This window comes from Trichosurus vulpecula, chromosome 1 (genome assembly GCF_011100635.1).
Source record: "Trichosurus vulpecula isolate mTriVul1 chromosome 1, mTriVul1.pri, whole genome shotgun sequence".
In the NCBI taxonomy this organism is placed as follows: domain Eukaryota; kingdom Metazoa; phylum Chordata; class Mammalia; order Diprotodontia; family Phalangeridae; genus Trichosurus; species Trichosurus vulpecula.
The window spans coordinates 420,990,456-421,278,813 of NC_050573.1; the positions used below are offsets into that span (position 1 = coordinate 420,990,456).

The window sequence follows — 288,358 nt, forward strand, 5'->3', positions numbered from 1 at the left end:
ATGTGTGTATATATATCTATGAGGCAGCTGGGTGGTACAGTGGATAGAGTGCCCAACCTGGGGTCAGGAAGACTCCCTGAATTCAAATCTGGACTCAGACCCTTACTAGTTGTGTGACCCTGGGCAAGTCACTTAACCCTATTTGCCTCAGTTTCCTCATCTGTAAAATGAGCCAGAGAAGGAAATGGCAAACCTCTCTAGTATCTTTGCCAAGAAAACCCCAAATGGGATCACAAAGAGAGAGACACAACTTAGAGGACTGAATAACAACAATATACAAATTAGAAATAGCAATGATGTTACAGGGGAAGGTATTAGCAACTGGAGGAGTTGGAAAAGGCTTTCTGGAGGAAGTGCCATTCAACCTACGCCCATCTGGGACTCTCTGCTTCCATGGAGAGGAGTGTGAGCCATGGGGCAAAGAAAGTTCACTTTGGGACTCTCCAACAGGAGTCCTTTTTGAGACTCTTCAGGGTTAGTACCCTATGGGGACTCATCAGGCTTCAAGTCAAGGTGCTTTGGGTGGCTTCTGGTTTCTAGCTCCAAGAGGAAAGAAGGAAAAGACAAGCTCCACTCTGGGTTACTGAAGGAAAAGACTCCGGAAAGAGACCGGAAGAGCCAGCAGCCTCTATCATGTCCCTATTCCCAGCTTGCTATACTAGAGACTTGGGGGAGTTTCTCCTTGAGAGACCTAGGAAGCTGAGTTATCTCTCTTCAAATGGGACAGCTCCTTCACTATGAATTATCTGTTACATGTTTCCCTATGTATACCTTCTCCAACTTCTGTTTCGCTGTGATTTGTATAAATGGGTTGATTTGCTATTTGCTATATGTGTTCATTATGGAACTGATAAACGGTGGGAAAAGAAATCAAGTCTGGGATATAAAGTTTAAGATCCTCCCACCAAAAATGATACAGCAATCAGAAGTTAGTGCAAATCTGATCATATCTGCTAGACTAATTACATTTCAGGGAGCAGATAGATATATTTCTGACCTGGTATCCCTTCTCTCTGAGGAGAGCAGAGAGGCCAAATGTCTGACCCCAACCTCCTGCTTCCCCTCTTGCCAGGAATGAAAATATTCCTTGGAGAAGGGTGTGGGAAGATGCTAGAGATGTCTATTCTGCATCCTTCCAGCCATGTCCAGGTGACAAGGCCTCACCACATGTGGGGTCCACCCCTTCACTATGAAGAAAATTAGAGATCTTGAGAAATTAAGAGGAGGAGGGAGAGCATTGCAGGAACAGGAGATAGGCAGAGCAAGACAGAGGGAGGAGACTGAGTGTCGTATGAGGAACAGCAAGAAGGGCAACCGAAAGAACTGATATTGATTGATTGATCTGGATGGGGTAATCTAATCAAGTGAAGTAAAAATTTTTTAAAAGAGATTGGTGATTAGAGCATGGGACTTTGCTTTAACATCAGACTTCCAGGGAGAACTTCCTCAGACTCCGAATAAGTCTTCTAGTCCACGCCACCATGGGCCACAACAACCCTCTAGCTCCACTCCCCAGGACCCCATCACTGTTCTCCTGGGAACTTCCTCCTCCATCCCTTATCTCCTGGTAACAGATCCTTCCCCACTCCCTTCTTGTCCAGACTGTGCCTGGAGTACAAAAACCGCTACTCATCATACACCCCTTCTCTAAACGTTTTTGCCCCGGATGAAAATATGGTTCTGTTACTTAGTCACAGTGACAGTTTCTTGAGGGTCTAAAAGTTGCAGTGGGAAGCAAGCAGCATACTAGGTCCTCCTGATTACCCCGTGTGTGCAGAGCTAGAGAGGAGTGACCAGCCACTGGAGAGGGTAGCAAGGTAGCAAGGTTCAAGTTATGCCATTTGGAAGGATTATAAGAGGAAGATATCTCGGGTGATAGAAAATGGGTTAAAAGCAAGTAAAAGAATTTAAGAGAGTACAGTAGAAGAGGTGGGGAGAGAAAAGACTGAAGGTAGTCAAGGATAAAGATTTAGGGAGAATTAGTGAGAGAAAAACTTCTTCATAGGAAGGCTGTGGTTCTGAATGACAGGAAACAGAAGAGGAAATTGGGATTTTCTGGCAGTAAAGCACAGGGAGAATCAAGTAGACAGAAGCTTAGAGGATAAATTGGACCCAAGATTCTAATTAGCATTTTGGCAGAATGATTCCTTTGTCGACACTCAGCCACTGTGTATAGCTGGCATTTACATAGCTTTAAAGTGCTTTGCATCATCTTATTTGGCCCTCACAACAACTCTGAGAGGTTAAGTACTACAAATATTATTCTTCGGATCATTAGAGCTGGAAGGGACCCCGGAAGCCATCTAATTCAACCCTTTCAGTTTACAAATGGGGAGACCAAGGGAGGTTACTGGATTTGTCCAAGTTCTCCAGGTAATTCATGTAAGAGGCAGTGTAAGAGGCCAGACACTGTGACTCCAGAACCAGAGCTCTGGCCACATGAAAGATGTGCAGATGAGGAAATAGATTCAGAGTGGTGACGTCACTCGCCCATTGTCACACAGCTAGTAAAATATCAGAGGCAGGATTCTAACCCAAGACTCTGCTGAGTCCAAGTCTAGCTCTCTTTCTATTATAGTGCTTTACTTCTAGGCTGCTTAGATGATCACAGTGAGGAGAGTCTAAAATTAAGGCCCTCCTCTCTCTCTCCCTCCTTCTTTCTATCTCTCTCTCTGTCTCTGTCTCTCTCTGTCTCTCTGTCTCTCTCTCTTTCCCCCTCCCTCCCTCCCTCTCTCTCCCTTCTTCTCTCTCTCTCTGTCTCTGTCTCTCTCTCTCTCTGTCTCTCTTTCTGTCTCTCTCTCTGTCTCTCTCTCTCTCACCCCCTGCTTTTTCTCTTGGTAAGCTTAGCTACTCCATGGCTTCAATGAACAGATAACTCTTAAATTTGTATATCTGATTGGAATCTCTCCCTTTAAATTTTTCCAGTGGCCTACCTAATCTGTGTACTTAGAAGCCCCACTGATGCCTTCAAAAACATGTCAACAAGGAACTCATCTGCTTCCCCTTTAAACCTGTCCCTCACTCCAAACCTCCCTATTTCTATTGGCAGTTTGATGGCATAAGTAGAGCAGTTGACCTGGAGTCGAGAAGACCTGAGTTCAAATCCAGTCTCAGACACTTACTACTGGTGTGACCTTGGGCGAGCCCTTTAGACTCTGTCTGCCTCAGTTTCCTTATCTGTAAAACAGGGATGATAATAGCACCTGCCTTCCAGGATTGTTGTGAAGATCAAGTGGGATGACATTTTTAAAGGGCTTCGCAAACCTTAAAGTCCTATGTAAATGCTAACTCTTATTATTATCACTCATAATGTGATTATCCTTATGGTACCCAGGCTAGAAACTGTAGATTTACTGGATGTGGGGGAGGGAGGGAGAGGAAGGAATCCACCTGTTGCCAACACCTGTTGATATTGATTCCACAATGCTTCTTGTATTTATGTCCCTTTCAAAGCTGGAACAATCCCTACTGTAATTCACATCTTACTTGAACTATGGAGTTTCCTCTTACACAGCTTTGCCTAACTCCAGGCTCTCTCCTCTCCGATATATTCTTTACACAACTGCTAAAATTATTTCCTTAATGCAAGGTCTAGCCATATCACTTCCTGCCTTAAGAAGCATCAGAGAATTCCTCCGGCCCAAAGGATAAAACAGGAGCTGTTTAGCGGAGGAGTTATTAAATGAGATGGTGGAGTGTCCAGGGAGGACTAGCACCTCTGGTATGAGGGCCTGCTGAGCCCTTTTCAGGGCTGCTAATCCATGTTGGGCGTCTACCTGGCACTCAGTTCTCACCTGTGGCTCCAAGAAGCTGGAGCATGTGCAGCAGCCACAGCCTATAAAGTCATCTCAGCAGATGGGCTAAACCAGGTTGAGAGCAGCCAATTGTTTTTTGGTTTTACTTTGTCTTTTGAGGCAACCAGGGTTAAGTGATTTGCCCAGAGTCCCACAGCTACGAAGTGTCAAGTGTCTGAGGCTACTCAGGTCCTCCTGACTCCAGGGCCGGTGCTTTCTCCACTGTGCCATCTGCCTGCCCCACCAACGGGTTTTAAACCCATTGGGGAGTTGGGGGGACACCTACCCCAAGTAAGTGAAGACTTCTTTTGGAATGGGCAGACGAGAATAATTTCTTCCAATGGCCATGAAGGCAGCTGAAGCAGGTGTTGTGGATCGATTAGAGCTAAGTAAGACATTGAAGATGCCAAAGTCATCTACTGCATTCCAGGCCATTGCCAGGGATCCTGACTCTTGTCTTGCCACTGGACTTCAATGACTCTGGAAGAGAGAATGAGGCTGATGACTTTGTACAACTCCGCTTCACTCAATTCCAATTCACACACAAGACAAAACATCATCCCGTGATGTCATTAGTCCTCTTTGAAAATGAAAAATGAACATTTATGAAATGCCTTTGATATGCCTGCACTGTAGTAAGGGCTGGGGATATAAAGAAAGGCAAAAGGCAGTCCTTACTCTCCAGGAGCTCATGGTCTAATAGTGGAGACAACCCGGGAAAAAAATCCTATGTAGAAATAAGATGTGTGCACAGGATAAATTGGAGATAATCTCAGAGGAAAGTCAGGGGCATTAAAGATCAGAAAAGGCTTCCTCTCCTTATGTACTCTGCATTCCAGCCAGACCAGTTTAACAGCTGATCTCCAGTGTCCACCGGCACCCTCCCACCTCTTCATTTCCAAGGCCAGACTCCCCCCTGCCCCACCCCAGGCCAAGAATACTCACCCTGCATATCTCTCCTGGTGGAAAAATCCCCTACCTTTCAAGGCCCAGCTTGGCTACCACCTCTTCCGCAAATACTCCTGTGATCATTCCTGCCAAAAATGATCTGTGTCCCCTTAAATTCTGATAGCCCTCTGCCTGAACTGCTTCCTTTGCAATGGTCACATTCTACCTTGCCTTGTACTTGTTTGGGCACCTTTCCCAGCACCCCTGTTAGACTGAGGAAGCAGGGTGCATTCCGAGTCAGAGGACCTGGGTTGAAATCTTGTAACCGCTTCTTTTTTTTCTTTAAAAAATTGTTATTGATGTTTCCTGCTTCTTACATCACCACGATATCCTATATATCCTTTCCCCTTCCCCTTCCCAAGCCAGGCTCTCCTTCTTAATACCAATGGGACCTTGGGCAAGTACTTAACCTCTCTGGGCCTCAGCTTCCCCCTCTGTTAAATGAAAGGCTTGCACTAGATGACGTCTAAGGTCCTGCCTAAGGCTATTCTATGGTGCTCAGACTGTAAGGTCCTGGGGGTGACCTTTTGATTGAGCCCAAGTTTTACAGAACAAATCCTTTTATGAAGGGGATTTTTTCTGTGAAGTTTGGATTCAGTCAGAGGGCCACACCTGACGATCTAGAGGGCCACATGGGGCCTCAAGGCCAAAGATTCCCCACCCCTGTCCTAGAAGGTAAGATCTGTGGAGCCTGTCACCCCTGGGCTCTTGTACACGGTCAGCAATTCATGCACCAGACTAAATTATCTATAAGGTTTAATTTTTAAGTTCTAAGTTTGAGTTCTAACATTCTAAGATTCAATATTTGCTGCGTTGCCTTGAAAAAGAACTGGTCAGGGATGGCTTCCCTGTGGGCTACTAACGCCCCCTGCTGGTAAAGTCATCCCTAGGTGGTAAAATGGAATTCTGACAATTCACCGAGAGGTGCAGAATAATTAGTAAACTAATGGCTGAGGGAGGAGGCGGAGGAGAAGGGTTTGGTGGAAAATAAAACCGAGCAGTTTATATTACTACACTAGGGCGTCTTTCTTTCCATCTGTTTTTGCTTTTGTCCTCTTACACCAAAGCTGTTTCCCTTCACACATTTTTCCTCTCCTTTCCCTTTTTCTTTCAAACCTGAAAATAGTTTTCACTGAATTTAAACTCAGCAGGAGGAAAAAAAAAAAGCCTTACTAGAATTCTCCTCACTTTTTCTTTCCAGCTTCTCCTCAAATGAACAGAACTTGTGATTTTGAAGAAGAGGAGAAACTGAATGAGATAAATAATTTCCTCCTACATATTCTCTCCAAAGGGCATTTGCTCTAACAGAAACCAGGATTGAAGAATGCAAAATAAATTGGGTTTCTTCTCTGCACAGAGCTCTTTCAGATGTGGGAAGGATTATGGGATTGAAACAGAAAGAGATACCTTCTCGATGGGTGGGGGAAGGGTGGAGGGGAGGAGAAAGTTTGGAACTGAAAATTAAAAACAAAACAAAATCCTAGTTGAATAATTGATTATGCATGTTCATCCTTCCCTATGGTGGTTGGTGTGTGTGTTTTTTGGGTGATTGTGCCTTTGCTTTGAATTTAGAAAAAAAGAAACAGGAGAACAAGAAGAGAGAACATTTTCAACTTTATCTTGATAACCGACCGTTCCCAGTTACCATTTCATTTGGCCTAAACCATAGGCATGTGCAGCCCATTTCAACAAGTTACTTAGGAAATTTTGCTTTTTTTTTAACTTGTGAACATTTGTTAAATTATCATAAAGGACATTATTTTTACTTATCAAACTAAAAAAACTTTTAAAGAAACTTGATAATTTCAACTTTATCTTCCTACTGTTCCAAGTAACCATTTCATTTGGCCTAAACCATAGGCATGTGCAGCCCATTTCAACAAGTTACTCAAGATATTTTACTCTTTTTTTTTTTCACTGGTGAACATTTGTTCAATTATCATAAAAGACATTTTTTTACTCATTAAACTTAAAGAAGCTAAAATTTAAAGAAACTTAACATTTCAATTAACAAAACTTTTAAAATGATATGAGATATAAAATTTTTGCTATAATGGCGATGAAGTATAAAGGTACAATTAATTTTCATGATCTTTATTTTTTACCAGATAATGAGCTGACCCAATTGTCCCAAACAAATTAAGGTTTCTTCATCTTCCAGTCCTAGAGAATACAGTGTTGATCATTTGGTATTATAGACTGAAGACCTTCAATTATCTAGTTATAATTAACAAGCCAGGTCCTATTTTGAGAGAGTAAACATATAGATTGGTAGTTGATGTTTTCTTTAATTGCCTTTTAGGAGTATTGCTAAGATGGGAGATTTTGCTCTATGCCTTTATTATTTTCCCCTCTTCAGATACCTTACATGTTGATCCTTAGTGCCTTTGCAAATATATTACCTCTAACTTAAAGAATCTCCTTTAGCCTCACTTGGTCCGGGGTATGCTGGTAAATGTTTAACAACCAGCTCTCCAAAAAGGCAGGAGACACTTTTAAGTTTAACCTGTATTAACATTTTCCCCATTGCTTGAAGTTGACAATCAACAAAACAGTAAATCAAACCTTCTTTCCAAAGTGTAAATACTCGCACTGGAAATTTAACAATCTTTAAATGTAAGAGTGAGTCTGAGCTAGCTCCAGCATACCTCTGTATTTGGTCAAATCTGAGGACTTTTACTCCTGAGTCTCTTTAGTGTCATTTCTAACTCTCCCATAAGCACAACTAGGTTTACAATGTTATTATATTCTAAGCATGGTGATTCCACTGTAAAAAAAAAAATTACTAATTTCTGCAGATCTTTGCCATTTTTTCTTTTGTTCTCATCTCATTTTCATTTCATTTCATTTTTATCCCATTCAGATGATATGAAGTTGGATACCTTGCCTAGCTTCCTTTTAAATTGGCATCCCTGCACCACCCCCACTCTTTTCCTCTTTGCTTTATGGGATAATACTTCTCATAATCATTCACCATCTTTTGTAAAAGTTTTACAAACGAGTTTGTATTCTAAACCCATGTAACCTTTGGCCACAGTCTCTCTTCACTGTAAGTCAGTTGTTAGCTAGCTAAGGCACTTTCTGGGCTCTTGTGGTCTGGTCCTGTGGCAATCGATTTACATTGGTTAAATATATATACAAAACAGTTATACTCAGTGTTAATCGAATTTTCTGTTGTTTATTTCCCATTTTTGATTTTCAATTATTTGTTTAAACAGTTAAGAATTGAGTTATTTCAATTGCAGGTCAAATTCTCCCCCATTATCATGCTTTCAGTCTATATCATATTTAAACTACCCTAGTGAAAAAAAAAATGTACTGGGTTGAAATCATCCCTCCAACATTTACTAACTTTGTGATCATGGATAAGTACTTAAGCTCTCTAGGAATCACTTTCTTCATCTATAAAACAGGAATTAGAATATTTGACAACCCACTTCACAGGTTTGCAGTGCTTTGTAAATCTTAAAGCTTCATGTAATTGTTAGTTACTATTGATTCTCCTAATTATAATCTCATTCTCCTAATCTTATTTGATGAAGCTCAGATAAAAAGGGTCCTAGGACAAATCACTATCCATTTATGTTTAATGAACTGTGGGCTGTTATTACAGAATAGCCTAGTATAGAAATGAGTGCTATGGTAGCACTAAGCAGGGGTTCAACAAAACATGTGCAGGCCTACCCTTCCTGCTTCTAGCTGGCCTCACTTAGGCGACTTTAGCATTGAAGAACCTTGGTGCTTTGAGATGATGAGGCAACCTCTTTAGCAGGAAGAATAAACGACTGAGTGGACCTATAAATAAGAAGTGACTCCATCCCTGGCCTTCTCTTCCTTCAATCTTCTAGGTAATATCATGTAGCTCTGGGACTGCTCATAAGAGATAGGAAGAATGGTAGCTCATCTTACCTCCTGCTTCAGGTAGCATTCAGTCAAGAACATGTGGCAGATAAAACTCACATTCTGCCTAGGTTCTGATTTTGAGATTTGGGCTGCCACTTTTATGTCTCTTCTTTTCCCAATCTTATGGGAACTAATATTGCTAACAAATAGTACGCGTTAGTCTTAGAGGCCATTTTGTGAATTTGAGAGATATGGAGAGCGGCCTGCTTATTAAGAGTGACACTTCAGTAGTTATCCTTATTATCCTGCTCCAACACTCTTGGAATAGATGATGGCTGGCTGGAGGAGTTCCTGGCTTGGATTTGCAAAAGACACGGACTTTGTGGGAGACAGTGCAAAGCTGAAACGAAACCTAAAATGCTTAATCAGCAATCTGCTACCAGCTGCTTCATGGTTAGATGGTTTTAACCATCAACCTCCCCGAAGAGTATAACAGTAGTTAATAGTGCCAACTTTGTTTACTTTGGTTGTCTTTCTGCCTGTATGTACTTGTGAGCGTTTTATAATAAACATTTCTTTTGTGTGTTGGAAATGTATCTCATGCTTGATTCATATTGTGCAATGAGTGCTTTTCTTCTCCCCTCTTTAGATATGAGCCAAAACTGAAGTTTTATGTCAGTCTTCCCCTGGCCACTGGGGTTAGAGCAAAAGGATTTGAACAGCTTGAGAAAAGAGATTCCCAACCCCTCTTATTAGGGGCCAGGCTTCCCTAGGACTATCCCAGTCCAGGCCACATGAATGAATCCAGAGTTAATGGACCCCTTGGTGGAAAGGTGGAGTACTCTAGCTCCCTAGGCCCAGTTAAAGGTTCTAACTAGACTAGGAACAAGTAGATCTGAGTAGAACAGCTGTGGGACCTTGTGTAAATCACCTATAAGAGGATAGGATTTAGAAGTGGGAGATTATTTATTCTAAACCTCCCATTCTAGAGATGAGAAAATTGAGGTCAAGAGAGGTTAAGTGACTTTTTTCCAAGGTCACACAGGTAGGAAGAGTAAGGACTGGAATCAAGTCCACTGACTCCAAGTCTACTGCTTTTCCTGTTGTATCCTGTTTCCCTTCCCCCTGGGCCTAAGCTTTCTTCATCGGTAAAATTAGGGTCTGTGCTACATGATCTATAAAATCCTTACAGCTCTAAAATTCTCTGAAACTCTCCATCCTATTTTTGAATAACACCAAAGACATTAGAAGAAGAGAATTCTAAAACCTCTGCGGGTTATTCATTCTACATGAAATTTCTCCCTCGTATCTAGTCAAAATCATTCACATTACAGTGTAAGCCCATTTTCCATTGTCAGAACCTTGAGTGCGTTGTATAATAGCTGTTGGTGATGATTCCCTCCCCCCTCCATGAACATTTTGGGTCTTTCAAAATTATTTTTATAGAAATAGATGCTTGAAAGCAATCTATTAGAAGTTTTTTGAGGGAAGAACTGTGTCTTATTTTATCTTTATATCCTCAGAGCCTAGCATGGTGCCCAGCCCCTAAAGTGTCTTCTAATGTTGGATCTATGATCTTAGTTAGAAAGACTAACTTGTTAAAATAGGAAAGTACCAGATAGGTTCGCTTTCCTAGCTCTTCTCTTTTATTTTCATAGCAACTTAACGCCTCCTGAGTTGGTCCCAGATGTATCTCCCTCAGTGGCGATCTCTCCCGCTGCAATTTTATAGTATCTAAAGCTTTCTCCCCCAAGGGTCATTCTGCTGTTTACCCCAGGTGCCGTTTTATATTGCTGACCCTGGTATGATGGGCATGTGAAATCTGTCAATAATCCAAACCACTGTTTCACTGAAAGTTTTAAGTTCTTCTCTGAGGAGTGCAAATGCCAGATTTAAGTGTCATTTCCAGGACTTTTTCCTAACTACTTTCTGACAGAAGGGCTAATAAAAAGCAACATATCTAGAAGCGTGGCAACATGAAGAAAGAAAGAGAAGGAAATAACCTCTATCATTCCTCAACTGAATAATCCCTGAATAATCGAGAGTTGACTATAAAAGCTTTAACTAAAATAGGGGTTTAACTACCTATAATTTATTTGAAATAAAATTAGGTGGTATTATTACTGGAGCCTGCAATTCTTAGCTCAAAGACCGAACAGAATTATAGCTTTTCATTTTCTAATTATCTTTCATTTTTTAAGCTTGTATCTAGCCCATATCAGACAATGAATCTCACTTGACAATATGTAATTTTTCACAATTGGACCTGAGAAATGCCTTACTTTGTCAAGATCTAGAAGGCTTAAAATTTTTTCTTCTCATTTTCAATTCTAATGTAAAAATAAAACCCCAGCAATATAAATTGGAATTTTTGTCTAACCCTAACACCAGGAATATAAAGGGATTCCATTGTATATAGCAAACTGAGCATGATTCCTGGGATTTTAAGGTACCAAAATCCTATGTGATCAAAATAGTCACATTTTCACTGCGGAAAAATCTATGTGGACACTCTTAATAACTATAATTTTCATTGGTCAGCTTGGTGATTAGAATAATAGTCATTTTATTAACCCTAAGTCTTGGGGTTCTTAACTTGGGGTCCCTAAACTTGGTTTTGTTATTATTTTGATAACAGTATTTCAGTATAGTTTTCTTTGTAATCCTATGTATTTTATTTTATACATATAAAAATTATTCTGAGAAAGTGTTCATAGGTTATTGGGGTCTATGGCACAAAAAAAGGGTATGAACCCTTGCCAAAGGAGAACAGGAAAGAGGCTTCAGTGCCATACCTTCCATGTTATTCTCCCATGGAAAAGAGGTTTCTGATCCTATCAAGTCCTACCCAATTTAATATTTCTTTATGGGTTTAAGTTTTCCAAAGGTTTACTCTCATTGGATTAGTCACCAAAATTGCACATGTACCTAATTGCATGTGAATTGTCTTTGTGTTTCTTATTCAAACACACAAGTTGGTTTCTGTGTGCATTGGCAGTCTCCCAATTTTAGGTGCAAGCAAAAGTGGCCTAGTTTTCCTAATGTGCCTTCTACCTCTCTGTCTTCTCCCTCTGCATTTGGCTATGGGATGAGGAACACCATTATCATCATAATCTCAAATACCATTTAACTACCCTCCTGAACAGGGGATTAAATTTAAAACTCCATTTTACTTCAAGGGCACATAACTTAATCTGTGGTGAGTATTCTTCCCAACAAAGCCTAGCTAGGCAGAAGTAGATGTTCTTACTGAGGATGCATAAATGAGAAATATCCCCATCGTATACATTTTAAAAGTTTTGTGCTTTGTTTTGCTTGTGTTTATGGTGAATCATGTCTAGAGGAGGGGTGAAACAAGGATAGATATCTATACCTGTTAGTATGGAGAAAGGAAAAGTTACAGAAATTATTTTACATTATCCTCCCTCCTCATGATCTGCCTGGCACAGGTAGCAATGGAAGCCCATTTTGTTCCATTCCTGGTCTCCAGTGTCATTCCATGGCCCTGTGCCCAGCAAACATGTGTAAAATGTGTTTATGAATTCTTTTAAGCAGCATTCTACCAGATGCCACATACCAAGGGAACCAAAGACATTCTCTACTTTTGTGCTTCTAGTTCAGTTACCCTTGACGTGAGAGTGGCTATTGCATCGGTGGTGGTTAGAGATCCAGGAAGGAGGAGCAAATTAAACACCTGAGGAGTTTCTTTGCCACTCATCCCCTAGGCAGGCATCCTGGCACAGCAGAAGAATTACTACCTTTGGAGTAAGATGACTTGGATTTGAAGCCCTTTTATGTTGTTTACCTATGTGACTTCAGGCAAGTTACCTGACTTCTCTGGGCCTCAATTTTCTCATCTGTAAAATGAAGGGGCTGAGCCAGATGGCCTCAAAGGTCCTTTCCAACTCTGATTCTGTGATCTCTTTAAGTGTCAACCAGATCCATTTTCTAACCTCCCTCCTGTTTTTTCTTCGACTCCCTCTGGCACCTTTTATGGTAGAAGATCATTCATGTCCCTTAGAAACTTGAAAGAATCAAATCACTTCTTGGCACAAAGAAATGGGCAGGCCTGGCAGCTCTATTTGCATGAGTCAGTCTTTCTTGTACTATTGCAATTCAATTGGCTCATCTCAAATAGGGATGAAGAAATAAATAAATAAAGTGCCAAAGGAGTTGGGGATAGGAGCATAATTTAGGATTTCAAATTTGGGTCCTACTTCTGGGCCTTTAGATTTCAGAATGAGTTTAGTTCCAGTTAGTGTGGGACCCTTTGATTTTCTGCCCTTAAAAGCAATATTCACATTTATACTACAATCTTTCTTGAGTTTCTGTGGGAGATTATGTAGCCCCAGTGAATCTCCCTTTTTAGAAAACACATTTGTATTATATAAATGTCCTCTGATATTCCGAATTTCTGAATGAGTCGAGTGGGTATATATGTAGAAGAGGAGGGATGGGGATAGTGGGAGCAGGGTAGAGAAGGGGGAGACTTTGCTAATGTGTCAGAGGATAAGATTACCATAGATGAAAAGAAAAAAGGTTACTTGTGCTGCCACTTCCTTGAATAGAACCATTATCACTAAGATTACAAAATTATCACATTCAGGACTAGAAGGTCTTTAGAAATCATCTAGTTTAATCCCCCTCATTTTTTCAGATAAGAATTCTGAGTTCCAGAGATGGGAAAGGACTTTTCCCAGAGTTACAAAGGCAATAAGGATCTAAGACAGAATTTAAACCCAGCCTGACTCCCAGATCCAGTGTTCCTTTTACTATACTGCAATTATTATTTTTATGGGTGTGTGGGAGGAGAGTTTAGATTGATCTGATCCGAACATCTTACAAGCATATGTTTTTGTGGAGAAGGAAGCAGGCTATTCATGCAGAAAGAAGAATAACTGATAGTTTGAGTTTTGCAATGGCATCTGTGAAATAATAGAAGACCTGGAGAAAGACTTCTGGCTCATTGGGTATATTCCCTAGGGAGGATTTATGTGTGAATAGTGACCAAGTGCATAAGTCTTAGTGAAGTTTTAATTCAAGCTTTAATAGCTTGAAACTGCACTAAGACTTCTGGGATAATTATAACTAATCCTCCAACTCTGTGGTAAAAGTTCCTAGGTATATGACTATATCTGGATTTCAATGGAGAAAATTTATAAATGGATCCAGTGAAAGACTGGATCACAGAATTTAGAGCTGGAAGTGATCTTAGAGGTCATCTAATCAACCTCCTTATTTTACCAATGAGGAAACAGGTCTAGAGGAGTTAAGTGACTTGGGCCAAAGTTACATTAATAATATTTTTAAAATGTAGCAAATCCTTGAAAAAGAAAAGACTGAATATTCCTATTCTGTTAAAGAGGTAAGAAAACTTGGAATTGGGTTAGACAAACCTAAGAAGAATCCATAACAGGGTTGGGTAATAGATAATGAGTCAACCAATTTGCCAAAGACTACCTCAACCTGGATTCATTCTTTCAGGTGTGTTCAGACTAGCTATATGTTGCTACTTACTGAAAAGATAAAATAAAAAATTAACATTACCTCTAGTTTCTACAAGGTAGTTAAGCGGTGAAGTCAATAGAGTGCCTGGCCCTGAGTGAGTAAAACTTGAGTTCAAATGCATCATCAGACCCTTAACTAGCTGTTCCCCCTGGGCAATTCACTTTAACCTTGTTTGCCTCAGTTTCCTAATCTGTAAAAGGAGCTGGAGAAGGAAATGGCAAACCTACTCCAACATCTTCGTCAAGAAAACCCAAATTGGGTCACAGAGAATAGGATACAACTGAAACGAATGAACTAATTTCTACTGTATTGATTTAAGAATCTAATTGGGGCAGCTAGATGGTACAGTGGATAGAGCACTGGCCCTGGAGTCAGGAGGACCTGAGTTCAGATCCAGCCTCAGACACTTGACACATGTACTAACTGTGTGACCTTGGGCAAGTTACTTAACTCCAATTGCCCTGCCAAAAACAAACAAACAAAAAACAATATAATTGATTTTATGCTGTATTGATTTTGTAATTGAGTATGCATCTGCCTAAAGCCACCTTTCTACATCCTTGAGTTGAGCTCAGGAATTTAGCTTTATCTCTGAGTTAGCTTAAAGTTAGTTAAAAGAAAAGTTTTCTCTCATGTAGGTATCTCCTGGAATAGTTCCTGGATATCTGTTTGTTAAGTTCTACAAATTACCATCCCCAAAAGATACAGAGTCTGTCTTTGCTTGTCTTTATGTAGGGGAGTTTTCAATCTCTTCCAAGGGGACAGCAAGTCTGTTAGTTTTGACCCCCAAGCAAAGACTACAAGATGCAAATGGGTCCCATAAAACAATGAACATTCCTTAATCGTTAGAGAGGGGTGTGATTAGCCTCACCTGAATGCCAGTCCACCTTACTTAGTATATCCAATTACAATGTTCCTGCCCCAACCCTATAACCTATCACCTTTTCTCTAGGCCTAACGAGATGCCTTCTTTGTTGTATGTCAATAAAAAGGGTCCTCTCATTCTCTTAGAGTTGCTGGCTTTGCCGAGGTTGCCAGCCTGGCTAGATTTGTTAACAGTTATATGCGTCACTGTTAATAAACTGATCTTGCTAGGGGTCTGTACCTCAGTATACTTCATTAAATTTGCTGGAGACAGACCTCACCATAATACAATCCTCTTCATTCCTTACACAGCACTTTAAAAAACAAAAACAAAAAATAAGTTTCTTTTGGTTTATAATTATGATTATATACATTTGCATAGGGCCTAAGGCAAATCTTCCTTTTATTTCCTAGCATAGCCAACAGCTGCATCTCAAGGACATAGTGAAATCTGTAAGATGAGATCATTTTTGGAGAAGTAATAATAATAATAATATGATAGTTAATATTTATGTTGTGCTTTAAGGTTTGCAAAGCACTTTACATATATAATTTCATTTTATCATTTCAAATGTTTGAATACCAGGAATAACTAAAACTCTTTAGGTAAAAAACCTCTCCACACCCATTCTCCAAAGTCTTCTCTTATTATGCTTTCTTCCCTTGACACAAGTACTGGTCAGGGCTACTGTATTTATACATTTTTTTGTTTATTTTAATATTTTTTAAAAATTGGACCTTAAGAAACACTAAAAACAAAACCCAAACCCATGAGCATTTTCAATACACAAAATAAAACATTAAAAAAAAGAAGTGTATATGACACTATGAATTTCTATTACATAGAGCTTATTTTTCATTTTAGGCATATAATGAATTCAACATATTATTTTCCACACTATCTTACTTGTCTGTGCTTTCTGGTGAATTTCTTTCTGTTCCCTTCTGCACATTTTATATAAATATTCCAGTTGGTCTCTTTTCTTTTTCTTTCCTCTTTGGCATCACTGTTGTTAACTCTCCTCTCTCTCCCTTCCCCCAATTTAAAAAGGAAAAGAAAAATAGTATAACAAATAAGCATAGTTAGGTAAATCAAATCCATATGGTGACCATCACAGAAACTGTGTATCTCTGCATCACCTCTGTAGGTAATAGGCTTCATTATAAATCCTCTGGTGTTGTGTTGTGATTGACCATTGCTTTGATGAGAGTTTTAAAAGTCTTTCAAAGTGGTTTTTTTCTTGGTAAGCATTTTTATTGTATCTTGTTTTTCTGGTTCTGCTATCTTTATTCTGAATCAGTTCATACTAGTCTTCTTGGGATTTTCTGAAACTGTCTCAAGTTGTTTCTTTTTTTATTCAAAAATTTTTATTATTTAATATTTTTAGTTTTCAACAATGATTTCTATAAGATTTTGAGTTACAAATTTTCTCCCCATATCTACCCTCCCCCCAACCCAAAATGGCATATGTTCTTATTGACCCTTTCCCCAGTCTGTCCTCCCTTCCGTCACCCCACTCCCCCCCCTTATCCCCTTTCCCCTTACTTTCTTGTAGGGCAAGATAGATTTCTATACCCCATTGCCTTATTTCCCAGTTGCATGTAAAAACAACTTTTTTTTTGAACATTTGTTTTTAGAACTTTAGGTTCCAAATTCTCTCCTTTCTTCCCTTCCCACCTACCCTCCTTGAGAAGGCAAGCAATTCAACATAGGCCGCACATGTATTGGTATGCAAAATACTTCCATAATAGTCATATTGTGAAAGACTAACTACATTTTCCTCCATCCTATCCTGTCCCCCTGTTTCAACAATCTGGCTAGCAGCTGTTGTGGGGGTGAAAGACCAACACAAGCCCAACAAGAAGCACACTACCAGCACGCTGCAAAAGCCCAGGTTCTTTTGATCTGCTTTACTAAGGAAAGCGTTTAGGGGTTAACATGCTTACTTTAATTCAGCATACAAATACCATTCACTTAGTTCGGGGGAAAAAGCCAGCACCCTGAACTTTGGAGCAAATACAAACAAATTACAAACATCGACAGACAGAACAAATACAATTCATAGAGCTCACCCTCTTTATTTAATTTTCTCCCCTGACCCTATCCCTTTTCAAAAATGTTTGCTTTTGACTACCTCCTCTCCCATCTACCCTCCCTTCTATCATCCTCCCCCGTCCCCTTCCCCCCTACTTTCCTGTAGGGTAAGATGCCCAGTTGAATGTGTTATTCCCTCCTTAAGTCAAATCCGATGACAGCAAGATTCACTCACTCCCTTTCACTTACCCCCTCTTCCCTTCCATTATAACTGCTTTTTCTTGCCACTTTTTACGTGAGATAATTTACCCCATTCTATTTCTCCCTTTCTCCTTCTCCCAATATATTTCTCTCTCACCCCTCAATTTTATTTTTTTTAGATATTATCCCTTTATATTCAACTCACCTTGTGCCTTCCCTCTCTCTCTCTCTCTCTCTCTCTCTCTCTCTCTCTCCCTCTCTCTCTCCATATATATTATATATGTATATATATACATATATGTATATATATATATGTATGTGCATATTCCCTTCAACTACCCTAATACTGAGAAAGGTCTCATGAGTTACAAATATCATCTTTCCATGTAGGAATGTAAACAAAACAGTTCAACTTTAGTAAGTCCCTTATTTCTCTTTCCTGTTTACCTTTTTTTGCTTCTCTTGAGTCTTGTGTCTGGAAATCAGATTTCTATTCAACTCAGGTTTTTCAGCAGGAATTCTTGAAAGTAGTCCTCTATTTCATTTAATATCCATTATTTACCCTGAAAAATTATCCTCAGTTTTGCTGGGTAGGTGATTCTTGGTTTTAATCCTAACTCCTTGGACCTCCAGAATATCATATTCCAAGCCCTTCAATCCTTTAAGTAGAAGCTGCTAGATCTTGTGTTATCCTGTTTGTGTTTTCACGATACTCGAATTGTTTCTTTCTGGCTGCTTGCAACATTTTCTCCTTGACCTGGGAACTCTGGAATTTGGTGACAATATTCCTAGAAGTTTTCTTTGTGGGATCTTTTTCAAGAAGCAATTGGTAGATTCTTCCAATTTCTATTTTACCCTCTGGTTCTAGAATATCAGGGCAGTTTTCCTTGATAATTTCTTGAAAGATGATGTCTAGGCTCTTTTTTTGATCATGGCTTTCAGTTAGTCCAATACTTTTTAAATTAACTCTCCTGAATCTATTCTCTAGGTCAGTGGTTTTTCCAATGAGATATTTTGCATTGTCTTCCATTTTTTTCATTCCTTTGGTTCTGTTTTATAATATTTTGATTTCTCATAAAGTCACTAGCTTCCACTTGTTCCAGTCTAATTTTTAAGGTGGTATTTTCTTCAGTGGTCTTTTGGACCTCCTTTTCTATTTGGCTAATTCTGCCTTTTAAGGCATTCTTCTTCTCCTCATTGGCTTTTTGGAGCTCTTTTGACATTTGGGTTAGTCTATTTTTTAAGGTGTTATTTTCTTCAGTATTTTGGGGTTTCCTTTAGCAAGTCATTGACTTGTTTTTCATGGTTTTCTTGCATCACTCTCATTTCTCTTCCCAATTTTCCTCTATTTCTCTTACTTGCTTTTCCAAATCCTTTTTGAGCTCTTCCATGGCCTGAGACCAATTCATATTTTTCTTGGAATTTGGCTTTGTTGACTTCTTCTGGCTGTATGTTTTGATCTTCTTTGTCACCAAAAAAAGATTCTAGAGTCTGAGTCTGAGTCCTTTTCTGCTGCTTACTCATGTTCCCAGCCAATTACTTGACCCTTAATCTTTTTGTCAGGGTATGACTGCTTCCAGAGTGGAGAGTGCTTTGTCCCAAGCTTCAGGGGTTTTGCGCTGCTGTTTTCAGAGCTACTTCTATTCTAAGGTGGTATGATGCTCTTCTCCTGGCCTGTGTTCTGGTCTGTGAGTGCAGGCACTCCTTTCTGCCATGTAACTACCAGGAAGACTCCCTCTCCACAGTCACTTCAAGCTCTGCTACCCCAGTGCTCCCCCTCCCCCAAGAACTGCCAACCAGGACCGTGACCCAGATCCAAGGAGGGCAAAGCAAGAGAACTCTGCCTCAGCACCAGAAAAGTGCTTTCTGCCCTCCTGCTCTGATCTCCTCTTTGATTCCTCCCACTGTGTCGGCCATGGGCTCCAGAAGCAGCTGATGCTGGAGCTCTGGAAGCAGCCACAGGAGCTTTCTGCTGCTGCCACCTGCCCTGGGGCTGGGGCCGGACCTCATACTTCTGTCACCCAGGTCCAACAGTTTTCCCACTGACCTGCTCCATTTTCTTTGGCGTTTGTGGGTTGAGAAGTCTGGTAACTGCTGCAGTTCAGTGATTCAGGGCCCTGAGGCCTGCTCCTCCCAGTGGTCTACTCCCAGCCTGGACTCTTCAGGCGTGGCCCAAGCTGGGCTGTGCTCAGCTCCCAGCACAGTGCGATAGACCTTTCTCAACAACCATGGAGGCCATCTGTATTGGCAATCAAGATGGGCTCTTAGCACTTATTCAACCAAGTGCCCTTGAAGAGTTTGGCCTTTGTTTCCTTGATTAAATTAGGAGTCCTTGATGACTTCCTTGCCTCAAGGGAAAGCCTAGTTTACATGGGTTTGAGTGACATGTTTGTGAGCATGTGGCTTTTAGACCACGTGGGTTTAAATCGCATTTTTGTGATGCTTTTGGGTCACGTGGGCGAGTCGCATGTGTGATTCACCTTTGACCCTGAACAAGATATATAAACCCAGAGATTGGCTTTCTCCCTTGGAGCTCTGAGCCACAGGAGTTGCGCATGACTCTGGGCCAGCCATTGTTATGAGGTCGTCTGGCTTTAGAGAAAACTCAGATGTTGATGTTTCTCTGATAACTGTGTATTGTGATTTTGTCAGATGGAAATCTGTCTGTTGATTCATGTTTATTTGCTCTGTTTGTATTTGCTCTGAAGCTCAGGGTGCTGGCTTTTCCCCCTGAGATGAGTGAATGATATTTGTATGTTGGATTAAAGTAAGATTGTTAAGAACCTGTCCTTGCAGCATTCTTGTTGTTGGGCTTGTGTTGGTTTTTCACCCCCACAGCAGCTGCTAGCCAAAATATTGCAACACCATCTTGGGCTGGAGACTTGTTTCCCTCTGTTATTTCATGGGTTCTGTAGTTCTAGAATTTGTTTAGAGTCACTTTTACAAGTGTCTTGAGTGGCTTCGGGGAGAGCTTAAGAGAGTCCCTCTTTTCAACCAGCCATCTTGGCTCCGCCCCCTTCAAGTTGTTTCTTGCATTCCATTTCATCCATATGCCATACTTTCTTCAGTCATTCCCCAATTGATGGGCATTCCCTTAGTTTCCACTTCTTTGCTACAACAAAAAGTGCTGCAATAAATATTTTGTATAGATGGGTCTTTTTCTTTTTTCTTTTATCTCTTTGGGGTATAGGCCCAGTGGTGGTATTGCTGAGTCAAAGGATATGCAGACTTTAGTAACCTTTTTGGTTGTAGTTGGAAATTACTTTCAGAATGACTGGAACAGTTCACAACTTTCCTAATAGTGCGTTAATGTACCTTTCCTGGAGTGTGCTGGTAAATGTTCAAAAACTGACTCTTAAAAGTAAAATACTCATAACACAGGTTTAAACTTAACCTGCATTATTAACATTTTTCTCTATTACTTTCTTAAGTCTAGACAAACAATAAAATAAATTAAGCCCTGATTTGTAGTCTGCTGATTTCGGAAGTATAATTGTTCACAATCAAAATTTGACAATCAGCTCTGATGATCAGCTGTGTCCCCCACATCTTTCGAACCATCGTCATCTTCCTTCATTGTAATCTTCCCCAATCTGAGGAGTATAAAGCAGAGCCTCAGAGTTATTTTAATTTGTATTTTTCTTAGGTGATTTGGAACATTTTTTTCATATGACTGTCGATAGCTTAGATTTCATACTTTAAAAACTACTTGTTCGTTTTCTTTAACTAGTCATCTGTTGAAGAGTCCCTCTTGTTTGTATGTATTTGAATCAATTCTTTTTACATCTTGGATATCAGAATTCATCTCATTGAAGTTCGCTTTTATAATTGTTAATTAATTGTCATTAAATAATATTTTCTTAGACTGTGTCCTGTCTTAGCACCCTGTCCTTCCCCAATCAACTTTATAAGCAGAAGGTAATGAGAGAGACAGAATGTGATCAGCACCAGTGGTTTATAATTTAAGCGATCTCCTTCTGCCTCACTGTCTCCCTGCTCATCCTTCTTCTCACCCAGGGTCCCATCACTGGTCTTACTTTTCCCTTTTAATACCCCTCTTCTAATAGTCCCTTCAAGATGCATCTTCCAAAGTTGAAGTTTGTTTTGTTTAGACCATTTCCTTCTCCTCTTCCATCTTCTCTTGTCATTCTTCCTCTCCTTATCTTTGTTGTTTCTTGAGCTGGATGTGTTTCCAAATCAAAATCTTTGTATGTGTGTAAATGGATTCTATTTTCACCTTGCCCTCTTGTTGTAACTGACCTGGGCAATTTTCATTTATGATTTCTTGAAATATAGTGGCCAGATGTTTTGGGTTTTTTGGGGGGGGCCAATAATGGTTTTAGGGAGTTTGATCATTCTTTTAGTTTGTTTTTATTTTATTTTTTTAGAGAGGGGAAGGCAGGGCAATTGGGGTTCAGGGACTTGCCCAAGGTCACACAGCTAGTAAGTGTGTCAAGTGTCTGAGGCTGGATTTGAACTCAGGTCCTCCTGATTCCAGGGCTGGGGCTCTACTCACTGTGCCACCTAGCTGCCCCAGAGTTTGATCATTCTTAACCTGTCTATTGAACCATTTTCCTGTTTTCAATAGTAAATAACTTACTTGTTTTTTCTTTCTATTTTCCTACTTGTTTGATTTCTTTCTAATATTTCTTGTTTCTTAGAGTCATTGATTTCTGTTGTCCATTCTAGTTTTCATGGAGTCCATTACTTCGAGAAGATTTACCATTTTCAGTTCTAAGCTATTTATTTTCCCTCCAATTCTTTGCTTAAAATCTGCTTTAAAAAATATGTGGCTTTGTTTCATCTAAATATTTTTTTTCCTTTGAGTCTCTGCCTCCGTTGGTTGTGGTATAACTCTCTCCTAGTTGGACTTTTTGGGTATCTTTAGATCTGTTGTTGTTCATCCTTTAGTCTCGAAGAGGACCAATGCCATGATGATCTGTGCGTGACCTATAACAAAACTTTGAAGTGGTCTGTGCCTTTTTTTTTACACGCTCATTTCTCCATCTTTAGTTCCTGAAGTGGAGCTTTGTGACAGGGCCAGGATCAGCTCCTTGCGGTACTTTTGGGTTGGGTGGCCAAACCTGCTTTTTCTTGACATGGATCACCCGGGTTCTTGTGGTAACCTATACCTCCTAGAGCGTATCTATAGTAAGAGATGGTAGATTTTGGTCCCCTTTGATCTTGGAGGCTCAGAGTAATGTATTTTTAGGACATTTTAGGACAATTTTAGGGCACCTTAGGACAGAGTGCTAACAAACTTGGAGCTCATAGGCCTGGCATGTCCTGGATTGAACACTGACACTGCCGTTGCTCTTCCAGTGCTTCCGAGGTCTATGCAGTAGGCATTTTAATAGGAGCCCTTCATTCTTGCTGATTCTGGAGACAGGACGCTACAGGCTATAGGTACCTCTGGTCCTTTGCTAGTCAGACTGGCAGACTTCCATCTTGATTGTTTACTCTGGTGGCTCCCCTTTTCTGTTGTCCATAGGCCTCTCTCTGACTGTGTGCAGTTCTGGGGTGGATGAGAACACTCACTGTAGTTTCTCTTTGTATTTCTTGGTCTTTATTCAGTCTGTTGCAATTTTTAGGTTTTTGCTGGAGTAGGTGTATGAGAACTAGGCTGCCTATCTTCACTAAGGCAGCCATCTTATCCAGAAATTTCATTCACGTTAGTTTTAAGGGACTTGAAATCTGCTGATGTGAACATACTTGTCCACTTCTGAAGACAAATAACATAATTTTTCAAATAGATAAACACATTGGTAAGATTGTCCTTTAATCTACAGTTAACAGGAAAAGTTTTCTATTTAATATTTTACTTGTATTTGAAAGCTTAATATTATTTATTACTTAAGAATTATAACAAAATCCCTTTAAAGGGGTGTGTGTGTATGTGTGTGTATGTGTGCACTAACATTCACCCATATTATATGGTGTCTCTACTGCATGGAGTGAGGAGCAACTGTCCAGTAAGAAAACACAACCTGGATTCCAAGGCCATTTGCCAAAATCAAAACCTGAAAGTTGTCTTGGGGATTGAGGAGGTGAAGGACTATTTAAATATTTGATTTATATTGGGAGGAAGAATCTTTTCCACAGATCTCTCCCTTTTACTTGATTAAAAGACACTCACTTTCTGATTCACTATGGAGAAGTTGGATATTAATCTTCTAGGCTAGCATGCTCAGATATGTCCCAGAGGCATCTGTCTCTGCCCTTGTACTGTCTTCTGGACAAGGTGTGAATTCCCTAGACAAAGCATTCATTCTTCTGGTCCTTGGGATTTCCTTAATTCAGCAACAGAGGCCTTTGTTCTGGCCAGCCATCAAGGGCAGAGCTTTGTAGCTGTAGAAGAAGATCATGGAGTTGACATCTCAGGAAAAATAAGAGTTCATATGCCTGGGCTGGCCCTTAAATTTGGCTTTTAAAAGAGAGAAGGAACCTTAATGAGAGGAAAGGAATTCAGAATCCTAGACTACACCAACTGTGAGGTCCTAAAACTTAAGAAGGATCACCAAAGACAGGAACCGGGTGTACCAAGGATCAATGCAACTATTTATTATTCTGCTGTGAGTCACACGGACTATTGTAATAAAAGGTTGGGTTTCTTGAAGCCTCTAGAATGAGAAGAAGGAATTTTCCTAACTTTTGAAAAACTTGGAGATGAGCCCGTTCTACATTTTCTGATGGAATAAATAAAATCTGAGTTATGTTTAGTATCCTGGTGGCCTTCCTGATTTCTGTCGATGACACCATCCTACTTCTAGTCACACAGATTGGCATCCTTGAGGTCATCTTCTATCCTTCACTTTTCCTTCACATCCAATCAGTTGCTAGTTTTTTGTTAATTCTGCTTCCACAACAATTATTTGTCCCTTTCTCTCCATTCACAAAACCATCACACACTGACTCAAGCCCTCACATCATCTCTCTTGGGCTGTTGTAATAGCCTCCAATTTGGTCTCCTCATCTCAAGTTTTTCTCCTTCTTCAGCTCATCCTCCATATTGGCGCCACAGGGATGGTTCTAATGCACCGCCCTGAACCACAGTTACTTCCATGCTTCATAAACACCCAAGGCTCCCTAGTTCCTTTAGGATTAAGTATGTATATATCCCTCTGTTTGGCTTTCATAGTCTTTCACAGTCTGGTTCTAACACACCATTTCCATCTTATTATATATTAATATTATAATACAGTGATTATAATAATAATAAAATAATAAAATACTGCCTTTCACCAAGTCTTTGTTTTAGCCAGACTGGTTTTCTTGTTGCTCCTCACATATAATATCCTGTCTCTTGTCTTTGCACTGACTGTCTCCCACACTGAGAATGTTCCTTACTTTAAGAGTCCCTAGGTTTTTTTCAAAGCTCAGCTCAAATGCTACCTCCTCCTCAGCCCTTTCCTGGTTTTCCCAGTTGCCCACCTCCCCAAATTATGTTTGTTTTGTATAGGAATAGGAAATGGACTTGTGCTTTTGTTGGTGCAGGGTACTCCCAGGTGAGTGAAGTCTCTCTACCAATGTAAGCTGGTATTTATAGAAAGGTGAGAGGACTTGCCGAGGGTCTAGGACTTGAACCCAGGTTTTTCTGGCCCCCCAAAGGCTCTCCTTCCACTATCCTATGCTGCCTCTGATTTTCTACATACTTGTTTGTGTACACGTTGTTTCCCCATAAGTTGCAAGTTCTTTGAGGATAGGAATAATTTTATTTTTGTATTTGTATTCTCAGAGTCAACCACAATTTCTGGCATATAGTAGGTGTTCAGTAAGTGCTGTTTGACTGAGTGCTTGATTGAGTGATGGCTCTGGCCCTTTTAGGAAGGGAAGGAAGCATTTATTGAGTGCCTACTATGTTCCAGGTGCTTTACAAATATTATCTCATTTGATACTCACAATGAATCAATAAACATTTATTAAGCACCTAGTATGTGCCAGGCACTGTGCTAAACAACTCTGGGAGGTAGGTGCTATTATTATCCCCATTTTAACAGTTAAGGAAGCTGAGGCAGGAAGATGTTAAAGGACTTTCCCAGGATCACACTGCTAATAAGTGTCTGAGGCTGAATTTGAACTCTGACCTTTCTGATTTCAGTCCTAGCAATCTATCCACCAGCCACCTAGCTGTGTTTTCCTTTTATGGAGAGACACAAAGTAAATTCCGATGATCCCTGGGAAATTTTGGGAAGGGATATGATACAAATAGAATTTGTGAGAGATTCTCCCACAGCTGGCTCTGGACCTATATGAAACTTGGATATATTTCTAGCTTGTTCATATTGTCATGATTTATAATGATGTAATGATTTTCCATAGCAAAAAATATTTGTGTATTGTGTAGTTCATTATGGTAGAATTTTTACCTGTACTTCAGTAGGCAGAGAAAGCAGAACATTTTTAACTTTTAAAAATTATATGGAGTGAAAACTATTTTTCTACTCTTTGTTATATGACAACAAGAGTTTCCTACCCTTTTTGGGACAGGATCCCTTTTAATGTTAAAAAAAAAACCCTATGCAGATGCCTATGAGATATTAGTTGTACTTAGCCTCTCTTGGTTGAGTGAATGCATGATTCCTAAAAATGACTATGATTTCAGATACACTTTTAAATATATTTGTATTTTATTAATTACAACATCTAAATACCTTTGAGAAATAGTAATGCATATGTGCCAAATACATTAGTTATTCTTACATATTAATTGTCTATTTTATTGGAGCTAAATATCTCTCAAAATCACAATCCTTGATGCACAATATAAATTTACATGTCCCTTGCTCAGAGTGAGCACTATAATCCAAGGTGTAGAGTGCCCTGCTCGAGGGTACACTGCTGCCGCTCCCCCTTCCTCCCCCCCCCCCCCGCTTTGATTTTCCGTGTGTGTGTGCGCGCGCGCGCCTCTCAATGTGACACTTCATTATGTATATATTTGTTGCATTGGATTGGAAAGAGCAACTGTAGCTCTGCCCCATCAGCTGCCTGCCTTTACGCAAACCACTTAGCTAGCCCGGAAAACTTAGCTGTTGCTTCCTCCAGCAAACCATGGAATTCTCGAGAGGGGTCAGTCTCTAGCAAAAACAAAACAAAACCCCCAAATGCGGGAGAGTTTAATTACTATGCATTTTTCTTATTCAGACGTTCTTCGAGTAAGACAAGGAGAAATAGCTCTGCAACTACAAACCCCACCGGAGCCTCTGTATATTAAATACTTGTATTATTAAATACTGTATTAAAGACACCTCCAGGTCTCCCGGCGAGGCGGGACTACTACCCCGGCACTTGGGGTAAATGGTGGCATCCACTATCGATCTTTTCCTTCTAATGAGGGGTGTGGGTTTACGTAAGCGTTGAGATAACTTGGCGAGAAGGTGCGGCCGAAACCACCCAGTTCATAAGAAACAGCTCCTGTGGCCGATGCACATATCCTATTTACTGTGGGGGGAGGGGGGCAGGGGGAACAAACAACTATATTATTATCTTAAGTGCAAGAGCTCTTTTTAAACCACCAAGAATCAGGTCTCGATTCTCAAGACTTTTCATTTAATTCTGCCTTTTTCTTATTCATTATCATCATCACCACTGTTACTATTATTACAATTACTACCACCACCCTGTTATAATTATTAAAGCCCAACAGTGCCACGAAGTTGCACGTTGCCGCTTTACTACGTGCATTTTTTTTTTTTTTTTTGCTCAAGCACCTTTGGAGCTCCAACAAGATCCTCCCCTCTCCTGCCCACAGTTGTGTGTACATAGAACCATGTGATCGCTCATTTCCCCAAGAGCGCTGCAACATTACAAGAGTAGGACACGCGTGCACGGCAGCTGCTAGGCAGAAGATGCACCGCGGCCGCCGCGCGTCTGCAAACCGATGACTGTTTTCTCTCGGCTCAGGGTTCGTTTTTTCCATCTCTCCTTCTCCGCCCCTTTATTCTCCCCTCCCCCTTCTCTCCCCAGTCTTCTGGGCGGGTGCGGGAGGAGGGGAGAGGACTGAGTGGAAGGAGGAGGGGCTCCTTGGGGAGCGGCGGGGAATTCCCCCTTCCACCGAAGGTTCCCGATTGTTCACCATCATCACGTCAGCAGCAGGGGGTAATCCCCGGCTCCAGCTGCTTCTGACGTCACGGCGCGGAGCCACCGCCCCCCGCGCGCCCCTGCCTCGGGGTCCGCCTTCGAAGCCCCGCCCCCGCCCGCCCCGCCTTCTTTCCACTTCCTCCAGTCACCCGCTGAGGAGGGAGGAGCCTCCCGGAGGCTTCGGCGTCGACGGTTGCTTAGGCCCGAACGTTCTCTTTCCCGCTGCCCCGCCCACTTCGTTCCCTCCTTAGGCTCCTTCCACACCCTTTCTCCCACCTCCTTTTTCCTTCCTCGCCCCGCCCCCCCTTCTTTTTCCCCCTCCGCCTTCGCAACCACACTCGTTTCCTCCCTACATCGCCACCTTCCGCGATCTCGCGAGACTTGGCGCAGAACATTGCGGATCGGGCCGGCGCCATTTTGGGACTGAGTCTGGCTGTGGGGGGAGGGAAAAGCGGCAAAAGGGGATTATTCAAAGTACCGAAAACCTCCTCCCGGGACCGAGCGCAGCGACACCCCCGGGCCAGGGGCATCTCCGGTGGGGCGGAAGGTAACGGCCTCCTTCCCGCTCCGCGCCGGGTCCCCTGGGGAGGAGGGGGGGGTGCCCGTCGGGGCTGGGGTTGCGTGGGGGGGGGTCGGGAGTGGAGCTGGCAGCGGCGGCGGCGGGCTGGGAGGTGCGAGGTTGTCTGAGGAGGGAGGGGGAGGAGGGGAACCCGAGGGGGCGGGGGCGGCGGAGGCCCCTGGTGGGACCGGGTCCCGAGTCCCGTTGGGGTGGCTGTGGCAGCTCCGCCGTCGCCGCCGCCCGGGGGGGGCTGGGCTGGATTTGGGCAGGAGCGGGGGGTGTGGGTCTGACGCCCTCCTCGTTTGCCCCCCCCCCCACTCGCCCCCTTACTGCCCCCAGGCCCGCGGCGTCCGTGGCCTGGGTCCCCTTCTTCCTCCTGCTCTCTTGGCCGGTCTCGCCCCCTCCCTGGACCGGGACCGGCTCACCTCTTCCCGCGACGGGGGAGACGAGCTGCCCTTCCCAGGAGGGAGGGGGACACCGGCCCTCGAGGCGGGAGAGAGGGACGTCCCTTCCCCCCGCGCTGAGGGAAGTCTCCTCTTTTCTGAGCTAATCCCTAGAAAGGAGAACTCGCACCTTAAGCTTGGGAGGGGGAAGTTTTCCGTTTGGGAAAGCTTTCTTTCCCTCCCCCCTCCCCCCGCATTTAAGCCCCATCTCCCCTTTTCTACACTCAGCCTGATCGAAGGATTAGCCCCCCCGCCCCTTTTTAAACGTTCCCTTCGAAGCTTGGTGTGTTTGTGCCTCCTCCGGATGACCGACTTGAGTAACAACTAGAGTTAACCCCGCGGCATCAACACCTGTGTCTGCCTGTGGGTCTGTGTCCTCGGATGTTTTGATGGGACCACAGTATTTCAAAAACAACCGTTGGACTTTCAGAGACACCTCATTTTTTATGTGACACCAGTGGAGTTAGGAGGTGTGATTAGATGGTACATTTCCCTCCCCTGTCATCACTCCCCCCCTCCCCCTTAGAGTTACGAGTTTTCGTTAGTCAATACTGTACCCTCCGCCAGACCTCTCTGTACTGGGCAGTACCTTCTTTGTGTGCTGATTTGTTTTTGGTCTCTAGTTTCCTTTCGGCCCACTAGTCGTCCTTTGCTAGCTTGTGTAGAGTTGTTTTTGAAACTTTCACAGGTGATTTAAAGCAGTAAGATACGAAAACTTTTTTTTTTCCCTTCTAGGTTATTTGTCTAAAAAAAAAAACCCTGGATATTTGGAGTGGCCATTATTGGAATTATGATGACTGGATTTTTTTGACCCAGAAGTTTATTAAGACTGGCAAGAAACAACTTGGAAGTGAATTGACAACAGTGAACAATTTCACTGCTCCATCACAGGAATACAGGCACTTCTTCAGTTTTTTGGTTCAGAACAAATTGTTTTAAGGGTTAAAGTAGTTCAGCTGGCAGAATTTTGCTGATTTTTTTTTTTTTAGTTAATGTTCTTAAGCCAGAACTGTAAGATATGTTTGATCTGCATACTGAATAGCTTAAACAGTTTCAAAATACTGTTTGAACATTGCTGAAGTTTCATGGCAGATATTTTTACCTTTATTATAAATTTTAGGTATTTTGAAGTCCACCCTTCTCTTTTTGCCATGCACCCTCTTTTCTAAATGAAGAGATAATAGAATCCAGAGGTTTTTTTCTTCTTTTATTTAAGTGTAAATATATTTTCTAAAATGTTGCCCTTAACCAGCAATATGGTGGTATTGAGATAGCTGTTGTCTCTCTGTATATGCTGATGCTTAGGAATGCTCTTCGCTTCAGATGTGAAATCTGCTTTTTGTTTTTTGCTTTTTGTGTTATAAAACTGGTATTTCATCTGGAGTGGATGCTTGTGACAGTGACATGTACACCAGATAATAAAGAAGAAAGGTTTCAGAAGATTTTACAATCTTAAATAGAAGACTAATTCTGGAAATAGCCATATGAATAATTTAAAACAAAAGGATGGGTAGCTGACTTGAAGTAGCTCTATGTCAAATAGCCACAGGTCAGATACCTTCAAGGAACTTGGATATTATTTCAGAGGATACAGAATAAAAAAACAAACTGGAAAGAGTGAAGATTCCAGAGAGAAAACTAACGCCTTCCTGTGCAGTCCAGTTGGATTTTGTAAGTATTGTGTGGTGTGTAAATCAACATTCCTGTGAGTAAACTATGACTTTGGTAAATTTTATCTCGTTAGAAGGCTTTCAGTTTCTTGCATTTTTGCTTGTGTTTCGTTTCCAATACTGTTCTCTAAACTAACAACAAAACTACTGTATCTACTTATGTCAAGATTTATTTCCATACCCCCACCTCTGACACCTTCAAAAATTGAAGGAAATTGCTGTTAGAGGAAACACAGATTTATTAAAGGGAACTTTTGAATTTTAAACGTTTTGGAGTTCAGTCTATGTAGTTAGTGTAGGTTTCATGCAATGTTTTCCACCAGTCCACTTGTGAAACTTCCTTAATATCTAGTTTATTCTAAAATGTGGGGAATTGGGTATATATCTTACAATTCAAATTTAGTTATGTGTCAATACGTAAGTCTGAATGTCTTGATCTTTTACTTAAGATTAAGGTTAATTTTTAACAAGTTTTAGCTTAATGAATCCAATAATTTAAACATATGACTTTGCTTAGAGACTTATATGAAACAATTCATTATGTTTACTTTAGAGGGATAGTTTGTATAGATTTCTCTCCATGTTTAGCTTTAGAACAAATAACATTATCTTAGAAACTAAGGACCAATCTCTTTCAAAATTTTGTATTAACTTTTAGAAAAGGTATATACAGTATATATTCAGTATATATATTCAGTTTTTGCTGACTTAACCTTTCCAACAATATTCCCCCCTTTAAGTTGAAGTTTAGTTGTAAGAAGAATGAGCCCTTTGTCAGTAGTTGGAGAAAATTCAGCTATACTTAAATTTTTTATGATTGAATAGTAGTGTGAATGAATGTGCCACACACTAAATTAGCATTTGCCCTTCAGAGAATTAATTGAATGATACCAGCAGCCTAGAGGCTTGACATTTCTAGGAGCTGTAAAGAATTCTAATGCACAATTTTTTGTAATGATTTACAGTTTTCTTATTTTAAGTCCACATTTTAATGGGCACAGATTCTCATGTCACTTAATTTTAATTTAGGTTTATTTCATTAAATTTCTTTCCTTCAAAAGGTAATTAGTTTTGAATACCATCAGTTATTACTGCAGAATGTTAATTATGACATGGAAGATACCTGTTCAGATACTTTCCAAATACTTGTCCTTAACCTTTCTAAAAAATTTTCCCCCCTAACTAGATACTTTTTTGTGTTTTAGTTACTCAGAAGTTAAAAAAAGATTATTTTCCAGTTTCTTGCGTTCAGAGTAGAAACCTTCATACTTTTTTTCTCAGATCTTTTTCAAAAAGTTTTATTGATACCATTTTGGTTTTTTCATCTAGATATAATCTTTTTCCCCCACCCTACCATGGAGCCTTTCCTTGTAATACAGAAAATCACTTAAGCAAAACCAGACTCCTTGGGACTTGAGTCTATCTGTGTATGCAACAGTCTGCATGGCAGTTCCCCACCTCCCCAAAGAAAGCAGGGTGATGCATTAGAAACTTGAATTTTTTCCCTTCCTCCTCTGCCAGCATAGATTTAGGTAATGTATATTTTCTTTTTAGAAATAATGTTAAACCTCTTTAGTGTGTTTAATCTCCAGTTTTTCTTATTAGATGGAGAGTGCTCTTTCTTTTTCAAGCCAACAAATACCTGTTACTGTGAAGCAGTAAGAATTAGATTTTTAGTGAGGTATTGCCTGTTGGATACTATCATTTAGTTAGTAGACGTATTTATTTTCTAGTCTTTATCATTAGACTTATATGTCCACTCTAAAAGATTTTAGGTAGGAAATTTGATTTCTTCTGAAGAAGTGATTTTTTTTTTGGGAGTTATTTCTGCTGCTTCCATTGTTCTTTGGATGCCTTCAAGCAATGGCTGATGACCAACAAGTGTTGGGGGATAGTGTAAGGAGTCTTCTCAGTCTGCTATAGGTTGGATTACATGTATTTTGAGATTTTGACTGAAGTTTTGTGATGTTCTCAAGGAATAGTTTCTTGGGAAGAGAATTAGGAAAGAGCAATTCTGGAAGACCAGGTGGGGAGACTGGTGGGGGAAGAGGAAGAGAGTATTCAGAAGGGAAGGAGTATTCAACTTGGGCTGAAGGTGCTGGAAGGTCTAGGAAGAATGAGGACTAATCAAAGGGCATTGGATTTAGCAATTTAAGAAGGCAGTGGTATCCTTTGAATTTAGGTAGAATGATGGAGAATGAAAGCCACATTACCAGGAATGAGGAAGTGGAGGTAGCTAAGCTCAATTTTGCTCTGTAAGTTTAGCAATAAAAGAGAGAACAAAAGATGATGAAAATTTACGGAGATGGCAAAATGAATGAAAGTTTTTTTTTTAAAGGTGCATTCAGGAGAGGTGAGTGTTTGTAGACAGCCTGGAAAGGAACTAACAGAGAATCAGAAATTTACTGGGTTAGCCTTGTCAAAAGGGCCCCCCTTACCCTGGATATTGGAACCAATTTAGTAGGAGAGAAAGTTAAGGGGAGCTCATTGGAAAATTTCTATCAGCAATTTAGAGGAATTTAAAACTGTTTCAGGGTTCCTTCTCTCACCCTCCCAAGCCGCTACCAAGTTGAAGGCCTCAGAGATCTTTGGGTCTTGTGCTGTTTTTTTTTTTTTTTTTTTTAATTAATGCCATGAATGAAGGCACTGGTAATATACCTGTTAAATTTGTAGATTAGACAAAGTGGAGAGATATAGCTAATAATTTGGATGATAGAATTAAAAAAGATCTCTACTGATCAGAATAGTGGGATGAATCTAATAAGATGAAATTTAGAGAGTGATTCTAAATGTAGAGTGGACTGCCTCAGGAGATGGTGAATGTTCTTCTTTACTGGCGATCTTCAGCGGCTGGCTGGATTACTTGTAGGAAAATATTTTCCACCAGACTCCCATCCAGGTATGGGTTGGATGGTCTCTAAGACCTTGAGGGTTTTTGATTCTTTTGTTTCTGTGGGGGTCAAAGTTTGTACTTTTTTTTCCCCCTCCCTGGATGGAAACTTATGATGGAGGAAACTTTTGCCAGTTCGAATTGGATCTGGGTCATTGAGAGGTTCAGTGATTGGCTTAAGGTTATTGAGCCTGTATGTGTTAGAGGAAGACTTGAACCTAGGTTTCCAGATTGCTAGGTCATCCTTCTATTCACTGACCTTCCTGGAACTTTAATCCTTGAAGATTCCTTCCACTTAAATTTATCATGCTTAGGTATTTAAAGTGTGTGTGTGTGTGTGTGTGTGTGTGTGTATGTATGTATGTATGTGTATGTATTACAATCAGCACTTTATTTCGTTCAGGATTAGAAACCTGAGGTTCCATAAACACTCCAGGCAAATTGCTGGTGGCCCACAAATACATCCACCCTCTGCCGCTTCTGTTCTTTTCTTCACATTTCTTGTTCTGTTCTTTTTCTTTGCCTATAAGCCTAATGGCACTTCTTTTGATAATTGCTTATTAAATGGGCTGTTGACCCCTTTATTTACTCTGTGAATCATAGATCACTTATCTAGAGCTGAAAGGTGTCTTAGAGGTAAAGGTAATTCTTTGCCCTCATTTTTGTTCAGTCATTTCTATTATGCCTGACTCTTCCATTTGGGCTTTTCTTGGCCAAGATACTGGAGTGGTTTGCCGTTTCCTTCTCTAGCTCATTTTATAAATGAGGAAACTGAGGCAAATAGGGTCAAGTGGCTTGCCTAGGGTCACACACTAGTAAGTGTCTGAGGATGGATTTGAACTCAGGTCTTCTGACCCTAAGCTTGGTGCTCTATTCACTGTGCCACCTAGCTGCCCTCATCTTACAGATTAAATAGAAGTGAAGTGACTTGCCCAAAGTCACACAGGGGGGTAAAAGCAGCAGAGCCAAGATTAAAACTTAGGTCTTGTGATCAGAGATCCAATGTTGTTTTTATTGCAGTTACTGCCAAAACCAGAGTAAGAAGGAAAAAGGGAAACTTCATCCCTCATATTTCTATTCGTTTGCAGCTGTTTTTTGGTGGAGGGGCTTAAACCAAAGAAGAAAATGAAGGTTTTTGGAAGTTGTTTATCCATTTTTACTTTTCACAGATGGAGGGTTGAATATGTGATTATTAGATTTATATTCTCTTTTTACCCCAGAGAACTGAAGTAAAGTTCGGAAATTTTGTATCTATAGGTTGTAACATAAAATTGGGGTGGTAGTAAAGGATAGAAGAATTAAGGAGGTACACAGAAGAGAAGCATTTGAGAATATGCAACTTAATAGAAAAAATAGGGGGGAAAAGGCAGTGGAGTTACTTATTTATTAGTGTCTGGTGTCATGGTGCCTTTGACCACAAATAGTTTTTCTGTCTCAATTCAATTACACAAACATTAAGACTTGTGTACAAGGCACTATGCTAGGTACTGGGGATACAGAGATGGAAGAAAATGACACAGTCCTTAACCTCAAAGAGGCTGACACTGGAGAGGGAAGAGAAGAAGAAAATGATATGCACACAATTAAGCATAATAATACAAAATAGAGAAAGGTGAGATCCAAACCAGGTGTGATAGAAAATTGTGAGAATGGGGAGATTTTCCTCTGGGGGATCAGCAGGCTAGATTTGGAATCATAGGACCCAGGTTCAATACTGGTCCTCCTTTGAAGGATTTGGACTAGATGAGCTTTAAGGTCCCTTCTAGATCTGTATATAGATCCTTTGTATGATTTCTTGGTAAATGTTTTCTTTTCTATTTAACTGCTTAATATTATGCCTTGAAGTTGGGTCATCATCGTATAGTTGAAAGAGCAATGCCCCAGGGTTTCACAAGATTTGTGTTGTTTCAGGCTTTGTCACAGTTTAGCTTTATGACATGAGATATGTTGATCAACCCTTTTTGGTCTTAGGGTTGGCCTAAAACAGTTCTTAATTTTTTTTTTCTTTAATTGTCATAGTCCTCTGGCATTTTGTTGAAGTTGTGGACCCCTTCTCATAATTTTTTTTTTTAAGGCATAAGCTTGCAAAGGAAATCAAAGGTGAGTGAAAATAAAGATTTAATTTTTTCCTATCCAAGTTCACAGAACCCATGAAATCTATCCAGAGACTAATTTATGTACCCCTGGTTAAGAATTCCAAGTGTAAAGGGATCTCTGTGGTCACTTTTAGCTTTAAATTTCCTTCCAATCCAGTTCTTGCTTTTCTAGACTACTGCAGTAATAAGTACTTAACAAGGTATTAATTAAAACCCAGTGTATGCTATTTAGGGAGGGCAGATTAAACCTACCTTTTTGTTTTCTCTAAGGCCTTGTTCTCTAGTAGTCTTTTTTTTTTTTGTTGTTGCTCAGGAAGGTAATTCTGCTTCCCCATCGGTACGTCACTAAGCTTTTGTTCTTAGACTTTTTGAACACAGTTTGCTAATAATTGTTTCATATAGTGAGTATTCATTCTAGAGTCTTGGTCCCAAATTATCTTTCTTGTTCTTAACAGCTTGGTTACTTTTAGTTTCTCTCCTTTACAGTTTTCTGAATTTGTCTTCTAATCAGATTTTTCTTTGTTGAGGTTTCTCTATTCATTTAAAAAGACTTTAGAAACATAATCTTAGCAAAAGTATAACTTTTTCCCAATCCCTGTTCAAATAATACTTTACCCTAGAGTGCATTTCCTTTGAAAAGCTCAATTAGAACATACTAGTCCAAGCAGGTTTTTCATCCTGTTTCCCTAGGAACTACACTGATAGCAAATGAATGAGTTCTGGACTCTCTTTGGGGCTGTGGGGGCCCTCCCCCCACCATGTTCACAAGTGCAGTGTTACAGAAATGTACTCTTAATGAATGACTATTTACAGAATGGATTAATTCTTGTTCATGATCACCTGTGAAGCGTTTCATGTAAGAAAAGATTATTAAAAATCTCCATAAAGAAATGTGTTCTTTGTGATGAATCTGGAAACGGCTGTCTCTAATTTGTCCAGCAGTGAAATAGTTTTATTTTTTTTAACTATGACTTGTCCATCTTGATATTATCGAATCATCGTAATTTCATTGTGTACCATTCATATGATTTGGTCTTACATTCAACAATTTCTTACCTTTGTGAGCACCTCATTCAATGTGGCAACTCTCCTTTATGGAGAAGATGCTTTGACCTTTGTAGAAGAATGTTTTCTGAAGGTTTATTAATGCAAAACAAATTCCCTCTTAGGCAGTAAATACTATTTAAAGTGAGTTTTCTTGGAATGTCATATTGCCAATGTTTCTTGAGTTTTTCATGACTGACTCAGTAGTACTCGGATTACAACATGGTAACTGTCTAGAAATGGCTGCAAAGGAAGGAGAAGGGGAAGGGAAACCATATTTATTAATCACCTACTATGTATCAGGAATAGTGCTAATTAAGCATTTTACAAACCTTGTCTCATTTGATCCTCTTAAGAACTCTATTAAGTAGGTATTCTTATAACTACTGTTCAACACTTGAGAAAATTGAGGCATACAGAAGTTAAGTGACTTTTATCAGGCTTACATGGCTAGTAAGTGTTTGAGGCCTGATTTGAACTCATGCCTTCCTGACTCGAGGCCCAGTGCTCTATCCACACTGTAACATTAGCTTGTTGTTTTCTTTTTTGTCAGGGTACAGAGGATAAAAAAAAGCTGTAATTAGGATTAGAGGCTTTTGTGCTTCATGAAAAATAAAAGGGTCAGGGCATATTTCTCATTTACTAGTGGAAAGGAAGAAAAGAGTTGACAGGACCAAGTAGTGTTGCTCAACTTGGTGGGTGAATCCTCTGTTCTTACATATATAATTACAACATTTTAAAAGTTCTGTGGCTATTACAGTTTGTCTGCTAAAATTTTATCCGCAGAGCTACTAATCAGAAAACACTTAAGGTCTCCTGTCCAAGGCATCTAAGAGTTTTATTGTTGCAATGTGTATTTTCCTGTGTTACTGTCTTAAGTTTTAAAAATTGAAGTACTTTTTACTTTTTTTTGTTTTTCTAAAACTTTTAAATGGAAAATGAAGCATGAAGGGAAACCCTTTTCCATGGTAATCCGAAGCAGGAAATGGTACAAAGCATCACCTTGACTTTAAAGTTCTTTGTGAACATTTATTATCCTTGTAGCATTCATGTGAAAGGTGATATCTATAATTTTTTTTTCATTTGCTTGATACGGCATAGAAGGATTAAGTAATTTACTTACATATATATGTATGTGTGTGTATATATCTATATATCTATCTTATAGACATCAATGGTACTGTATCTAGACCCATGTTAAGTGATTTCTCTGAAAGACTATACTGTTTTAATCCCTGAAAATGTGGTTTAGGGTACAGATTAGGAAAAAACCAGTAGCCCTTAAATCTGTATTTCTCAGGATCATAGCTTGAGACCTGAGACCTGGAAGTAGCTGTAGAGGTCATCTGGTCTAGCCCCTTCATTTTACAGATTGTCCTCCCCTCTTAGTTTCATTTTGAGGGTGAGGGCATTGTGGGAGATACAAAGGAAGGCAGGGGTGAAAAAGAGGTGAATAGTTTTTCTTTGGTATGCTTCATTGGTTTAAAAGATTTTAATGACTGACAGAGAAACCTGAGGTAAGTGGTGTTAATCTTTTTCTTCTATTCTGCCTTTCATTTAATTTGAATGTCAGTAAATCTCCTACTCAGATTTGTGGTCTATCAGAAAAAGTACTAGATTTGGAGTAAAAGGATCTGGGTTGGAATCACTTGGCCTCTTGTCACTCCCTGTGATATCGGATAAGGCACTTCTTTTTGGTCTTCTAAAACTTCCCTCGTTTTACAGGGGAGAAAGCAAGACCAAAAAGAAATGACTTGCGCATAATCACAACATCCCTGAGAGGAATTTATTATAAATATTCTCCCCATCTGAGAAATGAGGAAAATGATATCCAAAAGGATGACTTTCCAAAAGGATGACTTTCCAAAAGGATGACTTTACCTAAGTAAGTGGAAGCACTAGAATTTGTAAGACTTTTTCAATGGTCTTTCCATCATACCAGGATGTCCCTTTTGTGTTCATTTTGCAACTAGTAGGTGAGTATTTTTTTAGGCTTGGAATCCTTTAAAAACTTTGAACATTATGTTTTCCTGTGTTTACTGAACAAGAGGTAAAAATTCCACCATAATGAACTTTGTAGAGTTCTCTACCCAAACCAAATAAATATTTCTCTGCCTCTTCTAGGCTCCTGGGTCTTTTCTTTTTTTTTTTGGGTGAAGAATTTACAGGTGGGTTTTTCTAGGTGGTCTTAACTATACTGTAGAAATCCTATATAACATGTTCAGCCTATAAAGGTGGTTGGTAGTTCTCTCCCATAACCACCAGTCTTTGAAAGGGGTTCTCCTGTAATTAGGCAATCTCAAACTATCCTTTTTCCAAGCCATAAATGTAAAATAGAAAAATTAATGTCCTGTTAAGAGAGAGTCTTGAAGATGTGTGAACCTACAAAAATTCTCGGTGTAAATCTCATCAAGTTAAGAAGTATCTTCCTATCAGCAGGCATTAAGCCCTTTAAAAGTAGCCTAAACAATGTATGTCCAGGGAAGGAAGTACAACAACAAGAATATATTTTGAGGACTGGGTGAGGAGAGGTTTTATGCCTGAAGAATGGACTTTTGGTATTCAACTCTTTCTCTAAAATGATTGTCACACAGATTTCACTGTGACCTTGAGATAAAACTGTTTGCTAAGGAATTGTAATTATTCAAATACCAAAAAGATCTTGTTTAAAAACAAGTGGCTTAAAGTATGAAATTTGAGGTCAATCTTAAGGTGGGGTCCCAGTGATTCAGATTGTGGCAGTCCTTGGGAAGTTGGTTGACTACCTGCTGCCCCAACCCTGGATAATTCTTATGCAGTGTTCTTCATGTAATATCTTTTTTTTTTTGAGGGGGGAAGGCAGGGCAAGTGGGGTTAAGTGACTTGCCCAAGGTCACACAGCTAGTAAGTGTGTCATGTATCTGAGGCTGGATTTGAACTCAGATCCTCCTGACTCCAGGGTTGGTGCTCTACTCACTTCCCCACCTAGCTTCCCCTGCCTTTAATATCTTTTTCAGGCATCTGCTTTTACTCCTGTTATAATCTTGGGCTTGTCACTTCACTCCTCAGGCCCTGTTTCTTCATATGTAAAATGAGAAGGTTGGACTAGATGACTTCCAAGGTGACTTTCAGCTCTAAGTCTTGTAATCCTCAGAAATTTTCTGAGTCAAAAGTGAATTCCTATCCTAGGGGCACAGATTGGGGTACATATGTTATGAAAAGAAACTGCCAGACTACCAAAGAGGTTCATGACACAAAAAAGTTTAAGAACCTCAACTCTTGTCTGACACTCCAAACCCCAAAACAAAGGAATATTTATGATTAGAATAAAGACCAGACTGGCAAGGAAAGGAAATTAGCCCATGAATCAAGGCTATTTTATATTGTTATAGGTGTTATTTTGATGTTGAATATTTGTGGTTTTTATATTGTATATGTAGCTTGAGGTTGTTGCTTTTGACAACTACCACACCTCTTTTCTATTTTTTATTTCTCATCTCCCAGTATTGGGGCAAAGTGAAGAGCACTGAAGAGTTGCTCTGAAATTGCTCCAAGAGAAGGCTGACACTTTTCCATTGGAAAACATCTTTAGTGTAACATAATTCAGTGCAAAAATTAGTTTGGTGCATAAAATGTTTTCTTTAGAGAATTCTTCCTTATAATGAGGCTTTGTTTTATCTCTGTACTTTCTAAATGAAGGTTCATAGAGAAAATGCAGATAACTTGCAAATCTATATATAACCCTAGTATCTTCCCTAAATTCCAATCCTCTATCAACCACCTGTTTACTAGGCATTTTCACCTGAATATGTACTGGTATTTGCAACTCAACCATGTTCACAAAGGAACATCCAACCCTCCACATCTGGCATTCCTTCAGATTTTGTTGATACCAGTATCCTTTTGCTCAGATTCCTAATGTTGAAATTAAGACTTCATTCTGCTTTACTCTTCATACTCAGTCTCTTGCCAAATCTTAAGAATTCTTATCTCCAAACATCTTTTCCATCTATTCTGTTCTCTCTATTCTCATGGCTACCAGGGTAGCTGAGGTCTTAATCACTTCAAATATTTGTTTTAGTCACCCAAAACCTGGCTTTCCCCTCTCCCTTCTTCCCTACTGAGAACACAAAAGAAACAAACTCACTGCAAACATGTATAGTCAGTCAAAACAAATTTCCACATCGGCCATGTCAAAAAAGTTATTTATCTCATTTTGTATTTTGAGTCCTTTACCTTAGCTCTCTATCTTCAGGTAAGTAACATTTCATCACTGATCTTGGAATCATGGTTGGTCATTACACTGATAAGAAAGCGGCACAATGCAATTCCATCACATTTATATTCATCCATCTCCCAATTTATAGACATCCTTGGATTTCCCTTTCTTTGCCATCTCAGAGAGCTACAAATATTTTGTGCACCCTTAGAATTTATTTAGCTTAGGACTAACCCATCCCTCTTGTTCCCTTTCCCCCCTTCTCTCCTTTTCCTTTTATTTCTCGGTTGAGTAAAACATGTTTCCTTTTCTAAGTGTGTGTGTGTGTGTGTGTGTGTGTGTGTGTGTGTGTGTGTGTGTAGTTGTCTTCTTTGTGACCAGTTCAGAAAAGAGTGAGGTCCAGGTGTTCGCCACTCCCTTCCATATCCTTTTTGTAGAGTCTACTTACACACAACTATGTGAGATAATTTTCCCTAACTCCCCTGTCTCCCTGTGTATTATTCTTCCCTTTTCTTTCTATTCTTAAGATCACCAAGACATAATAGAACCACTCTTAGGCCTTATCTAATTATACTCTATGACTTCTGATGATAGGGTTCCCAGGAGACATATGTATCATCTCCCCATATTTGAATGTAAGCATATTTATCTTATTTTATCTTTGTTTAGTCTTTTATCATTGCTCATTCATGTTTACCTTTTTATGTATCTTTTCATTTTTGTTTCTGAACTTCTAAGTTTCTTTGCAACTGTGATCTTTTCATTAGGGATGCTTGGAAGTTCTCTTTTCATTTGCTTACGTAAGTTATTCTTTGCTGTAAGCTCATACATATCCTTTGCCTTCTGAAATACCGTCACTCTTAAGTTCTCCATTCCTTGATGGTGGTGACTGCTTGCTAAGTCATGGGTGATCCTGACTGTTGTTTTTCAGTACTTAAAATTCCTTCTTTGTGGATACTTGCAGTATTTTTTTTTTGACCTGGAATTTTGTTCCTAGGAATTTTCATTTGGGGGTTTCTTTGAGGAAATGATCAGTGGATTCTTCATGTCTACTTTTCCCCTTGATTCCTAGAGATCTGGACAATTTTTAACATTTCTTGAAATAGGATGTCTGTGCCCTTTTGTTGGTCATGACATTCAGATAGACCAATGATTCTTAAATTTTTTTTCTCTTTCTGTTTTCTAGGTCAGTTATTTTTGCTATGAGATACCTTACATTTTCTTATATTTTTTCAGCCTTTCGACTTTGACTTTGTCTTAATATTTCTTGTTTCCTCGTGGAATCATTGATTCCTATTTACTCCATTTGAATTTTCAGGAGTTTGTTGCTTGGGTGAGGTTTTGTACCTCTTAAACCAAGCTGTCAATTTCCTTTCCAATTCTTCCAAAGCTCTTGTTTCTAATTTTTTCCTCAAGCACTGTCATTCCGTTTATAAAAATCCTTTTGAACCTCTTTTTTTTTTTTCAAAAACTCTTACTTTATCTCTTCCAGGAAGTTTAATTATGTTTGTGCCCATACTATATTTTTCTCTTAGACTCAGTAATGACAGGTCTGAACAGGTGTATTGGCATTCAGGATAGCTAGGTGGTAGAAAAACTTGCCACCTCCAGGTCTATCCTATTCCCTTGACATAGCACATAACTTGGGCTGCTTGGTCACATTTTGGATGAGATGGGAGTCATCAACACCCTTTCTTTTGATGAGGTGGGACCACCATATCTTAAAACCATCTGCCCTGTCTACTTCTTAGAGTCCTCCTGAGCTGTCATCTGACCTACTTTTGTAACTAAAGACCTCTGGGCCTTGCCTTCTAGACTTCAGAACTGTCTTTTATGGGTGTTTCCCTTAATTAGTGTGTGCTATTGGAGAGTGGGGACACTATAGTTTTTTCTGTTTGTTTCCTTTGCTCTTAGCACATAGTATGTCCTTAAATGCTTTTGAATAGATTCATTATTCATTCTTAGCCTTATAAAGAAATTTGTAATGGAATTTGTTCAAAGCAAGTCCTGTCATTCATTGAGAACGTTTTATATTTTATTGTCGAGGCAATAGGAAGCAAATGTGGTTGATTGGGAGAGTCACATGGTCATATTTGCCTTTAAGGAAAATTGCTTTGGCTCCAGTGTGTAGGATGAGTGGTAGGAGATTTGGGGGAGTGGTAAGAGATTTGGGGGAGGGAGACCAGTCAGGAGACCTTTGCAGTAATATAGGTGAGAGGTTATGAGGGCTTGAGCTAAGGTCTCTTGTCTGAGTGGAGGGAAGGGGATGATTGTGAGAGATACTGAAATGGCGACTGATTGGATATGTGGGTGAGGAGTTCAGGACAATGCCAAGATTATGAACCTGGGAGACTGGAAGGAGGGTGGAACCTTTGACAGAAGTAGATTAGTTTGAAAGGAGGGTTTAGGGTGAAAGATAATTCAGTTTTGGACATGGAAGAGTTAAAATTTCTCTTGGACATCCAGTTTGAAATGTCCAATAGATAGTTAATAACACAGGATTGAATCCCAGAGGAGAGATTGGAGCTGGATGTATATTTAGATTTGGGGAGTCATTTGTTTAGAGGTGAGAGGTAAACATGGAAGTTAATGAGGTTATTGAGAGTGTAGAGGGAGAAGATAAAGAGGACCTAGGTTTGAACCCTGGGAATAGGAATTGTCAGACAGGCAGGAAGTGTCCTAGGAGAGAATAGTATTGCAAAAATCCACATAGGAGGATGTATCCAGGAGGAGAGGGTGATGAGCAGGGTTAAATGTAGCAGATAGGTTGAGAAGGATGAAAGCTGAGAAAAAATTGTCAGACTTGGCAAATAAGAGGTTGTTGGTAACTTGGGAGAGAGTAATCTGGTTGAGTGATCAGGTTGGAAGCCAGATTGCAAAAGAATGAGTGGTGAGAGGAGAGGAAGTAGGGGCAATGAATATATAGATATCTTTTTAAGGAGTTTGGCTGAGAAAGAGAGGAATCAGTAAATATTTTTAAAGTGCCTGCTATGTGCCAGGCACTGTGCTAAGAGTTGGGGATACAAAAAGAGGCAAAAGATAGACCTGCCCCACAAGGAGATCATAATCTAGTGGGGAGGACAACAAGCAAATAATTACAAAATAAACTATATACGAGATAGATAGGAAATAAGAGAGGGAAGGCAGAGTTAAGAGAGATTGGGAAAGGCTTCCTGTAGAATAGAAGATTTTGGTTGGGACTTAAAGGATGCCAAGGAAGTCAGGCAGAGTTGAGGGAGCATTCCAGGTATGGGAGACAGCCATTGTTTATTCCTAGACTATGCATGTTTTCTCACACAGAGAAAATGCCCAGAGCAGAGAGATGAAGGGATGGAATGATAGCTTCAAAGGATAGTAGAATTTATCGAAAGTTTTTGAGGAAGAGAGAAATTTGGGTGAATTTGATATAGTGAAGGAACCATTCGATGGGGGAGGTTGAAGATTCAAGGTGGTGATGGGGAATGTTTGAAAATGCAATCTATTGGAGAAGAAGAAAGGAGATGAGATCAAATGTATATGTAGAAGTGGTCTAAGGAAGAAGTGTTTCGAAGACTGGAAAAGGAAGAAGAGAACTGGAAGAGAGTGAGAGAAGAGCAGCTCAAGTCAAATGGACTCAATTTTCTTAGTCATATGAGAGGCAAGGTCTGCAACTGAGAAAGGTAGGGGATGGAGAGATTTTAGGAGGCTTGGGGGAAGAGAAGGTTTAGAATACCTTGTGTGGAGAGTTAGGTAGGGAATCGCCTGTGTAGATAAAGGGCAAAATATTAGGTCATGTAAAAGTATAACAGTGTTTAGTAAGAAATGTTGAGCTAGTACAGCTAACCTGAGACCATGACTGAGTTATTTTAACACAAGAATCCAAATAAAATAAATGTAATCCTTTATGCTGAAAGCTATTATTGTCTGTTTTGTTTGTTACATTTTAGGAGATACACATTGGAGAATATTTAGAAAGAGAATCAGAAATAATATAGAGAAAGGATTAATGAGAAAGAGTTAAAGGACAGGTGTATCCTGTAATAGACATTACATAGTATAATAGCTTGGACATAGGGGTAGTAGAGATACAAACACTAAGACAGTATATTTACATTCATAGGGCTTTCTGTTTAATGAGATATTGAGATATTCATTTACATGTGATTATATGTTGTAGCATAAGAATAAAATACAATAAGAGATACAGAGTGATGTTCAGAGAATTAATATAACTTCCATTTTAGAGAAATAAAGAATTTAGTGAAGACATGGTGCTTAAGTGTGAAAAAGGTGCTGTATTCTAGAACAGGGCTTCTTAAACTTTTTCCACTTTTGATCCCTTTGGCAGTTCATAAACTGTAGGTCGCCACCCCACGTAGGGTGGCGACCTACAGTTAAAGAACCACTGTTTAAGAAAAGTTGCTATTTGCTCATGTGTATATTTTGTGTTATTTTCCATTGACTTCCTTCTATAAAAATTGGAGATAATATTCCCGCAGAGAGAATAAACACTTGTCAAGTTGACAGAGAAATTAATGTATTGCTTCCACTGTTTTAGACCTGGATTGCTAGGAGTATGTCTTAGATCTCTATTTCAGATTTGATAGAGACTCTTTAACATAGTTCTGATTATCCAGGTTTTAGTTCTGGAGACTAGTGATTCCATGACAGTGGGCATAAATGTTAATTTTTTTTTTCCTTCTGCTTAGTGAGACCCTTGGTGTTGAAAATAAAGAGGCTGGATGATCTTGATGGTCTTGCTGTGATGTAAAGAAATGGCATCTGAATTTGGTAATGGAAAGATTTAGGTGGGAGTTAGTAGATCTGGAGGCACTTGATGACTTAGTGGACCTAGAGTTGAGCCTTGAGTCAGGAAGACATGAGTCCATATTTAGCCTTAGACACTATTTGTGTGAGCCTGAGCAAATTGCTTAACCTCTGTTCGCCTTAATCCACTGGAGAAAAAAATGGCAAACCACTCCAGTAATAATCCATAGGGTCACGAAGAGTTGGACACAACTGAACAACAAAAGAACAATAGGTCTGGTTCCAATTCTAGCTCTGTAGTACCTAGCTGATTTGACCCCTCTGTGTCTCAATTCAGTTCCCTCATCTCTAAAATGATAAAGATGAATTAGATAATCTTGAAGATCATCTTTAAAATATGGTCTTCGATGCTTCTCCCCTTTTCCTTTCCCCACCGAGAAAGGACTGGTTAACATTCTGACCCTGAACCATAATGGATTTATATACATATACCATCTGAATCTTTTGGCATAGCTCTGTCAATTTTAGCTGCTGAAAGGTATGGTCTATTAAAAAAAAAATCTAGCCTGTAAACCTCAGGATATCTTGCTGGGTTTCATTGATTAGCCCAAGATATGTCCCAGCTGAAGCCTCATTCAGTCATTGTTTGAATTCTGATTCACTCAGAGTGAGTGTCAATAGCAGTTTCTGTTTTGGCCAGAAACCTGGAGGGTTTTCCCCTTCCAGATGGATTTTTTTTTTTTTTTTGCTAGGTAAAAGAGGCTGTTCTTTGCTCATCATTTTTTGCGTAGCCTTAATTACTGAGTGGGTGTTGCCTCAGACAAACTGAAACCTGGGAAAAACCTTAGCTTACAAAGGCCAACACCTCCCACCGTATTGAGGCCATCTTTAGTTGTCCAGGTCTATATCTTGCCACTGGACCCAAATGGCTCAAGAGGAGGATGGCTCACTTAAATCCAATTCATTGCAAGTCATGACATCTTTCTGATGTCATGGTCTCAAGAAGTTGCTGATAACCTGGCACTGTTTCCTTTCCATCTAGGAGGATATAGATTGTATTGCTGGGCTATTTATTAGCAAGAAAAATTTCCTTAGTTTGAATTTTTGTGCTGTATTGTACAATCAAAAGGAAAGAAAACATCTCAGTTTGAAAAAAAAATTAACCCTACTGTTGTAAATAATACATACCCTTTTTTATTTCCATTATAGCATTCAGTTGTTTATTTTGAACAATAATTGCTCAAAATGTTTCTGTAATACTATGTAAAATAGCTAGTTATAATGTTTAAGAATAATCTTTATCGTTTTTATTAATTTATTTATTTTTAGTTTTCAACATTTCCTTCCATAACTTTTAAATTTCTCCCCCTCCCTCTCCCTTCCATCTCCAACATGGCTTGCAATCTGATATATATAGGCTCTACATATAGATTCCTATTAAACATATTTTCACATTAGTTGTGTTGTATAGAAGAATTATAAGGAATCAGAAAACCATGAGAAAGAAAGCAAAACAAAGAATAATCCTTATCTTCAAGAAATTCTATGTTCAATTGTTTTGGGAGTTCACATTGAGCACATGCAAGCCACAACCCTTCTCTGTGACTCTAGGCTTTGTCCTATGAATCCTCTATAGGGGTGCATCTAACTAACGTTAGGAGTCTTCTAGGTGGTTAACAGTGGAGCAATATGCTTTCCATTCATTTACTTTCTTGCTGTATGATCCGCCCATTGCCTTTTCCAGTCATATTTCTGATATCTTTTACCCTTGCACACAGTTTGCCATTGATAATATACTGCCATTTACTATTTCTACCCATCCATCTGTCTCTCCATTAGCATTGGGTCACCTGAAATTTCTTTCTTTAGAAACTGAGAGTTCAGCTATGTGATATCATTAGTAGAGCATTGATGACTTTTTTCTTCAAATGTCCCAAGCTTCTGGGCCCAGTATGTTGTCCATCTTTCATGTCTAGATGGATGTGCTCTTGGACCAACTCTAGGCCCAATGATAATATAGGATAATATAATCATTCTTCATACCCTTGACTTTCTCTATGTAGATGTTTAGGTGAACTCTTTTTTTTTTTTTTTAAATTAGATTACATATATACCTAATATACATCTCTACAACTGATCTTGCTTTTAAAATTTTTTATGTTTAATTTCACTTTTCGTAATTACCTGTCAGGATTTGTTATGTATTCATATTGATTTTATCCTGTTAAGAGGTTGTAGTTTAGTATGTATTCTGTTCTTCTGCTTGTGTTTTTGTTGTTTTGCATTATTTCATAGAGATTTTTGCAGACTTCTTTATATAGGCATACCTCAGAGATATTGTGGGTTCAGTTTCATCTCACTGCAATAAAGTGAGTCACATGAATTATTTGGCTTCCCAGTGCATATAAAAGTTATGTTAACACTATACTGTAGTCTGTTAAGCGTGTAGTAGTTTTATGTTTTAAAAAACCCGAATGTGTATGCCTTAATTAAAAAAACACTTTATTACTAAAAAAATAATGCTAACCATCATCTGATGCTAATCATCAGCAAGTCATAACCTTTTGGCTGGTGAAGGGCCTTGCCTCAGTGTTGTTGATGGCTGCTCATTGCTTAGGGTGGTGGTTGCTGAAGGTTGGGGTGGCTGTGGCAATTTCTTAAAATAAGAGAACATTGAAGTTTCCCTGACTCTTCACAGCTAGAGGCCATTGTAGGGTTATTAATTGGCCTAAATTTGATATTACTGTTTCATGGAATGGGAAATCCCAAGGAGAAGGAGAATGACAGGGAGTGGGGATTGGTGGAGCAATCAGAACACACATAACATTTATTGATTAAGTTTACCGTCTTATATGGGTGTGGTTTGTGGCACCCCAAAGCAATTTCAATAGTAACATTAAAGATCGCTGATCAGCATAATAGATATGATAATAATGAAAAAGTTTATAATGTGAGAATTATCAAAATGTGACACAGAGAGAAAATGTGAGTGTATGCTATTAGAAGAATGGTGCTGACAGACTTGCTCAACACAGGGTTACCGTAAACCCTCTATTTGTCAAAAAGCCAAAAATGTGGTATCTGTGAAGCGTGATAAAATGAAGCACAATAATGTATTCCTATATTCTTCTTCTCTATGTTAATTGTATTATCCATTACACTAATATACCAAAGTTTAGTTATTTCCTTATTGTTGAGCATTTAGGTTGCTTCTAGTTTTTTTGGGATTGCAAATAATTCTATGAAAATTTTGAAGTTTTTTTTTCTGTTTCCTTTTATCCTTTAAGGTATATTGCTTACAGTAGAATTACTGGGTCAAAAGGAATGTTTTTTTTTTTTAAACTTCCACTGTTTATTGCCAGATTGTTTAGCTGCTTTGCAGTATCAACAGCAACATATTTAGTGGTACCTATTCTTTCATACCCTTGTCATTACTGTTTCCTTGCTTTTTAAATTAAGGCTCAATGAAATACACTGAATTACTCAAAACAAAAGCCAAACACTTCAAGGGCACTTGTTGAACTAACTGCTAAGGAGCCCATTTTGCTTGCCAACACAAGTGGTTTTTCCAGTGAGATATTTGTATTGGTAAGCAAAATGGCCTTTGTTTTCTTTGAGTAAACCTTACTAGGTACTGAGCCCCAGCCCCAAACCCCCATTAGGTGTGGAACCTATGTGGGTGTGGATTGGTGACTGGGGTGGGGCCCGAGGTGGGGCTGGCTAAGGGGAGGTGCTAACTCTAGAGCCATGCCTTACTGTTAGGTGTTAACCTAATCTATGTGGCTGTGAACCTCCCAGGGTCCTTAGGGGAGGGGCCAACTCAAGAATCAATCATGTAGATGACCCTTGATGATGTCCAAAACTCTATAAGAGGAGAGAAGACAGCTTGAAGATTGATTTTTGTTGGAGCCAGAGACAGCTACAGCCGAAGCTGAAGATAAAGCCGAAGCAGGAGCTGCTGGTAGCAGAACCGACCTGTGTGTGGACCGAGGAGTGCTGAGCAAGGACTTGAGGCCAGTGGGTAATCTTCTTACCAGAGAGGGGAAGCATAAATATGATTTGGTTTAATGCCATCATGTTTTTCTGTGGCCTCCTGACTACTCTAGTGAGGTGGACTTATTGGGCCTGGAAGCTCTTGACCAAGATATCAAAATGGAGATGCTGGTTCGTGGTTCTGCTACTTTGGAGCTTGAATAAATGCTTTAATTCTTCTGCCTTCTACTTAGGGAATTCCTTATATCCTGCGGTTCTGAACCGTTCAGACATGTATGTGATTTCTTTGAAATCATAAATTCTGGCTTCCTAATACAATATTTCACATTGCCTTCCATTTTTTCATTCCTTTGGTTCTGTTTTATAATATCTTGATTTCTCATAAAGTCACTAGCTTCCACTTGTTGCTCCATTCTAATTTTTAAGGTAGTATTTTCTTCAGTGGTCTTTTGGATGCCCTTTTCCATTTGGCTAATTCTGCCTTTCAAGGCATTCTTCTTCTCCTCATTGGCTTTTTGGAGCTCTTTTGCCATTTGGGTTAGTCTATTTTTTAAGGTGTTATTTTCTTCAGTATTTTTTTGAGTCCCCTTTAGCAAGTCATTGACTTGTTTTTCATGATTTTCTTGCATCACTCTCATTTCTCTTTCCAGTTTTTCCTCTACTTCTCTTACTTGCTATTCCAAATCCTTTTTGAGCTCTTCAGTGGCCTGAGACCAACTCATATTTTTCTTGTAGGCTTTTGATGTAGGCTCTTTGACTCTGTTGACTTCTTCTGGCTGTATGTTTTGATCTTCTTTGTCACCAAAAAAGGAATCTAGAGTTTGAGTTTGAGTTCTGTCTTGCTGCCTTATGTTCCCAGCCAACTACTTGACCCTTGAGCTTTTTGTCAGGGTATGACTGCTTGTAGAGTAGAGAGTACTTTGTCCCAAGCTTTAGGGTCCAAGCACTGCTGTGTTCAGAGCTACTTCTCCACTGTCACCCCAGGCTCTGTCACAGCAGCGCTCCTCCTCCCCCAAGAACTGCCAACCAGGACTGCATTCCAGATCTAAACAGGACACATCAAGAGAACCTGCCTCTCTACCCACAAAGCACTTCTTGTACTCCTGCTCTGATCTGCTGCTGCTAGATTTCCTCCCACCGTGTGAGCCAGGGACTCAGGAAGCAGCTGACGCTGGCGCTCTGGAAGCAGCCTCAGGAGCTTCCTGCTGCTGCCACCACCACCACTGTGCCACCTCTGCCACCCTCAAAGGCTGGTGACCAGACTGCTATCACCCCGATCTCACAGTTTCCCACTAACCTGCTCTTTGGTGTTTGTGGGTTGAGAAGTCTGGTAACTGCCACAGCTCAATGATTCATGGCCCCAAGACCTGTTTCAGTCTGCTCACTCCTGCTCTGATCTGTCCTGGCGAGGACCACGCTGGGCTGCACTCCGCTCCCACCATCGTGCGATAGACCCTTCCCAGCGACTATCCAGGCTCTCCTGGGCTGGAGACCTGTTTCCCTCTGGTATTTCGTGGGTTCTCCAGCTCTAGAATTTGTTCAGAGCCATTTTTTACAGGTGTTTGGAAGGATTTGGGGGAGCTTAAGCAAGTCCCTGCTTTCCAGCTGCCATCTTGGCTTCACCCCCTCCAAGTTTCTTTAATTTGCATTTCTCTATTCACAATTAACTGTGATTTACAATATTATTTTCATGTTTGTTGATAACTTGGATTTCTTTCCTTTGAACACTGCATGTTTATATGTTTTGACCATTTATTAATTTGGGAATGGTTTTTAGTCTGATAACTTAGGATCAGTTCTTCATATGTTTTATAGATGAGACTGTAATCAGAAAAACTTGCTGCAGCGGTTACCCTTTAACCCCTCCCCCCCAGGTGCGTATTTCTTCTCTAATTTTAACAGCATTGGTTTTGTTTGTGCGAAAACTTTTACTTCGTATAATCAGAATTGTTCATTTTATCTTCTGTGAACCTGTGTATTCCTTGTTTGCTTGTGAACTGTTTCCCTGTTCATAGATCTGACAGAAAGTTTTCTTTCCTTGTTACTCTAATTTGTGGATTTCAGTTCTTGTGTCTAAGTCATGTATCCGTTTGGATGTGGCTTATCTTAGTATTGTGAGATTTAGGTATAAGTTTAATTTCTATCAGACCTCTGACTAATTTTCCCAGTAGTTGTCAAATAAGTGAGTCCTTACCCCAGTAATTGAGGAGTCTGGATTTATTAAGCATCATGCTATTTACTATGTTTGTTTGCATCTGTGTATTGTTTATTTATATACTATGTTCCACCGGTAAGACTTTTTTCAATTTTTAACCAGTTTTATTGATAGTTGCTGCTTTACAATATAGCTTGAGATCTGGTACTTTATAGGTTCGCTTATTTCTCCTTTTTTTTTAATCCCTTATTAGTTTCCTTCAGATTCTTGACATTTTGCTTTTTTGTGTGAATTTTGTTTTTTTCAAGCTTCATAAAGTAATTCTTTGGTAGCTTGAGTGGTGCAGCACTGAATAAGTAAATTAGTTTGGGTAATATTGTAGTTTTTATTTTATTGGCACCACCTACCCAACATTTGTTATGAGGATTTTCTTTTTTGTTTTTCATTAGGGGGTGGGAATGGGTGTGGGGGATAAATACTTGTTAATTAGGAAAAAAACAGAACTTAAAAAATATGAAGAATAATTAATTTTTCCATGTAAGTCTGTTTTTCTGTAAGGATTTTTTTTTTTGTAGTTGGATTCATATAGTTCTTGGATATTTCTTGCTAGGTAGACTCCCAAATGTTTCCTGTAGAATGTAGTTCTTTTGAATGGAATTTTTCTTTCTCTTTTATCTGAATGGTTTATTTGGTTTGTTTTTTGGGGTGGTGGTGGTAATATACAGAAATGCTGATTTATTTATATCTTTCAGCTTTGCTGAATTCATTCATTTTCAATCAATTTTTCATTGACTTGGGGTTTCTTTTAAGTATTTTAGCAGTAAAAAATGGTAATTGTTTCCTCTTTGCCTATGTTACCAATTTCTCTTGTTTTACTGCTATATCAAGTATTTCTAGGACTGTTAAATGACAATGGATGTAATGGACATCTTTATCCTGATCTGATTGGAAAGGCTTATTAACAAAAGGCCCATTTAAAATCCATTGATATAATTATATTGTTTTTATTATTTGTATTTTATTATTTATTGTTCTTTGTATTAAACCAACCCTGCATTCTTTGTGTAAATCCAACCTGGATATAGTATATAAATTTTCCAATATGTTGTAGCTTATTTGCTCATTCTTTTTTACATTTATATCATGTGTTTTTATATCACTCATGTTCCCCACTATTATCCCCCACCACTCCTATAGAACCGTCCTTATAATACAGAATAAAAAAGAGGCAGAAAAAAATTTCAGTAAAGCTAACAAACATCTCAAAAGTCTGATGTTATCGACAGTACTCCACAGCTATGGTTCTGCCCCCAGCTCTGCAGAGGAGTTCACATCTATCCTTTGAGGTCAAGCTTGATTATAATTTTTTTTACAATTACATTGTTTTGTTGCTTCGATTTACATTGTTGTAGTTCTTCTACATTTTGCTTTTTTTCACTGATTTCATTGGGAAGTCATTGGATTCCCTGGATCAGATGGTATGGACATTTTAGTCACCCGTTTCTCGTTATTTAAAAGATTTTCAAGGATATGAGAGAAAATTCGGGTATGACCGAGGATACAATCTGCTAGAGAAGATGTGAGGAGAGAAGATTGAGCACACATGTAGAGGGGCTGGCCTAATTACCACTTAATTATAATACTTGGCACACCACTCACTGAACAGGCCACCTCTGCCGGAGATGGCAGGGTGGGGAGAGCAGAAGATGCTATAAAGAAGTTTTGATGTGATAATGGAAGAAAATGTAGTCCACATACCGTGGTCTCAATTCTTTGAGTAAAGGAAGAGTCAAGATATCCTCAGTTGAGAGAGAAGGAAACTGAGAAAGGAAAAGCAAATTTAGAATAATTTTGAGGGGAATAAGATAATCAATTAAGGAAGAATAAAAAGACTACCTTGCTGCAGTAAGAGCCCATGTGAGGTTAGATAACAGGTTGTGAGACTCCCTTCTGCTTCATTCAGTAATTTGTGAGTAGCAGCAAAGGAGGTGGATGGTGGAGAAAATTGAACTTTGGCAAGCATCAATAGGACATTTTAAATTAGTGACTCAGAAAAATAGCACACTTGTCAAATTTGCAGATAACACACAAAGGTGGAAGTGAAAGCTAATAGTTGGGATGACAGGATCTGAAAAAAAAATCATCAGGCCAGAACAGTAGAATGTGGCTCAAAGGTTCTTGTGCAAGGCCCCAGTGTTCTTTGTCTTGAGGTAATAGACACACGAATGATATCTACATCAAGTTTAAATTTGCCTCTCTCTGAAACTTTAACTCTGTTACTCAGTCAGCCTTCTAGGGCCAAGCAAAACAAGCCTGTTCCCTTGATCATTTTAAAAATGACAGGAGTTCAAAGGGGTAAAATGATATGTGGCCTACTGGCCCTAGAAGAAGAGAGGAAGGCAGGGAGAGAGGGGAGAGAAAGAGGAGAGGGGAGGAAGGGAAGAAGAGAGGTAGGAACAGAGAGAAAGAGAAAGAAAGTGAGAGAGAGAGAGAGAGAGAGAGAGAGAAGAAAAGAAAATGTCAGAAACAACAAATGCTGAAATTATTTGCTAATTACAACTAGAATAAAGACATAGAACTATGCATCTCTAAAATGGGACAGTTATGTTTAATGTGAATATTTGTATGCCTTTAAAATTATCAAAAGATTTCACATACTGGTTTAATAGTAACTGAAAAAGCAAAAGATCTAAGCAACTGGAACTGACCTGTGTCATGTAAAATTTTCTAAACAGTTGCTTTCCTATTTTAGTATTAAACACCAGAAAGCTGAACGTATAAGAGTTATAATGTGCAAATTAATCAGCTCACAATAATGCCTAGAATATGTTGTGTAACTAGTGCTAGACAGGGTCTATACCCTAAATAACTTTATAGTGATGTTTATTTAAACTCATGTACTTTGCTGATACTTTACCACATCTACACTAATAAGTTCAGGGTGAATCTAATTTCACCAGTTTTAAATGGGGTGAAGATTAAATTTACAGTGCCTAGCACATAGTTGGTGCTTAATATGTGATTTGATTTATTAATTTGTGTTCTAATGCTAAAGAGTCACATAAAAATGAAACCTTGGAGTTTTAAAAAAAGGCAGTCCTGAGTCATTCAAAAGTATCACACGTGTACCTATGATTGTCAATGACAAGTCATGAATAAACAAAAGTAGTTGTACTTCATTACATTGTTTTTCAATTCTCATGAAAACATCATGAAACTTTTAATCATTAGACAGTTCTGAAGCTCGTCTTCCTGGGATAGAGATAGTATCCAATAAATATTATTTTCATCTTTCCTAACATTGACTCAATTTATGAACCCAGGGTGTTTTCGAGAACATCAAGTATTATTAATAGAACATTGTAAAGTAATGAGAAAAAAATTGGAGCTGAATGGAAGAATTTTTTTTTTAGGCTCTCCTTGAAAAGGCAATGAAGAAGTTGGTGTAATTGAACTTATTATGTGGTCACAAAAAGCATTTCATGGGTGATTTATTTATGTGCTCATGATAGGTTTTGAAAACAAAGACTACCATGAAATAATTGTAGCTTATGACCAACATGTCTTGAGCAGGTTGAAGAGAGAGAGAGAAATTTGAATAAACAAAAACTTGATAAAGTTATCCAAATCAAATCATCATACACTGTGATACTTGGGAGACTGAAGCGCAAAAATAGGAATACATTAGGTGAGGATGGGGAAAAAGTGTTGGCAAATATGGTCTTGGAGTAAGGAATGAAAGAGACCAAGAACTTGTAGGCTGCACGTAAGCTTCATGATTATATATCATGTTTATTTTTAGAAAAAGACTAAGAAGGTGTTGGAGTATTGAATAACAACATTACCAAAAAATGAAATTGATTATATTTTAATGGACAGGAAATAACTTGTTACTGATGAGGGAGCCATTCCTGAACACTGATTTGTAAAGCAAAGATCAAAATTAACAAAAGCCAGAAGAATAAAAATGAGAAAAAGATAGGGGGTGCAATTAAACCAACACTAGCCTGAAGAAGGGGGGAGGATTTTGGGGAAGAGAGAATTTAATTTCCTTTTGGATATGTTGAGTTTGTGATGTCTACAGGACATCAAGTTTGAGATGTACAATAAGCGGTTAGAGATGGGAGACTGGAGATTGGCAGGGAAGTTAGGCCTGGATAAGTAGGTTGGAGAATCATCAGCATAGAGAGGCTAATTGAATCCATGGGAGCTGATGAGATCACCAAATCAAGTAGTATAGAGGATGAGAGAGCCCCGTGGGACATCCATTATTAATAGGCGTGACCTGAAAGAAGATCCAAAAAAAGGAGATTTAGGAGGAGGATAGAGGATGCAGTAAGTGACCCAAAAGCCTAGAGAAAAGATAATATTAAGAAAAGGGTGATCAGCAGTGTAAAAGGCTATAGAAAGGTCAAGAAGGATGAGGACTGAACAAAGGCCATTAGGTTTGGCAATTAAGAGATCCTTAGGAACTTTGGAGAGTGAGATTTCTGTTGAATGACAAGGTTGGAAGCAAGATTGCAGAGAGTTAAGAAGAGAGACAGGAAAGAAGTGGAGGTGCATTTATATATGACAGGATCAAAGGTATGGCTCTTTCTATGTGTAGCTGAGGTGGACTGAAGAAGTAGGTCATATGAAATGAGTGATTTGAAGAACTGTGAAATTAGAGTGCATTTTATATGTATTTTGAAGTTCTTTGTATAATATAGGGAATGATACTGCCTATGGTGCCTGCTTTGTTGGGTAGTTGTGAGAAGCAGATTTGATTAATATGTGTGTTTTGCAAACTTTAAGGTACTATATAAATGTCATTTGAGGTCTATAGGAGGTAGTGAATGGAAAGCAGACATTGGAGTGAGGAAGAAGACCTAGATTTACACCACCAGGGCCCTTTCCCCACTTTTGGCTCCTTCCTCAGCCTCAGACTTTCAGGGACATGAGGTGTGGAAGATAAGAGCAAGAAAGAATTGAAGTGGAGTTCCCTTCTCCCACTCCCTTGCCTTCCTATTTTGCCCTCCCCTTCCTACTCTCCTCCTCCTTCCCCCTTTCCCCAGTTGCCTAGAATCCATCTAATTGCTACTTGCTTAAAAGATTTGGATGGGAAGAAGGCAGTCTCTTACTAGATTTCATTCTGCTAAGACCACCAGGTTTTATAATTTGTCTTATTTCACCTCCTGTGATCTTCCGTCCAGCCTCTATGCTCTGAAGACCTCTCCAAGGTGAAGTGTCTCCCTTCTCACTCTCTACCCTGCCTCCACCTGCCCAACTTGCTCTGGACTGTCTATTTACCCTTCACCTGATGAAAATTTATTTTATTTTGTGTTATTTGAAGGGAACTTTTTGGAGAGTAGAGATTGTCTAGGTTGTTTTTTCTGTTTGTATGTCCAGCACCCATTCAGTGCTTAGCATTTAATAAAGTGCTTGTTTCTTAGCACTTAGTAAAGTGCTTAATAAATGCTTTTTCATTTATTCTTTTATTTATTCAGTAAACTTGGGCAAGTGATTTATTTAACCCTGTTCATTTGGTAAACTTGGGCAAGTCACTTAACCCTCGGTAGCTCTCTTTACCTGAGTTGAATTGCTGATACTCTTTTGTGGAAGAAGTTTCTTTATTTCCAGTTCCCCACACCAATGAATTTAAGGGTTCCCTCCTCCAAAAGTAGGTTATTAAAGTTCATTGCCAGTACTTCTCCATCTCTCTCTCCCTAGAACAAAGAGATGTATTTAATCAGTTGTCCTGGGGAAAAAGTATACTTACTTTTAGAATAGTTTTTACTTTAAAAAAAATCCATAATTTTCTTTAAACAGGAAACAGATTTTTTGAGTAACTAATTAATATTGTTATTAGTTACTTAATTCTATACATCCTGAGAGTTTTATTTATATTATTCAATAAATACCTTGATGCTCTTTCTGAAATATTTTCAAGAGGTACTTTAAGTATGACTTGGGTAAAGGCATGGGGTAAAAGTATAATTTTGACTAAAATCTATGAAGCTAAAGCATAATTTTTTCCTTTTCTAAATGGCAGGGGCTTGCCATGAGGTGTTGAAACCTTGTTTCACTGAGTTGGAGAGACTGGACCTAAATGGCGCAGCATGACTTTGCTCCAGCCTGGCTTAATTTTCCTACTCCACCATCGTCAACAAAGGTATTCTTTCCTTTATCCCTTCTTTAGGCATATACATATACACATATACATATATATTTAAAAAGATGACTGCCAGAAGGTTTAAACAATACTTTATGAGAAAATCTTAAGTATCATATCCAAATTGTTATAAATTTAATTTATTGCTTTCCTTATTACAAAGTCAGCTTTTTGGCTATCTTGAAATATTTAATCTTTTGAATCCAATTTCTTTTCCCTCTAATAAGCAAAGTTTGGTAGATTTGTTTTTTTGGAAAGGCAGACTTTATGTAAAAATCAAGTTATTCAGGTCTAGCAGGATATGTCTTTGCTAAAGTATTTGAGCCAAAATCAAAATGCTGAAAATTCACAAGTTTAGATTTTAAACATCTCTATTGTAGGGACTATTTCAATTTTGTCATTGTTATCCCTAGTGTCTAGCATGGTGTGGCACATGGTAGGCACTTAATAAATGCTTTTGGATTGATTGAATGACACTTGGTCTCGATCACAAAGGAAATGGGTAGACTCTTGTCTTTAACATTTAGTATAGAACGATGAAAGACTAATGGCCTGTTCTTGGGAGTTAGGGAGATGAGGAGGTCATTGGGAGCCGCTGGAGCTTATTGAGCAGGGATTAGTGAGCAAACATGATCAAACCTGTATTTTAGGAATGTCAATGAAAGTTGAATAGAGGATGGAATGGCATGGGGAGAAACTTGAGGCAGGGAAATCCACCCAGCCATCTATTGCAGCAGTCCAACAGTGAAGTGATGGAGGCCCATACTAAGGTGGTGGCAGTGCCAGAGGGGAAAAGGGAGCATATGTGAGAGATAGTACAAAGATGGCATTGACAGGACTTGGCAACAAGTGGACGTGAAGAGAGAGATTGAGGAGGCCAGGATCACACCTTGCTTGTAAGCCTAATTGCCTGGGAGGTTTGGTGGGAAGTTGAGTGGAGAGGGCAGTTTGGAGGGGTTGGGGGATAACAGTTAAATTGAGTGTAAGTTGTCTATGAGACATCCTTAGAAGCTGATGAGATCACAGAGTTGGCCACCACAGGTTCCCCACCCGTGAATTCTAAGCCTAATTTCTGGCAGACTTCTTTTCAGTTTTCTTTCCTAGCAGTTCTTATCAAATAGGGAGTTCTTTCCTAAGTAATTGATATTTTCTAGTTTATTAATCACTGGGTTATTGAGTTTGGTCTTTCTTTTTCTTGAATACTCTATGGAGAGCTAATACTCTGCACACTGATGACAAGGCCTATCTTTTAATTTGTCTTATTACAGAAGTGCAGAACTTTGTGCATGCATGCATAGGTTTACATAAATTAGGCCACCCTAGGGCAGAGGGAGTGACTAGGAATGAGTAGGGTAGTGGTGAAAAATTGATAAGGTGAGTTTTGAGCCAATCTTTGAAAGAAAAGATGACAAAAGCTAGAGAAGTAGATTGGTGATAACATTAACCAAGAGGAAGGAATAGATTTCAGACTAATTGAGCAATAGATACAACGCGTATCAAAATTCATTCAATTCTTTTGTACATCCCCATTTAACTCAGACCTTGATTTTAGTAGTTGATACCTGTACTTTTAGCCCATTATATATAACTTTCCTTAGCTGTGTCATTCGCAGCTATTCTCATGAGGAAAATAATGGTTTTAGAAGTGAACATTTGTAGCAGCATGCAATTTAGTAATCAATAAACATTTATTAAGTTCTATATGGCAGGAACTGTGCTAACCTCTGGGAATACAAATATGAAGAAAAGGTAGTCCTCTGCCTTCAAGTAACTTGTGATCTAAAGGGAGAAGAGAGTACACAAAAGGAAGCTGAAAAGGTGAGGGAGGTATTCCGTTACAGAGTGTGGTAATGAAATAGAGAACCCACAGCTGATGAGATCTTGCAGGATGAGTTATGTTCAATAATGAGCTTCCTGGGGCAAGGTGGAAAAATCAGAGCAAATCCCAAAGTAGTGTAGCCAGGTGAGAAATGAGGAGGATTATTGAAAGCACCCTACACAATTTCCCAGATGCAGTCCAGGTAATTTCTACCTTCTAGTCAATTCTGCTTTCTGAAATAATTACAGATATTTCTTAAGAGAAAAGGACTAGCACTAGATGCATTTATTATGCTATCAAAATTGTCTGATTATAGAATCTAGCCATTAAACTGGGAATCTTTTAGGTTTAGGTATGGCCTGTGATGCATGAAAACAGATTCTCAAACCCAAACCTCTGTGTGGCACCAAGATAGGAATCATGTTTGGATGCTTTGACTCCTAAATTCCAACTATGTAATCTCTATAGATCTGATATAGCTGATTGCCTTTTGAGAAATTATTTACTTATTTATAATCCTCATTTTCTTAAGGTTTAAAATAGAGCCTGATCCCTTTTCTAGTCACTTTTTGGCATGGGATAGGACTGACTTCTTTGGCTTTTATCTTTAGTTAATCACACAACCACCCAGATTTTTATAACTGCTTAAGACCAGAATAGATTACTTCAGGGCCATTGTCTACAGGTAAAATTTCCTGATAAGAATTCTGTCTTTAGCAGCCTTTATTTTATGTTATTTTTAAGTTTAGTATTTTATTTCCCTCCAATTAGATGTAAAAACAATCCTCTACGGTAGTTTTTAAAATTGAGTTCCAAATTCTCTTTTACCCTTCCCACACCACTCATTGAGAAGGCAGACAATTTGATATAAGTTATATGCATATGTAGTCATGCAAAACATATTTCCATATTAGTCATGCTGTAAGAGAAAACATAGACCAAAATAAAAACCCAAGAAAAATAAAGTAAAAGAGTATGCTTAGATCTGTATTCAGATTTTGTTAGTTCTTTGTCTGGAGATGGATAGCATTTTTCATCATAAGTCCTTCAGAGTTCTTACAAGTTGGAACTACCATCTTCCCGTGTAAGAATGTAAACAGTTTAACCTTATTAAGTCTCTTATTATTTCCCTTTCCTGTTTACCTTTTTATGCTTCTCTTGAGTCTTGTATTTGGAAGTCAAATTTTTTATTCGCCCTTGGTCTTTTCATCAAGAATGCTTGAAAGTCCTCTATTTCATCGAATGTTCATTTTGTCCTCTAAAGGATTATGGAGCGTTATACTCAGTTTTTCTGGGTAGGTGATCCTTGGTTGTAATCCTAACTTCTTAAATCTTGTGTTACTGTCTGGCTGCTTGTAAAGTATTTTCCTTGACCTGGGAGCTCTGGAATTTGGCTTAATATTCCTGGGAGTTTTCATTTTGGGATCTCTTCCAGGACCCAGTGGATTCTTTAAATTTCTATTTTACCCTCTGGTTTTAGAATAATACGAGGGCAGTTTTTCTTGATAATTTCTTGAAAGATGATGTCTAGGTTCTTTTTTTAAAAATTTATTTTTTATTTTAGTTTACAACACTCATTTCCACAAGTTTTAGTGTGCGTGTTGTGTCTCCCCCCCTCTCCACCCCCCAACAGTATGTATAGGTTCTTTTTTGATCATGGCCTTCAGGTAGTCCAATAATTTTGAAATATCTCTCTTGGATCTATTTTCCAGGTCAGTTGTTTTTCTAATGAGATTTCTCACAGCTTCTATTAGCTTAGTTAAGATTTTTAAGGAATTATTTTCTTCAGTGAGGTTTTTTTTTAACCTCTTTTTCCATTTGACTAGTTCTATTTTTAAGGAATTGCTTTCTCAGTGAATTTTTGTACTTCTTTTTCCATTTGGCCAGTTTTTCTCTTTAAGGAGTTCTTCGGTGAATTTTCATGCCTCTTTTTCCATTTGGCCTAGTCTGTTTTTTAAGGTGTTATTTCCATTCAGTAATTTTTTGTCTCTCCTTTACCAAGATATTTTCATTTTTTGTGATTTTCTTGCATCACTCTAATTTCTCTTCCCAATTTTTCTTCTACCTTGCTTACTTGATTTTTAAAATCTTTTTTGAGCTCTTCTATGGCCTGAGACCAATTCATATTGTTCTTTGAGGCTTTGGATGTAGGAGTTTTGACTTTACTGTCTTTTTCTGAGTGTGTGTTTTGATCTTCCTTGTCACTGTAGTAACTCTCTACAGTTAAAATTTTTTTCTCTTGTTTGCTCATTTTTCTAGTCTATTTCTTGACTTTTAACTCTTTGCTAAAGTGGAGGTCTGCCTTCAGGTTGGAGAGGGTACATGGTTCCAAAGTTGAGGGATTTTGTGCAGCTGTTTTCAGAGCTAGTTCTGGGGATCTGTAAGTTTTCATTTCTTCCAAGGTAGTATGATCTAATGAGAGGTGTGTTACTACTCTTCTTGCCTGTGCTCTAGTCTGTGAGAGACCACAAGCACTATTTTCTGCTCTGGATTTGTGATGAGGATCCCCCCTCCACTGTGTCCACAAACTCTGTTGTGCTAGTGCTCCTCTTTGCCCTGGGACTGCCACCCATGATTGCTTCCTGGATCCAAGTATGGGCAAAGCCCCCAGTGCCAGCAAAGAGACCTCCTTAATATTCTTCTGACCAGTTGTTAACCCTGTTACTGTCTGTGAGCTGAAAGCTCCAGAAGTAGCTGCTACTGCTGCTGATTCAGTCACTCCCAAGGTTTTCTCCTCCAGTGGCCTTTAATATACCTGAGTTTTCCAGAGGTAATTGGAAAATCCACAAGATCACAGCCTTTTACAGATTATATGATTCTAATTATAGTGATTTCTGAAAGATTTCTTTCAACTTAGGGAGTCACCTTAGTTTTTTTTTTAAATTTGAAGCACCTTTTTAATGCCAGGTTTGCTTCTTTCTTACTTAAACACTTTCCCAGGTTGCTTTCTGAGGTTGCCTAATTTTTAATGCTCTCCTTTGACATAATTACAATGGTGAACTTGCTGTAAAAAAGAATTATATTTACATAATACATTCCACAACCAAATGCAAATGGTTTTTAAATTACTCTTTAGCCTAGATTTATTTTCCTTGTTTCAGCGTCCATTAGCACACATAATAAAAAATGACATTTTTTCCCCAGAAGAGAAAAGTTAGCTTTAGATTATAAACATGGATTATATTTGATGCTCCCAGTTGGAATGGTGGTTGTCCTTTGTTCTCAAAGAGGACCAAAGTGACATCACTGTGTAGAATCAAGTTACAGTATGTCTGGGTGATCAGACCAGTACAATCTTGGGAATGCTCCACCACAGGTCAGACACAAATAGTCCATGTGAACATTTGGGGTGGATTCTCTAAATTTGCGCATCTTGCATATCTTTTGAGCTACTTCAATTCTACTTTCTGCAAAGAGCATAGCACCTTCTGATCAGGGCATGCCATGCTGGGCGATCCTGTGTCAGTGTCTCTCATGTCATACAATCAGTTCCAGAGTTCTTAGAGAGTCCATGTATCACTTTTTCTGACCACCATTTTTCTGAATGTTTGTCCTATGTGAGCTTTCCATAAAATAATCTTTTTGGCAAGCATATGTTTGACATTTGAACAACGTGGCCAGCCCATTGGAGTTGTGCTCTCTGCAGTAGAGTTTGAATGCTTGGCAGGTTAGTTTGAGAAAGGACCTCAGTGTCTGCTACCTTATCCTGCCAGGTGACCTTCAGAATCTTCCTAAGACAGTTCAGATGGAAGTTAACTCAGTTTGGCTCTGGTATACTGTCCAGGATTTACAGGCATACGACAATGAGGTCAGCACAAAGCTCGAATACCTCTTCTCTCCCACACTTTCCTTCGGAGCCTCTCAAACCCTGAGCTAACTCTGGCAGTGTGTATGTCAACCTCATTTTCAGTGTGTACATCCCTGGAACGTATATGGCCAAGGGAAGTGAACTTATCCATAGCTTTCACAGCTTCTCCATTTGCTGTAACTGATGGTTCCACATATGAATGGTGTGGTGCTGGCTGATGGAGCAACTGTGTTTTCTTGGTGTTGTTAGGCCAAAATTGGCACAGGCAGTGAAATGATCCATACTTTGTTGCATCTCAGCTTCAGAGGCTGCATTGAGTGCACGAGCATCTACAAACAAAAATCATGCACCAGTTCTTCCTGTACTTCAGTTTTGGCTTTGTAGCCTTTTCTCTCTTTCTTTTTTTTTTTTTGAAGGGGGGAAGGCAGGGCAATTGGGTTTAAGTGACTTGGCCAAGGTCACACAGCTAGTAAGTGTGTCAAGTGTCTGGGGTCATATTTGAACCCAGGACCTCCAGGTCCACCACCAGGGCCGGTGCTTTACTCACTGCACCACCTAGCTGCCCCTGCTTTGTAGCCTTTTCAAGTCGAAGAATTTACCATTGGTGCGGTAGCTGACCTTGATGCTGTATTTGTCCTCATTGAAGGTGTTTGACAACATGGCTAAAAACATAATGCCAAAAGCATGGAAGCAAGCACACAGCCTTTTTTTTGACTCCATTGGTGACTAGGAAAGTGTGAAAGCATCTTCCATTATCCAGAACCCTGGGCAAGTACGTTGTCATAAAATTGATGTATAATACTGATGAGCTTCTCCAGGCAACCAAATTTTGACATATTTTTCCATAAGCCTTCATGACTGACAATATCAAAGGCCTTGGTCAGATCTACAAACCAGACCTCTGTTCTGCTCCTGGCATTTCTCTGGGATTTTTCAGGCAGCAAACACTGTTTCAGTCATTTCTCGGCCCTTTGTGAGCTATGCTGGCTCTCAGGTAGATGATCATCTTTCAGGTGAAGGATCAGCCTTATTAAGGAGGACTCTGGCAAGAATCTTGTCAGCAGTGACTAAGAGAGAGATACCCCCACCCCCTCCCCGCTCCCATGATTATCACAGGACATTCTATTTCCCTTATCTTTATAGAGATGGACAGTGGAGGTGTCCTTGAACTCCTGGGAGATAACCATCTTTTGCTATATAACCTGGAAAATTTCAGTCAGCTTATATATGAACAATTCCTGGTCCTGCCCCCTCCCCCCAATATCAGCTGGAATACAGTCAGCACCAGGTGCTTTGCCACACTGAAGGAGCCTAATGGCATTCAAAACCTCTTCTTCAATTAGAACTTCAACTAGGGAGGGATTGACTTCAACCTGAGGTAAACAGTCAATGGCTTCAGCGTTGCTTGATGACAGTCTGTTGAGAACGCTATGGAAGTGTTTAGCCCATCCCTAGGTTCATGTCCTTATCACTAATCGATGTGGCTCAGTCAGCACTGTGTAGTTGAGATGCACCATAGGTCTTTGGCCCATAAATATCCCTCAGGGCATCCTAAAAACTCTTTGGATTGTTACTGCCAGCATAAAACTGAATTTCTTCTGCCTTTTTACTGAGCCAAGAATCCTACATTTCTAAACTTTGCTTGTACTTTACTTTTGATACAATTGAATGCTGCCTTTTTAGAGATGGATGAATGCTGTGGAGTTCTCGTTTTTCATTTAGCTGCTTCTGAATTTCCCCATCAGTTTTGTCAGACCAGTCTTGGTGTTTGCCATTGTTCTGACCCACATAAGCAAATGCAGTGCTGAAAACCAAATCCCTGAAAACTGCCCACTCCTTTTCTGCTCCACTGTTGCCAATCAAATGTTGGCTCAACTTTCCCTTTAAGTTAGCAACAAACAGCGCCCACTCAGAGAAGCACACTAATCTGTTGATATTAAAATTTCTGGTAGTCATTTTGTCTTGGGGGGCACTGCTTTTGTTGAATGAAAATATTTGGGGGCACTGCTTTTGTTGAATGCAAATATTTAGCTTGGAGAGGATAACTCTATGGTCAGTCCAGCACTCACTCTGTATTACACATTGCCTTTGTCACTCTCACATCCTGCCTGTCTCTTCTCCTTACAATCACATAGTCTTTTAAATGCTAGTGTTTGCTGTGAGGGTGCATCTGCAAAGTTTTGTTATGTTTAGGTAAACAGAAGACAGTGTTGGTGATGAGAATGTCATGAGATGCATAAGTCTTCAGTAGTAAGTGACCATCGCTTTTGCTGTTTGCCAGTCTTTTCCTCCCAAGGACTCTCTGCCTTGTCTGGTAGTCTGAGCCTACTCTAGCATTAAGGTCACCCAGAATTATAAGATTGTCCTCTTTTGTCACATTGATGATAAGTGTCTCCAGGTCTTCATAAAATTTTCCTTTGATTTCATCAGTTTGTCATGGTGGGAACATAGGCACTGCTGATGGTGCATGTTGTTTTCCTTCGAGTGGCAATTGCATTATCATGATCTTGTTGTTTATTCTTTTTGGTAGGCATATAGGCTAGCTGGCTTAGATTAGTTTTGTTTGCAAAACCTACACCAGCTTCATCATAAAGCTCCTCTTCACTGTGGCCGCTACAGAAAACTGTGTATCCAGCTCCACCTTTAGTAAGCTGGTCTTCATTTACCGGCCTTGTTTTTCTCAGGGCTGCTATTTGGATGTGATACCTGTTGAGTTCTCTCGTAACAAGAGCTGTTCATCTTTCAGGTCTACTGGTTTTTGTGTTGTCTATAAGTGCATATTGTGTTCACTGATGATGAGTGGTATTGTCTTTGCAGAAGTTTCTGTACATTTTCTTTTTTGTGTTTTGACCACAGAGTAGGATCCCCACCTGCCATGGTAATCAGGCCAGGGTTGGGTAAATAGATAATTTTTAGGGCACCTTTTCTAGCCCCTTCCTCACACCAGGAGGTGAGCAGTATGATCCTTAAAAGACTGCTCAGACACCCAGGGAGCTGCCAAATGCCACTGCTGCTTCCAGTGAGAAGATGACCCTATGGCCTGGGCTGCCTGTGTGCAGGGTTGTGACTACAGCTCCTAGTGTATCTGCACCTTCTGCTTCATCACTTGCCTGTCGCCACAGGACTTTGAGATAGGTAAAAATGGTATGGGTGATGTCTTTTGATTCGTGCATAAGTTGGATTTGAGTGAGGCACAGTTGCTAGAAATCATTGGTCTTGCACTCTTCTGAAGTCATCACAATTCAGTGGCAGAATGAAGTCAAGACAACTGGTGATGGCTTGAGATGCATTGGATGACCTTGATGTCTTGATGTCCAACCGAAGCTCTAAGTGCTCCACGGAGCCTGCTTCAGCTGCTTTCATGGCTGTTGGAACAAATTGTTCTCATCCACTCATTCCACCAGGGGAAGTCTTCACATGCTTGGAGTAGACGCTCTCCCCAAGCCCCTGTTGGATATGAGACTCCTCAGTTACCCTCAACCTTGTTTAGTCCGTGTGCTGAAATGGTTTGTCAGGATGTGGCTGCTGTGCATGTTGCAGCTTCTTAGAGCCACAGGTGGGAGTTAGGTGGATTAGGTGGACACGAAAGGTGGAAAGCAGCCCTCACACCAGAGGTCTAGTCTTCCCTGAACTCAGCCTACACTCCTCTGGTTGGAATATTATGAATTTAAAACACAACCTGGCATCATGGTCATTGATGACTGCATATTTATGGTTATGGTAACCTTTAAGTATTTTCTCTTTAAGTTTTCAATGAGATAGGAGTTTTGAGTGAGAATGAATTTGTCTTAAATAGTAACATTATTCTTACTGTGCCCTCAGAAGAACTATTGTTGCTAAAAGTTGCATCACTTCATTGCTCTTTGTTTTCCTTATTTCGTTGATTTGGCTTTCATTTGAAGTCTTATCAGGACGTTTTTTAAATACTTTATACTTGGCCTTAAATTCTTTTATATTTAGCATTATGGAAAGATTGGAAGGAAGCTTAGCGTAGAGAACTGGGTTTAAATTCAACCTCTGACACCTCCTGGCTGTATGATCCAGGGCAAGTCAATTAAATTTCTTAGTGCTATAGTCAACTCTAAGATTACAACTTGTAAAGAAAATACCAACCTGCATTTGCAAGACATTTCCTCACCTGAAAGTTCTATGCCAGTGATAACACAGCTCCAGTTCCTTTCCTTATCCCTTTGGAAAGATTATTAATAGGCCTATAATGGGCAGTTGTTCTTTATTAGGTAAGCGTGGAGTCTAGTGCTGTGTATTGAGAGTAAATAAAATTACTTAAGTAGAAATTGATTTGTGACTTTCTGCAGCTTAGGTTCAGGTCATTCATTCATGGTTCTTTCTACCGTTAAAGTAGATAACGTGATCATTGATAGTGACCAGCTTCCCAGATTTGCTTCTTTATATGTAAAGTTTGTACAATAATGCCTGTTTATAGCTAGCTCATAGGACTTTTTTTTGAAGATTACATTAGATACATATGGAAAGCATTCTCAACTGTACTACATAAAGTACTACAAATATATTAGCCATTATTAATCATATTAATATTTTCACTATTAAATGTTGTTAATAATGAACATTGTGAGACTTTAATATGGTTTGATAGACTTCCTGTTATAAAGATGTTATCTTTAAGCTTTCATATACTTTTAAGATAAAACTTCCCTGATAGGTATTTTTTAAAACGGCATTTTTTGGTAAATTTTTAAATTTTAAGCTTGAATACAAAATAATAAAAGAAAAAAAAAGAAATAAACTTAAATACCAAAACTAAAATAATACAAAATAAGAAAAGAAACAAAAAGCATTGCCATGTGCACAGCAGAACATGAGAGAGGATTGAAAATTACAGCAAAAAATTTCCATTTCAAAAAAGCTTATAATAAATACCGCACATTGTGTTGAGAACTATCCATCTTTTCTTTGCCTCCTTGTAAGTTTTCTTTTGTTCTCTGCTGTGCACTTTTTTACTTCGCTCCCCACTTTCTCTCCCCCCCAAGGCCACGATTAAGCATGGATGGATGTATGCATGTATATATACATATGTGTATATATGTAAACAGTGTACACACACACACACACACAGACAAATATGCACAAAATATACGTATTCATTCATATACCTGTATGTACATACACTTACACGTACATATACTTAGATATCTATAATCATACTCCTATATAGATGTCCATTTATATGCATCTATGTAAGACCATGCTATATTTCTTCGTCCTCTGTTTCTCTGAGAGTGGATAACCTTATAGACTTACAAGTCTAAGGATAACCTTAGACTTATAAGTCTAAGCAAGTCTTGCCATATTTTTCCATGTCCACCAACTCGTCATTTCCTATGCTACAGCAATATTCCAATCTTACACTGTTCAGTTGTTTTAAATAGAACAGAACAGCATTCATGAATATGGCTGAGGCAGTGTGGTTTCCCTATTTTTCTCTTTAGATTAAATCTGTTTTAGCCTTAACTTTGTCCAAGATCATAATTACTGCCCCTGTTCCTTTTTCCCTAACAAATTCTACTTCTGATCTTTATTTTGTTTTATGCATATCTCTTATTTCCTATTGCTCCAGAGTCCAACTTCTACCCACTACCCTTCCCCTCCTATTATTTAACCTATCTTTCCGTTATCCCCCCATTCCCATTAATCTGAACAACCTTCTGTACCTCCCTTTAACCTATTCTGTCACCCTCCCCTCTAAAGATCTTCTTTATCTGCTCCCTCCTTCCTATTCCCTTAGCAGTTTTTTATTTCTGAATTTAGAAGACTTTTATACTCCTATAGATACATATGTATTTTTTCCCTTTTGAACCCATTCCCAATGAAAGTAGGTTTCCAGAACTACCAGCCTTCCTCCCCCATCTAATTCCTCTGTTGGTTCTTCCTTTCACACCTCATTTGTATAAGATAATTACTTTTTTTAGCTGTTCCTAAACAGTTTTACTTTTTAAAATCTTATCATACTCAGGTCTACCCCAATCTTTCTTATGAACTACCCAATTATTAATTACAGTCTTCGACATGTTTTGCATTTCCTCATAAAAAAGTAAACATTCTGTCCTTATTGAGTCCTTTGTAATTAGTCTTTGGTATTTATCTTACTCTTGTATGTCAAATCTTCCATTAAGATCAGGTTTTGTTTTTTTTTTAAACAAAATTCTGAAAGTCTTGACAATTTGTTAAGTGTCAATTTTTTTTTTCAGTGTTATGCTTAGCTTTGCTGGGTATGATACTTTTGTCTGGAACCCCAGTTCATAGTGTTCAAGTGGTCTTTTATTGTTGCTGTTGCTAGGTCTTGTGTGATTCTAATTGTGGTACCGCCATATTTTTTTTCTTTTTGTTCGTTGTATTTTATCCTTAGCTGGGGATTTCAGAATTTGACATTTTAAGGCATTTTAATTTTTTTAAAAAAGTTTTAAGATGAATTTTTAAAATCATCTTTGTGGAAAGATAGTTTTGCGCCATCATTTTTTTCTAATCTGGGAAGTACCCAGAGATGGAATGAAATCTACAAGGAGCCCAAACTCAAACTTTTTCTAGTGTGTTTTTCTCCCTGCCACCATTAAGTTTCATTTCAGGTAATTAGGTGAAAAGCAGTGTGTTGTAGTGAAAAGAGTAATGAATTTGCTCACAGAAGACCACCACAGATCTTATAAGGTTTTTAACCCTTGTTATACCAAGTACTGCTTGTGAGCTAGGTGCTTGCTTCATGAGGGAGGCAGGATGTAATGAGAGGGGACGATTTTTAATGCTTCTTATGCATAATAAAAAAATGCATATCTTTAATAACAGAAAATTTTATACTGTAGTGATAGGGAAGGTAATGTATTATACAGGGAAAAGGAGGGATTCACCTTAGTGTTAGGTAAGGCCATATATGTTAGGTAGCTTTAGGTATAAGGCAGCTTGCAAGTATTGAAGAGACGTGGTCTACATTGCAGTAGTGTTCGTAATTGGTCTCCCTCCCTCAGGTCTTTTCCTATTCTAATCTTTCCTCCCCACAGTCTCCAAACTGATTTTTCAAAGTGGAAGAAAGGATTGTTGTGAAGAAAGCTTTGTTGTGTGAGTGTGTGTGTGTAAGTAAATAATATGAGTAACAATTATCCTATATTGCCCCATACCCACTTGTATTTTCCTGGTTCTATACTCACGTTTCCTGCCAGTTTCTCCACCAGTTCTATTTCCAACCCATTGCTTGCACCCTGTCATTGCTACTTGACTGTAACTGGGATCCTAAATGAAATCTGTTGGTTACTTGCTTGCAAGGTATAACCTGGTTTCCCCAATCCTTGCAACCTACTTTGTACTCAAAGCTCATTATTTTATGATAGTCACCCCAAACTATAGGTGTTCTTGGGCTCTGCATTAAACAAGCCCAATGTGGAAGTTCACATTTACATAAGACAAAATAGGCTATTCCTTATTTGTTTTACTAAAGGATTTCTTAACTTTTTCTAAGGATTTGATAAATAGTGTCCCTTTGAATGTCAAGTTCTTATCTGATGTTTGACTTAGGAAAACTCTTTAAATAAATGGTTCATTATCACATCAGCTATATAAAATGAGGTACAACTATAAAATAAAATACTTTACCTACTTTGTACTCTTAATTTTTGTTGGTATCTTTTGTTTTTATATCATCATTATGTGTGTGTCTGTAACTGTGTGTATATATATCCCCACGTCGTAATCTATTATAACAAAGAATATAAAAGAAAAGTGGTTTTGGGGAAGTGGTAGGAAGTAAGCAGTTAAGTAAACTAACCAACACATCTACCATATGTGAGAGTATATATTAAGAATTCATAACCTTTTTTGGGGAGGGGGGTTGGATCATTTTGGCAGACTGGTGAAACCTATTGAAACCCTTTTCAGAATGTTTTTAAATGCATAAAATACAGTATGTAGGAACAGAAAGGAAAGCAATTATATTGAGATACACTCATAAATATATTTTTTAAAACGAGTGTCTTCCCCCCTTTTTAATCCCCACCTCACTGTCTGGTAGGCTCTTTTCTTTCTGAGAATATAGAGATCACCACCTCCTCATTGCTAGCCCTTGATTTGACCCTGGCATACTCATTCCTCTCTATCCCCCTACTCCTCTCCCCACTTTTCATGTACCTTCCCATGTTGTAATGTAGTCCCACAAAAGAAGCATTCACTTTCTCTCCATAATACCCCTGTCCTCTTGTGTACATTTAGAAAGAAGTCTCTCATTGGTTACCTGATGTTAATGCCCTTGTCTGCTGCATTTATTCACTCCTTTTGCATTTCTGTCTTTTGGGGTATTTGAGAGGCAAATGATCCCTTCCAGCTCTGATTTTCTTTCTAAAAATGTTTCAAATATTTTTTATTATTGGATTTCCATCTTTTGTCCTGGTTAAGTTCAGATTTGCATGATAGGTCACCTGAGGCTATATCCTCAGCTCTGTTGCATTTTGGAGCATGTTATTCCAATCTATCCTTTTTCCTGGTGAGTATAGAATAGTCTTGCATTTTATTTGAACGTCCCTTCCTCTGTATTTGAAAGCCTTTCTCCTGATTGCTAGCAGAACTTGTTTCTGTGTTGAATTGTTAAATGTAACCACAAGTGTCTTTGAGTTTACAGCCTGCTTCTCTCACCCCCTCCCCCCATCCCCCCTTCCCATATGGTATTTAATTTTCTTTCTTCAGAAGTTCTGGTTAATTTTCTTCAATTACTTCTTTCATTAAGGTGTTAAAGTTCCCCCCCTCCTCCCACCTTGGGTTCTTCTGGGAGACCTATGATCTTTAGGCTTTTGCTGCCCATCTTGTCTTGAGTTTGTTATGTTTTGCTTGCATGGTGAACATGCTCCTGTTGGCTTTTCTTATTTTAGGTTGTTCTTCAGGTCTGTGTTTTTACTTTCCCAGAATCTACAATTCTCTCTTTTGTTTCTTTGGTGAGGTTTGCCTTTGTAATTTTTTTTATTCTGCCCGTTGCTTTTATTGTGCAGGGCATACATTCTGCTCTTTTTTGCTCGTTTCTTATTTAAACTACTCAGGAGCAGCCCGCTGTGATTCCATGTTTTCCTCAAATTTCACAGGGTCCTCTGTCTCATCAGGTATTGGATCATTTTCCTTTTTAATTCCTACAGTACTTACCACAGATCTCTGAACTCATCACTAGATCTGGAGGCCATATTTCTTTCCTTGTTTCTGTTTTTCCTGTTGATTTATCTGTGTTCAAGGTCTTTGAATTTTCTTCCTGGAATCTTGGGTATGTGTGGGACAACAGACCACTGGCTCAAATAAAAAAAAAAAACCAGAGGTGTCTTGGTTTTCCCAAGGTAGAAACAAAACAGAAGCTTTATTTGATCAAGTCTCGCGAGAATTGGGCATCTCCCACTACCAGGGCGGAGATGGTAGTGAAGAGAGGCAAGGGGGAGAAGGCAAGCAAGGGGATATATATTTTTGTACAAACAATTCTAAGAAATCCCACCCCAGGGGCTGGACCTCTGTCCGCATTTGTGGGGACAGGTGGCCTCACAATCTAAAAGAATAAGTTTTACCCAATACCAGCACAGAAACTACAGAATTACCTTATAAGGAAACTTTAATGTTAAGATGGCGGTTTGTGAGTAGGCTAGGGGAGGGGGAGAGGGGAATACCACCTGATTTCCCCGAAATCATATGATTTACAGGAAAACGAAACTTAGGCCTAGTGAGGTCCACATCCTAACTAAATTTGTGCTATTTGAGTATCACCTTGCCTGAGTTATTCATAGGGAAGCTTTCACAATCTTGTATTCTATTCACAGCTGAGGTGACATCTACAAATCTAAAGAAGAAGGGGGAGAAAGACATTCCTAAAGGCTAAATAATCAGATTCCCACAGACTCAAATTTATCCCATTTCCCTTTTCTCTAAATATTGATTCTCAGACATTAATAATACATATATATATACATATACACACATATACCCTGTGAAGTCTTCACACTTTATTCTCTCACTACCTCATACAGGTGCTTTCAGCCTTTTTCTCCCTCTCCCTCCCATATTTTCTATATCATTCATTTCCTGACCCCACTTCGTGGTTTTCTTGGGGGCTGGATCTCAAAAGTGTCTCACTGAGACTCCTCCCACAGAGGCAGTCTCACAGCTCACCATCCTAGGTCTAAGCTCCAGCTGACTTTTGGGTGGTCAGAACTGGCCCCAGCTGGATACTGTGCTCTTTTCTAAAGTTTTGGTGAGGTGAGGCACAGCTCCCCACATACAATGTCCTTGTGACCCGTCACTCTGTTGGTCAGTTCTTTGGCTTGGCACCGCAGTTCAGAGCCTGTCTTCTCTAACATTAGTGCTTCCAGGTTGCAGCCCCTGGCAGGCTTTTGTTCCTGAAGGACTGTAACCAAGCAGCCTATCAAGGCTGAGGCCCATGCAGACTTCCACAACCTAGATGTGGGGTTTTTATGGCACAGGAAAAAGAGAGGTGGAATGGGGTGCAGGGATGGATTTGGATGTGAGCCTGTGTTGTGGCCTTGGGTCTGCTCTCCTGCCGATAGTATTCGAGGTAGGGAGGTAGTGTGGGAGGGGTGGGGAGAGGAGGGGAGGACGAAGATTCCTTTGAAGTGGGGCTTACTGAGCTCAGGCTCAATGAGCATCATCAGTTCCTGGGTTTGGGGGGACTTTTGGGGTTCAGACCAAGGAAACCCTGGCATTGCTTTATTTTTTATGCATAGCTTGTGTTTTGGAGAGGTTTGAGAAGTCATGGGGATTGGAGAAAATTTCTGATCGACCACCTTGTTGCTTACATCCTATCATTTGGCTTTATTTCCCCCTTTTACTTCATTGTAGTCATTGTGTATGTTATTTTCCTGGTTTTTCTTATTTCATTCTGCATCAGATCAGATGAGTTTTTCCATGTTTCTCTGTTTGTCATATGAATCATTTATTATACAATAGTAACAGTCCATTATGTTTATGTAACACATTTTGTTTAGCTATTCCCCAGTTAGTGGGTATCTGCTTTGTTTCTAGTTATTTTGCTACCCCCAAAAAGCTTCTATGTGGCTCTTTTGGTGTGTATAATATCTTTCTTTCTGTCTTTTACCTTGTAGGGTAGAAATTCCAGTGGGATTTCTGGAACACAAAGGGTATGGACTTACTTTTAAGAATTATCCAACCGATTCATAGTTCCACCAAGTGCTTAAGAGTGTTTGTGTTTCTGTATCTCCAGCATTTTCTCAGCTTTGCCAATTTAATGGAGGTGAAACCTTAGAATTGTCTGCATTTGCATTTTTTATTGTTGGTAATTTGGGGTAATCTTTCATGTGGTTGTTAATAGTTAGCAATTTTTTGGGGAACGGTTTGTTTATATCCTTTCATTACTTACCCATTGGATTATGTTTCCTGGTCTGGTTTCACATCCACATACATATCTCTTCCCCCTTCCAAACCCCACATTAGATGCTTGTCAGAGGTAGTTGATGCAAAGATTTTTTTCCCCACATTTGACAGCTTCCCCAGCAATCCTAGCTGTATTGATTTCGTTTGCTCAGAAGTTTTTTAGACATGACAAATTATTTATACTGTCAACTCTGAAAACTCAAATATGTTGATACTGAATTAATTCCTCACCACTCTCAAACTCATAATCTTTGCTGTATTTTGTCTTCCTATATGTATATGCATGTGCACATGCATACACATATACATATATATGCATGTGCATATACATACACATATACATATATGCGTACATATGTTCTTTTCGTCTCTTCTAAAATTAAATAGAAAATGGGTTCTTTAAATTTATCTTTAATGTCATCAATACCTAAACCACAGTAGTTTGGGCAAAGCGCAAAGTAATTTGGAGGATAATCCTTTAATAACTTTGTTGATATAACCTCTTCCTGTCTAGGGTTGCTTCCCTACTTCCTTTAAATATGCCCAGATTTCTCTGTGTTTAAAAACCCGTTACTAGAACCTATCATCCTGTTATCTCTATTTTTCTCAGTCAGATTCCTTGATGTATTTTTGTATTTGCTGTTTCTACTTCTTTTTCCTCTCATTCAGTCCTTAAACCTTTGTAAACTGGTTTCCAACCTGTTACTTTTGACCTGAAATCACCCTTTCCTAGTTACCAATGATTTCTTAATTGCCAAAGGTAATAGGTTGATCATTCTTCTTTACCTATGTATTTACTGCATTTTGACACTATTGACCATCTTTTCTCTTGGTTTACCTAACAGTAAAACTGCTGCTTAGTTAGTTTTTGCTGGTCTATCCTCTGCTAAACACTTTATTTTTATATTCTTCCTCTCCACTCTCCCTCCCCCCCCATAGCTGTCATTAGACACAAATATGTAAAATCATTCCATATTTACTTTTGTCACTTCTTTCTCTGAATGTAGATAATAGCATCTTCTTTCATATGCCCTCTGTAGTTAATTTGGGCATTTATCATAGTCAAAATGACTTAGTTGTGCAAAGTTCTTAAAAAATATTGCTGTTACCATGTACGATGTTCTCTTGGTTCTCCTCATTTTGCTCTCCATCATTTTGTGTAAGTCTTTCCATGTTTTTCTAAAATCATTGAGCTCATCATTTCTTACAGCACAGTAGTATTCCATCACAATCATATACTACAGCTTGCTCAGCCATTTCCCAGTTGATGGGCATCCCTGCAATTTCCAGTTCTTTGCCACTTCAGAGAGAACTGCTATAAACATTTTAGAGCATAGAGGTTCTTTTCCTTTCTCTAATCTTTGAAAATCGACCAAGTATTGCTGGGTCAAAGGGATAGGTAGTTTAATAACTCTGGGCATAGCTCCAGATTGCTTTCCAAAATGGTTGGGTCAGTTCACAGTTTGGTCAGTTCACAGTTTTACCACCAATGAATCAGTGTCCCAATATTTCTATGTCTACTTTCTATGTGTGTTGCTTTCTCTTATCAATTTAGCCAATCTGATAAGTGTAAAATGATGTCTCAAGGTTGTTTTAATTTGCATTTTTCTAATCAATAATGATTTAGAGCATTTTTTCATGAGTATAAATTGTTTTGATTTCTTCATTGGAAAACTGCCTGTTTATATCCTTTGACTAGTTGTCAATTGGGGAATGACTTGTATTCTTATAGATTTGACAAAGTTCTTTATATGTTTATGATATGAGACTTTTATCTGAGCAACTGTCTATAAGATTTTTTCCTCAATTTTTTACTTTTCTTCTCATCTTGGATACATTTGTTTTATTTGTACAAAACCTTTTTAACACCTTACAGTAGTCTCTGTTGCTTGTTTATTCGTAATTTGTTCACCTGTCCGTAAGTGTGATAAGTAACATATTCCATGTTTTTCAGATTTTCTTGTAATACCTTTTTATATCTAGGTCATGTATCCATTTTGACCTTATCTTGGTAAATAGTGATCTTGGTAAATACACAGATATTGGGTCTATGCCCTATTTCTGTCATATTGCTTTCTAGTTTTGCAACAATTTTTTTACCATATAATGAATGGTTGTCCCAAAATTTTAAGTCCTTACCGTTGTCAAATAGAAGATTACTATATTTGCTGCTGTAAATTGTATGTCTGTTCTGTTCCATTTGTGTGGATCAAAAGACCACTGACTCAAGTAAAAAAAAATGGAGGTGTCTCTGTTTCTCAAGGCAGAAAAAAACAAACAGAAGCTTTATTTGATCAAGTCTCGCAAGAATTGGGCATGTCTCACTATCAGGGCAGAGATAGCAGTGAAGAGAGGCGAGGGAGAGAAGGCAAGCAGGGAGATATATGCCCTTGTACAAACAATTCTAAGAAATCCCACCCCAGAGGCTGGACCCCCGTCCCCATTTGTGGAGAGGAGTGGCCTCACAATCTAACCAAGAATAAGTTTTTACCCAATGCAAGCACAGAAACTACAGGATTAACTTATAGGGAAACTTTAATGCTAAGATGGCAGTTTGTAAGTAGGCTAGGGGAGGGGGAGAGGAGTATATCATCTGGTTTCCCCAAAATCAAATTGTGAGAAACGTGGTTTTGAGGATCACTGGACTTCCCCAAATTGTGAGAACACGTGGCTTTGGGGATCATTGGACTTCCTAGGCAGGGCCAAAGTCCTGAGGAAGAACCCTGTGATAATCCCTAGGGAAGGCTGTACGGACCACAGGACTCCCAGAGGAAGACCAAGTGGCAGCCATCCCTTAATCTGTGGGGATCACAGGGCATCCTAGGGGTCAGACCCTAAGGAGGACCCAAGCGATGGCCCCTTAGGATGGCAGTAAGATCGCAAGGTTCCCGAGACAGGGCCGGAAGTCCCAAGTGATGTCCCCTTAAGAAGGCTGTGCAGATCACAGGGTTCCCCAAGGGAATCCAGAGTGGTAGCCCTCTTAACACCGCAGTGTGGATCACAGGGCACCCCAAGACAAGATCCAGGAGTAAGCCTGGCGAGCTTCCGCTGCCTATTGCTTCCCTTCGCTTGACCTTAGGAAGATCCATGCGATTTGCCCATTCTCACCCAAAGAACTCAAGACCAGAGTGGGCAGAGGAAGGCATTTTATTATGCTTCTTGAGAGAGCGGGTGTAGTGCTCACGGGAACACTCACACCCTGATACAGCTGCAGGAGCAGGGGTAACCATTCCCTCCACTCCTGCTAGAGTTGTGGTTAGTTTACAGTCTTTGTTTTTTTACATAGTTTTCCTAGGTTACACAGTTTATATAAATAGGATAATAAGGATACAGAAGCAAAAGTGAAGCTAATTAGATTTTCCTTGTCTTAGTTTAGGATTAAACTATATTCTTTTACTTCCCCTACTTTCCCTCTTTAACATATGCAAATCAGTAGGCCTGGATTCTTGACCAAGACCAGACCCTAGATAAGCTTGAACTGGTTCAAGTGGGTTTGGCCTCTCTAATTCCCTAGACTGCCTTCTCAAAAAGCATGCACATGAGTACAAGCCTCTGACCTCCTACCTGACTGACCTTGAGGCCTGGTCTCTGCTAAAGCTGGGGTGGGGGAGGGTGGGGAAGCACACCTTTAGTTCTGTGGAAACAAAACTCCTTCTCCCATTTCTTACAATATGATTTACAGGAAAATGAAACTTAGGCCTGGTGAGGTTCACATCCTAACTAAATTTGTACTATCTCTATTTGAATACTTCCTTGCCTGAGTTATTCATAGGAAAGCTTTCACAATCTTGTATTCCACTCACAGCTGAGGTGACATCTATAAATCTAAAGAAGGAGGGGGAGAGAGACATTCCTAAAGACTAAATAATCAGATTCCCACAGACTCAAATTTATCCCATTTCCCTTTTCTTTAAATACTGATTCTCAAACATTTTAGATATAAATACATACATGTATATATGTATATATAGATATACACCCCACATATTCCCTCTGAAGCCTTCACACTTTATTCTCTCACACACATTGCCCTACCTTCATGTTTCTTAGCCAGTACTAGATAGTTTTGATAATTACTACCTTATAATATAATTTAAGATCTGATACTGCTAAACCTCCTTCCTTTACATTTTTTTCATTAGTTTCTTTAACATTTTTGACTTTTGTATTTTTCCAAATGAATTTTATTATCTTTTTCTAGTTCAGTTTTCTAGCTTCTAGTTCAGTAAAAAAAATTTGCTAATTAAATTGGGATGGCATTGAGTATGTAAATTAATTTAAGGAAAAGTGTTATTTTTATTATATTGGCCCTGCCTAAGAACAGTTAATATAATAATTAATAATAATAAGCTTCCTAAGAAAAAAAAGCACCAGGACCAGATTAACAAGTGAATTCTATCATTTAAAGATCAACTAATTCCAGTATTAAATAAATTATGTGGAATGATAGGCAAAGAAGGGATCCTACCAAACTCCTTTTATGAAACAAAAGAGTAAAAACAAAGAAAGAAAATTATAGACCAGTTTCATTAGTGAACGTGTATGCAAAAATCCTAAATAAAATACTGGCTATTTTAATATTACAAGGATCATACCAGGGATTGCGGTTTATACCAGGAATACAGGGATGGTTAAACATAAGGAAGACTATTCACATAATTGATTACATCAATAATAAACGTAAAAAAAAAAATCAAGATTCTATCAATAGACGGAGAAAAAGCTTTTGACAAAGTAAAACACAATTTCTATTAAAAACATTTGAAAGTATAGATATAAATGATTTTTTCCTAAAATTGATAAAAAGCATTTATCTAAAATCATCAGCAAACATTATTTGTAATGAGGATAAGCTAGAAGTCTTCCCAGTGAGATGAGGTGTGAAAGAAGGATGTCACCAATACTATTTGGTACTCTATTGGAAATCCTAGCAATAGCAAAGAGAAAAAAAAAGAAATGAGAGGAATCAGACTAGGAGTGAGGTAGTAAAACTATCTCTTTTTGCAGGCAGTATGATAAAATACTTGGAAAATCCCAAAGACTCAACTAAAAAGTTAGTTAAAACAATTAATAATTTTAGCAAGTAGAAGGGTAGGAAGTAAATCTATATAAATCATTAACATTCCTATATATTACAAACAAAACCCTGCAAGAAAGATAGTAAGAGATACTCCATTTAAAATAACTCTAGACAGTATAAAATACCTGGGAGTATATCTGCCAAAATAAGCCCAGGAACTATATAAACAAAATTAAAAAAAAATATACAAATCAGATTGGAATAATTGGAGAATAGTGTTTTTTTAAATGTCTGAGATAAAATATACAGGAATACAAAGGAAACATTATATTGAAATAAATTTGTTAGTTAAAAAAATGTTCACCACTGCCCTATGCCCTCTCCTCTTCCCAACTTCCCTCTTTCTGTTAAAGGCACCATTATCCTTCTAGGTTGATGATGTTGGTGTCATTCTTAATTCCTCACTGTTTCTCACTCCACATATCCAGTCATTTGTCAACTGTCACCATTTCTATCTTTACTACATCTCTCACCATTTTTTTTATTCATAAAGTTACCTTTGGTTCAGGCTCTCATCAATCTTTCACCTAGATTATTCCAACAGCCTCCTAATTGGTCTCCTTCCTTCAAGTGTCTCATCACTGTTGAGGCCACATGTGCCCCTCTAGGTCCTCAAGTGTGGCCCTTTGACTGAATCCAAACTTCACAGCTCCTTTTATTAAGGGCATTTGTTCTGTGAAGTTTGGATTCAGTCAAAGGGCCACACTTGAGGACCAAGAGAGCCACATACAGCCTCAAGGTCACAGAATCCCCACCCCTGCCCAGGTTTTTCCCTTTTGCCTTGTTCCTTATGTAACATGGCACTGACCTCCCTTTCCAGCCTCTTTGGGCTTCATTTCCTTTTTGCTATGCAGTACAGCTATGTTGTTCTTCCTTTTGTTCCTTACACACAGTTCTTATGCTCCTCACACACAGCATCTGGAGTGCTTTCTTACTTTAGCCTTATTTAGATGCCCTTCCTCCTTTAAGATGCAGCTTAATTTTTTTTTAAATTTGCAACTTTATTACATACTATATTATTTAATATTTTTTAGTTTTCAGCATTGATTTCCACAAGATTTTGAGTTACAAATTTTCCCCCCATTTCTGTCCTTCCCACTCCAAGATGGCATATATTCTGAGTGCCCCGCTCCCCAGTCAGACCTCCCTTCTGTCACCCCTTCCCCTCTCCCCCATGACTTTTCCCTTTACTTTCTTGTAGGTCAGGATAGATTTCTATGCCCCATTGCCTGTATATCTTATTTCCCAGTTGTGTGCAAAAAAAACCCACAACTTTTTTTTTGAGCATCTTCTTTTAAAACTTTGAATTCCAAATTCTCTTCCCTCTTCCCTCCCAACTCACTCTCCCTAAGAAGGCAAGCAATTCAACATAGGCCATACGTCTGTCATTATGCAAAACACTGCCATAAATAGTCATGTTGCGAAAGACTAACTCTATTTCCCTCCATCCTATCCTGTCCCTCCTTTATTCAATTTTCTCACTTGACCCAAGTGTTTGCTTTTGATTATTTCTTCCCCCATCTGCCCTCCCTTCTATCATCCCCTCTTTCTTATCCCCTTCCCCCGACTTTCATGTGGGGTAAGATGCCCAATTGAGTGTGTATGTTATTCCCCCCTCAAGTCAAATCTGATGAGAGCAAGATTCACTCATTCCCTCTCACCTGCCCCCTCTTCCCTTCCAATGAACTACTTTTTCTTGCCACTTTAATGTGAGATTTAATGTGAGATACCGCATTCTCTCTTCCTTTCTCCCTATCTCAATATATTCCGCTCTCATCCCTTAATTAGATGTTTTTAGATATCATCCCTTCATATTGAACTCACCCTGTGCCCTCTGTCCATATATATATGTATATTCCCTTCAACTACCTTAATACTGAGAAAGGTCTCATGAATTGCACACATCATCTTTCCATGTAGGAATGTAAGCAAAACAGTTCCACTTTAGCAAGTCCCTTATGATTTCTCTTTCTTGTTTACCTTTTCATGCTTCTCTTGATTCTTTTGTTTGAAAATCAGATTCTCTGTTCAGCTTTGGTCTTTTCATTGAGAAAGGTTGAAAGTCCTCTATTTTATTGAAAATCCATATTTTGCTTTGGAGCATGATACTCAGTTTTGCTGGGTAGGTGATTCTTGGTTTTAATCGTAACTCCTTTTACCTCCAGAATATCATACCCCATGGCCTTCGATCCCTTAATGTGGAAGTTGCTAGATCCTGTGTTGTTCTGATTGTGTTTTCACAATACTCAAATTGTTTCTTTCTGGCTGCTTGCAGTATTTTCTCCTTCACCTGGGAACTCTGGAATTTGGCGACAACACTCCTAGGAGTTTTCTTTTTGGGATCTTTTTCAAAAGGCGATTGGTGAATTCTTTCAGTTTCTATTTTACCCTCAGGCTCTAGAATATCTTGCCCTACAAGAAAGTAAAGGGGAGATAGGGGGGAGGGAGAGTAGGGTGACAGAAGGGAGGGCTGACTGGGGAATGGGGCAATCAGACTATTCCTTGATAATTTCTTGAAAGATGATGTCTAGGCTCTGCTTTTGATCATGGCTTTCAGGTAGTTCAGTAATTTTTAAATTATCTCTCCTGGATCTATTTTCCAGGCCAGTGGTTTTTCCAATGAGGTATTTCACATTGTCTTCCACTTTTTCATTCCTTTGGTTCTGTTTTATATCATCTTGATTTCTCATAAAGTCACTAGCTTCCACTTGCTCCAATCTAATTTTTAAGGTAGTATTTTCTTCAATGGTCTCTTGGACCTCCTTTTCCATTTGGCTAATTCTGCCTTCCAAGGCATTCTTCTCTTCATTGACTTTTTGGTGCTCTTTTGCCATTTGACTTAGTCTATTTTTTAAGGTGTCATATTCTTCACTGTTTTTTTGAGTCTCCTTTAGCAAGTCATTGACTTGTTTTTCATGATATTCTTGCATCACTCTCATTTCTTTTCGCAGTTTTTCCTCTACTTCTCTAACTTGCTTTTCCAAATCCTCTTTGAGCTCTTCCATGTGGCCTGAGACCAATTCATATTTTTCTTGGAGGCTTTTGCTGTAGGCTCTTTGACTTTGTTGACTTCTTCTGGCTGTATGTTTTGGTCTTCTTTGTCACCAAAGAAAGATTCCAAAGTCTGAGACTGAATCTGGGTGCGTTTTTGCTGCCTGACCATGTTCCCAGCCAACTACTTGACCCTTGAGCTTTTTGTCAGGGTATGACTGCTTGTAGAGTAGAGAGTACTTTGTCCCAAGCTTAAGGGGCTGTGCTGCTGTTTTCAGAGCTATTTCTACACAGCCAGTTGTGTCGCACCAGTGCTCCTCCTCCCCCAAGAACTACCAACCTGGAATGCAACCCAGATCCAAGTGGGCTTTGCACTCCCGCTCTGATCTCCTGCTTAATTCCTCCTACAGGGTGGACCTGGGGCTGGAAGCACCTACAGCTGGAGCTCTGGAAGCAGCCCTAGAGCTGCACCACTTCCAGTAGCCCAGGGTTAGGGCCAACTGTGCATTCCTATTACTCTAGCAGTTTGTCCACTAACCTTCTCTGTTGTCTTTGGTGTTTGTGGGTTGAGAAGTCTGGTAACTGCCACAGCTTACTGATTCAGGGTGCTACGGCCTGTTCCTTCCGGCTCCGGGTCTGGTTGGTTCTGGCGTAGCCTGCGCTGGGCTGTGCTCCACTCTGCTCCCAGCTCTGTGTGATAGACCCTTCCCAGTGACCATCCAGGATTTCCTGGGCAGGAGACCTGTTCCCCTCAGCTCTTTCGTGGGTTGTGTAGCACTAGAATTTGTTCAGAGCCATTTTTTTACAGGTGTTTGGAGGGACCTGGGGGAGAGACAAGTCCCTGCTTTCCATCTGCCATCTTCAAAATGCAGCTTAATTAACACCTGCATCAAAGCCTTTCCTGATCTCCCCAGTTACCAGTGTGCTCTCTCTCCCAAACTGGCTTTTACTTAACTGCTTTCTATATATTTGTAATCACTTTGTATTTATGTTGTACACCTTGGCATAGGTGCTTGTCTCATCCCTTAGAATATATGCTCCTTGTTAGTAGGGAGTGTTTCATTCTTTGTACATCTGTATCTCCCGTCCCTAGTATGGTGCCTGACACATAAGACCTTTAATACTTACTGTATTCTAACACTTGGCACGGTGCACAGCATGTAGTAGGAACTTAATAATAATAAATTTGTAATAATATTTGTTGATTATTGAATGTAAAAGTTCTTGTTCCTTGTTGACGCTCTCTTGGAAAGTCTCTTGAAGTAGAGGAGTCTGTTTTTCAGTGTAGTTTTCTTCCTATCTAGTCTTATTGATGCACCTTCTCCCCCTCCCAGAAAAACAGGATTGCGTGTCAGCCCAAGGACTTAATGTCAAGGGTGGAGCTTAGTGATCATCATTTTACAGATCAGTAACGATTTCTCTAGTTACTAAGCTTGTAAATGGTGGAACTGGGACTCAGACCCTGGTTTTCTTATGCAAAGTCAAGTTTTTTTTGTACTATGCAATATTATCTATATTCCTGACCTGAGAATCGGTACTCAGTTCTCTGAAGTTGGGGAATTAGTACTAGCTCTACTGGGTAGGCATAATGGGCTGTTTGATAAGGGTACTTTCCCTTTTTTTCCCCCCTTCTGGGGGAATATTCTCTGAATGAAATAGGCCTGAGAAAAGAAAAAGAAAATACTTTTCTGCCATTTCAGCATTATTGGATTTGAATACAGCACTAGAGTTTGGACTTTTCCAAAGATGACCTTAGATTCTGTTTGTTTCATCAGTTAATTCTACTATGAAGTTTCACACTTGGTGGACATATAATTTTTCTTTTCCCAACTCTCTGCCACCCTTTTGAAAAACTTCCCTGAACAATTTATTTTTACAGGGAAGGTGAAGAAAGAAGTCTTTGCCTTCTTTAAAACTTTGTCTAAAGCCACCTCCTCTAATTGTTTGTATTCTAGAGAAATAAAAAGTGCATATATTTTCATTCTCTTTAGTTGCAGAGGTGGACTAGTCACCCAGCTTTAAGACAGACCTTTAGTTTTTAAAAATTGATATCGTCCTTTTTATTACCAACATCTCATTGCATCTGCCTCCCCTTCCAGAAAGCCATTTCTTCTAATATTTTTAAAACAAACAAAAATAAATTCAGTAATATATCAAAAAAGTCTCACATTACACGCAGTATTCCATACTTATGCAAAGAAAAGGTAGAGATGCTTTCTTATTGCTTCTTTTGTGCCAAGCTTGGTCATTGATGATATTTTCATAGCTTTCACTTCTGATCGCTTTGTTTTTTCTGTTTGCATTGTTGTCATTTTGTGTGCTTTCCCAGTACTGCTTATTTCACTTGATAATTATATTTCATATAATTCTTCCATACTCCTGAATTTAGTCATATTCAGTGTTTCCCTTAGTAGTAGTTGGTGGGCATCTACTTTGTTTCAAGTTACTTGATTCTACAGAAAATGCACTTGTAAACATTTTGTGTATATGGGACATTTCTTTTTGTCATTGGCCTTCTCAGGGCATATATGATGAGTAGTGGAATGTCTGGGTCAAAGGTCACTTTCTTTGAATAATCATGTTACTAATTAGTAGCCTCTCATATCAAGTTAATTGGGTAAGACCTGTCCATTAATTTTATCTTCTGGAATTCAGGCCAGGAGACCAGAGTTCATATTCTGTCTCTTGACACTAGTTAGTTGTTTGACAATGAGTAAGTCACTTAAATTCTCTGGGCCTCATTTTTCTCATTTGTGATGTGGGGGCCGTGGTACTTGTACTGTGCTTCACAGAGCTGTGAGGAAAAGTGCTTTGTAAATATAATATGTAAGTAGTAGTTTTTTTCTTAACCTTTATAGGTCTTTTCCAGTAGAAGTTACTTGCCTACCTCTTGGCTCTCCCTCTTCAATAATCTTCATAACATACAATTCTGATACTTTACATTTCTTTTTGGAAGCCATCAGTGGTTCCCCATTGCCTGAATCTATAATGGAATTTCATCCAGGTGTGCTTAAGTTACATGAATTCAGCTATGCAGTTGGCAAAAAGTGAGATAACCTATAATTTATTTTCTGTGGTGTTTCAGTAAATGTGTGCCTCAGAGATTAGAATCTCCTGCTTTCTCAGTTGGTCTCAGTTTCCCCATGCTAGGTGTCTCTGTGTGTTGAGTGTAATTTTAGAATTAAAGTTTTAGAATTGTACATTTCACTTCCTTAGTCATTGGTTTTGTCATCTGTGAAAGAATGCAGTTGGATTCAACAGTTTCTGAGGTTCCTCCTAGATATAGAGGTAGATAGAAACCTATAATCCTATAAGCCTCTGTATCATACTCACAGTCTTATTTATTTTGCCAAAACAATAAAGTTGAAACTGATAATTAGGTGAACAAATCTAGTTGACCTTCCTGTTATGCTGATCAGCTTAGAAGGTTCCTGCTATGTGTCTTCCATCGATTCCTATTTCTTCTCCTCCACTCCCATCCTATCCTTTTTCCCTCTCTTCCCCCTCCCTCTCCTTTTACACCTTATGTCATTTTGGATAATTTCCTGCGTGTGAAGCAAAAACTTGAGCTATTTTTATTTACATTTTTAGAATTAACGATTGGGAGTGTTTTTTCATATATTGGTTGATAGTTTTTGTATTTTTTTGAAAGCTTCTGATTGATTAATTATTTTTGGGATATGGTTCTTTGTCGTATTTTTTTTTTCCACTTTACATTTTTTGGATAGCAGGCTCTAATTTAGATGCAGAGGTTTTTTTTTCTTCCCAAATGATAGTTTCTCTAGTTATATTCATTTTGTTTATGCAAAAACTTTTAAATTTTATATTATTACAATTGTATTTTTTTATCTTTCCTGTCCCTTGTTTATTATATATTACTGAATTGGTAGATCTGAAAAATATATCTGGTTTTTCCATTAGGAGCTTATTTTGATATTTAGTATATGATGTTGATCTAAAGATGATTTCTTCCAAGCTACTTTTCAGTTTCCCTGTAGTTCTTATTGAAATAGGAATAGTTTGTATTCTAGTTTATTGAACAATGGATGACTTCTGTTTTTGATTGTTTATCTGTTCCTCTGATAACTACTTATGTTTTTTTTAAACCAGTACCAAATAGCTGTCTTATTTTATAGATTAAGAAGAAAGATTACATGAAATGTCCAAGGTTACACAGTTATGTGATAGAGCTTGGCTTTGAATCCAAATCTTTTGACTCTGAACATAATACTTTCTAGTGCACCAAATTGCCTACCTTACCTTGAAGCTGAAATTTCAATCAGAAACAACAAGAATTTCTCAAGTCTTTGCTGTGTATCAGGCACTATGCTAGGTCCTATCTGAGTGCTAGATGTTAGACAAAAAACCTGAAATAGTCTCTGCTGTCATAGAAGCTTACATTTTATTGGGAGAGAAAACATGCCCACATACAAATACCTAAAATTAAGAACAGTCTAGTCAGGGAAGGGAGAATACTAGCAGCTGGGACTAGGAAAGACTTTGAAAGCTCAGATAGTGCTTGAGCTAAATTTGACTTGCCCTTCTCCCCTCATCATTTTCCTCTTCCCCCTTTCCTCTAGCTGTTCCAGAACCATCCCCATGGCTGGGAGCACCCTTCTGTCCTTCCCTTTCCTTCTTGATCCCTGGGGGAAGTTTCCCCCTTTTCCCTTTCCCTAATTGCCCCAGAACCAATACAGGACAACTCATTTAACTTAAGGACTCTTGGGTTTTGCCATCTATCCTTCTGCTTAGTGCTTGGTGCCTTGCCATCCATCCTGAAGATGAACTTTTTGCAGCTGAATTTTCTTTTATGCATTGCATTGTTTCCACCAATTAGAGCTTGAGCTCCTTGAGAACATGGATCCCTTGAGAACATTGCATCCCTCATGCTTTATACATAGTAAACACTTAATGTTTATTCATTCAGTAAGGGAAGCAAGAGATTCTTTGAGGCGGGAGTAAGGAGGAGAGAGGTATGAGGGATGGCCAATGCAAAGGCACAGAATGTTGAGTGTGAGAAATATTGAGAAGGCCAATTTGTCTGGGTCTTAGATTTCAGGGAGAAGCAATATTTAGTGAGTGCCTTTCCTGATTCCCAGTTAAAAGTGATCTTTTCCTTCCTCAAATTTTCCCAGAACTCTTAGTACTGAAGTTCTTCTTTTTCAATCTCCCTTTTTTTTTTTTTTATTATACTTACTGATTCTCCTTGCCCAGTGTCCTAGTAGAATGGAAGCCTCTTGAGGTTAAGGCTGTGCCATTTTTATTGCACTTCATAGGGACTCAGTATTTGTTGAATTCAGATGAAATAGAACAAAGGTATACTGTGTTTTATTTTGCAGCACTTTGTCTTGAAATTCAGCAGGTACTTGCAGTAATAAAGTTTTAATTGAGTGAAGAGCAAATTAGGAAATAATAACTGGATGTTAGCCCTTCCCTTCACTGTCTCTCCCCCTCTTTCCTTTTCCTCCTCTCCTCTTCTCTCTTTGTGTCTCTCTCTGCAGCTCAGAATGACTATTTCTCAAAATGTTCTTTTCTTTTCTGCTTCCCCTGCAGCTTTTCATTTATTACATTACCAAATTGTCCTCTATCTTGGTTCATCTTATTTTATTGTGTACTTTCTGCATTTTTCTTTTTTGTCCTTTACCTACCCCCAAACATGTTCCAGCAGAAGGATATCATTGCTGATTTATTGATTTCACCATTCCAACAGAATTAACATTTTTCTGCTCTTGTTTTTCACTTGTTTGGCATAATGTAGGTCCAGTAGGTATAAGTGATAATTTTTTTTTTATCATTAATGATCTCAGAAGAAAAAATAGGATTTTAGCTCCATCTTGTGGTGAAATTTTAAACCACACTTCAAGAGATAGGGTGGGTTTTAGAGTCTTCTGTATTATAGTTTTTATTTTAGGAATATTGGGCTAGATTGCCCTCGGATATATGGAAGACTTATATAACCAGGGAATCATCTTTGATCTAGCTGCTTCTCTAACTTATTCTTCCTTTGTTTTGCTTAGGATGGCAAGATAAACTTTGTTAACAGGATACATTTTCATGAATATTTTCTCCTTGAGACATTTTTCCAAGAGAGAAATGGAAGTCAAGTAATAACAGCTGATATTTATATATCACTGTAAAGTTTCCAAAATATCTAACATAGATTCTTATTCGAGCTTCACGAAAACTGTATGATGATTAGATGAAATGAAGTGAATTAAGCACTGACCTATGTCCCGGGTTACTTACAAGAAGCTTACATTCTAATGAGGGAGACTTCTTCATTACTAAAAAGGCACATAGAAGATTTGTGCAGAATAGATGGAAAGTAACTTTTGCCACTGAGGAAACTGGAAGTGGCCTGCAGAAAATAGCATTTGAGTTGAATCCTGAAGGAAGACTAGGGGTTCTAATAGAGCTGCAAAGAGAGAGTATTCCCCAGGGAATGGGGGAGACTACCTAACACCAGAGATGGATAATGGAATATCATGTGTGAAGATAAGCACATAGGTCAATATAAGAAAACTGGCAAGGTAAAAAAGGGGCAAGGTTGTGAAGAGATTTACATGCAAAACAAGACTCGATGTTTGGTTTGGTAGTCAGTAGGGAATCACTGGATTTTATTGAGGTGGGGAGGGGGAGAGATGATAGGGTCTGACTTAAGCTTTAGGAAAACACTTTGGCAGCTGTTTGGAGGATGTATTCAAGTAGGGAGAGACTTGAGGTAGTAAGAGCTGTTAGAAGTTTCTTTAATGAATGAGGAAATGCCTTTTATCAATGCAAATCAGCACCTGCCCTACAAGTTTTAGTCTTAGAGACAACTAGAGGTTAAATGTCTTTTTAACTAGTCAGAATAGAGACTTGAGCTAAGGTTTTCCTGACTCTTACCCTCTTCTCTACACTGTCTCTGTAAGTTGGATACTACAGATACTATCCCCTTTTTTTAAATGAAAAGCACTGAAGCTTAGGGAGTTGTAAGTGATTTGCCCTTGGTTGCTCAGCCTGTAAATTATCAGAATCGTTATTTGAACCTAGATTTTCTTGACTTCCAGTCTAGCATTCTATTACTTTTTCTACTTTAGAGCAACCTATGTTAAAAGGCCAAAGGAATGACAATGAGTAACTGCTACCTCAGGTAATTCAGAAGTAATAACTTAACAAAAGTTCTCTCTTCTCTTCACAACTCTCTTTCCTTCCTTCTTCTTTTTTTATCTCTTCACCTCCCATTTTTTATTCCCCCCTTTTCCTCCTCTCTTCCACCTCACATATTTTTATAATTAAAAGTGATTTGTGTAATATGGTGATTTATATATTCTGGCAGATGGCCCAGGCTTTTCTGATTTGTTTGTAAGTTTCCCCCATGCCCCTTTTGTGAACACTAATCCATTGCTTTTCCTGATCCCTGTCCATATAATAATTTCTATGAAAATATTTGGTTGTCTGATGTTTTTATTTGAGCCTGAGAAAAAAAAGAAGAGTGGAGCTGTAGCTGAGCTCTTCACAACTGTATTATGCCATTCAACACAATTTTCTGTCATGCTGACCTACTCTGGTATTTCAAATACACTCTATATAGAAGTTGTTTTCTCTCTTCAGTTCTTCTCAAAGAACTCTGGAAACTCTGTCTAGCTCCTGGACTACCTTGTTAGGGTTAAGAGCTAAAGAAATCTGAAAACTCATTTACATTTTACAAGTGAGGAACTTGAGACTTTGAGGATGAAATTGACTGGCTCATTATTAGATAGTAAGTAGCTATGCACAATATTCTCAAGGTCTTACTCAATCCAGTGTTCATTCTACTGCATCATGAGGCTTCTCTCAGGTCCAGCCGCACATCTCAAAGTGGCAGTAGACCGTCTCAATCATCTCTAAATTCAGCATGTCCTATCCAAAACTTATCTTGCCCTTATCCCCCATCTGACTTTCTTTTATCAGTAGCGCTACAATTCCAAGTAGTCACTCGTGTTTGAAGGCTTGGGTGTAATCTTTGACAGTACCCTGTCCTTTGCCTCTTACTAATGATCAGTTGTAGACCATTGATAATTTTAAAGTAATTGTAGAGTACTGGGGTACACATCAAATTGCAAGGTGGGGAGTGATCAATGAGTAAGGGCTAAGATGTAGAAATTTAGTTTTGAAAGTGTGATTTGAAAGGGAAGAAAGATTGGGCAAACTCTCAATACCATGATCAAAGGAAAATATTAGGGTTTATTTTCTCCCTGGGATGAGGGTGAAATAAAGGGAAGGGTAGAAGAGACCCAAGCATGTTTGTAAGTAGAGGGAAAGTAGAGTATGATTGATAGTAGAGAAGATTGCTCAATGAGACCTTAGTATTTTTCAACACCTTTTTCATTTAGAGGAGGTAACTTGAGGACCACAGAGTTTGTGGCATTCCCAAGGTGACAGTTTTATGATTTCAGTAATGAAATCAACCCAAACTATTTACAAAAAACAAAATAGCAAAGTCCTGCATATCGGAGGAGGGAAAGATTGGAGAAGTGTTATGTGCTTCATACCTTCTTTTCATTTACTACTTAAGATGGAAGATTGTTTTTTGCAATGTGCTCAGTATAAGCATTCTATCACAGTAAAGTGAGTTGGCTTGTATAGTTTGTGATTACAATGAATCACCACTCCTTAATGGGGCTTGGTGGCAAAATTAATTGATCTAGTTCTTCTCTCATGGGAATATTCTGCACAAATGCCTTTTTAACATTTCCAAAATTTTGTTGTATTGTAGGATAGGGAAGAGAAGGAAGACAGTTGCTGGTATTATCCAGAATAGTATTACAGTCAGTGGCCTTTGGTCACTGTGTATTAATTCTTGTGAATTAATGTTGTTTAAAAGCAATACTATTTGAACAGTGTGTTACATTAATAATCATAATCACTCAAATTTATATAATATTTGAAAGTTTACGAAGTCCTTTCTTTACAGTAACTGTGAGTTAGTATGTGTATTGGTGTTCCTATTTTACAAATGAGGAAACAGAGTTTGGGAGATTCAATGACATAGTCATATAGCTAGTAATTAAATGGTGGATCTGGCCCTGGATGAAGCTTGGGTGTTGTGACTCTGAATCTGTTTTTGTTCTAGTGAGCTATAGTATATGATTTAGCCTAACTAAAATTCTTGGCATTCAGTTTTTTTATATGTAAATCTTACTGATACAATAAAGAATTCATGAGTTCTTTTATTTCTAGGATTGTATCAGAACACATTCATTTTATATACATACAATTCCATTTCCTACCTTTATGTCTTTCTCCTCTGTGCTTTGTTTTCACCTCATAAAATTGCTAGTTTCCTTCAAAGCAGATGCCACTTCCTACAGGACCCCTTTTCCCTTTACTCCCTAGAAATTACTTTGTATTTAATCTGTATGTGTTGTATATATTTATATACATGTTGGTTTTATCCAGTAAATTGGAAGCTTCTTGAGGGTAGATACTGTTTGAATTTTGTCTTTGTATTCTCGAGCTTAGTACATAGATACTTAAATACTTATTAAATTGAAATAGTCTTCATAAAGGCGAGAAAGTACTTGAAGGTAATTTGAAAAATATTTATATGGAGTTTGATCAGGAAAGGAGTGACATATAGTGAGTAAGGAGGGAAAAGGGAGAAGTACAGAAAAAGAATAGGAACAACTCTTTAGGCAGGAATGGTCTGTCTAACTTAATTCAATCAAAGTAGTGATTTTACTATGGACTTTCAGAGATGGTTTTGCCAAGGTTTCATTTATTCACTGCCTTTTTGGCAGAGGCAGTTGCTTCAGGAAAGTAGGATGCCATGCTGAGAATGGCATGGCAGAACTCATTAGGAAAAGTGTAGCTGTATTTTCTGCACAAAAAATCTGGATGCGTAGTCTAACAAAAGATAACTCTTATAAAGCCTTGTTAAAAAATGCTCCTTCTTGAATTAGGAACCATCCCAGTAGGTTCTGAACATGGTCACTGTAGACATAGTGGGACACAATATAATGAATCTTTAAGGGGTCATAAGATGTGATCAAAGTGGCCTGACCATGGATTTATGCCATGTGATTACAATGTAGTGTCAATCTCTTTGTCCATATCTACTGTGTACTGGCACTCTCACCTTCCATAGTGAGGCACCTGGCTTTATCCTATTACAAATTTAGAAGTGGAAGTTACCTCAGGGACATAAGTACAATTCCCTCATTTTATAGATGAAGAAATTGAGGCATGGAGAGGTTAAGTGGCTTGCCCAGGGTCATACCTCTAGTGACCGAACCAAGATTTGAACCTCTCCACATCTTGACATCAGATCCATCCAGCTTTCTGTCTTACTTCACCTATCTGACTCTCCTTAAATTTCAGTCAGTTATATTGATGACCAGGCCTCATAGATCATCAGCTTTTTCAACTGCTTGGGTCAGTGTTAAATGGGTCCATTCCACATTCATGCTTTGTGCCCTCAATTGGGCCTTTACTGCTACAACATAGACATGAACTGTTATTCATCATGAAATGAATAAAATATTCATAATAACAGACATCTTGATAGTGCAGTGGATAAAGTGCTGGGCCTAGAGTGAGACCTGATTTTTTTTTTGGGTGAATGACTCCGTTTATTGTTTCAGCAAGCAGCACTTTTATATCTTTAGTGAGGTAGGTACATTCTTTGGTCACGTGGTTGAAGGACAGGTAAAAATCAAGACACCTGGGTACTAGGACCGCCCCGACTCTGCCTACTCTCCTCCCCTTCTCTTCCCACGCTAACCCGAAGCTCCCTGTGGGGCAGGCAGTCCAGGCAAAGAACCGGAAGTTCCATGTGCTCTGGCAATCCCAGACAGAGAGCCGGAAGTTCCATGTGCTCAGGCAGGTCTGGGCAAAGACCTGGAATTGCTAGGGAGGCAACAAAGGTGAGACCCCTCCTCCTGGCTCCACCCATATCTCAAAGCCCCGAGTTTATCTCAGCAGGCCCCTGGGCCTGGAGGTCTGAGGAGGGCAGGGCTCAGCTCTAACTCGGCCCCTAACATCTCCCCCTTTTCTGTTTTGCAACAAGAGTCAATGGGTACCGACTCAATGGCTGTACACAGGGCCCCAAAAAACATACTCGTCACTAAAGCAGTACAACATAGCAAAAAAGGCAAAGCCCCCACAATGGCCACAGTCTCTAAGACATGACTAAGCCAATTGAGGGTTAAAAACATCTTAATATAACTCAGAAAATCATCTATAACACTGTCAGGTTGTAAGTTCTCATTCACTGCCCCTCCTTCCTCAGTGAGACCTGATTTTTAAATCAGGTTTAAGACACTTATTAGCTGTGTGACTGGGTAAGTTACTTAATCTCAGTCTACCTCAGTTTCCTCAACTGTAAAATGGGGGTTATGATAGCACCTACCTACCTCACAGCGTTGTTGTGAGGATCAGATGAGATATTCATAGAGCACTTAGCACAGTGGCTGGCACATAGAGGGTTGATAAATACTCCTTTCTCTTCCCCTCTTATTGGTGATTATATGACTGTCATCTGATGGAAATATGATATAAGTAACAATTTCTAAAATTTAAGAGCATTGTAGAAGTGTCATGACTTGTCTAGGGAGGATATGAATTTTTTTCCTCCAAGGTCTTCCCATCAAAGGCTAGATGACCACTTGACAGAGTTGTTGTAGAGGGCATTTTTACACGTGTAGGGGCAGGTTGGTTTTAAAAGAGATTCTGAGATCTCTTTCAGCTCTAGATCACATTCTGATGAATTGGTATTTTACTTTCATGTAAATTTGTTTTCAATTTTATTATAATTATTTATTGTAAAATTTATAATTAAATTTTATTTTACCTTTTATCAGTTAACCCTTTTTTCTCCTCTTCCCACCACTCTCTTAGCCCCTAATTAGGGCTTTCATTTTATTCATATGCTTACCTCTAAGAATAGGGAGCCAATCAATATGTTTGCATAGAAGGATGACATAGATCCCTGTATCTGGAGGATTAATTTATTAGGTGTATGATGAATATTTGGGGGAAGGGAAGCTACTTACAGCAAGTGAGAAGTACAGTCAAGAGGTGATGAGAATTTGATCTAGGATAGTGATAGTGACTGGAATAAAGAGGATGAAGAGATGGTAGAGCTAGAATTGACAGATGGGAGAGATTTAGGGAAGGAGATAAATTTTGGACATAAGATCATAGATGTAGATTTGGAAGATATCTCAGAGGCTATCTAATGCCACTACTTCAGCTTTGCAGTTGAGAAAATTGAGGACCATAGAAGTTAAATGTTTTGCCTAAGGTCACTTAGGTTATTAATGGCAGACTTCAGATGCAAGACTTTACTTGTCCTTTTAATGAATTTTGAGATGCCTGTTAGACATTCAGGTAGATATATCTAGCAGGCAATTGGAGATGTGGGAATGAAGTGAGAGAGAGTGAGTGTGTAAGTGTATGTATACACACACACACACACACACACAATCACTCTTTCACAAAGGTTATAATTGAGGTCATTCACCTAGACAAGATTGCCAAGGGATAGAGTATAGACAGTGAAGAGATCCCAGGGATTATATCCATGCTTGTAGACAGAAAGATGCCATCAGTGGAAGAGGTGTGTGTGTCCATTGTTCAAGTTAAGAAGTAGGTCAGTAATGTCAAAAACTACAAATAGCTCATGCAGAATGATGATGGGGGAGGACTGTTGGATTTGGCAGGTAAATCATTGTTAACCTGAAAAACACAGGTTCAGTAGAATTGTAAGGAAGGACGCTCAATAATAGGGCCTTGCTCTCAAGGATAGTAAGGAAATGGGGGCAGTGTGAACTCCCTTTACTAGGAGTTTGGTGGTAGAGTGAAAGAGAAAGAAATGATAGGGTGGCAAGGTAAAGGAAACTTTTTTTTTAAGTTTAGGGGAAGAGTGTTCATATTTATGGGCTGAGGGAGCTCACTCCAATTCAGCCGAGATGATGAAGGATGCTTTTTGAAATAGCTAGTGTCATAGCTGAACCTTAAAATAAGAAAGATTGTAATAGGGATGGTCTAGGCCACAAGTGGGGAACCTGCAGCCTTGAGGGCACATGTGGCCCTCTAGGTCCTCAAGGGTGGCCCTTTGACAGGATCTAAACTTCACAGAACCAATCCCCTTAATAAAGGTATTTGTTCTGTAAAACTTGGACTCAATCAAAAGGCTGCACCCAAGGACCTACAAGGCCACATGTGGGCCACCCCTGGGCTCTAGGCATAGGCGGAAGTGTGAATGTAAATATAGTGTTGGAGATATAGCGCTTCATGTGTAAGAGAAGGCAAATTGTCTAGATTGGAGCATAGCTTAGTGGAAAATAGTTTGAATTAACATTTGGAACCACTAGACGACAGATCGTTCAGGAGCCTTAATGCCTTAAAGGAGATTTTAACTTGATTCTTGGGAAGCTGGGATCCATTGAAGGATTTTGAGCAATGGAGTGACCCTGTGTGGGACAGCAGTTTCACCCAAAATTAAACTCGGAGGCTTCTTCAGTGGAAAGTAGAAATGAATTTTATTATGATCCTGCGGGGAAGGGAGGTCTCCCAACCTGTAGACAATGGGTAGGGAGAGGTGGCTCCCAGAGGGCAGAACTCAGCCTTATACCCTAATCGCAAACTACCCCCTCCCCACCACTGACCTTTTACTCTCATTGGTGGAGTTCAGGCTCACAATCTAAATGCGCAAATCTACTACCCCAAGTACAATTTTAGCCAATGCCAACTCTTAAAAATACTTTTATCTTTATTTGGTGAGGTTTGTGCTGGGGTGGGGGCAGCGGGGTTCAGGCTGCTCTAAGTTTCGGATTCCTACAGGTAGTAACTGGGAACTTAGGCCTAGCTGACAATCAGAAGCCCTGAGTCACGCTGAAAAGTCCCCACCCCCATTCATCCTACTCCACTCACAGAAAGGCCCAGATCCAGATTCCATGAGAGGGCTTCACCATCCCACTCAACACCATTGGATCTGTCATAAGAAAGACTAGTATTTTGTCAGTGTTGATCAGTGCAATTGATCAGACAAGGGGGGAGGAAAAAGTTAGGCAGATTGATTAGAATCATATTGCAACTTTCTAGGTAGGTGTATTGAGGCTCTTATACTTAGGCTGTCTAGGAATAAACAATACTTATTGGAAAGCCAGGAAGGGTTTAATTATATTTTACATTTATTTGGTCTGAATAAATAGGTACTTCCACTGAACAGAGCACAGGAGAGTACAAGGATTCAGACAAACACGGGTCCTTTCAATGACTCCCAATTAGAATCTCCTGCCTAGCTCTTCATTGGCCAGATGCAAACCTCTGACTGCCTATGTCATGCTCTCCTCAAATTGCTCAAATGCATGTATACAAGACTCTTAACCTTTCACCTGATCAGAAACCTGGTCTTTGCTAGATCACAGCTCTGATTAGAACTAGTCACCTGACTTAAAATCTGTTATCACTATCCTGTGGAAACCAAACTCTTCCCTCCATTTCTCACAAGGCACAATACTAGGGCTTTTGCAGTGGTAACAAGGAAGGAATAGATTGAGAGGTTTTGGAAATATAATGGGTAGCGTTTGGTCACTGGAGTTTTTGGTAGGCAGAGGAGAAAAAGAAAATAAAGGTAATAACAATGTGGTTGTTACTGCATTACACTTTTTGAAGACACAGATTGCATTTATTTTTGTAATCTTGTGCCACATTCCATGCTGCGTATCATCGATAAGTTTAATCAACTTGGAATTTTACTCTCTCTTTGTCCTCACCTCCGTTTTTAACACAAGAAATTCACTTTGAAGTGTATACATTTCCTTGGTGGGGAAATGACTGGGAGATCCTTGGATGAACCTGAGAGATGAGACTGGACAAAATTGTGGGAAGATAAAATTTGCAGCCTTCCAAACTGAACCTGCTATTTATTTAAATTTGTCTGCCAAGGAATTGCATTGAATCAGCTTAGCATGAAGTTATCCCCCCATATAGGAAATTCCTTTCCTCCCAGGGTCTCTCCTTCGCCCCTCAATCAAAACAAAACCAAAAAAAAAAAAAAGAAAGAAACCACTAGCAATACTTTCCCAGACTCAGTAAAAACTGTCCTTCTGATCAAGGGAATTGGCTGTTAGGATATGTATGCCCTTGAGGGTTTTCTGTATTCTTCAGTTATTACTAGCTTGCAGTTTCAAAGATTTCCAAGCAAAGAGATGAGTGAAGCTCTCTATTAGCCTATCTATTATTTGGTAATTGTCACTAGTTTAGCAGCTTGTAACACTCCCCACAGCTTTGCTTTTCTATTTGTATAAACATGGCTGGCAGCCAAAAGTTGCTGCTGTAGATATTTAATGCAAACACTGCTTTAATTGTGATAATTTTCCTTTAGGCTATATTCATACAATGAACTGGATATTTTAGACAGCTACTCTTTAAGAGTATTAATCTTTGTTGATCTTCACTGATTTTGTTGGCTATGGTGAACTTGATTGACCCCCTGTTGGCATCTGAGAGCTTCCTATTAATTTAAAACCCTGGGTAGCGTTTTTGCTTTATTTTTCTTCTCTAAGTCCTGGGATTGGCCGTCAGCCACATCACACATTCTTGTATCTGCTTTCTTTTTCCAGGTCCATTTATGGATTAAATTGTCATTTCATAGCATTTTAGACTTTTATGGGTCGGGGAAACATTCAAAATGTTTTACTGTTGGAAAAATAGCAAAAAATATTTTATCATATGAGTCTTTTAAAACTTTTTTTTAGTAGTTATTGTTACAAATATACTCACGTTGTCTAGGAATAAACAATACTCATTGAGAAGCCAGGAAGGTTTTAATTACATTTATTCATTCTAAATAAATGGGTGCATCCCCTGAACAGCCTACAGGACAGTACAAGGACTCAGACAAATGCCAGCCCTTTTATTGACTCCCAGTTGGAATCTCCTGCCTGGCTCTTCATTGGCCACCCCCACACCCCCCATGTCATGACCTCCTCAAATGGCTCATGTGTACAAGCCTCTAACCTTTCACCTGATCAGAAGCCTGGGCTCTGCTAGATCACAGCTCTGATTAGAACCAGTCACCTGACTTACTGCTAAAGCTGGGGTGGGGGCGGGGCAGTGGAGAAGATTCTTTCAACTCTGTGGAAACTAAACTGCTCCCACCATTTTTCACAGTTATCATTAGTCTTCATTGCAGTGTAACTAAAAGTATGCCCGACTCTCCTTGTTCCTAGTCTTGATATTCTCATTACTTTTATGTTTTGGAAGATCAGCCCTACCCAACTTCCCCCTCCCTTCCCACCCTTAATCTCTGTTCTGTTATTTTCTCATTTTCCCCTTACCTTTATTACAGAATTTTCAAATAATAGGAGAGACATCTTTAGGAGAAACAAAGTAAGTTTATTTTACAAACCTTGCAAGATTTGGGCACACCTCTATAATGGAGGAGGCGAGGTAAAAGGGAACCTGCTTTAATTTATATTCTTAATGAAAAGATTCCCACCCACCTCTATCCCTTCTCACCATTGGCTGGAAGGTGGGCTTATAGTCTAGGTGTGAAAACTAGACAGAGGACCAAGGTTGATCCGGTCCATTCAGGTTTTCCCTGTCAGAACTCAACTGCCAGGGTGGCATCTGAAAGTCTAGGAGAAGAAATGGGGGAGGGGGAGAGACCTTCCTGGAGCAGAGAACAAATAGCTCACAGGAAGTACATTATCTTATGAGAAGAGTGTAACGCCTGTATTTTACCCTGTGAAGTCTTCACAATTATCTGTCCCATTCAGTAAGATGGACAAATATAAAAATTTAGCTTGTACAAATGAGGTAAGATTTATAAAAGACTTCAGTTTCTTTCTTGCTTCATACAAGTTTATTTTAGGTAATTATAAGGATAAAAGACTAAGAAGTTATTGAAACTCAGGCCTAATTTAGGAAGATGTGGAGAAAGGCAATGTGGTATTAGTGAGTAGAGAGTGCTAGACTCAGAATCAGGAAGCCCTTAGTTCTTTTGTGCTAGCTGTGTGATCCCCAGGCAAGTCCCTTAAACCTCTCCAGGCCTCAGTTTCTTCGTCTTTCAAATGAGAAGTTTGGACTATGGTCCTTTCTAACTCCAAATATATACTCCTGTCATCCTATAAGATTATTTTAATCACAGTATCTCAGACTTTAAAACATCTGAATGAAAATATTCTTTTGATAGATCAGTTCAAATTTGTAGGGCAGGTGCTTTTTGTGAGAAACATACTTAGTCTAGGAATAAACAATATTCGTTGGAAAGCCAGGAAGGTTTTCATTATATTTTACATTTATTCTTTCTGAATACATGGGTAGCCCCCCCCCCCCCCCCCCCCAATAGAGTACAGCTTTTTCAGACAAATGCGAGCCCTTTTATTCTGCTCCCAATTCAAATCTCCCACATTGCTCTCCATTGGCCAGATGCAAACCCCTGAACTGCCCATGTCATGTCCCCCTCAAACAGCTCATGCCCCCCTCAAACAGCTCATTAAGCATGTGTATAAGCTTCTAACCTTTAACCTGATCAGAAGCCTGGTTCTGCTAGATCACAGCCCTGATTAGAACCAGTCACCTCTGACTTACATTCTGCTGTCATTCAAGGATAGGAAGAATACTTTTAATCCTGTGGAAACAAAATTCCTCATGTTTCCCACAATTCCCCCTCTTTTCTTTTATTTAAATTTTTGTTTCCACATCTTTCTCATTAATTCTTCCCCTTATCCATCTTCCCTTTAAGTAGGCTTAAGAGGGAGAGGTTGATTGACAAATTGACAAATCACAAGGGGGCAGTCCTCTTTGTAAAGACTAGTACAGAGACCCAAAGGAAAAATAATGCAATTGTCACTTTAAGATTCAGAAGTCTCTTCTGATACAGCTGTCTAGCAGGGAACGTAATCCTGTGAAGTCCTCTGGTCTGGGCACCTGTTCCAGCCATCTCTAGCACAGCATCTCAGCATCATCTTCTTGTCTTTTTCTTTTGTTTTTGAGGGACGAAGGAAAGGCAATTGGGGTTAAGTGACTTAAGGTCACACAGGTAGTAAGTGTTTGAGGCCGGATTTGAACTCAGGTCGTCCTGACTCCAGGGCTGGTGCTCTACGAACTGTGCCACCTAGCTGCCCCTTCTTCTTGTAGAAACCTGTTTTCTTTTGTCCACTCTCCTACAAAAGTGACCTTGGCACAACTTTATTATCATTTCTAAGGATTCTCTTATCTTTCTTTACAAAATCAAAATTGGAACCTTGGCCAATTGTCATGTTTAAGAGATTCACATTAGAACCCAGTTTTTTTTATAAGTAACAAAGTAATATTCTCATAAACCCTTGACCTAATTGTCTCTATACTTTTACAAAGAATTAAAGGACCCTAACGCATACGGGAATACACACACACACACACACACACACACACATATACATATACATACACATACATACATATATACACACACACACACACATACACACGCACACCAGATATCAATATTAGATATCTAGATTGCTAGTTGTTGTTTGGGCTAAAATCCCAAGCCTGATAGCTCAATCTTGCAGTAACCAAAAACAATTGTTCCAAACCAAAAACAAATGTTCCAAAAACAATTATTTAATAGATTTGTTACTGTGCTCACAAAACCTTTTGATTATAGAAATTTGCCACTAAGAGATTAAGGACATAACTTCTAGTAAGGGAACAATGTTTCCTTAATTTCATGTCACTTCCAGGCAGAAGTTATGTCAAACTGCAAACTGCATTGAGCCAGGCTTAAAGTCTGCCAGGTTTCAGCTGGGGAATCAAGTCAAGAGAATCCTGCCTCAGCACATGGGGAACAGCCATTCTCTCAACCTTCCCTTGAGATCACCCTCTGCGGTTTGTAGACGAGCCCACAGGGTTGTTAGCATCACGGATCAGTGGCTCAGACAGCCTTTCTTGATATGTATACCTGGAGCTAATCAGAAAAAGTCAACAGTCCCATTAGGTCTTTAACTGGCAAGTTCCAATAATCAGTTTAAGATATGACTATAATCTCACATTGCTTAAGGAACATCTTTAAAGTGAGCCTTAAGTAGCTTGCATGCGCAAACCTTGTTCATAAAATTTTCCCATTAAGATCTTGTTATTGCTCTAATAGATTTGCATCAGTTTCCCAAGCTTCTCTATCTTCCTCTGACTATGCCCAGTCTGAAAGAATGAGATATACTTTGAGAATTGAACTATGTAAATATGATAGGTTCAGACACTAACTTTATGTTTTAGGTCATGGAATGAATTCAGATCAAAACAGAAACATTTAACCTTTCTATCAAGGTAAAAATATTCCACAAGTTACCTCCCTCTAAGAAACCCAAACCGAAGATGTCTCTGATTTAGTTCCAGTAATTACTTACACCATTTTGAAACATGTAAGGACCTTATTCCATATAGATACACAATAACTTTAAATCCCAGCCTTAGTCTTTGGGATAATGATTCAACATTGCCTTTGTATCTTTATTTCTTTTCTTTTATCTAATTATTCCCATAGCATTTATAAAATAATGTTCTTATTACAGGGATTCAGTCTTTCTTATGACTATACAAAAGTCCCAATTTACTCAATTATCTGATTGAAAACAGCAAGATTTCACATATTTGCATTAATCAAGCTTTTCATTTCTCCCCATAAAATAAAGCCTTCCTAGGTCTTTGAGTACCACCACTTCACAATAGTATCAAATTCTGACAGATACTTTTCTCTTTATCACTAACTACTTGTTTTGATTACAGAGATCTGCCGTCAAAAGGAAAATAAAGCATCACAGCCTTTCACACGCAGCGTCACATCCTCCTGTTCTCTCTGAGTTCCTCATAGTATCTCTCCCAGAGAGTAGGTTCTTTTATACCAGGTGGCAAGTCTCATTAATCAAAACTTTACCAAGACTCACATCTTAAATTTAAAAATCTCTTCTAAGCTAGTCACTAGACATCATTTGCAAATTCACAGCTAATCAAGTTTCTTGTTTGGGAGCTAAAACACATTCTGTTCTTTTTCTTGGGGCTAATGACTGTGCCCACACAAATGGTTTCCAGGGACCTGTGCAAGTTCACAAAATGATGGGAACTGACAATGGACCCTGGGGAGGGGCTGATTCAGGTGCCCCTGCTTGCCAGCCCCCATTAAAAAAGCACAAACCAGGAGTGGGCAAGAACCAATCCAGATAAGGCTTTCATCCAATCATCTCCTTTCCATACACAGTAGTCCAGGGGATGCCAGTCAACCCTGACAGGCCTACATGCTGGAGGTGAGTTATATTAAAATAAGGTCTTGAGTAGTGACCTAGGCCACAGGATCCTCATCAAAGAGACATCATTCTTCATCTCGCTCAATGATAGGGAGGAATCAACATTTGTCCAGGCCTGTCTGGGCATCTCTGTGAGTAGGAATAGACCCATTTAGATTAGATCTTACAGGTCTTTCAGAAGAAGGACTGGGCTTTGAAGAAAAAGAGGGATGGAGAATGAGGAGACTGAGGATGCTGTTTCAAAATTCCTTACTCAATCTCCTAGTTTGTTTTCTAACCTAAAGGCATCCCAGAGTCTCTTCTCCTCATCGTGAACTTTCATAGAACTTCTGTCTCTCACCCCATCCTGAGTCATAAAATTTCCTCTGTCTCCCTTATCTTATGCCATCCACTTTCCTCATCCTGTCCTCAATCTCTTAACCCTCTACATAAGCATATCTCTCAGACATCTTGGTCCCACCCAGGGACTCAATTCACAGTGGGTTTGAATATAAACTTCAATACCAAGTTATTATAATAAATTATACAAAAAAATTTTACAAAACGTTTCTTCAGAAAGTACTTTCCCTTTCTTCAAAAGTAGTTCAAAATTTATCCTCATGTTAAAAGGAATAATTACTTAAACTTTCATGAAGAATATCAGTTGGACAGCTCTAAAATAATGTCTCTTTCCTCCTTAAAGCAAAAATAAACCTTTAAACATTGGGATTCATTTACAAATTCCCAAGTACTAAAAGGTGTTTACCTTGGGGAGGAAGTTCAGCCCCCTCCATGGCCGCGCCCCCCCCCCCCCCCCCCAAGGCAAGAACATACCTAATTTAAACTAGCCTTATCAGAATAACAAAGTTTACCAGGCCTTCAAAATTCACTCAGTGTCCTTTTATTCCCTTGTTTTTATCACTAGAAACTAATTATATTCTGGAATCTCACAGATAGTGAATGTGGTAGTTCATAAACCTCCAGATTAACATACATAAATATGTCCTTAGATGATACAGGCTTGAAAATCACACCCTTATATTTTTCAAGGATTTTCATTTGCTCAATAGGAATTCTACAACACAAACCTTTTGCACAGAGTTTATAAAAACTTAAATATATAGACAGAGCTTGGAAGTTTAGCCTAATTCATTCATTCCTAGTTTTTTTTTTTTGCACAATTCTTAACCTAATATCTAAATTATAAGAGAAATTGCTTTTTCAAAATTGCAAGCCTTGAAGGTACAATCTGGAACGCAATAAATCACCCCAGTGACAATGACAAAGAACAAATGGTATGGTTATCTTTGACAAGCAGGTGACAAACCTAACCTTGCCACCATTCTTACATCTGCAACAGATGGTGAACCTATTCCCCACCATTCTTACATCTACCTGGTCTTTTCCAAACATTTCTCACATCTGGCCTTCTGGCCAGATGTTTGCAACTATCCCTCTTTCTTTTGGGCCCCTCACCCTTAGGTAAATATGCGGATGTAAGCATCCTGTGTCCCTATTTTCATTCCCAGAGGATCCCACGGTCACTAACTTGCCTTCCCGTGGTCACTGACTTGTCTTCCAGAAAGACTGAGCAAAAAGCTGAGATTTAGATCCCACTTATTTAGATTTCATGAGAGGTCTTCACTATCCCACTCAAGTATTTGAGACCTTATTTGAAGTTAGATCATCTTGAGTCCAGGCTCAGCAGACGTAACCACTGTCCTACCCACCTACTTCTAATGTAATAAGGAACACTTATACTGAGTCTGGAAGAAAGCTAGAGATTAAAAGAAATGGACCTGAAGAGGGAATACATTTCAAGCATGAGAAGAAACCTTTTTAAAGAAATAGGAATTGCTGAGTCAAGTTTAGGAAATAGCTAGTATTGCCACTTTAGCTGAAATATAGAGTGTATGAAGGTGGTCTGTGAAGGTAGGTAGAAGCTAAATTGTGGAAGCCTTTAATACTAGGTTGAGGAGTTCATGTTTTATCTAGAGGCACTACTCATGGAAATGGCATGATCAGATGTGTATTTTACGAGTATTTCACAGGAAGTAGGATTAGAGAGTGAAAGAGACCAGAAACAGGGAAATCATTAAATGGGTTACTCTTGTGACTGGTGATATTGATGGATGAATGGTGAAATAGATGGATGTGAAAAGTTGGAGTTGAAATCTTCAAGATTTAGCAACTGATACTTGGAGGATGGAAAAGAAGCTTGAAAAGGGTCAAGGTTTCAGTGTGGGTAACTGGAAGAATAGTGCTAAACTCAGTAGCAGTAGTGAAACTTGAAAGATAATGAGTTGATGGTAAAAATTATTTCTTTTTGTATATGTTGACTTAGAGATGGTCATGAAAAATCTAGGTGAAGATATTTAGAAGCCATTGGGGACTGAAGATTCAGAAAGAAATAAGAGGGCATAATAAAATTCAGGGGAGCTGATGAGATTTACAAGGTAGTACATGTAGAGAAAACAAGGATCCGTGAAGGAAGTTTGGAGAATACCTAGGCTTGATGGGTGGGAGATGGATGAAGATCCAGCAAAGGAAATTGAGGAAAAAAGTTCAAATGAATAGGAAGTGAGAACCAGGACAGACCAATGTCATAGAAGCCCAGAGGACAGAATCTTCATGAGAAGGGGATGGTTGACAAGATCAAAAATTACAAAAGGTCTTTGGATTTAATGGTTAAAGTGTTTTGTTGGTAACACAAATAGCAGTCTTAATCAGGAGGATTTAGAAAGCCAGATTGCAAGGGATTGATAAGTGAGGGGGATGTTAGGAAATGAAGGCAACTAATGCACTCAGTCTATTCTAAGAGCTGGCTGTAAAATAAAGTAACAGACGGCAGGGTCAAGTGAAGTTTTTTTGGACCCAGGACATAATGAGATAGGGGGAGGGAGAGAGGCGATGAAGGGAAGGAAAGCTATTGAAAGCATAAGGGTTGTTGGTCTTGACAAAGGCTACAAGGCCACCTTTTTCTTAGGTACCGGAGGCAAAGAAACAAAGAAGGAATTATGTAGAGGTGTTTTAAGTTGTGAAGTTGTGAAGAAGAGGAAGAGGTGACAGCCTCTTAGTAAAGAAAGAGGTGAGAGGAAGGTGGTGTTGGTAGAATAGGGAACTTGAATAGAGAAGAGTTTTGAAAAGGGCCGGTATTGGGAGTGTGGTAGTGTAAAGGCAATCAGTGAATGGGAAGATCTTTCCTGACCATTTGAGTGGGCTTTAGGGGCCCGGCTCTCAGGGTCCTGGGAGGAGTATCTAGGACTAGAGCCAGTGGTAGGCTCCTGAGTTCTGCTCCACGTGATGACATGAAGCCTGTGGTGGGAGGAGCTTGCTGAACGGTTGGAGCAGAGCTAAGAGGCAGTTAGTGAGAGCAGTTAAGAGCTGAAGGAGAGAGGAAGCAGTCAGCTAGCTGGAACACAGCTTGGAGATTGCGGCAGAAGCAGCGGCGACAGCGACAGGCACTACAGGAAAAGCTACAGAAAAGCAGGACTGACCCTCGTGGAGACTGGAGAGTACTGAGCAGGGTCTTGAGGCCAGTGGGCGGTCTTCTTGATAGAGGGCCCTGGCATGGGGGGGGGGGGGAGGGAAGCACTAGTATGGCTTGGCTTGCTGCCATAATGTTTTTCTGTGGCCTCCTGGTCACTATTGTGAGATGGGCCTACTGGTTTTGGAAGGTTCTTGCCAGGATGTTGAATTGGGGACACTGGTCCGTGGGTCTGCTAATTTTGAGTTTCAATAAATGCTTTAACTCCTCTGCCTTCTATGTAGAGAATTCCTTATATCCTGTGATTCTGGACCATTCAGGCATATATTCATGGTTATCTTTGAAGTCATGAATTCTGCCTTATTGATATATCTTAGTAAGGGAAAAATAGGAGATTGCCATCCAGAGTGAGGGCCCATGGGAGAGTGGATAAAATGAATGTGTAGTAGATTCAGTTTCAGGACTCTAGCTGTACTTAGCAGTGGGTGAATAGGAGTGAAAATTGACAGTGGGACCAACCTAGAGTTAGGAGTTTGTCAGGACTTGATTGTAGATAATACAAAGGGATGAAGGATTAAAGGATCGATCATAGTTGAGTTGGTTGACCATAGCATCAAGAAGGGGGAAAGTGAGTCCAGAAGAACATATGATATAAACTGGGAGACCAGGAAGGGGTGGAGGGATTGGAAGTCATGTTAAGGATGTAGAGTAAATTTAAGGTGAAGGGTGATGTCTTTTAGGACACACTAAAAGAATTGCCTAGTGAGAACCCAGTTGAGATTAGGTAAGGTAAATATGTAGTGGATTCAGTTGCATTGCTGGACAAGGATATGTGCATGTATGTATATAATTATTGAAATCAAGAGTTTTGTGGATGGAAATACTGTTTTTAAGAAGACTGTTCTATTCAAGTATTTATAGGGCTGTCAGCAGGAAAGAGTGATAAAACTTGTTTTCTTTGGTCACAAGACAGTAGTAGGTAGAAGCATCAGAGGCAAATTTAAGTATAATGTGAGGAAAACTTTCTGCTGGCTTTCAAGAACCCAGTTAGCATGGTATTGTGGAAAGAGTTCTGAGTTTGAGGTCTCAGGACCTGGATTTGAAACCTCTCTCTGTTGTGTATTACAATGTGACCTTGAGCAAGCCAAATAACCTGTTCTATGTTTCAGGTTTCTTCATTTGTAAAATCATTGAATTGGACTAGATAACAACCCTCTAAATCTGTGTGGCCTCCACACTATAGTTGAGGCTATGTGCATGTTTTCTGTGCTTTAGAAATTAAATTTTTTTGAGTGTAGTTATGGTGGTGGAGACTGTTAGCACTTACCTAACTGTTTTGGATACTCTGGATTTTTTTTTTTTTTAAGAGAAGCAGGACTATTGGCATCTGGGAGAAGCTTTTAAGTTTGTGATAAGGACTAAAGAATTGTGTGGAAAATTACCAGCTTGTGTTAATTTTTTTTAAAAAGTTTTTTTTAATTGTGTTTAAGTAAAGACTGAAGAAAATTTAAAAGAAAAAAAATGCATCAAATTGTCATTTTCTTAATGGCAGTAGTACTCTTACTCTCTGGTGTAATTTAACAGTTTTATGATTAGACAATGAAGTTTTAAGAACCTACTCTAAATTCTTACCTCATGAAGGGAATTAAATTAATTTAACATTTTGGTGAAGAAAAAATATTGGATAGAAAATGGTAAATATTGGTGTTAAATAGCAGCTACAATTTAATACTAATTTTTAAAATGCCTGGAATATGGCAAGTGATAAAATGTTCCTCATTGTATTCTCAAAAATACTTTAAAAGGTTGAAATACTAGGGAGTAATCTTTTGTTCAGAAGTCTTATAAAATTATATGAGGTAAAAGTAGAATGCTTCCTGTATTTATGCTTAAAATCTGTATTCTTTCAGTCATCACTGAATTTTGAGAAGCATTCTGAAAACTTCCAATGGGCAGAGAATCGTTATGATGTAAATCGTAGACGACACAACTCTTCAGATGGCTTTGATTCTGGTGTTGGACGTCCTAATGGAGGTAAAGTTTTTTCTAAGGACTCTTGTTATATTTTAAAAATTGGTTTGATTTTTTAATTCTTTTTTTTTCTTTTAAACATTTTATTTGTTTGGCAATATTTTCTTCCATGTTTTTTTGCTTTGTCTTTGAGCAAAGTCATCGTTTCAGTATTTATTTTGTTTTTGCCAATGTAGGAAACTTTGGAAGGAAAGAAAAAAATGGATGGCGTGCACATGGAAGAAATGGTACTGAAAACATAAATCATCGAGGGGGATACCATGGTGGAAGTTCCCGTTCTCGAAGCAGTGCTTTCCACTCTGGAAAAAGCCAAGGACTGCATGAAAACAATGTCCCTGACAATGAAACTGGGAAAAAAGAAGACAAGGAAGAACGCAAACAATTTGAGGCTGAGGATTTTGTAAGTTTCTTGTAATTATAATACAAAACGAGGTTTCATTGTTTCTTCAAGTGCCATTTTATCCATTATGCAAGCTACTTCATGAGATTTCACCAGTACAGCTCATCTTATACAGGGATCACCCTTTCCATGCATAGGTAAGAGGTATTAGTCATTTGACCACTTATTTTTTTATTTTATTTTAAAAATCCTTTGTTTAGTGGGTCTTTTTATTTTTAATCTATGTACACCTCAACTTTTGAGTATTGGTCTAACAAATATTATTAAATTCACTTCACCATAAAGTTTTGCAGCTACTAGGGAGTTTGCTAGTATTGTTTAATAAAATCACATCATATGTAGTCTGCATCATTTATGCCAAGAGAACAAAAAGGTGTGGGTGGAAGAGATGAGGGAAAGAGGGAGATAAATGTTTTATTCTTTTAGAAAAATCTTAACCTTTTTATTAATTCACATTGTTTCATAATTTATTTGTATCATGGAACTTGGCAAGTAGGCATTATATTTTTGAAGTATTTGAGGAACTATTTTCAGATTGATTTTAAACTTTTGTTGATTCAGAAATTTTTTTCTAACTGCAGCAAACTGTCTTCCCTCTTTATTTGAAAAGAATAATATGTAGCTTCGTTTTAGGAATACTTATACTGACTTTATACACATTGTTGTCCATTCAAATAAGAGAATGGTCTCTAGCATCCCTAATAGATACCAAGATAAGGGGAAGAGGAGACCTGAACTCTTTATTTTTGACTGTTCGTCAGATAACAAGTGGATTGGAGATTTATTTTGAAAGGAAAGTGATAGAAAAATTTTTTGTCATGTAGAACAGGGGTTAACCTCTCAGTCAAGAATGGTATTTACATTTTAAAATACAATAAAACTTTATTTAAAGGTGTAAATATTATTCTTAGCCCACTGACCTTGCAAATGCAGGCAACCCAGACTTCTGATCTAGAAAGACTACTCCTAGCAAAGTTGTAACAGGGTTCTCTAAGCAGGTCAGGACTATTCTGCCATCATGGGATTTCCTGTAGTTTCTGAGTTCATACTTGAGGTAGTGCTTCCCAGTTATTTTAAAACCACTGTGGAACCACTGAATGGGCTCTAATGTGGTAGGAATATCCCTGATCTTCATAGTAGCTGTTACCATTAGTTGATTTCTCTATATTTGAGCCTATACTGGTACCCTGACTCAGTCTTATGCTCCTCCACCTATACACATACTAACTGCCCTTTCAATTCAACCACTGTCATAGTGGGAGGATTTGGACTTCTACCTCCTTTTGTCCTATTTTGTTTGACATGCTATGCTACAGCAGCAGTTTCTATGGCTGTTGGTTATCATAATTTTCATTAATCTGAAACAGAATTTCACGTGATTGGGGTTAAATTAAATAGGATGTTCATCCTATATTTATGCCCTCATTGGCTGTATTCTAACAAAATAAAACTATGTACAAATTGGAGGTACGTCGTTAAAATAATTATTAAATATCTTTATGTCCATAATGCAACATTGGTAATATAAAGCAATACATGGTCCCCATTTTCCAGTAATTAGTTTCTCCATACTTGCAAACATGAAATGGGATGAATTAAAATTGCATTTATAGGAACCGTTTCTTATTTAATTTGATATGGAATTTGACTTGTATATTTATTAAAATATTACTGAAAATGATTGTTAAACTAGCCTTAACGTAGTTTTTGGTAACAGTTCTAACAAGTTTTTAAGTTATTTTTGCTTGCTCTTACCTGAATAATATCAATTCCCAATTATTTTTAGATTATTCATAGGAAATATAGTTAATTCCAGACTAGGTTTTCCTTGCTGGTTTACATGCTTCCAGGTTAGCCTTACTGAAAATTGATAGGGGAATCAAAAAATGTATGGCAAAAGAAAAATCTGGCACAAAAAGAAAATCATATTCAAAAGCTAAAAGCCTTGATCTGTGTATCTATCTTGAAATCCTACTTAATATTAATATTTGATGTTTAGTATTTTACGTTGCTTTCTATTGCTGCATTTTTAGATTTGTAGCCAAGGATGCTACAAAAAGTTAACATAAAAGCTATTATGTGAAGATCCTAGACATCAAATTATTTTGGTTCTTTTAGGTTTGGCCTAAGAGCTGGTCTATAGAGCATACTACATTGGCCATTGTTGCATAAGACCAATAAGCCCTAAACGCCAACCTTTTCAAGAGAAAACAGGCCTAGTTTGTTCTGCAGTGATTCAGGTTTGGCTGAGGATAGTTTAAGTTGTTCTTATTAAAGCACCGGATATGAGTGCTTGTCCCAGACCGATTCCAAGTTCCATCAAAATTTATACAGAACTAAAATCTCATTATATTAGGATATAGGGAAAATAGCATATGACAGCCCATCTCATATAACCTCTGCTTTATTGATGAGTTTATAACAATTTCTATATAATGAAAACCCAGTACAAGAAGTGTTTTTTCCCCTTTTATCCACATAGTAGTCATTCTCTGTGATGGAAAATCTTTGATTTTGTGCTGTTTTCATTGTAGGTTTGGAGAGCTGGCCTGTGGCTGATGTTGTTTTTTGTCCTGTCATCAAGTAGCAGTTGTGTTTCAACTCCCATCCTTGCCACTTCAAGCATCTTAATCCCCTAAATTAAAAGCAACAAAGTACATTAAAATATATAGGAGCTTGGGGGAAGACAAAGTTCATAGGACAGTACATTCAGACCTGGAAAGGACCTCAAGGGTTGTATAGGATCATAAAACCACAGCTAGACAAGGCCTTAGAGGCCATCTAATCTAATCCCCTCATTATATGAATGAAGGGAAACTAAATCCCAAGGGAAATTAAGTGACTTGTGCAATGTTTCATAAGTAGTAAATGACAGAGCTTGGATTTGAACACAAGTCTTTTTGCTCCAAAGCCAGCATTCTTGACACTGCAATACGCATAATAACTTCTGTCATCTCATACAACTACATTAGGCTTTTCACTTTCTAATTAGTTATAAAAAAGCCAACTTCTGTACCTAGCTTCTGCAGACAATGATTATAATTTGCAGCAGTGTGCTCATTTAAACAAAATCTATTGTGATGTACCATTCAATTTTTAATAAAGTAGTCTTTACCTTTATTCACTAATGCAACTTGAATAATCCAGAATTGCAGCTGATGAAAAAAAATATTTGTAGGCTTTCTTCATTTACTCATTTAATAAGTATTTGTTGAATCTCTATGAACAAGACACTGTGGGAGAGTCGGACATATTAAATACAGTCCTTGGTCTCAGCTTAAAATGTGAAAGTGGAAGTGTATGTGCATATATGCAAAAATGGCATAAGGAAGCAAATGATAACTAATGGTACTTAAGCTATAATTGGTATGTCAAACATTTAAAGCTAATTGAATTTATTATATTTATATTTGAATATTCTGGTAATTAATTGTTAAGACAGCATAATGAGACCACATCTGACTCATAATGAGAACACCTGACTCAAGTTACAAGCTAGTCTAGTTTTTGAGTTTTAGCTGTTCCCCGTACTCCATTCCATGCTAAGGATGGGTAGATAATATTTTAAGATTGAGGTAAAAGAATAGTCTGAGAGGTTACTTCTTTCTAAACTTGCTATCTTTCTTGTTCATACTTTTTTTCTGGTTGGGGAAATAAATGTCAAAGGCCTTCTATCTTCTGACCCCAATGAAAGGGCATAGTGATAATGTTAACAACTAAATAGATGATACTTTTAGATTTCTGTCGATACTGATATCGTCAGATGCAAGATCACTGTTGGAAGGGACTTCAGAGATGTAGTTTTTTTTTTTTTTTTAATTCAGCATATATATTTTTTTAAATTTAATATATTCAGTTTTCAGCATTGATTTTCACAAAAGTTTGAATTACAAATTTTTTCCCCATTTCTACCCTCCCCCCACTCCAAGATGGCATATATTCTGGTTGCCCCATTCCCCAATCAGCCGTCCCATCTGTCACCCCACTCCCCTCCCATCCCTCTTTCCCTTCTTCTCTTGTAGGGCAAGATAAATTTCTATGCCCCATTGCCTGTGTATCTTATTTCCTAGGTGCATGCAAAAACTTTTTTTTTGTTGTTGTTTTTGAATGTCTGTTTTTAAAACTTTGAGTTCCAAATTCTCTCCCCTCTTCCCTCCTCACCCACCCTCCCTAAGAAGGCAAGCAATTCAACATAGGCCACATGCGTATCATTATGTAAAACCCTTCCACAATACTCATGTTGTGAAAGATTAACTATATTTTGCTCTTTCCTAACCTATCCCCCTTTTTTGAATTTTCTCCCTTGACCCTGTCCCTTTTCGAAAGTGTTTGTTCTTGATTACCTCCTCCCCCTGTCTGCCCTCCCTTCTATCATCCCCCCTTTTTTATCTTCTTCCTCCTTCTTTCCTGTGGGGTAAGATACCCAGTTGAGTGTGTATGGTATTCCCTCTTCAGGTCAAATCTAATGAGAGCACGATTTACTCATTCCCCCTCACCTGTCCCCTCTTCCCTTCCTACAGAACCACTTTTTCTTGCCACTTTTATGTGAGATAATATACCCCATTCTATCTCTCCCTTTCTCCCTCTTTCAATATATTCCTCTCTTATCCCTTAAATTGATTTTATTTTTTTAGATATCATCCCTTCATATTCAACTCACCCTGTGCCCTTTGTGTGTGTATATATGTATACACACACACATATATATATAAGCATATTCCTTTCAGCTACTATGATATTGAGGTCTCATGAATCATATATGTCATCTTTCTATGTAGGAATGTAAACAAAAAAGTTCAACTTTAGTAAGTCCCTTATGATTTCTCTTTCTTGTTTACCTTTTCATGCTTCTCTTGATTCTTGTGTTTGAAAGTCAAATTTTCTATTCAGCTCTGGTCTTTTCACTGAGAAAGCTTGAAAGTCCTCTATTTTATTGAAAGTCAATCTTTTGCCTTGGAGCATGATACTCAGTTTTGCTGGGTAGGTGGTTCTTGGTTTTAATCCTAGCTCCATTGATCTCCGGAATATCATATTCCAAGCCCTTCGGTCCTTTCATGTGGAATCTGCCAGATCCTTTGTTATCCTGATTGTTTTTCCACAATATTCAAATTGTTTCTTTCTGGCTGCTTGCACTATTTTCTCCTTGACCTGGGAGCTCTGGAATTTGGCGACAATGTTCCTAGGAGTTTTCTTTTTGGGATCTATTTGAGGAGGCGATCTGTGGATTCTTTCAATTTCTATTTTACCCTCTGGCTCTAGAATATCAGGGCAATTCTCCTTGATAATTTCTTGAAAGATGATATCTAGGCTCTTTTTTTGATCATGGCTTTCAGGTAGTCCAATAATTTTTAAATTATCTCTCCTGGATCTATTTTCTAGGTCAGTGGTTTTTCCAATGAGATATTTGACATTGTCTTCCACTTTTTCATTCCTTTGGTTCTGTTTTATAATATCTTGATTTCTCATCAAGTCACTAGCTTCCACTTGCTCCAATCTCATTTTTAAGGTAGTATTTTCTTCAGTGGTCTTTTGGACCTCCTTTTCCATTTGGCTAATTGTGCCTTTCAAGGCATTCTTCTCCTCATTGGCTTTTTGGAGCTCTTTTGCCATTTGAGTTAGTCTATTTTTTAAAGTGTTGTTTTCTTCAGTATTTTTTTCAGTATTTTTTTGGGTCTCCTTTAGCAAGTCATTGTCTTGTTTTTCATGGTTTTCTTGCATCCTTCTCATTTCTCTTCCCAATTTTTCCTCTACTTCTCTAACTTGCTTTTCCAACTCCTTTTTGAGCTCTTCCATGGCCTGAGACCAGTCATGGTTTTCTTGGAGGCTTTTGTTGTAGGCTCTTGCGCTTTGTTGACTTCTTCTGGCTGTATGTTTTGTTTGGTCTTCCTTGTCACCAAACAAAGATTCCAAAGTCTGAGACTGAATCTGGGTGTATTTTCGCTGCCTGGCCGTGTTCCCAGCCAACCTACTTGACCCTTGAATTTTTCATTGGGGTATGACTGCTTGTAGAGCAAAGAGTACTTTGTTCCAAGCTTGAGGGGATGCGCCATTGATTTCAGAGCTATTTCTATACAGCCAGCTCTGCCACCCCAGCACTCCTCCTTCCTCAAGAACCACCAACCGGGACCTGACGCAAATCTTCAGCAGGCTCTTCACTCCTGCTCTGATCCGCCACTTAATTCCTCCCACCATGTGGGCCTGGGACCAGAAGTAACTGCAGCTGTCGTTCTGTAGCTGCACCTCCCCCGCAGTCCCTGGGACAGTGGCTGAACCATGAACTCTGTCCCCCTCAGCTTTTCCCACTAACCTTCTCTGTTGTTTTTGGTGTTTGTGGGTTGAGAAGTCTGGTAACTGCCATAGCTTACTGATTCAGGGCGCTAGGGCCTATTCTGCCTGGCTCCTGGTTTGGCTGGTCCTGCTGCCTCCCACGCTGAGCTCCGCTCCCCTCCACTCCATGCGCAATAGACTTCATCCAGTGACCATCCAGGCTGTCTTGGGCTGAATCCCTGCTTCCCTCTGCTCTTTTGTGGGTTCTGCAGTTCTAGAATTTGTTCAGAGGCATTTTTTTACAGGTTTTTGGAGGGACATGGTGGGGAGCTCACTCAAGTCCCTGCTTTCCAGCTGCCATCTTGGCTCCACCCCCGGAAGTCGACATCTAGTTTTACTCCCTTATTTTATAAATGAGGGAACTTAAGTATAGGAAAATCAAGTTATTTGCCCAAGGCCACACAGGTTGTAAATATCAGAGTATGATTTAATTCTAAAGCCAGTAGCCTCTCTGCTGTACTACATTCCACTGTGTATAATTGACTTGGCATTTTAGAGTTGATTGTATCATAGCCTATCAGTAATTTAACAATTCTTAGTAATTTTAACTGGATTTTTGCTTATTTATGTCTTGAGGTTGAACAATATTTGTTAAATCCACAAACTTTTCTTTCAGCCCTCTTTAAATCCTGAATATGAGAGAGAGCCAAATCAAAATAAATCTTTAGCTGCAGGGGTATGGGGTAAGTATTTTTTTTTTGGTCCATATGTGGAATATAAAATAGCATTTATAAATTTGACTGTTTAATAAAATGCAACAAATGGGAAATTTGTTAACAAGATGGTTATGGAGGGGAGAGCACTAGCAACAATATGAGTCAGGAAAGGCTTCGTGTAGAAGTTCGTACTTGAAACACATGAGAGATTCTGAGGCTAAAATGATGAGGGAGTGGACTTGTAAGCATGACATCAAGAGATGACCAGTAAGAAGGCAAGGAGATGGAATTGGAATACCATGGAGAGAAGGCTGGTCCTTGGGTGAGTGAGGCTTTTTAACTGAGTCCCAAGTTTTACAGAACAAATCATTTCATTAAAGGGCATTTGTCCTGTGAAGTTTGGATTCTGTCAAAGGACTGTACTTGAGGACCTAGAGGACCACATGTTGCTTCAAGGCCACATGTTCCCTACCCCTGGTTTAAGCTATATCCCCTTTCATCTATTGCTGCAGGCAATTTGGTAGCTCACAGAGAGGCAATGTGAGTAGTAGAGAGAGGGAGGAAATTGCAGAGATGATGTGGAAATAGAAAGAAGAAGACTTAGGAAATTATTTGATGTGTGTCATAAGGGAGAAGTAATAGTGAAAAGTGATTGAGATTTTGAGCTCTGGTGACTCAGGGTGCCATTACAGAAATAGAGAAGTTGGGAGGCTGAGTAGAGTAGGTCAAGTGAGGTGAAGTGGGGAGGGAATGGTTCATGTTGGAATTCATGCTTTCTTGTTATCCATATAGAAATATACAGCAAGTAGTTGGAGATGGGAGATTGGAATAAAGAGGGCAGAATACATATATTTGGCAATCATCTGTGTAGAGTTCTTATTGTAATTGTTGCAAGTGGTAGTGATTTTTATCGAGAAACATTTGTTGATAGTATATGCTTTGTTGCCTACTATCTTAAGCATTGTTTCATAATGCTTTTTAACCTTGCTTATCTGTTTTCACTATTGTCAACCAAAGTCACCTGAGTATAAAATAGCAAAATTTAAAATCTAGATTCTGCTAATACTTCCTTTCTCACACTTGATACCCTTAACCAGACTACTCTGTGAATTTCATTTGCAGGATTTCTTTAGAGAGAGATGCTTCCCTCCATAATGAACTATAGTAATTATGTGTCACTGTGAGGTGATTATGACAACTATACCACATTCAAAAATTCTTCTGAACTTTAGGAACATTTTTTCTCCCTGATTTAAAGCTACTAGTAACCTTAACAGCCTTTCAGAAAGCTTTCTTCAAGCTTGGTAACCATGATCATCTCTTTTTTTTCTTAAAATAAGAAGAGATATGATGTTTGCTGGTGACAACTTCATGAGAGGGGTTATCAAACGAAATGGTGCAAAGGAGGAATTGATGGGGGAAAATGTTTAATTTCTTCTCAATAGGTTGAGGGAGAAGAATGTGAGTAATACATAATGCAAGAGTTCATTGTAGTTTAAAAACGAAAACATTTTTCAAGATAACTGAAACATGAAGAATGAAATGAACATTTACACTTGGTTAATTTTTTTAATTAAAATTTTTCAATTAACAAGCAATTATTTTCTCTCCTATTTAACAATACAAATCCCTGTAACAAATATTCATAGTCATGCAAAATTCCCCTATTAGCAGTGTCCAAAAATGCATTTCATTCTTTATGTTTAGTCCATCCTTTTTATGTCAGTTATCTGGAAACATAGTTGATTATTGTGTTGATCAGTTTTTAATAAGTGTTTCAAATTTTTTTTTTACAATGTTGGTTTGTTTCTTAAAACATACTAAGCACTGTATAGTTAAAAGAAGGGTACAATATTAGTTGACATTGAATAACTATTTTATTCATTTGCAATGTTAGTTTTTAAGCATCCATTGAGCATGTGGTTTAATTTACTCCAAAAAAAAAGTTTGTCAGACTTTAGTTACTATCATAAAGATCTAGGAAAAGATAACTATAATTTGTTATTTGTTTATGCAGAATATCCTCTGAATCCTAAATCTAGAGCTCCAAGAATGCTGGTCATTAAAAAAGGTAGTACAAAAGATTTACAGATCTCTGGATTCCCTGCGGTAGGAAATCTTCATTCTCAGCCAGTTAAAAATGGAACTGGTCCAAGTGTTTATAAAGGATTAGTCCCTAAACCTGCTGCTCCACCCACAAAGGTAAGGATTTTGTTTGTTGTTTAAGTTTTTTTTCCCCCCAAAAGTATTTGAAATATTCAGTAGTAGTAACTTAAAATATGTATGCTCTTAAAAACTGCACCAACTTCTAACAATTTGCTCATATCTCAGTATCTGAATCTGGCCCATTGTGTTTTCTTAATAATTTCTATTACGTTTTAAAACTACTCAACTCTTTGTTCAAAGTGAGACATTAGGGATAGGGGCAGGCCATGTGATTTCTTTAGTATAGGGAACTCCTAGGCAAGGAAACTCCCTCTATCAATTCACATTCGTACCTTTTTTGCAATTTGTGGTCTGGAGTTGACTAGATCAGTGAGAGGTCAAGTGACTTGCTCAGGTCGTTTAGTCAGGTTCAGAGACAGGACTTCCACTGCAGTCTTCCAGTTTAAGACTGATTCTTTGTACAAATTGAAACAGTAACTTTACTGAATATTGAAACCTACATAAGCAACATTATAATGTGTATTGTAATTGAGTAGTCATTAAAACCTGTTATGGGAAGGGCAATAGGAAGTGCCACCCTTAAATAAAATTGTTATCTACAGTAGTGGGCTAATGACACTTTCGGTAATCTATATAATTCAAAATAAGAGTTTGAAAAGTCCTTTGAGAGGCAGAAAGTGTCAATTGTGGGGATCTTAGTAGAAGGCTTAGTAGAGATGGTAGGAGGGAAAGACAGTACGTGTTTTGTCTTATTAGTACATCTGACATAAAAACACTTGGAAGATTTACAAAATGCTCTCTTCAGAATAACCCTAAGGCAGGTAGTACAAATTGCATTCAGCGTTAACTTACTAGACACCTACTATGAACAACCAACATTGTCCCTACTTTACAGATGACAAAAAACTGAAACACCTGTTGCGAAGAATGCCTGTACTCCCAGTCCAGAGACATAGATTTCTTCTAAGTTAACAATAGAGCTTAGTGATTTGCCTATATACTTGTTATGATTTTTGTCAAAACATTGCAGCATGTTTAATTCTTTTGCTGTCATCTTTTTATTTAGACAGTAACTATTTGTGTGTGTACATAAATATATATATATATATATATATATATATGATCTTTATATTTTTATTATTTTTCCTTTTTTTGTTTTTTAGCCTACACAATGGAAAAGCCAAACTAAAGAAAATAAAGTTGGAACTCCTTATCCTCATGAGTCTACATATGGCATTGGCAATTTTAATGCCTTCAAATCAACTGCCAAGAATTTTAGTGTATCAACAAATTCAGTTAAAGAGGTATAGTAATACTTTTATATCATTTATCTCATATTTAAATCTTAGTAATCCAATAAATATGGAGTGGAAATAAGATTAAGTGAATGATGTATAGAAGTATGGTATGTGGATATGAAGTGTATTAAGGTAGTTTGAACCCTCTCTGAAAAGTAGAGTGAATACTAGATAATTTTATTATTTATTTTGCTTTTTGTTTAGAGAGTGATATTTGAGAGTATAGTTCTTTTTTTCCTGCTTATCTTACTTAATTTTTATTTAAATTTTAAATTATCTAAAATTTGTTTTGTTTAATTTGAGGCAGCTAGGTGGCACAGTGTGTATACAGCACTGGGTCTGGAGCAGAGAACTGTAGTCTTCATGGCTTATTTGTATGTATGGACCCCTCTCCCCTTCCCCCCAATCCCCTTGATAAGAGTGTTATTGGCCCCTTGGAGTTTCCCTTGTCAGGAACATGCTGAGTTTCTGGCCCCTAGAACTGAAGTGCTTCAGCCTTCAAGTACCCTCAAGTGTTCCTGGTCAGAGCACTGGGTTTCTAGCCTGATGCTGGCTTGCCTGGCAATATTCTTTTCCAAATGGTGCTGTCTGCTAGAGTCTTTGGGAGCTCCTCTCCACCCCCACCCCTCTCTTCTTTTTAATTTTTTTTCCCCAGTTACATTTAAGAACAATTTTAAATCTAATTTTAGAATTTTGAGTTCTACATTCTCTCCCACCCTCCCTTCCCTCCCCCATCCTTGAGAAGGCAAGCAGTTTGATAAAGATTAAAAATACTCAGTCATCCAAAAGATAATTCCATATTAGTTGTGAAAGAAAACACAGACAAAAAATTCAAGAAAAATAAAGAAAGTTTAAAAAACAATATGCTTTGATCTGCATTTAGATTCCATCAGTTCATTCTATGGAGGTGAATAACATTTTTCATCTGGTCCTTCAGTATTGTCTTGGATCTTTGTATTGCTGGGAACAGCTAAGTCATTCACTATTGAATAGTAGTTGTTACTATGTACGTTATTCTCCTGGTTCTATTCACTTTGCATCAGTTCATGTAAATTTTTCCAGGTTTTTCTAAAAGCATTCTGCTTATTATTTCTTATAGCACCATTGTATTCCATCACCCTCATATACCATAACTTGTTCAGGCATCCCCTCAATTTCCAATTCTTGGCCACCACCAAAAGGGCTGCTATAAATATTTTTGTACATAGAGGTCTTTTCCTTTTTTGATCTCTTTGAAATATAAGCCTAATAATGGTATTGCTGATCAAAGGGTGTGCACGGTTTGGTTGCCCTTTAGGCATAGTTTCAAATTACTTTCCAGAATGGTTGGATCAGTTCACAACTCCACCAAGAGTGCATTAGTGTCCCAATTTTCCCACATCCCCTCCAACATTCACCATAATCCTTTTCTGTCATATTAGCCAATCCTGATAGGTATGAGGTGGTACCTCAGAGTTGTTTTCATTTGTATTCCTCCAATCAGTAGTGATTTAGGATGTTTTTTCATGTGACTATAGAAAGCTTGGATTTCTTCATCAGAAAACTGCCTCTTCATATCATATGACTGACTGTTTATTGATTGGGGTGTTGTAAATTTGAGTCAGTTCTCTATATATTTGAGAGATGAGGCCTTTATCAGAGAAACTTGCTGTAAGATTTTTCCTAGCTTTCTGTTTTCCTTCTAATCTTGACTGCATTAGTTTTATTTTTTAATTGAATGTAATAAAAAATTGTCCATTTTACGTTCTGTAATGCTCTCTGTCTCTTGTTTGGTAATACATTCTTATTCATAGATCTGACAGGTAAACTATTCCTTGGTCCCCTAATTTTCTTACACTATCCTTTATGCTTTATATACTATACCTTTATGTCTAAATCATCTACCCATTTTGACCTTATATTGGTATGCGGTGGGAGGCCTTGGTCTATATCTAGTTTCTGCCAAGCTGCTTTCCAGTTTTACCAGAAGTTTTTGTCAAATAGTGAGTTCTTGTACCAAAAATCTGCATATTTGCATTTAACAAACACAAGATTAGTATGGTAGTTCCTTATTGTATATTGTGTACCTAACTTATTGCACTGATCACCACTCTATCTCTTAGCCATTACCAGATTGCTTCAATGATTACTGTTTTATAATATAGTTCGAAATTTGGTACTGCTAGGCCACCTTCCTTGATGTTTTTTTTTTTTTTCCATTTAGTTCCCTTGATATTCTCGACTTTTTGTTCTTCCAGATGAATTTTGTTATTATCTTTTCCAGTTCTTTAAAATAATTTTTTAGTCATTTAGTATGGCACTGAGTTAGTATATTAATTTAGGTAGAATTGTCATTTTTATTATATTAGCTCAGCCTATCCATCAGCAATTAATATTCTTCCAGTTGTTTAGATCTGACTTTATTTGTGTGGAAAATATTTTGTAATTATGTTCACATAGTTGGTGGGTTTGTTTTGGCAAGTAAACTCCCAAGTGTTTTATATTCTCTACATTTTTTTAAAATGGAATTTCTCTTTCTATCCTTGCTGCTGGACTTTGTTGGTAACAGATGGAAATTCTGATAATTGAGAGTACAGTTCTTATGAAAAAAAAGTTTCATTGTACTGTTTGTGGAAATACATCTTGTACAGTTTGTCTGAAAATGTTACCACCTTTTACTCTATTCTCTTAGGTAACAGACATTATAATAATGTTTATTTTACTATGTTGAAATGCTACCATTTATTTGCAGTTATCCTTTTCACATAGTGCTATAACAGGTTAAAGTAAGAAGGAATAAAATTAAGTGAACCTGTTCCAACAGTTGGAACATAATTCCCATACCTGCAAAGCTGCATATATCTTATCTATGAAGAGTTTCATTACCTTATCCAGTGAAAATTACAGGAGATACTAATATAATAACATCATATTATTTTTGAAACTACTTAGGATGATCAGTTTCCTTGGGATCTTCTGTACTACCAAACAGAGTTTAGAGAAATACAAAGGAAAAGGTTAAATATTCTCAACTCTTGTTTGATGTGAGGAAAATGATAGCTCAAGAAGTGGCTTGAGGCTAAACAGCTAATCAGTGGAAGATCTGAGCATGAGAACAACCCGTCTCAGCTCCCAGTGAAGGGTTTTTTCACTGTACCGTATTGAGACTGCAGTTAGAAGTAATGATGTGGATGATTATGCATGCTAATCTAGCTATAGAGACTGAGGAGGGGAACCATCAGGAGAAAGACAGTCCCTTTATCATAGAAACCCAGATAGGAGAACCTATACAGGAGACTATCTGGGTACATAGAGAGAGAAATACATTAACAAAATAGTGTCAACTGCTGCAGTAGTAATACAATTAAATAATTTCACCTATTCATTTTTATGAGTTCTATCAAAAAAATGTTTTGTTATGATGATAAGTCCTGAGAGATGGAGGTACTGCTCTACTTAGCTGCTCCCCCTCATAATAAAACAATTGATTCAACAAATATTATTTTTTAGTTAAATCAGTTTTATTTAAGAATTTCCAACATTGACAAATCTTCTAAAAAGCATCCAAGCACAGAACACAGAACTTCAGCAAGCAGCATTCTTAGGGGTATCTTACAGACCTTAGAACTTCCACCCTTCTTTGAGACACACCCTGAGCTCACTGGTAGACTCTGCTTCAAAGAAACCCTGCAAAGCACACCACAAGCTCAGTCAATGTTCCCAGTCACAGCCCCCATCATCTTCGGGTCACATTACCACACTTACATGTCATTAACAGAAAAGAACACACACCATACATTCATACATTCACAGCAGTTGATGTAAGGGAAAAAATACAAATAATTCATTTCACTTAACACATTCAACTAGTTGGTTAACTAGGAGGAGAACTCACTTAAAAGTCTTCCATTCAACAAATATTTCTTAAGCACTACTATGAGTCCAACCCTGAACTAGGCATTAGATTGTTGGTTTGCTTGTTTTGTCTAGATCTGTAATTTCATCTGGGTTTTAGGGAACCCACAGTGTGGAAATTTCCTCCACTGATGAAGCTCTGAAGAAAGTCTTAGAATTGCCTGAGGCAATGACAGTTGTCAGTTGCCTAGTGTTGCACAGCGAGTAAGTTTAAGAGGCAGGACTTTAATTTAGGTTTTTCTGACAAGAACCAGTACTCTGTCCAGTATGTTGCACCCCTAGGTATTGTGCTGGGGATATAAAGAGACAAAAAATAGTTGCTGACAGCAAGGATCTCAAATTATAATGGGGCAGAGAAAATATGTATACAAAGAGGTAAACTGATTAAAATACAATGTAATTTCTAGGGAGGAGGGAATAAAAGTTGGGCAAATCAGGAAACGTTTCTTGTGGGAAGTGGCACTTGTAATACTAAATCTTAAAGGAACATCCAAATAGCAGAGAAAATGAGGAGTTGGGGGAGGAAGGTATTTAGAGGTCTGGAATCTGGAGATAGTCTTTATTTCAAGCAGAATAACAACAGCAGTTAGGGTCAGTTTGCTTGGAACATAGAGTGTGTGAAGGGAATGAGCAATGTTTTAGTCAACCTGGAAGTATAGCTGGTGAAGTACTTTAAATGTCAAACAGAGTTTATATTTTATTCTAGACTCTAGGAACTGGAGGTAAGAGGGAGTCACCAAAACTTCTTGAACAATTTTAGGAATATATATTTGGCAACTTTGGAGGATGTTTTAGAGAGGAAAGAAACTGGAGGCAGGGAGACCAATTAGCAACTCCAGGCAGGAGTTGATGAAAGCTTAAATTAGGTGGTTATGGTGTAAATGGCTGCAAGAAATATTCTGAAGATTTTGGAACTAACATTAATTAAGAGAGGAGGAGGCAGTGATTGAAAGGGGAGATTTAAGAATGACACCTAGATTGCAAACTTGAATGCCTGGAAGGGTAGTGGTGTGCTCATTAGAAATAGGGAAACTAGGGAGAGAAGTATGTTTTAGAGGAAAGATAATGAGTTTTAGTTACCTCTAGTAAATGAAGTGCTTAAATATTACCACAATGAGTTGTAAAAAGTGTCAAAAAAATCTTACTTTTAAGCCAAAACTACTAGTGGCAACCCATCCATCAGAAGTTTCCTGCTGTTGTTGACAAAAGGAAATTTGTGCTGCAAGAAAAAGTATTTTCCTTTTCAAATTTGAATGTACAGGAAATGTGGGGAAATGTTATGTTATTTTTCTGTTAAATACAGGTAAAAAGCCATATTGTGAATTTAGGTACTGCTTTATGAAAACAATTCACTATGTTTGGTTGTCTAGTTAATTGTTATTTCTGTCTCAGGAATTGATCATTATTTGTATTTTTTCCCATTAGTGTAATCGCTCAAATTCCTCTTCTCCTGTGGACAAACTTAATCAGCCTCGTCTAACCAAACTGACCCGGATGCGCACTGATAAGAAGAGTGAATTCTTAAAAGCTTTGAAAAGGGATAGAGTGGAGGAAGAACATGAAGATGGAAGTCATATTGGACCAGAAAAGGTAACTGCATTTATAAAACCTCTGATGGATGTAGTTTAATTGCAGGCGCATTCATTTATCAGTTGAACTGTTAATGCATATCAAGCTTATCTAGATAAGTTAGTATGCTCAGAATAATTTTAATACATGAAATTAATGACTACAACAGGCAACTTACTTGGCACATAAGATGACTTGACAAGCTCAGTTAAGAGATTGTGGTTGAACAAAGTATATTTCTGTGATAGATTGTTATACCATAAGAAGTAACATACATGCGGTATAACAGAGAGAGAGAATAAAGAAAAATCAAAAGAACTACATGGAAACAAAGTTGTTTCATAATTGTTAATTTGGACTGTACATATGATTGCACTGGTGTAGGCACTTCTAAGAGTGAGCAATCTCCTGCTAACAATGCAGGTGGGCACCTGCTTTTTAACTGTTGTCCTAGCCGTGTAAGGCATTGAGAGCCATCGTGTATTGGAGGCAAGAGTTGAACTCAGGTATCTTCAAGGCTTTCTCTAATCTCTATATGCCATAGTGTCTCTGATTATAACTGTAAATATTAATAGTACTCTAATGATTGTGTGATTACATTGATTAGGGGTATTCTTTCCAGTAATTTAGATCTCAGTTAGTCCTTGCCTACCTGTCCTGTGGTAACTCTTGTTCATGAATAACGATACTGTGAATAACAATACCAGTAATGAGGAAGGGAAAAAGAACATGTGAACAATAAGATGTTTGATAAATTCACTAAGCCAGTAACATTTTATTAAGCTAATGATGGATATTTGATTTTATATGCTTAAGCTTTTATGTATAATGGAAATTGCTCATGGTCACGATAAAAGCTTTTATCAATAATAGTGATAGCTAACATACATAGTATCTAGGGCAGCTAGGTGTAGGATAGAATCTAGGTCTTGGATAGAGTACTGGCCCTGGAGGCAGGAAGGCCCATCTTGCTGAGTTCAAATCTGGTCTCAGACACTTCATAGCTATGTGACCCTGGACAAGTCACTTAACTCTTTTTGCCTCCATTTCTTCATTATGTCATATGAGTGGGAGAAGGAAATGGCAAGCCCCTCCAGTATCTTTGCCAAGAACACCCCAAATGGGATTGTGAAGAGTTAGTCTTGACTGAGTAACAACAACACGTAGTACGTGTCCACATAGGCACAAGCACTGTGCTAATTGTTTCACAGTTATCTCCTTTGATCCTCACAATGGCCCTGGGAAGGAGGTGCTAACAATACCTTCATTTTCCAGTTGAGGAAACTGAAGCAAATAGGTATCTGAGACTGAGTTCAAACTCCAGTCTTAATGATTTCAGGCTCTATCTTCTGTGCCACCTAGCTTCTAAGAGTGGGGTTGAGGAACTAAGGGAGGGAGAAAAAATGTGCTTCACCTTTTTTCTACTAAGGTAAGCCTTTGTGATTAGTGTGTAACCCATTGATTCCCTGAATTTGCGTTCTTCCTGTTTTGTTTGTTTGGCCTTGCCTTAACTTCATTTTATCTTCTCACTTGAGCTCCATGGAGTAGATGTCATCATCTAATAATGTATTCCATTCTCTTTGGTGAGGAACAGAAGACATAAAATAGCCATTGCCAGTTGCTATAATCATGAACCTGTCTTCCTGTCAGGGGCAAGTCATCAGTCTTATAAAAGCATCTATTACTCCTTTTCTGGCAGGAAAGACTTCTGCTGGCAGTAATCCTTGACTGGAATATTGTCTTACCCCATTACTCTTTAAAAAACAATATATCTTGACTGTCATTGCAGGCATTCAGTATGGGCCTTTCTACTGAAGTATTTTTAACAGTATAAAGAATCTATGAAGAAGGCCAAAAATGTAAAATAGTTGTAGGAGACTACAGTATGAGAAAAATAATTATTTGAAGCACCTGAAATTTTTAATTCGGACACACGTCTTTGAGATTATTCTTAAAAAAATCAAAGGGAAACATGACTTACGAAAAATAAGTTTATTTGACTATTTGAGTGATATGTTTATTTTATACAAATGTTATACCTCTGGTTTAAATAGCTCCCAGGGAATTGATGGGATTTATGATAGTTTCATTGGTAAATTTCGCGTTGAAGCTCAAATTTGTGAATAATTCTTTGAAGATACGTATCAAAAAATTTTAGAAAGTGTTTTATAATCCTCTTCAGGACTTCTTTGATAAGTAATTGTAACTCTTTACTCTCTGAAATTATTAGGATGATGACTCATTTAATTTGCATAATAGCAACAACACTCACCACGAAAGGGACATAAACCGAAATTTTGATGAAAATGAAATTTCGCAAGAGAATGGCAATGCCTCCATGATTTCCCAACAGATCATTCGGTCTTCTACCTTTCCACAAGCTGATGTCCTTTCAAGTTCACTTGAGGCAGAACATAGGTTAGTATTAAATTGCATTATCTTTTACTTTGTCAAAAATGTTTATTTCCTGTAGCTATTATCTATATTGAATGCTAAAGATTATTTCAAAGAATGAACCTAATGATTCTTGTGTGATTTTTATAGCCTTCAGAAATGTTTTTAAGTTAGTGAAAATTTGCTGCCAGTCCCCACTAATTTGAAATTTAAAGTAATTTAAACTAAAACTTTATCTTTGGATTGTCAGAAGAGAGTTCACATAGTAATGAGTGGCATAATAAAATTACTGGCAGAGTATTTGATGAATTACCTTCAAGCATATGATATTTATGTATAATCATACAAAGATGGGTAACTGTTAAGAACGATCTGATTAGATCTCATTAGCTACCAATTTGCGTAACTGTGTTCTTGAAAACAATAAAATATCCTTAGATATTTCAGTTCTTTGCTGGCTTCACATCTCAATAATTCTGAAACAGCACATAATTTTTTTCTGCTTGTTTTCCTGATTCGAAGTAATCTTGATTTCATCATCATTGAAATGCACATGGAGACCAACCACGATTTCAGAGGAGCTATGATGAAATAGGTTTCCCTTCTCTTGACAAAGAGGTGAAGAAGTAGTGCAGGATGAAACATTTTGAGACATGGCTAATTTGTCAATTTGTTTTGCTTGATTAGGCTTATTTATAACAAAGGAACATTTTAGGTGGTGTCTCTGCCTCCTTTGTGGGACAATGAGGAGCCGGGGGAGTGTAGGGATAGTGGTTCAAAAAAGAAAAATAAGGATGAGTGTCAGCAAAGCACCAAAAAGATGCATAGAAGAGAGAACATGGGTGGTTTGGACAAGTGGGATAGTTTGGGAACTAAGTGCTAAATTTATTGTATGCTTTGAAGGAACAAAAAGGGAGATAAACATTATATGGTAGAGTCAGTTTCATGTTCAGGTACCTTTTTATTGTTCTATGTGGAAACCCTCATGTTTGCTGATACTCAGATTATCAAAAGATTAATTTTTTCAAAATGCACATTATCTTAGCTTGTACTGTCATTAGGGGAAATCTCAGTGGTTGTAATCCTTAAATCTTCAAGTGTAATAGCTGATCTTTATGTAGAACTTTAAGATTTAAAAAGCACTTTGTACAGATGATCTCATTTAATTTTCACAACCATGTGTGTGTGTGTGTCCATTTTATAGATGGGGAAAGTGAGCCTAAAAGAGGTTAAATGAATTGATTGGAGTCACAAAGCTAGTGTCTGAGCAATGAATTTGAACTTGAGTCTTTCTGAGTCTAAGCCCAACAACTTTATGTACTCAACCACCTACAAACTCTGTAGTATTAGTTGTTGAAGATAAATTTCATATTGATTTTTGCAGTCTTAAGATAACAAATTAGGGGACATGGTGGACACTACTAGTAAGTAGCTATTGAACCTATGCTTCATTTTGGTTTTTTTGGCCTATGTCCATTATGGCAGGAATGTAAAAATTGAAAGATTAGGGTTAAGGTTGATAATAATTAACTCTGCCCTTCAGTTATCTTGATTGAGGGCATGCTTTTGTTTAAGGCTGATTTTGTGCCTTCTTTCCAATGATTCACAGAATTTTGTCTGATTATTTATCCCACTTGACCTCTTTTTAATAATTAAAGGGACATGACTTACTAGAGCAAAAAAATGATCCAAGAATAGTAATAAGAATACTTTTTAAAGTAGGAAAGGAAATGTTTCATTTATAACTTGTGTCATATCTCTTAGGCAGTCAAGCGCTAATGAGTGTTTTTTCCTTGAATTATTCTCAGATATACCTTACTTAGACCTATTAAATTTTAAGCTCCTTGAAGTCAGTACACAAAAAGTTATTATTGATTGACCTATTATTAGGAACATGGAGTTGATTTTGTTATTAATTAACTAAAGATAAATCTCTTTGAACCAAACTATATATTCATCTTTTTAAATCTCTTAGGGGAACAAGTGTTATTCATGTCCATTTTTAGCCTTTCTTTTCCCAGATTGATTGAAACATCCTACCTTGTACATAGGTAAACCCCACATATAGTTGCTTTAACCTGTGCTGTTTTGCAGTGAAATAACTAGCTTGAGATTCACATCTCCTTGGTCTTTCTGATTTATGTGTAGTAACTCATCCAGGAGTCTTTATTAATTGATTTGATTGGAAAAGTTGCTAGGCAGGCTCAGGGTGATACAAATGAATCACACAGTGAGAACCTACACACACTTGTCTCTCCCTACTACCTTCTTCCAGTCCAGTGTGATATTAGCCCAGATTGGGTAGGTTCTCATTATTGCTGGCTTTTTCTTGAGGGGTGAAGGCGAGGTGACCGGGGTCAGGAGCCATAGGAAGGGTGTGAAGGGGAGCATGTGTGGAACTTTTTTCCACCCAAATTGCCCATTATACTAGAAACAATATCTGAGGAAAAAGGGACCTAGTCATTATTATATACACACACATACACCCCTATATTACCATATATAGTTAGGTATACATAACCATATACAGTTTTATATATATAACCACATATAGTTTTATGTATGTAACTATGTAGCTATATATAGTTAATAGTCTTTGAAATGTTATCATCTCCTTAAAGACCTAATTTTTTAATAGTCTTTATTTTGGCTGCCATGAAATAGCATTTATAACCTAGTTTCCTGTAATGTGTCTCCTAATATTATGCTTTTGTTTAAATAATGACATCAGCTAGGATAACCCTATAATTTTATCCTTTTATAGAGGTCCTTGCATCTCAATCATTTTACCTTCTTTTTTCTAGTCTGTGTCAGGCTTTGTGTATCCACATGCATTATAGAACAGATTTTATGGAACATAACCTTCTATAGGCAGAACATGTTTAAAAGTAGATAGTAAGCAATAGATCATGTCATATAATAGATCATAACAAACCGGGTTATAGCTCTTGCCAACTCAACTGAAAATTGATTATGACTTTTGTTAAGTCCTGATGTTTTTCTGGACTCACACTTAGATTCTGTGGTGAAGAATCTATTTACCAGCTATTTCTAACCATTTCACACTCTTGTCATCCTACTCTTTTTGAATTGAACTTCTTGGCTTTGAACTGGATGGTGTCCTTGGCATCACTTGGTTATTAACTGATGCTACTGTCACTTGTTCTGATTCCTGGCAGTACTTTTTTTGTTGGGGCAGGGAGGGATGGAAGGGCATAGTTTTGCTTTGGGCTAATTTCGTACCTTCTGTTTCTATAACTTCTAACCATACACAACATTTTGTTTGATTGTAATAGCAGATTAAACTGATATTTCTTGGCAATATTTTACAGCAGGCTCTAAAAGGTTCTAGAGTGACAATCAATAGTATTTCAATTCTTCTAAAAATCTAGGATTTCGTTGTTATGGGTTCTCCTTAACCACCCCCCCCGCCCCCCCCCATTACTGGTGTTCTTGAGTTGCTGTGACCAAACAACAATAGTCATTGGATGAGCAATCTTCTGTAGATAAGCTTCTCTGAACTTGGTTAGGCGGGATTTTAACCTAATAGAAAGGCAGGCATACAAGTATATCACTGGTCCCAAATGCCAGAGCCTTTCCAGCTTAGCTAGAAACTGAATGTTCTTCCAAAACCCCAGAGTTATAGCTGCACCATGAAGCACTGGATAAGATTAGTTGTAGCACCATCCTTTGGAAATCCTACTTTAAAAACTTCTCTCCCGGCATGCGGACCTTTCGTCCCACCATTGCTTTGGATGAAGGCCATTTTATTCTTTTTAAGAAATATAGTCCATATATTTTAGTTCTGAACTAAGATAATCAGTTTCCTACCCATAGACTTACATGGTAGTGGAAAAAACTAATATTTTATCCCTTGATTCATACCATAACTCCTATTTTGCATCTCCTCACACACTCTCCTTCCCCAGTTTTTCCTCACTTATTTTCTGGTGTCATCTTGCTTAATTTTTTTGTATCAATGATGACAGAGGTCTTTTCCATTAGTCTGGAGTCTTGCCTTCCTTGTGGTAGATATCTTGAAAATTGATTCCTGAGTTTTTTTTTAAATTGTTCCCTCCAGCATGGATTTTCCTTAATATGTATTTGGTTTTAGCCACTTTCCCCAGCTTCATTATTTTGAGTACAATTTCTTTTTCCTCATCATTGGATACAGAAATGCTAGTATCTCGATGTGGTGACACTTCTGCCAGTAATGAGACTAGTTTACTGTATTGTCTATATTAAATGTTACATTAAAATTCCCTCCATGGCTTCAAATTTTTTCTCTATAGTAGTACAATTTTATACTTAAACATGACATTTTAAATTTTACTAAACAAAATAATAATTACTCATACCATAGTTGTTTATAAGTGTTATTGATTATGATATTTTACATAATCAGGTAGATAGAGGCAGCATAACATAGTGTATGATAAGCTAGTCTTAGAGCCAGAAAGACCTGGGTGCAAGGCTCAACTCTGGTAATACTGGCCCTGTGATCCCTGGGTAAATCACAACTGTCAGTGACCCGTCCAACTCTGCAAGTTGCAGAAAGTAGAAGGAGTTTCCTCCTTGTTAAGTTCCCTGTATCAGTGAAACTCAAAGGTCCAGACTCCCATACCAGTCAGCTATATAGCACGGTTTTTAAAGACATTGCATCGAATCTTAACTGAATATAAAGTGAGGTAATTTAAACAAGGAGGTGGTTTTTAACACCTTTGTTGAGTGCTTGTTCTGTCCAGAGCATCAAGGTAGGTGTTGGTAGTTCACATACTTAGAGGTCACATTGCCTCTCTATTAGAGTGTTCACTTATGTTGGCTCATGTGGATGGTTTTTACCATGAATGTCCTTTTGAGATTAAAAAGTATGACTGCATATACACACTTTGGAAAATGTATATCTTTTCCAAATGTTTTCTTTTCTGAAGGTCATTTTAATTCATAGATCGTATTTCACATTGTCATGACAACTGAAATAGCTATTTCAGGATTGCTTTAGAAGTAGAAAAATCTATTGGGTATATGACACGCTTATGGAAAGAAAAGTAATGCTACTGCTCCCTGTAATCTCTGGCAAACTTTTAGCTATCTTAACCCAAAGATTTTAGTGATGGGTATTTTTGACACCAGATTTGAGATAAAGCAATTTCATTTCCATTTAGACTTAACTTTAGGATTCTTTTTGCCTGTAGAGCACTGATAGATATTGATTCCATGTACACTTAAGTATATCAATAATGTTTTCCTACTTGAGGCAAAGTGTTTTTATCATTTTATTTCAAATCTTTTCTTATTTCTTTTTTTTAAGGTTGTTAAAGGAGATGGGTTGGCAGGAAGACAGTGAAAATGATGAAACATGTGCTCCCTTAACAGAGGATGAGATGAGGGAATTTCAAGTTATTAGTGAACAGGTAATAACTATATAATAACTATAATTTATTATAAGGCACAATAATTTACTTATTCAGAGTGGCATAAGTAAAGATAAGCACTTATTTAGGATTGTAAATGGGTAAAATATGCTTTATATTCAGAGGAATTCAAACTTTAGGTTGAAGAGTTGTGGATATATTTTGCTTTAAAAACAGTTGTACTAATAAGCTTTTTAGCCTAGTTGCTATAATAATGCTGTTCTTTTACTTTATAATAACTCAGAAAGAAATCTTTGTAGAATGAAGCACATCATTATGAAATTCCTCCTAGTGATAGAATAATATTTAATACTATTTTAACTTTATCTTATCTACAAAGGAAACAAATTTTAAAAAGTGAAATAGGACCTTGTATAGTTTCTGCAAGAAATATATTTGGAGGCTATAGTATTCTATATATTTTATATATAATAGTCTACATATTATTTTCCAAGCATAATATTTTAACTTTCAGGTCTCTTGTTTTACAGAGAAAAAACAATTTTCCTTCTAAAACTTCACATTTTATTATCCCATCTTCTCAATATTGCATTGGATTTGATGATGGCATGGTATACGTGCCTAGCTCCACCTCAGTTTTTAATATTTCTTTTGGAATGCTTCTCTCTCTCTCTCTCCCCCTCTTCTTCTCCTGTCCATGTGTCTGTCCCTTTCTATTTGTCCCTCTTTTTCTCATCTATAAAATTAATATAGTGATGGTAGTTTTCTTCAGAGCATAGGATCATAGATATAAATAGTGAAGTAACCTTAGAGCCCATCTGGTCCAGCCCTCTTTTACTGGTTATCTTTAAATCATCTTGAGCTCGTTTGAAGGAAATTAATACAGTGCCCAGCTCCATTATTTTGCTCCATTAAATAAACAATTTCAATCACACCTCTTTCAAAATAAAAAAGTTCATGGTAAACCACATTGGTCTTTTTAAAGAGGTAATTGTGAGGGTGACAATGGAATATTAATTTAGGGATCAATTTTTAATCAGAAGGGAGATACTGAGAGAAATTGATTGTCCTACGTTTTACTCACACACACATTTTTATTTTTATTAATGAAAGAGCTACCCTGATGACCCAGATAGTTGAGATCAGAAACTTAACCTAAAAGCCAGCTTGTTATGGGACAGGTAGGTAGAGTAGTGAGCTGTTAATAAGCGTGTTAGAAAAATAATTTTATCCACCCAACTCTTGGTTGGAGATCACTTGTAATTTTACTTAAAAGAAACTATATAAATGGGCAGTTTCTAGAGATCATAGATCCAGAGACCATTCTACCATATATGACTTGTAAACTCTAGGTATGACATCTGTATCTATTATGGTTGTGATAATAGTGATGTTGAGAGCACACTTTTACATTCACTTCATTTTCCTTAATTTTTGTTAACATGATGGTAATATCCATTTTCTCTCTGAGATATTGCTTAATATATCTGGATTTAAATATGGACTATAATTAGACCTAGTCCTAGATAAGGCGTTGTAGTTTTCATTAGAATAATGAAACTTAAAATGTGATTTAAAATCTTGGGAATTTACATGGTTATCGTTAAAGCATATAACTCAACCATATCTTAATTTTCAATTATTAGAAGATTCTTTATTATTTTGCTGTATTGCTGCCTTTTGTTTCTGAACATTATATATGAATGTTTGGTGTCTTTACAAATATACATACATATACATACATACACGTGTGTGTGTGTGTGTGTGTGTGTGTGTGTGTGTGTGTGTGTGTATTTGAATTTGCCATTCTACTTTTTTTATAACTAATAGAAATTTTTCCCTCACATGCAACCTAAATTTACCTCTTAATTCCACCCATTAATGACTTTTGGTTCTGTCCATATGATTTGAACACAGCAATCATGCCCCTTCTGAGTCTGCTCTTCACTAGGGTTTAAACTTCTTCAGTTCTGTCAACTCATTTTCATGTGGCATGAACTTAAGACCCTTCACATTTTTGCTACCCTCCTCTGAATGTTCTCTAGCTTATCAGTGTCTTTTACTAAACTGTGGTGACCTAGAATTCGACACTTTTTCCTGACGTTGCCAATCTAATAGTACTATGTATGAGACTAGCTTTTTTGACTGTCATATCACATTGTTGATCATTGAATTTGCATTTCACTAAAAATTTCAGATTTTTCCAAACTGCTGCCCACCATGCTTTTTTAAACATTAGTTCTTTCAAAAGTATATGATTTATATCTAGAAAGTAGTTTATTCAGGTAGTAGAAGTCTGGCCTTGTGTTTCCCTACTAGTTTATTCATAAGATTTTTTCATTGTATTCTTAGACCTTTAGAGCTGAAAGATACTCCCAAGGTCTAGTCCAAGCACCTTATACTACAAAGGAAAAAGCTGATGTCCAGAGACTTACAGATGAAAAAAACTGAAGTCCTGGGAGATTAAAAAGCATAATGTTAATAACTAGGACAGAAACACATTTTTACTAGACTTGTAGTCTAGTGCTTTCTCCATTGTACCATGGCATTACCTAGTTTGCTCTTTTATTTTAGTGTGCAGAGTTTTAGGGCAGAGATAGTTTTGTAGATTTTATATTTTTTATTTTATATGCTATTGATGCCTTTGTATAGGTATGGATTTATATATAGCATCGATACAGTTATATTTTATTGTAGCAATTCTTTCAATTGCTAAAACATGGACATTTTTATTTTTACATTGCAGTTACAGAAGAATGGTCTTAGAAAAAATGGTATTTTGAAAAATGGCCTGATCTGTGACTTCAAGTTTGGACCCTGGAAAAACAGCACTTTCAAACCCACTTTTGAGAATGATGACACAGAGACAAGCAGCAGTGACACATCAGATGATGATGATGTGTGAAGGATTCTCTAACAGCTTTAGGAGTTTTAGTGTGATACATCTCATACAGTTTGGGGTGAATTGTAAAAATGAAGAACTATAATTTATGTAGTAAAATACCCCATTAGAAGAAAATATTGGGGGGACTTCTTTATGAAGAAAACCAAGAATGTTGTGTTGGGCTGTGTTGAACATTACTATAATTTCTTTGTAAATGAATGTTGTAGAAATGAGGACTTTGGTTGATCCAACATTGACTTTCTTCATCACTGCAGCGTTTCTCTGACTAGCAATGTGACGATGTAACAAATGAGATTGTTTCTCATTTAATAAAAAAAAAATGTGTAATGTTTTGCAAAGCTTCTGTCTTAAAATGTCCAGGTCTTTAAGAAAAAGGGCAACTTAACACTGTTTCGCTTGCAGTGTCTTATTTCTTTCTTACAGTGGAAATCCTCAAGTCCACTTTGTACGCAAAAAAGAAATGAAAACAAAAATGGGGCAATGTAGCATGTTGGCTAAAACTGGAGCAAAGTGCACTAAAACTTTAATTTCCTGAACTGAGCTGTTGTAGTGTTCACTTTTTGAAACATAATTGCTCTTTAACTGTTTGTAGTGCAGTAAATGTTACAGAAAAGACTCACCACACTTCTTCCAAATTTACAGAAATGACCTAAAATCAAGAGCTTTATTTGGGTGTGCTGCAAAAACCCAAGATTTTCAGAGTGGACAGTAAGGAAGAATCTTGTGGATTAAAAAAAAAAAAACAACCTTATTTTGATAAGTTATTACACATGGAAAAAACGTGCTCACATTGACTGGATCTGTCCACTACATGAAAAATAAACTGGATTTTCATAATATTGTCTTACTGCGTAGTGTCCGAGGTATTGGTCTTGTAAACACAAATGTGCTTTACTCGCCTTTATTAAAAACAAAATGTACCATATTTATTTAAGATGGTTATTGGTTTTTGAGTTTAGAAAAAGCAGTCATTTTGGAAAGCAGTCATTTCCCATTGTTTGACAAGTATATTATATAGATTACTGTTAAATAATAACAAACTTTATTTTTAATTGCACAGTTAATTCCAGAACCATTTGTAGTACTTTAGCGACATATAAATTTACATTTTTACAGTTTTATTTTGTTTCAGTTTTTTAGCTTCTTTGTCCTTGTGGATGAAATATATTCTTATTTCATTTTGTAGCATAATTGTGCTATGAGCAAAAAATGCTTTAAATTTTGTTTCTTTAGGCTGTATTCCTTCTAAAATATTTTGTCTAACATTTCAGTATTTTTAACTGGTTTTCCCTCTCCTTTTTTTCCTCTCGCATCTCCTCCTCCCAAATCTCCTTTCCCTCCAACCTGTGGGGGAAAAGAAAGAAAAAAGGTTGCAGGTTGGATTGTAGGTATAGTAGAAGGTGATATTAAAATAATTTTGGTTCTAATTCTGGTTAGGTTGTCTTTATTAAACAGGCTTTAAATATACAACATGAGTTGCCATAAGCAGTCAAGTTATCTAAAGATATTCTTAGCTGTAGCTAATAGTGAATTGTGTGAGCATGTTCACTGACAGCTACATCACTGGAGCTCTTAGATTAGACTTAGAATCACTATTGAGGTTCATTAGCTAATTCGATCCAGACATCAAAATTGAGAATATGCTAAGGATAGAGTTAGTTGCAAGACTGAAAAGGACACTGGGAAGCCAACTGGTTTGTTTGTTACTATAGTTATCCTAGAAACTCTTTCTAAATAACTTCACCAAAAAGGTTTCATGATTTGAATAATGTATTACAATGTATAGATCCTCATAGCCAGAGAATATTCTCTGCTGTCTTCAACTTTTAAATATGAAGATTGAAAAAAATTAAGCTATAATTCATCAAGTGAATACTTTGAAGGGCATTTTTAAGTAGCAGTATTACTTGAAGAGAGAAGCTATTTGCTAATAATTTAAAAGAAGAATTCGAATAATGATTAATTTGAAAGTTAGGGTTTTATAGCTGTATTGATCTTAAAAGAAAGAAGGCTGTAGGTGAGGTTGAAATAGCTCTGACGGAAAAATGACCCAAATAAAGAATTAGGAGTCGAAAGGCTTGGAACCTTTTGAGAGAGGCAGTATGATTCTGGCAACCTAAAACTCTGCTGACATTGTCACCTTTGCAGTAATTTTGTAAGTATAATGGAGGATAAAATTACTCGGGTATGGACAGCATTGTCCTGTGTGCTTAAAATGCGATGTCAGCAGTTAACTTCTTGCTATCATTGTTAGAGAAGAATATGTTGTTGTTTCATGCAACGTGAGTCTAGACCTTTCATTTTGTGTGTGTGTGTAAGGCATGGGATTGAGTTTGTTCATTTCATTCTTTGAGCTCAGCTAATGAACCCGTCATTTTTACATTGCTATTCACACGTCATCATTTTAATGTTCCTTAAAAGGAAGGAGAAGGGTTTTGCTAAGCAAATTTTTAGGTAAAACATATATTCCTTGAGCTTGTTTGAAACTAGTTGTTGGTGGAGAAAAGAAACATGAGTGATAGTCACTTTATTTTTTCCCAAAAGCAATGGGTAACGGCCGTGGGTCTCTACTGCTTATTAGAATTATGTTGGGACCTGGTTAGAAAATAATAACTTTAATAGTCCTTAGAGGGACTATAATCTAGAGCAGGGGTATCAAAATCATCCTGGCCACATATCCTTCGGAGTATAGCCTGAACTTGATTAAAATTTAATTGGGAAATGCTTAATAAAACATACACTACAACACAGATGGTGGTTTTCCAAGTCAATATATAGCTTTCAAGGATCCTGTTTGTTTGTGTTCTGTTTTGTGATACCACTGATAGACTAGTCATAGAGATTGGTCATAGTCGCCCCAGGGGCTAAGTTTGAGCAACTCTTGTATAAAATGATGGGCACAATTGTTTGGAACAGCTTAAAGTGAACAGTTTTTAATCATGTTAACCGTTTGTGACATCTTAGCTACAAGACTAAAAAGATGTTTTGAGTTTCAGTTGAAATCAAGAGATTCGAATGGTTAGCTTAAAAATAGGTAATAGTCTATTTTATTACAATGCTCCCCCCACCCCCATTGGATCTAGTACATTGATTTTAATGTATTTGAAGGACTTAATATTTGACCAGATATGTTTACTCCTTACAAGTACATTATATATAAAATTGAATTTTTAAAAAAATTGTTGCCTATTCACCTATTCATGTTTTATGCAAATTATCTTTAAATTGCTTAGAAGCTGTCATAAATGAATATGATCATTGCTCTAGGGCACCTAAATACTACTTTGTACTTACCCGAACTTTTATCATTTGGTAGTTTTGGTCTTATATTTGTATTTTGCAGGGAGGGGTTAAGGGCATGCAATTTGCAGTTGAGCGACTTGCCCAAGGTTGCACAGCTAGTAAGTGTATCAAGTGTCTGAGCTAGGATTTGAACTCGGGTCCTCCTGATTCCAGGGCCAGTGCTCTACTCGCTGCGCCACCTAGCTGCCCCTTGGTCTTATATTTAAAATGTGAAAGTATAGTTGGTGAAGTCTTATGGTTGTATTTGCATACCACCTTTTAATTACAATTCGTTGGTTTTGTTCACATTTTTCTTTTGCCCTTAAATATTTCAGTTATTTCTGCATTCAGACAATCGGTTTCAGTTTTTCGTGCTTCTTACTTTAAACATCAAAATATTAGAAGGTTTTAGTCAAGGTCTACATTTATTAGGAAAGTGTGCCAATCACCTACACACTTACAAAACAGATGCATTTTTTTGCCTGATTAATGATCCATTACATATATACACATACATACATACACACACACATATACCTATATATACCCACACACACATAAAATTTTTTTTTCCTTTTCACTATATTTCTATGGGGAAGAATTCCCTAATAGTTACAGGACACCTTTCTTTTATTACCGGTTGCTGACAATGTAGTCCATAATCAACCTATACTTTTTTAAGAGAAACCTGTTTTGTGAGCAAGAATTAATATTTTGAAATTTGCTAAAGTTTTTGTACTCATATGATCATGAATGTTTGATCATTAATGTTCTTAATAGAGAATGACAGCATGTATACATGTTATATATGTATGTGTGTGTGTGTGTATACACATGTCATATATATAAATGACAGGGATGGAACCAATAGATCAAGGTACACATACTAGCTAACGAGCAGATTAAAAAACATGGAGAAAACTTTATAAATACCTATCAACGGCTTCAATTTTTTGGTTGATTTTCCAGTGACCTTAGTGTGAGCTACCCTGATTTCTGTATGCTAGTTGTTGTTATCAATGGACTTAAATGTGTGATAATAGGACTATTTTATATTACTCTTGAACTGTTAACTTCGTATTTGCTATCCATTCATTCACCAGCTTTACAGTGTCATCCATTATACTTAATGCAGAGGGGTTTACAGAACAGTACAGACCTTCAATGTCTGTGTAGTGGATTTCAGCATCAGTTTATGTCACAAGACATGTCATAGTCAAGCATATCTTTGATCAGAAGAAGCTGTAATGAAAATGAGGAATGGCTAATCAGAATCCAGCATTGGTATCAGTAATGCAAAGAGAACTAGAGGACAACCTTCAGGGCGTTGTGTAAAAGAATTCTCAAATGAGGTTGGACTAGAATTAAAGAAGAAAAGTGAATGTGTTGTGATTTGCGTGCATAGCGGGAGCACCCACATTGATGAGGTAACAGATTCAAATGTAACTAGCACATGACCCTTTGTGGAAACAAGCTAGGGTAGCAAGTTTAAGCCAATGATCAATTCTAATAGTCACTGTATCTTTTTTCCCCCTTTCTGAAGTTATGTTTTTGTGTGCTGAAGAGAAATTGAGCTTATATGAATTAAAAGGGGCTGAATGGGGGAAGGAGGGAGCTTTTCCACTTTATTTTTGGTTTTCAACATTCACTTTTATAAGATTTTGAGTTCTAAATTTCTCCTCCCTCTCCTCCTGTCCCCCGAAGACAGCATGCAGTGTGACATAAGGCTATACATGAACAATCGTATTAAATATATTTCCACATTAGTCATGTTGTGAAAGAAGAATCAAAACAAAAGGGAAAAACCATGAGATAAAAAAGAAAATGGTATGTTTTGATCAGCATTCAGACTCCATAGGTCTTTCTCTGGATATGGATAGCATTTTTCGTCATGAGTTTTTTGGAATTCATAGATAACTGCATTGCTGAGAAGAGTTAAGTCTATCAAAGTTGGTCATCGAACAATGTGTTTCTGTTACTGTGTGCAATGTTTTCCTGGTTCTACTCACTTCACTCAGCACCAGTTCATATAAGTATTTAGGAGGAAACTTTCTCAGGTTCTCTTCCTCCATCCCCCTTTGTATTACTCCCAGAATAATAATTTTCTCACCCGTATCAACACTCAGACCATAGGTGTAGGGTTTTTTTCTAAGGCCCAGCTTCTTGTTCTTTCCAGTTGGGAATGTTTTTGTTATAGTCTTAAATTCTCTTCTAAAGTAATTTGCTTTCGCTTTTGCTTCCAGCTGCTGTACTCTGAAAATACAAGAGCTAGAAAAGAATAAACTAGCAACTGAATCCTGTGGAAGTGATTTCCTTAGTTGAGATATATCAGTGACAGTTTTTAAAGTTATAGATTTCCCTCCAGACTTTCTTGAAACAATGCTGTTTTTGTTGTGTGTCCTTGAGATTGAGCAAAATTAGACATGAATTGGCAGGCAAATGTGTTTTTACTGTAGTATGAGTGACGAGTAACAAAGGCCTCTACCTCAAAATCTACAAACTGCTAGCACTGCGCATAAAAGGAGAAACTCTAGTTTTGTGAGGGGGCTCAGTAGTTATAGCACTGACCTGAGAGTCAGGAAGGAGGAGTCAAATCCTGCCCCAGATTACTAGCTGTATGACCCTGGGCAAGTCACTTAACCCTGATTGCCTCAGTTTCCTCATCTGTAAAATGAGCTGGAGGAGCAAATGGCAAACCACTACAGTATCTTTGCTAAGAAAACCCCAAATGGACACAACTGTACAATAAAAGTACTTCTTGGCCTGTTTTCTGTGAAATGGAACTGTTTGTAATACTTGCTTCACAATAGGTTTCTTCCCAAATTCATGAGTGTCAATCAGCTGAAAGGCCATCGCTTCACACCCTCATTTTACAGATGAGGAATCGTGATACTGAACAACAGAGACAAACTCAAAAAGAGGGCCACTAATTCACATATAAAGATCCTTCCTGGCTGCATATTTAAGTTTTAAAAATGTAATGTTACCTATGTTTTATTGCGTTTTCGTTAAGTATTTCCTAATTATATTTTAATCTTGTTCTTTTGCACTTTGGAGTATTGTGAGTTCATGTTTGATGCATCTGTGGTAGAGGTTATGGTTTCCACAAGGTGATACTGGGAGGAAGGTCAATATTCCTTTTTTGTGGATTTGCTTTCCTATTTGTGAATCACCCAGCAAATGTTCATTAAGTGCCTTACTATGTGCCGTGTACTGTGCTACAAAGTATACAAAGAAAAAGGCAAATGTATAAATTGTGGAGATAATGCTATCTTTCATCCTGCTACATTAGGATGAATAATCCAATGGCCAAGTATTTATAATATTAAATTGTAAATTGTAAAAAATTTAGATCAAACCAGTGCAGCACAGCATAGAGTACCACAAACTTGATTTCTATAGTTTTTAATCTTCTGGGGACCACTGTCCTGAATTAAAGATATCTTCAGGTTTACTTTAAAATTTAAAATCTTTTGTTAAACCTTTGTGAGCAACACCCATTTTTTATTTCAGAAGAAAATACCTGTATATACATACTTATATATGTGGGTTGATTTTTGTGTGTATGTATGTGTGTATGTGTGTATATGTGTGTGTGTGTGTGTGTGTGTGTGTGTGTATATATATATTTATGTGTATGTATGTATATATGGCACTTTGTATCTTCAGAACTGGTTAATATTGACACATTGCTGATTCAGGAAGGATTTAATACGTGTATATGCATATATGTATATGGAAATACATATGTGTGTATTTGTATATATACATATTTTGTGTGTGTATATACTTTTCACTAAGGTAACAATTCAAATAAGACATTTATCAAGTGTTGAATATGCATCTCGTAAACTTAGGGTAGGTGGGGTAGGGGTGGGTTTCCAGCTCTCCTGCAGTTTAGTAGATAGTTGGACATGACCTTAAGAACTGTGCTATACTCTGGAAAATAAAAGTTTGTTTTCTTTGAACCAACCACCAAGCTACAAACTCTTAAGACTGTTTTTTGTTAACCATCTCAAATTACAGCCTCTCTGCCCCATCCCCACGTTTTAAAAATGTATTTAATAGAGAAGTAGTATATAGTTTTCATCATAGGTTAGGTGCGGGAAGATCAAAGTGAAATTGTCTCTTACTCTGTAAGATGGAGTTTTGCTCCCCCTGAAGACATGAAAAAAGAGTTCTGCAGCTAGTTCTGAAGACTAAAATGTATAGACACTGTGGCAACTACAATTCACCAAGCATTTGCTGGGCACATAAAACTAGGCACACAGAAAATTCAACACAAAATATATGCAAAGTAATTTCCCAGGTAAGAACACTAGCATCTGGGGAGGGGAGGGAAAAGCAGGGGAGGATGGACTTCCTGTCGAAATTGGAACTTGAGCTAGACCTTGAATGAAGCCAGGAATTCTGTGAAGAAAAAGGACTGCATTCCAAGCATGGAGACCAGCATTCGGGTGACTAGCGTTTAATAATAACTAGCCTTTATAACAGAGGCTGCTATGTGCCAGACGCTGTGCTAAACACTACAAGCATCTCGTTTGATTCTCACAATAACTCTGTAAAGTAGACAGTATTATCCCCATTTTACAGTGAAGGGACCTAAGGTTGTGACATACCCAAAGTTTCTACAGCGTCTGAGATTGGATTTGAACTCGTCTTACTGGCTCCTAGCCCAGCCCTCTATCCCCTGTGGCACCCACCTGCCTATTGAATACCTATTATGTACCAGGCCCTGTGCTAAGTGTGGCCATACAAAGAAAAGCAAAAAAAAAAAAAAAAAGTTCCGTTGTCAGGGAGGTCACAGGTTAATGGAGGAGATGATGTAAACAACTACGTAATGATGACAGCTAGCATCTGTATCTAAGTTTAGCCTCAACAACCCAGGAGGTAGGTGCTCTTCTTAATCTCATTGAAGGTAGTCTTAGAGGGAAGGGTCTAGCGTTAAGGAAGACCAAGAAAACCTTCATGCAAAAGGTAAAATTTTAGCTGAGATTTGCTGGAAGCCAGAGAAGCCAGGAGGCAGAGATGAGGAAGACCGTTCGAACGTGGCAGACGGCTGGTGAGAACACTTGCATGTGATGATGGAGTGTCTTGTGCAAGGAACAAGTAGGTCAGTGTGACTAGATCATAATATTTTGGAGAGACTAAGATGTAAGCAGACTGGGAAGGTAGAAGGGGAGTAGGTTATGAAGAACTTTGAAAGCTTAACAGGACTTTATATTTGATCCTGGAGGTGACAGCAACTCATTGAGGTTTATTGAATGGTGGAAGTGGAAAAGGAGCTATGGTCAGAAATACATCTTAGGAAGGTCAGTTTGACAGCTAAGTAGAGAGTGGATTGGAGTGGAGAGAGATTTGAGTCAGGTATACCAGCTAGTAGGCCATTGCAATAACCTGTTTTTCAATACACATTTATTAAGCATCTACTATGTGTCAGGCACTATGCTAAGGAATGACGATACAAAAGAAGGTAAGAGAATGAGCTAAATTAGCATTTTATTATATTATATATTAGTAACCAATGATTAAATTAGGATTAAAGTTTTCACTTTTTTTCCTCATTCAGGGACCAGCCCCTGTAGGCCAGTTAGTCAGTCTCTGAAAGACACTGCTGATAGATGATTGCCCAAATCCTCTGGGTACGTGCTCCGGGATCTTGGGCAGGAACCCTCCCAACTAGAAGACATAAACTTCTGTCTAGAGCATAAACAGAATCTAATCTAGGTGGATTCTTGCCCTTAGGAAATAAGTCCATGTCATTATACGCCTCCACTGGAGTTTAGGGTAACCCAGCTTAAGAAGAGGAAAACCAACCAGAGTGGTCTGGCTAGAGATGGATTCCTTTGTCCATACTGCTGGAGACAGCTGGGTCTCATGATCAAGCTATATTCTCAGCAGGAGGAGCTGAAGACTTTTACCCACCTCTTCATAATATATCCACTCCCTTATTAATATAGCCACCCCCTCATTAATTTCACCAATCAAGGTTGACTTTCCCCTGTCAGAGGCACTGCCTTTTTCAAAGGTATTTAAGCATTCAGTAATTGCCATGGTTTCATCTTTGGTTACCAAGACAGACTATTGACCATCAATTTATTGATTATCAGCTAACCTGATTAATAAATTGATTATTAATTACTCAGAAACTCTGTCTCTTGGCTTTTTCATTCATCTCAAGACAATTCTTGTTCTCAAGGAGTTCACAGTCTATTTGGGGAGACAATATGTATAGCTATATATGGATAAATGGGAAATAATCATCAGAGGGAAGAAGGAACCAAAATTAAGAAAGATCAGGAAATCCTTGCTGTAGAAGGTGGGATTTGAACTGGAACTGAAAAAAGGCCAGGGAAAGCAGGAGGCAGAGATGAGGAAGAACATTCTAAGAATGGGGAGATGCCTGAGTCAAGAGATAGCCAGGAAACAGCAAGGAGTCCAATGTCATTGAATCACAGAGTTATTTAGGAATGGGGAGTGGTATAAAGTGTAAGAAGACTGGAAAGGTGTGTGTGTAGGGATGGAGTATGAAGGTCTTTGAACACCAGAGGATTTTATATGTTCCTGGAGATGCTAGGGAGCTACTGGAGTTTATTGAGTAGGAGATGACCTAGTCATATCTGCATTGTAGGAAGATCACTTGGACAGCTAAGTGGAGGATGTGCTGGAATGGAGAGAGATGTGGCAGAGAGACCAACCCATAGGCTGTTGAAAGAATAGTGGTACCCTCAACCACAATATGGAAGTTAGGAATAAGAGAGGATTTTGGAGGAAAGATCATGGGTTCAGTTTTGGACATATTGAGCTGAAGATGTCTATTGGAATCCACTTCAAGATGCCTAAATGGCAGTTGGAGTTATGAGACTGGAGAGTGATAGAAACATAAGGACCGGACAAGCGTATCTGATAGTCACCTGCATAGAAATGATACTTGACACCGTGGGAGGTGATAAGGCCATCAACTGAAATACTACAGAAGGAGAAGAGAAGAGGGCCCAGGACAAAGCCTTAGGAAACCTTCATAGTCATTGAGCATGACATGAATGAAGATTCAGCAAAGAAGAGATAGAGAAAGATCAGTCAGAGACATAGAAGGTGAACCACTGAGAGGGCAGTGTCACAAAAACCTAAAGAGAAGAGGGTAAGAAGGAGAAGAGGGCGATCAATAGTCAGATCCTCAGAGAGTTCAAGAAGGATGAGGATTGAGAAAGGCCATTAGATTTGGCAATTAAGAGATTCGTAATTTTACTAAATTAGTAATTTTGGAGAGAGCAGTTTTAATTGAATGATGCTAAGGATTAAGAAGAGAGTAACAAGAAAGGTCATGGAGGCATCTATAGAAATTGACCTCAAGTTTAGCTATAAAAGGGAGGAGAGATAGAAGATTTGGTCATTGATGGATGCATCAACACTAGCTAAAATGAATGTTTTTTTTTTTTGAGGATGGGGGAGATATGGACATGTTTGGAGATGAAGGGAAGCAGCAAGAAGACAGGGATTGACTGAAGGTGAGTGAGAAAGTAGAGATGATAGACGTGATCTGCTTGAGAATTTGGAATTTAATGGAATCACCCGTGTATCCAGAGGTGATAGCCTTGGCAAGGATAAAGGTTACTTCTTCATCTGAAACAGGGGTGAAAGAAGAAGTAGTGGCAGAAGGCATCTGAGTGGTATGAGATAGGGAAGAAGGGAGAAGAGGGAGCTCTCTGTGAATGGCCTCCATTTTTTTTCAGTGACATATGAGTCAAGGTGCCTTTGTGTAGAGATCATGCATGGATGCTATGGATGGAACGCTCTGTACAGGAAAGAACAAATAATCCATTTTGGCTAAAATTTAGAGTATGTAGAAGAGACTAAAGTACTATTAACCTGGTAGCCTGGAGGTAGCCTGGAGTCAGATTGTGGAGGACTTTAAAGAAAATTGAAGAGCCAATGGAAGCCAGTGGAGTTTGTTGAGCAGGGTAGTGACAACAAATGATGTGGAGGATGGGTAATTAATTCATTGTCAAGTGAAAAGATAAGAGGGAGAAAAGCCAATTACAAGGTTATTACAAGGTCCATGTGAGAGCTGATGAGGGCTTGAACTGAACTGGTGGCCAGGTGAGTAGAGCAAAGGTGACAGATGTGAGAAATGTGGAGGCAGAATGACAAGATTTGGCGACTGATTGGATATGGACAATGACAGCATTGTTGGGATTAATATATAGCCTCCTAAGGTTATTACTTAAGATCACAGGACCTCAGGATTTAGAGAAGGAGGATGATTTAGACAGATAAGAAAACTAAAGCCTAGAGAAGTTGTGCCTTACCCAAAATCACAGAAGTATTAAGGGACAGTGCTGAGATTTGAACCCAATCCTCCTCTCTTTTTAAATCCAGTATCGTTTCTTTTACATATGTGAAAGGACCACTACGTAGCAGAGTTCTCCTTTCCACACACACACACAACATGAATTAGGCTAGGGGTTGGTTGGGTTTTTTTTTTTTTTCTCTTGAAAGGTGACAAACCTGTCCTCAGGAATTGATTGACCCATGGGATCAAGGTTCACGATGTGCCTCCTGAGGCAGCTTCCTGGTAGCCTCTGGCCTATTGTTGTGGCTTCCTGGTCATCTAAGGGCATGAAAAGGCCATGATATGTGGAGTTGGGCCCTCCAGATTTGGCAGGTATTGCCAGACAAAATCCTCATACCCTGTCCTACTGACCAGAGGCATTTTTATTTGGATATGAGGGGCACTGCATCTACCCACGTTAAGTGCTAGAGCATCCTTGTTGAACACGTTTTCTATTTTATGGTGTAATGGTAATCAGGGCAGGATTTTTTGCTGTTCTTCTCTTTGGGGAGGCTGGGCTATCAAGTGCCTTTAATGAATCTGGCCTTTGTTTGAATGGGGCAGGTAAAGTGGGATCTTTTGTCTTGGAGTGCTTCTTGGCACTGGGGCCGTAGAGAGTTATTGATTTGTACATGATTGGTGTTGGTGCTGGTGATTGGAGAGTTTTCCCACACCCTAAATGCTAAGTTGACCCCAGCCCTCAGGGCCCTGAGCAGAGTACATATGTTGGAAAGTTGGTGTTTCACTTTTGGGGGTATACTCATTGAAAGAGTGACAGGACTCTGGGCAAGCCGTTGAAACAGCCCCCTGGCTTTGATAACCCAGATGTTGGTGCTTCTCTGGTAACTATGTATTGATATGGATAGATTGGTTTGTGTTATTTGATCCGTTTATATGATGTGATTTGTAATTTCTGTTTGTATTTGCCCTGAAGTTCAGGGGACTGATCTTTTCCCCCTGAACCAAGTGAATAATATATGTATGTTTAATTAAAGTGAGATCATTAATCCCTTAAAGTTGCTTTCCTTAGAAAAGCAGATCAAAGAACCTGTGCTAGTAGCCCTCTTGTGTGCTCTTGTGATCAGTCTTGTTTTTGGTCTTTCACCTTCACCGCAGCTGCGAGCGACATTGTTATTACATATGGTTCAATAAAAAATTTTGTGGCCTGTAGAAAAACCTTCAAGTGCACAGCCCATTTTGTTCCAGTATTGACCTTCAACTACTAACAGGGTACTGGTCCCATACATGCCCATTACAATGTACTTTGAAGGAGACAATGAATGCTTATTAGTATGAGTAAATGTCATTATGATTTTTGAATAAAAAAAGCAGTCTTTTCAAATTATAGTCATGCAGTAGGAATCCTGGTCACCGTTTCTTGAGTTTCAGCTGTATTGGGTATATGTGTGTGTGTGTGCGCACGTGGGGAGCGGTGAGGAAAGAGGGGAAGGAAGTGTCTGTTGAAATGACCAGGTGGTGCCAGCTTTGATAACGACACTTTCTCCAGCTGTGCTTTTTGATCCATAGACACTTTTGAAGATGGGCTAGATTATCTTAGTCTCTGAGGGCAGGCTTGGCTGTTCCTTGGCACCCACCCTGTTCTGTCAGGCCTGATTAGAGAGGACCCCTCAATTAGCCAAAGCAGGTCCAAGGCATTGCTATCCTTGCTGGCTGAGGCATGGATGGGCTATGGGCTCCAAACACTGTGCTGATATAGAGGAGCTCTTACTTTGTTTCCCAAAATTATTTCTCCTCTCTGTCCCACATTCACCACCCCAACCATTGAGTACCTTCATCATCTTTCCCAGCTAACATAACGGTGGTGGTTCACTTGCCTTTTGTTTTTGTCTGACTGTTCAACATAAGAATTCAGTAAAAAGTGTATTATCTTAAAGTTTTGGGTCCCTTCTGACTGGAGAAGGTTACTTAAATTTTGCTGCTATATTTCTCCCTCCTCCTCCCACCTTCCTCTCCAGGGAATAATAGGACTAGACAACAACAAATTATCACACATTTTCTCCAAAATAGGAGACCAAACCTAGGTTAAAAAGTAGAAGGTTTGATAGGAGTTTTTCCCTTGGGTCCTAATACTCTTCTATTAGACGTAGTACTGTATGACATGACTATTTTATAACTTGAAAATCAGAGATATGTAAAACACCAAATGTCAGCAAATAAGCCCAAATACTCATTTACTGACCTTCACACGATCAACTTTTTATGCATTACAAAACAAAACTGCTGATTCTAGAGTTTTGGTGCCACCTAGTGGCTTAGGACAATGCTACATGAAGAGTGTGAATATTTTGAAAGGATCTCCGACATCCTGGGATCAGAGCTAAGGCTAGTACCAGGGGAGCGAGTGTCACCATGGGGTTGGGGTGTGGAGGAAGAGACGTTGGAATTATTTCTTCCTCCCACCATGGAATATTTGGCACCCAACAGTACTCTTCCTTCCCCCATACCCAAGTGTACCATGGACTTCACCGAGGAGAAAGCTCCATTGGTTGCCTGGCCAAGGGGCTCCTTAGTCTGCTCAAGATGCCCATGTATGGGATGTATGGGAACAAGTGCGAGGAGGGGGTTGGGTGTCTCAGTGCCATTGCCACTGCTTCCAATAAACTCTTATTTATTTGGAAAATGAGAAAATAAATACTTTCTTTGAGGGCAGGGATTTTTTATTTTTGTCTCCTCCCCCCCCTCCCCTTTTTTAATACCTTGTTCAGTGCCTGGCAGTAACAAGTGATTAATAAATACCTATTGATTGTAGCACCTACTTGTTGGTAACAAAATTGATTGGTGTAAGATTATAAATGACTGTGATGTTCCAATGTCATCCTTTCATGGGGTTGGGGGGAGATAACCTGCTCAGAGAAATGAAGAGATGGCTGGCCCCGGGCACCCTCCTTAAAAGAAAGTTCTGAGAGGAGCCATCCAATCAGAGGGAGAGGCTTTCTAGGTGTAGATTCCAGGGCTAAGGTGATCTTCCAGGATGAAGATGTTACTGAGGGGCAGAGGGACATGTGGAAACGTGTGGCATACAGCCTGGTGATAAATTACATAGAATTTGTGTTTGCTTTTTCATTTTTTTCACCATATTTAAAATTGTGTTCACTAAAGCCTAGGGACATGGAAACAGAAAATTCTGCCAGTGAATAACAGGAAGTGATGATGTCTCAGAAGGGCTATTTGATTCAATACTTTAAGGATCTGTGATTTCACTGATGAGGGCACTTCTTCCATCAACCCTGAAACCTTCCCACAGTCATCAAAATCATCAGAAACTCCACAACTTAGTAGATGGGTTTTGATAGTTACTGTGGTCAAATAATATATTATCCCACAGCTAACCTGGTGGTGAATCTCTCTGCCCTTACTGACTGGTCCTAAGGTGTCAGATAAAGGTCTAATCTGTTGCCTTAAGCTTTGATAGAGGTGACCTTGGACTCCTGAGGGCTCTGCCCTTAGTCTGCAAGTTCTGGAAGTCTTACCCCACCAGAACTGCATCAAATATTGGTCCTGGGAAAAGTAGAAGGAATATCTGATAAAATACATTCTAGATCAGAGGTTCCTAAACTTATTTGCCTACTGCCCCCTTCTAAAAAAATTACTCAGCCCTCACCTCGAAATCTACTTTCTTTAACCCTTTAACGGTTTTTTGAAATTTGCATAATTTCAAAGAAATATAAATTTTTTAAAAAAATGACAAATCTTTAATTTAATAATTTATTGTAAATTTGTGGTTTTTTCCTGCATTGGAAATTTTGATGATGCGATATTGCATCATGTAACCATATAGTATATTGTAGACAAAACATTACATACACATATTCCTGCTGATACATGCTGGACTTCCTGTCAATGTGCTCACCTGCCAACACTTGCTTGTTAAGACCTGTTAGTGGTCTTGACCACCGATGGGTTATAACTCGCATTTTGTGTGTTTATTTGGAAAATCATGTAATCACTCTGACTTTAACTCTGTTACACAACAGACAAAACATGTACAAATGATTTTTCAAAATTTTCCTTCTCTTCTCTTCTTTCCATGAACTTCCACCACCCTCTTATTTTTGTTCAACACCTCCCAATTGCACCAAGGCTACTACTACCCCCCTTAATGGTTCCAGTGCCCCCAGGGAGCTGCCCCCTAGGGGGGCAGTATCACCCACCTTGGGAACTTACGATTCACTGGAGTGTATAGGAAGGACCTCTAGAGCTCGTTTGCCATCCTGTCTCCAAGCAGTGCTCAATTTATACTGTCCCATTCAGAAATGCACAGGTTTAAAGATCTCCAGGGAAAGTGACTCCACAGTTTCTCCAAGGCATTGCCATGGTATATCATCAAGACTGTGTGAAGTAGCTCCCAGGCTTTTTCATATGGGGAATTGTGTCAGTGGCACTTCATGCATTCTCAAAGGGACTGTGCTCATTGGTAAGTCCCTCATTATTGGAAACAATCCCTCCTCACAAAGAGCAAACAATAAGCATATGGAGAAGTATAAACAGAATAAATATAAAGAGGATAAATATTGTTGAGGGAGAAATATCTCCTTTCTGAGTTAATGTGGTAGGTAACATTGCCAAAATTGATCAATCATGATGCAGAAATTATAGAGGTAAAAACCTAGGTTTAATATGCTTAGGCATAGGTTTGGGTTTCAAAAAAACCCTCCAAACCACCTGAATTAACTTTAGGATTCTAATAAAAACTCTTATAGATAAAATTACAACAGAGCAACAGAGATAGAATTCTTTTACTTATTCCAATATTGTACATTCCTCTTAAGCCAAAAAAAAATTAAAGACAGATCGATAACCTCATTTTTCCTTTACTATCACAAAAGTTCAACAGTTAAACAGTCATAATCTCATAAACAAATCAAAACAGTTTTTATATGTAAACTAAGCCAGGTTAAAAATTAAACTACATTTAGACGGCTCACAAATAGTCTGATTGAGGGGAAAGATTTACATGTCAGGGTCACTGAGAGCAATGGTGTCAGGCAAATCTTTCCTTACACGGTTAGTTAAAGGATCTAACAAATAACTAAATCTTTTTGGGGAGCTCAGATTCCCCTTTAACTTTTATCAAAGGAATGTCAGTCTTCCCTTAACATTTATTTCAGGAGTCAGGTTTTGACCAGGTGAGGTTATTATTAACAGAAGACAGGCTTTTAGTTAATCAGAAGTTGCAGGAGGAATGGCCCCAAGCCTTGAATAATAAAAATTAATAAAATGAAATAAAAATTATCATAACAATACAGAACAATTAAATATAAGCTAGGTTGAAAGGAAATGCATAGTAGATGAAGAAATAAAGAAAGGTTTCACATAGAAGGTAATGCTTGAGTTATATCATGAAGGAAGAGCGGACTCTGAAGTGAAAGTAAAGAGGGAGTGAATTCCAGGCATGCAGCAGACAGTCAGTGGCAAAGGCACAGATGTAAGAGATGGAGTATTCCACGTGAGGGACAGAGAAAAGGCCATTTTGGTTCTTGAACTATATGAGGGAGAATAATAGAAACATTGGGTGCGGCCCAATTGTGAAGGGCTTTAAAAGTATAAATGTACATGTATTCCATTATATATTTATATATTTTTATTCTATGTTTCATATTTGTAGAAATATAAGACATTTCTACAAAAAATTATATTTGTAAATAGAATATATTTTATGTATTTATGTGTCTTATATTTAAAAATATGTATAATTCCCAGGAAGTCATTGGAATTGCTTAATTAAAGGAGTGCCCTAGTGATAAGAGACTTGAGATAGGGGGATCAATTAGGAGGCTGTTTCAATAATGAAGGTGAGAGGTGATGAGAGCCTGAACCTTAGTTCACACTTTTTTGATTATATGCCCTTATCATGAACCTTGGTAGCTGTCAAATGCTAGAAATGTTATAGAGGCAGAAACATCAAGATCTGGCCATCGATTGGATATGCAGGGTGAAAGAGCAAGGATACAAGGCTAAGGCCAAGGTTACAAACCTGGAAAGCTAGAACAACGGTGGAACACTGGGTAAAAAATGAGGAAGTTTGTCAAAGGAGTGGGTTTGGGGGTGCAGGAGGAAGACAGCAATTCTGTTTTGGACATTTTGACTGAGATATCTCTGTGCTATCTGGATTTCATGACACTCTCTCTCTTATTCATGGGTGGATTTCAAAGCCCTGTCCTGGGGGCTCTTCTCCTACCTCATCACAGACTGTCTATTGGACATTTTGAACTGAATCTCATACCCAAAGTTCCTAAAATAAAACTAATTATTTTTCTCCTCAAATCTTTCCATTTTCAAACTTAGAGACATCCTCAGCTCTTCCGTCTCTCTCACCCCTTGTATCCAGAGGTTCCCAAATACTCTCTCACCTCTCGTATCCAGAGGTTCCCCTACTGCCCCCTTCTAAAAAAATTACTCAGTGGCCATTCCCCCGAAATCTACTTTCTTTAACCCTCTAGTTGTTTTTTTTTAAATTTGCATCATTTCAAAAAATATATACAAAAAAAGACACATCTTAAATTTAATAATTTATTGTAAATTTATGGATTTTTTCCTGCATTGAAATTTTGATGACCAACATTGCATCATATAACCGTATAGTATGACATTGTAAACAAGTCATTACATGCACATATTCCAGCCAATGCATGTTGGACTTCCTGATGATGCATGACAAGCTTGCCTGCCAACACTTGCTTATTAAGACCTGTCAGTGGACTTCACCACTGATTGGTTATAACTTGCATTTTTTGTGTTCATTTGGAAAATAATGTAATCACTGTGACTTTATTACACAACAGATGAAACATGTATAAATGGTTTTTCAAAATTTTCTTTTCTTCTTTCCTTATGCTTCCACTGCCCCCTTATTATTATTCAATGCCCCCCAATTGCACCTGAGGCTACTACCACCCTCCTGGATCGTTCCAGCACCACCAAGGGGGTGGTATCTCCCATTTTGGGAACCTTTGCAGAGTCTTATCCACTCACGTACCAAGTCTTGCTAATTCACACACACACTCTACGTCCTATCAAACATCTCTTTTCTACTCATACAGTCACAACCCTAGTTCAGGTCCTTATCATCTCTTGCCTGGATTAGGAGGCAATACTGTCTCCAGTCTCTCTCCTCTTCAGCAGCTACCTGGTTGATATTCTTAAATCTAACTGTGTTATTCCCTAGCTCAGGAAATCCTGGGACTCCATCTTGCCTCTGGCCAGTTACAATCCGGCTCTAGCCTACGTTTCTAGGCTTATAGCACTTTCCTCTCTTTCACACCCATCATATTCCAAACAACCTGGTGTACCTGTGCCTAACATGCCATCTCTGATGTCCAGACCTTTGCACAATCTTTTCCTCATGTGCTGAATGCATGCCCTTAGGAAAAACCAGGTATCTAAAAGCACCTAATATTCATCGTTATAATTTATAAAGTTGGGTTGGAAAGGAGGGTAGAGATAAAGGGGAAGGAAAGGATATTGCCTATTGTCTAATGTGAAATAATCATATATATATTGTAAATAGAATGTACAGAAATTCATTAAAAAAAACCTCATTGAATCTCTAGCTTCCTTCAACACTCGGCTCAAATGCCACCTCCCACAAGAAGTCTCTCTTGATTACCCCAGTTGCTAATGCCCTCCCCTCTGAAATTCCTTTAGGTATATTTTGTTTTTAATTTTCAGAGTCCATGTCCATTTTGCTCTTCCCTCCCGCAATGAAATGTATGCTTTTTGAGGACAGAAATTATTTTGTTTGCAGGAAGGTAGATTTGGAGATGAAGGGATTGCACTGAGACCTGACATCTTTTGCAATGCTTGTTTATCTTGTTTGACTCACTCTGCCTCACCCCAGATGAAAAGAGGGGGAGGCAAGGCTCTTAAGGTGTAAGATGGAGCAACACCCAGGAGGGAGAGAAGAAATAATTTAAAACTATATCAAAGAACAACATCAAAGAATGTGTCACACATGGTTGGTGGATGAGTAGGAGATGGCAGCGTCCGACCTAACACACTGCTATAGAGAATGGAGTTCCCTCCTATTGAGCAAAAAGTTTTGGATTGATCTAGGTTCTGAAGCAATTTCACCAAGAGCTGTTGCTACAGCTACCAATTGTGGAATCCTTCACACGCTTGCCTCCCTATTAGTGCTCTGAGCAGGAATTCTTGTCCTGGGATCATAGATTCAGGGTTGGAAAGGACCTTAGAGGTCATTGAGTGCTCATTTTTGTTTATAGAGGAGAAAATTGAGGTTGGGAATGAATTAAAATAATAATCAATAATAATAGCTAGCGTTGTGCAGCGCCTACTATGTGCCAGCCACTGTGCTAAGGGCTATACAAGCAGTATCTCTTTTGATCTTTTACCACAACCTTGAGAGGTAGGTGCTAGCATTACCCCCATTTTACAGATAAAGAAACTGAGGCAAACAGAAGGTAAGTGAGTTGCCCACGGTCACACAACTGGAAAGTGTCTGAACCAGGTCTGAACTTGGGTTTTCCAGACTCCAGACCTTGCAGTTTTCTATCCGCTTTGACACCTACCTTCATTCATTCATTTTTTTTTTTTAGTGTGGGTGCTATAGGCTGCCCTTTTTTTTCCCTCCAAAATTAAAAGTAACTTTAAAAAAATTGTGAACTAGAGGCGTAGGATAGGGTGCTTGACTCCGGATCAAGATGGTCGGACTTGGAATCCTAGCTCGGATCCTCGTACTGGCTGTGGGACCCTGGGTAAGTCACTTAACCTCTTTTAGTATCAGTTTTCTCATCTGTAAAATGGGCTGATATAATAGCACCTCCCTTGTAGGGTTGTCAGGAGGATCGAATGAGATAAGTAAAGCAGTTTGTGAACTTTGAAATGTGACACAAGAGGCCTCAAAAGTCAGTGCATTTTTAGGCAGCACGAAAAATTTTGGGACACCCTATGAAAATCCTACCTATTATTACTAATGATAATCACAAACACTTCACGCTAAAAAGAAGAGAGTTGCTTAAGAGATTCTTACTGCGTTACAGTTTAAGAAACATGTCTGTATATATAAAGTTTAACAGTAGAAATAAAGTTGCTCTGTATTCCTTCTGCATTTTTATTATTTTTTTAAAAATGATTTGCCAATGCTCTTTTTTTGCCCATGTCTATCACTACCCACTAACCCCGCTCCTACCTGGAGGCAGCCAGGCACCAAGAACAATGGGTCTGGAGTTCGGACGACTGAAGTTTCAAATCTGACCTCAGATGTTTACTAGGTGCGTGACCTCGGACGAGTCACTTAACCTCTGTTTGCCTCAGTTTCCTCAACTGTAAAATAAGGATAATAACGACAGCACCGTCCTCCCAGAGTTGTTGTGGAGGGCCAAATGAGAAGATACTTGTAAAGTACTAAGCGCAGTTTCTGGCACATAACAGGTGCCATATACATAAATGCTCATTCTCTTCCCTACCTCCTCATCTGGATTTCGAAGTCACGATTCGTCGTGTGCTTGGGCCGAGTTCTGAGAGCTTTCAGAATTGTTTTTCCTCACATTATTACTGTGGTTATCACAGAAGTTGCTCTTCTGATTCTGCTCATTTCACTCTGCATCAGGGTCCAGATATGCCTTCTCATATTTCTCTGAATCTGTCATATGACATTTCATTTCATATTTCATGTGATACAATTTATAATAGCTAATAATAGCTATTTGTATTTATTTTATTTCATATTTCATATGATACAATAAAATTTCATTTCAGCCATATTCCACAATTTGTTCAGCTCTTCCCCAATTAATGAGCATGTAATTTGGTTTCTAGGGTTTTTTTCTTTTTTGCTACAACAAAAAGTGCTGCAATAAATATTCTTCTACATATAAGCCCGTGACCTTTTGTGGAATAGGGAGTCCTGTCCTTGACTTTATCAAATACTATGCAACTATGTTTGATTGTTTCAAGTAGTCTTTTTGTTGATTCTCTAGGGTTTTTTGGCTTTTCTCTTTTTAAATGAATTAGCAAATGGTTTATCTGTTTTAATGATTTTTCTTTAAAAAGCTTCTGGTTTTATTTATTAATCATTTTAAAAAAAATTTGTGGATCACTTCCATGATTTTCAGGATTTCTATTTTGGGATTTAATTGGAGTTTTAAAATTGATTGATTTTCTAGTTTTCTTTTTTTAGTTGCACATAAAATTTATTGAGCTGTCTGTTCTACCTTTTGTTAAAGTGTTTAGAGAGATAATTTTCCCGCCTAATGAATGCTGTGCTTGCATCCCCGAAATTTCAGTATGTTGTCTCATTGTTGTCATCATCTTTAATAAAATTACTTGTCATTTCTATGATTTGTTCTCTGTTTCACTGGTTTTTTTCAAGGATTTTGTTATTTAATTTCCATTTGATTATTAATACTTTTAAGGATTTGCTTGAGATTTAATGGATTCTATTCCAGTCCTTCATTTCAACACTGGGTGAAGCTTTGTTTCTCATGTATTTCTTGTAAATAATTTATTGTTGGATTCTTCTGTCTAATCCATTCTTCCACTCTTATCCACAGGTGGAGTTTATCCTATTCACGTTCACAGCTATAATTATTAATTAGGTGTGATTTTTCTTTCATCATATCCATTTTATATTTCCTCCCTTTGCTCCACTCCCACTTTTTCTTCTTTGTGAGGAAAAAGATGGTGAAAGAAAGGAAGTGGGATCAATTATTTATTTATAATTATAATGATAGTTCAAAGAGGACCAAAATGACATTACTATGTTAAGGTCAAGGTACTGTGTGTCCAGCTGTGACTAATCAGACCCATACAAGCTCGGAATGCTCTACCACAGGCTGGGCACAAATAGTCCATGTGAACATTTGGAGTGGAGATATCTCTAAATTTGCATATCTCACATTTCTTTTGACCTACTGCAATTCTGCTTTGTTCATAGAAGAGCACAGCATCTTCTTTGATGTGGACATGCCCTGCTGGGGTGTCCTGTGCCAGTGTCTCCCATGTTAGTGGGATCATTTTTGCAAAAGTTTTTGTGCATTTTTTTGTGTTTTGACGACAGGATAGGATCGCTGCTTGCTGCAAGAAGCAGGCCAGGATTAGATTAGGTGAAGCAGACAATTTTTAGGGCACTTTTTCTAGCCTCTTCTTTATGCCCGGAGGTGAGCAGTACAGTCCTTAAAAAAAGATTTCTCAGACACCTATGGGGCTGCTGAATCTCACTGCTGCTTTAGTCCAGTGAGAAGACAATCCTATGGCCTGGGCCATCTGGGCCAGGTTTGTGACCACAGCTCCCTGTGTATCCACACCTGCTACTTCATCCCTTGCCTGTCACCATAGGACTTTGAGGTAGGTAAAATGGTAAAATGTCATGGGTGATGTCTTTTGATTCTCACATAAATTGGATTGAAGTAAGGCAGAGTTGTGTGAAGTCATCGGCCTCACTTTCTCTTTCAGAGTCATAGAAGTCTAGTGTCAGCACAGCTGGTGATGGCTCAGATAGGATGTGGTGGTGATACCTTGGTGTCTTTGATGTCTGATCAAGCTCTAAGTGCTCCACCGAGCCTACTCCAGTTGCCTTCATGGCCTTTGGAAGAAATTGTTCTCATCTGCCCATCCCACCAGGGGAAGTCTTTACATGTTTGGGGTGGACAACCCCCTGCCCCCCAACTCACCAATGGGTTTGAGACCCCTCAGTTACCCTCAAACTGATTTAGCCCATCTGCTGGAACAGTTTACTGGAGTGTGGCTGCTGCACGTGCTACAGTTACTTGGAGTCACAGGTGAAAGTCAGGCAAATTAGGTGGACACCAAACATATGTGAGCAGCCTTAAAAAAGACTCAGCAAGCCCTCATCTCAGAGGTGCTAGTCCTCCCTGAACACTCATATACCCCAATTTACCAGGAGGCCCATAATCAAAGATGTTTTTTCCTCCTTTTGTAATTTTTTATGGCATATTCAATTTTATCTTCTGAAATTGGATTTTTGGGGCATCTCTATTACATATTCTCTTTATTTTGTTTTTTAATATTTTTGCAGGTAATCATGTATTTTCTTTAATTTGTCTAATTTGCTAGCAATATTTTTCTTATGAATTTTTCTTATTCATTTTTTGTATTTTTGCTATTCGATTTTTCTCTTTCTTTTTTGACCAAGATTTGTCAGTTTTATAGTTTTTAGTTTTGTTCATTATTTCTATAGTCTCTGTGCTTCATTCTATTTCTCTTCTAATTTTCAACGTTCTTTTTAGATTCTCTAGGTGTTTAAAATTGCATATTTAGTTCTTTATTATTTTTATTATTCTGTTTATATATTTTTTATTTTTAGTTTACAACACTCGGTTCTACATAATCTTGAGTTCCAGATTTTCTTCTCTTCCTCTTCCCTTCCCTCCCCAAGACGGCATGGAATCTGATATATCTTCTATGTATAACTTCTCATTGAACTTATTTGCGCACTAGTCAAGTTGTGGAGAAGAATTATGACCAATGGAATGAATCATGAGAAAGAAGAAACAGAACCAAAATAAAAACCCGAAAACAAAAACAAAAGAGAGAAAAAACAAAGTGAAAAAAAAGACGAGCTTAAAGTGTGCCTCAATCTGTATTCATACTTCATAGTTCTTTCTCTGGATGTAGATAGTATTCTCCATCGTGAGTCCTTTGGAGTTGTCTTTACACCTTGTTTTTCTGAGAAGAGCAAAGTCTATCAGGGTTAGTCCTCACAGAATCCATATATCTGTGGTTGTGTATAATGTTCTCCTGGCTCTGCTCCACTCACTCAGCATTATGTCGTGTAGGTTTTTCCAGATTGTTATGAAGTCCATATCATCCCCATTTCTTATAGCACAGTAGTATTCCATTACCTTCATATACCACAGCTTGTTCAGCCATTCCCCAGTTGATGGGCATCCCCTTGATTTCCAATTCTTAGCTACTACAAAAAGAGCTGCTATAAATATTTTTGTACATAAGGGTCCTTTTCCCACTTGTGTGATCTCTTTGGGATACAACCCTAGAAGTGGTATTGCTGGTTCAAAGAGTATGAACATTTTTATAGCGCTTTGGGCATAGTTCCAAATTGCTCTCCAGAATGGCTGGATCAGTTCACAACTCTACCAGCAATGTAACAGTGTTCCAATTTTCCCACATCCTCTCCAGCATTTATCATTTTCCTGTTTTGTCATTTTAGCCAATCTGACAGGAGAGATGTGGTACCTAAGAGTTGTTTTGATTTATATTTCTCTAATCAGTAGTGATTTCAAGCATTTTTTCATATGCCTATAGATATCTTTAATTTCTTCCTCTGAAAACTGCCTGTTCATATCCTTTGACCATTTCTCAATTGGGGAATGACTTGTATCCCTATATATTTGGCTCAATTCCCTGTATATTTTAGAAATGAGGCCTTTATCAGAGACACTGGTTGTACTGTTTATATTTTTGTATATGTTTTATAATGCTTTTTGTATATTTTTTTCAGAGATATGATTTTTCCTCTGAGGAGTGCTTTGGCTGTATCCCCCAAATTTTGATATGTTGTTTTTATAATTACCCTTTTTTCTCACACATTTCTTAATTGTTTCTGTGATTTGTTCTTTGATCCAACTGATATTCAGAATATCATTATTAAATGTTCACCTAGGTTTCTATTTTTTTGCTTGTATTCTCTTCAATAATTATTATTTTATTATTTTATGATCTATAAAGAATGTGTTGAATATTTCTGACTTTTTATATTTATTTATAATTCCTCTGTGCTCTAACACATAGGCTGTTTTTTAAAAATGCCATGTGATGCTGTAAGGTATGTATTCTTTAGTGATCTCAATCAGAAGTCATCATAAGTTTTTCAAATATAACTTCAATAGTATACTCAGTTCTATAGTTTCCTTTTTGTTTACCTCTCTATCTAGCTCTGACAGAAATATTAACATCTCCTATGAATTACTATTTTTTTTTGTATTTCAATTGACTGCTACTTTTTGAACTTAGATGCTATATTGTTGGATTCATATATTTTAGTATTGCTTTTGTTTCCTTGCCTGTGGTACCTTCAAGTATAGTAGTTTTCCTGTTTATCTTTCTTGAAATTATGAATGCAACTTCTGCCTTTTTTGGACTCACTTGATGTGGTACCATATTTCCCCATGTATAAGATGCACGCTTTTTCAAAAAAATTTGGAGTCTAAAAACTGGGCACGTCTTATACAGTGGTTGAAAATTTTTTTACTTGCATTTCCTGCTTTTTCACGCTTGTTGTCTTTGCACTCATTGTTTCACATTTGTGACTGATACATCAGGTTACGTTTTGCCACACTCTGCCCAGAAATGGCTCAGAAAAGCCTTTCGTACAGTGCTGAATTCAAGTTAAAAGTGATCCAGTTTGCAAAAGCGAATGGAAATCGTGCTGCTGAATGTAAGTTTGGTCCTTCTCCAACTGAGAAAACAATCTGAGACTGGCTACGGGAAGAAGAAACCCTACTGAAAATGCCAGGGCAGAAGAAGGCCTTGAGAGGCAAGTCAGCAAAATGGCCTTATTTAGAGAGGGAATTGAAGATATGGGTTGACGAGCAAAGGGCTATTGGAATTCCTGTGTCCACAAAGATGGTTCAGCATGAGGCAAGAAGAATTGCTGATGAAAAAGAAGCTATTGATTTCAAAGGAGGACAGACACAATTAGTGCTTCAGGTTCATGAAATGGAGTGAACTAAGCATATGTACACTCACCAGACTTGCCCAAAAGATGCCTGAAAGCTATGAGCAGATGAATAAAACTTGAGTTCAATAATTTTATGTAATACATTTTTTTTCAAATTTCAGGCCCCAAAATTAAGGTGCATCTTATACATGGGAGCATCTTATAAATGGGGAAATATGGGATTTTTTCCCCCAGTCTCTCATTTTTATTGTTTCTTCTCTGTAGTAAATTACTAAGGTTTTTTGTTGTCATTTTCCATTGCTTTTTCCACTTCGCTGGATTTTTTTTACTCCATTCATATTGAAGGTTTTGATTGTTAGATTTGTATTTCCCTCCATTTATTACTTTTCTTCCAGTCATATACCTCTCCTACTTCTTATCCCAGTCACAAACCTTCCCCCTTTCCCACATGAATATTCTTGAATGATACACTTTTATCTCCCTTTTTCCCCAGTGGAAAAAAAATAAACTAATCTTCAAATATCGTTATTCCAGTTAATCTTCTCTATAGCTTTTATTCTTTTCCCCCAGAGGCCACCAGTCTTGCTGAGAGACCAAAGATATTACTATTTCTTCTCTACTCACTTCTGGGATGAGGGGGGAATAAATCTTTAGCTTACCTCTGTCTCTTGCCTGCTGTCTTTCTACTAGAGTGACTTCCCACATCTTAACCACAAAAGATGCTTTTAGAAGACCATGAGATTTAGATCATGGATTACTAAGTCAGTGCTTCCTCCTTTCCTCCTCCCAATTTTTAAAGATCCCCTTAGATCTTTTTATCCCTTAATGATTGTTTTTGGTTCTATTTTTTCCTACTTCTCAGTCCAAAATCTTTCTTTCAATAGCCTATAAACCCTCTACAAAAGTCCTCCTTGAACACCTCACCTGGGTTTGTGAAGAATATGCCAATAGAATTCAAGCTGTGGTAGGTTCTACAATGATGGAACAGCTTTAAGCATTGCCCTGGGGAACAATCTGAGTCTATTTTCCAAAGATTAGCCTAGGTAATCATATAGGAGCACATCACTGGTAGGCTGGTCATCATAGCTTTTTGCCCAAAGAAAAAGTAAAAATAGCTCTCAGTCCCTCCTGTTTCTGTAGTGATGAAAGCAGAAGGGAGAAGTTACTACAAATCACACAGCTTTCACATCTTCAAGCACTAACTTTTCTTACTCTAAATATGAGATACTTGGCCAATGACCAACATGTGGACCTGTTGCTGGGAGAGTTGAATGAGATCAAACTGGAAATTCTTGTTATAAATGAAACCAGAGAAAGAAGGAAGTAGCAGCTAAATGGAAAGATGGTTCACAGATACTCCTGGGAGAGGCAAAGAAAATAGTAGAAGGGTTTTTGGTAGAGTGAGTTTTATCATACTTTCCAAAGCTACAGGAAATATTATTTCATAGAATAGGGCCATCAGTTCTTGCAGTAGTAATGATAAGTTTTTACAAAAAGACCACCATGGAAATAATTGAAGGGCTTTATTAACATCAGTTGCTAATGATAAAGTGGCAGAGAAATTCTTTGAAGAACTAAATGAGCCACTTAAAATCAAATCAACATCCATTCTGATAATTTGTGATTTCAGTGCAAAGGTGAGAAAAAATGAAGATGGGAAAAAATATGGTTCAAAAGGAAAAAATAAGAGGATCCAAAGACTTGTAGATTGTCTGGAAGCTTCATGCCTCTATATCATGAACATTTTCTCCAAATAGTACATGGGTATATGGGTATATTCTGGACATAGTGAACACCAAATAACATCACAAAGAATGAAAGTGGCCACATTTTAGTAGAGAGGAAAAGACTTATTTTTTTTAAAATAGAATTTTATTTTTTCCAATTACATGTAAAGATAATTTTCAACATTTATTTTAAAAAATTTTGAGTTCCAAATTTTTCGCTCCCTCCCCTGAAAAGACTCATTTTGGACACGGTAATTATCCCTGGGTCAACTGTCTATGTTGACAGACTATCTGCTCATCAGAGTTAAGATCAGAATTTATAATAAACAAGAAGAAACAATAGTAGTGGGGAAAATATATTGGTATACAATGAGGGAGATTTCACCATGAATTATTTAAATAAATTTTGAAAATAAAAAAATTAGAAATGGACAACAGAAATGACATCAGCTCTGATTAAAAATTTCAACAAATTGATTTAAATTATTTGCTACGGAAAGGAGACAAAAAGAACTCAGAAGATGCCACACTCAAATATTTGACTTACCAAATGGAGAGAGATGGCTGTCAAAGGCGAGGCTGGGTTAGAACATAATATGTAAAATTTTATAAGGAAAGATGATGGGTGATTATAAACTGTATCATCTCAAAAAAGAGAGAAGATGTGGAGGGTAAGGCTAGCTTAAAGAAAGCCTGGCAGGCTATCTAACTAAGCAAAGCCATCCCAAGGATATTCAAAGATGAAAATGGAAGGATTACGAATGGAACAAAAAATGGAAAAGATTTGTAAAAATCTGCTTACCATAACACAATATTTTCTCTACTAAGAATAGTAAAACAACCACATTTAGACCTCAACATCACAATCCCTCAGAGATTCCAAAGAAAGTAGAAACGGTACTAAAGAGAACAAAGAAAGGAAAGGCAGTTAGATTGGCTCAAATATACAGCGAAGGAAACCATTCCAGAGGCAATGTAGTTGTGGAGGTCTTGGAGGACTGGTATACAAGCTATCCAGATGGTGCGGTGGGTAAAGGGCCAGACCTGGAGAAGACCTAAGTTTATATCTGACCTCTGACATCTACTAGTTTTGTGACCCTGAACAAATCACTTAGTTTCCTCAACTATAAAATGGGGATAATATTAAATAGCACATACCTTTCAGAGATGCTGTGAGGGTCAAATAAAATAATATTTATAAAGTACTTAGCATAGTGCCCAACACATAGTAGGCGCTTTATAAATTTAAGTTATTATTATTGTTGTTGTTATTCAGTCATTTGTTCACGTCCAACTCTTTGCAACCTCATGGCATGGCACACCAGGCTCGTCTGTCCTCCACTATCTCTTGACGTCTGCCCAAGCTCATTTTTGTTGCTCCCATGACACTAACTATCCATCTCATCCTCTGCCATCCTCAACCTTTTGCCTTTAATCTTTCCCAACACCAGGGTCTTTTCCATTGAGTCCTGTCTTCTCATTAGACGGCCTAAGAATTTAAGCTTCGGCTTCAGCATTTTACCTTTTAATGAGCAGTCTGAATTAATTTCTTAAAGTTTTGACCAGTTTGCCGTCCAAGGGACTCTCGAAAGTCTTCTCCAGAACCACAACTCAAAAGCATCAATTCTGTGGTGCTCAGCTTCCCTTGTAGTCCAGCTCTCACAGCCATAGAATGCAACGGGAAAAACCACAGCTTTGACTATACGGGCCTTTATCAGCAAGGTGACGTCTCTGCTTTTTACTATGCTGTCCGTATTCGTCATAATCTTCTTTCCAAGGAGCAAGCATCTTTCAATTTTATGGTTGCAGTTGCTGTCTGCAGTGATCTTTGAGCTCAAGAATAGAAATCTGACATTGCTTCCATTTCTTCTTTTATTTGCCACATGTGTTGGTAAGCAAAATGGTCTCTTAGTACTTAGTTCAGCCAGCGTTCTTGAAGAGTCTGACTTTTGTTCCCTTTGAGTAATTCAGTATATTTCTTTGAGTCTTACTAGGTGCTAAGCCCCAGGCCCAAACCCCTATTAGGTATAAAACCTATGTGGGTGTGGATTGGTAACTGGGGTGGGGCCCAAGGTGGGGCTAACTGAGGGGAGGTGCTAACTCCAGAGCCAATCATAGCAGCCTAAGTTCTGGTCATTCAGATGATGTTTGATGACCTCTGACATGCTTTAAGAAGAGAAGACAGAGCCATTTGCACAGGGCTCTCACTCGCGATGGTGTTGATGCTGAGACTCCGGGCAGCTGCAGCTAAGGGCCCTCCAGCTTGTAACCTGGATGCTGAGACTTTGTTAAACTCTGGTAACTATGTATTGGGATTTGAATCAGACAAGGTCTGTCTGTTGATGTTTGTAATTTGTTTGTATTTTGCTCTGAAATTCAGGGTGCTGGTTTTTTCCCCTGAACTAAGTGAATGATATTTGTATGCTGAATTAAAGTAAGCTTGTCAACCCCTTAATGTTGCTTTCCTTACTAAAGCAGATCAAAAGAACCTGTGCTTTTGCAGCGTGCTGGTAGTGTTCTTGTTGTTGGGTTTGTGTTAGTCTTTCACCCCCACAACAGCTGCTAGCCGGATTGTTGAAACACCAGGAAGTGATAGGACCAGTTTCCATGATCTTAGGTAGTTTTTTTATGTTGAGCTTCCAGCCAGCTTTTGGACTCTCCGCTTTCACCCTCATCAAGAGGCTTCTCAATTCTTCACTTTCTTCCATCAGAGTGGAATCATTTGCATATCTAAGAGTGCTGATGTTTCTCATGGCAACCTTAATTCTGGCTTTTGATTTGTCCAACCTGACATTTCCCATGAAATGTCTCTCCTTATAAGTCTATTACTAATATTAGCATCACCAGAGATGTAGAAAAAATTTCGGACTCCTCCCTCACCCCATACCAAAAATCTCAGATACCAAAAAAAAGATGACTGATATGACATCAACAAACCACTGACCAACATGCCAATTTTCTTATCTATACAAAATTTTTATGAAGGTCATTTATACCTTTTGAGGTATGACATTTAAAAAAGTTTGAGAGACATAATTTCTGGGTAATTTAATCACTTTATTAATAACACCAGCATTTTAATAAAAGAATGGTTATTTGGCTGTCTCTCTTGGACAAGAGAGCCTACGTGGCATTGAGTTCACGGTTTATATGCCCTTTTAAGAGGGTGGCAATCAACTCTGACTAGTTAATAATTAATGATAAAATGAAAATCACAATAAGAGGGTGGACTATACCGCAATGAGGGTCTTGGGGTACATGACTTGGGTCACTCAAATCTCGGCCAAAGAGATTTATCAATTTCCATATCACCTGTTTGACGAAACAGAAAATCAACACTTCCCAGACCTGTCTGAGCAAACACAATGAGAAGGAATCCACCTGTTAGCCCAAACTTAGAATTTCTTTTACTCTCTGATTAGATCTTGGCCTGGGTAAATCTTTAAGAGATTTTCCACACTGGTTGAGGTTCTGGGTGAGGAAATAGAAAAGAGGAAAAACCTTGGTCCTAATACAATAATTAGTTATTAAATACAAGAGAGAAATAATCATTTTTTCACAGAGGATATTACTTGATAAGAGTGTTTATAGGGAACAAGCAAGCTTTTGCAAATAATATTCAGCAATAGATCACATCTTCAGCATCTCATATTTGATTGAAAGGTACATGTCATTTCCTCCATGTGACAGGGTAGAATCAATGCCTTCTTTTTCTTTTATGGTATTGAGGGGCCACTAGGGAGTTGGGGAAGGAACCCTACAGTCAGAGCCTAAAGCACAAACCTTTAAGGTTACTTTCCTCAGTTGTGCCCAGGTAGATGTGCTGAGAGTCAGGACCCCAGATTTGGGGCTGCTGAATAGGGTCTCTAAGTAATTAAGTTCTCTGGCATTATTTCATGAAACTTTTATCCAATATGGTGTTTTTGTCTTCTTGTGGGTTCAACTTTAATGACTCTAGATTTGCTCATTTGTTTTTTCTTTTATGGTTGTTTAGTTTGGAGCAATACTCCAAACTAACCAATGACCACTACTCAGCCATCTTGAGACTAGACCATTTTATCTGTTATACCATTAGGTAGATCAACTATATTTTATTTTATTATTTTTAACATTTATTTACAAAATATTTTGAGTTCTGAATTCTCTCTCCCTCCCATCCCCACCCATTGAGAAGGCAAGAAATGTGATATCAATTACACATGTGAAATCATGCAAAACATATTTCCAAATTAGCCAAATTGCAAAAAAAAAACCCCAAGAAAAATAAAGAAAGTGAAAAAATGCTTCAATCTGCACTCAGACTTCATCAGTCTCTGGAGGTGAATAATGTAAGTCCTTTGGAACTGTCTTGGATCATTGTATTGCTCAAAATAGCTAAGTCATTCACATGTACAATATTGCTGTTACTGTGTACAATGTTCTCCTGGTTCTGCTCACTTTACTTTGTATCAGTTCATGTAAGTCTTTCCAAGTTTTTCTGGAACCATCCTGCTCATCATTTCTTATAGCACAGTACTATTTTATCACAATCATACACCACAACTTGTTCAGCCATTCTCCAATTGATGGGTGTCCCCTCAATTTCCAATTCTTTGCCATCACAAGAAAACCTGCTATAAATATTTTTGTATAAATATGTCTCTTTCCCTTTTTTTTCTTTTTTAAAAGTTTCTTTGGTATACAGACCTAGTAGTAGTAACACTAGATCAAAATGTATTCACAGTTTTATACCCCTTTGAGCATAGTTCTAAATTGCTCTCCAGAATGGATAGATTAGTTCACAATTCCACCAACAATTCTGTAGTTATTTTGAAAGGAATTTCTCTTTCTATCTCTTTCTGATGGATGGTAGATCTACTGTAGATATCAATATCTTTGTTTTACAAATGAAGAATTTTAGGTTCAGAGAGATTATGACATATTCAAGAAAGGGGGAGGAAGCAACTCCAAATTTATCTGCAAAATTTTAGCGGCAATTTAATTCACTTAAAAGTCCAAAAATAAAGAATGGCTCTTCACTCCTGTGGTAGGTGTACCTAATCCTACTTCTGAGATTCAAAAGGGATTTTTTGAAAGGTCTTTCAATGATTAAGTAACTGATCTGGGAAGAAAAATAACCCTCTCTTAACTGCAAAACCGTGAACCAAATCGTGTGGCATTTATTTAATTTTACTTGGCACCCACTGGTAGTCCTAAAATTTTGTTCCTACAATGTGCTGAAAGCCAACGATCGGTGATTTCCTACCTCAACAAATTCCTACTTCTCCAAATGGGGAAAATTATTAATGTTAACAAAAGCAAGCCAAGTCACTTCTGTGTTGGTCACAGCTACTCAGGTGAACTTTTGTGCTCTTGTGGTGGCCCCAAAGTAGTTGAACCTTACTTATTCTTGAAGGTCTAGTGAATCCAGAGGGCGAAGATTTCTGAAAGAAAGTGTACCTAAGTTGGACAGAGGCAAATGTTCCTACAAGGAAAAGTACGTTTGCTGTTCATGATAACTGGAGTCCTGTCTGTGCTTCCCTAGTGAAGGATAACCATCTATTTAGCTCAAGATAAAACTTATTTCACTTAGGAAGCCAGGAGTGTGAAACTATTGGTTGAACAAAGCCTCCTTTGATTTTTGTATTAACCTGTAAAATGAGAATGCTATCATCGACTATCAACTACTATTTACTGAACTGAAGGCAAAAGGGAATTTTCAAAAAAACGATCAGAGTAGAACAGAGAGGGGGTCAACAGGACCCTTGAACTATGGAATTGTTAATTCCCTAATGGGACCTTAGCCTAAGGTAGATATTTTTAGGCTTTGTGTATTAAAAAATACACACAAAAACCCAACCTAAAACCAAATAAACCAAAAAGTTTGTTTTCAATGTTTCCATGCACCAGCAGAGGGGGCCAAAGGCCTTTGCACACTGAAAAACTAGGAAACCTCCAGCCGTACTGTAGGCAAGCCTAGTTCAGTGACACGATGCTCAATGGCTTACCCTGTTATGTTCAGAAAGCAAATTGAAGATATAGCTTAATAGGAAGCTGTGGCCAGGGTATTTCTAAACACCACCATCAGGATAGTTCCTAGTAAGTGCTGTCCCTGTCAGCCCCATTCCTAAAACAGGATGTTTTCTATACACTGCCGGCAGAACCACGTATGTAATATATTCAAAATGTGGCACTGCAAGAGTACATTTTGGAAAGACTTCTGTCTACTTATGACCCACACGGGGATATGGAGATGGGGAGGAAGAGTCACTAGGCCCTAGAAATCACTGAGAGAGAATGGATGGCACTCGGTGATAAATGAGCGTGTATTTGTACCAGGCTGGGAAGGATCAGAGACCATTCTGCATTTCTGGGCCTGGGGGGCAGGACTGATTCCAGGCAGGGAAGTTAGACCTCAGTGCTAACATGAATTTTTTTTTTAAAACAATTCTTCCTTAAAATAAAAACTTGCCATCTCTGTGTCCTAGTTTCTTGTGGGTCTCCCCTACCTTTTAAAAAGTTTTAATTAGTTCAATCATTCCCTCTCAAATCTGTTAGTTCCTGAATGTCTTAACTCAGTTAAAATATACACAAGGCCCTAAACCAGAGATGCTAATGGTACCCCTTACATCATAAATGACAGTGATTGCCCACACTGCCTACGCTTAATATAATGTCAGGTTTGTGTGGTTTTTTGTCTTTGTTTTTGTTTTTGAAGTGGTCACTTAACCTTCCCAGTCTTCAATTTCCTCATCTATAATGGAATTGGACTAGGTGGTCTCTGAGTACTAGACTTCAGTACTAAATTGTTAATGCTATTGACTCTTTCCTTAGGCTGTCCGCAAGGTTTCTGATGATCAGCAGAGGGCATCAAAGAGCTGTACAAATTTTGAAAAGCTAGGTTACTCCCACCATTTTACCTAACACGTTGATTAATTTATATTTTGGCCAGCTACAATAATGTTTTAATTTAGTTTAGGATCATGGGAACTATATATGTGTACACTTTGGAAACTTTCCAGACTTCACGTCCATTGGGGCGGTGTGAATCCTCGTCCCACTCAAGCTAGGGTGAGGCATCTGATAGACATCAGCATGTACTCATATGTGCCTACCTCATCCTTCTGGGGGAAGGGGGAGAGGAAGCTAGAGAGAGGGTGATTGCCCATGATGCCCTGTGACGTTACGCTTCCCTTAAGCCAACATTCCACTCCTCAAATTCTCTCTTCTCTTTTGTTAACATTAATCAGTCTCCCCATCTGTAAAATGGAAATATTATAGCACCCAGCTCCAATGGTTGTTGTAAGGATCAAACAAGATAATAATTGCCTGGAATATAGTAGTCACTACATAAATGTTAGCTATTATTCTTATTATTAAGCTTTGTTCCACTGAAAAAGATGGATGTATTTGTGTGAGAGCTATACTTTAAAATATCCAATAATTTTAGCGGTGGCTGTGTGTGGGGGTGGTGGTAGGTGGGGGCGGGGGGAGGACTTCATGTGTCACAGTTTGGAAAACACCGGTGAAGAGGATTCCTGGTGTGGAAACTTCTCACATCAGTTCATATTTTACAGAGTTGCCTGGGGCACTGAGAGATTAAGTAACTTGCCCATGGCTACATAGCTAGAATGTGTTAAATGCAGGATTAGAATATAGGTCCTCAGTTCCAGGGCCAGCTCTCTATCCCCTACTCCATATTGTTTCTCCTAATTTTTCTATTACATAGAATATTTGACCAGTCACTATTTGGCTGTACCAGGGATAGGAGTGAACTATGTTCAGTTTCTAAAAAAAAAGTCACAAGATAATGCAACAGCACACACTGTTTAGGTCTTAGGATATGGCATGTTTTTTTTTTTTTATTGTTGCTTTTCCTTACACCATGTCTCTATGGAAATATACTAAAGGGAACACACTTCATTTCATGAGAGAGAATGTGCAAAATATAATCCCAGCCAAGTGGGTGCTCAGGAGCCTTATCCCAACAAGGGTGTGGGCAAAGCCCTATTCAGGTTTGCATTGGTGGCATCTAAGTATGAAGGGGATGTGGGTAGCATGAACAATGATCTTGCCCCCTGGGCTTGGCTTGCTTGTGCCCCTTGCATTTGTCCAGCTTCATGGACATACAGTAGAGACTTAGGCATAAAAATTAGTGAAGCTCCAGGCCCCCCAGAGATGTTAGGTAATCATTTGATAAGTAGTCATTACCTGGCTTATAGCCTAGCCTGCAGAGATGAAAATTTGGGTTTTAATAAACACCATAAATTAGGATAGGGTCTCTGACTGAGGGAACCAAGTTACAGACCTAAAAGAAAGGTAAAAATAAAAGACCAGATAGCTGGGATCATCCTGGTCTCTGCTCTAAAGAGTTTGTCACCTGGAACTGCTTGAGAGATTGGCAGGTTTGGGGCTCATACTCTGAGGGAATAATACAGGGGAGGTATCTGCTGGTACTAGGGCAGGGGTTTCTGCTTTTTCTAAAAGGGCTGGCAAAAAAAGCATGTCAACACTACAGCTGAGGATTTCAGCTGAGCCAAAGGTTGGAGGTGGCAGAGATGACAGCCAAACAGTGTCCAGGAGGGGCCTGTCTAGCAGAGACAATGAGCCCAATGTCATTGGGATGAGTGTGATGACATCGACAGAAGACATCAATGGTTCCATAGCATCAGAAGCCTGAGGTGCCCCTCCACATGCATGTCTTGGCCATATGTATACCCTATGTATGTGTTCTTCACATGTGTTACCCATATGCGTCTATTCTTTCCACTGATGCTATGCATATTCATTGGAAGATTTACCCCAGGCTTATAGAGAATAATATTTTGATGCTACTTTTTATTATGCTTTTTCAGTAAATGACTTTGCTTTCAACAAATTGTGTCCTCTGACCATTAAAGGTAAACACATTGGTGGGGGGTTGAGAACTCTCATTTTAGGGGTATAAATCCTTAAACCAAGGGTATCGTTGAATCATTTAAGTCATGTCTGACTCTTTGTGACCTCATTTGGAGTTTTCTTGACAGAGGTACTGGAGTGGTTTGCCATTTTTCTTCTCCAGCTCATTTTACAGTTGAGGAACTGAGGTAAATAGGGTTAAGTGACTTGCCCAGGGTCACACAACTAGTAAAGTGTCTGTGGTTGGACTTGAACTCAGGTCCTCCTGACTCCAGGGCCGATGCTTTATCCAGTGCTCACTTGGCTGCCCATGTTCTCCCAGGTTGATTCTTTTGTGAAAGCAAACTAGGCCATCTTTTGCCTCACCTGTTACTTACCTTTTGAATATTGCAGGGGTGTTGCCTCAGACAAACTGAGACCTGGGAAAGACCTTAGCTTAAAAGGGACTAGATTTCCCGCTGCATCCTGGGCCATCACCAGTGGTCCTGACCTATGTCTGGCACTGGACTCCGGTGACTCTGGAGGAGATAGTGAGGCTGGTGACTTTGCACAGTCCTGCCTCACTTAAATCCAATTCACTCGCAAGTCAAGACATTGCCTTCCTGATGTCACTGGACCTTTTTGAGAGTGAAGGATGAGCGACAGCTGCCCATAAACGTAGGGTTTATTTTGCATTCCCTGTCTTTCCTGCCCTCCCCGTTAATGATAGTTTGAATTGCTGTCTAGTCACTAAGAGGCAGCTGAAAGAATGCGAAACTTGGAATCAGGAGAGACTTGGTTTTGAATCTTGTCTCTTAACTCTTTCTAGCTATGTGACAATGGGTGAATCATTTAATCTCTGAGCCTCTCTGAGAATATTTATTGAGTACCTACTACATGTAGTGATAGCACTTTATATATGTTTTATCATTTGTTCCTCACAACTACTCTGGGAGGTAGGTGCTATTATAGTCCCCTTTTTACAGATGAGGAAACTGAGGCAATCAGAAGCCAAGTGACTTGCCCAGGGTCACACAGCTAGTTAAGGGTTTGAGATCAAATTTGAACTCAGGTCTTCTTGACATGAAGCCTGGTGCTCTATCCACTGAACCATCTAGCTTCATGGAACCTAACACATGAATGTTGTAAAGATCAAATGAGATAATATCTAAAAAGCATTCTGTAAACTCTGAAGTACTATGTACATGTTAGCTATTATTACCTCCGTAGAATGTTAGGTTCTTGAGGGCAGGGACTCTTCTGGTTTTGTCTATCTCTGATGCTTACTTAGCACAGTGCCTTGAATATAGTGGGCAGTTAATCAATATTTAAAAAAAAGAATTATTACTGTTAGTCTAAACTAAAAACATTGCATTGAATGAAGTAAGCTGAACCAGGAAAATAAAATACACAGTGACTCAAATAATATAAATGAAAAGTCAAAATTAAAACAAAGCCAGACCCTGAGCAAAAGTATTGAACCTATCATGGTCCTGGAAAAGACGTAAGAGAGTACCTCTCTCCTTCTGGTTGAAAGATGGTGTACCGTAGGTACAGAATGTTGCAGATGCTGCCAGACTTGGTCACTGTGTTGGTTTTGCTTGATTGTTTTTCTTTGTTACAAAGAAGGGCTTATTTAGGGGGAAGTATAGCCGGAAAGGACCATGAAGTAAAAACAGGAAGCATCAAAAGAACTTATTTTCAAAAATAAAATAAAATGTGTTGCATCTTTTTTCTTATGTTTTCATGCCTTCATATCTCATGCCCCAGGGTAGTCTCAGAATTCTGGCATGAAAAGAGCGAACCTTAGCAAAACTCTTATCTTCAGTGGTCTTTATACAACTTAAGTCTTTCCACTGAGAAGAATGTATCCCAAGGTCAAAGGCTCCCCAGCTGAAGTAAGCTCCAGGGTGATTGTATACTGACTGAGTAAATGTTAGGCTAAGTAATGGACCGCAGCATCTGGGATACAAAAGCTGAAAAAACTTCACTTCCATGGGCTTGGCTTTCCAGGAATAGAAAGGCAAGTAAATGATGAAAAATGCTGATTTAACTTGTGTCCTTGTGTTGCCTACCTTATTTTTATCCAAGATGTCAGCAGTGGTCTTGAGTTTTTAGCATCTGTTGTCCCAGAGCTCAAGGTTAAACTTTTCCTATTTGTTTCAGAGAGTTGAAGGTGTCTCTCTGTGCTGCTTTTTCCCTTTCAAGAATGATTCCATTGTTGGAAAAATCTGTATTTCTGCTTTTTAAGGGACCGGGAATAAAGCAACATATTTATTTCAAGAATTAGTGAGATCAAAGTGAACTTTGCTGCTATGTCCTATTATTTGTTACTGGCATTCCCCTCATTGGTTAAATTAATTCAGCAAACATTTTTGAAGCACCTCCTATATAAGATGCTATGCTAAGCTTCTCACTGTGGAGATGGTCCCTTGACACATTCATTGTCTCCTTCACTGGATCATTATCTGGAAAATTAGGAGTTGGACAAAGGGATCTGTCTGGCCCCCTAAAGCTCTGAGATTCATTGATTCTGTGATCAGAAACTAACTAAAATTGGGAACTTCGGCTACTTCCCCCCAATGTTAAACTACGGAATTTTCTGAGCTTCTATGGCTCTTGGAAATTCAGAGATGTTCAGGAAGGACACATGGGGGTGTAGTAAGAGTACCTGGACTGGGAATCAGAGATCTGGGCTCTAATCTTAGATCTATCGTTGATTAGTGTGATCAAGAGCAAGTCACTTCTGCTCAGGTACCAAAATGATAATGGCTAACATAATGTTTTCCAGAAGGAATATTCCTTAGCCCATCACCCATTCCATTAAAGTAAGTCCTATATTAGAGAGTTTGATTCAATTTTGACCATTCAGTGACACCATGATTCAATTTAATTCAGTAAACATTTATTAAGTACCTACTATGTTCTAGGAACGGCTCTTGGGTGTCAGGGGTCACAAAGGAAAAAATGAAATAGTCCTTCCCCTCGAGGCATCTTCATTCTACTGGGTGAAGATAATGTATGTACTTTTATTGTGTGAATATAGCTGTGAATGACTTGTACATGCAGGGGTGAGCTGGTGGATATTTAACAACCGGCTCTCTGGGGGGAAAATGTAAACAATTTATTGTTAAGTTTCATTTGAATTATTAACATTTTCTCCATCACTTTAAGTCTACATAATCAACAATAACAAAAAATAAATCAAGTCTGATTTGTTTGTAGCATATGCTTGTTTTTAAGGTGTTAATACTCACATTTAACAACTGGTTCTTTCTGGTTTGACCTGGATCCATCACATTCTTGTTACGTGACTAGGTCCAATATATAAAATACAAAGAGAAGAAAAGAGATCTAGACCGGGTACTTTAGGGATATATGAGGATGGAGAGAAGATGGCTTTGAACTGAGTCCTAGAAGAAGATGCTGAAAGGCTGTGATGAGGAGGGAATTCATCCTGACTTGAGGAATGATCTGTGTGAATGCATAGTGGTGAGATAAGAAATGCTGAATCTGGGGAATAGCTAGTGGAGAAATTTGACAAGAACGTAGAGTGTGTGAAAGGAGATAATGCGATAGAAGTTCAGAAATGTAGGTTGGTGCCTAAGAACATGTATTTTATTTTGGAGGAAATGGTGAGCCATTGAAGATTTTTGAATAGGAAACATTGGCAACACCAAATTTTTATGGAGAAAAAAAATAAAATTATATGGTGTTTCTCTATGTAACCTTGGTTGGAGATTCTTCTCCGTCCTTTCCCCCATCACCACATTAATATAAAGACTTTGGAGGACTTCTGCAGGATCAAAGAGAACTGCTAGGTTTCAGGATGTGCAAACATAAAGGACAGTTCAGGTTTTTGTAGTTCCAGAGGTTTAATGTTAATGGGATGTAAGATCTTCCCTGCCCATTAATAGGCCTCAGTGGAGCCCATTAAGGGAAACTTGCTTAGGGGAGCTTGCTTGTGAGAAGGCTTTCACACCTTTTGTTAATTTCTAATTAGCCACTGAGTCATGAATGTTGCCATGCCTTCTAGCTCTGAGAAGTGTATATATACTCTGAGTTGGTGTTTTGCTTTGGGGGTTTGCTTATGAGAAGGACCTTGTGAAACCCTGGTCGAGACTCTGAATGACCCTCTGTTCAGAGCTACCTGACTGCCCAGAGGTAAAGGCTCTCTCGATCCAGTGGTTTATGTAAAGTGTATAGCGATGTTACTTTGATTTAGGCAGTAGAGCCCTATCTGTTGGTCTTTATTTCTCTGCTTATATTTTCTCTATTTGTATTTTCTCTGCAGTTCAGGGTGCTGACTTTTTCCTGAACTAGCAGATGTAATTGAAGATTATTGACACCTTTTTGAGCAGTCTCTCCTAGTAAAGCAGATAACAGAACCGGTGCTAGCAGCCATCCTGGATGTGCCAGAGTGGTTGCTATTACAAGAGGCCTGGAAGAAAATTCCCTTAGGAACCATATGGGTGGCAAGACTGAAATGGAGGAGGAAGATTGTGAGCTGCAATGATCTTTATGCTTCTTCTGCGAAACTCAACAAGGAGCCTGAAATGCCTGCCCTGCCTCTCTGTAGGCAAAAACAAAGGATGGAGGGTGTGAGAGATCTCTTTGTGGAGCATACATGGATGCCAGAAAAGGCAAGAATTGCAGGAAGGTGGTCCCATGGGAGTGGCCTGGGGCTAACCAGAGGTTGAGAGAGTAGATCAAGCCCAAGCAGCAGACACAAAGTTGGTGAGATGAATGAGGTCCAGTCCATTGCTCCCTTTCCCCACAGAGCTGGGAAAATTCCCACCCTGGGTTTAAATCTCAATCCTTTTCTGCAACAACCCTTCAGATGACTGGAGGAGGTGGGGAGGAGAGAAAGAGTCAATCCCAGCTGCAATCCTATTGCAACTTTATATACATTGGTTAAATGTTTATATGTGTTTTGTATGCTGTTTAATACTGTTAATAAAGTACTTGGCCTTTAACACTGATTCATTTAATATTACAAATACCAGGGTGCAAGCATGAAAATAAGACCAGACCGAGGGAGGAGGGGAAAAGAGGGAGAAAATGAGAAAGAGAGAGGACAGAGAGGGAGAGAGAAAGGGGGGGAAGGAGAGAGAGAGAGAAAGAGAGAGAGAGAGAGAGAGAGAGAGAGAGAGAGAGAGAGAGAGACAGAGAGAGAGACAGAGAGAGAGAGAGACAGAGAGACAGAGAGAGACAGAGAGAGAGACAGAGACAGAGAGATTGAGAGAGAGGGAGAGAGATGAGAGAGAGAGATGGTGGGGGGAGAGAGAGAGAGAGAGACAGAGAGAGAGACAGAGAGAAGATAGAAGAAGAGAGAGGCAATATATAAGAAATTCCCATGTTGAAGGGCTAGTTTCTAAAATATTCCAAGATTATACTCACTAGATTACCTGGAGCCCAAGGAACAAAGATATGTACTTGTGAGCAGAGTGTAGCAGCATTCTAGGGCATATTTTGCCATTGCATCTAACTAGCCTGGCATCAAGGCTTTCCCTAGAACACTCACACCTCCATATCACACATTGCTTTTCTTCCAAAGTATAAAGCACTGGATTTTAAAACTGGAAAGGACTTTAGAGATCTGTCTGTTAAACGAATCCTGCTCCAATGTTTCTCCCCATTTTATGGGTGAGAAAATAAAGCCCCTAAGAGGTGAAGTGACTTGTCTGTTACTCTTGATTGTAAGTCCATCTATTATCAGGTAATTAACATTTATTAATCACTGCAGTATGTTAGGTACTATGCCAAGCACTGGGGATACGAAAAAAGGAAAAAGACCTTTGTAGAACTCAGTATAATGAGGTAAACAACATGCAAACAACTATGTACAGACGAGCTAATACAGGATAAGTTGGACATAGTCACCAGAGGGAAGGCACGAGCATTAAGGAGGATTGGGAAAGGCTTCTTGTAGGAGGTGGGATTTTAGCTGAAACCCAATGGAAGCCAGGGAGGCCAGGAGGCAGAGATGAGAAGGGGGAACATCCCAGGGCATGGGGAACAGCCAGTAAAAGTGCCCTGAGCCAAGGGATGGAGTGTCTTTTGGGAGGAGCAGACAGGAGGCCAGTGTCATTGGATGGAAGAGTACCTGGGGAGATGGGTGGAGTGTGAGGTGTGTAAAGGGGTTTTCAATATCCCTACAGGTGAAATGAGAGTAGAATTAGCCTCATTTCACAGATGAGATTTCTGAGACACAATGGTTATTTGACTTTCTCTGTGGCAAAGCCACAGATAGAGCACTGGGCTTGAAATCAGGAAGACTCATGTTTATGAGTTCAAATCTGGCCTCAGACACTTACTAGCCATGTGACCCTGGGCAAGTCACTTCCCCCTGTTGTCCTCAGTTTCTTCATCTGTAAAATGAGCTGGAGAAGAAATGGCAAACCGCTCCTGTATCTTTGCCAAGAAAACCCTAATTGGGGTCACAAAGAGTTGAGACAACAGAACAAAAAGTGGCCATGCCAGATCTGGAGGACCAGATCTTCTATTACCCGCCTGGTACTCCTTCTTTAAGATAGCTGTTATTTCCTTCTTCCCAAAGCTGTGGATTTGAGTAGAGCAAAGCCATGATTATGATTTTTAAAAGGTGTAAATTGTTTTGTTTTCACACCCTTCTCCTGCTTCACAAGTTCAGTTTCATTCCACCAACATTTAAAAAGTTATTCTCTGTGCAGGGCACTGTTCTAGGCACAGGAGGTGAAACACGATGTAGAGAAAGCAGATATCTACCTCTGTTTTCCTCCCTCACTTCTTGTTAGTTTCATTTTCTAGTTAAATATACAGAAATACTTTAATTCGCAACACAACAGGGGGATGTTTAGATCCAAAATAAACTATTTTTGTTGGAATGAAAAAAAAACCCACAAGGACTTATTCTTTTCAGGCTGCTTTTCCTTTAGAAGTCCCTGAATTTTAGCTCTTTAGAGAGGATCTAGATTTATTTTAAATAGTTTAGATGAGCCTGGTTGGGGCAGCATTTCAGTTTTTTGACAGTGATCTAAAGTTGGAACATAATATTTGGGAGAGGCTTTAAACAAGCTAACCATTTGGATCAGCTACTATCGCCTAATGGTGAAATCTGCCAAGCAAAAACAACCTTAAAAAAAGACATTTGGCTGCATCCAATAGAGTAAGGCCTCACTTTTGGCATTAACTATGGACCGCAAAGTGATGTAAAGACTTGAAATTTGTGTGTTTGTCCACTGACTTCTGTGTTAACCTAGGGGCTGCATTCTTATAGGAATTATTTCAACTCAACCAACAAAAAATTTTTTAAAAATTGCCCATTCATTTCAGAGAGTACTCAGTTTCTATTAGTGAAGTGGAGTCAAATTCAAATAGAAACTGAGCATACATAAGGATCCCTGCTGCTGCAAAGGTTTAGAAAACTCTGTATTAACATTATCTATGTTCTGCTGTATTTTCATTTATTTAATTAAATGTTTCCCAATTACATTTAAATCTAATTCAGCCTGCACTAAGGAGTGTGGATGGTACGTAGCCTTGAGTTTCCTGTTGGATGCCTTGGTATTAGTATGCAATTGTTTATGTGTATGTATGTGTTCATGTGTGTATATGTATATGTATATGTATATGTATATGTATATGTATATGTATATGTATATGTATATGTATATGTATATGTATATGTATATGTATATGTATATGTATATGTATTGTGTATATATCTTGTTCTTATTTGTCCTTCATTTTGAAGAAGACCAAAGATATCAGGAAGGTGATGTCTTGACTTGACTGTGAATTGGATTTAAGTGAGTGTAATAGCAATTTAGATTTGAAGATTGTTCCCACCTGCTTGTCACAGGAAGCCTAAGTCACATGTGGTAGGAGGAACTTCCTCACAGGAAAAGGAAGTTATGTCACAGGAGATGGAGAGAGAGAGAGCGAGCAAGCAGTTATGGCTGCTAATGGCCACCTTTGTGATGGTTAGAACTGAACAGGCTGACTTAGCTGTACTGTGAGTTTGTCTTTGGGAAGACCCCAGCAGGGGGTTGGAGAAGTTTTGGGATGGTGAGGCTCCAGGCTGTGATATGGTATTTTAAGTTCCTTGCTGTTATGATGAAGTAGGCTAACTGGCTGTGGGAGCTGAACATTTGGTTGTGGGATATGGTTCTCTGGTATCTGAATAAATGTTATACCTCTTTTACCTTCTTTCTCTCATACCTTGCGATACAGAACTACATAGGCGTGTTCACGATTATCGTCGACGTTGTGTTTATTGCCTTACTGTTACGGTGAGGCAGAGCTGTGCAAAGTTGTCAGTTTCACTTTTTCTTCCAGAATCACTGAAGTCCAGTAACAAGACAAAAGTCAGGGTGCCTGGTGATGGCACAGCGTGCAGTAGGTGACCTTGGTGTCTTCAACTTTCAAGGCCATATCCCTAGAATCCCTGAGGGGTTAGAGTAGCCACATTCTGGGGATTGGGGCAAGTGGGAACATGTGTTACGCAGAAATTGTACAGAAGTATATACATATACACATATATCCATATCCATCCATATATCCATATGCATATTATAAACATATACATAAAACTCTTCTGTGCAATCTCTGTGTAACACATGTTCTCACTTGCCCCAATGAGTTGAATCCCCAAAATGTGGCTACTATAACCCCTTGGGGGTTTAGGGATATGGCCTTGAGAGGTTATTTTTCTAATAATATAGATAGATCACTTCCACAACTAATTAAAGGTGAAAAAGTGGGGGAATGAAGGACACTAGCATTTCTTAAATAGTATTGAAGGATCCTTGATAGTCCAAGACACCTTGCTTTTTGCCATTTGAATAAGGATTCCATGACTAAATATCAATGATAGTTTCCTCACTAAAATATTAAATATGAAAAGATATGTGGATAAAATACTTAATATCGTCAATATTTTGATATAACAAATAGACAATTTTCTCTACTTTATTCCAAAATATCTCCAAATTCCCTTTATTGAGGATGTTTCATTCCCCTAGGCCTCTCAGGTCAGCACCTATGGAGTCCATCAATATATATGTAGGTGGGAGTTATTGCAGGGAAGCTAAGTAGTCTGAACTGTCAATCATCCACTAAGTCGGTGCACCTATTAAGCATGTTGGTACAACTGCTCCCCCTCCCTTTGACTAAATGCAACTTCACTATTAGCTCACTCCTCTTTTCTTTGAAGGGTGAGACTTGCTTTTAAAAGTCTGGTGCAGCAGATGGTCACAGCTGAGAAGATGGAAAACGAATGGAAAATGCCCACAGTTTGCTCCCTTTGCAGCCTGCTCTTATGGGCTTGGAATTTTATTTCTAGAAGCATAGGAATCCTGATTCTGGTGCCAGGCTTGTAACAGTTCAATACTACTCTGCCACTTTGTCCAATGGTTCCAAAATAGCATTGAAGCCTCCAGGTTCAGTTAGAATCAACATCCATCTCTTTATTCTCTCTGTCTGTCTCCCTCTGTCTCTCTTTGTTTCTCTTTGTCTCTCTGTCTCTGTCTCTCTCTGTCTCTCTGTCTCTGTCTCTCTCTGTCTCTCTGTCTCTGTCTCTCTCTGTCTCTTTCTGTTTCTGTCTCTGTCTCTCTGTCTCTGTCTCTGTCTCTCTGTCTCTGTCTCTCTCTCTCTCTTTCTGTTTCTGTCTCTGTCTCTCTGTCTCTGTCTCTCTCTGTCTCTCTGTCTCTCTCTCTCTGTCTGTCTCTCTCTTTCTATTTGTAAGCATTAAATGGAATTCACAGGCAGCTTAACATTTCTGTTGATCAACAGCTTTATCACATTCGCTGGCTTAAGAAAAAAGTAAACTTTTAAAACAAAGGTAAACACCTTCCAAATCCAGAGGATAACAGGGGAGGTTAAAGTGAGTAAATGATGTGATAATCAACCCTTCCCGGGGTTAGGAAAAAGGGAAGTAGGAGGAGATTCACCAGTGCCCTTTTCTGAACCCAAACTGGATCATCAGTAAGGCATTTTTTTCATGCCTGCCTCATTTTTACTGCTCTGGATCAGGACTCCCTGAATCTTCTCTCAACCTTCCTTCCATCCCACTCTCTGAGGCATCCTCTGCCTTCTCTTTCCTGTTTGCTTCTCCCACCTCTCCTTTCCTTAGCTTTTAAATCTCTTACCCGAGGCATCCTCTCTTACTGTTAGGTTCAGTTGTAGTATTTCACCCTCAGGTCAAGTCCTTAGAGCAAAGAGAATGCTGGGCAGAGAGCCCCCTGAAAACCTGGGTGACTGGTGGAGCTGATTGGCACATGTATCTTTTCATGCTTTTTGTATCCACCACTGACATACAGTGTATAAGACCGTGATTCTTCAGCCGTACAGAGAAAGGGATAAGTAGACATAAAGAGCTAGAACAGGTCCATAGGTGCAGTCCTGCTACCCCAAGGGAACTCCATGAGCCCCTGAGTGCATCACTCCACACTCTTAGACTGTACAGGGTTTTTCGATGATGTATAAACATGGCAGTGGTACATACAACTTGAGAGACTCTTACAGTCTAAGTCTTATATCTCTTTGTATCCCCTGATGCTTAGTAGAATGCTGAGCCCACAGTAGATGCTCACCAAATATTTATTGAGTGAATAAAGTCATGAATCCAGATTTTCACATCCTGGGTTGCTTAAATCAGGTTATCACAATTAGTTCGTGTCATGTCAATGTCTACTGGATGTCTTTCTTCCCTCTGCTTATGATAAATTATGCTGTAGTTGTAGATCTGTATTCCTTACTAGGATTTCAGTTGCAGAGAGAGATAGCTTCAGGACCAACAATTGCTCACGAAAGAGTCTTCTCCTAAGGAAATGTCTGTGCTTTTGCATTATAGAGTTGCCTTGTCCTAGTTGCCTCCCAAACACTGGAAGTAGAGGACTGTTTCTGCTAATTGCTGTAAATCAGTGCTGCTTCATGTTAATCTACATGAAATAATGAAGAGTGAGCAGAACCAAGAGAACATTGTACAAAGTGAGAGCAATATTGTTCTAAAACAACTTTGAATGACTAAGTAATTTTGAATATTATAAATACTCAAATCAACTACAAAGGACCTGTAAAGGAAGATGCTATCCACCTCCAGAGAAAGAAGTATGTTTGGTAAGGTTTTATACATATACATATATTTGTGTCTAATGGTAGCCTTCTCTAGGGTGGGTTGGGGAGGGAGGGAGAAAAAAATGCACAGCAGAGAATAAAAGAAAACTTAGAAGGAAGGACAGAGAAGCAGGGTAGCTTTGAAAATGATGTGTAGTATTTATTACATAGTTTTTCTTTTTTGGGGGGGCCAAGGGGAGGAGGCAGGGCAATTGAGGTTAAGTGACTTGCCCAAGGTCACACAGCTAGTAAGTGTCAAGTGTCTGAGGTAGATCTGAACTCAGGGCCTCCTAACTTCAGGACTGGTGCTCTATTCACTGTACCACCTAGCTGCTCCATAGTTTTTCAAAAAAAGTAAACATTCTGAAATGTAAATTCATGGTTTTAAATTAAATATTCTCTTTATGTTGTGCTTTGTACATGGAACTGTCTTTTTGTATTTAAGTTAAAAATGAATAAAAATGAAATTAAAAAAAATAAAATTAATCTAATCACTCTAAGGAGCATGAAGGGAGCAGCTAGATGCCCCAATGACCTGGAGTCAGGAAGACTCATCTCCCTGAGTTCAAACCTGCCTTCAGATACTTTCTAGTTGTGTGATCCTGGGCAAGTCGCTTAATCCTATTTGCCTCATTTTCCCCATCTGTAAACTGAGCTGGAGAAGGAAATGACAAACCACTGCAGTATTTTTGCTAACAAAGCCCCAAATGGGGTCATGAAGAGTCAGGAATGACTGAAACAATTGAACACCAATAACAAAGGAGCATGAAACTAGGGAGGGAAGTGGGATAAACCAGAATAGGAGCTGACTATAAAAGGGAAGAGGACAAAGTTACCTTTTAGAGTCTAACAGACCAATGAATCTACATTCAGGGCTTTTGCCATCTCATTTGTGGGGATGAAAATGTTTTTTGCAGATACACACTTAAACATATTGGAGTGGTATAGCTGTAACTTTGGAACATAATGGAAATCAAGGAGGATGATCAATGCTGTGGACCACTATCTTTGGCAATCCCTTTCTTTCCTGTGCCTCCCTCTCCCTACAAAGTAGCCAGGAGATTTATTTGGTCTCAGGCCCCTTCATGTTGTCTGAGAAGCTAATTTATGCTGAAATGTTAGCAGCTTAGCGAGGTAACTCTCCTAAAAGAGTACCCACCCTTTAAGAAGACTTCAAGGGAAGGAATTGTTATCCCAAGAGCATCTGTTTTGAAGAGGGGTAGAGATATTTTGACTCAGAGAGGAGAATCCTCAAATTACATCATATAAGCTGTACCCATTTCATTAGTGCCTATTGATCTTACTGGGTAGCCATGGTTTGTGTATGTGGAGGGGACATAAGGTCAGTTGGTTGTTTATGCTTCTTCTTCTCATCCCTTTTGTATTTTATTGGGAAAATATAAAGCTAACCCATCCAGATACTTCAGAAGCAGAAACTATAGCATCTTTGAGGTGGTCTGGCTAGATTTTGCTTCTTTACTCATACTGAGAAGGGGATAAGTAAACATAAAGAGCTAGAATGACTGATAGGTTGATAGATACAGTTCTGCCACCCCAAAGAAACTCCACAAGCCCCTGAGTGCATCCCTACCTAGCCTATTGATGTTTGTTGTATTTCCAAGGTGCCTAGGGTCTTTTAGTAGATTGGAAAAAAGTTCCAGTAGCTTTTGCCTCTGGGTATAAAACACTGCTACTTCTAACTGCTGTTGACCTACAATTCTGGATAGGGCATGGTTTTTCCTGGTCCTATCACAACATGTGATTTTGTCTCTCAGAAACCAGAACAGACCCCTGAAAAACTGGGTGATTGGCGGAGCCGATTGGCATACTTATCCTTTTATGCTTTTTGCATGTACCACTGACATGTTTATATGTCATCAAAAAACCCTGTACAGTTAACTTTAAGGAGTGTGCAACTGCCCATCTATTCCCTGAGATACAGAAGTGAACTAATTCATTTCTTTCAACCCATGGGATTCCTGGTTTCCTTCAAGACTCAGTGCAAATAACACTTTCTGTGGAAGGCCCTTCCTCTCCCTTTCCTCCCCCCAACTCAAGCTGTCAGAATCTTATCCTCTAACATTATTTTCCATCTACTCTAAATGTATCTTCTATCTATGATTATCTATCTATCTATCCATCCATCCATCCATCCTTTTATCTATCTATCTGTCTGTCTATCCATCCATCCATCCATCCATCCATCTATCTGTCTGTCTGTCTGTCTGTCTGTCTGTCCGTCCATCCGTCCATCCATCCGTCCATCCATCCATCCTTCTATCTATCTACCCATCTGTCCATCTATCTATCTATCTCTCTATCTATCTATCTATCTATCTATCTCTCTATCTACGTATTAGCTAATCCTTTATCTCTATCATCTATCTTTGAACTTCTGTTTTTTCCCCAATTAATAAGCATTTGTATTTTTATTTACAAGTCATTTCCCCCATTAGAATTTAAATTCCTTTGGGGCAAACACTGTCGCTGCCTGTCTTTGTATCGTAAGGACTTGGCACAGTCCCTGCTTTCTGGTAAGCTTAATAAATGTTTGTTAATTGATTGGCTCAGTCTAAAGATGGGTAAAGTTGGCCCTTGGGCACCTAATTGTCAAGACTTGCAAAATGCCTACCTCAGGTCAGGCACAGCCCAAAGAAGGATGACTGAACTCATTTTATAATCGGAGGCATTTAGACAAAAACTAGAGTCAAATGGTGGCTCATTCCCCTTTGTCCCCCAGTAGATTTCCAAATTTCTCTTCATTGCTCCGTTTGATTCCTAATTACCTGGGCTAGGTTCATTTTCACACCTGCTGAGACCACTTCCCCTACAGTAGCATAATTGCCTAACTGGGGGCTCCCAGTGTGCTCCTAATGAGCTCAGGGCCTGCTGCAAATAAGGGCATTTACAATCCCCGGGAGATGTAGAAGCAGTTCCTTTTATTGCAGAGGCCCCGATTCTATGCCTGATTAGCTCCTGCTTATTAAAACATATGGTTTAAGTACCGAGTTGCCAATTTAATGTTTCCATGAAACGTAATGCTTTGTGTAATGAGGAAAATAGCCGAAAACTGGTGTTTATGGAACAGTAAAACCATGTGTTCTGAAAGACTATAACATGAATTATAACTTGGAGATTAGGGTTAATACAGCCCTTTTGCATTATGTATTGCCCATACTTTCTATACATCTCAAGCAACGGTGATATTTATAACTCCATGTCCTTAGACCAGAGCATTGCCTTTTGTTCTTCAGCCATATCCCCCTCCATATTTTAAAATCAGATGAAATAATGGATGCAATACTCTTTGTAAGCCTTAAAACTATATATGTATATATATATATAATATATACATATATACACACGTATACGTATATATGTACATGTATAAATGATTATTCTTTTCTTTTGCATTTTATTTATTTTACTGGTTTTTCATCACCTTCCAAATATATCCCTCATACTTGTTACAAAGAATGAAAAAGAAGTTAAAAAAAAGTTGAACAAAACTAACCAACAAATTAGCTGAGTCCTACAGCATATGCAATACTCCAGATAGATAATGTCACACCTCTGCAAAGAAGGGAAGGAAGCTAATTTGCTCATTTCTTTTCTGGAGTCAGACTTGTTCATTATGTAACAACTCTTTCTTGGTTCATGATTTTGTGGAAGAGTTTTCTAGACCCCTATGCCTACCCCGATCCCTCAGTCACTGCTTAAGCTCTGTAGGATGAACCAATAATAACTCGGTTGGTCCTCGTCTCCTCTGGTTGCCTCCGTCTTTAGCAGGGCCACCTCCAGTCATCCTGATCTATATCTGGCCACTGGACCCAGGTGGCTGCAGAGGAGAAAGTGAGGCTGATGACTTTGCACAGCCCTCCTTCACCTAAATCCCAATTCACTTGCATGTTATAGCATCACCTTCCTGATGTCATGGTCCTCTTTGAGAACAAAGGGCAAACAACAACGGCAAGCAGGGCTAGAGATGCTCGGAGAGGACAGCTTGTTGTGATGGGAGACCACTATCCTGGGAGGTAGGAGACCTGGATTCTGTTCCCTGCTCTGCTACTAACTAGCTTTGTGACCCTGGGTAAGTCTCTCTACCTCTCTGGGCCTTCATTCCCCAACCATAAAATGAGGGGGTTGGACTAGGTCAGGGCTCCTTAACCTCTTAGGTTTCATGAACCCTTGTGGCAGTTCTGATGAAGCCCAGTGACTTCTCAGAATAATATTTTTAAAGGTAGAAAACAAAATGCATAAGATTACAAAGGAAACCAATTAAACGGAGATACAATTATAAAGATGTATTTAAAAATCAAGTTCATGGACCCCAGGAAGAATCCCACCCAGTGTTTTTATAATGAAAATGGAGGGTGTGTGTGTGTGTGTGTGTGTGTGTGTGTGTGTGTGTGTGTTTGTGTGTGTGTGAACAGCAACCACACTCAGAGCTTGACCTCAGAGATCATCTAGTCTGATTTCCTCATTTTACAGAGGATGATACAATAGTTAAAACGAGAGTTAGTAGTTAAAAACAGTAGATAATCTGTTTGTGGAACCCAACAAATTAGCTAGGTGAGTGATATTATTTCAATACACAATCGGTCCCCTAGTGCTGCTGAGGAGTCCCTGAATGCCTGCCTGCTTAGAGAGGAGGATTCTTAGGATTGCTGTTGATAATTAGAGATTGCCCTAAAACTTAGCTGAGGACAGGACTGTTTGAGAGGAGCAATAGCTGGGGGAAGGGTTGTCAGGAAGTGGAGTGAAGGCCTAGTCCAGGTCTGGGGAACCTGTGGCCTCAAAGCCACATGTGGCAAGTGCAGCCCTTTGACTGAATCCAAACTTCATGGAACAAATCCATTTAATAAAAGGATTTGTTCTGTAAAACTTGGACTCAGTCAAAAGGCTGCACCTGAGGACCTAGAAGGCCCCCTGTGGCCTTGAGATTGTACAGGTTCCCCACCCCTGGTCCTAGCAATAAGCTCCATGGATAATCCCCTAAATTTCAATGTAGATAAACAAGAGTTATCTTTATGTGTAATGTACCTGCAGCTACCATAGTGGCCCCTGTTACTATTTGAGTCTGACACCATTGGTTAGCCCACTGCAGCTCAGCCCTCCTGGATTTTGATCCAGGATCTCTCAGCTTGGATGGGCCAGCTTTTGCCTCATCTTGCTGGAGACCACGGCCCTAAGCCATTGTCTGTTTTCTCCAGTTAGGCTACCTCCCTGGTAGCAGGATTTACAAATGTGTGCCGCTGAGGTTGGCAAGATGTTTTCTTTAAAGAGAGGAAATGAAGCAGGCTACTTACCCTAAATAAGAATAGTAAGAATTTCCTTATTTTTAATTTCAGGATAACACATAGAGGGATTTTCATTTTATATTCACATTGGTCAGCATCAGTCACAGTAGTAGGAATGCCAGAAGACTATAGCATGAACTTCTTATAAAGTGATAGGGGAACTTTTTTTTTCTTTAACATTTTTCTTACTAATACCTTTTGTTTTTTCACTATCTACAGTGTATTTCCCAGTATGTTACTCTCGCCTCTCCCTTCCAGAGAACCCTCCTATATAACAAAAGATAAAAAAGATGGAGAAAAAGCAATTTAGTGAAACTGACCAACACAGCAACTAAGTCAAACGTGACACGAGGGGTTGTACACCCATAGTCCTCCATTCTTTTTTTAAAATTAATTTATTTTTAGTTTTCAACATTCACTTCCGTAAAATTTTGAGTTTCAAATTTTCTCTCCCTTCCATCCTTCTCCCCTCCCCAAGATGGCGAACAATCTGATATAGCCTCTACTTATGCATTCATATTAAACATATTTTTACATTAGTCATGATGTAAAGAAGAATTAGAAATAATGGGAGGAAGCACAAGAAAGAAGAAACAAAACAAAACAACAAAGACAAGGAGACAAAATAGTATGCTTCGATCTGCATTCAGACTCCAAAGTTCCTTCTCTGCATATGATTAGCATTTTCCATCATGAGTCTTTGGGAGCTGTCTTAGATCCTTGCATTGCTGAGAAGAGCTAAGTCTATCAACATAGTCCTCCTTTCTGCAAAGAAGGGAAGGGGCTGCCTTCTCATATCCCTTGTTTGGGGCCTAGTTTTGTTATTAAAAGGTGACAGTATCTGCTTTCGATTGTTGCTTTCTATTGCTGGCATCATCGGGTAGATTGTTTTTACTGTTTCTTCTTCCTTCCCTTTTCATAAGTTATATAAGTCTTCCCATGTGTCTCCATGGTCATAATATTTATTGTTTCTTGCAGCTCAGTCTGTAACGGCCTATCACTATGCTGTAAGGAAAGAGGGGGAGCCTCAAGCTATTGGCCATGGAGCCAGGAGACCCCAAGAAAGTGGATGGTTTGGCAGAAAGATGGCATCCAGCGCCCTGCTTCTCAAAAGCCACCCCTTTGGCCCAAGCTGATCTAGTACAACTGTCCATCTGCGTCAGAGCTCCAACCCACAGGGAAGAGATCATGTCAACAAAGTCCTCTAACCCAAACACCATCGGCCTGAACACAAAAGCCCAAGAAGGGACTGACATTTCTGGAACGGCAAACCGCTCTGCAGTGGGAGTTCCAAACTCAATATATTTTGCTGTAACATAAACAGGATGAAGTCCTTTCAGCTGGAGCGCTTGTTTACCAGGACCCTGTGTGAATGAACTCTGTGCTAAGTTGTGAAAATGAAATGAGGAGCAGCAGCAGCAGCTAACACTGTCCTTCTCAAAAACAGAGGAAGAATACTGTGCACTGTGAAGACCTGCTGCAGAGGAAGATTAGGCCTTGTTGAGGACAGAGGAGAGGGCAAGGATGTTCCCCATAGTAATATTGAGGATGGTGGAAGACCCAATGACCAAGAATATCTCTGAAAAGGGGAAATAACTTGTTTAACAAAAGCAAGAATAATTTATGTTGAGACAGAAGGGATCTCAGAGGCATTCCACCCCAATCCCCTCATTTTACAGGTGAGGAAACTGAGGCCCCAAGAGGTTGAATGATTTGCCCCAGGTGACACGGCTATTCAGCATCAGTGGAAGGGTGGGAACCTACAAGAGTTGAGGTTCTTTCTACTGTGCCACATAGCCTGGGAAAAGGAGCATGCCTTATTGGGTTTTCAGTTTGGAAGCAGGAGTTCAGACAAATGAACCCTAGAGATCTACTTCAAAGTCATGGTTTTTTTTTTTAGGGTAGAATTGGAGTCCTGAGAATCCACATTTGATAGAAACCTCTCTTTTTTTCTCCATGTGCTAAAAATGTAATTTTAACATCTTGCCCATTTCATAAATTCTACATATCCTTTTTGTTTCTTTGTCAAGTTAGACTTCAAGTCTAGGGTAGTACAGAAAAAAACTTTAAAAAGTCTTGGAGGAAGGGGGAATTTAAAAAAACAGAGTAGTTAAGTTTCCTTGAAACATTTTGGCACCTGCCCTGGTTTGGTGCTTTACCTTTGTTCCAAAATTACTTGGATTTGTCTGATGTCCTTCATGATTTCACAACATGATATGTCTTAGACAAGGCAAGGGTGTATCTGTCCAAAGGGTAAATTTAAAAAAATCAATTGTATTATTTGAGCATTTATTGTTTGTAAAGCCACTGTTGTTGTTCAGTCATCACGACCCCCTTTGGGGTTTCCTTGGTGAAGATACTGGAATGGTTTGCCATTTCCTTCTCCAGCTCATTTGACAGATGAGCAAACAGGGTTAAGTGACTTGCCCAGGGTCACACCGCTAGTATGTGTCTGAGGCCAGATTTGAACTCATCAAGATGAGTCTTCCCCACTTGAGGCTTAGCACTCTGGGCTACCTAGGCACTATTCTAAGATTGAAGGGGATGTAACACTTTGATAAGACATAGTCCGGGCTTTCATATAGTTTACAGACTAGTAAGCACCTGTGTTTAATAAATATAATTTATGGATTCTTATTTCACTTAGGACCTCTTATCAATCTAACTAATTATATGAACTCAAGACTCTGTTCCTGGTATCTTGTACCTGAATTTTGTACCTTGATTTGTATATATTTGTTTGCATGTTGTCTCCCCCATTAGACTGTATGCTCTTTGAGGGCAAAGACTGTCTCTTTTGCCTTTTCATATGTCCCAAGTGCTTAGCACAGTGCCTGGCACATAGTAGGTGCTTAATAAATGTTTATTGATTGATTGAATATAGCAATTTGTTGGTGGGTGGAAATATAAATCAGCAGACAAGATGACATGGAAACATTATTAGAGTCTTGAAGTTTTGTGGGTAGTACAAAGAAGCCTAGATTTAGAATCAGAGGTCTTGGATTCAAATCTTGACGTTGCCACCTGTGTGGCTTTGGAGAAATCACTTTACTTCTCTGGACCTCCGTCTCCTCATTTATAAAATGATGAGATTGAATCTGAGGATATCTAATGGTCTATTTCAGTTCTAAAGTGATGATCCTAGAGCAGATTTTTGTGTAGAGGAATGAGATGACCAGATAGATCTGCGTATAAGGAAGATTAATTTGGCAATGGTGTGAATAGGGGAGGGAATAGAGTTAGGAAGATTTGCCAAGAGGCTCTTGGAAAAGTCCAGTGGGTAACAGTGAGAGCCTATTATAGAATGATGACCATGGGAAATGAGACGATGGGATGGATGCAAGAGGTATCGTGACTGTAGGTGAGAAACAACTTGGCAAATGGTTGAAAGTTAGAGGTGAGGGAGAAGGAAAAGTCAAAGCCAGGCCCAACATTTCAAACCTGGGTGAATAGTAGCATCGTGGACAGAATAGTAAAGCTTAAAAAATGGAATAAGATTAGGGAGGAAGGTAGTAAGTTTGGTTTAGACATAATGAACTTGAGGTGCCACTGCGACATACAGGTGGGATGTCGGCAGTTAGAAACGCAGGTTTGGAGCTTAGAAGAGAAATAAATGGAAATACAGACTTGGAAGTCATATGCCTGGAGGGGTAGGTGAAGGCAGTGGAGTAAATAAGATTGCTGCGTGAGAGCATGGAGAAAGAAGAGAACCCAAGGAAAGGGATAAGATGTTAGGGAACAGCCACCTTCAATGGATTGGGAAGAGGAGGATTTCAGGCTAGAGAAATATGAAACAGGAGAGTCCAAAGCAGAAGGAAGGAAAGAATAGGAGCTGGTGGCCAATGGTGTTAAAAGTGACAGAGAGCTCCAGGAATATGGGAGGTGAATAGATATCATTGAGTTTAATGATTAAGAGCTCACTAGTGCACTGCCTAAGCTAGATGGTATGTGATTGAGGAGAGAGTAGAAAGGAAGGGGAAACTTGGGTCTATAAGAACTATAATATTCAAATGTCTATAGGGAGTAGAGGTACATTTCTATGGGCTTATATTCTTTTAAGTAATGCAAGTAGAATCCCCTTCTTCCAGATATGAGAGGGTATTTTTGCATTGTTTTATAAGGAAACTTGTCCCAGTTTGAGTGCAAGAATATGCAGTTGCATAGCTGTGTTTGGTAGTTAAATAAGTTTTACAAACAAGTATCAGAATAATTGTGACTGGGTGTTAGAATACCCCTTTAAAAGGATTTTAACTCGGGGAAAGACCTTAATCTAGAAAGGCCGAGGTCGCTGCATCCTGGGCCATTGCCAGTAGAGCTGACTTTTGTCTTGCCACTGAATGATGACTCTGGAAGAGAGAATGAGACTGATGAGTTTGCACAGCTCTGCCTCACTGAATTCCAATTCATGAGCAAGTGAAGACATCACCCCATGATTTCACTAGTCCTCTTTGAGAATGAAGGATAAACAACAACAAGAGAGATTAAAGTTTTAATTAATCTCAGAACTTACTTTCCACAACTGTAAAATGATAGTATTGGACCAAAGCAGGGATTCTTAACTGGAGGTCCAGGAATCTCCAACAGGTCTGTAGGTAGAATTCGGGGGGAGGGGTCTGTGAACTTGGATGGGAAAATAATTACACCTTTATTTGTACCATGATTAATTTCCCTTGTAATCCTATGTATTTTATTTCATGCGTTTAAAAACATTATTTTGAGGAAGGTTCCATAGGTTTCCCCAGAAGGCCAGAGGAATCCAGGATTAAAAAAAAAAAAAAAAGGTTAAGAACTCCTGGATAATAGGATTTCTAAGGTCCCTTCCAGACTTGAATTCTATGGTTTGAAGAGGTTGTGTACCGAATACTCAATGATGGCTCATCCCCAGACTCTTCCTTTCCCTTCAGAGGTTTCTAACAGTGTTAACTATGGTGGAAAGCGTGCTGGACTGCAATCCTGTGGAAATCCTTTGAATCCCAGCTCGATCACCTGCTAGCTGTGTGACCCTAGGGAAATCATTGAGCCTCTCTGAGAGAATCTCAGCTTCCTCAGTCAGTCAACAAGCATTTATGAAGTGCCTTCTATGTGCTATAAGAGGAGTTTACAAAGAAAGGCAAAAGACAGCCCCTCCCCACCCCGAGGAACTCCCAGTCTGATGGGGAAAACAAGACACAAACAACTATGTATAGACAAGCCATGTAGAGGATAAATTGGAGCATTTCAACAGAGAGAAAGCACTAGAATGAAGGGGAATGGAGAAAGGCTTCTAGCAGAGGTGGGATTTTAGCTGAGACTTGAAGGAAACCAGGCAAGTTAAATGTAATATGGAATTAATAATGTTCGTTGTGTTTACCCCTTAGCCATTGTAAGGATCCAATGAGGAAATGTATGTAAAGCCCTTTGCAAACCTTAATGCACCTTATACATGCCAGCTATTATCATTTTTATTATTTCCAGCTTGTATCTCCATAAAATGGGAGGGGCCTTCAGTCACCGAATTACCTCCTTCTGGAAAGGTAAGAAGAAAAATATTCCCATAGCAGCAGCTATCCCTGAGGCCAGTCATTAAACGAGAAAGTCAGCCCATTCCTCCTTACCTTTCATTGCCATCTCAAGACCAACTGAATAAATTACATATTAGCTGCAAGGCCACCAAGTGGCTGGGACATTGGAGAATAGACAGGTGTGGACCTGAAGTGCTACAGGGACTTTTCCTCAGTAAATAAATCAGCGTCTATTATTTATTTAATGTACCTGGTTCTCTACTGACTATCAGAAGCAATCAGAATACAAAATGACCATGAGAACTGGTTCCTCAATTTGGACACCAAGAGTAAATGAGATTTTACACACACGCACACACATACACACACACATTTTATATATATATATATATAAATATATAATACATATATATATGTATGTATATGGAGTGCTTTGCAAACATAGCATTATCACCACTAACCATAGAAGCTAGAAGGGACCTTAAGGATCATCTACTTGCCCCTTCTAATTTTACAAATGTGGAAAATGAGGCCCAGAGTGGTTAATGACTTGCCTGGGGTCATGAAACCAGTTAGTGGTGTGTCCTAGCCTCTAGTATTCTTTTGATTACTGTTTTAAGAGCAATGTTTAACTTCCAAACACAGGTATGAAGCCAAATATTCTTGCACTCAAAGTACCAACTTCATTTAAAATTGAAATCTTAGGTCCAGTGAGATCATTCAATATAATGAAGATGCCGATAAAGGGCTCTGTTCCCTTGTGGAATGTTTGGAAACCTACTTTTGAAAGTCAAAACAAAGAAAATGAGTCAGCTGGTATTTAGGGTGGAGATTTTAATGCTCGTGAACAGAGACAGAACCATAAACTTTTCTGTCTCTTCTTACTTAGAGAATCACAGTCGAGGCACCAGGAGGGTCTTCAGTTTCCCCTAGTCCAACACATATTTGAAACATGAATTCCCTCCCCAATTTCCCTGAAAAGTAATCATCTGAATCAAATACTTCTAATAATGGAGAATTCAATACTTACAGAAATTTCCCATTCCATTTTTGAAGAGTTTTAATTGTTAGGAAGTTCTTCCTTGGATCACAATGAAATCTGCCTTCCTTTAAAGGATTCCCATGTATTATTTCTAGTTATTCCCACTGATATCATATAAAATGTGCCTAGTCCCGCTTCAACATGCCCACCTCTCTTCCGTATCTTCTTTTGGAAAGGGTATTCATCTGTAAGTCCTTCAACTGCTCCTCATGACATATAAGGTTTTGAGTCTTCTTGGCTCCTCGCCTTTGGAAATTTTCCAATTAGCCATTGTTTTTTTAGTCACCTTCGTAGAGCTAGAAAGAACCTCAAGGGCCAGCCTTCCAATTTGCCTACAAATATATTCATTCCCCAAGTCCTCAGAAAGCCTTCCCTAGATCTTTCTAGCTTACTCAACTAATGTTCCAGTTCTAGACATCCCATTCATTGCTAAATTTCTCAAAAGAGTGGTCTATAGCCAATGTGTCCCCTTTCTTACTAGGCCCTCTGTCCCCAACCATATAAAATCTAGCTTTCACCAGCCTACTTAAGGTACCCTCTCAAAGATCTCCAATGATTATACACAGGATTATACACAGAACTCCAAATTATACACAGAATAAAAGGTGACAAGGCCATTGTCTTGTAGGTTTTTGCAATCTGTGGGAGAACATGCAGACAAAACAGAGAAAAGACTTTTTGCTCAAAGGCTTTGAATGTCCAGGTTTTCTAATATAGCCAGCAGATGTCACTGTGGAGGGCAGAATTATACTGAAGACTTTCCAGCAGAAAGGTACTGGATTACACCTGTCTTTGTCTGTGGGGCAGGGCTTTGGACATGAGCTTCTTTCTGGTCACACCAGAGAGGGGGAACTCTAGCCTCAGGCGCACATGTTCAAAGTGATCCAATCTCTGTGGTTTTATACCAGAGCAGTGGTGGGAGATTCACATGGTTGTCCTTTCCCTCTGCTATTTCAGAAGCTTATTAATGTAAATTATTAATATGATAATAGCAAAAGCTCTGAGCCCTCAGGCAACCTTTGGTCCCTTGGTGTCTTCTGGTTCCAGTTCCTGAGATAAGGAACTCCAATGGATTAAAATTTGCTTTTTTCAAATAGCCACTGCTAACTCCTATTTTCTGCTCTCTGGACGTGACCAATATACAGATAATGAAGTACATAAAATACACAATTTTACAGTCAAATGTTTTAGATTTTATGTGAAAAGAAAGCACTTGAAAAGGAATGCAAGAATATATATAATACATAATACATGATATTTATATTATATATGTGTGTGTCTTCCCTTTAAACTACTTTCTTTTTCTTTTTAATTTAAAAGAAAGGTAAAAATGTAGATATCTAATGTGTAACATGTTATATATGATATGTAATATATTATGTATGACATGTAATATAGATGATATATGACATGTAATATATGTTATATGATATGTAATACATAGTTTATATATATGTCTTCCCTTTAAATTACTTTCTTTTTACATAAAATCTAAAACATTTGATCTTGAGAGTTGTGTACTTTGTGTACTATGTACATATGTATATATATGTGTGCATGTATAATCTATTAGCATACAAGGCACAGGGAGAAAAAGCTGAAGGAGAGGATTTAAATCTTTTGCTATATTTCTATATCTCTTAAAGGATGGTAACCTCTCAGGTGCTCCCTCGTCCCTCTGCCCTCTTCTGGCCAACTCTTCTCTCTACTGCACATCTCTGTCTTTCTGGCTCTGTCTCATAACCCCACTCAGTCTAATTCATGTAATGAATTATAAGATACATGTATTCTCTTCCTGGGAAGAGGACGCTCTCCATTTGAGATGCAGTACTACATTTCCGAGGGCAGCTAGGTGACACAGTGGATAGAGTGCCAGACCTGGAGTCAGGAAGACTTATCTTGCTGAGTTCAAATCTGGCCTTAGATACTTACTAGTCGTGTGATTCTGGGCAAGTCACTTAACCCTGTTTACCTCAGTTTCCTCATCTGTCAAATGAGCTGGCAAAGGAAATGGCAAACCCCTCCAGTAACTTTGTTAAGAAGACCCCAAATGGGTTCATGAAAAGTCAGACACAACCGAAAAATGACAAAACACAACAACGAAATTCCATCTCCCAGGGGCTCACATAATCCTTGGAGATTTACTCTGTCTGCAGGTCTGTTTCCAAAATACACCACATTTTTCTTTCTTCCTTCCTTTCTTTCTTTTTTTCTTTTCAAATTTCCTTAAAAGGTGTGGTATGTTTTTTGCAGCTATCAAGTGGGAAATAGTGAGGGGCAGAGGCAAGAAGAAATATTTTAAGAAGACATGGGAGTTAGTTGAAATGGCCTGGGTTTGTGAGCTTTTCCTCCTTAGTTTCCTTTTCCTTTATTCCTTCGGGTATAGTGGAAATAGCCCAGGTCTTGGAGCCAGGAGAGCTAGGGTTTGTGTCTGGTCTAAGGTTTCTCCAAGACACTTCTATTACAAGTAATCATGCCTCTTCGGGAAGCAGGCTTCCTGGCCTCTTCCATGCGGTGAGTAGCTTCAGAGGCGTTCTGCATTCCCTGTTACATATCTAAATCAACCTAATGAATTGTATTATGGTAGGGTTCAGCATACATAATAATAATACTTAGCATGCTTCAATTTCCTAAGTGATGGAAAATATCAAATGGAACAACCAAGAATCAGATAATTCACTATTCATTATTGTGTTTTACACTCTTGAAAAGAGCCTTTCAAAGATTCTCTTGTCTTTAAAAACTGTTCCTGTGTCCAGGAATCTGCTCTTAAATCCCATAAGAGCAAGATTGCATTTTACAAACGCTAGATGCTACTGCCTTGGGCGGGAACTCTTTATCTTCATCATTGCTGTGGCAAGGTTCTCAGGGTGGTCCTAACTTCGATGTGTATCACTCCTGAGCAGACCTGTATTGCTTCAAAGTTAATCCTCCATCAACTATTAACATGAACTTTATATTTGACATCCACTAGAATGTGCTAATAAAGACCCTATTGCAAGGGTCCCAATTTCCATCCACACTCTGGAGTCTAATATCTCCTCCCAGTGGGAAGCTTCTCTTGGTTCTCATGTGCCAAGCTGCTGCTCTGGGATATGGAAGGGAAGAAATGACCTCTTTGTTTAGACTTTGCATGGTGCCCAATGGGTTGGTGCTCTGGCTAGAGGCAATCTGGGATTATGAAAGGAAAGAGCAGCCTCATTTAGGAAGAACATTTCCTTTTCAAATTCATTAAGAGCTTCCCTATAACCACCCTTGTCTCTCCCTTCCCACCCCCAAAATACAAGAGGCCTTTTTGGAGGTCACAAGCATAATGAAGAACTAGGGGAAAAAAGAGACTCCTATGAAAATTCCTTCCGCCTCTAAATGTTTTCTATATTGCTCATGCAAGCAATTGCCTTAAAAATATACAAAAACTAGTTATTTTCTTTGAGGTAAAGTGACATGCAGATATCCCAAGTTAAAGTTTTGTATGGAAACTTTTTATATAAGCAGTTTGAATGCCATGCTCTCCTAGGATTAAAATATATATGTATATGCACATACATGTATACACACACATACATATGCATATCTAAGTATATATGCACACACATATAAATACATACATACATATATAGTGTGTATGTATGCATATATGTGCGTATACGCACATACATGCACACATATGTATACGCATGTATGTATATATATACACACACAAAGTTTATGTTTCAAATAGTTGGTCTTTAAACCAGCCTGTCTTTTTTAAAAATTAAATTTTACTTTTAGATGTGTATTCTTTACTGACCTATCCCCCAAACCAGTCTCTCCCACCCCCAGTGAAAAAACAGGGAAAACAAACCCCCTGTTACGAACATGTATGGTGAAACAAAACAAATTCCTGCATTGCCTATGTAAAAAAAGTCCCAGTCTGTACTCTGACTCCATCGACTCTCTATAAGGGTATGAGTAGTATGCTTCCTCATGAGTCTTCTGGAACTGTGGTCCATCATTGTGTTGATTAGATTTCTTAAGACTCTCAAAGTTGTTTATCTTTATAATATTGCAATTATTGTATAATTGGGTCTTCTGGTTCTGCTCACTTCACTCTGTATCAGTTGATATAACTTTTCTCATGTTTCTCTGAAACTATCCTCTTCATCATTTCTTACAGTACAGTAATATTCGATCCCATATATATACCATAACTTCTTTAGTCATTCCTCAATTGATGGGCACTTATTTCTGTTAATACCCTCCAGTTTTTCTGTTAAGAATAATCAGAGTTAAAGGGGGATTTTGTTATTCTTTCTTAGAGTTTAGTTCTCAGGATCTATGGCCATAAAAATCTCTAGTTCCCATGTGTTAGATAATATTTCCCAGGCTTATGACTTGTAAACATCTCCACCATGTTTGTGTGGTGAGATATGGGGGTGACATAAGTAATATTTACTACACTTGAGCTGAATGATGATATTGCTAAAGTTAACCTGTGAGGCTACTGCTGACAAAATGCCTTCTTTGTCTGTTGCTTTATAAATCAAGTGGGCACCGGTCAGTGAGTGGGGATTTGGGATTTGGGTAATGCATAGAGAAATGCATGTACCTGCCTCAACTGGCCCCCATTGAGACTTGAGGGGATTTAGGGAAGTGCACAAGCTGGAATGCTGTGCTTGTCTCGACTGACACCATAGAGATATAAGGGGAGTTGCTCCCTCTTCTTGCCTGCCCCTGCAAGAGGGGTGATTAGGGGATCCTGTAGGATGCTCCTTTTATCGGGAACCCATTGAGAAGAGTAGACTAGAATAAAATAAACTAGCTTATTTAATCCCTTATTGTGACTCTGTTCCTGTCTTCCTGTCTGTCTGGATCAGGAGTGAACCTGTGCTAGTGTCCCCACCTGTCTTTCTTTGGGCATTATTATCTGTGTTAGTTAGTATTATCTGTGTGTTAGAGGCTAGAGTCCAAAAACTCCAGTGTGTCCTTTGAATCAGTCTTGAACTTTGTGTCCCTAGACCAGATAGTTATTTGAGGTGAACCTGATAGATATAATTCTAGCCCCCAAACCTTCTCAGAGACTGGAGAAAACAGCTTGGTGTTATTTCTGAGATTTCCTGCTCTTTTCTTTTTTACCTCCTCTCCACTCCCTGCTACTAGGTTATTGATGATGTGGGCACTTCTCTTGGTTCTTTCTTCAGTAGAGGCTTAGATCATATCTATCTGTGCCGTGCATGCATGACCCCTACACATTTTGAAAACCTATATGGACATAACTGTGTGACATACAGATGAGAAAACTGAAGCCCATAGAGGTTATAGTATAATTTAAGAGGTAGCACATTATAAAGGAAAAGGAGATAGAATGAGATTTGGGTTTTTTTAATCCTGATTTTGACAGTTTGTTATCTATGCATGCTGCAAAAATTGTTACCTATTTTATGACTTTATATCTGCTCTCCCCAATTAGATTCCCCAGTAACTTCAGGACAAGGACTCCATCTTACATTTCTTTTTATCCCTTATAGTGTTTAGCAAAGGGGTAGAAACCAGACTTGTGATTTTATTGGAATAGGGAAGTCAAGCGAGGAAATTCTTGGTACCAGTGTAGGCTGGGATCTTGTCTGAATCTTATACTCTCAGAGAGATGTCTAGAACAGAGGTTGGCAAACAATATACTACTGGCCAAATCTGATCCACTGCCTGTTTTCATGTGGCCTGAAAGCTGAGAACGGTTTTAATGGCAGGCTGGATTGGATAGTTTGCGGAATATCCCAAGAGATGAAGTGATGTGCCCAACATCCAACAGCCATTATAGGTGTGAGGCCTTCCTGGCTTCAAGGCCAATCCTCTATCCACTCTGATGTACTGACTCATGTGGAAAACAGAGCTTAAAAATGAGGCTGTCAGCAGATATCTCAAATCATGAATCTATACAAACAGCAATAGGAAAGTCAACACAGAGATTTAGTTTCCATCTGTTTATTTAAGACATACTTTATCTGAGTAGCGCTGTAACAATTCATTCTTTTGTCAGAAGGGGGTAGGAGGATGTGTATGGCTGTGTGTGGGGGCGGTGTATGGGCTATTATATATCGGACTGGAAGGTATTTTTTTACCCCAAAGTCAGATTGTTGGCACTACTCTTTGATGAAAGATACCAACCCCCCAAATTGCTCTAGCCCTGGAATAATTGTCCTGTAGCCTAACAGGCTTGATTTTTAGAGGTGCTCACTCAGGCATTAGGCAAATGGCCCAATAAGCAACAGCTTTTGGTATGATTGGTTTCCTTCTCTAGCTTAGCCATGCACCAAATGGGCACTCAAGAAATGTTCTGAAATGAATGAACGGTGGGATTTAGTAATAGGATGCTGTAGGGGGCAGCAGTGAGCAGCCATTTTCTGTTTCCATTAAGGATAGGGGAGGAGGGAATTGGGCTAGGATGGAGGCAAGTTTTTCCCCTGGCATTTATGGGATCTCCTATGGAGTCACCCAAGACAAGAAGTTCAAGTATGGTCCTTCTTGGAGGCGAGGAGGTGAGCTCCGTGACAGGCTGTGGCCTCTTTCTCTCCTTCATCACACTCTGGGACACACTGAGATCCCTTAACGTACTTGCTCCAAAATGGTACAAAACCCTGCTGGAGGGACACATCCTTCCATCTTTAGTCAACACACTCTGAGGGTACAACTGTTACACGGGGAGACAAGTGTCTTAAATTATGAAGTATTGGAAGAAGCTAAAATTGCCACGGGAACTAATGATGGTGGGGTCTTGCATCTTCAACATGGCCCTCACCATTCATAAACATGGTAGCTGACGTTTATATAACACTTATATATGCCAGGCAGTGTTCAGTGCTTTACAATGATCACCTCATTTGAGCCTCACAACAGCTCTGGGAAGTAGGTTCTACCATTATCTCTGTTTTATAATGAGGAAACTGAGGCAAATAGAGTTCAGTGACTTGCCCAGGGTCACACAGCTAGTATGTGTCTGAGGCCAGATTTGGACTCAGGTCTTCCTGATTCCAAGCCTGGTACTCTATCCACTGTGCTACCTGTCAAATGCCTCCCTTTCCACCCTAGGGAATTCTTATTTGCTCTGGGGGACCCTAAGAAGGCTGTTTGTTCTAGATTGTTCCACATGATCAGAAATCCTTGGCATATCCTTCATTAATTCTAGGTATTCTCCAGAAAAGTCGTGGAGAAAGTCTATTCAGGAGCAGGCTCCCTGAATGTATTTTACTACATAAAGTTCTACCAGCACCTCACGCATTACAGAAGTCTTCTTTTCCTCTGATAACTATTGACCAAAGCCTTCCTGATTCTTTCTTGTGTTTTTATCAAGAATGCCTTTGATGCATTCGTGTAAACAATATTCTGATAAAGATTTTAGAGAAATGAAAAAGTAAGCATATGGCAAACAATTACTGATTGTCACTTTAAAAAAATATCATCTGTGATATTTTAAAAAAATTTATATTGTATTTTTTCCAATTACATGTAAAATCAATTTTTAAAATTCATTTAAAATTTTTTTGGAGTTCCAAATTTTTTCCTGCCCTCCTTTTCCTCTTCCCTCATTGAAAAGCCAAGCAACTTGATATAGATTATACAAGTGCAGTTATGTAAAACATATTTTTATATTAGCCATGTTGCAAAACAAAACACAAACCAAAGAAAGAAAGACAAGAAAAATAAAGAAAGTTTGAAAAAGTATGCTTTGGTCTGCACTCAGATTCCATCAGTTTTTTCTCTGGAGGTGGATAGTATTTTTCATCGCAGGTCCTTCAGATCTTAGATCTGTCTTAGATCATTGTATTGCTGAGAATAGCTAAGTCACACACAGTTGATTGCCATACAATATTGCTGTTACTATAGACAATGTTCTCCTGGTTTGCTTACTTCAATTTGCATCAGTTCGTGTAAGTCTTTTCAGGTTTTTCTGAGAGTATCTTGCTCATCGTTTCTTAAAGCACAGCCACTTCCTAATTGATGGGTATCTCCTTCAATTTCCCAATTCTTTGCTGCCACAAAAAGAGCTGCTATAAATATTTTTTGTACATATAAGTCCTTTTTTGAGGAGAAAGAAAAGAGTGCTCAACGCACATGGATCAAGCAGGATGCAGGATGTAATCAGCCATAGACTATGCATGGATGCCTCTACAGTGGACTTATCCGTGTGCTTTTACAAAGCACCCCACCCCAACTGTGCGATATTCTGGAGCAGTGCTCCTCTCCCCTTTCCTGTTCCCTTTGCTTTTCTGTATGACAAAGATACCTCCCGACTACCTGATATCCGAGGCATTCCAGTGTGATGCTGGCCTCTCCTCCCCTACTTCTGCTCCCCTCTCCCCTATCCCATTAAACTGTATATAGACCAGTCACATAACCTGGCTAATTGCTCTGGGCTCCTATAAGAAACTGAGCTCACTGGGTATGTTACCCCAATAAATGCCCTTCTTTAACTTGGAGACTGTCCGAGTGAATTCTTTCAGGACACTAGGACCCACCTGTTTATTCCTCTTCATTTTCCTTTTCCTTTCTCAAAAATCTCTTTGGGATACAGACCTAGTAGTAGCATTGCTGGGCCAAAGGGTCTCTGATATTTTCCATTCTATGCTAGTCATAGGATCAGAGAACTAGGACTGGAAGGGAAATTAGAAGCTGTTGAATTTAACCCACTCATTTGCAGATAAAGAAACTGAGGCATGGAGAGGTTGCATTCCTCTGTCTGATCTATCCTGACCTAGCTCCACCTACCGATTCAGGATCCAGCCTCAATGCCAACTCCTCCAGGAAGTCTTCCCTGATCCTCCCATCCAGAAGTAATAGCACACATCGCTATAGTGGTTTACAAGTTACAAAGGGCTTTCTCCCTTACAAGAATCCTTTGCGGTAAATGGTGAAAAGGTGACTAATTACCATTTTGCTGATGAGGAACTGAAGGATCTAAGAGGTGAAATAACTTACCCAAAGGCACGACGCCAAGACCAATGCCTTTTGCACTGTAGCTGCTGCCAATCAGTTGAGAAGGATCTCTCCCTCTTCTGAACGCTCTTGGCAATTGAGCCTCCTCACCAGGCACCTTTTCTGCAGTGCTTTGAGCCACGGTTATACGTGACTGTGTCTGATCATCTGACCAGACTGTGAGCATGGCAAAGACGAGAGACTTTACACGGCTCATCTTTGTACCCTCAACAACTAGCACTGTGGTCTCAGATAAAGGGGGCACTCAATTCAACAAAGGAAAACAAGTGAACTAACATTTATTAAGCACCTATTTTATGTTGGGCACTTTGGGGGTTACAAAAAGAGAAACAACATACTCTCTAACTATATGGAATTTACAGTCAAATTAAAGAGATAATGAGTGAGAAAGAATAAATATGCTGAAAAATAGAATGTGGAAGGAAAAAAAAAGAAGATATTTAGACAAGGTGCTTTGAGAAATTCAAGGGAGGAGAAAACACTTTCAACGGGGTGGGGTGGGGAAGGATCAGGGAAGGCATCCTGGAAGAGGTAGCTTCTCAACTACGTCTTAAAGGAAGAGAAGCATTTCAAAAAGTAGATGTGGAAGGAGCCCATCCAGGCATGAAGACTGTCGGCACAAATGCTTGTAAGTGGGGTTGGAGAAGACAAGACAGGGAAAAAATTAGAGGTCCAGATTGGCTTGTAAGTAAGGTGGGCAAAGGGGGCCAGTATAAAGTTAGACTGAAAAGATAAGTTCAAAGTCAATTAGCATAGCACAGAGGATTGGAAGCCTGTTTTGCAGTCAGAAGACCTGAGTTCATGTTTTGCTTCAGAAACCTCACCGCTGTGTGATCCCAGCCCAATCCCCTAACCTTGCAGTGCCCCGGGGAACACTAAACTGTTGAATCCCAGAAGAGTCAATGATCGGTATTGGTAGAGGGAGTTTCCTCCAATCCATGAAATCACAGGTCCGGATAAAAAAGTTGGAGCCAGATTGTGGAGAACCTTGCGTTCCAGGATAAGGAGTCTGCGCTTTATTCTATAGGCAACAGGGAGTCATTGAAAGTCTTTGAGCAGGGCAGAGACATGATGAGACCTGTACATCAAAAAGTGACTTTCACAGTGGTGTAAATGGAGAGGGGGAGAAACTGGAAGCATACAGAACAGCAATGTGATGGTCTAGGAGAGAAGTAACAGTGGCCTAAATAGGGGAGGTCAGAAGGGATGTTTGCTGAATGACAATGATGTACAAATACTCAAAACTAATTCATTTCCTAAATTTTGCAGAGAGCTTTGTGTTATGAGAAAAAGAGTCCTGACCCAGGAGATTTGAATTTTTGAGGCCTAGCTTTGCCATTAGCAATGTGACCTTAGAGCAGTCATTTTCCCAACTCTCAACCTCAGTTTCCCTTGGATAAATGAGAGCATTGGACTATCTCTAAATTCTTCTAGCTCTAAAGCTCTCTCTATAAATTCCTTTCTCTGGGTCTGTGGAGGGTCATAATTGAAGCATGGGATGTGGTGTTCTGTTGTTCTGGCTACATTATTAAATTGCCATGAAGCCAGCCCCATGACATTCAGTCTACAGTCTAACTCGGGGCAGGCCGGGGCTTTTAGAATTCAATTTTGTGCTTGACATATTTCAGGGAGATCTTGACATTTTCTGGTAGCTTAAGTTCTTGGCCTGAATTGTATTTTTTAGATCATATTACAGGCAATCAACTTTTCACCCCATTGCAAAGAGAGGCAGTGTGTTATGGTAGAAAGAATGCTGAAGTGGAAGTTGAAGGACCTTGGTTCCAGTCCAGGCTCTGGTACTTGGTACTTGTTTGATCTTGACCAAGTCCATTCACTCCAGGATCCAACGTTTCCTCCTCTATGAAAGGAGATGTTTGGACCCGGTGCTTCCCTCCCCGTGGATATCTTTTATGGATGTTGTTATTCGTGTATGGTTTCCCCTATTAGAAGGTAAGCACTTTAAGGGCAGGGACTATTTCTCACCTTTCTTTGTATCTTCAGCACTCAGTATAGCGCTTGGCATTTAATAGTTGTTTAGTCATGTCTGACTGTGACCGCATTTGGAGTTTTCTTGGAGTGATTTGCCATTTCCTTCTCCAGCTCATTTGACGGATGAGGAAACTGAGGCAAACAGAGTTAAGTGACTTGCCCAGGGTCACACAGCCAGTGTGTGTCCGAGGCCATATTTGAACTCAGGAAGATGAGTTTTTCCGAATCCAGGCCTGGCACTCTATCCAGTGTGCCACCTGGCTGCCCTTGGCACATAGTAAGCACTTAACAAATGCCTGTTTTCTGATGATGGTGGACCGACTGACTCTAGGGTAGCTTTCAGTTCTAAATCCTGCATCTGTGGCCCAGAGGAAAGCATAAGACTATGATGATTTGTAGCCAGATGAATTCAAATTAAAAACATGTACTAGAGGTGATCTCACAGAGCCAGACTGCGTGTTTCAGGCACCCTTGTTACATGCACCTAATTGAGTTGTTATTATACTGAAACCAGATAAGGTAACCTTGCATTCTTTATCTGATATCCATCCATTTATATAATGGTACTACAGTGTCAAATTATTGCTTAAAAGGAATTGTCTCAAAATTGAGCCATTGTAACTGATGGATTAAATTGGATGCGGGAGTTGGGCAATAGCATAAATCTTTGTTCTATATAGACAGGGATGTTAGTTTTTCATCTGAACCTGCCCCTCCCGTAAAGTGTCATGTGAAGCAGTAGGGGAAAAAGTCTCTGAGCCGTTCTTTTCATCCTTTGTCGTTGTTATTCAGTCATTTCTTAACTGTGTCTGATTCTTCATGACCCCATTTGGGGTTTTCTTGGCAGAGATACTAGAGTGGTTTGCCATTTCCTTCTCCAGCTCATTTGACAGATGAGGAAACTGAGGCAAACAGCATTAAATGACTTGCCCAAAGTCACACAGCTAGTAAGTGTTTGAAGCTGGATTTGAACTCAGATCCTCCTGATGCCAGGGCTAGTGCTGTAGTCCTTGCATCACCTAGCTGCCCTGTCTTTTCCTCTTGCCACCTGTAATATCCTCATAAGCTGCTTTCCTCCTGCAGAGGCGTCCTCTGTTGTCTCAATGCAGGGTGGGCAGGGGGTGACCCTGGATTCTCTAGTGTTTGGGCAGATCTATTGAGCTAGAGAACCAGGTCAGCCACAGACTGTGTGGAGTGGGACGAGCAGCCCAACTGGGGTGTGGATCACTACCGGAGGCTGCCTCATGGAACGGACAAGAATACCAAATGGCCCCAGTTCTGATGCCATCTCCTGCTTCTGCAGGGATGGTGATGGGACAGCCTGAAAACAGAAGGAAGGTGTGGAGAACCACACGGGTCTGGCACAATCTCCAAACGTTTGCGTGACCGTTGATACTCTTAACATGTGGTCTTCGTCCACTGGAGTAACTACATCAGATGAAAGAATTGGAGGATTTCAGGGAATTCCAAATTAATTAATTTTAGGAGTTCAGCAGTCTCTAGTCCAACTTAATGTCTGAAAAAGACTCTTCCTTGCAATACACCCAACAAATGGCCATCATGCCTCTTCCATCCAATGTAGGAAGGGGAAACCATTCCATTCTGACACAGTCCAACCCGTTTTTTGGACTCTTCCTGACATTAAGTTAAATTTGCTTCTTTGCAGCTTCTAGTCATTGCTCCAAGGTAAAATAGAACAAATCTAATCCCTCTTTCGAATAACAGCCCTTCTTGTACTTGAAGACAACTCTTATGATATCCCCTTCCCCATGCTCCCTCCTCCCTCCAGCTTTCTTTTCTAGAGAATTTTCATTGATTTTCTCGAACATTCAATATACATTTATTTGGCACTAGGGACACAAAGAAGGCAGCTAGGTGGCACAATGGACAGAACACCAGCTCTGGAATCAAGAGGATCTGAGTTCAAATTCGGCCTCAGACACTAACTGTGTGACCCTGGCCAAGTCACTTAACCCTGTTTACCTCAGTTTCCTCGTTTGTCAAATGAACTGGAGAAGGAAATGCCAAACCACTCCAGTATCTCTGCCAGGAAAATCCCAAATGGGGCCACAAAGAGTAGGATATGACTGAAATGACAGAATGTCAGCAGACAGACTTGACTTCAATGTGTACCCACTTGCGGGTTATCACCACCATCTGATTCAGAGAGAAGTATTTAACAAGATCCTAAGCCAACATATTCCTTGATACTCCACGAGCTCAAGATGGTGCTCTTCACCCCCTTCCTGGTCACTCCGGAGACACTACTATAGACACCATTTACACTGCACTCAAGGCTTAGCCTCTCCCCAGATCTCCAGAATCTGCAGGAGACACAATGAAGGCTCTGGGGGAACTGGGAGACTATCCTCTCTTAGCCTGGAACTGGGATCAGTACCTTTATTTATCACTGCTTAAACCTTGTCAAATAGGACAATGAAGCTATATAAGGGATAGAGATCGGGGGGAACATGTCATGACATTTCAATTTACAGTATAATAAAAAGAGCCCTGTCTGGGCTTGATGACTCTGGCTTTGGAGTCAGCAGAGAACTAGGTTTGAATCTTGCCTCTGACACTCATTACCTTGTGTGATCTTGGCAAGTCAATTTTTTTTTTGAAGCTCAGTTTCCTCAGCTATAGAGACAGGGTTTGAATCTATGATTTTATTGGTATAAGGAACTCCCAGGTAAGGAAACTCCTTCTACCAATGCAAATCACCATCTGATCTGCAACTTACTGGTAGTCATTGCTCCAAGTTCTAAGGTAAAATAGAACAAATCTAATCCTTCTTTCATATAACAGACTTAGAAAATTGCTCAGACTACTGAATCGCTCAATAAGCATTTATTAGACATTAAGCAGTGAAGTATTATTAAGTTTCCATTATGTGCCAGGCCCTTTGCTAAGCACCAGGAATACAAAGAAAGGCAAAAAGACCATCCCTGCTCTCAAGGAACTCCCAGTCTAGTGGGGAAGACAACATGAAAACAGCTATGTACAAACAAGATACATACAGGATAAATTGGAGCTAGCGGAGAGAAGGTATGTAGCATTAATTAACTGGAAAGTTAAATGGCTTCCTGAGGGTCACAGCCATCACATGTTTGAAGCGAGACTCTATCCAGGGATTCTAGTCTTTGAAGCCAGCTCCTTCCCCGTTATGCAGCCCTGCTTCTTGTCTATAAAATGGGAATTGTAATACCTAGTGTTCACCTCATATGAGTGTTGTGAGGATCAAATGAGATCAGGTGTATAAGTGCTTCACTGACCTGAGGGCACTACATAAATGCTGGTTGTTTGGAAGATAGGTAGATAGAGTATTTATTACTCTATTATTACCATGTGATATTATAGATAATACTACACTAAATGCTATAATATAATATATCCCATATTAATTAATACATCATGTTGATATGTAATGCTATTTTAACATACATCAATATATTCTAGGCATCGTGCTAAGAACTGGGAATACAAACTCAAACAAGAAAGATGGTTCCTGCCTTCAAGGAACTTATATTCTAATAGAGGGAAGACAACACATTAAGTGGATCTGGAAAATGGGTGGAGGGTACCTGTACAGATATCTGGGAAGGGGTTAGATCTGGTTCAGGAAAATTAAAGTGAAAGCTCACCTATCAGAACCAGGTGCTCCAGAGTTTGAGTCCAGGGTTCCATTGGGGGAGGGGGCAAAGGGGATATTGAGCTGGAGCAGAGGCATGATATGCAGGTGATAATGTTGGAAGATGTGTTATTTAGGAATAGGGGTGGGACAAAGACCCCATCCCCTTTGTACTTAACATAGTCTGGAGTTTGTGGGGAAAAGAAGCATAATTTTTTAGTTGATGCTTAGTGGGGATGCCCCTCCCCTTCAAAATAGGTGCATCCACCCAAAATAAGCCAGTTATTTTGGGGGGTTTGGGATTTGGGGATTTGGGATTTGGTGGGTAATGGGGGAAGGAAGAGGACATCTTTGTATTTGCTCACAGAGAGAAAGAAACAGCACCTCAGAAAGCATTTACTCCTAGAAAAGAGACTACTCTCAATCCCTCCTCCTCTTCTATTCCACCCCAACCTCCCATCCAGTATGGTTATTTAGAAGCTTCAGTCTCTGGTCTACAGTCAATTTCTGCATTATTTATCTTTGTGAACCAAATCAATGAAGTACCACACAACACAGGATGCTGAGGGCCTCTCACATGGCTCCGGCTCCTTCCATTAGGGAATTTTCCACCCATATGATCTATTGGAGCTTTTATATTTTTCCTTCCTCTGGTGCCTCTTTCTGCTTTTCCTCCCCTTTGAACCCTTCTATGTCTTGCTTTGTGCCAGAGACCCAGTTCGGTGGGAGGATGTATAGGCACGTGCCCTTTAAAGCCCAGCTCTTGGCTGGGTGCCCAGAAGAGGAGGGGGAAGTCTTCATGGCACAGCTAAAAGAGTTTTAATTATTCATGGAACATTTATTAGTTGGGGAGACAGCCATGAAACCACCATTTGTTATTAGGCCACAAGCTATTAGGGAAATAAATTAGCTTCCCATCACCGCAGAAGTGATTTTCTCCTCTGCGGAGGGGGGGGGGGGGGTTGACTGCCTGAGGTTGGCAGTCAAGTGGGTTCAACTGTAGTAAACAGACCCCCAGAAGTATCACATTCACAGGAGAATGCTAGGGAATCAGATGAGTCTGGGACTTGCCATTGACCTTCAAGATTTTTTCTTTTCCTGGAGGAGACTCCATTTGCTTGTAAGCCATAGAGAAGGCTGATAGCAGGAAGAAGGGGAGTTTTCTTATATAGTATTTTCATCATAATGACCCTGTGTGGTTGGTTGTACAAGTGATATTATCACCAATTTACTGGTGAGGAAATGGAGAGTAAGGAAAGTTAAAAAAAACTCGCTAGTAAGTATTAGACTGGGGACTGGAACCCAAGTCTCCTGACTCCAGGCCCAGAGCATAGTCTAGCACTGCCTCTTCCCCATCAGATGCCTCCATTGTGAGAACTGTTTTTGTTAACTATAGGCTCAAGGGCCTGATACCTTAATTAGATAAGCTACTGATGAGGAAGAATTTGATAAAAATGGAAAATTCTGAGCCTTGAAATTGCTAATGTGATCTTTCCAGCTCACAATGGCCAAGGCTACTAGAGGCCTCATAGCTCTGTCATTGAGAAGCATGATGGTGAAAACAACCAGTAATTGGGATGGACCAACCAGACTGACTGCTAGACCACCCATGACTACATATATATGCATGTCTATACTTAACTACATTTTCTGAACCCGAAATATAGAATATAGTCCAATGAAGGATTGATCTTTATAATCCCAGCACTTCATACATAGTAGGTGTTTGAAAAATGGTCTTTGATTTGAATGTTGTTGAATTATAGGCACAATGGATAGTTCATTTAATAATTCCCAGAAAATCAAGAAGGCATGATTTCTATGCCTTTAGCTGTATTCACGGAGAAGCGAAGTGGTACAGTGAAGAGAGTGCTGCATCCCTGGAGTCAGGAGGACCTGAGTTCAAATCCAGCCTCAGATGCTTACCAGTTGTATAATTCTGGGCCAGCCACTTAACCCTGTTTGCCTCAGTTTCCTCATCTGTAAAATGAGCTGGAGAAGGAAATGGCAAACCACTCTAGAATCTCTGCCAAGAAAACCCCAAATGGGGTCATGAAGAGTTGGACACAATCAACAACAAAAAAAGGTGTATTCACAGATCTTGCATTTTTTTTAAGAGTGGAATGTACTTCAAAGACATACCATTCCAAAATGGAAGTGATTTCTCACAATTAATACACAATTACAGGGTGTCTCAGAAGTCTTAGTGCAGTCATAAGCTGTATGTGTGTGTATAATCTATAGGATGTACCTTTGCCTCTCACCTCCATGTACACACGCAGCTACCCCAAACAAACCAGCTATTCTGTTAGGGAAAGAGCAGGAACTCACAGGTAGAGGTAATATTAGAAATTAAATAAATAAATAGATTAAATTTAATTAATTAACTAAATTAAGAATAAAATTAGAAAGCATTCACTGCTTTCTTAGATGAAGGATTGGGGGGATGTAGGGGGCATTAGCAGCTGGGGAGATCAGGAAAGTTCTCTTGCTAGTACTTGACCTGAGATCCGAAAGAAAGTAGGTATTCTAAGAGGCAGAGGTGAGAAGAGAGAATATTCCAGGCCTGAGGTGCAGCCAGGACGAAGGCAGAGACAAGAGGGAGAACCTCACATGTGAGGAACTCTAAGGCCAGTTTGGGTTGTGATGTATATGAAGGAGATAAATGTATAAGAATGCTCAAAGGGTAGGTGGGAGCCAGACTGGGAAGGGCTTTGAAAGCCAAAACAGAGGAGTGTTTATCTGATCCTTGAATTCATAGGGAGCCACTGGAGTTTATTGACTGAGTGAGTGACGTGGTCATACCTACCTGTGCTTTAAGAATATCACCTAGCAGCTGTATGATCACTGAAATGGAGAGGAGAGACTCAAGACCAGGAGGCTGATGAAGAGGCTCCTTCGATAATTCAGGCAAGAGATAACGAAGGCTCAAATTAGGGTGTGGGCCAAGTGATGTCCAATGGACAGACACAACTAAAGCTCAGGAGAGAGAATAGGCCTGGATATAGACATTTGTGATCTATCTAGCTGTCTAAAGATAATATTAAACCCACAGGAGCAGATGTGGTCACAAATAAATAAATGAATGAATGAATAAGTATTTATCCAGAACTTAGCAAGTGTCAAACATCAAGTAAGAATATAGAAAGGGAAGAAGATGGCCAAGGACAAGAACCCTGGAGTACACCCAAAGTTAGGGGCTGTGATGTGGATGATGATATATTAAAGGGGCTGTGAGAGATGTAGACAGAAGATCCACTTTAACAAGTACAACTATTCAAAGTATGGTATGGTGGAAAAAGTACGGTATGTCACAAAAGCCCAGAGAAGAAAGATTTTCCAGGAGGAGGTCAACACTGTCGGATGCAGCAGAGAAATCAGGAAGGATGAGCATTTGGAATAAGCCATTCAATTTAGTAATCAGGAGATCAGTGCTAACTTTGGAGAGAGTAGTTTCAGTTGAGTGAAAGGGGTAAGAAACCAGATTGCAAAGGGCTGAGAAAAGAATGAATGAGAAGAGAGGAAATGGTAGCAAGAGAAGACAAGTTCTTTTAGGAATGTGGCTGTGAAAGGGAGAAGAGATATAGGATGATAGAGTTAGAACATGTTAGAGTCAAGTGAGGATTTATTTTTTTAAGACTAAGGGACATACAGCCATGTTTAAAGGTGTTGTGGAAGGAATTACTAGGTAGATGGCACAGTGGATAGAATGCTGGGTCTGGATTTAGGAAGACTCATCTTCCTGAGTTCAAATCTGGTCTCAGACACTTACTAGCTGGAGAAGTCATTTAACACTATTTGCCTCAGCTTTCTCATCTATAAAATTAGCTAGAGAAGGAAATGATAAACTATTCCAGCATCTTTGCCAAGAAAACTCCAAAGTGGGGTCCTGAAGACTCGGCATGACTGAAATGACTGAACAACAATAACAAAGATTAAAGATGTATGTGTGAGAGAGGGGAGGATTTTGGGGGCAGAAAGGGCATCAAGAGTACTTGTAAACAGATTGAATCTGGAGAAAAGGGCTACCTCTTTGTCAATGACTGGAATAAAGGAAGGAAGTCATAGGGGATGTTGTCAAGGGGGTTTGAAATATATTGGGAGCTTTTGTCAAATGACCTCTTTACTTAGTAATGAATGTGTTGAGGTCTTTAGTTATGAGAATGTGGAGAGGGTATTGTATGGGATTTCTGAAGAGAGAGGGGAGCTTTAGGATAGTGACTGTGGGGGAATGCAAATGAGAATCAATTAGGGAGGAACAAAAGGATTGCCTTGCTGTAATGAGGACCCAGTTGAGATTAGGGAACAAATCTGTTCTGCACCTAGTTAGCACCGCTGTGTAACTTTCTCTAGTCCTGCTTAGCATCCCATGGATAAGAATAATGGAAGTGGATGTTGGTTCAGGGTTGGGGTTTGGCAAGGCATGAATGGCAATAGGACAAGGGGGTGAAAGGTTAGAGAATGGAGGACGGTGTAATATTGAACTGGTAAAGACAGAGGAAGGAGGAAAGTGAGTCCAGAGCACATATGATGATCCGGGAAAAAACCGAGGGGAAAAGAACCTGAAAGTCACAGTGAAGAGGAAGAGCAGATTTAATGGGGGGAAGCATAGGGAAAAATAGAATGATAAAAGATGATCAAATAAAGGAATTTTGGATTTTTCGATCAAGGAAGTGGAATATATGGGTAATGGCAAGATCATAAATTTCTGAATCTCTCTCCCCGAAAGCTGCACACACAGGATAATGAAACCAAAGGAAATGTTCAGGCTGAAATCAGTGCTAAAACCTGTTATACACTATGTTTTCTCGTCAGGCTTCTGGGATCATAGTAACACCCTGAATGGATCTGCTGGTTTGTCTCTCCAAAAAGAATTCTAGCTGAGTGTTCTGTTAACTGAAGTTGATGTTGGAGATCAGACATCGATCTCAGGTCTCTGAGATAGCAACATTAATAGATGGTAAATGGCTTTTGATCCACAAGATACAGACTTGAAATCATCCAATAGGAAACGTTTTGGCCAATAGAAAAATTGCTACATTGGACTGACCATGGGAAGAGGGAATGGTGTGGAGTGATAGGTGGCCTGAGGCTGGGAGCTGTCCACCTGGGGCACAGTGGGGAAGGAGCGGCTGGTTCCTGGGATGTGGGATGTGGGATGTGGGGGGCATTAGAGAAACAGGATATATTGCAAACAAGAGATGAATGGGCCCTGTCTGCAGAAGCTGATCAGTCCCTGAGCTTCAGGCCTTTCAGACTTCAGCTAGGCAGATAACTGGTTGTGCTGTCATTGTGTAACTGCGATAGGCAAATTTGTTGTTACTAGCAGCAGCCTCTTTCTGAGGGAGTCAGACTGGGTGACATCCTGGCAATGAATCTCTGTGTGCTGCTCTGGGACCATGCTCCTGCTGTTTTCTTGAGCTGCTGCTGCTGCTATATTTTATTGTTATTTAACTTTGGAGCGTGTACCTTGTCTTGACGATTAAATTATAAGCTTGTTAGGTCCAAGAATCTCCATGTTGCACTTTGATTTTGCAAGCACCTAGAGGAATGGCTTATACAGTGGCTGTATAAATATTTGATTGGATTTGTACCTCCATGTCCTTCAACATGAAATTTTCAAAGCCAGATATTGTGACATATGCCAGTGATCTCAGCTACTGGGGAGGCTGAGGCTGTTGGGTTTCTTGAGATCAGTAATCGGGAACTTCAGGGACTATGCCAATCTGGTGTCTGCATTGGCTGATATCAATATGTTAAGCCCCTGGGAGCAGGGTGTCCCCTGCCCCAGGTTGCTTTAAGGAGGGACAGATCAGATTAGAAATGGAGCAAGTCAAAGCTTCTGTGCTATTCAGTAGTGAGGTCAAGCCAAGGAATGACTTCTGTACTTCCAGCTGGGACTAGACAAGGAGACTCAGTTTTTTTTTTTAAAGAAAGTTGTAAAGTGCCTACTATGGATTTAACAATGTGCTAGGTACTGAGGGGTGGTGGCAGAGAGAAGCACAAAAGAAGGAGGCATTAGAATCCCTGCCCTCAAGAAGTTTACAATCTAGTTTTGTAGGTAACATGGAAAGTTATGGAAAAAATATGGATGAGAGAGTTGACATGGTGCTCTCTAAGGACCCTTCCAGTGCTAATATTCTAGAGGTTATGATTTTAAGTAGGAAAACAATAGAATGTAAAACAAATTATTCAGAGACTGCTGAAGAACTTGAAAGCTGAAGAATTTTTGGGGAGGGAGAGGAGGGTGCCTAAGGGAACCTTTGTCCCACAGAAGAAGCAAGGATATAGGCAACTATCTTTTTTCCAGACCCACTTCCTGGGAAATCCCACTTATTTTCCCCTAAGCAAAAGATTTTAAGTTGATGACTTTAGCACACATGTGCCTTCTATGACTGAGACATTTCCAGGGGCTGAAAGGATTTTGGTATTCTACAGGTACCTCAAGCTCAACATGTCTAAAAATGAGTCATCTTTCCTTGGAACCCCTCTCCTCTTCTTGGCTTCTTTGTCTTTGTCAATGGCACCGATTTTCCCCCTACATTTCCATACTTATCACCTCAGAGCCATCATTGACTCCTCCCTTTGACTTCTCCTTGTCCCACATTATCTAATTAGGAGCCAGGTCTTATCAATTGTTATCCACATTAGTTTTATTACCCTCCTTCAGGCCCTCATTACTTCTCTCTATCTCTTTTTGGAGGGGGAAGGCAGGGCATTTGGGGTTAAGTGACTTGCCCAAGGTCACATAGTAAGTGTGTCAAGTGCCCTCCTTACTTCTCACACAAATATAGTGGTAATGTTTTAAGCCGGCTTCCTGTCCTTACCCTGTACTACTTTAATCCATACTATGTTGCAAACTGAGGTACGTTCTCCAAACAAAATCAGTTTATTAACAGTAACTGTTAACAAAGCAGGTCAGATTCCCAACCTCAGTAAAGCCAATGACCCCACCCCCATAAGAAAAGGGGTGTCCCTTTTTATTAACATGCAGGAAAGTAGAGGGTCTAGGTGGTTGGGGGAGCATTACAATTGGCTATACTTGGGAAAATGCATTGGCATTCAGATGTGGTTAATCATTCCCCTCTCTGACAATTAAATGTTAATTGTTTTATGGGACTCATCTAGGAGACCAGAACCACTTGATTTGATCTCCACCGAGGGGAGATCAGATTTCTCCTAATTGCTACAAGGAGGGGCAAAGATAGAAAACTTGTCTTTTGTGGAGGGTAGCACCAGATTAAGCTGTTTGGAGTTTACAGACAACAAGCAGATGTCCTAGGGGCTAACTGCATGAATGATAACAACGTTCTTTTTCAACCACACCTAACGCTAGCTACATTATAGAGCTATAGAACTGAGAAATGTGCCTTGACAAAATAGGCAATATGGTGAATCAAAGAATAGAATCAATACAGTAGAAATTAGAGCCAACATCAATTTTTATCTTTTCACATAGTGCACAATTCTAATAATGTCATCCCAATGCTCAAAAGCCTTTAGTGAATCCATACCACCTACTGAATTATGTAGCCATTCAAAGCCCTCTACAATCTGCCTCCAACTTACCTCTCCACACCTATTTCACCTTAAACTCTTGTGCCCTCAAGTGCCATATGTTCCAATCAAATTGGGTTACTCATTATTTCTTGAATATTCCCTTGCTTTTTCCTGTCTTTGTCCACAGTATGCCTTATTCCAGCGTATTCCTTTGTCATCTCTACTTGTTCAGATATTACTGGTCCTTCAAAGCCCAGCTCACATGTCCCTTCTTCCTAAAAGTCTTCTCTGGTCCCCTTGTTGTTGTTAGTAACCCTTCTCACATCTGAAATTTATACCATTTTGATTATACATTCTCATTTGTCATATTCAAATTTGTTTTGCATTTATCTCTGGGCATATCTTATTACCCCTAGTAGATGATAAGTTCCTAGTGGCCAGAAACAGTCTTATTTATCTTTCTATCCCTCCAGGGATTATGTAATCTCTCTCTCTCTACTTTTTTCTCTTTCTCCTTTCTCTTTCTCTTTGTCTGTCTCTGTTTGTCTGTCTCTTTCTCTTCCCCTTCTCTCCCCCCCACCCCGACTCTGGTGGACCAATGATTTCCCTGGTGTAAGTGATGAGGGTTTGGGGTGAGAGGTGCTCGACACCCCATAGTACCAACACACTGGGTCCTGCCGAAAGAATTTGACTCAAGCTTTCTCAGTCAAGGGAAAAGATAAAGTTTATTAAGAGTTTGCCAAATAGGCCTGCCCCAAGACATCCCACCCCTTGAGACACCTGTAAGGAAAGAGGGCCAGATCAATCTGAGCTAGATTGGATCTGACCAACTTCATGGAGGCAAAATGGAGATTATATACACAAAGGTTGTGGGAGGGATTGAGGGGTGGTCTGGGGTGACCAGAGGAGGGGTCTAGGGAGGGACTTAAGGAGGAGTCTAAGGAGGAGCTTGAAGCTACTGGGATGAGGTCAGACTCCAGGGTGGGGGAAATAGCTGAAGGCTATATGGAAATGACAGACCATAAAGGGCTAGGGTAACTGAGCTAGGGTATAGATATTTTGATCAGGATTAAGGATGGGAAACAGGATTAAGGGTGGGAAATAGCTGGACAATAGAGGACTGGGCAAGGTAGGCATTTGGGCTTAATGGTTATAGCCTCAGGCCAAGGCCAGGTCGAGTGGGAAGATTCAAGGAGAGTTCAAGGGTTCAAGGGGTTCCCAGAGACTGTGCCCTCATCATAAGGAGTCTTCTATGAGAAAACTCTCCAGGAATGCAGATCCACAACTGGGCTGTAATTTACCATCTTAGAGAATTGCCTGGGACACAAAAGGGTTAAATAACTTGTCCAGGGTCATACAACCAGGATGTGTCAGAAGTGGGGCTTGATTCCAAGTCTTCCCAACTCCACAGTTGGCTCTTAAACCTACTATATTATGTTGCTTCCTCTATACATAATTATCATTTAATAAATGTTTGTTGAAAGAAAGAAAGAAAGATTGATTCCAGCCACCTTCTCCTGGACATACTCCAGAGCATCAATGTTCTTAAAATGTGGTGTCCAAAACTGAAAAGGTTACCTTCAATCTGGACTGACCAACAGAGATTAAAATGGGATGCTTACATTTTGGTTAATAATAATAACCAAAAATAAAATAGCATTTTATAGTTTACCAAATTTATCCATGGGACAGCTCGGTGGTGCAGTGGATAGAAGGACAGGCCTGGAGTTGGAAAAACTCATCTTTCTAAGTTCAAATTTGGCCTCAGACACTTCTTAGTTGTATGACTTTGGGAAAGTCACTTGATCCTGTTTGCCTCAGTTTCCTCATCTGCAAAATGAACTAGAGAAGTAAATGGCAAACCACTCCAGTATCTCTGCCAAGAAAACCTCAAGGTCAGGTCACGAAGAGTTGGACACAACTGAACAACAGCAAAACCAACAAAATTGATCTAGAGCCATGCTCATACCCGTATCTATGTTGAATCGTTTTGTAACATTTGATCCACCTCTTTAACTTGTTGAACTCTTTTTGGAGTTTTCCTCACTCCTGGCCTGTCAGTTAGTGATTTCCCTTGAACTTCATGTTAGCTTTTCTTCCTTTCTTCACTCTATCAATGTGAAGATTGGATGAATCTTCTTCCTATTTCTTCTCCCTTTCCTTAATTCTCTTCCTGGCCCCTTCTTCCTTGGTTTAAAAGTTATCCATCAATTCTAAAATGCTGATTGGAAGACTGGCTTATGTTTCCCATTTCAGTTCTATCAAAAAATGGACTCTAGTTACTACAGCAATAACCTAGACTTTTCCCTTGGAAGAAGGGTAAGGAACGGTTTTCAGGAGATTTATTTTCTGGAGCCTCAGGATAAAAATCCCAGTGTGTCAGGCAGCAGGACCAGTGATCATTTAATTGAAGTAGTGATGCTTTCCCAAATGATACCACTTTTCTTTTGTCTTGGTAATTACCTTGGCTAATTAGGTCTTTGTTCTGATTTTTAGAACAAAGGAGGTGCTAGTCCCACCTTATTGTGTCTTGGAGTAGACCATTTCTAGAGTATTGTGCCCAGGCCTGGGTGCCACATTCGCACTTGGATAGGCTTAAGTATTTCCACAGGAAAGCAGTTCAGAGAGGGAAGGAATGAAAAACTGCCATATGAGTGCTGGCCATCAGACTGGGCATTTTTGATCTGGAGAAGTGAAGGACTGGGGAAGGGAATGAGGCAGTGGTCTTTAAAGATTTGAAGGGTGGTTGATTTGGTTTGTTTGGCTCCTGAAGGTCAAAGTAGGACCAGCGTTTTGTTTGCTAGAGGAAGGCCTGTTTCAGCTCCATTCGTTTGGTCCCTCTGAAGGGATTATTTTACTTCTGCTTTTGTATCCACTGTGCCTATCAAAGTGTCTGATATATACTAGGTAATTAATAAATACTGGTTGATTGACAATATAAGAATGAATCCATTTGTAAATTCCTTGAAGGCAGGGGCTATATCCTTTTTATCTCGGGGTCTCCACCATATAGTTTCAAACCACATATGGCAAGTATTTAATACATGTTGAATTGTGTTGAAGAACTTCCTAACAATTAGAATTACTCAAACAACAGAATGAGCTGCCTCCAGAGACTGTAGATTTCCCTTCATTGGAGGTCTTTAAACAAAGGCTAGATGACTTGTCAGAATTATTGGAGTTGAGGTTGGAGTAGATGGCATCTGAGGTCTCTTCCATCTCTAAGATTCTGTGATACGTGCTCATTTTTTCCCAGTGTCATTATAACTGAAGTTATAACTGACTTAATTTGGAGGCATATTTTCAAATTCATTCATAGTCCAAAGTTAATTTTCATTTAATTCTTACATTAATCTTGGAATCATAATTCTTGTTTTAAAGATGAAGAAGCTGAGATAAAGATACTGTGACACGTCCATGATCCTAGAATGAGAACCAAATAAACATAACTGGCTAAAACATCAGTGTCTTTAATGAATATTACTGAATTAAGAAATTGATTGCCCAAATACCTGCATGCTTTGATGGTTCTAAATTGGGAGACTAAATAGATCCTTTCTGATCCCTTGCTCACTTCTGTCAGGGTCCCACAACCTCTGACACAAGCATTCCTGAGAGAATGGGGAAGGGGGTGAAGGTATAGAGAAAGCAGCTGTCATTCTAATCTCATTGTGCAAAGTCACCATCACCCAGCCCTTTGGTGTATTCTGTGTGTAAGACCTCAGGCAGTTTGCAGCATAATCTAATGCACGAGACCTTCTTGAGGACACACACAATACAGAGGAACATGAACACCAACACATAGGGAAAGTCACAAAGGTAAACAGATTATAGAGCTGTACTGAAGCTAGAATGGAATAAGTTTGCAATAATATACTATGATGGGAAGAATTTTATCCCCCACCCCAGCCCAGTTAGTGGTTCCTGAGAGTGACTGAGTTCTTCTGAGGAAAGTATCTTGGAAAGTTTGAAGTTCCATATAAAAATGAGCAATTACGATTACTTTTAACATTCATTTCTTATTTTGTGTTCCAAATTCTCTCTCTTCCTTAAGCCCTGCCCCCACCCATTCAGAAAGTAAGCAATATTAATCCGTTATACATGTGAAGTCATATAAAATATATTTCTGGATTAGCCACATTGCTAAAAAAAAGTTTAAAAAATATGCTTCAGTCTGCACTTAGAATTTATTAGTTCTCTCTTTGAAGGTAGTATTTTTTTTTTCATCACAAGCCCTTTGGAACTATGGATCATTGTATTCATCAGAGTAGGTCTTTCACAGTTGATCATAGTTAAAATATTGTGATTACTATGTGCAATGCTCTCCTGGTTCTGCTTATTTCTTTTATTTCTTTTTTTTAAATATTTTTAGTTTTCAACATTGATTTGCACAAGATTTTGAATTATGATTTTTCTCCCCATTTCTACCCTCCTCCCACTCCGAGATGGCATATATTCTGATTGCCCCATTCCCCAGTCAGCCCTCCTTTCTGTTACCCCACACAACCCCTATCTCCTTTTCCCTTACTTTCTTGTAGGGCAGGATAGATTTCTATGCCCCATTGCCTCTATATTTTATTTTCTAATTGCATGCAAAAGCAACTTTTTTTTTTTGAACATTTGCTTTTAAAACTTTGAATTCCAAATTCTCTCCCCCCTTTCCTCCCCACCCACCCTCCCTACGAAGGCAAGCAATTCAACATAGGCCACACATGTATCATTATGTAAAACCCTTCCACAATACTCATGTTGTGAAAGACTAATTATTTGCTCTATCCTATCCTGTTCCCCTTTATTCAATTTTCTCCCTTGACCCTGTCCCTTTTTGAAAGTGTTTGTTTTTGATTACCTCCTCCCCCTATCTGCCCTCCCTTCTATCGTCCCCCCTTTTTTATCTCCTTCCTCCTTCTTTCTTGTGGGGTAAAATATCCATTTGAGTGAGTATGTTATTCCCTCCTCAGGTCAAATCTGATGAGAGCAAGATTCACTCATTTCCCCCACTTGCCCCTTCTTCCCTTCCAACAGAACTGCTTTTTCTTGCCACTTTTATTTGAGATAATTTACCCCATTCTATCTCTCCCTTTCTCTCTCTCTCAATATATTCTTCTCTCATCCCTTAATTTGATTTTATTTTTTTAGATACTATCCCTTCATATTCAACTCACCCTGTGCCCTCTGTCTATATGTATATGTACATATATACATATATATATGTATATATTCCCTTCAGCTACCCTAATACTGAGGTCTGATGAATTACACACATCATCTTTCCATGTAGGAATGTAAATAAAACAGTTCAACTTTAGTAAGTCCCTTATGATTTCTCTTTCTTGTTTACCTTTTCATGTTTCTCTTGATTCTTGTGTTTGAAAGTCAAATTTTCTATTCAGCTCTGGCCTTTTCACTGAGAAAGTTTGAAAGTTCTCTATTTTATTGAAAATCCATATTTTGCCTTGGAGCATGATACTCAGTTTTGCTGGGTAGATGATTCTTGGTTTTAATCCTAGCTCCATTGACCACCAGAATATCATATTCTAAGCCCTTCGATCCCTTAATGTAGAAGCTGCTAGATCTTGTATTATCCTGATTGTGTTTCCACAGTATTAAATTGTTTCTTTCTGGCTGCTTGCATTATCTTGATCTGGGAGCTCTGGAATTTGGTGACTATTCCTAGGAGTTTTTTTGGGGGGGATCTTTTTCAGGAGGTGATCGGTAGATTCTTTCAATTTCTATTTTACCCTCTGTTTCTAGAATGTCAGGGCAGTTCTCCTTGATAATTTCTTGAAAGATAATATCTAGGCTCTTTTTTTTGATCATGGCTTTCAGGTAGTCCAATAATTTTAAAATTATCTCTCCTGGATCTATTTTCCAGGTCAGTGGTTTTTCCAATGAGATATTTCACATTGTCTTCCATTTTTTCATTCCTTTGATTTTGTTTTATAATATCTTGATTTCTCATAATATCACTAGCTTCCACTAGCTCCAATCTAATTTTTAAGGTAGTATTTTCTTCAGTGGTCTTTTGGACCTCCTTTTCCATTTGGTTAATTCTGCCTTTCAAGGCATTCTTCTCCTCATTGGCTTTCTGGAGCTCTTTTGCCATTTGAGTTAGTCTATTTTTTAAGGTGTTATTTTCTTCAGTACTTTTTTGGGTCTCCTTTAGCAAGTCCTTGACTTGTTTTTCATGGTTTTCTCACATCCCTCTAATTTCTCTTCCCAATTTTTCCTCTACTTCTCTTACTTGCTTTTCCAAATCCTTTTTGAGTTCTTCCATGGCCTGAGACCAATTCATGTTTTTCTTGGAGGCTTTTGATGTAGGCTCTTTGACTTTGTTGACTTCCTCTGGCTGTATATTTTGGTCTTTGTCACCAAAAAAAAGATTCTGAAGTCTGAGTCTGAATCTGAGAGTGTTTTTGCTGCCTGTTCATGTTCCCAGCCAACTACTTGACCCTTGAGCTTTTTGTCAGGGTATGACTGCTTGTAGAGTAGAGAGTGCTTTGTCCCAATCTTGAGGGGCTGTGCTGCTGTTTTCGGAGTTACTTCTACACAGCAGCTTCTGCCATAGCAGCGCTCCTACTCCCCTAAGAACTGCACCCCGACTCAGATCCAAGTAGCCTCTGCAATCCTGCTCTGATCCTCTGCTTAATTCCTCCCACCAGGTGGGCCTGGGGCCAGAGGCAACTGTAGTTGTAGCTCTGGAAGCAGCCTCAGAGGTGCACCACCTCTGCCGTCCCCAGGGTGGTAGCCAACCACGAACTCCTTTCAGTTTGTCCCAGAAGCTTTTCCCACTTACCTTTTCTGTTGTCTTTGGTTTTTGTGGGTTGAGAAGTCCGGCAACTGCCACAGCTCACTGATTCAGGGTACTAGGGCCTGCTTCGCCCGGCTCCTGGTCTGGTTGGTCCTGCTGCACCCATGCTGGGCTCTGCCCTGTCCTGCTCCCAGCTCCATGCGATAGACCCTTCCCAGCGACCATCCAGGCTGTCCTGGGATGGACCCTGCTTCCCGTTGCTATTTCGTGGGTTCTGCAGCTCTAGAATTTGTTCAGAGTCATTTTTTATAGGTGTTTGGAGGGAGCTGGGGGGGAGCTTAAGTAAGTCCCTGCTTTCCAGCCACCATCTTGGCTCCACCCCTCTGGTTCTGCTTATTTCACTCTGCATCAATTCATATAGGTCTACCCAGGTTTTCCTGAAACCATCTTGCTTGTCATTTCTTGTAGCACGATAGCATTCCATCATAATCATATACCACAACTTGTTCAGCCATTTCCCAATTGATGGGCATCCCCTCAGTTTCCAATTCTTTGCCACAACAAATAGAGCTGGTATAAATATTTTTGTACTTATAGGTCTCTTTCCCTTTTCTTTGTTCTCTTTGGGATATAGACCTAGTAGTGGTATTACTGGGTTAAAGGGTACGTATGCACAATTTTTTAGCTCTTTGGGTATAATTCCAAATCATTCTCCAGAATGGTTGAACTAGTTCACAATTCTACCAAACAGTATATTTGTGTGCCTATTTTCTACATCTCTTCCAGCATGTGTCATTTTCCTTTTCTGTCATGTTAACCAATCTGATAGGTGTGAGGTGGTACAGCTGTTTTAATTTGCATTTCTCTAATCAATAGTGATTTAGAGCATTTTTTAATGTGAGTATTGATGGCTTTGATTTCTTCTTCTGAAAACTCTCTGTTTATATCGTTTGACCATTTATCAGTTGGGGAATGGCTCTTATTTTTAGATACTCGGCTCAGTTCCCTATATATTTTGCCATTATGATCCTTACAAAGCCCTGGATTTGGAGTTTGAAAACCTGATTCCATCACTTTGAATCCCAGCTCTGCCATGTCCTACTTTTGTAACTCTGAAAACAGTCATTTCACTTCACTTTACTCATTTATAAAACGAAGAGTTGGGACTAAATAATCTGCAAAGTTCTTTCTAGCTCTATGAACTCCTACAGCAATGTTATTTGGCTTTCTTGCCCTCATTCTTTTCAACAAATTCAGCTGTGGAGCCACAAAGTATTGGGGCCAATTTAGGAACATCAGTCCAGAAGGTCTGGATCTCCCTGGGTTTATCTATTGCCTGTAGGCAGCTTTAGGGTCAGGGAGAGGCTGGTCTTCTAGTTAGTTATTGGAGGCAGCTGTTGCCCTCCCTCCTTGATTATGTTAACAACTTCCTTGAAGCATTTAAAATCTTCCTAAAGTCAGTAACCTAAAAGTCACCCTAGAACTCCTTACTCCTGTCTTCTTATCTTTCCTTCATGTGCATGTGTTTAATATGTATTTACAGCAAAAATGTCCACAAACAGGAAATAATGTGGCTTGTATATAGGGGCATCTGGCTTATAGCTCTCCTTTTCCCATTCGTCCTTCTCCATACTGAAGCATTGCCCCTGGCTGAAGAATGAAAAGGAATGAGGAAATAAATGAGGTTCTGTGATTGGTTCTGAGCCTTCTCATCCACTCAGTCTGCTTTGATGGAAACTGATCTGTCTGGGATTGGAAGGGCTTAAGGCTATGTATAACACACCCAAGAGATGCATATATCTGTTCCTTCTGTGTGGGCAATCTTGACAGGTCAGCAGACTGGAATGCCACCATCATCCATTCTCTTTAGGCTTCTACCCACTCTGGAGAGAACTCTTCATTTTTTTTGCCACCTTGAAAATCAGTTCCTGGGCACTTAATGTCCAGGTTCAGTGAACTGATGATTTTATTAAAAAAAAAATCTAAATTGAGACTCCTCTCACACTAGACTAAATATTATTCTCCACTGGTATTGATCATTTCAGGGAGTTATTGAGGATTTCATTGATTCTGGAGACTGCTTTGTTACATGGAAAAAAAAAAACCTCAGCATTTTTACTGGAAAATGGAGATTCTTGAGTTTTTTTTGTTCTTTGGGCCATTTGGGTGATGAACTATCTGCTCTGGTCCCTGAAAATTCTCCACCAATAAAAAATTAAAACAAAGACAAAATGACTCTAGAGGCAGCTAGTTTTTCTCTATTCACTTTAATACTAACAAAGTATTTGTAATTAACATCAACACATTAATATTGACAGCCTCTTCTGATGTGATGAGCCTTTTAATTTTCGTCATACACACATTAAAGACAATGCTCCCTGTACTGACTCCTCAGTGGCCAACATTCTTCTTTTAACAATTTCAAATCCTTTTTCTTTAATTGTTTTTGCTTGATTTGTTTAGGATCATTGTTCCTAATAAAGCTGAAGGTTCATTGACCTTTACTCCATACCATTTGGTCAAAAAGTTAAGGTATTGGGAATTAAGCATGGCATCAGAGATTAGCTCCATACGCCAAAAAAATAATAAGTAAAAAGTTCCTAACCAGAGCTATAACTAGCAAGTCTAGCATCTGAACAAGTATCAGAAAATGGGGGTGCATGGGAGACAGAGACAGAGAAAGTGGCTGGGTAGGTTGTGGGGATACTGCCACTGGGAGAGGGACCACTGTGGTCAGACCTGAGAGTAGCTCACTTGGACCTACCTGGGTAGCAGACAGGTCTCTGGACTTCCTCTTGGTCGATCAGTGAACACTTACCTTCACCCTCATTGTGGCATGGGTGTCTTTTGTGCAAGCCCTTGATTTACATAGTTTGTTTTGGTCGAGTAGTTCCTATAGAGTTTGGTTTATGCCCTAAATTGAAGCTGATGAATCTCAGACTCCCAACCCTCATTACTTGGATGGCAAAAAGAGGTGAGGCAGCAGATGGGGGGTGGGGATTAATAGAGTGCTCCTGGGTTAAGATTAAGTCTTCTGACTGGCTATGTTTAGTGCTGATGTAACCTGTGATCCTACCAACCATGATTCCAAAGGACAAGTGGTGAAACATGATACCTGCCTCCTAAAAAACATATGATGAACTCAAAGTGAATAATGAGACATAGATTTTGCACATTGCCAGTGATTTTTCTTATAATTTTTGGGGAAATTGTTTGCCTGGCCCATTCCTCCCAGAACTTCTATTTTTTTTTTATGCTTTACTTCTCTCTGATGTTGACTTACAGAACAATGAGATGACTTCTCTAAAGCCCTTGTCTGAAGAACTAATGTTTTTATTTTGTTTTCTTTGGTGATAACCTGTTTAAAGTTTATTTTTTTTTAATTTATTTAACATATTTAGTTTTCAGCATTGGTTTTCACAAGAGTTTGAATTACAAATTTTCTCCCCATTTCTACCCTCCCCCCCACTCCAAGATGGCGTATATTCTGGTTGCCCTGTTCCCCAGTCGGCCCTCCCTTCTGTCACCCCACTCCCCTCCCATCCCCTTTTCCCTTCCTTTCTTGTAGGGCAAGATAAATTTCTATGCCCCATTGCCTGCGTATCTTATTTTCTAGTTTCATGCAAAAACTTTTTTTTTGTTGTTTCTGAACATCTGTTTTTAAAACTTTGAGTTCCAAATTCTACCCCCTCCTCCCTTCCCACCCACCTTCCCTAAGAAGTCAAGCAATTCAACACAGGCCACATGTGTATCTTTGTATAACCCTTCCACAATACTCATGTTGTGAAAGACTCACTATATTTTGCTCCTTCCCAACCCATCCCCCTTTATTGAATTTTCTCCCTTGACCCTGTCCCCTTTCAAAAGTGCTTGCTTTTGATTACCTCCACCCCCATCTGCCCTCCCCTCCACCATCCCCCCCCCTTTTTTATCTTCTTCCCTCTACTTTCCTGTGGGGTAAGATGCCCAGTTGAGTATGTATGGTATTCCCTCCTCAGGACAAATCTGATGAGAGCAAGATTCACTCATTCCCCCCCTCACCTGCCCTCTCCCCTCCTCCCCCAGAACTGCTTCCTCTTGCCACCTTTATGCCAGATAATCCACCCCATTCTATCTCTCCCTATCTCCCTCTCTCAATATATTCCTCTCTCATCCCTTAATTTGATTTTATTTCTTTTAGGTATCTTCCCTTCATCTTCAACTCACCCTGTGTCTGCTCTCTCTCTCTCTCTCTCTCTCTTAATATATATATATATACATATATATATATATATATATACACACATACATATATACATACATACACATTCACATATATATATATATATATATATATATATATATATATATATATATATATATATATATATATATATATATGCATATTCCCTTCAACTACCCTAATACTGAGGTCTCATGAATCATACACATCATCTTTCCATGTAGGAATGTAAACAAAACAGTTCAACTTTAGTAAGTCCCTTGCAATTTCTTTTTCTTGATTACCTTTTCATGCTTCTCTTGATTTTTGTGTTTGAAAGTCAAATTTTCTATTCAGCTCTGGTCTTTTCACTGAGAAAGCTTGAAAGTCCTCTATTTTATTGAAACTCCATATTTTGCCTTGGAGCATAATGCTCAGTTTTGCTGGGTAGGTGATTCTAGGTTTTAATCCTAGCTCCATTGACCTCCGGAATATTGTATTCCAAGCCCTTAGATCTCTTAATGTAGAAGCTTCCAGATCTTGGATTATTCTGATTGTGTTTCCACAATACCCAAATTTTTTCTTTCTGGCTGCTTTCAGTATTTTCTCCTTGATCTGGGAGCTCTGGAATTTGGCGACAATATTCCTAGGAGATTTCTTTTTGGGATCTATTTGAGGAGGCGATTGATGGATTCTTTCAATTTCTATTTTGCCGTGTGGCTCTAGAATATCAGGGCAGTTCTCCTTGATTATTTCTTGAAAGATGATATCTAGGCTCTTTTTTCGATCATGGGTTTCAGGTAGTCCAATAATTTTTAAATTATCTCTCCTGGATCTATTTTCTAGGTCAGTGGTTTTTCCAATGAGATATTTCACATTGTCTTCCATTTTTTCATTCCTTTGGTTCTGTTTTATAATATCTCGATTTCTCATCAAGTCACTAGCTTCCGCTAGCTCCAGTCTAATTTTTAAGGTAGTATTTTCTTCAGTGGTCCATTGGACCTCCTTTTCCATTTGGTTAATTCTGCCTTTCAAGGCATTCTTCTCCTCATTGGCTTTTTGGAGCTCTTTTGCCATTTGAGTTAGTCTATTTTGTAAGGTGTTGTTTTCTTCAGTGTATTTTTCAGTATTTTTTTGGGTCTCCTTTAGCAAGTCATTGACTTGTTTTTCATGATTTTCTCGCATCCTTCTCATTTCTCTTCCCAATTTTTCCTCTACTTCTCTAACTTGCTTTTCCAAATCCTTTTTGAGCTCTTCCATGGCCTGGGACTGGTTCATGTTTTTCTTGGAGGCTTCTGTTGTAGGCTCTTTGACTGTTAACTTCTTCTGTCTGTATGTTTTGGTCTTCTTTGTCACCAAGGAAAGAATCCAAAGTCTGAGACTGAATCTGGGTGTGTTTTCGCTGCCTGGCCATATTCCCAACCACCTGACTTGACCCTTGAGTTTTTCAGCAGGGTATGACTGCTTGTAGACTAGAGAGTTCTATGTTCCACATTTGGGGGGGATGTGTGAGCTCTGCCACACCAACACTCCTCCTTCCCCAAGAACCCCCAACCTAGACTGGGCTTAAATCTTCAGCAGGCTGTGCACTCCTACTCTGATCCACCACTTAATTCCTCCCACCAGGTGGGCCTGGGGTCAGAAGCAACTGCAGCTGTAGCTGCCCCACCTCCGCTGCCCCTGGGGCTGGTAGCCGAACCTTGAACTCATTCCACTCCCGCAGCTTTTTCCACTAACCTTCTCTGTTGTCTTTGGTGTTTGTGGGTTGAGAAGTCTGGTAACTGCTGTAGCTCACTGATTCGGGGTGCTAGGAACTGCTCCGCCCGGCTGCTGGTCTGGTTGGTCTGCGCCACGCTCCCCTCCCAGCTCCCAGCTCCCAGCTCCCAGCTCTGTGTCGGATAGACCTCACCCAGAGACCATCCAGGCTGCCCTGGGCTGGAGCCCTGCTTCCCTCTGCTGTTTTGTGGGTTCTGCAGTTCTAGAATTGGTTCAGAGCCATTTTTTATAGGTTTTTGGAGGGGCTCGGTGGGGGAGCTCATGCTAGTCCCTACTTTCCTGCCGCCATCTTGGTTCCGCCCCCCCCCAGAACTTCTATTTTAAAGAAAGTGCTCAGACCAACCATGTTCACGCTTTCATCCCACTCTAGGCTCCACTCTTGACTTTCTGGACTTTCTCCACCACACCCCAGCAGCCTTCTGACCTTGGAAGATCAGTTAATCCTTCCAGCCCCTTCCTCTGATTAGTCAGTTCCTCCCAAAAACTCCATTTTAAGGAAAGTGGCCACACCATGCATTTGCAATTCTTCATTGCTTTCTGGACTTTGCTCCTTGGTCTCTAGACTTTCTCCACCATGCCCATGGGGTACCTTCCCTCCCTTCCAATTTTCAACCTTTTAGCTCTCTTTTATGTATCTTTCCCCTTTAGAATAAAAGCTCCTTGTGGGAAGCCCCTCTTCTTCTTTTTGCTTTTATTTGTATTCTCAGTGCTTAGAACAGTGCTGGAACAAAGTAAATGTTTCATAAATGTTTGTTGACAACTTGTGATGGACTTACCAAAAAGAGTCACTGGAGCATTTAAAAGATGTATAGAAGAGAACAAATTGAAGGTCAGCAGGAAACACAAGCAAGATGGGTTTGAAATAACATATTGAATTTATTAAACACCTAATAAGAAAAGTTGACTCTTCATAATACAGACTCATAGCTTCACTTATAGACCTCTTTTTCTGATCTGCTTTGTAGCTAGAAATCCTCATCTTATTTGGTGTTGCTTAAGTACAGATTGAAAAAAAGAAAGAACTCAACAATGACAAAGCAAACTCTGTGGGACCAGACAACCATCTGACTTAAGGTTAGACATGCTTTATGACTCCAGTTTAACCCCTTATAAGATTCCTTCTCCACCTACTGGAGTTTTCTGGTAGCCGGGTCTACAAAGCCAATTTGACTCCCGAGATATTCTCTGGCATTCAAATGAAGATGACCAGGAACAAAAACTAAATGAAGACTGCAAGTCCATTGCCTTCCCACCATTCCTCTGATGCATTTTCTCTCTATTCATACAGACACCACCTTAGTTCAAGCCCTCATTACCTCTTACCTGGACTGTTGCAATAACTTCTTGTTGGTTTTTCTGCCTCAAGTCCTTCCCATAGAAGCCTAAGTAATTCTCCTAAAGTATAGTATCGACCGTGTTATCTCTCTACTCAATAAATCTTCTAAGGTCAAATATTAACTCCCCTGTTTGGCATGTAAAGCTCTTTGCAACCTGGCTCTTTCTTATCTTCCCTATCGTCTTATATATAACTCTGCTCAGTCATGCACATTGACAGATGGGGAAACTGAGGGCTGGAGAATTAAAATGGCTTGATCTAGAAGACACAGTCTAGGTGAGGGGTGAGGAGCCTGTGGCATCGAGGCCACATGTAGCCTTCTAAGTCCTTGGGTACAGCCTTTTGCCTGAGACCAAATTTTACAGAACAAATCCTTTTGTGAAGGGGATTTGTTCTGTGAAGTTTGGATTCAGTCAAAGGGCTGCACTTGAGGACCTAGAGGGCCACATATGGCCCTATCTCTGGTCTAGGCTAATAGGCTAGAGAAGCCAGCTTTTCTCTAAAGGACAGAATTAGCCATTCCACCCAGCTAGAGAATTTCCTTCAAACAGGACAGAGATGACGGATTCAAGGCAAGAGCGAACAAGTTTGCAGAGACCATGGCTGTTGACACGCCCCTTAAGATGAATAATGTGACTGTTGAAAGTCAGTTTTGAAAGCCAGAAGCCTGGGAAAGAGATCTTTACGGTCACATATGATGAACTCATAGGGATGGGTCTTTTTTGTTGGGGGGGGACCAAGAAGATAAGGGCAGGAATTGTGTAATTCTGTGGCTCCCTTGATCGTGAATTCCATGAGGGCAGGGATCATACCTCATCTAAACTTTATATTTCTGGTATTATGTAGATAGTAGGCGCTTAATAAGCACGGTATAAATAAATGAATGAATCTAGCATAAAACAGTAAGCTTTTTGAAATCCTGAAACTTTGAAAAAGGACTTTTATGTATATGTGTAGGGGACAGGAGAGGTGGGGTTAGGGCATTTGCCACAGGCCTCCTTGTTGTTGTTATGGTTCATTGATCATCCTGGAAGAGGATTGATGATGTCATGAGAGTAATGCCTTGACCTGTGAACAGATTGGCTTTAAATGAGGCAGAACTGTGCAAAGTCATCAGCCTCACTCTCTCCCCCAGTTATCAGAGTCCAGTGTGGCAAGAGAAAAGTCAAGACAACTGGCCATGGCCCAGGATGCAGTGGAGGACCTTGGCCTTTTTAAGTCTTTCCCAGGTCTCAGTTTATCTGAGGCAACTCCTATTCAGTAATTAAAGACTAGGTAAGAATTGAGACAAAAGATGACCTAGTTTGTCATCATAAAAGAATTAATCTGGGAGGGTAAGACCCTCAGAGTTTCTAGCCAGAACAGAAAACAATTGCTATTTATTTTTCACATTACAGGGTACAAGTTATAGAAAAAAACTCTTGGACTGAGGTGTCAAAAAGAATCTATATTAACCAGAAGTCAAGAGCTCGAACCTTACCATCCAACCCTGAAATACTGTAGCCAGCTGACTTTTAGGACAAGACTAGGGTCATGGTTACAAGTAACCAATAAAGACCATGGCCTAGGTTCATGTCTGTTTACATGTTGGAACTTGATTAACTCTTGAGACTTGTGAAAATTGTGTAAACTTCTCTTGCGATTTGTTTTTATAGCTTTCTCTATATTTCCCTATAGTGCTTAGCAGTAAAACTCTTTAACATATTTGAAGAACAGCTGTTCACCCCCACCCCATCCCCCACCCCCTCAGGCAAAAAAGAAGGGAAGGACCTGTACCTCCTTCTCCAGGCAAATCTGGGATCCTAGGGAGTGTACGTTAGGTAGAAACCAATAGGACAGCTCCAGTGAGGAAGGACACTCATTCTGCCATATCTGCATGAGACAGTATGAACTTGGTGGAATTCTAGGATGGCCTGAGGCCCTGTTCTGGGCTTAAGGCCTTCTCGCATTTTCTTCCCCTCTGAAATGTCTACATTCCTTATAATGTAGGGAACAGACTTAGCACTGTTGCATTTGTCTCTCCTCCCAGTCTCTCTTTCAATGAAGTATTCCCACGTGTGGTAGCTATTGATGTTGGGTTGCCACTTCCTGCCTCTCACAGGATGGATGGAATACTTTAGCAGTGTGCAGGCCTTACTACATCCTGAAGGATCACTCTTTGCTAAGGCTGAGCAGATGACCTTTCATAAAACCAGACAAATCTCTCTGGAGTATCTGCCTCATAAAATATCATTGAGGAACACCATTTATTTTCCTTTTCCCCTCTTGTATTTATTATGGAATGTACTGCAGAACTGTAGGAGTGTGATCTGAAAAATCTGAGACAGCTCCAGTTACTGACTTCAGGGAAGCCATTGTTAGAATAAAGAAAGTTATTGAAAACCCGGATGACTTTTTCAAGGGCAGCTCAATTACATTTTAACCAGAAAGTGGTGCTTGGGGTGGGGGCAGAGGGAACCCTCCATCATTTTAAGTTGGTGCCTGCTGAGGAATTTCTCCTGACTGAGATGAATGGGACATTTCAGAGAGGTATCAGTCAACAGATAGCTGATGACTGTGGGTCAAAGATGGGAGGCCAAACTGAAAACAAAGGAATCTGTTAGCATGCTAAGGAAGACTGCTCACTCAAAGTACCTTCAACTTCCTAGGATGAAGATTTAGTTTTTATAACTTTTCAGATCCACTTAGAATAGACAACCAATTCCAAGCATTTTGTGGCAATTTAAGATTGATAAGTAAAGCATTTCACAGTAGAAGGAGGGATAGAGAAAGAAGGAATCAGCCAAGGGATAAAGATAGGGGGATCCTGGGGAAATATTTTCCATGCAGTTGTCACAGTTTGTTTCTGGAATAAGAAACTATTCAAGGGCAGGAGACAAGGGGAGGTAACCAAATACTTTTATAATTGCTAAAGAAATTAATTTAGATAAAACTGCAGGATTGTTTTAAAAATAAGGACAATAAACAGTTGTCATGACAGTAGATGAAACTATCTACTTTTCCATATCCTTGCACAGTTTGACATATATATATATGTACATATATATACATATATATTTTTTTCCTCATTCAATAGTAGTTGGGGATTTTCTAATATTAGGCCACCAAGTGGTTGAGTTATTTCTACATTGTTAAACCATCAAGGTGCTGTGAAATGATTGTGGTCTTTATTTTTCTCCAATATGCCTTTCACCTATTTGAGACTATTGAATGACTGTCATTGGGGTCTACAACATTTGGCACTCAGGAAGTATGGTAGAAGAACCTTGGCAGTAGTAGTAGCTGACCTCTGAGGACTCAACCTGCCAATTCATGCAGAAGCTGGGCAATGCTGCTTTCTTGTTCTTGTTCTTGTTCTTGTTCTTGTTCTTGTTCTTGTTCTTGTTCTTGTTCTTGTTCTTGTTCTTGTTCTTCTCCTTCTCCTTCTCCTTCTCCTTCTTGTTCTCCTCCTCCTCCTCCTCCTTCTTCTTCTTCTTCTTCTTCTTCTTCTTCTTCTTCTTCTTCTTCTTCTTCTTCTTCTTGTTCTTGCTCTTGTTCTTGCTCTTGTTCTTGTTCTTGTTCTTCTTCTGCTTCTCCTTCTTCTTCTCCTCCTCCTCTTCCTCCTCCTCCTCCTGCTCCTGCTCCTCCTCCCTCATTTTATTCCATCACCACATGTGCTCCCTCTCTCAACTTGGAGTACCATATCCTTACATGTAGTTGGTCTCTCCATAGGAATATAATTTTTGGTTGCTTATATTTTGCAAGATATTTTGGGGTCTAAGATCTATCTTTTTAAAAATTTTATTTGTTATTTATTTTAATTTTAATTATTATAATATATTTTTTAAAACACTAGGACAATTTACTTTTTGTATTGTGCAGTTTTTATTTATTATATCTTGAAACATAGCTCTGAAAAACCAGGCTTTAAAGAAGCTCATTGTGTTTCAAATGGAGCTACTTGACTATGCCTTTCAATCTAAATCACTTTCATTGAATAGCCAGTGACAGTTCCTAGTCAACATTGGCTCATTGTTTAAGTCACGATGCCTTAGAAAGAGTGTAAATAACAATTGATCAAAAACTTAGAGTCTTCCCTCCCAGATTGATAGATTAGTCCATCTTGTTGTCTCAATTCTTACCTAGCCCTTAGTCATCGAATGGACATTGCCTCATACAAACTGAGACCTGGGAAAGACTTTAATTTAGGAAGGCCAAGGTCACCCGCTGATTTCTTTCATCTTGTCACCGGACTGCAATGATTCTGGAGGAGAGGTTGAAGCTGATGATTTTGCACAGCTCTGCCTCACTTAAATCCCATTCAAGAGCAAGCCTTGTGATGTCATTGGTCCTCTTCCAGAATGAAGGATGAACAACAGCAGTATCAAAGTGACTCAATGCACGGGAGGGGAAAACACAATGAAAACCCAATAATGGGGTTGCAAAAGGAAGATTAGCAGATGGGAGCGTAAGGTGGTCAAGCATTATTTGAGAATTGACTGTGAGGCTTCTTCCAACAGACATACAATCAAGCAGGCTGGGATTAGGAAAAAAAATTGGTTCCTCTAAAAATTTTAAGGCAAATTTTGAGTTGATTCCCCAAGGAGAGGCACACATAGAAATCTAGGGTCTCCTAACAGTTGTTTGAGAAAGTACTTTCCTATTCCTATCCCTGCTGAGGCTTCTCCTCAACTTCTGACTCACCCACTTCCTGCTGACACCATTGCAATGTCAAGAAGGGTTACACTCCAGCTTATTCCCTGATATAGGGAAGCACTATACATCTAGGCCCTGAGCAGAATGGCTCAGGAGAAGGCTGAAAGCAGGATTTATAGCTTCATATAATCAGATTCTACTTCCTCTCAACAACTAACCTACAGCCGGTCTGCTATTTCAATATCTAGTACCCCTTTAACCCCACCCCTTATCTTGGGGAATGCTAGGTGGTCATTCCAGCCAAATGCACGGACATTTGGGATTGGCATGCTTCTAGGCATGGGTATTGGAGGGACTTTTTCAGAGCAGACACAGATGGCCTTTATTTCCTTTCCAGCACTATGTCTTAGGGTATATTATTGTGTGGTAACGAAAAAGTATTTAATTGGCTGCTGGTCCATAGATGTATTACAGGGGTGTTCCTTGCTTCTTAAATCTCTTTTTACTGGCCTCAAAGCATAACTCTCTAAGCTGTCCAGAGGGTCAGGTGGAGGGCATAATTCCTCTTCCCGTTTGGCCAAAAGCCATGTCTGAGATGAGGTCTCCTCTCATTTATGTTTCCTTTCCTTTGGTATTTTGAGATCTCAGATGGCAGTGAGGTCTTCCCTTCCCTGGCACCCAAACAGGAGGATATCAGCTACCAGAGGAGCAGTTGTGGTGGCAGCAGCATTAGAGATAGACTGTCCCAAAGGGAAAGATTCCCCTGAAGAGACACCTTGAAGAGAGAGAGGGAGGGACCACTTGACATTGATTGCATTATATTCAGTGGAGGTGAAATGTAAGTGGCTAATTAGCATTCTTCAAAAAGAAGCTGTTAGCAAATGTTCCAATGAGATTTTCACATTAGACTGTTTGTAATCATTCTACAACTCTTTTTTCCTTTTATGTGTGGGAATAATCACCAGTTCCATACCTGATTTATACTGAACTCTGAGTACCTTTCTTACATTGCAATTCCTCTCTTTAAACTAAAGCCAAAAACAGAAATTGAGGTAGGGGTAGAATTGAAACCCCGAGGAACCAGATTCCCCCCTTGAGAAGACACGTGATCACAGAACAATGAACCAAGGGCAAACCATGAGGGTAGGTAAAGGATAGGGACTGGTGAGAGCTACCAGTCCCTCTGGCCTCAGCTGATAGAAGAGTGCTCAGCTAGCCACTAGGATAGATGTATCTACAATCCATAATTCTTATATTGAGGTTTTGTTTTTCTATTTATAGTATCACGAGCCTCATGACCAGAAAATTGCCTGCTTTGTGAAGCAGGGCACTAACCATGATGTCCTACCTTGTGCATGCAGCAAAGAATTGAGGCAATGGAGGCATTCATTCTCAGAGAAGAATTCATAGTCCAAGGCAATATTTTCCAAAATGCTTTTAAATAAAAAGAAAAAAATCTGCAAATGAAGAGGGGCTTATCATTATATAGAGTATTTGTTCCTTAACATATGCTGCCCTGGATGGTTTATCTTTCTTTTTCTCTGAATGTTTCTTCCATACTGATGATAAACTCCTTGAGGTCAGGTAGCAGGTTTTATATTTATTTAAATAGCCCTGAACATACTAGGAACTCATTAATGTCCAGCAATTTTATTAACACATCTGCTCTGGCACAGTTATATGACCTCCACAAAATGGCTAGGTGCATTTTTAGGGTGCCAGGCAGAATTTCTAGGAGAATAGACCACTAATTGTCATTTCTTCCATTGAGAAAGTGCAGAATACTGCAGGTTATATACTACAAATGCCTGGTTTTTCTCCAAGCAGAATTGGGTCACAGAGTTTTAGACCTTGAAGGGATATTAGAGGTTATTTAGATGAATCCCTTCAGCTTTCAGATGAAAATGACTGAGTTTCAGAGAGGTAAAGTCATACGGCCAAATCAGATTGAAAATTAGAACACTGAATGGCCTCCTTACTTTCAGGCTAGCACTTTATTGATTCTGTATAATTTTAGTTTATTAAATGGCAGAATTAGAAATAGGTAATAATTGTAATGATAATATTTTATACTTATGTGATACTTCTCTCCACCAAAGTCCTCCTCCAATGCTTCTGAATGGCAGAGAGAAAACCCCAGGTTCTTCCAGGAAATGTCAGAGGATCTTAAGCTCTGAAAGATCCTAACAAGCTGCTAGAAAAACTTAATGTAAGACTCCCAGGGATTGATTATACATCTTTTTCATTTGATATCTTTTATTCTTTATTCATATACTTTGATAAAAAGGTAAAAAATCCATTTTATTGATATCTTTTGTTTTTTATATTTCCTTCTTTTCTAAGTATATCCTTTGCTTTCCTTTCCCTAAAGAAACATGCTTTGTAACGAAGAATAAAATAAAAGGAAGAAAATGGTTCAGCAATACTAACAAGTCCATTGATTGGGTTTGAGAGCATCTTCAACTAGCCACGTCCCCCTGTCACTGCAAAGAAGGGAGAGAGGTGCATTTTCTCATCTTTCCTTTGGGGTCAAGCTTGGTAATATAACTATACAGTATTCAGTTTCATTATTATTATTTTTTGATCTTTCTATTTAAATTACTATCATCTTGTGTGTATTGTTTTCCTATAGTCCCGCTTGCTTTGCTCTGTTCATATAATTCTTTCCATGTGTTTCTATATACTTCATATTCTTTATTTCTCATAGCATAGCGATATTCTATTATATTTATGTATCTTATCTTATCATATCTTATCTTATCTGGCCATTTTCCAGTTGATGAGTATCTACTCTTTTTTTCCATTTATTCACTATCATAAAAAATGCTGCTATAAATACCTTGGAACATATGAGTCCTTTCTTTCTACCATTGATCTTCTTGGGTTATATTGCATCCATAGCTTTTGTCTGAAGACCCATTTAGTCTGGAGAGACATGTTAACAGAAAGTAACAAATACAAGATTATATTAGGGGTAGCTAGGAGAAATAGTGGATAGAGCCATGGACTTGGAATCAGGAAGACCTGAGTTCAAATTCAAATCTTGCTTCAGGTACGTATTAGCTGTGTGACCTTGAACAAGTCACTTAACCTCTCCCTGCCTCTCTCTCTCTCTCAGGTTCCTCAACTGTAAAATGCAGATAATAATAGCACCTGCCTCTCAGTGAGTATAACATGAGATATATTTATAAAGTTTGTGGTGTAGTACCTGGCACAAAGCAGGCACTGCATAAATGCTTGTTTGTTTGTTTGTTTTTTAATGATTATGTGTGAGGCATGGAGGAGTTGTGACTTGCATTAAAGGTCAGAGTATCCATAATGCTGAAATCAAAGATGCTTGAAGATTAGAGGAAGCAAGCATGGAGGACTTTCCTCACAATGTCCTTGTAAAATACAGGTAAAGTACAAGCGTTATTGATGCCGTTTTACTGAGGAGGAAGACTTCTGCCTCATCAAAGCTATCTATAATCCAAGAAGGTCTTTTTGGTAGCCCTATCATAGTGTCCTGTGACTCCTTCCAAAGCTAATGATAGCCTTCCATTCCTGCATTTCCTCTGGATTTTAATGACTGGCTCAAGTTAATGATCCTTGGATTTGGCATGGGCAATCATCCCTCCCAAATGGTCATTAATCCCCAGGAAATGCCATGTGTCCTGATAAATTTTGCTTTAAAGTCTGTGGAGAGTTTTGGACTAGTTCACACACAGGAGTGTGGTGGCTGTTACCTTTATGGTAGGTCCATGAATGCATGGAACTGTGAAACTCTTTATTTTTATTTATTTATTATATTATTCTCAATTACATGTAAAAACTATTTTTAACATTTAAAAAAAATTTTGAGTTCCAAATTTTCTCTCTTCTTCCATGCTTCCCTCTCCCTGAGAAGGTGAGCAGTTTGGTAGAGATTATACATATGTAGTCATGCAAAACATATTTTCATATTAGCCATGTTGTGAAAGAAAAATAAAGTAAAAAAAATGTTTGCATCAATCTGCATTCAGACTCCATTGGTTCTTTGTAACAGTCTTAGATCATTGTATTGCTGAGAATAGCTAAGTCATTCACAGCTGATCATCATACAATATTGCTGTTACTGTGTACAGTGTTCTCCTGCTTCTGCTTACTTCACTTTGTATCTGTTCATATAAGTCTTCCCAGGTTTTACTGTGAAATTCCTTAATAAAGGATGAGCTAAAGGTAACAGTGTAGATGATTCTTATGTAATGCTAATATACAAAGAAAGTACTTTATGGTTTTAATACAAATAATTTTTCATTGATAATAAAAATAATTGATGGAAAGTAAAGTTAGAAGCTCTTAGGGGCATCTAGGTGGGGCAGTAGATAGAACACTGGGCCTGGAGTCAAGAAGATCTGAGTTCAAATCCAGCCTCAGATGTTACCAGCTGTGTAACCCTGGGTACCTCATTCAACCTTGTCTGCCTCAATTTCTTCATCTATAAGATGGCAACCATAATAGCACCCATCTTCCATGGCTGTTGTGAGGATAAAATGAGCTAATCGAGCGTTTTGAAGACCTTAAAGCATGATATGCTAGCTATTTTATTATTATTGGATGGTGGCTCACCATCAACACAAAAACGAGAAACAGTCAAATTAATAACAGCCTATAGTCAGAGACAGACTGATTTCTCTTAAGGTCCCTGTGATGTGTGTGATGACAATGATTTAAATTTACTTGGTGCTTTAAGAAGATTTACAAAACTCTATATTCAGAGCCATCCCATGAGGTAGATAAAAGAAACATTGTCAATCTCATTATAAAAATGAAAAAACCAAGTTTCAGCATTGAATTATATATTGATATGTACACACAGTTCTTGCTTTAAGTAAATTTGCATTATGCAAATTCAACTCTACATAAAAAATTCTGAAAGAAATTTATGTTGAAAAGACACACACCTATATTGAATTTTTCAACTCAATATTGTGCTTTTCTTCTACTTCTACCCTGTGACCTGGGGCTCCGAGGTCTTCCCTCACCAAAAAAAAAAAAAAATCCCTAATAAAAAACCCCTCCAAGTGAGAGCAGAAGTAGAGAAATTGCCACCAAGCCCACCTGCCTGAGTATCTTTTAGCATTGGGTGTGTATCCTCAGCCTGTGTGTTCCTCCTCCTGTTTTGCTTCTCTGTCCCTGGCCCCTGCTGTACTTGAATTGTGTGCCAGCCCCCACCCTCCGCAGGCCAGCATCCCTCCTTCCTGCCTCCCTCCCTCTCTTTCCCCCACCCAGAGCAAATTTGCATTGCGTAAAAATCATTTTATGCAGAAGTCTGCAGAATAGTCCACTTAGGTAAAGTGAGAACTGTCTGTATTTGGGTACGAAGTGATACACCCTGGGTTTCATACTTCCTAAGTGTGAGTTGATATTCAAACTCAGCTCCTTCCAGACTTTACATTTAGTGATCCTTCAGATATTTTATACAGCCTGTCTGTATTGGGATAGGCTCAGGAGTCCACTTCAGACTAAAATAATCTTGAGAGGTCAGGTTTGTCCATAGCTCATCCCTGCTCAAGGAGACTGCTAAGACATTCTTCACACTTTTCTTGCTGTGTTCCACTAGCAATAAAAATCAGTATGGAACATTTGCAAAAATAGAAATTTTAAAAAGGATAAGATGAAATAATATCTGATCCTAGGCTGATAGGGAATCACCAGAGTTAATTGATTGGGAGAGGGGGAGAGGATGTGAATAGGCATACACTTTTAGGAAAATCAGTGTGGTAGTTGTGAGGAGGATGGCCTGGAGAAGGAAGAGATTGGAAGCAGGGAATCTAATGAGGCCATTGCTAGAGACAGTGAGAGCCTGAGCTACACAGTTGTGAGGGTAGAGAGAAAGCAAATAAATAGGAGAGATGTGGAGGTAGAAACAATAAATTTTGGCCATTGATTGAATATGTGGATATGTGGAGTATTGAATATGTGGAGTAAGGGGAAGTGAGAAGCTGAAGATGACCCTGGGGTCAGTGAGAACCTAGGTGACTGGAAGATAGCGGTGCCCTCAATAGTCATGGGGAAGTTTGGAAGATGGAGGAATTGGGGATAGAGATAACGTAATAGTATATGTGATACAGACATCACAACCTATCTATGCCTATTTGTCCCATGATTCTGTCTGTCCTACCTAAAACGAAAAAGAGTAGGAAAGGCTCTTATGTCATGATCACTGTCCCCAAGTCTTGGAAATCAGGGTTAAGTGACTCACTCAGGGTCACCCAGCTAGTGAGTATCTGAGGTCGGATTTGAACTCAAGTCCTCCTGACTCCAAGGCTGGTCCTCTATCCATTGTGCCACCTAGCTACCTTCCAGAGCTGTTCTCTAATGGACACCTGCTGCAGTCACCAGGTGATCTGGGAAGTAAGAGTAGGGGTAGAATTTTCTCAGTGATGCCTGCACAGCTGCTGTGGGTTAGTTGATATGATCACTTCCCTGAGGAATAGACATCCAGCTTGAAAGAAGGAATGAATAAAGCACTTACTAAGCACAAAACCACTGGGGACACAAATAGAAAAGTATGACTGTCCATCCCTGCTCTCAAGGAGCTCACAAGCTAAAGCAGGAGACAATGTATATAGAAGAAGGGAAGGTGGGAATTTACATAGAGGAAGGACTAGGCAGAGTGGGAAAGTAGTGAAAGATTAGGGTTGGAGCGGTTGTATTGGCCAATAAGTCTCACAATTAATTGACTGACACATCAATGGGGGCAACTAGGTGGTACAGCGGATAGAATGCTGGGCCTGGAGTCAGGAAGACCTGAGTTCAAATCCAGTCTGAGATACTTACTAGCTGTATGACTCTGGGCAAGTCATTTAACCCTGTTTGCCTCAGTTTCCTCATCTGTAAAATGAGCCGGAGAAGGAAATGGCAAAACACTCCAGTATCTTTCCTAAGAAAACCCCAAATGGGGTCACAAGGAATCAGACAGGGTTGAAGTGACAGAACAACAACACCACATCCAGGGTGGGATGTGACCTGTGTTCCCACTTCTGACTTGGCTGATCACCCCGCCTTGGATTCAGGCCATTTCTCCCAGGTAGATCTGGACTCTGCTTTAGAGACCATTACTCAGTCAGCATTGTAGAACAGCATTGACTGTCCCCTGCTAAACCAGCTATCCTGTGCCTTATGAGGTTCATTATCGAGTAAGCCAAAACTCTGGAACCAAAGCCAACCCTGAAGAATGTGAGGTTGGGGCCCTTTCCCTGGGGAAACTTGGCAGTTGAAAGAATTGTGCCAACTCTGCCCCTGGCCTGGCTTCGTATCTCAGAGATTAAACCCACCTCTTGGGGTCTGGAGGGAGCTTGCCTTTCACCTGCTCGTTTGCTTCCTTGTCATTTCTTTGATCCCAGCCCGTGCCCAAGATGATAGGATAATGGCTTGGGAGCTGGAAGGGACCTGGGAGAACATTTAGCTCAGTTCCCTTGCTTTACAAATGAGGACAGTGAGGCTTAGGGAAGTTAAGGTAGGAGCCACTATCTGCAGCTGTGCCCTCTGAATTCAAAGCCATCACTGCTTCACTTGTTAAAGTTGTGTCTTCACAACGTGACCGAGTACGTCATGTCATCCTGGTTTGACCTGTTGTTCCGTTATTCAGTCATTTTTCAGTTGTGTCTGATTCTTTGTGACCTCATTTGGGGTTTTCTTGGCAAAGATACTGGAGTGCTTTGCCATTTCCTTCTGCGCCTCATTTTACAGATGAGGGAACTGAGGCAAACAGGGTTAAGTGACTTGTTCAGGGTCACTCAGCTAGTAATTGTCTGAGGTTGGATTATGAACTCCCGTCTTCCTGACTCCAGGCTCCACAGCTTTATCTACTGTGCAACCTAGGCTGCCCTGTTTGGCCTCTTACTTTTGAGTATTTCTAAGTTTGGTTCTACAACCATCATTCCCACCATGATCAGGTTTATTTATTGGGATAACCTGATATATTTTGCTACAATCTGATTACGTGTCTTATTTCGGTGAGTATTTACGATAAATTTACTGTGCCACTTCATGAAGAAAGAACATTGGCTCACATCCTGTTTAATACCTAAGCTTTTTGTTAACTAAACATAATTAGGGAGATAGCATCACTTAGATCTAACAAGAGGACAGCAAACTCTCCACAATCTTGCACAGAGTGAAGTCTTAAATTCAATTTTTAATTTTTTTATTTTGTCTTGGCTGTTTTTCAAGGCAAACACTAAGATTAGGTCTTTCTCCAGGGAAGAGTTATCTTTTTTAGATTCTTGAACTTAATTAAATTAATCCTAGCTAGCATGAACACATTTAGTAGTAAGAGTTCCCAAAGGCTCAGTTTAAAAATTTTCGTCCTTTTATTTTTTAAAGTAATGATAAGGATGTGCCTTTAGCTAGTTTGGAAAATGATTTGAAAGACTTTACAATTAACTGTAAGAAGAAGGCCTTGAATTGTTGGTTTCACTCTGGTCTCAGGTATCTGTCAGGAATATATATGCGGGTAAATGTTTAACAACTGGATCTCATGGGGAAAAAAAGTATATGCAAGACAAATTTTAAAGTTTAATCTGCATGAACGTTTTCTGCATCACTTTCTTAAGTCTAGACAATAGACAAAATAATAAATCATGCCCTTATTTGTAGAATTTGTTGATTTCCAGCTATGTGGAACAGTGGATAGAATACTGGGCCTGGAGTCAGGAAGAGTCATCTTCATGAGTTCAAATGTGGCCTTAGATACTTACTAGCTGTGTGACCCTGGGCAAGTCACTTAACCCTGTTTGCTTCAGTTTTCTCATCTGTAAAATGAGTTGGAGAAGGAAATGGCAAACCATCCCAGTTCCTTTGTCAAGAAAGCCCCAAATGGGGTCATGAAGAGTCATATATGACTGAAGCAACAAAAAAAAAATGTTCATATTAAAAATTTCATGGTTGACTCTTGTAAGCTGGGTTGAGCTGGTTCCAACATAACTCTGGACATTCTACTGTGCCACACTTCTACTTACTGTCTCGCCTCCAATTCATGCTGGTGGTATTACACTGGACAAGCCATTTAGCCTCTTGATGATCTAGATAACTTTCTAGGACAGTAAGTTGCAAGATATTTGGGAATTTGCTTTGGCAGAAGCAAATTTCCTTACTTAACACTAGTAAAATCACAGATATTGTAAGAAGATATAAACTAGGGATTAGGTTCATGAGTCTCTTGAAATATAAGAATAATTAGCATTTATATAGTGCTTTAAGGTTCACAAAGCACTTTAAATTGTCTTGTTTGTTCCTCATAGCCCTAGGTATCATCCCCATTTACAGATGAGGAAACTGAGGCCGGAGTTAAGTGACCTGCCAATGGCCACACAACTAATAAGCGTCTGAGGCAGGATTTGAACTGAGACCTTTCTGACTCCATGTTCAATGCTCTATCCAGTAAGCCACCTAGCTGTCTGTTGTTGTTCATCCTTTGTTTTTGGAGAGGACCAAGGGCATCATGGATGGTGTCTTGATTTGTTAGTGAATTGGATTTAAGTGAGGCAGAGTTGCACAATTATAATTTTAGTAACTTGAGGAAATGTTCTTCTTAATGTTCTGAAATACTTATATGGTACTGACATTTCTTTGATGATATGGATGGTCCCTCCAATAATGCAGATTGCAACCCATCCACACCTGTTCATCTTATGCAACTCTTGTCCATGTGTTACCCTAAGATCACCACAAGGAATCCGCCAATGTACTGGGGCCTTCCTTGATTTCTCCTGACATCATGGCATACCTGCAGAACTCATGGGCTATGCAGTGGGGGAGATTATGCTTTTGTCATGTCACCAGATGTTATTCTTTTTTGATAATGTCTTTCTTTTTTTAAATTTATTTATTTAATTTATTTAATATATTTAGTTTTAAGCATTGATTTTCACAAGAATTTGAATTATGAATTTTCTCCCCATTTCTACCCTCCTGCCCACTCCAAGATGGCATATATTCTGGTTGCCCCGTTCCCCAGTCAGCCCTCCCTTCTGTCGCCCCACTCCCCTGCCATCCTCTTTTCCCTTACTTTTTTGTAGGGCAAGATACATTTCTACGCCCCATTGCCTGTGTATCTTATTTCCTAGTTGCATGCAAAAACTTTTTTTTTGTTTTTGAATATCTGTTTTTAAAACTTTAAGTTCCAAATTCTCTCCCCTCCTCCCTCACCACCCACCCTCCCTAAGGAGGCAAGCAATTCAACATAGGCCACATGCGTATCATTATGTAAAACCCTTCCACAATACTCATGTTGTGAAAGACTAAATATATTTTGCTCCTTCCTATTCTATCCCGCTTTATTGAATTTTCTCCCTTGACCCTGTCCTTTTTCAAAGGAGTTTGTTTTTGATTAACCTCCTCCCCCTATCTGCCCTCCCTTCTATTGTCCCCTGTTTTTTATCTTGTTCCTCCTTCTTTCCTGTGGGGTAAGATACCCAATTGAATGTGTATGGTATTCCCTCCTCAGGTCAAATCCGATGAGAGCAAGATTCACTCATTCCCCCTTACCTGTCCCCTCTTCTGTTCCTACAGAACAGCTTTTTCTTGCCACTTTTATGTGAGATAATTTACCCCATTGTATCTCTCCCTTTCTCCCTCTCTCAATATATTCCTCTCTCATCCCTTAATTTGATTTTATTTTTTTAGATATCATCCCTTCATATTCAACTCACCCTGTGCCATACACACACACACACACACACATATACGTATATATATATATATATATATATATATATATATATATATATATATATGTATATTCCCTTCAACTACCTTAATACTGAGGTCTCCTGAATCATACACATCATCTTTCCATGTAGAAATGTAAACGAAACAGTTCAACTTTAGTAAGTCCCTTGTGATTTCTCTTTCTCATTTACCTTTTCATGCTTCTCTTGATTCTTGTGTTTGAAAGTCAGATTTTCTATTCAGCTCTGGTCTTTTCACTGAGAAAGCTTGAAAGTCCTCTATTTTATTGAAAATCCATATTTTGCCTTGGAGCATGATACTCCATTTTGCTGGGTAGGTGATTCTTGGTTTTAATCCTAGCTCCACTGACCTCTGGAATATCATATTCCAAGCCCTCTGATCCCTTAATGTAGAAGCTGCTAGATCTTGTGTTATCCTGATTGTGTTTCCACAATACTTAAATTGTTTCTTTCTGGCTGCTTGCAGTATGGTGTTTTCTTTTTGGGATCTTTTTCAGGAGGCTCTCAGTGGATTCTTTCAATTTCTATTTTACCCTCTGGCTCTAGAATATCAGGGTAGTTCTCCTTGATAATTTCTTGAAAGATGACATCTAGGCTCTTCTTTTGATCATGGCTTTCAGGTAGTCCAATAATTTTTAAATTATCTCTCCTGGATCTATTCTCTGGGTCAGTGGTTTTTTCCAATGAGATATTTCAAATCGTCTTACATTTTTTCATTCCTTTGGTTCTGTTTTATAATATCTTGATTTCTCATCAAGTCACTAACTTCCACTTGCTCCAATCTAATTTTTAAGGTAGTATTTTCTTCAGTGATCTTTTGGAGCTCCTTTTCCATTTGGCTAATTGTGCCTTTCAAGGCATTCTTCTCCTCATTGGCTTTTTGGAGCTCTTTTGCCATTTGAGTTACTCTATTTTTTAAGATGTTGTTTTCTTCAGGATTTTTTTTGGGTCTTCTTTAGCAAGTCATTGACTTGTTTTTCATGGTTTCTCGCATCCTTCTCATTTCTCTTTCCAATTTTTCCTCTACTTCTCTAACTTGCTTTTCCAAATCATTTTTGAGCTCTTCCATGGCCTGAGACCAGTTCCTGTTTTTCTTGGAGGTTCTTTGACTTTGTTGACTTCTTCTGGCTGTATGTTTTGGTCGTCTTTGTCACCAAAGAAAGATTCCAAAGTCTAAGTCAGAATCTGAGTCCATTTTCGCTGCCTGGCCATGTTCTCAGCCAACTACTTGACCCTTGAATTTTTCACTGGGGTATGATTGCTTGTGGAATAGAGAGTACTTTGTCCCAAGGTTGAGGGGCTGTGCTGTTGTTTTCAGAGCTATTTCTACACAGCCAGCTCTGCCACACCAGCGCTCTTCCTCCCCCAAGAACCACCAACCCAGAACGGACTCAGATCTAAGCAGGTTCTGCACTCCTCCTCTGATCTGCCACTTAATTCCTCCCACCAGGTGGGCCTGGGGCAGGAATTAACTGCAGCTGTAGTCCTGTCCTCAGAGTTTTACTACCTCCACTGCCCCCAGGGCAGTGGCTGAACCCTGAACTCCTTTCACTCTGTCCCAGCAGCTTTTTCCACTAACCTTCTCTGTTGTCTTTAGTGTTTGTGGGTTGAGAAGTCTAGTAACTGCCACAGCTCACTGATTCGGGGCTCTAGGGCCTGTTTCACCTGGCTCCTGCTCTGGTTGGTCCGGGCGTGCCCCACACTGGGCTCTGTTCCACTCCACTCCCAGCTCTGTGTGATAGACTTTACCCAGTGGCCATCCAGGCTGTCCTGGGCTGGAGCCCTGCTTCCCTTTGCTGTTTTGTGGATTCTTCAGTTTTAGAATTTGTTCAGAGTCATTTTTATAGGTGTTTGGAGTGTCCTGGGGGAGAGCTTTAGGCAAGTCCCTGCTTTGCAGCCACCATCTTGGCTGTACCCCTGAATAATTTTTTTTTTGCTGGGGGGAAGGCAGGGCAATTGGGGTTAAGTAACTTGCCCAAGGAAACACAGCTAGAAAGTGTGTTAAGTGTCTGAGGCCAGATTTAAACTCAGGTAGTCCTGACTGCAGGGCCAGTTTTCTACTCACTGCACCACCTAGTTGCCACAATTCTGAATAATTTTTTTTTTTTGCTTTTTGGCAGGGCAATCGGGGTTAAGTGACTTGCCCAAGGTCACACAGCTAGTACATGTGTCAAGTGTCTGAGGCCGGATTCAAACTCAGGTCCTCCTCACTCCAGGGCCGGTGCTCTACTCACTGCGCCACCTAGCTGCCCCAATTCTGAATAATTTTGATGTATGTATGGGATGTATCCTGTTGGAAGAGAGCCTTTAAGGTATATTTTTACTCTGTTGAACCAATTTAAAAAAAATCAATTTAACAATAAGCACAGTGTGATCTTATGTTCTAGTCAATTTGTAAAGATGTGCTCCCCTGTGGAATATTATTTGTGAAAGCCTGTCCGATGTTGAATAATATCCTTAACAGGGATGCCTTCAATGGATGTGTAGATCATTCTCATAAAAAGTCTACATAGAACAGAAAGTTAGTATTTAGGTCTGTAGTTGCTGATTTTCTTTTAGTTGCTTTTTTGGTATTAAAAATGAAAAAGATGGCTTTCCTCCCTAACCTCCCCACCCCATGCTTTTGATGCCTTTCCCTCCTCAAAATACTTAGTGAATAGATCCTTGAGTGCCTTCATAATTTTCTTGCCTCCAGCATGGATCTTCCCTATGAATCCTTGTACTAATATAGCTGTTTTCCCTTAGCTTAATTTGTTCTCACCATGACACTGTCCTGTTCAATAAACTCCAGCAGCTTTTTATTCTTTCTAGGACTAAATTCAGGCCTGTGCATTTGGTATTTAATGCTCTGCACATCCTGACTCCAACTTACCTTTCCAGTCTTCTTACACAGGGCTTCCCTCCACACACTCTTTGGTCCGGCCAAACTGACCTTGCTTGTCTTCATTCCCTGTCCCATGTCTGTGCACAGTCTTTGTTGCCTATTAAATACTCCCATCCTTCCTTCTTATATCCACCTCTTAGAATTCCTAATTTCCTTCAAAGCTCAGCTCAAATGCCGTATCCTACACAAAGCCTATCTTGATCCCCCATTTGCTACTGCCTGCCCCCAAATTATCTTGAATTTGTTCTGTATGTATTTTATTATTGCCTACTATATTATCTATGTTATAGATAATATAGTCTATTCTATATTATATGTTATAGATAAGATTGTTATATAAATTATATCATGTATCACAGGTCATTGTATTCTATTCATATATCATTATCTATATTATGTCCCATATTATGCATTATATATTATGTTATATACAATATGTTATATTATTCTAGATACTATATTCTACATTATATCTTATATCAACAGTACATATCTATGTTATCTATATTATATTCTACATTATATGATATACATGTTATATATCATATAATTCTATGTCATATTCTGTCATATTCCATATTATGTGTTATATAATACATTATGTTATATACATATATTATTCTAGATATAATATTCTTTATTATATTTATATATTACATTTACTACTCTATATGTTAAATTCCACATTTTATGTTACATAGAGGGTGTTGTCTACCCCAAGCACATGAAGGCTTCCCCTGGCAGAATGGGCAGATGAGAACAATTTATTCCAATGACCACGAAGGAGGATGAGGCAGGTGCTGTCGAGTGCTTAGAGGTTGGTCAGATGACAAAGGTGCCAAGGTCATCTGCTGCATCCTGGGCCATCGCCGGGCATCCTGACTTTTGTCATTGCCATTGGACTTTGATTATTCTGGAAGAGAGAATGGGGCTGATGACTTCGTGAAACCGAGTCTCACTTAAATCCAGTTCATGCATGAATCAAAGCATCACCCGTGATCTCATTGGTACCCTTCAGAAATGAAGGAAACAACATGTTATATTATACATTATGTTATATACAATATATTATTCTACAAATTATATTAAATATTTATATATTATTATGCCTAATGTGTAATATTACATATAATTACATTGTTACATATACAATGTTAAGCTATATATGATATATTATATTATTCTATAGATTACATTCTATATACTTAGGTTGCATAATGTCTTTACGAATAAGAGGTAAGCTCCTTGTGGGCAGGGACTGTTTTATTTTTGTTTTTCTATTCTTAGCACCTAGTGCAGAGCTGGACGTATGATGAGTCCTCAATAAATACTTGTTGATACTTCAATTGCCATTTCTACCTCTTCTAGAAGCACATACTAGATTATGATATGTTGTAGTTCTATTGGTATTAATGGAGAAAAACAGTTAGAAATTTCTTGGTTAATCTTTCTCACTTTTCTTTTGTTTTTGCTTTTTTTCCTCTTGCTTTTTTTTTCTTTAATGCCCTCAGGATGACTTGACTTAATTGTGTTTCTCATCAGGCTTTCTTTAAACTGGTTTTACCCTTCATTGCTTTTCTCTATTTTATGGAGTGATACTGTTCCTAATCTCTCTTCTCTGTAAGACTTATTTCAAACTAAGCTTGCACTTGGCTGCCATCTTTCCCAGTTTGGCAAGTGTTTGCTGAATAAGGCACTTTTCAGAGCTTTTATTTTTTGGTTTCCATATTATCACAATTGATTCATGTCTGTTAATCTTCTCTATGATATTACCATAGTTTGTGTCTTCATCTGTCCTTCTGTCTCTGCGTTCCATTTTTCATCATCAACAACTCATTTAAATAGCTCCAGATGAAATTTTAATTGTACAACATACGTTTTTCCTCATTTTTATTTTTCTGACTTCATTCTAATTTATTGTTTTCTCTAGCAAATTAACGGTCTGACTGTTGACCACTGACAGTTGATTCAGGGTGTTGCTCGTGGTGATGAGCCTCTCCGCAATTAAGCTAGTCCTTGGTAAACAGATTCAGTCTGTTGCTAGCACCATATTCAGAGTATTTCTAGCATGATGGTACAGTACTAAGGCTGTGTTTACTTTGGTTGCTCCAGCATTACAGCCTTGCCAGTGGTACATTTGGAAAGTTCTTCTGAAAAGTTAGAGGTGAACTCACACTTTAACACAACTCCAAATGGATACATGATCTAGATATAAAGGACACATTATTAACAAATTAAAGAAACAAGGAAGAAATTACCTTTCAGATCTATAAATAGGGGAAGCGTTTATGATCAAAGAAGGAATGAAAAGGATCATGGAAGATAAAATGGATAATTTTTATTACATAGAATTAAAAAGTTTTTGCACAGACAAATTCAATACAGTAATGGTTAGAAGATAAATAGTCAACCGGAAGTCTATCCATGTTTTTCTAAAATCAATGAGCTCATCATTTCTCATAGCACAGTAGTATCCCATCATGATCATATACCACAATTTGTTCAGCTCTTCCCCAATTAACTTGCATGAAATAATGAAGAGTGAAACGAGCAGAACCAAGAGAATGCTGTATACAGTAACAATAACATTGTTTTAAGAACAACTTTGAGTGACTAAGACTATTGTAAATACCCAAATTAACTACAAAGGACCTGTGAAGGAAGATACTATCTGTATCCAGAGAAAGAACTGATAAATAGAAGTATGTATAGAATGATTTTATACACACACACACACACACACACACACACACACGTTTGTGTCTAATGGTAGCTATCTCTAGGCAGCATGGGAGGGGAGTGAGGGAATAAAAAAAAGTTATGTTATTACATATTTAAAAAAATAGCAAGTTGTACATAACAGATTTGTGGCTTCATGTGCAATCTTTTTTTTTATTTTACTATGCTATGGCAATGCTTGTTTTATTTAGTTAATTAAAAATAAAATAATTTTTTTTAAAAAAATTAAGAAATAGTTAACTGGAAAAAAATCTTTGCAGCAAGCTTCTCTGATAAAGGTATGATTTCCAAAACATATAAGAAAGTGATGTAAATTTGTAAGAAAAAGAGCCATTCCTTAGCTGATAAGTGATCTAAGAATAAGAACAAACAGCTCAAAGTAGAGACCCAGGTTATCTATAACCGTATTAGAAATGTTCTGAATCACCAATAACTAGAGAAATACAAATGAAAATAATTCTGACATTCTACCTTATACTCCTCTGATAGGCAAAGATGACAAAAAATGGTAACTATTGGAAGGACTGTGGAACAGCAGGCATTTTGATACACTGGAGTCCAGTCTTTGTGGATAGCAATTTAAAATCATGCAAAGAAGTCCATGCCCTTTGACTCTTACCAGCTCTAGACAGACAATTGTCAGATTCTCAGTGTGAACATTTACGTCTCAGAAATAGAATCTGATTTATTGGTTCTTTTGTTGTTGTCCAGACTTATAAAATTATGGAGAAAATCTTAATAATGCATATAAAACTTAAACTTAAAACTATGTCATGGGCGAATGCCTTTTTTTCCTTGAGATCTAGTTGTTAAATATTTATCAACACATCACTACACTACCTCTGGCCCAACTATAACACTGCTAGTCTAATACCCAAAAAAGATCAAAGAAAGGACAAGTCCTATATTTACCAAAATATTTATAGTAGTTCCTTTTCTGATTGAAAAAATAAACCCCAGGAAACTAAGGAGGGGGAGGAGGAGACTCATTAATTGGGGAATGATGGAATCGATTGGGGTTGTTGTGTTTATCCTTCGTTTTTGAAGAGGACCATGACATCAGGGAAATGATGACATGACTTGCAGTTGAATTTGATTTGAATGAGGGAGGGCTGTGCAAGGTCACCAGCCTCACTTTCTCCTCCAGAGCCAACTGGATCCAGTGATCAGATATTCATCAGGATGACTGGAGATGACCCAGGATGCAATGGGAATCTCTGACCCTTTTAGGCTCAGGCCTTTTCAGGTTCTCAGTTAGAGTGAGGTAACACCCATACAGTGAATAGGCCTCTTTGAGAAGTGAGTCAAGGGATGACCCCTTTAATGGGAAAAAAAGAAAAAGAAAAAAAATCAAACTGGGAGGGGAACACCCTCAGGATTGCTAGCCAAAAGAGAAACAGTTGCTATTTACATTCATCCAAAACTATAAAAGAGAGCTATCCCCCTCATTCAGGATCTTAGCTTTGCTGAGGAAGCTGAGATCCTATTTAATGGTAAATTTATACTTTATTAATAAATTGATCATGCTTGCAACTTTGTAATTCAGTTCACCTTATTTTGATTGTAGCAAAACCTAGGCGTCATATTGAACTCTTTACTTTTTCTTACCCCATATCCAATTTTTTGTCAAATTCTGTCAATTTTACCATCATAACATGTCTTGTATATGCCCTTCTCTGTTCTCCAACACTGCCCCTTGCATAGGCCCACATCTCCTCATTTCTGGAGCTTTTTTAACAACCTGCGGGTTGGCCTCCCTGTCTTAAGTTTCTCCTTACTCTAATCCATCCTCCGATCAACTGCCAAATCGATCTTCCTAAAATACAAGTCTGACTATATTACTCCTTCCCCCCATGTGATACTCTAGCAACTCCCTATTATTTCCAGGATCAAAAGAAAGAAACCCCTACTTGGCTTTTAAAAGGATGGAAAGCGAGAAGTGATTCAACCTTGGCCTCGGATGGCTGTGGTGAGGGTAGAGGGAAAGGGATGGATGGGAGAGATGTTGAGGAGATGAAACTGACTAGACTTGGCACCTGAGCAGATATGGAGGATTGAGTGAAGGTGAAGAACTGAGGGTCACTCCTAGACTTTGAACATAGGCGATCAGAAGAATATTGGTATCCTGCAGAGAAAAAGATGCTGGGAGGAAAACTGATTTTAGGGAGAAATATGCTAAAGAATGCAGTTTTGGACATGTTGACTTTGAGACACCACTGGGACATCCAGGTGGCGATATTATCTATCTATCTATCTGTCTATCTATCTATCTATCTATCTATCTACCTAATATATTATAATATATATCTATATAAGATATAATTATGTAGCTATATAATATTATATATGATTATATATTGTACCTATATGATATATAACATGTTATGTATAATTATATATTATATTACATATGCATTCTCTCTCTCTCTCTCTCTCTCTCTCTCTCTCTCTCTCCCCTAGACAGGACTTAGAAAAAATAAAGAAAAAAAAACCCTAGCCCCTTGTATCAATTGAACAAGCAGCTGGCTGGAAGGAGTAAGTTATTTTTAAGGGTGACATGGAATTTCTCTCCTTTATGAAGGCTGTAGGGTTGAGAAAGGAATGCAGTTCTGGTTGTGAGAATGCTTATTAGAACCAATTAGAACCTGATGGGCCTGATTCAGCATTGCCCTGTCTAGTCAGACTGGATCATATTGCTTTTGCCAAGAGGAACTTGGCTTCTAGATACCAGAGTTAATTAGGAAATTTGGCGTTTTATGGATCTGGATGCAATGATTAAAATGAGTGCATCTTAATGAACCTCGGGCGCTAGCTTTCTACAGGCACAGTACATCTGCTGGAAACTTAAAGGGTTTTTTCACTTGTTGCTCATTTTACCTATAGTATAAGTTGTATGTGGATAGGTAGAAATGGCATTATTAGCCCTTTTTGACAGATGTGGAAACTGAGGATTAGAGAAATGAGGTGATGTGACTTCAACAAACACTTAATAACAGTGAACACTTGTATCCAGTGGCCTTTTCTTAGTCTTCATTCTATTTGACCTCTCAACAGCTTTTAGCAACATCAGTGACCTTCTCTCTTGGACACTTTTCCTCCCTTACTTTACTTAACTTTTTTCTTGGTTCTCCTACTTTTCTGACTATCCCTTTCCTAGCCTCTTTTGCTAACTCTTCTTCCTTTCATCCATTTGAATCCCCCAAGGCTGTCTTAGACTCTTTTCTTGTCCCAAACTCTTTCCCTCAGTAGTCTTGTCATCCCATAGCTTCAATGCTCATTTTTATGCAGAAGACTTCTGAATGTACATATCTCATTTTAATCTATTCCTAAATTCTAGGATGCATTGGGCATCTGTTAGATATCTCCTTCTAGATATCCCTCAGCTGCCGCAAGTTCAACATGTTTAAAACAACTTAGTATTTTTCCTTCCAAGTCCATCCCTCCTCTAAATCCCTCTATTTCTGTTGATAACATCATGATCTTTCCATCCCCTCCAGTTTACATATTTGAAGTCATCTGAGACTCTTACTCCTTCAACCCCCAGAACCAATCAATTTGTCTTCATCCCACCTTTACGACATCTCTCCTATCTGCCCCCTTCTCTCAAGTCCTGTAATGTTTACTTTAAGATTTCAGGATCATAGATTTAGAGGTACAAAGGACCTGAGAAGCCATCAATGAATTTAGGCTAAGAGAGGGTAATTGGCTTGTCAGTGATAACACAGGTTATAAGTAGTACAGTTTAAATCTAGGTTCTCTGACTCCGAAAGCAGTGCTCCTTCAAATTATACCTTACCATCTCAGCGTAAGCCCCCATCACTTCTCAACTAGACTAATGCAACAGCCTCCAAACTGATCTCCCTGTTTCCTGCCTCTCCCTGCTCTAGCCCATCCTTCACACAAATGCCAACTAGATAGTCCTAAAAAGACCTTCTCATCTACTCGCCCACTCCTATTTTACTGGAAAATCATTGAGAGTTCTCTGGTGTCTCTAGAATAAAATTAAAACTAAACAAAACAAAACAATTCAGCCTGGCATCTATAGTCTTTGGCAATCTGGGTCTTTTTCCATCTAATTTCATAGTATTGCTCTCAGCGTACTCAGTAATCTAGCCAAATTGATTTGTTAGCTGGTCTCCAGTCATGGCATGGCACTTGCCACTCCTGTGCTTTGTAGAAGAGGTCCTTTGCTATCTCAGCTCTCTCAGAGAATCCCCAGCTTCATTGAAAGCAGAGCCCAATTGCTGCCTCCTACAAAAGACTTTCCTGGTCCCCCAATTAAAAGCCCTTGAAAAGACTTGGTATATACCTCGTATTTATTTACTTGGGTACATGTTGCACTCCCTCAGTAGAATGTGACCTTGAGGATAGGGACTGGTTTTTGTTTTTATGTTCGCAGTGTTTCTCATGATGACTTATACATGGTAGGTATTTAATTTGTTGAATTTAATTTGTTGAATTTGTTAAATCAACAAACTTAGTTTGTTGAATTAAGTTATGTGAAGGACATAATGCAAGGTTCTGGAGAGGATCAGAGTTTGGGTAAGCCAGATACCTGCCTTCATGGAGTTTTGCTGTTGCTGTTGTTCAGTTATGCCCTACTCTTAGTGACCCCATTTGGGGTTTTATTGGTGGATATACTAAGATGGTTTGTCACTTCCTTCTCCAGCTTATTTTACAGATGAGGAAACTGAGGAAAACAAGGTTAGATGAATTGCCCAGGGTCACTCAGCTAGTAAGTGTCTGAGGCCAGATTTGAACTCAGGAAGATGAGTTTTCCTACTTCTAAGTCTAGTACTCTATCTATTGTGCCACCTACCTGCCCCTCATGGAGCTTACAGGCTAGTATGGAAGGACTGAGGACCAGTTAGGGAAAAAAAAAACATAATCTATAATACACAATACAATATTATGGTCACACAACTCTTAAGTGGCAGAACCGGGACTTGAATCCATGTCCCATGACTCTAAATTGAGTGCCCTTTGAATGCCCCTCACCCAGCCACCTCCATCTCATTTTCTTGTCTATATTCAGATAATAAAACTGTTGACTTTCCTGAGGGGACCTTGACTTCATTCCTCAAGCTTCTCCCCCTCCCCAATGTTTCAGGAAGTATTTGCACATTTGTTAAAATACAAACAGGCAGCTGCCAGGCTCGAAAGCATCCCAGGGGACAGACAAAGAGCCACAAATGGAAAAACACTACTGATTGGCAGGGCTGGCAGCTCTGTGAACCTCGGTGAATTCATTGTTTTCATTCATGTGAGGATTTGGTTAACACCTCATTAATTTATTAAAACCAGAGAACAAAACTTGAATAAAATAATGGCTGCATTCCCAGAATAATTAGCCACAGATGGCTAAGTGGGCCTAGTAAATCAGATAAAACAAAACAAACAAACAACAAAAAAGCTGAGGGTATCATTTATACTGTCTGCTGGTAGCATCCTCCACTCTCTCATATTCTGTCTTTAATGCCTTGGTGAAGAGGTGAATAACTAGCTCTGGTCCCTGATATAATTAGCATTTCTTTTCTGCAGCTGTTTAACATTTCCATTTTTGGATGATGAAGAGCTGATTTAAGTCTCAGGAAGCATTGGGGTGACTGGGGCTTCTCTCGGAAAGCTAAGTTCTGAGATGGGAGAACAGACTCCCAGAGAATAAGCAGGAGCTTAAGCTTTGGTCCATAGAACCATCATGAGCATCCCTCTTAATGGTGAGGTCCTACCCAATGACGTTCCTCTTACTGTTGCTCGAAATTACCTACATTATTGCTTTATGTGGAAGTTATTTTTCTGTGATAACGTTTTAATGATAGTATTCTAGGAGGCCACTCTAATGCTGGGGGGGGGAAGACTTCCATTCATCAACTATTTATTAAACACAAATTGGGCAGCTAGGTGGAGCAGCGGATATAGCGCTGGCCATGGAGTCAGGAAGACTCATCTTCCTGAGTTCAAATCTGGCCTCAGACGCTTATTAGCTGTAGGACCCAGGGCAAATCATTTGACTCTATTTGCCTCAGTTTTCTCAACTGTAAAATGAGCCGGAGAAGGAAATGGCAGACCACTCCAGTATCTTTGCCAAGAAAACCTCAAATGGGGTCATGAAGGGAAGGACACAACCGAAATGACTGAACACTATGCTAGGCACTGGGTACACAAAAATGGAAATGAGCTCCAATCCTTGAGTCAGAAGACTTAAATTTGAATCCCACTTCTGATGTTTATTCCCTGAATAACCTAAAGCAGCAAGGTTTTTAACCTTCCTAGGGTTCATTTGTAAAATGACAGCATTGGACTGTTTGACCTCTAATGTCTTTTTCGTTTCTAGATCTAAGATTCTATGATTAACAGTCCTTTCCTTCAAGGAACTTATATTCTACTGAGGATGATTCATCATAGAAAATCAGGAGATGAGCATGTACCTGGCAGAGTCATAACTAGGTGAGGGTTTCTGAGATTTCAACCTTGGGTATTTTATAAGAGGAAGCAGGCTTTCTCCCTATGGTGGTTAGTGAACTTCATGGTTTTATATTGATCTGTGCTACATGGTATAACTGGTCCCACTCCTCATTCACTTAAACTTGGGCTGCCATCATTAGGCCTGCTTTTCCAGATCCTCCCCCCCCACCCATTACTATGCCCCACTGCTTTCACCTGGCTGGGGGAGAGGGGAGTATTGAGAGGAACATTAGGGGTTGGAGATAATCAACTATGCCTCAGGGACCCGGACTGGACTCTCTGGGGGTCTCGTCATCTCTTCTTTGGTATTACTGCAACTGGAATGCAGTGTTTTCTTTGTAGCCGGACCTTCCCCCTAAAGAATTGGCCCCAGAACAAACATGCCCAGTTAGGACTCTGAAAGCTGGTAACCCAAGTCAGGAAAAAAATCCGTCATTAAGTTCAGGACTTTTCTATTATTTAAGCTGTTAATGAACTCAGAACTAACTGGAGGTGACCCTTATACTCATCCCATTAGTGGGATGCTCAGTAAGGTCTCTAAATTTTGAAACAATAAGACAGTTTGCTGGTGGCTCTTGGAAGGAGTAGCCATGAAAAGAGACAAATTCCAAAGGATGATGGCATCTACCATTGAGAGAGCATGACCAATGCAAGGACCAAACACTTTTCTAGAATTATCATGTTAATAATAGTATGGGCTTCATAGTTTTCATATAGGTCTTCACGGTTTTCAAAGCTTGGGAATCCAAGCTTCATCTAAGGGGCAGAACTACCAGTATTGAATAAACTTAAGACCAACAGGTGAAGCTTGAGATTGGGTCCAGTCTCTGGAACTATCCAGGACCCTATTCATACCTCCTCATTTCCCCCCTCTCCCATCCCAGGTAAGGCTGAAAAGTCAGTGTGGGACAAACTGAAGGATATGGGAAGAATCTTTGGGTCCAGATAGGGAAGGGTTTTCTTCAGGCAGGTGTTACCCCACATCTAGAGATAAGATCAGGAAGTAGGATTTTTTTTAAAGGGAAGAGAATCCCGGTAGTTTTGTCGACCTGAATCTGCTTCTACTTAGGAGCCTAGAGGCTGATGAAGCATCACTATCCAGACAGGTTGGGAATGGGTTGATTTCAGGAAATAGCTATGTACAAGAATGAGAGGATAGGTTGAACCAACAGAGAAAGACCAAAGCCAGTTCTACTTACATTTCCCTTGAAGGTCAAGGATATCTTTTTATTGATTTTTTTTTGGGAGGGGGAAGACAAGGCAACTGGGGTTAAGTGATTTGCCCAAGGTCACACAGCTAGTAAGTGTGTCAAGTGTCTGAGGCCGGATTTGAACTCAAGGTCTTCTTGACTCCAGGGCCGGTGCTCTACACACTGCACCACCTAGCTGCCCCCAGGGATAACTTTTAAAAAAAAATTTTAAATACCTCTTACAACTTTATAGGCAGCTAGGTGGCTCAGTGGATAAAGCGCTATACCTGGAGTCAGGAACACCCGAGTTCAAATGTGGCCTCAGACATTTACTAGTTGGGTGACCCTGGACAAATCACTTAACCCTATTTGCCTCAGTTTCCTCATCTGTAAAATGAGCTTGAGAAGAACATGACAAACCGCTCCACTATCTCCGCCAATAAAACCCCAAATAGGGTCACTAAGAGGAGGACACAACTGAGAATGACTGAATAGCAACATTCAGAGAAGATCTTGGACTTTTAAAACTGGAAGAGACCTTAGAGACACTTGGTCCAACCTCCTCATTTTACAGAAAGGAAATGATCTGTCCAAGATCATAAAGCTGGTCAGCCAGGACTTAAACCCAGGGCTTCTCACTGCATGTTCAATAATCTTTTCACGAGATCATGCTGCCATTCTTGGAGGGAAGTAGAAGAGGGATGGCGGTAGAGAGCAGTTCAGGGAACAGAGTTCTGGGCTGGGAACCAGGCTGAGAAATGAGAGCTGATTGGATCACTCACTCCTGACTTTGGACAAGTCACATCTTTCCTTATCCCATGGGAATGATAATAATGATGATGATAACAGCTATGTTTTTATAGAGCTTACTATGTGCCTGGCACTGTGCTGAGCACTTTACAATTATCATTTCATTTGATCCTTAAACAATCCTGGGAGTCAGGTGCTATTAACTTTATTTTACAGATGAGGAAACTGAGGCAAATAGAGATTTTTTTTTAAGTGACTTGCCCAAGTCACACAGGTAGTAAGTATCTGAGGCTGGATTTGAACTCAGGTCTTTCTGACTTCAACTGGAGCTCTAAACACTGTGCTCTACCTCATAAGAAATTGTGGAATTACGAAAAGTATAAATCACATCTGTGAAAGTACCTTGAGCTCAGTGGAAGAAAAGGACTTTGTAAATTTGAGATATTTCCATCATCTCTAGAAACTCATTTTCCCAAACTTCTTCACTTCATCTCTATTAATATTTCAGTTAGTAGGATATCTCAAGTCTGTGTATTTCAACCAATTGAATTAATCTCATTTGCAGGATTAAACGCCCACAATTCCATCATAGGGAATGAAAATGATGGTGTTATTAGCCCTTTAATACTAACAAAACCTACGAAAACATTGTGCCATTGGGTAAATTGCTTAATCTTTGCATGGGTCTCGCTTCTCTCACGTGTAAAATGAAGCTTGGATGTGATGCTTTCTAAGGTATGATGAGATGGAGTGAGAGCCAGTTACAAAATGGAGTTGGTTTAGTGTGGGACTCAAGAGCACCAAGTAGAGTCTATCTCATGAACACTGACTCTGTCTTGTGATGCCACATGTATTCTTCTCCAACTTATTTTTTCTGCAAACTGTCCATGAGAAACTAGATGGTATAAACCTTTTATTGTTTCATAAATGTAAGTGGATGCAGTTGATCAGCATCTCTCAATTCTGGGAAAAGAAAGACCCCCAAACCTATTTGTCTTCCTTCCAAATGGACCACAACTCACTCTTTCCCTTCCCAACTTGGAAAGCCCTTAATCTTTCTTCCAATTAGAAATCAGATTACCTAATTTTGCATCCTGGTTTGTATCTTGGTTATTTGTTTTCTTACAATTAATTGGTTTTATTTAATTAAAATTTTTTAATACATAAAAATCTCTCACTCTGTATTGAGGGTCTTTGGACTAATTGGAGATACCACAGACACATTTATTATGCCTGTTTTGTTAATAAATCCTCTTGCTTAGTTTCCTCAGTTTTTATTAATTAACCACCATACCTTCCATCAATGAATATTAAGACAAACTAGGTGTTGCCATCATGGAAGGATGACAAGTGAATAATGGAAAGCAGAAATCAAGAATAAAAACCCCAGTTCCACAAAGATAAACATGTGCCTGACCCAAGCTTTGCCTACCAGAGTTGAATTGGCCTCATTTATCAATAGAGTGCAACCAATAGATCAGGAGCAACAAACCATCTTTGTCTTGAAGGCCCTAGGATCACTATTGTCGATTCAGTCGTCACCTCATTAGACTCTAGGGAAGCACTTTGGAAAAAAAAGATTTTTGCCCACTGTTGCCTCTGGAAGAAAGGCTAGGCATTGTTATTTTGCTATAAAGGAAGGATAACTCGGAGAAGGTAAGCAACTCGTCTAAAGGTAAGCAGGCCTGAAGAGGGGCTAGTTTGGGTCTGCAAAGCACTGGGTCAACACCATCATTCTCTGTCAGTGCAACAAAATTGGGAACTTGAATTTGTTGGAAGAAAACATTAGGTTAAAAATTCAGATTTGCTTTAATTTTTTACTAGCTTAGGGAGTGTTCTAGCCTTCCTTGTGCCATGGAATGTGTGCAGCTGATGACAGTGATCACTGGGAGTATATAGAGTCTATTTGAGTCCTTGAATGGGATTTTAAATTTTATTTAAGATGATCGTTTGCCTTCTGAATTATTTCTTTTGAGGTGTAGGCAGTTTCAGCCTCTAGGGCTGTGAGCATAGATTAAAATTTCATGCCTAATTTATCTCTAAAATAACTCTTCTGCCTCTCACTAGGTTTATTTTTGATGCTTATTTATAACATGCCTATGGTGGGGAGAGAGCTGGGTGAGTTGAGGCACAGTTTGGGTATGTGCTTAAGCCTTACTGGATGTCTGCTAGAGAGCTTTTGGACAATGAATGAAGGCTTGGAGGGTGAGGGAAACTACAATGGGGTCAGTCAGATATACAGATTCACCATGATCCATCTATTCTCTCATAAAATATGCCAACACTGAGGCACCAGCTGCAGAAAAAGAAAATTTCTTAGTACCATAGCATCTTTTATCTGAGGATAGCAAAGCATTTTATGAATTCTTCATTAATCTGCAACACCCACCTATGTCGTATCAAACAATCACACCATTTTACAAATTGGTAAACTAAGTTTTAAAGCTCTTTTTTATTTAAAAAAGAATTTCTAAAGGGAAGTTTTAAAAAGCTCAGGTTCTACATTATCTCAAAGCCTACGCTCAATCTTCAATCATGGAAGAGGGAGGGAGGATGACCTAGCAAAATGAAAGAGGCTATCATTGTTTCAGAAACAATATTGATTATGCAAGAGTTAGGGCATGATAGAAACTCAAAATGTAACATCTTTCTCTTCAACACCATCATAAACATATTATTATAAGTATAATTATTATCATCATTATCATCAAACATCATCATCATTGGGCTTACTTACTATAAACATATAGAGCCTCATGCTCAGTACTGGGAATACAAATAAGCCAAGGCCATAGACCAGTTGAAGAGGTAGGACTTTCCTTTTTTCTTTCTTTCCTTCCCTCTTTCCTTCCTTCCTTCCTTCCTTCCTTGCTTCCTTGCTTCCTTCCTCCTTTCTTCCTTCCTTCCTCCCTTGTTTCATAAGACACCTCTCCCCTTTCCTCCATTAGTGATCTCCTCTTGGTGCCTTCATTTTGTGGTAAGGCCCAGGCAAGCTGGCCTTCATTCTCTCTCTGTCTCTGTTCCTCACTTTGTCAATATCAAAGCTATTCCCCTTTACCTTCCTTCTTCCTAATCACTCATCAGCCCCCTTCCCTGTGCTGACTTCCTCCATTAGAATGTAAGCTCCTTGAGGGAAAGGACAGCCTTTGTTTTTGCTTATATTTGTATCCCTAGTGCTTAGCACAGAGCCTGGCACATATTAAGTAGTAAAAGAATGCTTATTCCCTTCCTTTCTTCTTCCCTTCCATAGCAGCATTAGATAAATGCCTCAGGATCAGGGCACTTGGCCAAAGCTGCAAAGAAGTTTGTAGCACCATCCAGGTAGCCCCAGTCAAACCACAATTCTGGCAATCCAGGCCTGCTTGCACTGTTAGCGATCTAAGCAGTTCCCTCCCAGTCCCATCCTGCTTTAGTCTTGGAACTTTGTAAATAATGAATTTAAGTTTTCATAGTGTGAAGTTGGGTTTCCCAGAAATGTGCCTTCCATTTATGACATGGTAGCATGGAACGACATGTCCCATGTGCGCTTGTTTCATCCAAAGTCTAACTCTTGAGGGGCCAACTAATGGGGCAGGATTTGCCTTGAATTAGTAGGAGCCTGGAAGAATTCTGTAATCTGTGCATATAGAAGCAGGTGAGGAAATACGGTATTTTATGGAGTTTTTGAGGTCTCTGGCAGCAATTATCCTTGGGTGAGGAAATGGAAGCAGGAGTGTTGATGTTACTGTTGTGCAAAGATTGCCTCTTGGAGGGCTTGGGTCAGAGACCAGGGTATTTTGAGCTTCTTTTCTTGCATACTCCAAGGCAGAGAGCTTCAGGAAATGTCACATTTACAAGCAATCTGCACTTTATTCAAAATCATGAAGTGTCAGAGATGGAAGGAAGCTGACGTCATTTAGTTCTACTCAAGCTAAAAGATCTCCTCTAACAAATAGCTTATAATTGGGCACCCATCTTTCTTGAATACATTTAATAAGGGAGTACTCACTACCTCTGGAACAGCCCATTCACTTTGGGATAGGTGTTATCGTTAGGAAGCTTTGACAAATACCAGGTCTAACTCTACTTCCCTACTACCTCCAACTTTTGCTCCCAGCATGACCTCTCTGGGGCCAAGTAGAACAAGAGAATTCTTCTTCCACAGGTCATCCTTTCAAGTTCCCAGGAATATGGAACTACACAAGATACTCTCTTAACGCTTTCATTTTTTTTCCAGCCAAAAACCTTCTTTTAACAAAATCAGCCAATTAATAGAATCAACCCTTAAAATGATCCCAAAGGGTAGAATCCATTGTATTTGTGACATCATTTCCATTTCTATGACCTAGAGAGGGAGTAGTGACTGCCTGCCTTATGGAGGTGTAGTCACATTGGTCTATAATACCTGTGATGACTGTGACCCTTCTGCAGCAATCCTTGCAAAGATCAGGTCAGGGCACAACATTTTCTCTTCCAAAGGCATTTCTGTTTAAAGTGATGGGCCATTCTGGGCTTATAACAATGTTGGCTAATGGCAGGCTTCTGGTTCCCACCCCGTAGATAGTAGGGTTTGAACCTGCAGTGAGAGAAGCCTATAATATTGGCCCCTCCTCTGCTGACGTTTATTAATGCTTTGCTGAGGGGCAGAGGCACTGTTTAAGGAGCTCCAGATGCAGGTGCAGTCTTTTAATTTTGAGTGGGGTGCAAGAGATGGCGACTACCCAGGGGGATCTGATGTCAGCTCAGCTGGAAATGATTGTGGGGTGTAAGAACATCAGAGCCCCTTAAATGATAGTTTAGCACTTCATACCAATTAGGCCCTGATAGGGCCTCAATGTGTCATTAGTCTTTTTTGTTTTGTTTTTTTTTACTTCAGTGATTTTAACTAGAATTTATATATTTTGCACAAACACTTCTTCCGTCTCAGAAAATGCGTGTGGTCTTAGGAATGGGTTGCTCTGTATGCTGAAGAGTTGGTCATCGCTCCTCCTCAGCTGCTTTGGGGTAGGAGATTTGAGCAAAACCCAACATAAGTATATTTTAGGGACAAATTAGCCAACAATTTTCTTTTGACCCTCTTACTCTTCTGGACTTGCTCCTAGCCTCCCAGGGCGAACTCTTGTTCAACAGTAATAAGGGATGGGAGAGGGTCATGGAGTTAAGTGTTTTCCTACAGCCAGTTCTTGGCTCTTATACTCAATTGCCAAGCATTTAATAAGCGGCAACTATTGTGTGTGCCAGGCATACCTACCGTCTTACTCATAGTTCCCTCAGTAGACAGCAAAGCTGTCCTCCATTCCTGGAACAGACTTCCTTCTCCCCTCCACCCTTCCAAAATCTTGGCTCTTCTCAAGGCTCAGCTCATTTACTTCCTTCTCCCCTATTTTCAGGCTGTTCTTACATTCACATTATTGTAGGTATTGTGGATCCTTTTTTCTGCTTCCGGATACTTCATTTTGCATCAGTTCATGTGTCTTCCCACAGTTCCCTATATTCGTCACATTTTTTCTGAAAGTAATATCCCATTACATTCATGCATCACAACTTAATTTAACTATTCCTGCATCAATAGGCATGTATTTTGTTTCCGATTCTCTGTTAATATAAATACATTAGCGTATATGGGGCCTTTCTTTTTATCACTGATCTCCTTGGGTTATATGTCTAGAAGTGAAATTTCTCCTTCAAAGAGTATATGCATTCAGTCCATGTGATAATTTAAAAAAAATTAGAAGAAATAAAATATAAAGGCAGCATGCCATTGTTCAGTCATTTCCAACTCTTTGTGACCCCATTTAGGGTTTTCTTGGCAAAGATACCGGAGTGGTTCGCCATGTCCTTCTCCAGCTCACTTCACAGATGAGGAAACTGAGGCAAACAGAGCTAAGTGACTTGCCCCAGGTCATACAGCCAGTAAGTGTCTGAAGCCAGATTTGAACTCAGGAAGATGAGTCTTCCTGACTTGAGGCCCAGCATTCTATCCACTGTGCCACCTAGCTGCCCAGAGTCAGTCTAGTGTAGTGGAAATAAGGCTGGTCTGGGAATCAGACACTTACTAGCTGTGTGGCTCTTAAAAAAAATCTGTTTTTCTCAGTTTCCTCATCGGTCAAACGAGGATGATGATGGTGCCTACCTCCCAGGGTTGTTGCGGAGATCAGATGACATAATGATTCCCTTAGTATGGTGACATAAATGTTAGCTATAATTACTGTTTTGGCTGTTATGGAAGCTAATAGAAAAGTAATGACTATCCCAGGGTAGTGTGATTTTAGGTACAAATGCTCTGAATTCAGAGAGGGGGATATCTGTGAGTGGGAGGGAACAGAGCCGAGCCTTCCTGCTGTCATAGGATCATAGGGCTAGAGTGGGAAGGGTCCTCGGAGACTATCTAGTCCATTCCCCAAATTGTACTGATGAAGAAACCGAGGCCCAGAGTGGGTCGATGACTTGCTAAGGATCACACATCTAGTAATCATCTGACGTGGGGGGATTCAAATCCAGGTCTTCCTACCTCCGGCACATACTGGCTGTGTGACCGCGGCTCACACTTAGCTTCTTCCTGTCTTAGACAATTATCTGAGATATTAAGTTACAACAGAGTGCGTGATTTGCATCGTTAAGTGGAATTTCCTCACTAGGAATTCCCTCTACGTAGAAAGTCACAGACTCATGCCCAAATTAAAAAATAAAAATTTCTAATGCTAAAACTGCTGCAGAAATAATCGAATCTTTGTGGGTAGCTGTGGGGGAGGGAAGAGGACGGGAGGCGGTTTCAAAAGGCCCTTCAGGATCTTTAAGTGTTTCTGGGTCACCCTTGTGAACATCCATTAGCAATGCATTGTAGCTGTTATTACATTGGACTTCCCTAAATCCCCTCCGTGCCCCAACCCGCCCCCTAGCCCGAATTTATAGTGTTACAGTTTACAACATCTAGGGGCAGCTAGGTGGTCTAGTGTACACAGCACTGGGCCCAGAATCAGGAAGACTTGAATTCAAATCTGGCCTTAGACCCTTTCTAGCTGTGTGACCCTGGGCAAGTCACTTAATCCTGTTTGCCTCAGTTTCCTCAACTGTAAAGTGGAAATCGTAATAACACCTACCTCTCAGGGTTGTTGTGAAAATCAAATGAGATAACAATTACAAAGCACTTACACAGTATCTGGCACATATACATGTTAGCTATTATGGTTATCGTTATTATAATTATTCAGTTCTCACAAAGACTTTGTAAAGGTAAGTGCTATTTATGGTTATTTTCCATATGAGTAAATTGAGGCTTGGAGGTATTCATTGACCTGCCCAAGATCACATAACTAGTATCTCGATGGCAAGTCTCCTTTCTCAAGTTAAAGAAGAGGCATCATCATGTGGTTCACCGTGACACCAGAAGGGTCGTAGGACCTCTCCACCTGACTTGTATCTGAATCCCTCTAAAGGTGTTTTCTCCCTCAGCAGAATGTGAGCTCCGTGAAAGCAAGGGCTGTCTTGCTTTTCTGTTTGTATCCCTATCCCTTAGCACAGCACGTTGTACACAGTAAGCACTTAATAAATACTCATTCATTCAATCAATCTCACAACACCTAACTCTTCCTGGACCCTATCCTATTTTGCCTTTTGATTCTGGTGCCCTTTCTATGATGTCTCTTTAGATCATATTTATTTGTGTCTGTGTCTTATTTCGTACTTATTCGTGCATGCATTGGCTCTCTTCGTAAAACCATATGCATTTTCAAGGCGAGAAGAGACAGTTTGGTGCAGTGGTTAGGGTACTGGACCTTGCATCAGGAAGACCTGTGTTCAAATCTTGCCGCAGACACTTGTTATATGACCCTGGGCAAGTGATTCCACCCCATCAGGACTCAGTTTCCTCTTCTGGAAATGTGGAGGTTGATCTTGATGACCTGGAGAGGTGTCCTCTGGTTCTAAGTCTATACGTTAATAGCAGTGTTATTTTCCATCTTTGTACCCTCAGTTTCTCACCCAGAGCCTTCGTCACTGTAGTTAATTAATATATCATTTGTCTGAGTGTTGAAGTGAAGAGCTAATATCCTGGAGTTGGGGGAACTGGGTTCAACTCCTTATCGTAGATGACCATGACCACAGATGCCATTTCACTTTTAGAGATTTAGTTTCCTTTTCCGTTGAATAGGGATGGTAATAATGCTTTCTCTCTAATGATTAGCTTCAACTTAGCCTGCAGATATCTTGTTTATACATAAGGAAGGGGGAAGGGAATAAGCATTTATATAGCAACGCCATGTGCCAGGCAATGTGTTAAGGGCTTAGTAAATATTATTTCGTCTTTTCAACAACACTGTGAAATAGGTGCTACTAGTATGCACATTTTACCATTGGAGAAACTGAGGCAGAGAAGCTATGTGACTTGTCCAGGACCGCATGTCTAGTAAGTATCTGAGACCAGATTTGAATGTAGGTCTTCCAGACTCCAGGCCCCAGAGCTCTATGCACTTTGCCATCCAGCTGACTTTCACATAGTTTGCATTGCTCCATCAGACTGTGAGTTTCTTGAGAGCAGGGACTGTCTTGGTTTTCTCTGCATCTTCAGTGTTTAGCACAGTTCCTGGCAAATAAAAGGCCATTAATAAGTTTTTATTGACTGACTGTTACTCAAATTGCCCTAAAATACTCCACATATTCAAGGTAGTATTTCTTTTTACTTTGTGATCTTTTTTTTTTTCTGTTAACAATTATTTTATTATTTAATATTTTAGTTTTCCACACTGATTTCCACAAGATTTTGAGTTACAAATTTTCCCCCCATTTCTACCCTTCCCCCCAATTCAAGGTAGTATTGTTATTGTTGTAGAAATAGGACCTGAACCCAGGCTCTGACTTGGAAATTTTCTGCCCCCTCTGTCATTCCCCCCTGCCTTTTTTAGAGGTAAACAGGGTTAAGTGACTTGCCCAGGGTCACACAGCTAGTATCTGAGGCCATATATGAACCTAGGTCCTCCTGATTCCAGACTCAACACTCAACCCACTGTGCCACATAGCTGCCCAATGTCATTTTAATGGAATAGTGAAAGACAAATATTTTATAAGAATTTACTTTCAAGAGGTGCTTGATCCTTTCTATGAGGTTCAATTTCAGCTCCACGGCAGTTTTGACAATCCAGTACTGTTGTAATTTGGAAAGAAGATTGAAAAATAACTGTCTGCCCGGCTGGTGGAACATGCCACAGGCTATGTGTCCGTGGGAGGTCCCACAGGCTGGCAGATTCAGACCAGAAGAAAGAAGCGAATGCCAATCTCCCCATCTCCCCCGGATTCCACACCCAGCACGCTGGCTGGACCAATAAATGCACAGCCAGGATTTAGCTGAGTTTGGCTTAGGCCAACATCATAGGCAGGAAGGAACTGTGAGTTATTGATGATCTTTGGTCCCAGGGCAAGTAATGCTGTAGGTGATGCTTTGATACAGGTGATTATCCACTTTTACTTTTGATAGCCTTCCCTGAAGTAGTCGGTGTCTGAGACGTGACTCCCCAGGATCTCCTTCCTCCTGTAACACCCATCCCCCTGGGTCTGCTGTTCGTGTATGTGGCCTGTGTCCTCAGCCCTCATCGCTCTTGCTATTCACTTGTTTCAGCGGGGTCTGCCTCTTTGTGATCTCATTTGAAGTTTTTGTGGCAAAGATACACACTTATTTCACTACTGTTATGGTCTAAGTTTTAGCTTACTCCTCCCATGGATGCTGTGTGTGTTTGTGGGAAGGAGTGAAACAGGCTTTTAGGAGAACTTTTTGTATTGTCTTTAGCATGTTATCTGTGAGTAGTAGTAGCTGCCCTCTGGGGACTTGCCCTGTCCATTTCAGTTGGGGAGTGCTTCTTTTTTCTTGTTCTTCTTGTTCTTTATCCTCTTCCTTCTCCTCCCTCCTCCTCCTCTTCCTTCTCCTCCCTCCTTCTCTTCTTCTTCTTCTTCTTCTTCTTCTTCTTCTTCTTCTTCTTCTTCTTCTTCTTCTTCTTCTTCTTCTTCTTCTTCTTCTTCTTCTTCTTCTCCTCTTCTTCTTCTTCTTCTTCTTCTTCTTCTTCTTCTCCTTCTTCTTCTTCTTCTTCTTCTCCTTCTTCTTCTTCTTCTTCTTCTCCTTCTTCTTCTTCTTCTTCTTCTTCTTCTTCTTCTTCTTCTTCTTTCTTCGTCGTCCTTCTTTTTCTTCTTCTTCTTCTTCCATCTTCTTCTTCTTCTTCTTCTTCTTCTTCCTTCTTCTTCTTCTTCTTCTTCTTCTTCTTCTTCTTCTCCTCCTCTTCTCTTCTTCTCCTTCTTCTTCTTCTTCTTCTTCTTCTTCTTCTTCTTCTTCTTCTTCTTCTTCTTCTTCTTCTCCTTCTTCTTCTTCTTCTTCTTCTTCTTCTTCTCTTCTTCCTTCTCCTTCTTTCTTCTTCTTCTCCTTCTTCTTCTTCTTCTTCTTCTTCTTCTTCTTCTTCTTCTTCTTCTTCTTCTTCTTCTTCTCCTTCTTCTTCTTCTTCTTCTTCTTTCACCATAGGTATATAATTTTTGGTCACTTATATTCTGGAAGATATTTTTGGAGTTTAGGGACTAGATTTTTAAAACTTTAATTGCTTTTTAAAAAGCTTGGGCAATTTACTTTTTATTCTGTGTAGTTTTCATTTATGATGTCTTGAAATATAATTCTGAAAAACAGGCTTTTAAAAAGCCCATTGTTAGTCAAATAGAGCTACTTGACTATGCCTTTATTTATTTATTTTTTTGGTGGGGGAGGGTTGGAAGGCAAAGCAATTGGGGTTAAATGACTTGCCCAAGGTCACACAGCTAGTAAGTGTCAAGTGTCTGAGGTCTGATTTGAACTCAGGTCCTCCTGACTGCAGGGTTGTGCTCTATTCACAGTGCCACCTAGCTGCTCCTTGACTATATGTCTTTAAACCCAAATCTTTCTGGCTTTCATTGAATAGCCACTCAACACAGCCTCTGAACCTGAGATGCAACAAAGTTTGGGTCATTTTTTCTGCTGCTTGTGCTAATTTTGGCTTAACAATTAACACCAAGAAAACACAGGTGCTCCATCAGCCAGCGCCACACCACTCATACATGAAACCATTGGTTACCACAAATGGAGAAGTTTTGAATGCCATATATACGTAAGTGAACTTTCTGGGGATGTACACATTGATAATGAGGTTGACACACCCATTGCCAGAGTCAGCTCAGTGTTTGAGAGCCTCCGAAGGAAAGGGTGGGAGAGAAGAGATATTAGAGCTTTGTGCTGACCTCATTGTTGTATGCCTGTGAAACCTGGACTGTCTACCAGGGCCATGCCAGGAAACTGAATGATTTCCATTTGAATTGTCTTAGGAAGATTCTGAAGATCACCTGGCAGGACAAGGCAGCAGACACTGAGGTCCCTACTTGAGCTAAACTGCCAAACATTCAAACTGTATTGCAGAGACTGCAACTCCTATGGGTTGACCACATTGTTTGAATATCAAACGTATACTTGCCTAAAAGACAATTTTATGGAGAACTCACATGGGGCAAGCACTCACATGGTGGTCAGAAGAAGCCATACAAGGACACTCTCAAGGTTTCTCTTAAGAACTTTGGAATTGATTGTGTGACATGGGAGACACTGGCACAGGACTGCCCATTGTGGTATGCCCTCATCAGAGAAGGTGCTGTGCTCTATAAGCAAAGCAGAATTGAAGTAGCTCAAAAGAAATGTGAGATGTGCAAATTTAGAAAATCCACCCCAAATGTTCACATAGACTATTTATGCCCAACCTGTGGTAGAGTCTTTTGAGCTCATATTGGTTTGATCAGTTATAGTCAGACATACCATGCTGGATGGTCCTGTGCCAGGAGCTTCAATGACAAATTTCTCCATCTGTCAAGAAATAATAAAACAAAACCAAAAGAATGAAAAAAAGAAGATAAAGTGAGATATCTCACTGGAAAAACAACTGACTTAGAAAATAGATCCCAGAGAGATAATTTAAGAATTATTAGACTACCCGAAAGCCATGATCAAAAAGAAAAGATCCTAGAAATCATATTTCAAGAAATTATTCTACCTATTATATTGGCTAATAGGGCAGAAAAGGAAAATGGTAAATGTTGGAGGCGATGTTGGAAAATTGAGACATTAATGCATTGTTGGTAGAGTTGAGAACTGATTCAACCATTCTGTAGAGTAATTTGGAACTACTCCTATAGGGCTATAAAACTCTGCATACCCTTTGACCTAGCCTTTAATTACTGAATGCGTATTGCCTCAGACAAACTGAGACCTGGGAAAGCTTAAAGACGCCAATGTTTCCCATGGCACCTGGGGTCATCTCTGGTTGTCCTGACCAATGTCTTGCCACTGGACTCAGGTGACTCTGGAGGAGAGATTGAGGCTGATGACTTTGCATACCCCTGCCTCACTTAAATCCAATTCACTAGTAAGTCAAGACATTGTCCTCCTGATGTCATCGGGAAAAGGATGAAAACAACCAGCAACAATCGACCTAGCAATATTACTACTAGGTCTATATCCCAAAAGAAATAAAAAACAAAAAGGAAAAGGACCTGTAGGAACAAAGATAATTATAGCAGTTTTTTTTCTAGTGGCAAAGAATTGGAAATTGAAGGGATGCCTATCAACTGGGGAATGGCTGGACAAGATGTGTTATAAGACTGTGATGGAATACTATTATTGTATAAGAAATGAGCAGAATGCTCTCAGAAAAACCTGGAAAGACTTACATGAGCTGATGCAAAGTGAAGTGAGCAGGACCAGGAGAACACTGTACATAGTAACAGCAATATTGAATGATGGTCAGCTTTGAATGACTTAGCTCAGGGCTGTCCAAAATGCCCACAGCCCGCAGTGTGATTTATACAACCTGCCTGCAAGCATAGAAATTTACATAAAATGCTTTAGTAAATGAAGTCGAGCTACTGCAGAGCTCTCACTAAAATGGCAAATCAAAATATATTGTCTATTGTTTCAACAAAAACCTAAGGTTGAACAGCCCTGACTTAGCTATTCTGCGCAATACATCCAAGAAAATTCCAAAGGGTTCATGATGAAAAATGCTGTCCACATTCAGGAAAGAACTGATGGTGTCTGAATATAGGTCAAAGCATATTTTTTAAACTTTCTTTATTTTTCTTTAGCTTTTTTAGTCTGTTTTCTTTTACAGTATGACTTATGGAAATATGTTTTGCATGACTGCACATTTATAATCTGTATCAAATTGCTTGTCTTCTCTATGAGTTGGGGGTGAAGGGAGGAAGGGAGAGAATTTGGAACTTAAAATCTTAAAAACAAATGTTAAAAATTGTCCTTACATGTAATTGGGGAAAAATAAAACACTAATTATCTTCCACTATCTTTCAAAGTCTGTCCAAACTCATGTTTGTTGCTTCCATGTCACTATCTGTCTCATCCTCTCTCATGCCCTTCTCCTTTCGCCTTCCATCTTTCCCAACATCATTATGTGGCCAAAGTATTTAAGCTTCAGTATTTGCCCTTCCAGTGAATAGTCTGAATTAATTTATTTAAGTATTGACTGATTTGACCTCTTTGCTGTGCACAGGAGCGCAAATGGTCATGACGTAAAATTCCATGGAAGGCTTTCAGGAGTAAAGGTTTGGGTCTAATTGGATGTCACTGTTCAAATTGAACTGTCAATTCCTTCAGTCTTTTGGCTTACACCAAAATTTTCACTAAGGACTAGTTTCAAAATTTGCTCCTTTTAGAGAAGTTTCATACCAAGCTAATGATGATGATGGTCTAGTAAGGTTTCCTGATCTGTGAATTTGCAACAAATTTGTAGTGTTTTCAACTCATTTATTTCATTTAACAAATATTAATAGAGTCCCTGCTATTGTCCCAAAGTGTGCTTAGTGCAGTTAGGGATACCAATATCTCTAAGAAAAAGCACTGGCCTCAGGAAGGTTCTAGTCTAGCCTGAGAGATAATATATATATATGTATATTATATATATGCATACACACACACACACACACACACACACACACACACACACACCCAATGCTTCAATAATCTGGCCTCATACTTACTAGCTGTATGACTCTGGCCAAGTCATTTAATCTCTGTTTGTCTCAATTTCTTCACCTATAAAATGAGGATAATTAATGTTAGCACCTAGCTCCCAAGGTTGTTGTGAAGATCAATTAAGCTCATAGCTGTGAAGTGCTTAGCACAGTTCCTGGCACATAACAAATGCTAAACAAGTGTTAGCTATTCTTATTATTAAATAAATAAATAGGAAAATAATCGTTATCCCACAGCAATATGAAGTTAAGGGACAAATGGGTGACATAAACAATAAATGCTCCAAATTCAGAGAGGGGAGTGTCTGTGAGCTAGAGTAAACAGAAAAGACTTAGTGGAGAGCTGAGCCATCCTGGTTCATAGAGCTAGAGGAGGAAGGGACCTCAGAGACCATCTAGTTCATCCTTGGAAATTATACTGATAAGGAAACTGAGGGCCAGAGTGGGTTGGTGATTTACTAAGGGTCACATGGCCAGTAAGCATCTGACCTGAGATTCAAACCCAGGTCTTCCTATCTCCATCACTCTGAACTGCTGTGTTCTGCTGCCATCCAATGGGCCATTTTCTTCCACAGAAAGCTGGAATAGATAAGAAGAATTGCAGGGAAGAAGCTCCTGAGTCATCAATAGAATTGACCTTTTGGCTGGGGATGAAGTATCCTTGCAAACCTGGGAACTTGCCCCCGAAGCTGGGTTACTCTATCTGTTTGGGTCATGACGTATTCCATGCTACTGAGTCATATTCCATCGTTTCTGAGCACTGACTTCAATAAAGGAGTTGTTGCAGTCAAGTCCCTTAAAAGACTTGTTTATTGATGAATTCTTTGTGTGACTTCGGTACAAAAATAATTTCTTAATGATTATTTACTACTAATCCCAACATAACATGCATAATGTGCATAGTGTCATCACTGGTGCTTGGCCCCATCTTTCTTGCTTGTGAAGGTTCTTTCGTAATGATGCCAGGATTTACTAGAGGCTTTGTGGGTCAGGCCATCTGCAGCCAGTGTCAGGACAAGGAAATGTCTCATATGTCAGAGTAAACAGGAAGTTGGATTCCTAATCAAGCCATCTAAGAAAAGGAAATGCTAAGAGGGGGCCCTTTACAATTATTTTTGGGGCTGGCTATAAGTCTACGTCTTTTTGTTTAGGCAGGATTCTCAGTTCCTTCAAGGGGGAGAACTGGTTGTTTTCAAATGCTATTGAGAGATCTTTGTGGCCCTGAAAGTGTCAAGGAAAGACATGTAGAAAACATTGAACTAGAAATGCACTAGTTTCTGGGGAGGTGGGAGGGGGCATGGTCAGCAGGACCCTTTGTGTTACATTGTCAAATGGTTTGTGACTAATCAGAACTATCATAAAGCAATGACCAACTCAGACTAGCCCTTCTGCCTCTGCATCTCAATCTTTTACAGGCAGTGGGCAGAACGAGAAAGAGGTGGTACAACTAAGGGGTGCTAAAATAAAAAAAAGGCCTTCCGTAAGTCAGGGCATCTACCTCACCCTGCCTTCCATGGGTTGAGGCTGCTGCATGGTAATAGGGTGCCCTCTATTACATCTCCCCTTGCCAACTGAGATTCTGTGGTTATCATTTTAATCATATTTTATCTCTATGAAATATTCCCTGGGAAACGGGTGTCAGGATAGTGGGGAAAAAGATCTTCCCCACCCATCAATAGGCCTCATGTGGAGCCCATTAAGGGAAGCTTGCTTGCTTGTAGGAAGACTTACACACCTTTTGCTAATTTCTAATTAGTCACTAAGTCAGGAAGGTTGTGATGCCTTCTGGCTCTGAGCCTATTAGCTGAAAGAGTATATATTCTGAGAGGTGAGCTTTTGCTCTGGGGGCTTGCTTACAAGAAGGATCTTGTGATTCCCTGGTGGTGACTCTCAGTGGTTGCATGTTCAAAGCTCCCCAGCTCCTCAGGGGTAAAGGCTCTCTCGATTCAGTGGTGGATGAAAAGTATCCATAGCAATATCATTTTGATTCTGGCAGTAGAGCCCTGTCTGTTGGTCTTTATTTCTCTTCTCTGTATTTTCTCTGTTTGTATTTTATGTAATTACAGAAGATTGTTGACCCCTGAAACAGTTGTCTTTACTAGTAAAGCAGATAAAAGAACCTGGGTGTGCCAGTGCGTTTGCCATTAGAAGGGGTTTGGGGCTTGATAGGGATGACACATGGTACTATTTTCTTTTGTTATGAGCCTTGCAGCCTTTAGGGATAATTTTCTAATTAAAAAACCCAAGACCTTAGATTCATTAAATATAGGCATAATTATCCTTGGCAATGGGTTCAGTGGTCACAAAAAATCTCTAGGATTTGTAGTTCTTTCCAGTTTGGAAAGTGAGGAAGCTTAACTTGAGATCAGTCTAGGTGGGAACGTGTATGTGTGGGGTTTCATGAACAGAGTTTGTGGGACTCTAGAAGAGAACAGAGAAGAACACTGTACCATGGTAGCAACACGATCATGGCAATTGGTGTCTGCCACATCTGCAGCCCCATGAAAGATGACTTCTAAATGGATGGGGTTGGTAGCATATGACTGTATGTTTTATTGTAGGTACTTGCCAGTGTAGCAGGAGGGCTGAGAGAAATAAACAAGAGAGAAATAGAGGGGCAGGCCTTATTCCAACATGGATTTACTCCCATTTAATTCTCTTTTAAAAAATTTATTCTGTTAAAGAATACATTTGCTAGATTTAATATTATGTCTCATAAATACTTGTGGCTTTTATTGCCTGGTGTCCCTTGTTTGTGGTATGAGGGAACAATGGAAGCCACATAGGAGAGAGGGATCTTTCCCAGTGCAGTGTTGGGAGCTTAACTCCCAACTCATTGCTAGAGAATTTTGCTCTCTAATTGGGGGCATAAACATGAAGCATTTCATAACTGGCCTTCTAAGTGCAGAATTACTATGAATGTAGGACACACTTTATGAATCTGGCTCACAGATGTGAGCCAAGGCTACACAAGTATGACCCATTTTCCACTTAATGCTGCATTCTACATGGATTAGGGTTTAATGTGGTGGTATTTTGAAAGATTATAACTTACCTCATCAGATTTAAGCCCCAACCTATTTTCTTGGGAATTTCTAAAGGTCATCTACATTTGATTTTACCTTATTAACAGATCAGGGTAGAACCACATGTTGAAATTGTAAAATATTTAATATTTAAATATTCAATCAGGACAGAACTACAAAGTAAGAAAATAGAAATGCACACCTCAGCAGTCATTCCTCAATGAATATAACTTCATCCCAGATTTCCTCTGTGTATCTTGATAAAAACATTATTTTTCCCCTCTCAAATATATGAAATGGGGAAAGCTCTCTGTCACTCTGGAAATAGAATGAAATGGATAGAATGTTACTGATGTCACTGTTCTAAAATGATGTCTGCTGACATTATACTGCTATGGCTTATTTGTTTATTTTCAACTTCCTTCTTCCCTTGCTCCATGAGATCCCAGGAACAGGTGGGATTCCTGGGTTTCTGGACACCACTATTTCAAGTTTCTATTGCTTCTTCTCTCAGACACCATAACGCTAGATTCTCTTCTTCCCAGAGTCCTCCTACTGGATGATTGTGTCATGAAGAGAGTACATAGTGTCATGGGAAGTAGAGTCCTGTGAAATCCTTTCAGTGAGCAGCTAGCTAGCTGCTCTCTGGGCCCCAGGCATTCTGGGAAATGCAGTCTGTTCTCCATCTCAATCATGCGTGCCACATAAGATTATATAATTTGTCTAGTTTCCATTAAGAGAAAAAGAGTGCTGATAAGGGACTCTGAGTGGTCATTGACCTCAAGCCAGAAACATAGCAACTTCAGCCTATACTGAAGAGAATAAATCCCATTTTAAAACCCACTAGAGAAGGAGATCACACTGCCTACTACCTCAGTACTTTCTTTTGGTGGCTGACAATCTTTCTCCTGGGAAATTATTCCATCTTTTAAGAGGAAGACGTTTTAAACAAGCCTGCTTTCACACTGAAGCCCTTTTGTGCCAGTGAACTGTAGCACAATGAATGAGGATGGAGAGGTTGTGGATCAGGGCAGGTTAGGGTAGGAAGTGAAGATGACTGTGAAAGTACTATTATCTTTCAGTGACTGCAATGATTATATCAGGGTGATTTAAAAAGCAATTCTATTCACTTATTTCAAGGAGGACATCTTCTTACAAGACAAGTCTTCAAGTATTTCAACCATTTTAAAATTTATTTCTCTAAGTAGCCACTCCACCGAGACCTCAAGGCCCATTCACTGATTGGTGAGCCCCTACCTGGAATCTTTGTATCTTGAAGAGTCCTGATGTTCTCACTTCACTTCCTAGTCATGCTACACCCCTGTGGCCTTGCTCCTCCCCTTCCCTACCCCACCCCTATATCCTTTTCTTTATGTTTTGCCTTCCCCTATTAGAATGTAGAGGGCAGTTAGGCGGTGCAATGGATAGAGCACTGGGCTTGGAATCATCTTCCAGAGTTCGAATCCAGCCTCAGACACTTTCTAGCTGTGTGACCCTGGTCAAGTCAGTTAACCCTGTTTGATTCTCCTTCCTTCATCTGTAAAAAATGTGCTGGAGAAGAAAATGGCAAACCACTTCAGTATCTTTGCCAAGAAAACCCCCAAAAGGGGTCACAAAGAGTCAAAAACGACTAAACGACAATGTTAGAATGTAAGCTCCTTAAGAGTAGGGACTATCTCATTTTCTCATTTTTCTGTATCTCCAGTGTCTGATCCATAGTACCTGTAAGCATCTGTAACTGGTGCATACCTAGATTGTCTACCATGGAGGTCTCTTGGTCCCTTTTTTATTTGCTGGGTCCGGAGGGTGAAGATCACAGTTCACCTATAGCATGGGCACCATGAAGTGAACTGAATCAGTGTTTACCTTGACTCCAAGAAATGGGCCCAGGGGTATTTGTTTCTTTTCTATGTTCTCTGTCCTCCTCAGTTTCAGGTGCCAGAGGTGATCCCTAAGGGACTGGGGAATTTGAGCCAAGGTCACCTTGGAGCTGGGATTTCAGGCGGTATGGTGCAACCAGCCAACCCAGAATGGAAATCCTGAGAATCCAGAACACTTGGGACTTGAGGAAGTATAAGGGGGTGGAGATTATGCTTCCCACATGGTCACAGAGCAAATTTGTATATTTGTGATTATATCTTTTGAAGTAAATATTTTTGTGTAAAAGCTAATCTGACTTTTAGTGGCTAAATGGAACTTGCTTGCAGGAAGCACTCCCCTACAAATGAAAGAACAACATCAGTGGGGCCTGTAGCCAACTGCAGAATGTTTAGACACCCCCAATCCCCTTAAGGGTACTGGTGAACCTGGTGGGGGGAGGGCAAAATGGTCTTCAGGCAATGGGAACCAGAGCCAGAGCAGCTTATGTTATACGTCTGATAAATTAAAATCTCTCTGTCTCTGTCTCTTTCTGTCTCTTCTCTCTCTCATCAATCTATATCTATCAATACACCTCATCTATTATCCCTCTCTATCATTCATATCTATTTATCTATCTATCCTACCTATCTACATTGATATCATCCATCCATCCATCCATGCATCTATCTATCTATCTATCTATCTATCTATCTATCTATCTCATTGGTTTGTTGGGCTTATGAGAGCCAATTTCAAAATTTTCAGTGTGAATATTTATACTTTGGAAATTGTTTAACACTTCAATTTAGGGTTTGATTTATTATTTTGTTGATTATCTAGACTTAAGAAAATGATGGAGAAAGCATTAATAATGCAGATTAAATTCAATTATGTTGTATGTACATTCTACCCTCCCCCTCTCTGGTTATTAAACATTAACCAGCCTAACTCTGAATGTCTCTGTCTCTCTATGGTTCTCTTTGTATTTCTCTTTGTATCTGTTTGCCTATCTCTCTAAAGATGAATAAAGAGAATTTCAAAAGGCTCCCAATGGCACTATATTTTAGTATTTACTGAAAATAATAGCTTCCATTTGATGAATTTTAATAATAAATTAATGATTAAAGGTTTTAAAGTGGAAGAGGGCTGATGAGGTAGCTAATGAGGAACATGTCAAGGAGAAAGGACATTTTGGAAGGAATAAGTTTTGACTTGTCCTATGCATAAATAGATCAGTGTCAGGGACTTTCAGAGGTACATTTTAATGAGGCAGCTGGTGAGGGCTGGACTTGGAGTCAGGACAACCAGAGTTCAAATCCTACCTCTGACACTTACTAGTTTTTGACTCTGGACAAGTAACTTAGACATTCTGAGTTTCAATTTCCTTATCCGTTAAAAAGGAGGCTAATAATAGCACCTACCTCACTGGGTTTTGAGACCCAGATGTTAAATATTTGAGATAATATATGTAAAGCTTTGCAAATAGTAGATGGTTATGCTGTTGCTGTCTGTTTATTAAAATGTTCAGTCAAATTTCTTTTTCAATTTCTTGTGGGGAAAGTTGGTTAAATCACTCTGGCTTCTGCAACAGGGGCCTAAAATCTGTAGGAGGAGCCTACATAATTCATTTACAAACCTGAAGGCCTTGTTCTTTGTCAATACCCATTATTATCATACAACAACCAAGGGCCCTCATTTTAGTGCTCTACATGCAAATCTGAGAAATGGCTGCAATTCTTTTACATAATATACCTGCAAGAATATCATGGCCGTATCTGGAGTTCCAATTTGAGGTTTCATAGTAAGCTCTCTGCCCCCTGGGACCTCCTGTCCCCCTCCTAGCTAATGTTTCCAGTTATTCTGAATAACTTGTCATGTATTTAATAATAATGACAATAATAAAAATAACTAACATTTACTTAGTGATTACTATGTGCCAGGCACTGTGCTAAGCACTTTACAATTGTTGCTGAATTTGACCCTCTCAGCAGCCCTGGGAAGTAGGTACTATTTTTATCTTCATTTTACAGATGAGGAAACCGAGGCAAACAGGGTTAAGTTTCCAGAGTCACATGCCTAGTAAGTGTCTGAGGCCAGATTTGAACTCTGGTCTTCCTAACTCTAAGACTGGCTCTCTCTCAATTGCACCACCTAGCTATCTTTCTTCTGGATGACAATCCTTGTGTAGTCTTTCAGACAGCTTCTGATGTAAAGCCATCCTAGTTAACAACTTTAAAACTGTATTTTGGTAGATCTCCCTTCTAGGGAGAAGATGGTACTGTGCCCATCAAGGACAGCCTGGAGACACAGGACGCATCAGTGCTCTCACTGCCTGAGGCTTGCTCCTATGATACTGATGATGATGATGGTGATGATGATGGGCCTGAACTGAACACTGATGGAGGAAGAGTGTGCTACAGAGAACTTTGCACTTGGCGGGCTCATCAGCTAAACCAGGCCACAGTAGCTGTCACAGGGCAACATGTGATTAAGCAACTAATGAGTGGCATAGAAAATAAATACTTGGAATTTCCTAGACGGTGATATCTGTGAGTCAGAATGGTCAGGGCAGAGTTATCGTAGAAGAGTTACGGGAGACCTGGGCCTTTGTAGGAATACAGATCTAGATCACAGATCTACAAACAGAAGGGACCTCAAAAGTTCAACTCTTTCATTTTGCAGATGAGGAAACTGAGAACCTAAGTGACTCTCAGGGTTCCACAGATAGTAATTCTCTGTGTGAAGGGATGGGTAGCTAGGTGACACAGTACCCAGAGTGCCCGGCCTGGCTTCAGGCAGACTCATCTTCCTGAGTTCAAATCTGGCCTCAGACACTTACTAGCTGTGTGACCCTGGGCAAGTCACTTCACCCTGTTTGCCTTATTTTTCAACTGTCAAATGAGTTGGAGAAGGAAATAGCAAACCATTCTAGTATCTTTCCCAAGAAAACCCCAAATGGGGTCACAGAGAATCAGATATGACTGAAACAGCTGAGCGACAACAACAAAGTGTGAAGGGATAAGCCTCAATAAGGGGAGGATCTTTAGATGACACCTCAGTTTATACCTGCACTCTTCTATCTCTATGGCACCCGCTGGAGCTCTACCTTTATTCCCAACCCTTGGCCTGTCACTCTGCTATACATGGCTAATCGAAAACAGCCCCTTGATAAACTTTGACAAGTTGGCCATAAAGTTCTGAAGTAGAAAACTTTTCACATTTATGAGTCAAACCACTGAGTACACACTTTGTTTGGCCAATGCTCCTCTAGGAGGGCCACCATTTGAAAGTAAGAATAGTCATTTTAAGGACTCAAAGATAGTCATTATCCTTAAGGACAACTCTAATGGTCAGCTGAAGTTCATGTTGGGGAAGCCAGAAGGCAGAGGCAGTTTCACATAGGTGAGTGAGCATGTCAGATTGTTTCAGACTCTTGGTTAAATTTGGACCCCTCTCATTCTCCCAGGATTGGAAACTTCTTCCTGACCTTAGACCTTGTCTCTTTGCCTTCATCTTGAGCTCTGTTGACAATAATAGGCCATATATATATATATATATATATATATATATATACGTATATATGTATATACGTATATATATATATACGTATATATATATATATATATATATATATATATATATATATATATAATTTTAAGGTTCGCTCAATGCTTTCTCATTTGACCCTCACGATAATCCTCTGTTATTATTATTGGGCACACCCAGCTAGCTACATTCGGGCTAGCTCCTTACCGTTTGACCTTGTTGTAACTGATTATTTTTGGCCCACCCCAATCCTTGAATACTATCTGTCCAATTATAGATAAATCGTGGCCTGCATTGGCAGAGATCCAGATGAATGAAATCATGGATCCTTGAAATACAAAAACAAATGCATTGAATTATGGGAAAGGGTGCCCTTCTATAGTGGGCATGAAAGAATCTAAGAAGCCCATTGAGAGAAATCAGACTGGTTGCAGCCTTGGGAGAGGATGGAGTTCCAAGTGTAATGAGGAGAACTTTCCCCCACATCCAAACGAGAATACTCCCGTCACTACTGGTGCTTTCTTCTAGGTCAGCAAACAAATGGCTTCGTAGGAATCTCGAATGACAGACCTGGAAGGATCCTCAGAGATTATTATGTCTTATAACAGCTAAGAATCAGGAGAGGAAACAGTTAGGTAAAACAAAGAAGCTATTGCAGCACAATTTTCTGAAACATGGCTCTCTCCAAACCATAGTCTATTTTGTGATAGGTTGGAACATGGAACACATCCCAATCCTATGCATGGTTGAAATCAAACACTTCAGAGGCATCTTGAGTACGGTGAAAAGTGTACTGGATTGACATTAGGAAGAACTGGGTTGAAATTCCAGTTTTGTTACTGTGACCTTGGACAAATCATTCAACCTCACTGGGACTCAATTCCTCATCTGTGAAACTGGGGAGTCAGATTAGATGACCCCTAAAGATCCCTTATAGTTCTAAATCTATGTATTAAGACTTAGGAGGGAACTGTTCCTGCGGTCTCCTGCTTCTTAAAAGATTCTTATTCCAGCCGTCTCTAATGAAGGGCCAGCAGTTGGTTCCATTATATCTCTTTTTAACTGGGGGTTGTCACTCACCCTATTTTTGCCTCTTTCTGGAGACCTATTTATTAAGCTGTTAGCCCAACTTTCTGTTTTGGAGATGTCTCATGTTTGTGGTCTTATTTTCTTGATCCTGATGAAATTCCATTTCCCATTTGGAAATTTGTTGTCATGATCTGGAAGCTCCAGTCATTTGGAGGAAAATTAAAAAGTAGCTACTGAAACAGGAAGGAAAGATACCCTGTATTTAAGCACTGTGAGTCCTCAGGGAAGAGGGATTCATCATTTAAGCTGCCTCTCCAGTGAAGGGAGATTTGGCCTGGAAAGGACAACTGAGGACACTTTCAACTCTGCTGCTGCCTGTCTCTTTTTGGGCCTGGATCTGAGGTGCCCCTATGATCAGGGTTGTTTGCTGGAAGAGAGACAAGCAACTGGGGAGTGTGAATCTCTTAGGAATTACATTTACAAAACTTTTAAGTTATTTAAGAACTTAGTGGAAGAAATTCTAGAGTCATCTTCGCTCCTTTGATATTAGTTTATAAATCTCAAGCATAGCTGGTCTCTCCACTCTTCTCTTTTCATCTTCGATTTGCTTTTTGGGGGTTTCTGGATCATGTTTATGATGGTCACTGGGGGATGGCACTTACTGTGAATTAAACTGGCAAAAGGGATGAGGCTAATGAACTAGAGAGAGAAGGATTTTCTTATCTCGAACCATAATCATTACTTAAAAGTAAGATCTTATCAATGTGTGTATTGGTAGTCCTCTGTGGAGAGTACATTATGGGGCTTTTAGACATTGCTTAGTTATCTACAGGAACTGAGGCTGCTAGGTGGCACAGTGGAGAGAGTGCCGAGCCTAGAGTCAGGAAGATGCATCTTCCTGAGTTCAAATCTGGCCTCAGACACTTACTAGCAGTGTGAGTTTGGGCAAATCATGTAACCCCTGGTTGCCTCAGTTTTCTCATTTGTAAAATGAGCTGGAGAAGGAAATGGCAAACCACCGCAGTATCTTTGCCAAGAAAACCCCAAATCGGTCACAAAGAGATCAGATATGACTGAAAAAGCAACTGAACAACAGCAATGACCTATTGACTGCAGGCAGTTTGACCATACTGCAGAATAAATGAGCAAGAAGGAGGCTGCGGCTAGCATGTTGCTATGAAAGAGTGTTTCAGGATGACTTATAGGATCATAGGGTCAGAGAGTAGCTTGACCAGGGTCGCAGAGCTATTAAGAAATGAAGACAGAATTTGAACTCACGTCCAGTGCTCTGACCCCCAAACAAGTACCCTTTTTGCTGCTCAATGCTGTCTTATCTTCCTCCTCTACTCCTCAATCTAGTTTGGTGAGATCTCAGAGGTCATCTAGTCTAGCTTCCTCATTTTACAGGTGAGGAAATGCAGGTTAAAGGAAATGACTAGTCCAAGGACACACAAATGGTACCTGTTTGAGGGAGGATTCCAAAGCCAGTGCTTCTTCTACCATGCTATCCTCAAAGCTGGAAAGAACCATGTATAATAATACCTTCACGGGGCACTCTGCAGACTTCTCTACACCATCAGCTAAAAAGACTCATCTGGCTCCAACAAAAACCAAATTACTGTAGCTGATTTGCATTGTTTGGAAAGAACCGCAAAGTAGATTCTACTGTCACCGGAACCCAAAGTTCTAAGGGAAGCCAAACACCTATACTGCTTTTTAGACAAGACTGATGGAATGGAATATAGTAATGCCATTAGTTTACAAGTATATAAAAACTCTGCCCAAAACAGAAGATCTTACCATCTCCTCAAACTATTTTTCTCTATCTCCCCTCCTTTTTGTAGTTAAATTTCTAGAACAAGCTGTCCATGCCTGTCGCCTCCTCTTCCTCTCCTCTCATTCATTTCTCAGCACTTTGCAATTTATTTTCTAACCTCATCATTGAACTGGAACAACTACTTGCAAAGGGCTTCTAGAACTTGATGGTCTTTTCTCAATTCTCATCTTTTCTGAACCTCTCTGCAGCGTTAGACCATATTGAACACATTTTTGGTCTCCTACGTGTCCAGCAGGGGTGTATGGGGTATCCATAAAGGACTAGCCCCTTTGGTGTGAGGGCTGCTCATCCACTTTTGGTGTCCACCTGTCACCCAACTCTCACCTGTAGCTCCAAGAAGCTGTAGCATGCACAGCAGCCACACTTTGGCAAACCAGATTGATGGTAACCCATTGGGCCTCAAACCCATCAGTAAGGTAGAGGGATGTCTATCCCAAGCATATGAAGACTTTTCCTGGTAGAATGGGTGGATGAGAACAATTTGTTCCAATGGCCGTGAGGGTGGCTTGACACAGGTGCTGTGGAGCAGTTAAAGAGTGATCAGACATTGAAGACATCGAGGTCATCCACTGCACCCTGGGCCACCACCTGTCATCTTGACTTTCGCCTTGCCGCTGGAGTTTGATGACCCTGGGAGAGAGAGTGAGACTGATGACTTTTTGCAACTCTGCCTCACTTAAATCCAATTCAGGCATGAGTCAAGTCAGTATCCCATGATGTCACTGGTCCTTTTTGAAAGGAAGGATGAACAACAACAACATATCCAGCTGCTCTTATCGCCTTTGCCGGATCATCTCATATTTTTTGCTTTTTCCCCAAGGTTCTGTCTTACATCCTCTTCTCTTGCTATACACTCTCACTTGACAATGTCATCAGCTCCCCTGGGTTTAATTATTAATCATTTCTAGGCAGATGATGCCCAAACCAATAAAACCAACTATCGTCTATCTCCTCAGCTCCAGTCCTCTGGTTATTGGAATTTTAAATCGGACATCTCACTGGCCTGTCAATCTCAATGTGTCCAAAGCAGAACTCTTTCTGTTCTTCCCCAAACCCATCCCTCTTCTGAAGTTCCTGTTTTCTGTTGAGAGCATCACTCTCCTTCGAGTCACCCAGACTTGCATCTTAGGCATCATCCATGACTCCTCGCTCTCCTTCAGTCTACATGTCCATTCAGCTCTCAAATCTTCTCATTTTTTCCTCCACGCTCTCTCTCACATCCACCTTCATCTCTTCACTCACACAGCTGCTACCCTGGGACAGGCTCTCATCATCTCACACCTGGATTATATCAACAGCCTCCAAATTGGTCTCCCCGTCCCATGTCTTTCCCCTTTTTAACCCATCTTCCCTTCAGCTACCAGAGTGATTTTTCTAAAGTTCAGGTCTTACCAGTGGCTCCTTATTGCATCCTGGATAACATATAGGCTCTTCTATTTGGCATTTTAAAGTTCTTCACAATGAGGTTCAAATCTATCTTTCCAGTCTTTTGACACAGTACTCATCTTCACACATTCTATGATCTGGCCAAGCCAGCCTTCTTACCACTGCTCACCTCTCTCTTCCCTTGCACTCATTGTCCCCTATTCCTTGAGCCAGTGGTCTGCAGGTGCGATGTCTAACTGACTTGAGAGAACCCACTGTTAAATTTTCAGGGTGAGCATTTAAGCCTTGGAAACTGGCAAATGCTATGTATCAGGGATCATTTTATTGTTTTGTTGATTGTCTAGACTTAAGAAAATGATGGAAAAATGTTAATAGGTCAGATTAAACTTTAAAAGTATGTTAGTGTACTTTTTTTTCCTCTTCATAGAGTCAGTTGTTAAACAGTTACCAGCATATTTCTCCATTTCCCACCCTCCCCATCACCTTTGCCTCTTGGAATCTTGAACTTCCTTACTCAGTTGGAGCCACTTTTGGTATAAAGCCTTCCTTCCCCCTCATACAGAGTTCCTTCCCCCCTCCCTTGCCCCAAATATTTTGTAAGTATTTTGTGTATTAGGGTATGAGTATGTGTTGTCTCCCCCAAGAAAATGCAAGATCCTTCATTATAGGGACTTTCCTAGCTTTTCTGTACATCCCCAGCACTTAACACAGTGCCAGGCACATAGCAGGTACTTCATGTTTGTTGGGACATTGATTGATTGACTGATCTCTCACAGAATCATTTGTGTTTGTGTCTTCAGAATTTTGGAGGCAGCTAGGCAGCTCAGGGAATAGAGTGCCAGGCGTGGAGTCAGGAAGACCTGAATTCCAATCCGACCTCAGACATTTACTAGTTATGTGACCCGGGGCAAGTCAGTTAAACTCTTTTTGCATTAATCTACTGGAGAAGTATCTCTGCCAAGAAAACTCTATGGACCGCATGGTCCACGGGATCATGAAGAGTTGGACACAACTGAACAACATTGGAATTTAATTTTTAGTATATTCCATTCTTATTGGGCTTTTATGGAAAAATTTTAGGCCATGGGATCCTCTCTATTCTTTCTTGGTATTCATTGATACTTACTCTTCTAAGATATTGGGTGCATATCAGGCTATGCCCGGTTTTTTCCTTCCTTAGCTGAAGTGAAATAGTCATTCTGAGATGGAGTGGCTCCTTTTCCCCCTAGGGTATCATCACTTCTACTCTATATGGTTATGAATTCTACAATGCAGTTTCTAGGAATGGAAGTGACAACAAGTGGAGGCACTGTGTTTAAG

The 288,358-nt window shown here is 39.3% G+C and overlaps 1 protein-coding gene across 4 annotated transcripts; it reads left to right on the forward strand.

The window, feature by feature from the left end:
• The first annotated feature begins 26,967 nt into the window (after window positions 1–26,967).
• Window positions 26,968–135,877, forward strand: GPBP1 (GC-rich promoter binding protein 1). 4 transcript variants are annotated; one of them, XM_036762846.1, is made up of 13 exons: window positions 26,968–27,094; window positions 29,008–29,943; window positions 57,096–57,215; window positions 73,945–73,980; window positions 107,936–108,059; window positions 108,233–108,456; window positions 115,400–115,466; window positions 117,457–117,641; window positions 118,769–118,909; window positions 124,223–124,387; window positions 126,597–126,784; window positions 132,072–132,174; window positions 134,882–135,877. In XM_036762846.1, the coding sequence occupies exons 3-13, from the start codon at window positions 57,153–57,155 to the stop codon at window positions 135,038–135,040; spliced, it is 1,455 nt and encodes a 484-aa protein (XP_036618741.1). In that variant the 5' UTR covers window positions 26,968–27,094; window positions 29,008–29,943; window positions 57,096–57,152; the 3' UTR covers window positions 135,041–135,877. The 4 variants fall into 4 exon arrangements, with proteins under 4 accessions (XP_036618741.1, XP_036618760.1, XP_036618749.1 ...); XM_036762838.1 differs by lacking the exon at window positions 26,968–27,094 and adding an exon at window positions 27,652–27,817; XM_036762865.1 differs by lacking the exon at window positions 73,945–73,980.
• Window positions 135,878–288,358: the final 152,481 nt, after the last annotated feature.

Coding starts and splice junctions, on each gene's coding strand:
- GPBP1 (XM_036762846.1), top strand. CDS start 57,153: ATGGCGCAGCATGACTTTGCTCCAGCCTGGCTTAATTTTCCTACTCCA. Junction 117,642..118,768: donor CTGCTGCTCCACCCACAAAG/GTAAGGATTTTG, acceptor TTTGTTTTTTAG/CCTACACAATGGAAAAGCCA. Junction 118,910..124,222: donor CAACAAATTCAGTTAAAGAG/GTATAGTAATAC, acceptor TTTTCCCATTAG/TGTAATCGCTCAAATTCCTC.